This window comes from Mytilus galloprovincialis, chromosome 4, assembly GCF_965363235.1.
Source record: "Mytilus galloprovincialis chromosome 4, xbMytGall1.hap1.1, whole genome shotgun sequence".
Taxonomy (NCBI): Eukaryota; Metazoa; Mollusca; class Bivalvia; order Mytilida; family Mytilidae; genus Mytilus; species Mytilus galloprovincialis.
In genome coordinates this window covers 35,667,793-35,956,150 of record NC_134841.1, presented here as the reverse complement: position 1 = coordinate 35,956,150, position 288,358 = coordinate 35,667,793, and the positions used below count along the sequence as shown (strand labels likewise).

General features: G+C 31.9%; 6 protein-coding genes across 9 annotated transcripts; 3 read left to right on the top strand and 3 right to left on the bottom strand.

Annotated features, from left to right (window-relative positions):
* The first annotated feature begins 24,901 nt into the window (after positions 1–24,901).
* On the top strand, positions 24,902–47,658 carry LOC143070571 (sex peptide receptor-like). Of its 3 annotated transcripts, none has more exons than XM_076244814.1 (2): positions 24,902–25,046; positions 46,269–47,658. In XM_076244814.1, exon 2 carries the CDS (start codon positions 46,343–46,345, stop codon positions 47,474–47,476), a length of 1,134 nt encoding a protein of 377 aa, XP_076100929.1. In that variant the 5' UTR covers positions 24,902–25,046; positions 46,269–46,342; the 3' UTR covers positions 47,477–47,658. The 3 variants fall into 3 exon arrangements, with proteins under 3 accessions (XP_076100929.1, XP_076100928.1, XP_076100927.1); XM_076244813.1 differs by lacking the exon at positions 24,902–25,046 and adding an exon at positions 25,059–25,173; XM_076244812.1 differs by lacking the exon at positions 24,902–25,046 and adding an exon at positions 25,180–25,298.
* Positions 47,659–62,604: 14,946 nt separating this feature from the next.
* Positions 62,605–74,054, top strand: LOC143072007 (vesicular integral-membrane protein VIP36-like). Its single transcript, XM_076246753.1, has 9 exons — positions 62,605–62,764; positions 67,231–67,346; positions 68,485–68,599; positions 69,059–69,141; positions 69,521–69,682; positions 70,097–70,211; positions 71,170–71,225; positions 72,418–72,478; positions 73,309–74,054. The coding sequence occupies exons 1-9, from the start codon at positions 62,641–62,643 to the stop codon at positions 73,461–73,463; spliced, it is 987 nt and encodes a 328-aa protein (XP_076102868.1). The 5' UTR covers positions 62,605–62,640; the 3' UTR covers positions 73,464–74,054.
* Positions 74,055–81,792: 7,738 nt separating this feature from the next.
* LOC143072004 (ATP-dependent RNA helicase DHX58-like) lies at positions 81,793–112,888 on the bottom strand. 2 transcript variants are annotated; one of them, XM_076246748.1, is made up of 18 exons: positions 112,725–112,888; positions 110,225–110,353; positions 109,136–109,465; positions 108,497–108,643; positions 101,957–102,088; positions 101,375–101,716; positions 98,641–98,775; positions 95,381–95,707; positions 93,485–93,660; positions 92,027–92,217; positions 90,375–90,570; positions 90,005–90,167; positions 87,658–87,753; positions 87,115–87,272; positions 86,249–86,387; positions 85,523–85,762; positions 84,513–84,680; positions 81,793–83,834 (listed from the first exon to the last, which is right to left on the bottom strand). In XM_076246748.1, exons 1-18 carry the CDS (start codon positions 112,861–112,863, stop codon positions 83,203–83,205), a joined length of 3,840 nt encoding a protein of 1,279 aa, XP_076102863.1. In that variant the 5' UTR covers positions 112,864–112,888; the 3' UTR covers positions 81,793–83,202. The 2 variants fall into 2 exon arrangements, with proteins under 2 accessions (XP_076102863.1, XP_076102864.1); XM_076246749.1 differs by lacking the exon at positions 98,641–98,775.
* Positions 112,889–123,690: 10,802 nt separating this feature from the next.
* On the bottom strand, positions 123,691–153,700 carry LOC143072005 (antiviral innate immune response receptor RIG-I-like). The gene is made up of 18 exons (XM_076246751.1): positions 153,559–153,700; positions 152,831–153,130; positions 151,665–151,916; positions 147,995–148,132; positions 147,046–147,180; positions 146,326–146,667; positions 145,317–145,433; positions 144,017–144,202; positions 143,650–143,834; positions 142,684–142,865; positions 141,511–141,706; positions 136,537–136,699; positions 134,794–134,889; positions 132,519–132,682; positions 130,102–130,240; positions 129,633–129,872; positions 127,654–127,815; positions 123,691–126,827 (listed from the first exon to the last, which is right to left on the bottom strand). Exons 1-18 carry the CDS (start codon positions 153,689–153,691, stop codon positions 126,187–126,189), a joined length of 3,771 nt encoding a protein of 1,256 aa, XP_076102866.1. The 5' UTR covers positions 153,692–153,700; the 3' UTR covers positions 123,691–126,186.
* Positions 153,701–177,142: 23,442 nt separating this feature from the next.
* Positions 177,143–211,192, bottom strand: LOC143072006 (antiviral innate immune response receptor RIG-I-like). The gene is made up of 18 exons (XM_076246752.1): positions 211,048–211,192; positions 206,564–206,686; positions 205,759–206,073; positions 205,018–205,155; positions 204,242–204,376; positions 202,823–203,164; positions 202,058–202,174; positions 201,300–201,593; positions 194,850–195,031; positions 194,401–194,585; positions 186,724–186,919; positions 186,157–186,319; positions 185,705–185,800; positions 184,028–184,188; positions 183,370–183,508; positions 182,477–182,716; positions 179,527–179,694; positions 177,143–178,975 (listed from the first exon to the last, which is right to left on the bottom strand). The coding sequence occupies exons 1-18, from the start codon at positions 211,136–211,138 to the stop codon at positions 178,341–178,343; spliced, it is 3,720 nt and encodes a 1,239-aa protein (XP_076102867.1). The 5' UTR covers positions 211,139–211,192; the 3' UTR covers positions 177,143–178,340.
* Positions 211,193–235,677: 24,485 nt separating this feature from the next.
* On the top strand, positions 235,678–277,313 carry LOC143072003 (antiviral innate immune response receptor RIG-I-like). Its single transcript, XM_076246747.1, has 18 exons — positions 235,678–235,845; positions 240,420–240,551; positions 241,217–241,555; positions 242,220–242,369; positions 243,131–243,265; positions 243,773–244,111; positions 249,040–249,189; positions 250,300–250,656; positions 251,099–251,283; positions 252,398–252,579; positions 254,918–255,113; positions 255,839–256,001; positions 256,908–257,003; positions 259,036–259,196; positions 268,612–268,750; positions 272,081–272,320; positions 273,951–274,118; positions 275,575–277,313. Exons 1-18 carry the CDS (start codon positions 235,698–235,700, stop codon positions 276,216–276,218), a joined length of 3,924 nt encoding a protein of 1,307 aa, XP_076102862.1. The 5' UTR covers positions 235,678–235,697; the 3' UTR covers positions 276,219–277,313.
* Positions 277,314–288,358: the final 11,045 nt, after the last annotated feature.

The following is a 288,358-nucleotide window of genomic DNA, read 5'->3' as shown; positions in this document are numbered from 1 at the left end:
AAACTGACAAGATCATGGCAAACTAAAAGACAATAAATTCCAAAATAGTCCAAAAGAAAACTACAAAGGAAAAAGAAAAAAAGACAATTGATGTTCAGTGGTTGTCGTTTGTTTATGTGGTTCATAAGTGTTTCTCGTTCTTCTTTTTTATATAGATTATACCGTTGATTTTCCGGTTTGAGTGGTTTTACACTTAAATTCAAATTTTGGGGCCCTTTCTAACTTGCTGTTCGGTGTGAGCCAAAGCTCGGTGTTGAAGGCCGTACCTTGACCTATAATGGTTTACTTTTATACATTGTTACTTGGATGTAGAGTTGTCTTATTGGCACTTATACCACATCTTCCTGTATATATCTCTATTGAGATAAATAAGAGTAATAATTGGAATATTAACTTGTTGTGGGTTTTTACTCAGTCAGAGTGGTCTATTAGTGTCATGAACTTAACACAATATTTCTTTATCTGAAATTCTTTTTTCTGATTGAGGTAAAATCTAAAAAAATCAAACATATAAGGTTTATTTTACGTGTTGTCTATATTTTGAATCTATTTTTTTCTAATGATTTGATATAATGTTAAACGCGATCAAGTTTTTTCTTATGTGTATGGTTTTCTCTTTTCTTTTTGTTCATGTGTTTAGAGTTTACTGAATTATGAGTGTGAAGTTATCTTTTCATTGAGGTACACATTCAGTCTTGCTTTCGATCTTTGAAGTAGAATACATGTAGTAATGTTTTGTTGTTCACATTAATTGAAAATAATTCCTTGTTTTAAAAATGAAAAGATGTTGTATGTTTTCCATTAGACATCTTTTCACAAATAAAGGCAACAGTAGTATAACGATGTTCGAAAGTCGTTAATCGATTGCGATAAAACAAATCCGGGTTACAAAATACCAAATGTATGAGAAGTTATAAACTATTTTTCACCGTCTTACATTGAACAATGAGAACAACTAATACCACAGTAGACGGCAATCACTAAATCAGCGGCTTCTGACGTGTGAAATGCACATAGTTTTTTTAAACCTACGATTAAAGGTCGATTATATAACCTCATAATGGTGTTTTTTTTTTGTGGAGATAAACACAAACGGTCTACAATTGGCGCGAATGGTAAATCATTATTTACAGACCAAAATATTAAATTTAACACAATTTCATATCTCCAATTGATACGAAAAAAGGTAAAATAACAAAAATACTGATCTCCGAGGAAAATTCAAAACGGAAAGTCCCTAATCAAATGGCAAAATCAAACGACAAAACACATCAAACGAATTGACAACAACTGGCATATTCCTCACTTGGTACAGGCATTCTCAAATGTAGAAAATGGTGGATTGAACCTGGTTTTATAGTGCTAAACCTTTCACTTGTATGACAGTCGCATCAAATTCCATTATACTTATAACGGTGGGTGAACAAAACAGACATATCAGGTGAATTGTCAAAATAGGTATACAGCCATCATATTCTTTAATATCAAATTCGTCATAGATTCAAGGATTGAAGTTCTGTTCGCTGGACGCTTGTTTCGTCTACAAAAGACTCACCAGTGACGCTTGCTAATAAAGGTTTAAAAAGACCAAATCAATGATAGATGTTAACAATGAAGTTATTATATCAAGGCTTGTAAGTAGTTACTATTAATTCATCTCTTTGAAAATTGTCGGACACAATAACGAGTTTATTGATACACACCTTCAAATATTTTGAGACACTTCATCAGCGTATAAGAACAGAAACAGATAGTAGCAGTGCTGTCAGATCCTTTAAGGATGTACACCTCTGAGGAGTCAAAAATCTAGAATTACACTTTTTTTAACCTGATTTATAGGTTTATTTGACTGTAAAAAATAATTGATGAAGAAAGAGTCATATGGTGGTGCACTTCTTTTTTTTTTTGCTACGGCCCTTTGAAAGTATCCAATTTCGAAGATTTTTCATTGTTCATAGCTGTTAATCCATTTTTGGGCTTTTATCGTGAAAAAAAATAACAGTTCCACAGTTTAACTTCTTTTCATTCTTTCAATAAAGATGAAGTTGACCCATCTGAATAAATTTAACTTAAAAAACAAATAGATAGATGTTAATATAAGAAAGTTTTATCATATTTTGATGCTTTTTCGTGTCAAATTCACCATGCTGTCAATTAGTGATTTTTCTATATATTTTAAGAACACAATGCATATTATTTCCAACTTATTTGTAATAAATGATTGAAAAAATCTAAGAAATTTGAAAAGAAAAATATGATATGGGAAGGACATGTTTCTACTAAAATCATGTGTTGTACCCCTACCATTTTTTTTTAAAATTTTGGATAAAAATAGTTATCAAAGGTACCAGGATTATAATTTAGTACGCCAGACGCGCGTTTCGTCTACGTAAGACTCATCAGTGACGCTCATATCAAAATATTTAAAAAAAGTCCAAAGTTGAAGAGCATTGGGGATCGAAAATTCCAAAAAGTTGTGTCAAATACGGCTAAGGTAATCTATTCATGGGATAAGAAAATCCTTAGTTTTACGAAAAATTTGAAGTTTTCTAAACAGGAAATTTATAAAAAATAACCACATTATTGATATTCATGTCAACACCGAAGTGTTGACTACTGGGCTGGTGATACCCTCGGGGACGAAACGTCCACCAGCAGTGGCATCAGTGGTGTAAATAGTTATCAAAGGTACCAGGATTATAATTTAGTACGCCAGTTAGTCTCAGTTTATTCTGTTACAATACAATGTACATATATAAATAAAAACGGGGGGGGGGGGGGGGGGGACAAGAACAAACGCAAAAATAAAACAGAGGATACTAACTATTAGGCCACGCGAACATAGTCACAAACGCGTATTAACCCTTCAAAGATAATCTTTAATAATATCTTACCTCCTATACATACACAATAACAAGCTTTGTATCTTTGATTTGTTTTCACTATGTCACTATACCGGTCTTCATTTGCAGAATAAATAAGTTACATAAATTGGGAAATAGGTAGCGTTGAGAATCAGGCATACAAAACAGTATAACATGTTTTTGTGTAGGATAATTCTGTTATTCTGGAAGACGCAAGATTAACCATGCTCTCCATACTTGAAATGTCAAACTTAACTATAGCTGGCTAAGATTTCCACTGTCTTAACAATAATTTAAAAAAAAGTCATTTGTAAAACTATTAAAAAATCTTTTATGAATATAGTATAGACTCGTATATTTTACAAACAGTAACAGACAGTAATTTTCGAAATGCATACCTGTGCATTAAAAGTTGATACAATTTAATGTCATTTAAAACTTCAGAAAATTACACCAAGTGCTTCAAAATTGTCGATTTAACTTAATATCAAATTAAATCAAGCAGTACCTTCTTTTCAACTGAAAAAAAAACTATATTGTACTCTTTACTGTCGTTGCTATAGTTTTCATGACTCATTAATATACTATTGAATTTAAAATGCTCACGAAATCGTGACAGTTGGTCTCAACTCGTTTCGTTTCATGCTATTTCAATTGTTTTTACCATAATGTAGGTCTGAATTATTCAAATAAATATATTAAACTTCCTCCGTGTTAAGAGAAGTATACACGAATGCATGCAAAGAATATAGATCGAGGCACTACTTTATTGCCATTGTAGACATTGAGATTATACATGCACATGCACATGCTTGCAACATGAATGATACTATTACACTTGGGATGAGATTTTTGTAAACTATTGGTGATCTATTCAATCTTAGATCGACAATTGTGGTAAAATTGTCCAAAATTGCATTGTTAAATGCAAATTTAAACATTAAAAAGAATAAACTTCTACAAAGTATTAAAGAACAATACACGTTTAGATATGTAAACAGTACAGCAGTTGTACTTATTGAAATAACTGGTTTCCAATATCAACTAAGTAACAACTATAAAGTTTAATTTTCATTTGACAAGGAGATAAAGCAATCAGTGGAAAACTGTTTTGAAAAAATGGATACATATTGAGGTCAATTGAGGTCAAATATTGAAGGAACTATTTGGCAGCCTCCTTTGAATTCCTTTACACTCTCGATGTTCCATTTAGGTTTCTTTTATTATTATTTTGTGTTGATTTCAAAATAAGGTATTTTTAAAAGTTCCTGTTACATGTACTTTATTTGTTTACCATTGAATAAACTCATCATATATAACCACGATTATGATTGGATTCGTCAGACGCGCGTTTCGTACATATAAGACTCCTCATTGAAACTCGAATAAAAAAAATATGTAAAAGGCCTTAGATAGTGCGTAGAATAAGACTATTAATGACCCAAACTACTGAAAAGTGTTGGTCATTTGGTAGAAAAACCTTACTTTTTGGAAAATTTCTCTCCCGTTTCGATTAATGAAAATTTACAATTTAGATCTTACAACCATGCATGTATGCACTATTTTGACAGTAATTTACATGATTGTGTGTTATGTATATAAATGGACACCATTCCATCGCTATGTTTGTCATTTAGATTATACATGCAAATATAAAACCTTAGGATATGATTTATAGTAAAGTACTTGGGAAAAGATTTGTTGTCTAGTATTGGTGATTAGTTTAGAGCCAATCTTAGATTGACAATTTAGGGAATATGATCCTCTGTATTTTCCAAACCCAATGCTAATTACTTAATTACAATGCATGTAAACGTTTCGGACAATGAAGCTTTAAAAGATATGTGTTGATAATGCATTTCATCAGATAAAGATAAAGAAACGGTTTAAATGGTAAAATATTACTAACAGATTAATATATTTTACTCCGGGCTGGTTTTTTCTAATTGCACTACTATGCAAACGAGAGAACTAAAACAGTAAATGGAATAATTTTGTGAAGAACTGTTAAGACCTGTAACGTTATGATATTTGAAATACGAAATGCGAATATTACCACTAACTCAATTTTTGAATTAAGTTGTAAAGTAATTAACAACTATTAAATTATTTTTGGACAAGGAAGTGCAACACAGAAATTCCCTGAAATCAGTATGCATACTTAGGCCATTTAGGACTTCCATGTCATTAAGGACTTCCATGTTGTCGGAAGATGTTTGGCAGTCTCAATCACTACTTTTCCATATAAGGGTTTCTTACATTTTAAACTATCGTTTAGAATAAAATTGAGAAAGGAAATGGTGAATATGTCAAAGCGACAACCACCCGACCATAGAGCAAACAACAGCCGAAGGCAACCAATGGGTCTTCAATGTAGCGAGGATTCCCGCACCCGTAGGTGTCCTTCAGCTGGCCCCTAAAATATGCATAATAGTACAGTGATAATGGACGTCATACTAAACTCCGAATTATACACAAGAAACTAAAATTTAAAATCATACAAGACTAACAAAGGCCAGAGGCTCCTGACTTGGGACAGGCGCAAAATTGCGGCGGGGTTAAACATGTTTATGAGATCTCAACCCTCCCCCTATACCTCTAGCCAATGTAGAAAAGTAAAAGAATAACAATACGCACATTAAAATTCAGTTCAAGAGAAGTCCGAGTCTGATGTCAAAAGATGTAACAAAAGAAAATAAATAAAATGACAATAATACATAAATAACAACAGACTACTAGCAGTTAACTGACAAGCCAGCTCCAGACCTCAATTAAACTGATTGAAAGATTATGTCTTCATCATATGAATATCAGGTACAATCCCTCCCGTTAGGGGTTTAGTATCATACTATCATAAAATATATGAGAAGAACATAACCCGTGTCATGCCAACAACTGTTTTTTTAGAAATAAATGTGTTTAGTTTCGATGCAAAGACCCTATCAGTGAATCAATGTTAAAGCCAAAATATGCAATCTTTAATGACCTGACAACAGTATCGTAACTATATCCCCTTTTAATAAGTCTATTTAAAGGTTTTGTTAGTTTCTGAGGAGAATACTGACATTTTTGTGCTTTATAAAGAATATTTCCATAAAATTTTGGATGTGAAATACCTGAACGTATAAGATGTCTGCATGTTGAGTTATATTTACGAATTATTTCCTTATACCGGTGATAAAATTTAGTAAATGTTTTGACCAGTTTGTGATATCGAAAACCCTGGTGTAATAATTTTTCAGTAATACATAAATTTCTCTCGCTAAAATCTAATACATTGTTCATATTTGTTTTTTGGTATGTAGATTTATTACAAAGGAGCAAAGACTGGCGTCCAGAATATGAACCATCACACAGTAGATTATTAAGATTTAGAGCACCATGTTGATATCTATAGACGCGTGATTTTGGTTTTTTTTATAAACGTATTTCAAACATTTCATAATGTAGTAACCTTATCATCATACTATGTTCGATTCCTATTCGAGTAAATGCAATTCTCAAAATGTTTCTTATTACCTGGTTTACCGAAGCAATCTGGTTTTTGTTGAGGGATTGTACGGTGGGTCGGCAGCCCTAGTTGTTTCCAAGTTATTTGAATTTATTAACCTTTCAACCAATTTTCAAATCCTTATTTTGATATACATGTATTGATATTGATAATAGGTCCTTCGTTGATTGTAGTTCGAAGTTTATATTATTCACGTGCAATAAATTCTTCACTCTTTAACCAATGTTTTTTTTTCTAATTCTTTTATGTTGTTATTGTGACAGAAAGGAGGTCAAGTTCGATAATCATGATTTTCACTTTTGCTTGTCTGGTGTTATGTCCCTTCATTGCTTTAAGATAATACAAAGCAATGTATTTCAACCTGATTTGTTGTCATTTTCACAGTATCTTTTTTATTATGATTCAGATCTTCCTAATGGAGGTTTGAAAGTTTTGAACATAGGTGAACAAAAGTAGCTGTTTCCTGTAATAATACACACGTAACAATAATTGTGGCGGGATTTTGAACTCTTGAATCCACATGCGCATGATATTAACGTCAACAACTTTCGCTTCAGTACTGAGCTTATATTGATAATACATTTGTTTATAAAATGAAAATAACATAAATATACTCACAGCGAAGTAAACAGAACATAATCATTCAAATAAATGTCTGTTTTTAATGGAATTGCGGCTGTTGGTTTAAATTTTGGTTGGACTGATCACAATATCAAGCTAGGTATCATATTAGATCAGATATAAAACGCACTTTAAACCATCAGGTACATGTCGACTAAGTTGGCCTCAGGTATTTCTTCATTTTTGCCTGATTTACATATTCCTGTGATTTTTCTCTCTGAAATTATTCAGAGTAACTTTTATTGGTGAAACAATTATAGTTTTTGACATTTATATTATAAAAGGAACACCAGTAAGTGAATCTATTTGTTATGCTATAATTGCAGAGTATTTTTTCCAATTAAAAATTGATTATCTTTTAATTGTTTAAGGGGAAAAAGATGGTTGAATAGAAAAACTCATGTCTATAATATATATATAGAGTATTCTGATAAACTTTGTTGATACAATTGTATTTAGAAAAACAGAAACATACACCATGGTCTTATAATACATATGATACATTTGATGAGTTAGCAGCAGACGAATGTTTTATCAAAGATGAAAACGATTTCGAGGTTGAGGGCTTACTTTTTTTATCAGAAATAATCCATCTTTTTATTCATGGTTCTAATGAACGTGTACTACTTTTTTGTTGTTATTGTTTTGATAATTCAGTTGCATTACTGTTTTTAATTAGTCTTGTTTAACAATCATCAAACCAGAAGATTGGACTGTTCTACCGCATTCTATTACATCGATTAAATCATACATTTTAAAATTTTATTAAAGGCAGTAATTTTTTTATTATTATTTTGGGGAGGTGATTTTATTGCAGTCATTTTCATAAATTTTAGAATATCATAAAATTATTGTGCCTGTAAAAAGACATTAGATTTTAATGACCTTTATGATTGTTTTAAGTGGTTCTAATTACATTCTAATAACTTGCAATAAGTTATTGATGAGAGTTTTACTGTTTGGTGGATTAAATAAGGATTTTTTACGTTTGAATATGATGCCAATGTAGTTCGGAATTTTACAATATTTTCTATGTCTGCAAATATGCTAATGTATTTAGAATTACCGTTTGGTAGAGCATAAAGTGTCGTTTTTAAAATGTATGAGAGTCAGTAAGATGTTTAATGCGATGGAATGTTTCAAATATAATTTAGTAAGCAAGTATCAATCACTAAGTTTACTTCAAATCAACGAGTCTATCTAATCGAGAACTCAAGATTATTATAAAGGTTACAAAAACAGTTAAGTAATCCTGTGATTCCTTCTGTCTTTCAAAACTGGAAAACTTGATATTTGAATAAAATTACTTATGAGCTTACTACATAAACATTCCTATACAGACTTCATTGTTATCTTTATTCTTTACACTTTTATTATATCAGATATTTATTCGATTATGTTATTATAAAATCGTGTGAATTTTTAAACCATCAACGAAAGTTTTTGTAATGAAAGTTAATTCCTAACGAATCTCAATAGTTGAGCAATATGTCTAACTATCATTCTATCTAACCAATCATGGGTTATTATGTCTTATAATAGCCTAAATTAGTTAACCAGAATACATTAAAGGTATCATATTCGTTTTCTTTAAGAATGTATTCTACAGAAAATACCTGCATATCAAAAGTTTCTTAATGTTTTGAAGTGAAATGTTTACATCACAAAGTCTAAAAAATATATCAATAGGAATGAAATAGTGAGGCAAGTTAGAATTCATCGCCTTAAATTCGTCCCAATAAGATTAGAAAATAATAACCAAAAATAAGTAATAATACGATCTTCAATAATGTACACATACGAACAGTGTATTCCAATAAATAAATGACTTCACGTGTTTAAAGTTGAGAGCACGTTAAGATTTTACTTCAGCAATGCAGTTTAAGTTACTCTTTGAAAGAAAAATCGGAAGATAAAAAAGCGGTAGTCAAAGTCATAATTCGAAAACAAACTGACAATAACATGGCAAAAAAAGTCAAAACGACAAAAAGACTAACGACAGATAACAAAATATAGCGTAAAAAAAATTCAAAACACCGAGGGTGATACTCCATATTTGGCACCTTTGGAGTTGCTTATGTACGTACAAACCCGGTGAGAAGTCTAATTTCGAAAATTATTGCAAATGTACAGTAACTGCCATATTGTTACTTGTTTTAAGAGAACCATAAATGTATAAATTAATAAATATTCATAACATTAATTTGAGTTTTATGTCATGGGCATAAAACAAGCATCAATTTTTATCAATATTGAATGTTTGATTAATTTTTTCAGACTAAATGTCTAAATCATATTGATGTTGTGTCATGTGTGCTGTTGTTTGTTTGTCTTTTTCATTTTTATCCATGGCGTTGTCAGTTTGTTTTAGATTTACGAGTTTGACTGTCCCTTTGGTATCTTTCGTCCCTCTTTTACAGACAGCATATAATAAATAATTATAAGAAAAGTCTACTTGAAGGTGAATTATAGAGACCGTTTTAATAAAATGTGTCATATTTTCGCTGATTCGTATTTGGAGTATAATTTTTTCAAAATTAATTTCGAACTTATGTTCGCAGACATAATAAAATAAGATGTTATTAGAAAAGCCAAGATGAAAGATAGAAACCGCTTTCATGAATAGCTCATATTAAAGTAATATATATGTTAATTCATATTTGGGTTAATAGTTTTCAGTAACTGAAATTGATTTGACAGCGTTAAGAGAATATTAGTAAAATATTGATATAAATGAGAATGGATTTATAACTTTTATTACTCTTAGAGTTTAATTGTATGATTTAGTATTAGATATACTGACGTCGACATTGTTGCAATAGAAACATACTATTGATAAATAAAGCTTACTCTTAGAGATCAAAGCTACTATCTTTATTGGTTTCAGAATATAGCAAAGTAAATTATTTATTCAATGTACATAACGCTGCCGCATCATTAGCACGACACTCAAATTCTATGTCTTTATTCTTATTGTGTTCGCGTATGGAACCTTTGACTCCTACTATAGATTTTAGGAGTAAAAGTATTTAAGAACAAACATAAAGTAAGTACGGCATGTGTTAACAGTTAAACTGCGTTTTTGACCGCCAACTCATTTGACCGTTTGACGGATCGGATGTTGACTCGTTAAATAGAATATTTTTTAATCCTGAGGCAGTACTAGTACAATGTTCAAAGTATAGCATTTGAAAGGTCAAGAAACGTCGACTGCAATACGTTTGATCCATGTTATTTCAATCACTACAAAGACTCTTTTACTATACTCACGACATCTTCAATAGAGGTGAAAGGTACCAAATGGACATTCAAACTCATAAGTCGAAACAAACTGACAACGCCATGGACTAAAAAGGAAAAGGACCAACAAAAAACAATTGCACACAAAACACAACATGGAAAACTAAGAGACTAAGACTGAACAACACGAACTCAACCAAAAGGTGGGGTGATCCCAGTTGCCCCGAAAGGAAATCAGATCCTGCTCCACATTTAGCACCCCTCGTGTTGCTTATAATAATAAGTTTAATTGGATAGGCTACATTCTGGAAAAGGGGAGAGGATTATAGTTACAACATAAGGAACATATCTGTTATCATCTGTGAAAAGGATATGCTATAACAGTCAATAAACTCGTGATTGCGTCCGTAAAACACAATTGATATACGAATGAATGACTTCAACTTCGTCACTAATAATATTGTCTTCATATGTAAAAAAAATTATTTGCAATGTCTCACAACAGAGCTTGGAATAAATAAAACTACTGGTAACCCTACACATTCTTTAACATCATTTACCAAGGACGAAATTTTACAAAATCATAAATCTGTCCTTCTTTCTTTTGGTATCAACATAAAAGAAAACGAAGAAAATTTACCTTCCTTATACAGGATACCTAAATTACACAAAATTCCATGTGAAGAACGAAACATAGCTGGTTCTTCAAAATGTTCGACTAAACATCTTTCTAAAGTACTAACTACTATTCTTTCTACAGTTAAAGATGGGCTTCAAAAATATTGTGATGAGATATATTCTACCAGTCGTGTTAACCAGATGTGGATTCTCAAAAATTCGAAAGATCTACTGCTTAATCTTCGATCACAATCTTTGCAATTTTGCAGAAACATAAAGACTTTTGATTTTTCTACTCTATACACTACTATTCCCCATGCTCAATTGAAAGATCGACTTCACCATCTCATAAAACAGAGGTTTTTTTCTATAAAAATGGGAATCGTAGATACAAATTTCAGGTTTTGGGTTACACTAATTCATATTTTGTGAAGAATCACACTGAATATTCCAGAAAATATACTGATGATATTATCAAAATGATGGACTTTTTGATCTACAATATATTTGTTGAGATTGGAGGATTTTTATTTCAACAGACAGTCGGTATTCCAATGGGTACTAATTGTGCACCCCTACTGGCCGATTTGTTTTTGAACTCGTATGAAGCAGAACTCATTCAGAACCTTCTAAAAGACAAAAAGAAAGAATACCTTGCGAAATTCTTTAATTTTACTTTCCGATATATTGATGATGTTCTATCATTGAATAGCCCATATTTCAGCCAATACTTACATCTCATATATCCCAGCGAACTTGAAATTAAGGATACTACTGATACTAGAAGGACTGCTTCATACCTTGATCTTTTCCTCAATATTGACGCAGATGGACGACTTCACACGAAAATCTATGATAAACGGGACGATTTCAACTTCTCAATTATCAATTGCCAATTTCTCAGCAGTAACATACCCTCTGCCCCTTCGTATGGTGTCACAATTGTTACGTTATTCTCGTGAATGTTCACACTATACGGACTTCATATACAGAAGTGTGCTCCTTACACAGAAACTGCTTCAACAAAGTTATGAGGAGGACAGATTAAAATTGACACTCTGTAAATGTTATGGACACCATCACGAAATAGTTGATCCATACGATGTGTATTTGACCAAACTAGCTAAGGACATTTTAACCACATGGTAGATTGTGGTTTGTCATTACGTCGTCTAATCTTTTAATTACCGAACGTGACTTATTCCCGATTGCGACTGTTTTGCTGAGTGTGAATTCGCATTACTATAAGACGTGTTATGGTACTTATCTATCCCAAATTCATGTATTTAGTTTGATGTTATATTTGTAGTTTTCATCGGATTTTGTCAAATTGGTTAACGTCTTTTCTATTATATTCATGTGTTATGGTAAAGAAAATTAATCACCGCCTTCATTTATTAGTTTTGATTTTGTTCAACGTAATCTGTACGATATTTTAAGTTTGAAGTTAGATTCAAAACAAACCGGACATATATATAATAGAGTTAATTGCTATTAATTAGTATTGCAATGTGCATTGTGTTTAAATGTAATATCAGTTTTTAGTTCTATTATAATCTTAAATCAATCCTATTTCTATCTTATTTTTGAGATATAATTTTTCAAATGTGACGTCATTTTTGTGCTGTTTCAGAAATTCAAATGTCCGCGTGACGTAATTTTTGTGCCTTTTCACTACTTCGTATGTGACGTCTTTTTATGACTTTTTGCGTTTAGGCCTGGACTAAGTCGGGTGTGTCTATTTTCTGTGTTGGTCTTCAATGTATTATGTATTCGGGTTTTGTTTTCTGTAATTAGTTAAGACGTCAGTTTTTTCATGTAAATCTTTTATATTCATTTAATAACATTTACTGTTTGCAATAGCATAAATTGTTCTAAATAATAAGGATGTTCTTATCACAAACAGAAAACCCTAGCCGTATTTGGCACAAACTTTTTCAACTTTTGATCCTCAGAGCTGTACAACTTTTTACCTTTTTTTGACTTTCGAACTTTTATATCTGGGCGTCACTGGTAAGTCTTGTGTGGACGAGGCGCGTTTTTGACGTATTGAATTTTAAACCTGATGCCTTTTGTTATCTATTATTCATGGGTTTCTTTGCCTAATACGTTCTCGTATTTATTTGTATTGTAGTCCTGTATTATTATGTTGTCATTGTAATGTTATATTTAACAATGCCATTAAAGTGCGAGGTTTCGCATGCCACAAAACCAGGTTCAACCCACCATTTTTTCTTTAAAAATCTCCTGTACCAAGTCAGGAAAATTGCCATTGTTATATCATAGTTCGTTTCTGTGTGTGTGTAACATTTTTACGTTGTGTTTCCGTTGTGTCGTTTGTTTTCTCCTATATTTGAGTGTGAATTCACATTACTATAAGACGTGTCACGGTACTTTTCTATCCCAAATTTATGTATTTGGTTTTGATGTTATATTGGTTATTCTCATCGGATTTTGTCTAATGCTTGGTCTGTTGCTGTGTGCGTTACATTTTAATGATGTGTCGTTGTTCTCCTTTTATATTTAATGCGTTTCCCTCAGTTTTAGTTTGTTACCCCGATTTTGTTTTTTTGTCCATAGATTTACGAGTTTTGAACAGCGGTATACTACTGTTGCCTTTATTTATCTCTTTGTTTCATAGCTGCCTCGTGAGCATCAATCCTCTATCAAATATATCATGATAGGAAATGCACATGCATCTTTCAAATAAATACAGAGTAGTTAAACCATTTTATAACTCTCAAAGAAATATAAGAATAGGAGCAAGATCCCAACTTTAAAGAGTCTTCTCTAAAGAGGAGGGTGAAAAGCTTAAATCTTTACTTTTCCACAAACACCCCAATGTTATAACCAATATAAATCCTAGTCCTAAGGGAACGACCATTCAACTTCAAGGTGGGGTTATGGTTTTTACCCAAACTAAAACGTCGGATTACTATTTGAAGTTAAATGGTCACTCCCTAAGACTACTTCGATAAATAGGCCCTGGATAATGTTCGTTCAAGAAACACGTTGAGTGCTTATTGGAATTTACTAAAATATTTAAAGCACCAGTAAGTTTGATATTAATGCTTTAACGGTACTATCTTTTATCTATCGCTCGATTTATTTGTAATGTTAAAAACTTATTTATCCAAAGCGTAAACATAAATAATCGCTATTATTATCAATAAATTAATGGTCCAATTTCTATGAGATGAAAATATTGTATTTTAAAGTGAAACATTTGTTTATCTTTGCATTAATGTGTTTATTTTAACATTTGTCTTATATATTTAGTTAATGGCCATGAACATCCTTTGTTTTATTGATATTGAATTATAAAAAAAATATCACACAGAAACGCATTTGATATTTAATTTCCCGTCGTTATATATGAGGGCCAAATTATTATTTTGATTGAAATATTAAGTACTTCCATTGTAATTTAAGTTATATCGCGAATAATCAGCTTCAATATTTGAATATGTGCATTAAACAAACTCATCATAGATACCAGGACTAAAGTTTATATACACGCTAGACGCGCGTTTCGTCTACAAAAGCATCATCAGTGACCCTCGAATCCTAAAAAGTTTTAAAAAAGCCAAATAAAGTACGAAGTTGAAGAGGAATAGCTTAATAACAAATGCATGTCTCCTTTAAACAATGCTTTTAAATTACGCAATATTATACTAGAAGTATCTGTCCATTCTTTCTCACACAAGTACATATGCACACATGTTTGAAAGATAATAAATTCTTAATTATAAAAAGGACAAAGATTTTTATAAAGACCGATTTACTAAACATTCTGATCAAGTGTTACAATTTACATGATATCAGTGACACTAAAATGTCCTTGATGTGCTGATTTATATTTTTATTCTGAAGCTAGTCACCACTTCAGTGTTAACATATATATCTATATAGTCATTTTTATAAATTTACTGCTTGCAAAAGTATAAATTATTCTAAATGCTAAGACTTTTCTTATCCTATCAGATAACCGTATCCATATTTGGCACATCTATTTGGAACATTTTGTCCTCAATGCTCCTCAAATTCGTACTTGTTTTTGATTTCGAACTTCTCTATCTGAGCATCACTGATGCGTCTTATGTAGACAAGACGCGCGTCTGGCGTATTTAATTATAACCCTTGTACCTTTTGATAGCTATAATCTGTGTGTTTCTCTGACCTGTATGTTCTCTCATTTATTTGTATTGTAGTCCTGTCATGTAATGTTGTAATTTTAGTGTTATATTTAACATTGCCAGAAAAGCGGGAGGTTTGGCTAGCCACACAACCAGGTTCAACCCACCATTTTTTCTTAAAAGTCCTGTACCAAGTCAGTAAAATGGCTATTGCAATATTATAGTTCGTTACTGAGTGTGTTGGATTTTAGTGTTGTGTTTCTGTTGTATCGTTGTGCTCCCCTTATATTTGATGTGTTTCCCTCAGTTTTAGTTTGTAGCCCAGACTAGTTTTTTTCTCAATCGATTTATGAATTTCGAACAGCGGTTACTACTATTGCCTTTATCTAATGATCTAAAAAGCTAGTCTTTCATTAGTAAATAAGTAAAATTATGTTCATATCTGACAAAAAGACAAATGTTTTAAATCTGTTGCTATTTCACATTGATAAAGAAATTAGAATTCAAAGAAAACAGACAATTACTGTAACATGATTACGCTATTGATGAGGATCAATGTTTGATTAAGCCATACACCATATCATTTCACTTACAAATGTGGTATTAGTGGCCATTTCGATGAGAGTTTAGTACAATAATTTTGTCGTTTTTTGATACAGTGGTCATGATCCAACGACAACCAATGAAGTATATGCTCTTGATTTTGGACAGGCACATACAGAATGGGCAGGATTAAACTTGTTTGTGAGCACTTTGTCCTCGCCTAACCTTAGATGGGTTTACAGCACAAACACAGCAAACTATGCAAATCAGTTGAAAAGGGTTTTACTAATCAGGCCGATACAAAGCAGAAAAAAGCATCCAATAAAAACAAAGACCTGACCTGACATGACACAGTATTTATACATCCTAACAACACAAAAGACAGTAAGAACAGACCTTAGAGTACTCGGACTGACATTTCAAAGCCAAGAACAACAAATAAAAAACATGTATCTAATACTCAAATATCAATCAATACACGTCCAATTTCCAATGTGTTAAAACGTATGGTTGTTCCTTAAGTTATGCTGTCCAAGGTTTGGATGGGTTTTAGGCACCCGCAAATAAACAACTTCTCTCCATTTATTATATTCCAAACGAGAAGGGTGTAGTTCAGTGGTTGTTGTTAATTGCTGAGTATCATAACATTACAGTGGAGATCACTTCTAACCTCTCATTAGAACTGTCAGAATATCTGTCATAGAACTGTTCTAACCTGTCCTAGAATAGTTCTACCCTAGAACTGTTCTAAGTAGAACTGTCAGAATCATTAGAATCATTTCTAGGTAGAACTGAATTGTATATTACAGTCCCTCTAGACCTTAAATTAAAACTGAAGTATTGTGCAGCTATATAGATTTGCAGAAAGAAAAAGCAAATAATGGCAGTTTAAATTGATGCGGTCAAAAGATTTTTGTTAAACAGGTCGTCCGAGGTATGAAAACTACTCGTAAACTGATATTATATTGGTTAATGAGGTCCGATAATTTTGTTCTGTGATAACGAGCCATCCTGACTCCCGGAATAACAAATGTAAAACAATTCAAATAATAATGCACCCCCCCCTCCTCTAATACTAACGGCCTAATTTATGTACAAAAAATGAAAGAAAAACAAATAATTTACGTGACACATCAACAAAAGAAAATCAGGCACATACATGCACAATATGGCGTGGTTAACAGGTTAAACATGTTCTCTCCGATTATAAATCTGAAATAAAACCGGCAAAATAGCAAAACTCTATATAATTTAAATCGCTTTTTACCCAAGCCTTTATATTAAGGCAAAGAGTTCTTAAAACTTATAAATCAACTCTAGCGGTAGAATTTATAAATCAATTTTAGCCGTAGAATTTATAAATCAATTTTAGCCGTAGAACTTATAAATCAATTCTGGCCGTAGAATTTATAAAAATCAATTCTAGCTGTAGAATTAGAAATCAATTCTAACCGTAGAACTGTTCTAGAAGTAGAACTGATCAAATATTCTGTCAGTTCTAGCTAGAACCGTCTAAAACTGTTCTAGGGTAGAACTGTCCAAATCAGTTCTAGGTAGAACTGACCAGATCTGACAGTTCTACGTACTGTTCTAGAACAGTTCTCCTGACAGATTTAATGAGAAGTTAGAAGTGATCTCCACTGTATGTGTGTTTCGTTTATTTTTTGTATTGTAACTAATATCAGGCTGTTAGGTTTCGTGATTATTTTTTAACATTTTCTTTTTTTATTTTGCTATGCGCTATGGTTTTTTGGTTAATATCGAAGGCCATACGCTGACCTATAATTCATAACTTCTATGTCATATTGGTTTCTGGTGGAGTTTTCTCATTGGCAATCATTACACATCTTATTCTAAATTAGATGCTTTCCAATTGAATTTGAAGAAAGAATTCAATAACCTTTACGTTATATCAAGATTGCAGCCATGTTCTTTGTTTTTTTTCCTTTTTCTTGTAACATCTTTTACTTACGTATATTAAATAGTTTTCATCACCTACAAATGTATGTCATTAAGAACTTCACAGATCTGTCAATCAATTGAATTCCGTCATGTAGCTCATGTTATTATATAGAGTTAAAGATATAGGATTGGGTAGACGGTAAGACATTTCATAGACATTATACACTGACTTGGTAATTATTTACACAAGACATAGTACAGTTCATAAATATTCATTCCATTAATCTGATGTCTAAAGCGTGAAAACAAGCCAATTACTATCACTCAATATTCATTGATTTACCCATACCGTGTTTAGGACGGAATATATATGAATAAATAAATTCGAGACAGAGATGTTGTAATGAAAGATGTCAGTTAAAGACTCTTGATATTGAAACTCGTTAGAACAAACATGCTAGGGTTATGGTTGCTATGACTTTCAAGTGTCCTAAACTAACACGAAAGTATCATTTGTGTAGTATAAGAAAGGTAAAATAACAAAACAAAAAAAAACGAACTCCGAGTAAAATCAAAACAGAGAGTCCCTAATCAAATTGCAAAATTAAAAGCTCAAACACATTAGATGAATGGAAAACAACTTTCATATTCCTGACTTGGTACATCATTTTCTTATTTATAAAATTGTGGGCTGAACTTTGTTTAATTACTAGCTAAGCCTCACAATTACATGACAACAATGTGTGAACAAAATACAAAGATATAATAAATAAAATTAGGGGAACAGCAGTTAATTTTCGTGTTAGATTTAAAAAAAAAATACAAAGAAAAACCAATATTTAAACAAAGAAAAACATTAACAACCCGACTAATCTAATCGGGACCTTTTATAGCTGACTATGCGGTATGGGCTTTGCTCATTGTTGAAGGCCGTACGTGACCTATAGTTGTTAAAGTGTGTGTCATTTTGGTCTATTGTTGACAGTTGTCTCATTGACAATCATACCACATCTTCTTTTTTATATATAAACATGTTCAGTTAAAGCAAAAAAGAAAAACACATGCAAATAGGCGGGTGATACCAAGCGATATTCAAAACTGAGTCAAAGAGAAGCTGACAAAGTCATGACAAAATAAAGGGAAAAAAAAGACAGCACATCAATCAAACAAGTCTAAGATAAGTAAAATATAACAGATTGAGCAACGCGAATCCAATAAAACACTGAGGTTTCAGTAGTTTATTTTCATATACATATTCAGGTAGATGAGCACATGTAAGGACATTAGACATTATATATAAAAACTCCCGTTTAGAAAACAACATAAAAGACAAGCAAACATTACAGTGTACCGCGGAAACAGAAGGAAACCTTTAATGAAGACTCTTTTTGTTCATATGGGCAAATCATTTCCCCCTGTAATAAAAATTTATAAACTGAGAGATATATGATCTCGTGGGACTCAGACAAGATTTGTAAATCTCCATAGAAGTAGAATTCACTTTCATATACTTCAATTGTTAATAATATCTGCGCAATGCATGACTTTTAAGTATTCATATTTAATTTCTTGAAGCACATTTTAATTAGACTGAGTTATGAACAGAAGTTAAAATATCGATTTTCTTCCTACAAATATTTGATATAATAGTTATAAACCTATAATTTTTTCTCTTATCTTTCGACACAGCATTGAGGTAAAAGTTAAACAAAGAAGTAAAATTTTCTCTAAAGTAACAAATGTGTTTCTTTTATTAATGTAATGACAATAAAATTCTATCAGTATCAGAACACAAAGCAACAAATACAATCCATCTTATTTATGAAAAGCAAATGTGTTTTTTCTGATTGAATTAATAGGTTTTATTAAAAAACACTTTTGGTCCTCCATTTCCATATTCATTCATTTTTACTTCATTTTCTTTATTCTGTTTACTTTTGCCTATTATTCTCACTTTTTTTTTTATTTAAGCACCTCGTTATTCTTTATTCTTAATTTTTTCTTGTCTATTTTTCATATTTTTCATATTTTGTCCATCGTTCTAGTTTCTAGTTTATTGTTTCCACAAGTGTCTCTGTGAGATCAAATTCAAAGAAAAAGAAAAACCTCCTTAAAGTTTCCATATGCCGATTCCCCAATCAAAGATAAAATAACAACAATACCGAACTCCGAAGAAAATTAGTCCCGAAGCAAATGGCAAAATCAAAAGCTCAAACACACCAAACCCATTAGGGATGACATCAAAAGTTCAATGTAGGATAAAAAACTTAATTCACATAGTTTTTTTCACTGACCCCCCCCCCCCCCCCTTCTTAACTTAATTTGGGAAAAATTGATTTACCAATAGGGATATATGTAAAAATCGATTTTAGATGTACAAACCTTGCAGAATTTCAACCCCCACCCCAAACTATTTGATTTAAGTTTTTTATTCTACATCGATCTTTTGATGTCGTCCCTTAGCAAACTCCACTTAATTTCTATCTGATAAAGAGACAATTTTAGTTGGTTGATTGTAAAGTCAACAAAAAGCAATAAACACTTAATTTCTATGTTTGAAACCCAATTTATATGAATTTCAAATATCATTGACAGTGATAGAAAATAAATCGTATACAAATAAAGTCAGACTTGAGCTCGCGAATCTCATGCCAGACTGGCCACTAATTTCAATCGAAAAGCCTGGATAGATTCATTTTCTGTTTTCTTACTGTATGAATTGATTATGTCGTCACTTTCTCGAAAAATATCAGGTTGTATGACATGAAGGGCAATAATTAAGAATGTTGTCCACCGACAATTGATTGACTGTAATAACAGACTTTCCCTCCGTGGACGCATATTTGCATATTGGTGAAGACTTTCTGTTGTGATATAATTATTGTTATAGAAATATGAATGTTTGCCTACCTATTCTTGTTCATGGTTAGAATTAGTTTACAACAGACTTGTTTCTGTATTGATTAAATCGTTGCTTTTCATGCGGTTGTTTACCTAGTATTTGATACTTGAGATAAGTATATTATTCATTCCATTATCAGTGCTACATTATTTTACATTACCAATCCTCTCATTAGAAATTCTTTCCAAGAACTCAGCAATGTCAACAACCTCTTAATGTGACGAAACAGTGTCGCATACAACGGGATTAAGATTTGTAGCACCGATAATAATTGGGACAGAAGGAATAACATCTGAGAAGAACATAAACCTCAGAGTGTTTGTTAGTGTATGTGACATTTCCACTTAAATCTTAGGAATCAAAGCTTTGACACATATTGTGTTCATCTAATTATATCACAACCATTATAAGGATAGGGAGTCAACATAGTGTAGTTTATGCCTAAGATAAAGTTCCCTCAAACTACTATTCTTTTTTTAATTCAAATACCCAAAACACTTTTTGAAATGTTTCAACTGCCAATGGCCTACACAAAGTATTAACTATAACTACTCTCCCCCATCATTATCACTGAAATAGGCGTTCCTTATGCTTTGTAAAATGTAAAGTAAAAAATCACAACACAATACAAAACACTGCATGGTAGATTCATTAATTCTTTTACAAAACTTTTGAATATTTGAAATATTAAGGCTTTTCTACCTCAGGAATAAATTACCTTAGCTGTATTTGACAAAATTTTAAGGAACTTTGAACCTCAATGCTCTTTTACTAAGTACTTTACTTTGCCTTTTTTACTTTTCGGATTCGAGCGTCAATGATGAGTCTTTTGTAGACGAAACGGGCGTCTGGCGTAAATACAAAATGTAATCTTAGAACCTATGATGAGTTTATTTATTCACAACATAATCTACAAAATAAATGTAATACTTTAACGTACAACTCTATAAAAATCCACAAATCTAATAGGACTAGAAGTCTTTTCTCCCAAACCCCTCATGACCAGCCTTTATGTGTTTAATAACACTTCACATCAAAAGGAATGGTTAATATAAATATTCAATTTTGTCTTATTGTATTATGGTTGTGAAGACATTTATTAGCAAAACAATTACATTGAATAAAACGCCAAATGATCAGGAAGGGTAAAAAGGCAAATACCACGACAAAGAACTTCAAAGTAAAAAGACATTTCTGTGTGCAAATTCTCTTGCAGCAGTGGAATATAAACAATATTAATTTGACAAAAGAAAAAGACACTGGCTTATGTAAAGTGTAATTTTCACTAAGTGAATCGGCTTGATAATGTTGAAGAGATTTCTATTAAAATATGATACTTAATACTTTTCACTTTAATCTTCATAAAACATGACCAAGCATTGTCTAAGCAATAAACAATGACCATCACTTAAACGGTTCTTGTAAATTAACCTACAAGTACTTAAATAGCACTTATTTCTACATAGTCATATGTAAATCAATACTGTGAATACATCAATTATGATGTAATATAAATTCAATATAATATAATGCATCATGGCAAGAGATAATGGGAATATACCTTTCTCGTCTACGTAATTCAAGTGTCATTTATATAGTTTTAATGTGATTTAACCATTATGTTAAAAGGAATTATATTTACTTCCACCTGATCATTATTCTTCTTTCTTTTTTGAAAAAGATAAATATTGATATTACTAATTTGACCATTTAGAAATGTTCAAAATATTTTTTTCTTCTTAAAATCATCTATTTTCAATTTATCATTAATGACATTTACTATAAATGCATGAAGATGCCATCATTAAATGCCACCGCTTTTTTGGTTCGATGACAACTATTCAAATAATATAGCATTACAGACAGCTATTAGCATAAAGCAAGTTTTAATGGATTTGATTAACAATAGAATCACACAGCAGCTAAAACTATACGTCAGCTTTCAACAGATTTGTAATGAAAAATTATATCACTTCATCTTCAAAATATTCCATATAAAACCTTTTTCCTGCAAATTTCATTTATGAATTAGTATAAAATGGTTAAATTAGTATTTTTCTCAGCTTTATTTCTTGTTTTTTTTGTGTTAAAAAAGTATAGAAAACAATAATCCACCGTCCAAAATATGTTCGTTTTATATTTTAGAAATGCTTGCTACCTACTTTTTATACAAGCATATTGAGAGATGATCATTTTACTTAAGTAAACATATAGTTGTCTCATCGACACTCATACCACATCTTCCTATAGCTATTTATAGACAATATGAATCTAATATATTGTATCATTCATTTGTTTTTCTAATAACTAAATATTTAAAAAAAAAATAAAACTTGAGTATTTCATTTGTAACTTTGTTTTTTTCTCAATTGTATTTTATTTTAATTTCCCATTAGTGTTTCACAATCATCCATCAATCATTATAGTTCATTAATAAAAACATTAACGACTGTCACGAATAATAAAAATAGTAAGAGACAATTGAAATAATGCCAAATAAGGAAAATTAGACCAATGGACTATTTGAAATATGACATTATATATTGTTCTACGCCTTTTATGTTTCGACAGCAATCTTAAATTAAAAAAATTATATTTAAGTCTGTATATTATTGATGTATTGTATAATTAGAATGTATCTTATTATAAGGAATGATTGTAATATTTTTTCTAAGGAATGACTGTAATATTTTTTTCTGTCTAAAAAGAAATAACATAATTTAAATAAATTATAAATTTTATTTAAACCGGAGAAAATCATAAAAAAAAACGTTGATGACTTCACAGTTACATGACAAATCATGTCTATGAGCTGAAAGACAAAACACTGTCAGCCAATTAGAAGACGCGTAACAAATTGAATTATTCACTTATAGAATCAAAGCAACAGGAAGTATGATACAATTCAGTGGTTGTTTAATCGTAGGGTTCCCGATTCTTTTTAATAACTCCAATTGGCTAATTCAAAACAAGAATAAAGGTTTCTATTGTTTCTTTGAGTTTCTGTATTAAATTTTGTTCTGACTATCGGTATTGCACAAAATCGTGTCATTCTGTATTATCATGACTGTCGTATAATATCTACGCCTAAGTACACCCACCGATATCTTTAGTTATCTTTGTCCGATAAGACGTGAATAAATTTGCCACCCTGGAGAAAAATTCCATACGCTCATGATTACACTAAGATTTGTTTCTTATAAAGCGTTTAAATTCTTCACATACTTTTTTACCGGGTTGTTATATTAAATAAATGCACTTACCATTGTAATATAATGTACTATGAAACTGTAAATTAGATACAGTTTGACTTTATAAAAAAATGCCATTTTAACCACTCTGTCGTGGTATTTGCCAAAACGTATATGCCTTTTCACTATTCACAGAGACGCTTGCCTTGGATGCGATTTTTAGGGGTTTTATGTTTTACCCTCTTCTTTAAATACTGTAGTTTAGCTTCGATGAGGTACTATTTATCCTCTGCAATTAATCAATAAGATTGAAAGATTCATGCTTCTTGAGATATGATACAGGAATTTAGGAATAGTAAGGATCTTAATTTGTAACATCATCCTATTACTAGTTTTCTGTTGTTGAATAAGGTAATACGCATATTTTATTTCCTTTACAATATTATGGTGCCGTGACCAGGAAACATCAAATTGTGAAGGAAACAAAAGTTCTACGAAGTATTTAAACTTAATGTGTTCGTTTAACTTTATTATTTCACACGGAGAGTACATTGTAAATGGCCTTATATGGTATATACAGTCAATAAAAGTGACAATAGAAACAATGATTTCTTTTCAATTTTATCAATAATTTTTGCGATGATATATACCATTCATATGTTCATTTCTTAGTATCTTTCTTTCAATCCGACACACGGTCTTGACTCGATATGAGAGTGACTGTTGTAGCTATATGCTGTTGCTATGTGTTAACTTTCTGCAAGACATACTATTACAATTCAGTTACATTAATACGACATTGAGACATAAGAAACGTCTCTCTAGTCCTGTCAAATTATTACTGGTTTATTCAAATGAAAGACTTATTGTATCGTAATTTCAACAGACATCATGGATTCTAAGAGCAGTTATTTTTTGTATAGAAATTGTAATTTGAATTTACGTGTCACAAACGCTGCTAAAACAAATCGTTTTAACAGCTTTTATTTTTGTTTTATTGTTTACGAAGACGAAGAATTTGATTGCTATTGCGTGAGGGATGATCCTAATTTCCGTCCAATAATCTTTCTATTCATTTAATGATTCAAATTAAATCCAATTTCTGTAGTACATTAATACAAATATAAGTCACCTATTTTATTATTGTTTTTTGTCATTTACCTTGGGAACAGGCTCTGCTTTTAATTGAAAGTTTATAAGATGCAATAGATATAGATAAATCAATTTCAACGAAAGTAAAAGGATTTTAATGTTCTAAAATTTCTCTTCAATTTACGAGCCAATGATAGTAAATTGCGGCATATATAACTGATTTAACAAATAATTCTGATGATAGAATCAATATAGAGTGATGGCAGGAATCTTTGTCGTTAATGGAACACTTTTAATGTAAATAGAAATAATCAGAACATTGTCTGTCATCACATTGTGGAGATTATTTCGATCTTTATAAGAGTGGCCATATGTCCCACATGTTAATTTCCGTTCAAGGTTTGTCGTGGAAGAAACCATTTCTGCGTAAGTATTAGCTATCAAACGGGTCATCAATAAAGTAGTGTTGAATAAGTGGTCGCAATTGATTACTTTTTATTTTAGTACAATTAAAGCTAACAGCTGCTGGAGAATTGTTCACCTATATGAAAAGGTAGGATCAATCAGTTATCGTTACTTATAATATTAATAATTTAAGATTTAATTATTCTCAGTCAGTTGACAAATACAAGAAATGCATTATCTATGGGAATTCAACATTGTGTGGATTTGCTAAAGGTAAGATGATATTTCTAATGTTTCTTTTAAATCCGTTAAGCATTTATTTGTAATTATTTAAATTGGCGTTCATTATTCAAACATAAGCAAACTATATTTATTTTATTTAAGCTGCAAAATTTTCTTATCATCTGCATCCGATTTTACCTGAATAGATGCACGCTTGATAAAGCTAGTTTGTCTAGCGAAATATCGCGTTTATTTGTTATTGCATTATAAATATTTCAAACATTCTAATACTTACATACTAAATAGTGTGTTAAAATTACATTGTTATGCCATCTATAATTTTATTAATATATAAATATGTATTTTTTGTTTTTTGTTTTTTGTTTTTTTATTTATTTTGCATTTTGCATTGAGGGAAAAATTGTCTGTAGTTTTTTTTTGTTTTTTTTCTTAGATTTGACTCCTTAATAGACACAAGGAATTGTCACGATTCCAGATTTGATATATATTCATGTATCATAAGAAAATGACACCATAATTGAAAACCATCTGAAACGTTCCGAACGTTGGCATTAGTTCTTCATCTGTATTGGATTTAATTTTTTCGTCAAATATTTTTCGAAAGATTTCTTTAATCAATTCTTAGTTGGTTTATTTCAACAAATGGTCCACATTTTCTTAACTAACCCAAAATTTCGCTCTAGTCTGTCCTGTTCGGATCGAAACGTTCGGCAAAAGAAAAAAGGTTCTATGAATCTTACCATTTCATTTGAACAAAACTCAATTATGACTATCTATCTTCTTATTGTTCCCTGTGACAGTTTTGAATCATGGGTGGAATGCCCATGACTTACAATACCTCATGTGGCATACAGAATTTCTTGTTTTTGCAGATCGCCATAAAAGAAATCAAGCATTGGTACTTCAAAAATTTTCTTGTTTTCTGAAACCGTATAAATTTTAGTAGTAATATTTTAATTAAGAAACAATATATGTAGGACTGATAAATGATTGCAAAATATTCCGAATAATATGTTTCATTAAAAAATCGAATTGTACCACTAGTACTTTTAAAGAAGGGTGCAAAAACCACATTGCTAAAGCTTTTTGACAGGAAAAGAGCATAGGTAATCGACATTCTGAACGAAATAGGAAGTATCTCTTTACGACTGTTTAGAGCTTGTTAAAAGTTAAATTTCCAGAACTTATTAAATTACTTTTACTTCTACTTAACCAGCATTGACGTTAAATCAGAATGAAATTCCATATGTAAGATCCATGTATGACATAATTATAATCATACATTTTTCAAGCAATTCCCCGGGTTTGCTGGCCTCGCTTATTAGTTCAAGCTGTTGAATTACACTACCCTTGGGGAGGTCTGCAGTTAAGACATTATTAATTTCGTTAATTATTTCTTCCAATCTGAAATTTATATGCCTAATTATCTACATCAGTGGTCATCAATGGTCATCAATGGTCATCGGTTCTTCATCTCACTGGAATTCTTTGATTATCGACAACATTATTTTACTCTCGTAAAAATATACATTTCTTCGTCTTTACAGTTTGACATCATTCTTTTAATCAACTGGTAACAACATCTTGATAAATTTTGTTTCCATTTTTGGTGTATTTCTTAACTATATTCATTCTGAACAGTAATCTGGGGTGATGTTAAAATTGGGTGGATGGATTGGTGACTATTTTAACGTCCATCGAAAAGTTATACATGTAAATGCACATGTAGGACAAAAAATGTATTATGATATGAATTGGGACATGCTCTGTACTATTATTTTATGCTGTATAATAGTAGTATAGAAATTCATTTGAAATTACATAACTGAATAATGATGGATCCCAACCGAGTAAAGTATACTGCACAGTGACATTAGAATATATCTGTTTTGTTCTGCTGTCGTCTGTTGATAGCTGACACATACACCGTGTCTTTTTATGTTTTATGTTATATCTAGAAGTTCAAGTTAGCTTTTACAATCTGAATTTGTGAAACGAGATCCCTTAGGGAGCAGTCAATTACGAGTTACGCAATTTTATCGTTTATTCCTTGTTTGAGCAACGTTTTTTGATAGAATAGAACACTAAGAATTACTTGTTTTCAGGCATCAGTAATTGTTTTATTGAACTTTAGATATCAGGTAATACATTTAGCTAAACTATTTTATCTATTTTTCATTCTTTTTTTTAAATCGATCAAATCAAAACAAAATAAAAAAGCCCCCTATTATGTACGTGGAACTAATCCTCCCTTATCCAGTAATCAATAAAACGAAAAATTCATCTGACGTCAGATGTAAATCAGATGGATTATTATGAAATAACTTCCACTGGCAAATATTACATGAATAGTAAGAACAAAAATAATTTAACGCTGAATCTTATGATACATTGGTAGGACCTGCGAAATGATTCAAATAGGTTGAAAAGATGGAAATTAAGAAAGCCTCTGCGAAGAGGGTATGTCAGATAATGCAGCAATTTTGTCTTGTAACTATTCTCGAACGTACAGAGAGCGTAATACTATCCCTACATGAGATATAGGAATGAACATTATCGTTCAAACCGAACGTGGCTGTGTATTTACACGTCCAACAAAATACATCAAAACCTACCCTTTAAGCCTTGGAATTCCAACCGGATTTCTAACAATAGTTTTAGTAAATGCTTGTTCAAACAAAAAAGTTATTTTTAATTTTGCAATAATTAGAAAATAAATAAACGTATATTTATTTTCAAAGGAAGATGACCCAAATAAACTCTCACCATGAATAAAATGTTGTACACCAGCCGCACGATTTGTCTACAAAAACCTCACAGGTGACGTCCGAATATAAAAAAAAACAACTTAAAGAGACCGAATAAAATACGAAGTTGAAGAGCATGAAGACATACCGAAAGGTTTTAATGTGTCCTAATTAAATACATGTATACAAGATTAAACAAACATTTGAAAGTTATCTCGCACTTAGAATACTTTCCAACAATATTTGTTTTATCCTTCTTATGCTTGTATTCATATATCAGAAATTCAGCACTTGTCACATTAAAGAAGGTTTAATTGTGATTTGAACAAAAAGTTTTATGTTATAATCAGAATTTAAGTGAATGTTATTTCTATAATCTGAGCAGTCATTTTAAATATTCACACAAAGTTTTGGTTAATATTTGTACTTTTATTAGCTAATTATAATTAAACGATCATAAAAATATAAACATTCTGAGTGTCATTCGAAAGTTTCTAATGAATTTAGATGCACCTATACTATTCAGTAGTATATAGATTGGAAGCACATTGACTTGTGAAAGCAAAAGTAAATAAACCCTACATTTTATAGATACCAGGATTGTTTCTTTTCCTATACGATTACTAAATTTCGGCCTAAATTCGGGCTACAGCATTTTTCTCTATACTACTTGTCATTTGAGAAGTACGGATCAGCTTGTCTATCTTCTATCAAGATCTTGTCGCTTAACAAATGGCATGACTTATTTTCTAGACAGGTTATCGTCATCATGAAACTCCGGAGTGGCCATCATACTCAGTTCATTGGAACGTTGAAAATTATTGGAAAGACGGGTTGGGTAATGTCGTTAATGTAATGTAATGTAAATTACCTCACTTGAAAAAGTAATAAATTCAACGTTGTCGAGGGAAATCATTTATCAGAACGCCCTCTCGTCTATGTTACATTTACACGCGAATCTATAATATTAAACGAGAAGACCTCATTTTGTGTGTCGCTTCTCTTCCTTCCGCAATAAATTAATCATCATGCCTCTGTGTCCTATGGGTACCATGCATAGTCGCATTTGTCATCCATTCTTATGATTATTCAGTTTGGGTTATTATTATTTTGGCAGAAAAACGTAAAAAAGGCTGTCCGAATATTGTTTCCGTAATCGGACCGACATTTAGTCATCGACTTCCTTTCTTTCAAGAGGTATGAATCGCCGTTCTAGATCGGCGCACTCCTACATAGTGGGATGGCTAATGCGCGATTTATGCAAATATACACGCACCCACTAAAACACAGAAAGGAACGTGCCACTAATCCACCAATTCATGCATATTTGTATATATATAGGCAAGATTTCCGGTTTTTAATTTTTAATCATTATTTTCATAACTATTCGGGACAATAATATAGATTATAAGATTTATTTATAACCTCAGACACTCACAGGTGTACAGGAGGACAATATATACAAACATAAGATAATACATAGCGAGACAGGACAGACGAAACACGAATACATAGTATATTATAAAAGACAATATAGAGACTCTCTATATGATATATAGCAGTGAACGCCGTGGGGAAGAAAATTGCAATTGATCGTAAATAGCAAATACATTTTGTTTATAATATATGTATGTTCATGAATCGCGAAATTATGGAATTTAATAGAAAACAAAACAATTACGACTTTAAAAGCACAGCTACTTCAACGTATAAAGAGGGCAATAGTGAAGTGACCACTAGAACAGTTTCTGTTACTGTAGTTAAAGGCTTAGGATCTATGAATTAAAAAAAAAATGGTATTCCGATTTGTATGTATTTAATTCTATACTTCTGAATCATTACTAAAGTACTATATTTCAGATACTTAGAACTAGAAATGTTGACTGTACTAATTGTCTGTATGATAAATTTCATCAAATGTGAATGAATAGCCTGTATTGTCGAGAAATAATGTCAAACTGTTGAATGACCACCTTCTTAGTTATGGAAATCTATCAATTTGCATTAATCACAATATATCAGCTTATAATAGATGCATCCGATCTTGTTTAAGGCATCAGTGTGTATCCAGAAATCTTTTTTACCAGTAAAAGTTTTAAATGTCTCTTGTGCAGCTACTAGTAATTTAAATGTCTGAAAATAAAATATTTAGAAAGATTTTTTAAGATATTAACCTTGTGCATTCGTTTTTGATACATTGCCGACATCAAAAATATTGTTGTTGGTGACTGTCAGGTCATGTGTTCTAAAATAAGCCGTTGAAAATCACTGTGATAAACAGACAAACAGTCATTAAAGCTTTTGTATAAAGAAAACAATAGATCCAGAAACATTAACACCACCAATTACTTATGAACCTTATAAGTACTCCGAAAGGGTGTGCAGTTTTACTCTCCACTAGGAGCACCCTGGTAGTCTGGCTGTTGGCAAGTAGAAAAATCCTAGGTTAAAACACAAATTTATAGGTAATAAATCTTAAAAGAAGTATGGACTACGTAGGTGTCGTAACGATGGGACATCTTTGTGGTCATTTGGGACGCGGATGCCGTTATGTGCAAATAAGTTAGAAAATGTTCATAAAATTTCGAAAAGAAATATAATTATGTTTTTCTTTTAAAGGATGTTTATCTCTGAGGAGCCAAAAATTATTACATTTAAACTTTTTTTTCTTAATCTGATTTATGGGTTTATATATGACTGTAAAAATAATTGGTGAAGAAAAACCATATGGTAGTGCACTTCTTTTTTCGCTACTGCCCTTTGAAAGTACCCAATTTTGATAATAAGTCTTTTCTTCTTATTTATCAATTTTTACCCATTTTTTGGCTTTTATCGTGAAAAAAATCATAGTTAAATAATTGATCTTTTGTTCATACTTTCAATAAAGCTGAAGTGGACCAATCTAAATAAATTAAACTTAAAAATAACTATAGGTAGATGTTAATATTAGAAAAAGTTTTGTCATATTTAGTTGCTTTTTTGTGACAAATTTACCATATTGTCAATTTTGTATTTGTGATTTTTCTCTGTTTTAAAAAAAAATGCAAATTACTTCAACTTTATTTTAAATGATTGAAAAAATACATATCTAAGAAATTTTAGATGAAAAAAGTTATATTGGATGTACATGTTTCTTGTAAAAAAATTTCTTGTTCCCAACACCCAATTTCTCCAAATTTTGGCCAAAAAGACTGACTTGATTGGTAATAAAATTTGTAAAAACAAATTTATCCAAAAACTACTAATTGTAAATACACAATGTTTTCATAGTGTTAAATTTAATTATGATATAATTTTATTAAATTCATTGCCTTTTTACACTATGATCACATGTTCTGAAAAAAAATCCAAAACGAGCGGATTACAACGAAACTGAAACTTCAGAAGAATACATCCTTAAGAACACTTGATATAATAACTACTGCTTGAAACCAACCTACTGCAGAAACTTATACATCTGATTTAAAGTTGCCATCATCATTTGGTTTACGGTTATAGAATGCATGTGTGATATTCGACTATGGACATGCTCTCGTCATAATTTGGTTGACCGTTATAGAATACATGTGTGATATTCGACTATGGACATGCTCTCGTCATCATTTGGTTGACCGTTATAGAATGCATGTGTGATATTCGACTATGGACATGCTCTCGTCATCATTTGGTTGACCGTTATAGAATGCATGTGTGATATTCGACTATGGACATGCTCTCGTCATCATGCTGCTGGAAACTGAAAAACGAAAGAAAAAATAGTAGTCAAATTTTATTGTAAAGTTAATGCTCAACCAAACATTATGGTCGATTTTTATTTGTATGCCAAGGTTGAATTACACCTATATATACAATCCTGGTATCCTTTACGATCAACGATGTCACTATTTATGTATTGATCACCGAATTGATCTATATAACGGATTGTGAAGTCAAATAATGTTGCTAGCTTTTTCAGTTGTCTTGAGAAGCAGTGATATAGAATTTCTCTGTAAAGAAGACGTTCACCAAACAAAATCATCTATGATTTCAACAACTTGATTACCTTCGTTTTCTATCATTTGAAAGTCATGATTTTTCTCTCTCTATAAGACCAAAAGACATAACGACTGTGTAAACTATACATGACCTGTTTCATCGATTGGGCGTATTTATGAAGGACATAAAATGATCCCTGGAAGTCTTGCATATTTTTGTTTTAGAACATTGAGTCCTTAAGAACCAAGCTTATGACAATTCAGTGCTTATATATACATAAATGAGATTCGTTTAGAATAGGAATTGATCATCGATTCCTATACTAAACGATTCCGGATCTATTTTTTCCGCCCTAACCTTCCCCTAATTACTTTTCTGTAGGTTTCTATATCAGACTAAAATGACCAGAAATTCATTACATTTGGATCAACAATAAGAACCATTACGCAACATTTCACATTACATGTAATAGTTTTGTAAATAGCCATGCTTATTGGACATATAGCAGGAAATTGCAGAAATAATATTTTCTCAACTGACGAAAATTTCAATGAACTTGAAGTATAATCAAATGAAGTTTTTTTTTATTTCATCATCGACTTGGCGTGCCGCTTGTTATTGACAACCAAACAATTTGTTCCTGTATTGCTAATACCGAAAAGTCCAATCCTCTAAATTAAAAGGGATGAGAAAAAAATATTGTGAAAATAAAACTGCATTAAATGTAACAAATCATTAACGATTATTACATATGTCTATTCATATGTACCCTCACCCCCCCCCCCCCCCCCCCCGCTCAAAAAAAAAAAGAAAACCTGGGAAAAATAGTTTTACACATATTTGTAAACATCAAAACGGGAATAGTAAAAGCTAGTTTTAGTGAGTAAGCATATTCTAAGCAACACATATGTCCTACTGTCGTAACTACAATCCCTTACCCTTTTCCAGAATTTGACTGTTTTATTACAAGGTTTGTATTAACAGGAGTAACACTGCGGTAGCCACATGTGGAGCAGGATCTGCTTACTCTTCCGAAGCACCTTAAATCATCCCCAGTTTTTGGTGGGGTAAATGCTGCTCAGTCTTTCTATGTTATGTTTTGTTTACTATTGTTTGTCTGTTGGTCTAATTCCCTTTTAGCCACGGCGTTGTCTGTTTATTTTTGACATACAAGTTTGAAAGTCGTGCTGGTATCTTTCGTTCCCTCTTTTGAAATATGTGTTTACTTTTTCTTTCAAATCAGCATATCAAAAAACGAGTAGAGAAAAGCTAGCTAGAGTACAAGTAAACTCTTCTTAACCAACACTTGAAACAAATGTTTACCTTTTCTGAACTAAGTTTTATATCAACAAACGAGCGGAGAAAAGCTAGCAAGAGTGTAAGTAAACACCTTCTTGAACGTCACTGACATTATTTTCATCCAATTCGTTGTATTCTTATTGACATCTAACAGACAAATAATTTACGAGCGAAAGCAATTTCCTTCTTCAACAGTCTCGGATGTAATCAGAAGATGTACGGCTTATACTCATGTTATCTAAAAAACACTAAATTGTTATTTGTGTGAAATTCTAAAATGAAGAAAATATCCACTTTTCTTCGACCTTGGATAATACCTCACAGTGCTGAAGCAGGTGATAAGAGTTGAACTTCTAGTGGTTGGTATCTGTTAGTTGTCATGTTAGGTTGTTATTCCGTTCTGTTGTCATCGTAGTTTTCGAAATAGTAATACAATACAGTAATTATACCTATACGTACCTAAAGTGTCATCATTTATCTCAAAAAAGTTCCGTTTTTGGCAGTAAGCCAAAAAAGAAAAGATAAGATAATATTGCAATGCATATTGGCATACAAAAGCAGTGATAAGGTATTGTTGACAGAAAAAAAAAGACGCAACTGAGATTTCATTCCAAATTCATAACATTATGAAACATCTCCTGGAAGTATTACTGCATCTAGAAAATTTGAGATGATGACACTATTTCTGTTTTTATCAAACCTAGTTGCATGCTCTTTTTGGAAAAACAGTTTTTAATTTTTTAAAATTTTTTATTACTTCTATTTTAATCAGATGTATTCGTCTCAGATATGAGAGTCATACATTTAATACATTTAAAATAACTTAAAGTTCAGTAGACCGTGAAAATGGGGGGAAATCTCTAATTTGGCATTAAAATCATCAAGATCATATCATAGGGAACATGTGTAATAAGTTTCAAGTTGATTGGGCTTCAACTTCATCAAAAAATACCTCGACCAAAAACTTTAATCTGAAGCGGGACAGACGGAAGTACGAACGTATGGACGAACGGACGGACGGACGCACAGACCAGAAACATAATGCCCATAAATGGGGCATAATAAATGGGGCATAAAAAACAAGCAACCACATAAAATTGGCTATCACATTAAGTACTTTAATGGACTTTAAATTCTCTGAACATATATATTCTTTGGTTATTAGACGGCAAAGTCTGCGAACTAGATAATCAATCTAATCCATCAACAATATATATTTTTTTTGGAATGAAACAGAAAAGGTCGGTTTCAATTCGAAAACAATAAATCAATGAAAAATATACACGATGTTGCATAAGACTTACTTGTATATATGTATATAACACACAAATGGTGGCTAATTATAATTAATCGCTGACATACATTTTACATTGGAATTTTTGTAAGTGAGTATACTTTTTGAATCTAATTACAGCTTTTGCACTTCAAAAAGTTTTTTGAAAGGACAATTTTCTAGATAACGCAATGGTCGTTAAAGAAGTCGGATGAATATCTTACGAGTCTCTTAACATTTTGAAATAACATACAAGGAACCAAAATGAATTTTTGACCAATGTTGCAACACTCTAGGAAAAGCTGATAATAAAAAGTTGTCAAACTTTTTGATTATAGAGGTTCGCACATGGGGTTTTATACTGCACTCGTTCTATTTGAGCAGTCAAAATGCGTTGACTGTATATTTCTATGTCATATACAGTCACTGACCCGATATCACTTTTCCTAATGAATATTTAAATAGAAATTGCCGAAATAATTATATAATAGTTCTTGAAAAACTGGTCATTATCGTGATATATGGACTGCCCACAGGACAGTGGTAATGACTAAGATAGTGATAATAACTGAGCCGAAGGCGAGGTCATTATTGCTGTCGCAGTCAATACCACTGTCCTACGGGCAGTTCATGTATCACGATAATGACCAGTTTTTCAAGAACTATTATGTTTATTTCATTGAGAAACCATGTTTTGGAAAATTCTCATAAATTCAAAACGCCTAAAGCGAACTCGAGTTGTTGTACGATTTATATGGCAAAGAGTGAAGACCAGTCATAGTAATACTGCCATTCATTTTAGTGCAACTTTTCAGTATATAAATACTTAATCAAGTTATCTTTAATTTTATAATTAACGAAAAAATATAATAAACAATTCAATAACTTAAATATAATATTAAAGACAGGAAAACGTTTTATAAAAGGTACATCTCTCTAAACAGAGAAACCACGCCCCACTGGTCATTAACAGAGAAACCACGCCCCAACGGTCATTATCAGACGGAAACCATGCCCCAACGGTCATTATCAGACGGAAACCACGCCCCACCGGTCATTATCATGTAAAAGTTCGTTAACGACCGGTTTTCTGGTCCGTTTTGTTCTGTTAATGACCGATGGAATTTATTACTGAAGATTAATGAATGTCATGTGACCCCTTTTTATCCAATAAAAGAATCTTATTCTCAACCGATATGAAATAATATTGAATTATTCATACGACCTCTTCAACCTGTTCTTGTTTCAAATGCATACAACGATGCGTGGAACGACTCAACATTGTTTCTTTTGCAATTATTGGAAAAACATATTTAATTTGTTAATATTTTTTGTTTGCAACCTATTGATCATCATGTTTTATGCTTATGGTTGATATTTAAGGATGTACTTAGGTGAGGTTTTGGAATTTGTGTCATCAATATTTTTAGCTTATTTTTATCCTCAATTGATGCTCTACCAGCTTATAGTATTAATTTTAACTTCTTAATTTATTAATTTACACCTTACCTCACCTAAGTACATCCTTAAGTCCATACTCAAACGATTTCGTTCACAATCGAGTGTTGGTTTCAACAGGTAAATGTAAATTTCATTGTGTTGTATATTTCTCCGCGAGCATGATGTGAGGTCTTTTTTAAGGGTATTTCCCCCAATATTTAAATCAAATAAATAACCTTAACGCATTAAACAACAATTGAAAATGTTTTTTTAGACTGCAGTATAAAGACAATAATATAATAGTGCATTGACTTGACATATCAACGATATAAGGATTCGTCCCGAAACTGGGAAATAGCTCGGCACAGCCTCGCATTTCCCCGTTTCTAAGCCTCATCCTTATATCGTTGATATGTCAAGTCAATGCACTATTATTGTCTATATATTCTCTCTGATTATCTTGATTGTGTCCCTGTGTTCCTGGTGACGTTTAATCTAGAAAACACATCGAAACAACTTTTAATACTTTGACTTACATTGCAGAAGGTAAAACTTCGTGTTGTATCATTTTACCAATTTCCTTAACAAGACATTTATATAGTTTTTTCTTGTATGTCTGAGCAACAATATATGCATCGTGTAGACATCGTAATCTCGGTCAAAATCAAAGTCTTTTCTTTGCCTCTTACAATCTGTATATGAATAGGTGCTGCTGATTCCAAAACTTTTAATTAAAACTTTAAGGGGTTTTGCGGGGGGTTCAACCTAAAATGAAGTGTGATTCTTTAAATGTTTTCTAAAAGAAGCAATTTACTAAAGTCAACAAATCGTATATCATTTGAAATATATGAAATTAGAATCATAATAAAAAAAAAATGCATTCGCATCGCGCATGAACTCCCAAAAAATCTATACTTCGTTTAGGAAAAATGCTTCTGTTAGTGACCTGTTGTCCGTATCAATGCTAGGGATGCAAGTCCTATTTTTTAAATGTATTAATTGCTCCAATATACGGAATTCATCTGCTCCAGTTTACCTGTGAAATAAAATTAATTAATAAATCAGCCAGTTTGAACAAAGTGTATCTATTCCGTATACAATAGAAAGATTTTTTTTTAAATTTGCTCTACCGTATACTTATATATATATACTTTGTATTTTGAAAACTATTGGAGCAAATAGGTTGTGACGCAAAATTATCAATTTTCGGCTCGAAACGAATTTCTCCCGTCTCAATCATATAGACCCTCACGAATCCTATGGCTGATATGGTAGTCTCAAAATGATACCAGGGCGGATAAAGAAAAGAACATTGTTTCTATAAATATTCAGTTAGTTGTGGATTAGTATGAGAACGAGATGCACAAGAGTAATTAGTTATGTCAGTCAAATGCTCTAAAACTTAGAGATGTCGCTAAATAACGGCTTAATAAAGAAAGCCTACTAATAAATCACTGAAAAATAAAGTCATTACTATACTAAATAATTCACCGTTTTTATTTCACTATAGTCAATGATTAATGGTACTCTTTTTATCAGTAATCCTATATCAAATTGTTATATAAATTTCCCTGTGGTATCAGTTATTGTATAGGATTTTGTGTTACACTTCTATTTTTTTTTCTGTATTTCAAAAGTATATTTCATAAAATAGATTAATCTGAAAACAAATATATACAGGCACCGAAGTCTCTTTTACAAATTCAATGATGCGAGATCATATGATGAAATAGAGTGTTGGAATTTTTATAAGTGATATGTTACTAATGTCTGATACTTTCGACAAAACTAAAAAAATGCTTTCAATTTGTTTGATGTATTCGAACTTTTTGTTTTGTTATTTGACGAGGGACTTCCCGATTTGAATTTTCCTTTGAGTTAAGTATTTTTTTGTTGTTTTTTTTTTTTACTTTTCAATAAGAATACTTTTAATCAGGAAATTATCGGGTGCATGCATTTTTTCATGATTGCAAGTTTTGGAGACCGGGCAAATATGTGAGCTGCATAAAGATATATCTATTATATATCAGAATACATGTTCATATTTGCGATAGTCACTTTGTCGAATTATTCGCATAATCTAAACTTACACATCGCAATAATTGCTGTATTTACAGAAGATCAAATCTGTCCTGATAGTATTAAAAATTTAAAAATATACCGGTAAATAGAAGTCGGATTAGAATAACAGTAATCTTGAAACAAGTTAATATGCCTCAAATCTTTACACATTACTCCGAAAATTAACGTAGAAGAAGATGAACAACTGTGGTTCGAGTATTTCAACATGCATTTTGTATATCAATCCGTATGTAAGCCTTAGCATTTTCAACTTATTTCTGATGGCAAATCTGGCATTCCAGCCATTACTTTCTAGTATTCCTTTACAAGGTTGATATAAGTTCCTACCAAAAAAAAAAGCAAGTTCTACTGTTTTGGCCTCATTCTACTGTGGTCTACTTTCCTGATATTCTTGATTGTTTTCCACCATATATATTGAAATTCTTACTGGAAACAATCTAAATGACGTTGGTTACAAAGCAGACATATTAAATTCCTTCCAATGTGCTTTCATTGAAAGAAAACATAACTAGTATTATTTCAAGACATTTATTGATGAATTATACAGAATGCATATCCCTTTACAATTAGTTTATTCAAACATGTATTTGCTAGAAGTCTTAATATCTTTCAATGAATCTATCTTTTCAATCTTTGCTGATTTGTAGGTAATAGAATGCTATGGAGACAAGTCTACAAAGGTTACTAGACTATATAAATTATACAAAAAAGTTTGTTCTTTCAGTTTTCACATGATGTCCTGAATTTCATATTACATGATTGACATTCGTTTCTATGATATGACATGAGTTTCTTTACAACCACTCGGTCCATACTTTGTGTGGTGACATGAATTGTCATTGATATGGTTATATTTATAAATTTACTATTTACAAATTTTTGAATTTTTTGAAATACTAAGGCTTTTCTATACCTCAGGCGTAGATTGCCTTAGCTGTATTTGGCAAAACTTTTTGGACCTCAATGCTCTTCAACTTCGTACTTTATTTGGCCTTTTAAACTTTTTTGGATTCGAGCGTCACTGATGAGTCTTTTGTAGACGAAACGCGCGTCTGGGGTATATACTACATTTAGTCCTGGTATCTATGATGAGTTTATTTACAACCACTGGGTCGATGCCAAGGCTGGTGGAGATTTATTTCCCCGAGGGTATCACAAGCCCAGTAGTCAGCACTTTGTGTGCTGACATGAATTGTCATTGATATGGTTATATTTATAAATTTACTGTTTACAAATTTTTGAATTTTTTGAAATACTAAGGCTTTTCTACCTCAGGCATAGATTACCTTAGCTGTATTTGGCGAACTTTTAGAAATTTTGGTCCTCAATGCTCTTCAACTTCGTACTTTATTTGGCCTTTTAAACTTTTTTGGATTCGAGCGTCACTGATGAGTCTTTTGTAGACGAAACGCGCGTCTGGCGTATATACTAAATTTAATCCTGGCATCTATGATGAGTATATATTCAATGCCGGTTGGAGTTTTTATTCCCTGAGGGTATCGACAGCCCAGTAGTCAGCACTTCTGTGTTGACTTGAGTTATCATTGATATGGCCCATAGTTATAAACTGTTTACAAAACTTTGAACTTTTGAAATACTAAGGCTTTCTACCTCGTGAAAAGATTACATTGGCCGTAATTGGCAAACATAAAGTGATTATTGGTCCTCAACGCTTTTCAACTTTATAGTTTACTTGGTCTTTTTAACTTTTTTTGAATTGTGCGTCACTGGTGAGTCTTTTGTAGACGAAACGCGCGTTTGTCGCTCATACAAAATTTCAATCCTGGTATCTTTATTGAACACATATATTCAAATGTATGTCCATCCAGAATTTGATATTTTTAAATCCAATACTTACCTTAATTTGTACGCAACTCTAAATAATCTTGAAAACTGATAAATATTATATTCGATGTGTCCTAATTTTAAATACATTATCTACATGTATTTGATAATCAGCAGTTAAACTTGTACTTGAATCCGACTTTGGTCTAACACCACTCTCCCACGTTGAGTAATCACAAAATTTAATATGTTTTAATATGTAACTCCACTTGAATATTTTCAACTTTTTCTTTTTGAAGCTTTTTATTGCTGAATATACTATATGGGGTTTAGATTGTTAAAGGCTGTTCGCTGAGTTATAATTGCTTATATGTTCGTCATTTGATTGCACTTTGGTTGATAGTGGTCTTCTTATTTTGTATATTCAAATAGACTTAAATGGTGATACTATTCGACCAAGTCCATTTTTTTTTTTATTAATATCCAATTTCTTTTTCCAAAACGTTTTAACCAATTCCTATAACAGATAATTTTACAGAGGGTTGAAAGAATAGACAGAAATACTCTATAATGTATACCAATCAATATAAGAGTATAAGATGTTACGGTTTCGTATAATTCAGGTTAAGTTCAAACAATTGATAAAAAGAATGAAACACTTTTTGTTATTAGTATTCCATTGGGATGTAAAAGCGTTAACCCGAGCAAGTTTTATATGAAACACGGAAGCTCTTCATACTGAAAATTTGCGCACGATCAACGCTTTTACACCTCTATGAAATTACATGAAGAAGTAATCAATACTTATGGTTTCATGTAATGCTATCACTATGAAATTACGAGTTAGATCAAGCTTGTTTACCGTTTCAATGCATATTTGTCATGTGGAGCACGTGCAGTCATGAATGAAGCATTTTGTTTGGAAATAAAACATAATTTTTAATGCTTTGCGATTGATGTTATAATTCTTTAATTTGAATCATGTATTCAATGCATTCAATTATAAGCATATACAAATTATTCCAGGTTGATCGACTAAAATCAAAACTTTTTTTTTCGGTTCTAAATATATGATAACGTTTCCGCAGAGATTAAAGCTGAATTTTCCACAATATTTTTGATCTAAATTAGTTTCCGGACTATTTCCAATGGTGTTCAGTAACACGTTAGTCATGAAAACCGGATTAAGGAAATATGATTCATTTAGATATTTTTTTTGATAACAATCATATTAATTCATCCTCGTCATTTGTTATCCAGTCAGGAGTAAGTCCTTCTTTTTAATTTTTTTAATAGATTTCTCTCCTTAACGTAAATGGCAAATAAGTTACCAAGCAAATTGTGGAAAAGTAAAACATACTTTGCCGAAACGTAGTAAACATTATTTTGCAGCAGCGTTGTATTGGTTGGTTGGGGGGGGGGGGGTAAATTGCAATATTATTGCTGATAACACTTGCTAAACTCGTTCTCCGAAGCTCTTTTGTGGATTTAAGTTCACCAGGAACGCTCAAACCCGAATATTTGAAAACCAAGAATGAATGTATAAGACCGGAAGGGACCTAAATAAGAGCCAAATTCTTCTAAGGAAAACTTGACCTTAGATAGTAAAAACCTTACTTTCATAAACATTTCCTGTTTTATTTACGGAAATACCAAAAAAAAAAGGTTTGTTAAATGTCATAAAAGTAAGGAGGCACTGCCAAGCTGAGTGAGTAGGTGGTACCTTCGTGGACTAACAGTGCATAAGTTCAAACAATGCTTTTCGTGAATTACCAATTACTAAAAGAAGATAAGAATAGCCTCATTAGACATGAACATGAAATGACATATGATGTATGCGACATTTCATTTGTACAATTTACATTCATCAATGGAAATTAAATCTTAAACTTGATGTAATAATAACAAAATATGTCTTGATTATATCGTCATTGGCCATCTTTTAATTAGGGTTTCAGCTAGATCTCATTAGGTATTCATCGTAAGATTAACGGCTTAATTAAAACTTGTCAAAGGAACCAACAGAAAATCCACTCATCAATCATTTTGTTTTCTTCATAAGAAGAGATTTGCATATTTAGATGTGTTATTCTGGTCTAATACAGATATAAACGATCGAGTAGGTGACTGTCTGGACGAACTTTTCAGTTTCGACTTTAAGTTTAAAGAATACAGGAAATTAAATTTAAAATGAATAAAGACAAAACAATTGTAATGTTTTCAAGAAACTGCATGGTACTTTTGCCTTTTTAAAGAACAAATTTTTTGTCCAAGGAATCCTAATCCCGTATTGATGCAACATGTAGTTAATCATACATGTATATCAGGATGAGTTTCAATGTGCAGGTTTAGTAAACAAAGCTTTTCGTTAAAGCAGATGATAGTCAGTAAAACATAAACAAAAGCATTATTTATATGATTTTTCCAATAAAGCGGTGAGGCGTAGGATCCTGCTTTATTCTTTAGAGCCTGTTTTTGGAAACCAGGGTTTATATATGATAATGCTGTTTTCCTTGTCTTAGATATAGGAAGATGTGGTGTGAGTGCCAATGAGACAACTCTCCATCCAAATAACAATTTATAAAAGTAAACTATTAAAGGTCAATGTACGGCATTCAACACGGAGCCTTGGCTTACACCGAACAACAAGCTATAAAGAGCCCCAAAATTACTAATGTAAAACCATTCAAACGGGAAAACCAACGGTCTAATCTATATAAAAAACGAGAAACGAGAAACACGTATAAATCACATAAACAAACGATAACTACTGTACATCAGATTCCTGACTTAGGACAGGTGCCAACATTTGCAGCGGGATTAAACGTTTTAATGGTACCAAACCTTCTCCCTTTTTCTGAAACAATAGTATAACATCACAACATAGAAAAACACACGATAAAATATCAATTGGAAGGCTTAACTAAATCAAAAAACGTAAATAAACACACGATGAACGAATAAATTTGATTTGCGATACTTGCAAATACATAGTTAATAAAATATTAGGGACACACATTCAAGGCCAAAAAGCAAACAAATAAGTCCAAACAAAGCCATGGCAAGATACCACCGCGAAATATTTAACATATATTTAACTTGTTGTTTTAGTATTATGTTCTGCTATAATAGTCCTGTCTCGTTCTCTTTTGACTAAGTTCTTGACTGTTGACGATTTAATGTATTACTCTTACCCTGAAATTATTTTGCAAACATTTTGAAATTTTAATCTTTCAGTTATTCGGCGTCTTTATTTAAATAAAAAAGTAAACCCTTTTAAGATTATGTAACATACGTTTCATACATGTTTACCTCGTGTAACAGATGTTTTGTCTTTCTTGTGAATATGTACAATTTTTGACTGATGTAAAATAAATTGATCACTATTATGGTAGGTAAATTATAAAATTTTGATTATTTCTTTATTCTTTAACAACTAGTTTCCCTTAATACTATGCTCGCTTGTTGCATTTATCCTTCAATGCATAAAATTACAATTAAGTTTTTAGTTTTGTTTCAACTACAAAATGATCAGAACCAAAGCACTCAAGTGTGATTAATTCAAGATATTGCAGCCATGAAGTCTTTAAAAATAAAAGAAGACATTCCTTAAACGAAGAAAAGGAATTCACTACTCTTCCTTATTACATATTTTTGGCATCTCAAGAAAAACATTCATGGCAAATTAGTTTCAATGTAGGTTACAAATGTCTTGTTTGTCGCATTTAGAAAATCAATGAATGAATTATGCTATAAAGCTCTTTAGAGGCTTTTATAATCAGACTTTGACAAATAACAAGAAATAGAGACTTTTATAAAAACCGAATCAGAAGTGCATTTTTAACCAAAAACCGGAATAATGTAATAACATTTAGATCGTTGCTGACAGAAAAACGTTATTACTTTGTAAATTAATACGTAATGTTTTGTGTTAGAGTAATTGCATTTTATTTTGAAGCTCGACAATCAATAATGAAAATAGATAAAGACAACACAAATAAGATCTATAAAAGATATAGGAACGTACTGGGACATGAACAGACAAAAGCTGTCACTGGTAATTGGATATAGCAGTTTAAAAAATAAACTCCACACCTTCTTGCACAGGGGCGGATCCAGCCATTTCAAAAACGCAAAAACGGGGGGGGGGGGGGGTCCCAACCCAGGACAAGGGGGGTTCAAACTATATGCCCCCAATCAAATGCATTGATCGGCAAAAAAGGGGGGTTCCAACCCCCCGGAAACCCCCCCCCCCCCCCTGGATCCGCCAAAGTTGCAGTACAATTATCATACTATTTAATAATATTTGCGAACTTAATTTTACAATTTACACGTAATAGAAACTATAAATTAAAAAAGGTCGCCCGTTTGGCTGTTTAATGTGTAAAATTACATGATAGTCCGGTCCAGTCCAATGGGGAATAGTTGGCTCCAAGATGAATTAATAACTTTAATCTGTCTTACACAAAGAGGTGTCCAGTAGAGCTTTATTTAACTGGGTTCTTATCAACATTTTCATTATCCAGACTATATCGAGATAGATTTGTAATAAAACTTACCGTTCAATTTTTATATCGTTATTAGAAATAGATAATACACACACACACACACACACACACACACACACACACACACCCACACACACACACACACACATTCTCACATTCTCACATTACTAGTCTGTTACTAGTACACAATTTTATATTGCAGTATACATGGTATACAAAACTGCCAAGTTAAGAAGAGTAAATTTTAACTTTTTTATATTCGAGAGTCACTGGTGAGTCTTTTGTAGACCAAACGCGCGTCTGGCGAAAATAAAAAAAAATACAATTCTGGTATTATGATGAGTTTATTTACAACCACTGGGTCGATACCACTGCTGGTGGGGTTTGTATTCCCCGAAGGTATCACCAACCCAGAAGTCAGCTTTTCTGTGTTGACAAGATTTATCTTAGGAAGAAAGATAAGAAGTTAGCGATATCCTTTAACTCTACTTTCCGCTATATAGATGATGTTCTTTCACTAAATATTTCAAAATTTGGTGACTATGTGGAACGCATCTATCTCATCGAAATAGAGATAAAGGATACTACAGATACAGTGAAGTCGGCCTCAAATCTTGACTTACATCTAGAAATTGACAATGAGGGTCGGTTGAAAACAAAATTTTACGACAAAAGAGATGATTTCATCTTTTCTATTGTGAACTTTCCATTTCTAAGTAGCAACATTCCAGCAGCACCTGCATACGGGGTATATATCACCCAATTGATACGATATTCCCATGCTTGCATTTCCTACCATGATTTTCTTGATAGAGGGTTGCTACTCACAAGGAAGCTATTAAACCAAGAGTTCCAAATGGTGAAGTTAAAATCATCCTTCGTAAATTTTACGGACGCCATCACGAGTTGGTTGACTGTTATTGAATAACCGTTTCACAAATGATATCGGATATGTTCCTTACGTCGTAACTACAATCCCCTTCCCTTCCATGAATGTGACCTACCGAATTAGACTATTTACCGGATTTGTTATCACATAAGCAACATGACGGGTTGCACATGTGGAGCAGGATCTGTTTACCCTTCCGGAGCTTCTGAGATCACCCCTAGTTTTTGGTGGGGTTTGTGTTGTTTATTCATTAGTTTTCTATGTTGTGACATGTGTACAATTGTTTGTCTGTTTGTTTTTTTCATTTTTAGCCATGGCGTTGTCAGTTTATTTTCGATTTATGAGTTTGACTGTCCCTTTTGGTATCTTTCGTCCCTCTTCTTTAACACTGATATGGTCAAATTTATATATTAACTGTTGACAAAACTTAGAATTTTTAAAATACTAAGGTTTTTCACCATTCAAGGAATAGATTACCTTAGATGTATTTGGCAACCTTAAATATAGGCATATTTTGGTCCTCAACGCTCTTTTACTTCGTACGTTATTTAGCCTTTTTAACTTTTTTTTAGATTCGAGCGTCACTGATGAGTTTTTTGTCAACGAATCACGCGTCTGGTGCAAGTACAAAACTACAGTCCTGTTATCTATGATGATCCTGCAACCACTGGGTCGATGCCACTGCTGGTGGAGTTTTTATTCCCCGAGGGTATCACTAGCCCAGTAGTTGATATATGGCCATACTTATAGATTAACTGTGACGTTACGAGCATCAACGTTGAGTCTTTTGTAGGCGAAACGCGTGTCTGGCGCAAATACAAAATTACAATCCTGGTATCTATGATGAGTTTATTTGATGTACTACTTAATATCAACAAAAGGAGATGTTGGTGGTACTGATACATTGCATATCTAAATGCGACAACAACTATTGACTAAAAATACTTATTATTCACCTTATATCATAATACTGATGTTAAGTTTCTTTTTATATACTTTCAGGTATGAACGACTATAGAAAGAAACCGATGATGTTTTATCCGCTAGGACTTGTATAAAGTAACACACTAACCAACATGAATCGGTGTGTATATGAAGATATAATACGGTTCGATACAAAAGGTAGTTCCTTGAGTGATTTTCGAACGCAGTATGCCTACATGCATGGACCTATTAGCATTGTTATTTGTATTCTTGGAATTATTCTTAACGCAGCAAACATTGTAGTGCTGACACGTAAAAACATGATGACGTCAATCAATGTCATACTCACGTGGTTAGCTGTCGCGGATAATCTCAAAATGACAGATTATTTAATTTTTGCAATTGGTTTTTACGTGATGAAAGATCCAGATCTTGATCTGATGAACACGTATAATATCCATAAAGGGAAATACTTGGAGTTTCATGCCAGTTTTGCTATTGTTTGTCACAACATTGGAGTATGGCTGACCGTCTCATTGGCAATATTTCGTTTCTTATACATATGGTTTCCCGGTAGAGGTAAAATATTTTGCACAGTGACCAGAGCTAAACTCACAGTTGCCTTGATTTATGTGACAATAGCAATAATATGTATACCAAATTACTACACAAACTTCTTAGATAAGAAAACACCAGTTCATTTAAACAGCTCAAACATCACGTGTCATGCAAAATATACAGTTAACATGATTGATCAAAAGGATCCCGTATTTATAGCGAACACTTATATTCAAGCAATATTCACGAAACTAGTGCCTTGTGTCTTGTTAACAGTTTTGACATTTCTTTTGATATATGCAATGCATCAAGCTTATCAAAAACGCAAAGTATTATTAAGTCAAGGCCATGATCAGGATGCACGACGTCATCATGAACACAACAGGACCACTGGTATGTTGTTAGCTGTCGTGATATTGTTCTTATTGGTTGAACTTCCTTTTGGAATATTAACTTTAATGATAGTGTTTTCCCCTGCAGAATGGATGACAAAAGTATATGACAATCTTGGAGAATTCCATGAACTCTTGGCACTGTTTAATAATTCTGTTAACTTTTTACTATACTGTAGTATGAGTAAACAGTTTCGTAAAACGTTCATTTCTATATTTTGCAGATGTTTGCCAAAACAAAATTATCGCGTAATAAATATGACAGAAAGGAGTCAATTTAACAACTCAGTGAACCACAATCATCACAATACTACTCATGTGCAAACAGATGCATGACATATGGGATAACATAATGCGGTAAATACGCACTACGTTAGTTCGTGAAATAAATTGTTTGAACTGAACAACGCTTTTCCTGTTTGAACTGGTGACGATAATGAAACTTGTTGATGCTCTTTTATGACTAGATGTAATATTTCTAAATGTTTTCCTACTGATAAAGAATTATTGATTTTTTATTTGGACTTGTTTGCACATTCTAACTACCGCATCTTGTTTACAATGATCCTAACATATTTGTCAATATATATGGTCTGTATATAAAAAGTAAGGATGTTCGCTTATCGGGATTCTGAAATTGTATAGATACATGTATTCGGTCTTCTTAGTCCAGTCGATTTGTGCAGATTTTTGACAAAATTGCTCAGATTGTGGTAAAAGCATGAAATTTGGCATAGTAGGAGTAAATGTCATGGACAACAATTTAAGCTATGGACCCAATCTGAAAATCGTAATTGGCGAAAGAGGCGGCCATTTTGAAATGGTGGGCGTTTGATTTCAATAGATTAATAATAGAAAATCATGAAAATGATATTAGAGAAGATATTGACATGAAATCTGGTTGATAGAATAACAGTACTGAATCCAATTGTCTTGTAGAACAATAGTTTTGGAAATATTATCCATAGTGAATGGCGGCCATCATGAAAAATCTTCTTTTTTTTAAGCCAAAATATGTAGTCATTATTCGATATAATAAAAAAAAAAGCATTGTGGAAGATGTATACAAATGTATTTGTATGAGCTATATAAACAGGACAAAAAGCTAGCCTATCCCCTCTCCCGGTTTATTCTTCTGTTTTGTGGCGGGTACAAAAGCATTAAAACGCGGACACGAAGAGGATCATAAAATGAACTATTACTCTGAAAGCAATATTTGTGCAACGGCTTGTTCAACTTAGAATAACAGGAGAGTTTTATCTTATACGTAGAAATAAAGCAAGAAAATTTTTGTATACCTGTCGTTTATAATAGTTGGTAGATTACTGAATAATTCGTTCTGTTGATATTGTTCATTTGAAACAACTTTCAAAAACCTTAATTGCAGACATAATGAATTTTATATCATACAAGTAATGGTATAAGAACATCAACTGCTCAAATGTTCTCAATTGACGTTAACAATATCTAACAATAAATGAAATGTACATGTACATGTTTTGTCAAATCACACTCTGTTTATCATATTCTATCACATTGTCCTCCACATTAACATAGAGTAGTACAACTTAATACTGCCTTAACACATTTGCAATTCATTAGTAACTGTGTTCACTTTGACTTATAAGTTAAGCGCTTGCTGCAGGAAATTATTATATAGTCATATGGTATATTCATCACAATTGACAAGGACTGTCATCTGAGGACTTCATATATATTGATTTTTTGGTAGCCATCTTGAATAATGGCCATTTTGAACACATGAATTTCCAATATATCATTATTTGCTAATCTTATTAATTCACTGTTTGCATTCATACTTTTTTTACTAATTTATAGTGGATATTCACAAAGAGGTCAGATAAGGCATGCACATGTTTTCAAAATTAAGATATCAGTATCAAAATTTCTGTTACTTACACGTTTGCCTAAGTAACTTTTTAAAACAGTAATTACGAAACTACGTATATATTATATATAATTAATGACCGAAAGTTTTTTTTTTTTTGGAAACGATCAAAATTGTAGATTTCGAAAACACTGGAACTAGATATAAGAAAAACATAATGGGCAATTAGACTGGAAGGAATGTGTGAAACGGCAAGAGAGGACATGTAAGGGTTTGAAATACCAAGCATATACAAACAGAACAGTCATAGACATTTGAGCTGGCAATCACTCTTTTGATGCAAGAATGCGATGATGTTGGGTCTTGAATTGGTTTTCCTTTCCCTCAATTCGAAACAGTCGACATTTTCAAATCGACATGAATAGGGCATGACTGTGCACTTGTACTACAAGACATATCCCCTTAGCCAAATTAAGAGCTGGAGATGTCAAATCACTAGTAGCATGCTTGATGATTGATAAAACTTGACAACACAGCAAATAGGCAGAATAAAAGGCACAGAAAGAAAGCCAGGAATCTTTTATCTTTGGAGTTGTGCTTTCCTACATAATGAAAGACATTGATGGCACATGGTCTGGAAGAGATATTGTACCAATCTCCAAGCTTGCAGATCACGCTAAATTGTACAGTAAATGCCTGTAAGATCTTGGAGTTATCATGGAAGGAAGAACTGATGCAAAGCAGTTAACAAAATTGTAATGTAGCTGCTATAGGATATCTATAAGCATACAAGCAAGATAAATTAGTGCTCTTAATTTTGAACAAATGTAATCGTGAAGCTCTGAAACAGACCTAATAAAAAAAGGTAAAAATGAAGGCATCCCCATAGCCATAGCAGGCAAAATATACATGCTTGATGCTAAGAATAACTTTACAGGGACACACAATAACAGCTGTTGACACGAATCAGTTCAACAGACATAAGTTTCCTTAGTAAAAATGACAGCGGATGGTTTAACATCAAGACACAGCTCAGAAATATCGTTGCGTGACAGACAAGACTTACCATTTCTCAGCTATAATAGTTCAATTGTGCAACTCGTCGTTGAAAGGATACATTTGCAACTTATCAGTCCTCCGATAGAGAGTAAGATGTCTCAAAGATTGTGGAACTGATTCATTTGGAAAGCCTACATCGAATGTCCCTGTAAATCTTTTTATAGTAACAAGCTTACCTCTTCAAACTGTTCTAGTTACTTTGACTGTGAAGAGGCCTTCATCGTCATGACTAAAAGTCATGGTCTGTTTCAGAACTTTCCCAACATATTCGTTGGGAATCCGGAGAAAGACACAAACTTTCATGTGTGCTTGCATATCATCTATGGCAGCTAGTATTCAATATTCAGAAGTGTTGTCTTAATCATTCCTTCCATGACAACTCATATTTCCTAAGAACGTCTACTGTACAATTTACCAATATCATTAATTTTAAATATCAAAACAATATCTGTTCCATAGTGAGAGCCGTCACTGTTTTCTATCAATTTGGCGAGCCCCATTCCATGGATAACAGATTCTTGACTTTTTTGTGTCTTGAATTCTGTCTAATTGCCCTGTCGTGCAGTTTTAACAAACATTTAGCATGATATCTGCTCCTGAAATATTAATCTCCAGCACTGAGTCTTGCTAAAGGAACAATGGTTAGTAGTTAAAGTGACAGTCACATACTCTATTGTCGATCATAATTGTCGAGGCTTTATGATGATAGTCAGATACCTCATCACAATGATAGAAACAAATTCCTGCAATCATATTGTTCTTGTTCATTCATCACAACCGTGGCTGGATATTTTACTGTCATTTTCAATCCGTGACTCATCTTAGACTTTTTTCGTTTTTCCTACAAAATATATTTTGACCTTAAGATTTGCTTTAACAGAATAAGTACCTTTTGCCTTGTGATTCTCCCATTACATTGCCTTCATCAACTTGGAACAGTTGTATGCTTACAGAAAATGACTGATTACCAACTCAAATATCTATGTCTGCTCTTTGTGTATTTGATTGACATTGTAAATCCTCGTGTGTCCTCTCTTGGCGTTACGGAATTCACTCCAGTCTATTTATTTTTTTTTCAGCTCCGTTGACTTAATACCTACGTATTATTCCTTTTCAACATACAGTGGTCATAACTTATATTGTATATACGCATTTTTTTGGTGGTAAAAAAAGTAACTAAGCCCTACATGCTAAACTGCAATAAAAGAAATTTACGCATATTTTTTAAATATATTTATTAGTTAAAATATGTATGCCTTATTTCAGCACCTGGTGAATATATCCTATATGAATAGCAACAGTCATATAAGTAAATGATAAGAAACACTAGTTGTAAATGCATATAAAACTTGAGCATAAATTCCAAAAACAATATAGGATATTTGAAATTTACGTTTCCAAAATGGCCACAATTCCAGATGGTCACTTAATACTTCAATAGTCCTCAGTTGATATCCTTTGTCTTAAGATATACAAAAGTTTATCAAAATTGGTAAAGTAATATATTTTTCATATTTTTTAAAATATTTTTTATTAATATTTTGGAAATGATTTCAAAATGGCCGCCCAGAGCCGCCATTTTGATTTTCTGAATTGGGTCCATAGCTATAGATGTTAGTTATGACCTCAACTAACACTCTGCCAAATTTTATGCTTTTAAAACAATCTGAGCAAATGTTTCACAAATCGACTGGACTATCTGCAGTTTTATCCATGAAGTGCAATTTTCATATTCGTCCACTGACCCATACTCTTCTTCTGTTTATAAACTATCGAATTCTAACTGTCTATAAAAAAAACCCGTGTGTGATGTTGAGACAGCGCAGCGAACATCCTTATGATGCATTCAAATCATGTATAAAATGACATTATGTTGACAATCACGTGATTCGGTTGTACCAAACACCACTTACTTGCATGTAAATCATAATCAAAACTGTACAACCCGGTTAAATCAGACATGCATCATTTGACAGTACTTTCGAAAATTTCGAGCATAGTTTTACGCTATATTACGTGTAAAGTCATATATGAAACAAAATCTAAATTAATTCAGACATACCAAATAACTTTAGAACAGTAGAGAAAACAACTTGATATTCGGAACAAGTATAGAAGTGAATAAAAAAAAGAATCTTATGTACGTCAGTAAGACAACACGAAACGTAAAAAAATACTTAAGACTATATAGTTGTCAACATATGGTATTCCGACAAAGACCCAAGCCTTAAGAAGCTGAGAACAAATTTAAAAGAGACTATCAAAGATTCACCATCAAAATCCTATTCTCAAAATGACTAAAATGGGATTTGTTCTTTTGAATGTTTTGTGTGCTAAGCTTCAAAGGGCATACAGTAATGGAACATAGTTTGATGATAAAGTCATGACAATAAGATCAAAGCAATCTGATATCAATTCATATCAAACATTATAAACATCAATATGGTAAAAAAAAACATGTGTTCGAAGCGCTTTTCTGGATTTATCTCCATCAAGAACGCTCAAAGCCAAGGATTTATAAGGACCGAAAACGTTGAAGAACTATCAACCCAAAAAAAGACCTAAAAACATAGTCAAATCCAAATACCACTGTCCCAGGTTAGGGGGAGGGTTGGGATCCCACTAACATGTTTAACCCCGCCACATTATTTATGTATGTGCCTGTCCCAAGTCAGGAGCCTGTAATTCAGTAGTTGTCGTTTGTTTATGTGTTACATATTTGTGTTTCGTTCATTTTTTTTACATAAATAAGGCCGTTGGTTTTCTCGTTTGAATTGTTTTACATTGTCTTATCGGGGCCTTTTATAGCTCACTGTGCGGTATGGGCTTTGCTCATTGTTAAGGCCGTACGGTGACCTATAGTTGTTAATGTCTGTGTCATTTTGGTCTTTTGTGGATAGTTGTCTCATTGGCAATCATACCACATCTTCTTTTTTATATGAGGTCAAATTTGCCTGAGGGAGTTTAATTACAAAATTTATGAACAAGCTATATAAGATATTCTGTTATAAATCAAGTTAGTACCGAAGAACTGACTACTGTGCTGATATAACTCAGTGCTGTAAAAAATGAAAACAAAACGTTAAAGGTTTTATGAATCCGAAACGCTTTGTTGGATTTACCTTCATCAGAATGTTAAAACCGTATATTTGAAAGCCAAAATTTACAAGGATCGAAAATGTTGAATAGCCATTAACATAAAAGGACCTAAAAAGTCATAGCCAAATCTACCTTAGGCCATATAAAATAAACACCGCAATTTTTTTCCTGAAACATTTGTTATTATTATACATGTTATACTTTACGTTAAAATGCCATATTTTGATTGGTTAATACGAGGATGTTAATTTACTCTATCACATGGCTGAGCGGGTAATAATTTTTTTGAATGTTACCCTCTCGTCCAAACCAACCACAAATCGATTATTTCAAGAACAATGAATTGAATTTACATCAAGTTTTTAAATACAATGCTTAAGATATACTTTTTGACTCAGATTTTATTATTTGACTGTCAAAATAAAAAAATAAAACATCTTGCTTAACTTTTGTTGTATTTTTCTAATACCCGTAATTTTGTTATGTACGTGAGGTCATGGAAAATACTTTTAAAATGAAATTAATCTGTAAAAGACAATAATGATTGGTTATTCAGTATAATAAATTAAATAACACATAGCTGAGAGGGTGATAGAGCAGATTGGTACCCCTCGAAAAAGCATTGTCAACCTTGACTTCGCCGCGGTTGACAATGTTTTCTCGGGATAACAATCCCGTCGATCACCCTCTCAGCTATGTGTTATTTATAAATTATTATACTTCACGTTGAAATGCCATATTTTGATTGGCTAATACGAGAGTGTCAATTTACTCTATCACATGGCTGAGCGGGTGACATTTTTTTAATGTAACCCTCTCGTCCAGACCAATCAAAAATCGACAATTTAAAGGACAATGAATTGTATTTACATCAAGTAATTGAATAGAAAGCGTAAGTTTTACGTTTTGGCTCAGATTTTATTATCTAACTGTCAAAATGAAAAAATAGAAAATTTGCCTGCGGTTGACAATGTTTTCTCGGGGTACCAATCTGCTCTATCACCTTCTCAGCTATGTGTTATTTATATAATAGCACATTCGATGTTTCTATAAGAGAGTCAGTAAAAAGATCTGTAAACGTAAGTCGTTAGAACAGTGCGATCGATATCTTGCCAATGGAATATACCAAATTTTCAGAAGAATAAAGCAACTAAAGTCAGCAAAATGTATGCATAAATAATTGCCAACGTTTCTGATTATCGCGCGGTTATTTCACTAAGGACTAGAGGTCCACTACTAGCAGTAACTTCATTGTCAATATATCGAATTTACTATAGCGTCTCCTGTTTGTCAAAGTGATTTTCTAAAATAAGCGGCAACAGGAAAGATAGGAGCCAGGCTTTTATAATGCAGGAAGATGTTAAACATGCATGACGATGGGTTGAAGCTATCAAAAGAGTTTAAGGTAATATAAACATGACCAAAGTGCATGGAAAAAAGAAATGGTTGAAATTATCAAGTATTAAATGTTGACGTAATGGCGACACATTCATAAGAGACGATCAAAGGTTTAACTAAGTGGCAATTCCATGTACAACCCTCGATGTTGAGTGTGGGTTTACATACTACCCAGTTCATTGATTTTCTAACAACATTTTTACACATTTTACCTTCAAACTCTTTAATCTGGGTAGATGCAACACTTGAATTTGTGATGAATGTGTCAAATCAATAAACATTCGAATCAGCTAATTTTATTTATACTTTTCGGCATATATCTTTTTATTATTAATGATTTGAGCATTGTAGTATTTTACCCATTTAACCGACATGTTTGATATAGAGGGATTTTCCCATAAATTTAATGTTTACAAATAACAACTTTATTTAATAAATAGTTTCACATGTCATTCGTTGTCCTGTTATTCCGTAAATTGTTGTGATTAATTGGATTTTGCCTGATCAATTTTGTTTTACTTTAAGAAATCACTGTGTTTTGGCAAAGTTATTTCATTTGTTTGAAATGAACTTTTTCTTAACAATTTTTAATTCCGATATATCATTTGAACACAAGGAAGTAATTGGTTTTAAGTCAATCAGATAGCAACGCAAGGACACAACTAATCCAAACAAACATATAAACATACGGTATTCAATATTTTCTCTGGGCACTCTAGCTTCCTCAACCAGTAGATTTTAAAGTTGACCGCCACGAGATAGAGCCAAAAGTCCTGAAAGTGTCGTTACACCAATAATTGTATGCATTAATCAAATTTACTATATGTTCAAATATACAACTTGCCACTCTGAAGATAATAAAAATAGAAGTTTTGGATAAATGAAAAAGACAATATTATAGGTCTACCATCAACACAAAACTCACTAAATGTTGTTTAAACATTTACAGATATAAAATAAATCGCACAACTATCGAACTCCGAGGAATATACAAAACAGAAGTCCCTAATCAATGACAAAATCTAAAGCTCAAACGAATGGATAACAACTGTCATATTCCTTGCTTGGTACGGGCATTTTCTGTTGTAGAAAATGGTGGATTTTACCTTGTTTTATAGCTAGCTAAACCTCTCACTTGTATGACAGCCGTATAAATTCCATTATATTGACAACGATTATTATATATGTGAACAAAACAATCAGATATAATAGTTAAAAATGTCAAAATAGGGACACAATAGTCAACATTGTGTTACAATCTTAATCACTGTGAAAAAAAAAAAAAAAAAAAATAGGCAACAAAGAAACACAAATAAGCAGATAGACAAAACACATAAGCAAAAACTAAAGACAATAACACAATGACGGGATGTACAAGTACCGAGCCACGTCAAATGGATAGCACCAACAATAGAAAAAAAGTTAAAAGTAATATTCAAAAGGAAAAATAAAAGAATTATCATTACTATTAAACGTTATTAAGATGATATATAACGTCAGTACCCAAAATCTATACTTCAAGACCATCCTATATTATTTGTTGAGTTGAATGGATTGATACTTCAACAGACATTCTGTATTTCATTGGTTCCTAAGCGTGAACCCCAACTGACCGACTTGTTCATGTACATGTATGTACACAAAAAGTCATACGAAGCAAAAATCAATGTATGCAAACATTTATCACAGAAAAAATAAAAAATCTTACAAAGTCTTTTGTTATTCATTTTCAGATATGTTGATGATGTTCTGTCACTCACTCAAAAAGCCACAATTGGATGAGCGTCTGCATCTCATATATCCTAGTGAACTTGACATTACGGATACTATCGAAACTAGATCTCGATCTTTCGCTCGAAATTAGCACAGATGGACGACTCCAAATTATAATCTATGACAAACGTGATGATTTCAATTTTCAAATTGTCAACTGCTCATTTCTTAGCAGTAACATATTTTTTTATCCATCTCAAGATATCTTCAACTGAGACGTTTCGCTTGTGCATGTTCAGACTAATATGAATTGTTTTAGCAGGATTGTGCTCCTTACAAAATAACTGATCCCATATTGTTGAGAAAGGACAACTTAAATTGGAACTTATAAGTTTTACATGCAGTCTCTATCACGAATTGGTTGACCGATACGGTGTATCGACGACGACGAGGTTTGTTTTAATTGACCTTGAGAGTATTGCACGGTCAGACCTGACTTCTGTCTTTTGGGGGATTAATGGTATATCTGTGTCCATACCCATAGGTTTATAACCTTTTTTCTGTAGTCTTTTTTCTTAAATACCAGAATAGTCTTCTGATCTGTAACTTAACCGATTCTCTTTACCCAATCTCCAGACGGTTTGTACATATATTGCAGGAAGCGCTAACCCTATCGACACATCCGGGGGTCTCGCTCCTTTTTTAAGTTCATACGATTCCGGCAGTTTTTATTTGTATGGAAGATTTGCATTCTGAATCAATTTATAAGATTTGTGCTTAGGTAAAATACTGTTGCCACCTCAATTCATTTGGTTAGGTAAAATAATGTTGCCTTACTTTATAGACCACCTCGTTCCATTTGCTACGGTAAAATAATGTTGCCTTACTTTATACCCACCTAGTTCCATTTGCTTATGTTATTGCATGCTAGTTATTGATTATTTCATATCATGTGAGAGACAGAACATCAACGTTAATTCTAAGCCTATTCTATTTTACCTATAGGCCTTTTGGAAACTGAGAACAGATGTTTAATATGTTTTAATTCCTTTTTTGTTCTTAATTAGGTTTGGTATATTGATTTAAGATGGATTATGGCTATTTGTGCCTGTGACTGTGTTTTGAAAATATGTGTTTTGTGTAGTTTTATGAAAGTTGACTTGATACAGCGATATTGATATGGTTATCCTAGTACATATACACTTTATGAAATAAAAATCAGATCAAATATACAAATCTTCAATCTTATTATGTTTGATAATTATGTCTATGTTTCGTCATAAACACGGATGTATTTTCTCTTAATGTAGCATTCGCCGATATTACACCAAATAAATAAAAATACAGGCATACCTCTTATGAATGACAGAAATAAAACATAATCTGATAAAAGTCATTTATGGAAAGTTATTTTATACAAAAATAGTTCAAAATCAATTGTAAATGGGAAAATACCTAAAGTTTTATTCGAAGCTTAAAGAAAACTCACTCATTGTCAAATTCTCGATGGTCTATTGTATTTGGTAGTGTGCTCGAATCGAATCATGTGTTGAAGGTTATTAGTCCGTTTCTCGGATATGTCAATCGAAACACTTAAAAAAAGTAGCGGTTTCTCCATCTCTGTGAAGCACTGGATATTTAGGATTAAGAGCAACTTGAAGACTGCGTCCAAGTAGGGTTATGTATATCTTTGGTAGACGTAATGTTATCTTGTGGGCTGGCACTTAAAATGTCAGTCTAACCGAAACGGTTTGTATAAAGAATACAATTTTCATACTGCATTCACATGTTATCCTCCTGCCTATGCATGTAGACTAAGTATTTGATGCTGGGCGTTGAACAGTCACCAATCAACCAATCGTTAATATATGTACAAACAGTCAATGAATGAATATCTTTAAAACAGATTGTTTTTTTTAAGTAAAAGGAAGATTACTCTAATGTCAAAAGAGTTCAATCATCACAAATGATAGTGCTCTTCTACAATTACTACGCCCATATATAGACTACCCAACTCTAAGCACATAAGACTAATAAAAACCAAACTGAAGTTCAAATTGAATACCCACACGACAGTGTCATGTGCTGATTTTAATTACACATTATGATACATAATATCATGTCGACAAAATATAGTCAAGTAATTTATATTATCTTGCTTGATATTATAAAGATGCTTGATTTCTTGATTGACAACATATTTGTTACGTTCGGAGGACGTGTTTTTCAACAGACTGTCGGCATTCCAATGGGAACAAACTGTGCCCCTCTACTTACCGACTTAAAAAATTGTTTCTTTATTATTATGAGGCTGACTTCATGCAGGAACTTCTTAGGAAGAAAGATAAGAAGTTAGCAATATCCTTTAAAACCACTTTTCGCTATATAGATAATGTTCTTTCACTAAATAATTCAAAATTTGGTGACTATGTGGAACGCATCTATCCAATCGAGCTAGAGATAAAGGATACTACAGATACAGTTAAGTCGGCCTCATATCTTGACTTACATCTAGAAATTGACACTAAGGGTCGGTTGAAAACAAAACTTTACGACAAAAGAGATGATTTCAGCTTTCCAATTGTGAACTTTCCATTTCTAAGTAGCAACATTCCAGCAGCACCTGCATACGGGGTATATATCTCCCAATTGATACGATATTCCCGTGCTTTCATTTCTTATCATGATTTTTTTGATAGAGGGTTGCTGCTCACAAGGAAGCTATTAAACCAAGAGTTCCAAATGGTGAAGTTGAAATCATCCCTTCGTAAATTTTACGGACGCCATCACGAGTTGGTTGACCGTTATGGAATAACCGTTTTACAAATGATATCGGACATGTTCCTTACGTCGTAACTACAATCCCCTTCCCTTCCATGAATGTGACCTACCGAATTAGACTATTTACCGTATTTGTTATCACATAAGCAACACGACGGGTTGCACATGTGGAGCAGGATCTGCTTACCCTTCCGGAGCACATGAGATCACCCCTAGTTTTTTGGTGGGGTTCGTGTTGTTTATTCTTTGGTTTTCTATGTTGTGTCGTGTGTGCTGTTGTTTGTTTGTCTTTTTCGTTTTTAGCCATGGCGTTGTCAGTTGTTTTGGATTTATGAGTTTGACTGTCCCTTTGGTATCTTTCGTCCCTCTTTTATAATTACTACTGAAATCAAAACATTTCATATAACATCAAATAAATTCACATAAGCAAGATAAAAAAAATAACTGAGAAACACGTCTAGTCGAGTCGGCCCTGTCATGCTGAATGCTATATCCCACGAAGCGCGGGAATACAAATAACGGTCTATGGGCAGACAACTAGAAGAAATTAATTTCAATCTAATTCAGTTCCTTCAAACGGTTGATATTACATTTTTCTTCTGCCTTCTCATACTTCGCAAAATGTCTTCATAAAATTAACGAAATATTTGATACATGTCGGGACATTGAACTGTATTTCTTTGTGAATTGATTAACCTGTAGATATATCAGTTTATCTTTCAATCCCCTGAGCAAACTTTTTCATAAATAATAGGTACAGATAAACTCTCTTGGAATCCTCTTCTATACGCGAACAGAAGTATGAAAATGACTGTTCATATCATTGTTCATTTCGGCTTTTTCTTCGCGGTCCGCGTTTTAATCGATGTCGAACAGAAATAAACGTCAGCAACAAACCAACACAAACAGCCAAAATAAATCAAGTAGGAAACACGATAACCAATAAGTTTGAAGATGGTTTAAATACATAATTGGGTTTACCAACAAATTCTGTCTTTCCGTCTGACTAAATAATTTCAAATTACGTCTTGTAACGTAAAATATATTTTGAAATTAAAATAGAAACTCCTGATAATGGTGACTCCAACAAGAGATATATACATTGAGTAAATATGTCTCTGCTGCAACCAAGCTTTATTAAAATTTTGTATCAGAAATCTAATTTGAACTATTAGATAAAAAAGACAAAATATTTAATGTTAAAATAGAATTATGTTCGGAACAAATATCGTCCAGATTTGCAAGAGAGGATCACGAAAGTCGTGCTTTTTTTCAAATGATATGTGCATTTAACCTACATATGAAATTGAAACCCAGCAATACATTTGTACAAAACACAAACTACTATAATAACAATTCGTGAATCTAGACAGCTAATAGCATAGACAAAAATAAAGTAACAAAAATACCGATGTCTAAGGGAAATTCAATGTATCTCATCAATGGCAAAATCAAAGGCTCAATCACATCAAACGAATGGATAACAACTGTCTGATTCCTGACTAATTACAGGCGTTTACTTTATGTAGAAAACGGTGGATTATACCTGGTTTTATAGCTAGCTAAATCTCTCACTTGTATGACAGTCGCATACAATTTCATTTTATTGACAACTACAACAATGTAAACTATATCGAAACGTTTTTAATTCAACCATCGATGTTCAAAAACTTGTTCCTAAGATTTTGTACTGTTTTAGGGCATTTACATCATTTATATAGGGTGCTTAGATCAATTTTCCAAAAATCATGTGTTTTGGTTCAAAGGCAAAAATTTTGTGGTCTTCGGACTACCAAATATGCATACATTTGTACTTGTCTTCAGTATTACAGCAAACTATGTACATTGCATTACAAAAGAAGACATATGTTGGGTATCCCAGATTTAAAGACCATATCACATCAAATATATTTACCGTCATCAAGACGTCATGTTACTCTTTTTTCGGCTTGGTAAATATTATCGAAGTTAAAGTATAAAGGAACATTCATTGTCAATGTCCGAAATTCACATGAAAGTGTTCTGTGCAGTTTAAAATATGTGATGTATTTCTTGTCTTCAGCTTGTTAATTTAAGAGTTCATAATGAAGATAATGACCTTTCTTTACAGTCATGTGGCCATAGGTCAAATAAGTTTTCACTCAGCATTTTAAAATTCGAATCATATGTTATAAGGACATACTTGACTTTCCGGCATGTTTGCAGCGTTTATGTCCATAATGATTGTCTGATTAAAATGTGCTATGAAGATATAAAAAAAACTATTAATAATTAGATTGGGGATTTACAATAAGAAAGAACCTTTTTTTAATCAAATATATTTTGCAAAAACCTAAACTAGAAATTTGATGTGGTCTAACTTTTCGCTAGCACATGTTAGTTTGCATAGCACTAGTGTAACTTGTAAAGAATAAAGTTTTGAAATTAAAAAAGAGTTTCATTGAATCAAGAACGTCATGTATACATTTCTTTATCACAACATTGACGGGACACATACTAGTAGCTAGAAGTCTAGGTATTTGGAACCGCATCGGACGTCTTATAATAGCGTGCTGATATCTATACTGCGGGAGGGTATTTGTTGTTCTTATTTGTCAACACTATAATAGTGAGTATTATCCAGAAGACTCCTCGCGAGGTTATCATTTAATTTCGTCTTTCTTCTTGAAACATAGACTAAGTTTACTAGTTTGATTTTAATTTACTGATAAAAAAATCAATATTAATACCAATAAAAACAATATTTAAAGCTCTAATAACAGTGTTGAATTGGTAACCTTTTCGAAAAAGTTTATTTTAAGGATCGATAAATTCACCCAGATCGTTACTAAATTTCCAGGCTTAGAAAAACAACATCGCCGGCATGCTGTTCTTGTCTATAATATTCTTGCATATTCATTAGCTATGTAGGCGTGTCATAAATTGTATCATACGCGATCACTGACCAGCCAGTACACACTGCTGTAATGATTTCATTTACCAGTTTATTAAAAAGATATAATAAACATAACATATATTATTGTTCTAAAACACAAGTAAAAGTAATATCATAATACGACAGGGTTAACGTAATACTTGCTGTTATACATAATAAATGATAACATATCATGTAAATAATAGTTTCAAATTTTTTTCTATCAATATTAACATGATTAACTTTCAGAAATTCTTGTCGCTAAAATTGTTTTCTTTTGCATATTCTTTTAATATTTATTTGGAATAAGTAATTTTAATAAAAAAAAAATATGTTATCTTGTCGCTTCTTGTCGCTAAAATTTATCTTCTTCTCGCTTCTTGACGCTTATTGTCGCTAAAACTCTTCTTGTCGCTAATTAGTGAGACCGGAAAGGGGCGAACATGAATAGGGGCGAACGTGATTTGATTGAACAGGACCCCGTTTCGGCATTTGTTCCCTTTTCTTAGAAAGGATTTTACCTCTCTTCGTGGCTTGACAAACCATGGCTTTAACTGAACTAAACATTTGTTGGTCATTTTTTTATTATTTGAGAAATTTGTTAGTTTTTTGGTTGCAAGAAATTACACTCGAGTTATCTACCTTACAGATTCTCCCAACCGGAAGTGGTTGTTCTTCGTGTGAAAAATGGCAGCGTTCAGTTGGTCAGCATTTATCTTTGTATATTTAATTAATTTCGTGCAAGTTCTAGGAGAATGGAACACAGAAGATTACCTTAAGCGAGAACACACCCTTGTGAAACCGTATCAAGGTGAGATAGTGCTCTTGACATGCATGGTTTACGCATGGGTTTGCTGCGTCAAATGTGCCCTCAAAGAATTTTCGTCTGCATGTTCTCTGGTTTTCCTTTGTTGTAACTCTTCACTTGATCCAATAAATTTTGGGATTATCTATCAGATTTTTACAATGAGGCCTTAAACTGATAGGACCTTCCATCTAAATGATGTAAATAATTTCTAGAAACAAATTTTCAGGAAATGACTCTTAATCATTAAGGTTCATCATAACAAACGGACAAATATGGCTGTATTTACATGCCAAAAATTACTCTGAGTACAGACTTACCTGTAAAGTTGGAAAAGTTTTAATGCCTAGCATCCACTAGATATGCAAAAGTTAAATCCATTTTGTGTTTCAGAAAGATAAAATCTCTTTTGGATTATGATGGGCATTTTTTTTCCTTTATGCAAAAGGTGTGAAAATTGACTAAGTTGTGGAACAACTATGAGATGCTCCCTCAGGTAAAAAACCGGTTTGTATTGTTTTCATTGTCCTTAATTGACCATAGACACCAGGTATCTTTACATCTATAGGTGAGTTAAAGAGTTTATCTGAGTCAGTGAGTGGACAGTATCAAAGTAATGCAGGTGTTTGTTTATTTTTGCACCTTCTGAAGAAAGGAAAAAAAATGCCCAGCAAAAACCAAGAAAGATTTTATCTTTCTTAAACACAAAATGCATTTAACTTTTATATATCTAGTGGATGCTAGGCATTAAAACTTTTCAAACAGCACCGGTAAGTCTGTACACAGAGTAGTTTTTGAGGTAAAAATACGGCCATATTTGTCCATTTGTTATGATGAACCTTAATGAGTTGATGTCATGATCAGATGAGGAGGAAGTTGACGCCAAACTGCTATATTATATTTATATTTGCAAGAACTGAAGATTTTTTATGAAGGTCATAAGGTTTTGGCAAATTTAATAAGTTTTTTCTTAGTTAGTTTATGAATAACCACAGTAGGTAATTTTGTTTGTATTGCAAATCCATTCATTTTGCTCACAGACATGTAATTTACAGAATTACAATACAGACCAGCATCGTAGTTCCTTTCAACAGGAACATATATTGACAGGACCCAATACTACTTAATTGTTATTTTGTAGCCAATTTCATAGTTGGGTCATCTATACTATTAAACGAGAAGACCTCATTTTGTGTGTCGCTTCTCTTCTTTCCACAATAAATTAATCAACACGCCTCTGTGTCCTATAGGTACAGTGCATAGTTGCATTTGTCATCCATTCATATGATTATTCAGATTGAGTTATTTTGGGAGAAAAACGAGAAAAAAGGCATCCGGATATTGTCCCGTCATTGGACGAAATTTTAAGTCAGATTAGACTTCCGGTTTGCGTTTTTTTTGTATACTTTGAACATACACATACTACAAATAAAGTGTATTTTCAGAATTTTATCTGCTATCATTTTCAAGTTTACTATCCACGGCGGTCACAGAGTCTATTAAATAGAGGGGTCTGTATACTATATCAATGACCACCATGGATCGATTAGTAAACTTAGAATTGAAAGTAAATACACTTTATTTATATAGTAATGAATGTTCATAATATACAGATAAGCGCTTAAATTATTCATGTGAACTTTTGATACCTTTTCTGAAATTCTCCAATCATTAAATCTTTTACAAAATTCATTGATTACAAAAAAAAAAATTAACAACTATAGGTCACCGTACGGCCTTCAAAAACGAGCAAAGCCCATACCGCATACTCAGCTTTAAAAGGCCCCGAAATGACAATGTAAAACAATTCAAACGAGAAAACTAGCGGCCTTATTTATGTACAAAAAAAATAAAGAAAAACAAATATGTAACACACAAACAAACGACAACCACTGAATTACAGGCTCCTTACTTAAATGTTCATAACATACTTAATGTATGTTTATATTAAAATTGATAGAAAACCAAAAATTGGGAACTTTGGAAATAAAGGTGGAGGGATAAAAAAAATTCCTGTCCCAAATAACCTATGACTTATGATACTTTTGCTGAAATTCTCCAGTCATTCAGTATTTTACAAAATTCTTCTAACAACACTTTACATACTTTAAACTACGCTCTGAATGCCCATGATTTCGCGGGTGTGTTCTTTTTGGCATTAAAATTAGAAAGATCATATCATATCATAGAGAACATATTTACTAAGTTTCGAGTTGGTTGGACTTCAACTTCATCAAAAACTACCTCGACAAAAACTTTAACCTGAAGCGGGACAGACAGACGAACGAACGAATGGACGAACAGACTAGAAAACATAATTTCCATAAATGGGGCATACAAATTTATTGTTGAAAGTGAAAGTAGTGATTTGGCCGAAATGAAAGTAGGGTAGAGATTATAGGGAGGCAGGACATATTCGGGACGTCGGGATCGGGTGTTTTTAAGGTTGGGATTTTGGGATTGATCTTTACGGGATGCGGGAATATATATATATTTTTTAATTCGTGATATCGGGATATGAATTTCGTTAAAATACGCACCTCAGGATTTCATGTTTTTAAGCCGGGATTTCGGGATCAGGACCCCTCAGACCACCCCTCAAATGAGCCTTAGTCATTTATATGAGATTCAAATCCTACCATTGGCATGTTAGTAGGGCTCTCAAAAGGAAAGGCACTGATGGATTGTCCTAGAAGCACATTTTATTAGAATAATAATGGTCTATAAGAAGTTTCATTTAGTTCATGTTTAAAGCGGTGCAAATTTTAAATTTAATTTGACTTTACCAAAAATGCATTGTATCAAAGGGGAAGAATAATTGTGGTATAAGGCCAGAAACACGAAAAAATTATAATTGAATTTAAAAGAACGGACTTTGGAAAAAAGGAAAGAACTTTTGATACTTTATAGGAAATTATCCAGTCATAATATCTTTTACAAAAATTCATCCTACAACAGTTTAGAAGCTGTATATTCCTGCGATTTCGCGGGTGTGTTCTAGTGGTAATAAAGCTACAACAGCATGAATAGCGAACTCGCTATTATCCTAATAATTTCTAATAAAATGTCATTGAAACCAAGTTTTCAAATTGATGCCAGTTTATTGAACTTGTAATCTGTCACTTAAAAATTGTTATAATCACATTAATTTCATCACTATGATCACAGAAGGGTATACTTACAGAATGCAAAACCAACTGATAAAAAAATTTGTGAAAGTTCCGGGGAACCCAGTGTCTCGCATGACTTTTGCTGGTAATCACGTCTCAACAAAAAGGAGGGGAAAAAATTAATAATATTCCTCTCAATACTATCTTTTGATTGAAAGAAACTTCTGTCCAAGTTTGGTACAAGTCCAGGATACACGTACATTTAGTTTATGAATCTAATAAATGTTTAATAACTTTAACTGCAGACTGTATGTAATGTTAACTGGAAAAAAATAAATACGAAAAAAAAGGGATTTTTTTTTTACAAAATTTACTTCTTGACACTATCCTATGATCCTAGACAAGCTTCTGTCCAAGATTGGTAGAAATAAAGGATAGTTTAAGAAAGTTATTAAAATTTCAAAAACTTCACCACAGAATGATTATTTGTGGAAACACCACCACCGCAGATGGAATAAAGGATTGCTATGTCTCACTTTTTCGACAAAAGTCAAAGGCTTGACAAAAATGGTGCCAACGGCATTCCCAAACCATTACAAAAGACTTCCCATCAAATAAACTACACATATTTGGTCATTTTACATGACAAAATATAACTTTTTATAATAACACTTGTATTTATTTACAATTAGATTTATGTGGTTTCAGTCAGACACTACCTAAATCTATAAATCTTGAGAAGTCATGTTTCAGTCCAAGATTTGTTATCAATTTTAAACTGAAAAATTTATCAGATTCATTTCCTATTTAGGTACAATGTATACTGTTTCCAGCTTTCAAAATTTTGAACCTCCTGATATTAGTATCTTCAAACAAGGGATCATTTCAATTTGTCAACCACTACTCACATGAATTTATTTCTATCATGTCTATTAACCAAAATGAACTCAATTTAGAGATTTTTAAACCAACTATATATACATGTATATAAAACTATAAGGGATCAATTGAATGAGTATTATTGAAATACTGGTAAAGAATAAAATATTTTTATTTTGAAAATTGGAAGGCCCATGATAAAGAGCATAAATATCAGTCGGACTAAAAACTTGTACAGAATGTTTATTACCAGTTTAATCTATTTTACCACAAAACACAGATAAAGTTAGTATTTTGGTGGTGTCACTTTTACTGTTCTAGAGTTATTCCCCTTTACAAAAGGAAAAATTGCCGAATTTTTTGTTTCCATTCTCTAACTTTAGTGTCTCAACCAAACATTATGAATCTTATACACAATGCCCAAGAGCTTATGTGAGTATGTTTAAACCATGCTTACTTTTCTTAATGCTATTTTTTTTGCAGGATCTGGTGCTTCTATGCCATTATGGGACTTTGTTGGTAGTACATTGGTAACTAATAATTATGTTAGACTTACATCAGATCACCAGAGTAGACAGGGAGGAATATGGAATACACAGGTAGGATATACAACTTCAATAACTACAATAAGAGTTTATGAATACACTGGTTAGGAATAATCATACACATGATTACGTGTCACCATTATTTATCAAAGATGCTAAACATTGCTAAAGAGTTAATATCATATTGTGGCTGATTGGCTTATTTCATGGATATTCTGTCCAATTTCCTGTTTGAATGAAGGGGATGTGAAGTATATATCAATGAGAAAACAAACAAAACAACACAAGAAATCCCCAAACATCTATATCATATAAAAGTACATGTATCAAGTTTGTATCGAGTTATAAATTTCCCTTAGATCCAATAAAGTTGTGTATAAAACATGCATAATAGATACAGTAGCCTTGTGTACCAAATGTATAGTTGTGTATAAATCTATCATGCATAATAGATACAGTAGCCTTGTGTACTAAATGTATATATTTAATTGTTTGATTGATGTTTGCTTTACACTTCATCAGTGAAAACAGGTATATTGTGAGGTACTAAATGTATGCCTTGTACAACTGTTGAACAGACCGTAGATATATGAAGATGTGGTATGAGTGCTAATGAGAAAACTTTCAATCCAAATCACAATTAGTTAAAGTAAACCATTAAAGATTATAGATCAAAGAATTGTCTTTAACATGTAGCCATGTCTCACACCAAACAGCAAGCTATTAAGGGCCCCTAAAATTACAGGTGTAAAATCATTCAAACAGGAAAATCAATGGTGTAATCTATATATAAAAAAAAACACACTTATGAACCAAATTAACAAATGACAACCACTTAACATCAGGTTCCTGACTCAGGACTAGTGCAAACAAATGCAGCAGGTTTTAAAGTTTTAATAAGAAACCAACCTTCACCCTTACCTGAAACAATAGTGAAACATCACAACATAGAAAGACACACTAAAAAATATCCATTGAAATGACTTAACTCAATCAAACTACATATTAACACAAACAAGTGAACAGACACTGAAAAAATAAATTGGATCTTTGACACAATGTAAATACAAAATCAATAAAACAAAATAAGAGGTGAGATGTTAAACAATATCAGAAAGTCTAGTGCAATTGTTCATGTTCATAAATCATCAAAATTTAACTATTACAAATGTACTGTCATTTATTATTTCAGCCATGTCATATAAAAAATTGGGAATTGCATGTACAGTTCAAAGTTCATGGTTCAGGAAAAAACTTATTTGGGGATGGATTTGCAATATGGTATACAAGAGACAGAAACCAACTAGGTAATATTATCTAAAACATCATATTCTGGTACACCCCAAAAAATAGTGTTAAATGAAAAAAAATAAGAAAATATAATGTAAAAGAAAATCAAAAAACTTAATTTAAATGATCTGTTGTTCCTTGTAAATTTGAAAAATATATTTCCGGAATACTTCCATTTTGTATAATGACTAAGACATAAATACCTTATTTTTGCCGTCACTCATAGAGGTCAAAATTCGTATGTTTCATGGATTTCTCTCTTTATTTAAAAACAAGTATGACAAGTCAGTAATTTTCAGCAAAAAAAATTTCAATCTTTATCAAAATGTTGAAATTGCTGACTTCTTCAAATTACCAAAATTGGTTAACTTCAACATCTTCAAGACTCATGTACAATAATAAAGAGAAGATGTATGTGTGTTTTTTTACTCAATCCATTTAATCATGCCTCAATATTTGTGTTTTTTATTTTACAGGCCCAGTATTTGGAAATAGAGATTTTTACACTGGATTGGCTATTTACCTAGACACATATGCCAATCAAAATGGACCACATAATGTAAGAATATTTTATTATGTGACAACTCTTTTACAATGAACTATAATGCTTCTTGAGATAAAAATAAATAGATAGTAATTTTGGTAATAAGTTAGGTGATGTAAGCTATTTGCATTTACACGAAAATAGTGATAAATTATCAGATCTGTCTTAATTTGTGCCATTTGGTAAACACAGATACATGCACCCTGTATAAAAGGAAGAAACATATTCAAGATGCCAATTTTGAAGTCTCAGCTTTATAGTGTCTGTGAAGCATAAAGTTATAAGACTTAAAAGATAAGTACAACAATGTAGCTAAGTTTGTTGTTAGGTTTCATACTTTAATATACATTGTATGAAGGTAAATATTTTCCCTATTCTAAATTATTCTTTTCAGCATGAGCATCCCTACATATCGGCGATGGTTAACAATGGAACTTTACATTATGATCATGACAGAGATGGAACACATACAATGGTGTCAGGATGTGAAGCTAAATTTAGAAATAAAGATTATGATACATTTATTGCAATCAGATACCAAGATAATGAACTTAAGGTCAGTGTTTGATTTATACAGGATTTAAGATTTTAGAAGTAAAAAAAAGGAATATCACTTAAACTCAAATCTATATAACTAATCTTCTATGCATGATGTGGAGTTTGAAGGCTTGTCAGAATTACTGATAAAAACCATTGTAAGATCAGTTGGAGGTTGATTTGAGGAGGTTAAAGAATTACAAACTTTATGATAGTTCCTGAATGTTTGTGAATATACATGTACTGGAAATTTACCCCAACTGAAAGGCAATACATTTTTTTTGAATTCTTGTCTTTGATATTTATGTCATGTGTAAACATTTTTATTTTGATAAAACAGTTTAAAGCAACATAATCATGATATTGTGTATTTGCCTCTGATTTATTACACACTTTAATTTAATTAGTTTTATAAATAATTCTGTATTTTCAGGTTTCATTAGACGTTGATGGTAAAAATGCTTGGAAAGAATGTTTTTCTGTTCATGGTGTTAAATTACCCTTAGGTTACTTCTTTGGTGCCACAGCAGCTACAGGTGAACTAGCAGGTAAGATTCTCACCTGTATATGTATGCAGGTCACATGTAAGAGTTTGAATGTAAAGTGGCAGCTGAGCTTCCAATGAATTAATATGTACAATGTCTCTTGTACAAGTATAAATGTTTGTTTATTTCAACAATTTATTACATGTCACTAGCTATCAATTTTTGAACTAAGATTGCCATTTTGATATAACAGCTTTTAAAGACTTTACAGTCTAAAGTCCATTCATTCTTTCAGTTTATTTTCTGACTAATTCTGTGAGATAAATTTAATGTTGTTTATATAAGATGGTTGCAGTCAAATAAGATCTGTTTAGTCTATGTTCAGGTCCTTCAGTTGTGTTTATTGACTTATACCAACATATAGATTGTATGAAAAGGTACTGATCGGTACTTGATTAACTGTAAGCAAAAGTCTAGGCAGTAATGTACTCATTTTCTCTTTACATTCATACATATACAATCTAAACAGAGAGTTGACAATCATACATGTACAATCTAAATTGAGAGTTGACAATCATACATGTACAATCTAAATGGAGAGTTGACAATCCTACAGATACAATCTAAACAGAGAGTTGACAATCATACATATACAATCTAAACAGAGAGTTGACAATCATACTTATACAAACTAAACAGAGAGTTGACAATCATACATATACAATCTAAACAGAGAGTTGACAATCATACATATACAATCTAAACAGAGACAATTTAAAGCTATCAGGCAGGTAAAAGTTACAGGTAATAGACTTTATTAAAGTCAATTGTTTTACTACTTCTCTAAGATTCATTATATTCATTTGATAATATGATATACTTGGAATAAATTTCTGTTGGTTTTATGATTGATTATGAATTTTTTCTATCATTTTAAAAAATGGTAATTTTCTGTTGATGAGGATGACATTTACTATAGTATGAATGAACTACATGTACATGAATACTATTTTGATTGTAGATAATCATGATATTATATCAATGAAGGTTTACCAGCTAGATACAAATGCACCAGCTGTAAGTTTTATGATTATAATGAGAGATGATATAATCAATAAAATGTTCATTATAATGTATATACATTATCTGATTTTTATTTTGTGTTTAGATGGGGGGGGGGGATAAAAGTTTGTTGTTGAAAATCACACTAAACATTTTATCTGTCATCCATATTTTGTCTTAAGTATCAATTATGTTAGTTATCTCTAATTCAATATATTTTGTTTGTATGTTTAATATTAAGTTAAAGGTCATCTTACATGTCTAAGCAACAACAAAAAACAAAAATAAGAGCAATGAAATATTTCAATTGATTTGTTCTGTTGATGATGGTCAAGAAGGTTCACACTTAAATTATGTGACCTTGACATTCAATTGATATATGGAAGGATAATTTATAAAAAAAAAATGTTATAAGGTTTGGATATGAGCAATTACAAATAATTTATGAGTGCTATTTTGTTAGATGATGCATCAATTAAGAGATAAAGATCTTAATTTTGTGACCTTGACCTTCAATTATGTATGAATTACATTGCTTAAGTTTTGTATAGGTTACCGTGTGAGCAACTGCAAATCATAGAAATTACATGTTATGTTAAATAGAAAATGTCAACAATAGAATTAGGTCACCTTGACCTTGATTAATGGCTTAAGTAAAGCAATTAGCAAGGGGATTAGATGACGTAAACAATACTCAATGTTTATTGTGATAACAACCAGAGAAGTAGGAATGACTTGCCAAGGGAATGATAAAGTAAATACTGCTTCAATTAGTAGGTCATCCTGTATGAAATGCAAACTTGACCTGAAACTTATTAAACACTAGTGAACCAAAATACAACTCACTTTATAGTACAGATTTGTAAAAAAAAAAACTAGACAAGTATAATTTATATGAAATAAGTGCAGTAATTGAGTTATAAGTTGGTTATCACGAGAAAGAAAAAAAAAAGAATATTACATTTCACATTTAAAACATCAGCTCTTTGTCTATGCATGCTATAGTGATGTTGAAAAAAAAATCTGGAAAGCTGCTGTAAATCAGATTAATATAAGGATGAATGCTCTATCCACTGATTTGGGGAGAGTGTCATTACAAATTGACTTATTATGTGTACATAAATTAATTAAAAGTGAAACATTTTTTTCTTTGAAGTTAAGATTAGTTTATATTCTGATTTAATCAATTTTATATGTATTATTTTAGAAATATGAACCAGCTGCATATTCAGGATTACCTTCTGCAGATAACATGGAGGCTCCTAGAGGTAAGTATTAATATATATTTTTACAAAAATCTCAACAGTTTGGAGGGGTTATAATCATTTCATTGAAGTAGATTTATAGATTATCGTTAGTCATCTCAACGGGATTGATTTTCTTGCTTGATCCAATATGGGGAAAGTGAGAAATATAATCTAGCTGAGATGACCAATGACAATCTGTTTATTGCTATTTTACATATAAAGACATTGTTAATTTCATTGACAGCAGCACATGCACCCTTAGTTTCTAGCTATAATTTTTCATATCACTTTACTGTGCTGAAAAAGGATTTTCGTAATATACCTATAAAATTAGTTAACTCTATAAACAGGAAAGGATCATACTGCTGTTTGATAATTTAGTTATTGGTTGGAATGTTAGAAGAACCAATTTAAACTGATAATCTGAAATTTGTATCCTTAATCACTGAGTGGATCTTGTACTGAAATCACATTGTGTATTCATAACTTTCGTTAATCAATACATGTAACTTGGCTTCAGTATTTTAAGATATTTAATATTTGGACTTGCACTCAAAACGCTCAATTATGTTGAGTGTACATGTAAGTGAATTCAGACCTGCTGGGCAATTACTAGTTGTTTGAAGATACCTTGAACTTTTGTTTCCATTTAATTTTTGAGAGAATGTGAGTATACTATATATGATTGAAATTGTCCTCACTGATTTTTCATTGATGTATAGTTTGTCCTGTATTGAAATACATGTGGTTTGCAAAACATAAAAAAAATATTGAAAAACATTACGGGAAAAAAACTTCAGGTAAGCAACATTTTGAATAACTAATACAAAATCTGCTGTTTCTTTTTTCAGAGCATATATCAGATGAAAAAAGAGGAGCAGGTTTATCAGGGTGGAAACTATTAGCAGTGATCATTTTAGCAATCATTGGATTGGGTGTTTGTGCTATAGTAGGATTTATCATATTTAATAAAAATCAAGATTATTCTAGAAAACGATTTTACTGATATCATTGTACTTCTACAGCTGTCAATAATCAGACTATGTAAATTATTTACTATATTCCTCAGGGCTATTCCTTTAAGTTTAATGACAATTAAAGCTTCATAGTTTCAGAAATTATTTTCAAATTTGGCATATATATACATGTATATGTGTATTTAATTTATTAGATTTGGCATATTTTATATACATGTTTACAAATGAAAAGTTTCTCACTATCTCTTGGAATAGTCCTGACTGGAATCATTTGTTTTGTGCTCAATCTGAATGTTTCTTGTTGCATTCATTATTATCATCGTGGATTGATAATATTAGCACAAGATTTTGTAATTGTAAAAAATGCAAGTCATAATATTTTGGTTTCCCTTAAAATTTGGAAAACCATTACATTTTTGAAATCCAGTTCAAATTATATAAGAAAACTAACCAAACTTAAGGTGGGAAATACATTCATTGATTAAATTCTACAAGTTGTGAAATAGGTCATGATAAGGTTGATAATTATATTATTTATATAGAATTGAAATTGTACATTATGTGGAAATTATTAAAAAATTAAAAATACTTGGGTAGCAGAATATGGATAAAATATGAGATATGAGACAATTTATGATAACTTCCCTTAAACTATTCAAAAGATCAAATTTAGGGGGGGGGGGGCACTTAAGGTAAATCAAATGTTTGTGTAATATTGTGGCCGTGCACAAATAATGTTGCATTTTAAAAGAAAATCTTGATGTGAAAGATCATTCATAGAGCTTCTGAGTAGCTTCTCAATTCAATAAAATAGCTTTTAGCAGATATATTATATACCTTACTTTCACATAGGACTTCATGTTTTTAACCTAATTGTTTTATTTGTATGTAGAAAAAATAAAAGGTTATTTTTTGCTTGAGTTGGGTAATACTTCAATTCTGAGAACCAGACTTTATATACTGTGAATTTATTTATTTTCATTGGTACCAATTTTTGGATAATTGTAAACTTACATGTTTTCGTGGATATTTTAATTTCATTGTTTTGCAGAAGTCTGCATAAAAGTCTATTTGAAATTTGTTATCCATTGAACATTTAATTTAATTGTTAACCCATATCCACAAAATAAACAACAATTGGTATCCAATGAATAATAATGAATCCACTGTGATTAGTTACAGTATATCAAATGTTTATATAATTAATATATTGTGACATGCTTATATGGATAACTCTCTTGTATAAAGTTTGGGTTATTCACTTCCTTTCAATTGAAGTGTTTAGGGTCTGCCTACAAACTCAAACATGTGTGTTTTATTTAAGATATCAGAAAATTGTTTTACAAATATTTGGTGCTGAATGATTATCATCTCTGTTAACAATATTTTGAATTGTTTGTTACAGTATCATTATGTCCTACCTATATAGATAAGTGTTAATAGTTCTAAAAGTCCTTGTTACTTTAGTCTTATTGTAAGTGTAGTTTTTTTACATATGGTAATATATTACAGTTGGTTCAACATTTTAATTTGGTGGTTTACAGATTTTTTATGTGAAACATTTGGGTGGGTTGATTTTTTGGTTGATAAAAAATGTAAAAAGTATCTTAAATGACAAAAATTTGTATAGAATGTTTGTGTTTTCAAGCTTTTATTATGATATCTGTACTCTTCTCTTTTGCATGTTCTGACGTTTTCCTTGACTTTTAGTTGAATAATGACTGAAAAAATGTACATATAGCTTTTAATAAATTTGCACATCAAACAGGAAAGCATGTGTACAAAATTTGAAATACATTGCACTATAACAATCCTACCACCTGTGAAGTGGAATTGTTTTATGTATAAACAGCAGTAATGTAGCAGAGGGGTTATTAAGTTCTACCCTTGTCCTGCTGTATGTTCTTCAGTATGCCCAGAGATTAGTTTCCTTTCTTATTTATATTTTAGAGATAATGAATTAAGTAGTGTAGGCAAGAATAGCAAAATCTTGAAATTTTAAAGAAAAGTCTTTTCTGAAAATTGAAATATTGGGTTAGCTGATCTGTAAACCATCAAATTATAAAAGCCTTGCCTAAATTAGAAAAAAAGAATCCAAAGGTGATTGGACAACCATTAACTTAAAACCGTGTTGTTATTGTAACCTTATGTTGTTCATTGTGATTTTATATTTAATGGTTGGTTTGAATGATTTTAATGTTGGGGTTTTTGATTCCCTTACCTTCAAACATTTATTGTTTAGGTTATTTGTATCACTGGGTTGCTGTCATATTGACATATATGACACATGTTGTTTTATTCATAGTTATACATAGTTCTGTTGTAAAGAAGCTTCATCTGCGCTAGCCAAGGGTTACGATTCACCCCGTTCTCTCCACCTTTGGCGGATTGAGATAAAATTTCGCAGACCTAAGGTAAGAATTTTTATTGGTTGCAGTCCAACCTCGCTGCATCCAATCAAAAAGCGCCTATAACATGATCATGTGTAAATGTAGAAAGTGTTTGTAAACAATTGCCACATGTTTATTGAGCAACATGTCTTCATACCCCTAAACATACAGCTTCATTTTGTGACAACTTGAATGTTTTTAATAAACTTATAGAAGTTCATGCGTATGTTTCATGCACAAATGCATGAATGTTGACATATATTTTCGTTTCCGGCTTTACCAAGTGTGTAGAATCTAGACACTACCGTGTTTTTACCTCCTAATTGAAGAGTTCAAGTGCTACCATTGGTCAAGAATAATGTATTCGGAATGGGTGTGACTTTAATCTTCTAATAGATGACGCAACATTGTTTTCACAAATGTTGGCTTAATCTGCCAAGGGTGGAGAGAACGAGAGTGGATTGTAACCCTTGGCTAGCGAAGATGAGAAGCTTAAGTTGGAGTCCTGTTCTATTTTTAAAATGCAAGTTAAAAAATAATTTAAGTGTTTTTGTATTAATCTTATTTAAAAAATATGCTAAAGTATAACTTGTGCTTTTTTCATTGCTCAAAATCTACTATTTCCTTATTCATTCAAAAGTAAATTTCTAATAGAAGACAAGTTTTCCTTGCTGATATATTTGAACTTAACTTCTTAAACAAAAAGAAGAAAATTTTGAGTCTACCAGAGTTGAGATTGTAAATTAGTACAAACCTTACAAGTTATAAATTGTTATACTGTGTTACTGCTGTAGTATATATTGGGCATGCCTGTGACAGTCTTCACAAAGGTGAAGGATATCAGCACTATTCCAGAACTGGACAAATGGACAAGTATTAAGCTTGTCCTGCCATTGCATGAACTAAGATTATTTTGCCATATATATTATTGCTTCTTCACTGAAATCATTTGATGTTAAAGATTAAAAGTTATTGTTTTGTTACATCATTAGGACAACTGGTGCAAAATTAAGGTCCATCTCAGTAAAAAAACTCCCTGAATGCAAAATTGATATACACAAATTACTTGTATAATTTGCCATATTTGTTTATTTTCTTGTTTTCATTATTTTATTATTAAGGAACTTGACTGAGCACAGTTTACTTTTAACAGTATCTTTACAAGATTTTGCATTGTGTATACCATATACCTCTCCCAAGTCAGACTTGCATAGTGACATATGAGAAGTATTCACTTTTTGAGACTTGAGTGTATAATTGTTAATTTTTGTATCATTGATAGCTGCTCATTTTATTGAAGATGATTTGATTTTTTTTTTATTTATCAGCTTACATGTGTATGATTTGTTTGCCATTTGAATGACTGTATACATATATACACTCAAACACGCACACATATAGTTTAAAGGACATATTTTAATAAATTTTAATTTGATTATGTTTATTACTAACACATTATATGATAGTATCATTAACCTTATGATATAAAACAATATTAAGGCTTCTAGATGGAGAAATATCAGATAGACTGACGCACAACATATTCACAAATTCTATGTAGAAGATCATGTGATGTTTTGGTGAAATTGTTTTATTGCAGTTAACTCTTATCTCTATTCATTGACACCATTCTACAAGCTCTCACAGAAACACTATTATTATAACACAAATATGCCAATTGAATGATTTAGGTTCCTTGGAACCTTGTTTATGCCTTTGTATTCAAAATCATTGGATCTACAAAAAGTTTTTAAACCTCATTTCAGAAAGGTTATAACCAAAGTGAAGGATTGTCAGTAAAACTGTTAAATCAAATTTTAAATGTGGATTGGACAGATGTGATTGTATGCAATTTCTTGAGAGTAAACTTTGCAGCTATTTTAATAAAACAATGTTGGACATAGATTTCTGTTAATTGAAATTTAATGCCAGGTTTTGCATAGCCATCGATGCATGAGAAATTGAGATGAAAGGATGAGTGACAAAGAGAATATAAGTGGAATATGTCTTGCTGCTTAATAGATATGTTAATGTTTATGTAGGGAATACAATGATGTGTTTTTGTAGTATTACTTAAATTTAGACAGAATGGTATATGTTTAAGGGTTTGGGTAATATTGTTTTGAAAGTTATATATATGATTGATTTATAAAGTGATATAATGAATTCCATGCAGTTTAATCAGTTATTAAACGATTTGTATAAGTATAGTTCTGCTTTGAGTTTTTGCAAGCAATTGTACTCCTTCACTGTTATGTGTACAGTATGTGTGTAACTACTTTGTCAGGTTTCTATAAATGCTTCATTGAAATTTTACAAACAATGTTCCATTGTCAGTCAAGTTGTAGTTGACATCCTTTATCCCTTTTAAAGGACACACCAGTAGAGATTTATTACAGCTTTTATTTCTGAGTTCCAAAAATGCTAGCACACAGAACAAACAATCACTTTGACCAATAAGCAGGAGGTTTGTCTAGCCAGAAAACCAAGTTCAACCCACCAACTATGTATGTTGGTGTTCGTCTTTGTTGCTGTTCAGTGTTTCTGTCGTTCCATGATTCGTTGTTTTCCTCTTATAGATGATGTTTTACCTTCGATTTTAGTTTTTAACTCGAATTTGTTTTCTCTTCATAGTTTTATGACGTTTAAACAACGATATACTAAAGTTGACTTTATTTATATAAAACAGGTCTGTACCATAGACGGAACAAAGCTCATCATGTTAAATTTAAAGATAGTTTGCCAAAGGTTAGAAATAAAAAGATGTGGTATGAGACTTCCTCCAATCCAAGTCACAATGTGTAAAAATTAAACAATTATAGGTCAAAGTACGGCCTTCGACACGGAGCTCTGGCTTTCTTTGAAAAACAAGCCATAAAGGACTCCAAGTCGACTAGTGCAAAACAACCAGAACAGGAAAACCAACGGTTTAATCTGTATAAAAAACCCAAGAAACACGGATGAACCACATCATCAAAAGATAACCACTGAGCAGGCTCCGGACTTGGGATAGGTACGCATCCAGTGGGTTGAAACGTTTTAATAGGCACCAATCTTCAGCCCAACATGAAACAGTAATGTAACATAACATAGATAGACACACTATAAAATATCAATTGAAAGTAGAGCTATATCAAAAAGATATATGGGCAAAAACAAGTGGTCAATATCTTATTGGCTTAATAACGGTTAGTTTTAAAAAAAATAACAGTGGAATATTTGAATTTACAGGACCATGCTCTATTTTTGCCCTTGCTGTCACTGAAAGGTAAATCCAGCGATTTGTGTTTAAGACCCAAAATTTCCCGGTTATACAGTTAAAGTTTCAAAAGATTTGGTCAAGCTGTATAATCAACGTCATCCCGTAACTGCAAAAGTTTCTTCAAGGTTTAAGTATTGGTGATATTAACTTAATCTTTCGAATCAATGAATGTGTTTGTAGATAAATGTTTTTGTGTTCTGTTAAATTGTTCCTTTTAAAATTGTAACACGATGATGACTGCTGAAACAATATTTGACTATTTTATTTATTATGTCTGTTTAGTTCACGCATCATTGTAAATATAACGGAATTTGATGAGACTGTCATCAAAGTGAGAGGGTTAGCGCGATAAAACCAGGTTTAATCTACCATTTTCTACATTTGAAAATGTCTGTACCAAGTCAGGACAGTTCTTGTCCATTCGTTTATTATGTGTTTTGTTATTTGATTTTGCCATGTGATTATGGACTTTCCGATTAGATTTTCCTCTAACTTTAGTATTTTTGTGATTTTACTTTTTAAATATTGTTTCATTACTGTCATTGTCGTCTCAAGGTGGCTAAATGTTCTTGCATTTGCTGTCAAAATAGGATAATTTCCTAACCCAAAACGACATCTTTGTTCCAAGATGTCTAGTTAAAAGATGTAATTGTTGTAAAGCTATCTATGTTGATACATGTAAGACATTGGCATTTATATTTCTTTTCTTTTGACAACAAGCATGCTTATGATCCCCGCAATGACTTTTATATACGTGTCAATATTGTGTTTTAATCCTTTATTAATCAGTTTAAGGTTCGTGGTGAGATCCATTTCAAACACTAGCAAAAGATCTTTTGAGTACATAGCGGTTGTCAGTTGGACATATCTGTTGAGCAAGGATCATTTGAAATTGACTTTAATTCCATAGATCATTTATACTGTAAAGTTAACGCGATACTTGTGTGTTAAACCTTCATTTACAAGACCAAAACCCGTTCTGTCGCTGCATTCAACTGCTTGAGGTTACATGTATACTGCAGCATAAACTGATCAATCCTTTTCTCTGAAGCCGAGAAAATGTAACTATTGCTTACCCTCTTCAAATTACCAATGCAAAACACTTCAAATAAGTAGCTCAAAAACAGACTGGACGTGGCAGTTAGGTAAGTTTGATAGGAACTACTTGTGGTAGGTCAATGGCATTTTCTATAAAACTATATTACTATCAATAATACTATCATCAAATGATAGGTTAGACGACTAGTATTGTTTTATGGCACTGCCTTTTAGTACATGTTCCATTACTATTGTTTTTCTGTTTGTCTTTTTCATTTTTAGCCATGGCGTTGTCAGTTTGTTTTAGATTTATGAGTTTGACTGTCCCTTTGGTATCTTTCGTCCCTCTTCCAGTGACTCTTCAATAATTCGAAATTTTCAATGCTATGTTTTCTGCTTTAGTCAGTTTTATAGGAGCAACATGTAATAGATCAATGATATGTTCTTTAAAGTTGCATCATTATTAGTACATATTAATTTCATTGTTTTTCAAGTCCGTGTCTCCGTAGGCCATGGTCTACTTGAAGTTTAATTAATAACAAATTTTCAATGTTACGTTTTTTGCTTAAGCTAGTTTGATAGGAACTACTCATAAAAGACAACGATTTTTATTTAACATCACATTACTGCATGTACATATAAATTTGTTGCACATTTCGTGGCACTACTTACTCGGTCAGGTCCAGCGACATTGAATTGATTAGCATTGTTCATGGGTCGATTTAAGGTGCATTGGAAGGGTAAGCATAACATGCTCAAAATGTTGCACCCGTCGGGTTGCGTCTGTTAATACACATTTGTTGAAAAATCTAATTTAAATGATGGCAAATTCGAAGAAAAGAGAAGAAATGTTGTTACCATTATTTGAACATATCTGTCGTCATTTGTGAAACATATACTTCATAACAGCCAACCAACACCACCAGATAGTATATCAGAAATGTCTTTTTAAATTTTTGACCATCGTAAATTACAGCTGCCTCATACATGAAATATTGATTCTGAAAAAAATCTACCCGTATGCAGTACTAGGTAAAATGAACCACAAGTGATCGCAAGGTCTTCGAAAAGGTAAGCAGAACTGTCTCAGAAAGTGGTACTCTGTGTGTTATTCATGTACACACATTCTCGTTTATAAATCTAATAGTTCGATGATGGCACATTCGAGGACGGATTGTTGTAACGATTATTTGATCACATACGTCGTAATCTCTGAAACGTGTATTCTATAACGGTTAACCAACACCAGATGGCGCCCGTAAAATTTTCGGAGGGAATACGTCAAATTCACCACTCGGAACCTTGGGATTGATATATACCTTGTGATCAGGTTCAATTACTCACTATCAAGGAGTTGCAAATTTTAGAATATCGTATCAGCTGTGAGATATATACTCTTACTCGGACTTAATTTTGAGTAAGTCTAGAACTGCCGATCAGATGAAACATGTAAAAGCACGGGATCCTTATCCTGTCCAAACACTCGATCTCGCTCAGTTTCTTAGTCGATATGTACATTGATGTGTGCTTGTCCTTATTTTCGAGACAAGATGGTATATTATATAGTTACTGACATATCAAAGTAATATGTTTATTTTCCTAATCTCTGTATACTTCTTTCAAGTCATTTTCAAAACCATGAAAGTTTCTGACCAAAAAAACATAGCCTTAACGATTCTGCTCTTTAATGAAACTCAGCTCACTGTCAGTATTATTGTCAAGACATTAACATTATAATTATAACAACTTGAAGGTTATTTGCATACTTCCATGTATGATAAAAGCTATAGATACCTTTTACATTGTTAATTTTTACATGCATTACGAAACAAACACATGTCAATTCACCTTTTGATAACGTGTGTCATTATGTAAGTAAAAAACACAAAAAAAGCACCCAACTATAATAGTTTTCTTGGTACATTATTCAAACCTTAAATTTTTATCGCATACAGATTGAAGATGTCAGCCGCCTTTTATTGACACAATTAAAGCAATCTGAATGTGTCAAACTGAACTGAATTAAACCTGACAAATCTTGACAACTGAATTTCACTCTTTTTTCATGTTGTTGTTCTCAACACTACTAGATATATGAATAACAAGATTGTATGAAATATAAATATATGATGAAAATTTACACTCAGTAGAAAAAACAATAAATTATCGATGTAATAACAATAAATTATCAATGTAATAACAAGAAATTGTCAATGAAATTTACAACATAATTAAATAACCAAAGTTATCAATCAATTAGCAATATCTATGAACTCTTTATCCCATCTGTTTTAACTGTTATACAGATTTCCATGACATATTTGTTAATCTTTTTGTTGTTGCAGTTCTTCAATATTTTTTTCTTATGCAAAATAAAACCATTCAAACCTTGTATAGGGATTGCATACAGATTGAAAATGTCATCCGCTATTTAAAGACAGTTTAACAGTATTTTGAATGTACTAAACTAAAGCTGAATTTTACTAATCTTGTGCTTTTTGTCACAACAGTCTTGGGTATATAACTAAGAAGAGTGTATGAAATATAAATATATTCTCGAAATTCAAACATAACACAAACGACAATAAATTATGTATGTAAAACAAGAATTAACAATATATAAATAAGTTAATAATCTATAGGCAATTCATATGTACTTTTAATTTTGCAGTAATTTAATTTGTTTTTATGTTATCTTATAACAATATTCTTATTGTCATTAAACCATTATAAGAGATTAAAAAAAAAACTTCTCACCGTCTGAAATAAAGTTTGATAAAAACGATATTTTGTGGCTAACTTTACATTTTTGCATTTAGCTAATTTAAAAAAAATTAAATCTTTTAATTGTTTAATTTATCATCAAGCCATTTGTTTAACAGATATTTATCGCCTTAAATAAATAAGATTAAGGGTAATATTTTTTAAAACGATCATGTTTTGTTTCCTATAACTAATGTAATGAACGGTAAGGCCATCATTAGCGATTTTTGAAAAAGAAATGGGAAAACTAATAACATTATAAGCTCTGTTTTAAAGAATGTATTTTGATCAGACTGGCGTAATGGGTAACCGTTCCTAGATGTCAACATACTGAGGACCCTGTAGTCTTGATTCAAGGTCGTCATCAGATAACGCTGTAGGCTTAAATGGTACACTTTTCCATTTTTTGTAGTAGCTGTTTTTGCCAGTGGTATCTGTTACATAAAAATGCTCAATTTTCAAAACAGGGAATTGAGCTTCACTAAACTTTATAATTTGGCCTAGACCACTACCACAATTTATACATTTAACTTTGCCAGCATTTACACTTATTTGATGATCAATCCGCCTTGAATTACACTTTATAACCGTAACGTTTTTCCTTATTTCATCATTTACCACAGCATGGTGAGCATCTTGTATTTTCTTGATGTCTGTTGACATGCAAATATAATGGTTACACTTCTCACATCTAAGTTCAAGTTCCTTGTTGTCTGAACTACCTTTTTCGGATAAAGCATCCTTGTCTCGTTTCTTTTTCGCCAGTCTCTGGATTTCTTCCAGTTCTTCAACAAACTCCTCTTTTTTATCTTTGATGTCCGATTGGATGTCTTCGATGGCTTCTTTCATTATTTCTTCTCTAATTTCATTAATTTCTTCTTTCTCTGCAGTTTTTCTCTTTTCACTTGCGATAATGATGAATTGACAACCTTCAGCTCTACCCCTTCCTACAATCATATACTAGAAATCAAAAACGGCGTTGTAACACTAAAAGCAAACATGATGTTAGTACCTTGTGAAAAATAAACACTAAATTATCTTAATACGAAACTCCTAGGGTTATAGTCTTTGTTAAAGAATTATGAAGACTGTATTACTTTAATGGGCATAATTAGGGGTACATAAATTATGCCCAAGAAGTTTACAGATAAACGAAACACACAATGCATTGATAAATAGACGAATGTGCTAAGATTTCTTTTTTTGCTGTTCATCAGAAGATAAAGTAACTAAACATTGATCATACATTGGTGAGGCATGTATAGATGAATTTCTTTATACATTATTTCCTTGATAAAGACAGTGAATATCAAATTCAGTGTTTGCGAGTGCAAAAAAACAACATTAGAAATTATTTTAGCTAAATTTTAAATAGCAAAAAATTCACTACGTCGGTTTAATTATGATTAATCACATACATCAGTGAATAAAATTTTCAATGTTAGTAAAACCCGTAGTTTCAATGACATAAGGCCAAGTTTAACACAGTTTTTTCTATTTTTTTTTGTCAATACTATACTGTCCGTATATATTACATCTTTTGAGCAAGATATACATCTTTTGAGCCAGATAGAAATAAAGTATTGAAATTATCTATATTATAACTTAGATGGCTCTATACATACCTCTAGATTGTATCATAGCTGTTTCGTTTGTGACATGATCATACCTAATGACCAGGTTACAAGTTGGGATATCAAGGCCTTCCTCAGCTACAGATGTAGCACATACAATCTGACGATTACCATCTTTAAACAACTTCAGTATCTCCGTCTGGTCTTTCTTTGTCATACCTTCAAATGAATTTTAATGAAATGTTCACTATGCAAGACTTGAACATGCTGAAGTAACATAATGCCTGTTATTTTTCAAACCTTTGCATGTTGTAAAAATGGATAAGTCAACTGATCTTTTACTTCAGAAACATCATTTACATTTTCCTAATTTTTTTTTTAATTTAAACATTTCGAATGAAGATTGTTTTTTTATTACCAATTCATTCCATTCTTTTCATTTCATCGATAGAAAATTAAACCTTTTTGAATGTAACATCCTACAACGTATCTAAAATGCGTATACTACCAAATCTTTTTTGACGTGTATTTGATTTTCGCTTTCGTCGCGGCACCTAAAGAAATGCGAAAAATTAACGCTGGGTAAACCATGCATATTGTCGGGTTAAACAAAATTGGTATGTAAATTCATTTCACCTTAAAGGTGAAATTTCAGTATTTTTTGTAATCAGTCTTTTGTGTTTCGACAGACAACAAAAGTATGCATCATTAATTAAGATATCTATTTTTCGTAATAATATAATTGACTAATCTTTTCATTGTGCAACACAGCAAGTAGTGTCCAAAAACATTATGGAAATAAGCAACGACCAATTGAGTGTTGTCATAACCAAGACAAAATTGGTATTTAGTTTGTAGTACTCGTTTTTATTTGTTATCGGTTCTGTCAGTCAATCAGATTTATGTTGTTTATATCTTTAACAATTCAAGACGGTAATTTTTCCGCTTGTATTTTCCAATTCAGCAAAAATTATACACAGTGTAAGCTCATTATTTGTCATCAAAATTCGAAAAAAAGTCGACGTGAAAAAAGACGATAAACGGTGTATAAAATTAAATACCTCCCTTGGCTCCAGCGGCCTGTGCTCCAACAAATTTATGAGGTTTTAATCTATCTAATCCATCTGTTTCTCTCATCCAGTTAACCATGGCATCTGCCAGATCTCTTGTTTTTATAAAGACAATAATCCTCGAATCTCTCTTCTCTCTGAGCATTTTGAAAATCACGGTTTTTAGTTCCTTTAATTTTGGATTTTCATAGCTCTTATCATCTATACATGCCACAAACATTGGTTTTGTAACTAAAATAAACCATGCAAACATTTTAGAGTTTAAAAAAATCCAACGTGGGTGTAGAATGATATAAACGTACGAATAGTTCTTTTCACTTTAATTCTTACAAATAATGCAAACACACCTTTAAAATTACATTTTAATTTATTATAGGGTTTTTATCGTTTAAAAAGAGATAACATATAAGACACTTCAAATAATGAAGTTTAGTAGATAAGTAAAAAAAGTTTGCAAAACAGTGATTGGCACTTATTCCCACACAACCTTTCATAGAATTTGTCCAAGTGTAGTTTGTTTAGCTTATATAAAAAAAGTGCGATTTATCTAGAATGAACCCGTCTCAAATTGAAAAAAACCCAACATATGTACCCCTTATAATCATCAACACACCATGTATAGTTGACCTAGCTAGCTATTGCTTATGATATGTTGCAGAAGAGAACATATCAATGTAAGATCGTTCTTTTTTAAAATTATGTATTGAAAAACCGTACTGTCATAAAGCCTTTTCATGGAGTCATCTATCTCGTTTTTTATAATCCCTTCATTGAGATCATACATCTTATCTTCTAAATAATTTGTGGCATCTTTAACTCGAGCGTCTTCATATATAATCAGTGCCTCGTTGTAGACCTGTCAAAAATAAGTTCAAAGTTTGTAATATTATTTTCCAGTTGCGTTAAAAATATGATAAACCAAACATTAATTTAAATGTTACGTTTGCCTTATATCGATACTTTGAATAACATTTAAAATTTGACAATGAGCGTGTGCTGAAAGCATAAGGTTATACGACAAATAAGATTTTATTATTTTTATGTAGCAACATTCAAACAGCGTTTTGTATGTAATATATATCGTCTAGTTGGTACGATATTCCAGAATTTCTGTGTCGCATATAAACACGGAAATTTTGCAATTGTATCAGCTACAATCCCGTCCTCTTGTCCTCCAATGTAATACCGAATTAGCTTGATCCCTGAATTTTTCTTAACATAATCAATATCACGTGTGCATCTTAAAGAACAGGAACTGCTTACATACAACGCACCTGGTATATATCACGTACGTATATATTGTGTTGTGTTCGTGTTGAGTAGTCTTTATTTTTCATGTATTGTTTTGTGGAGTGCTGTTTGTCTTTTTATCACTGTGAGTTTTCGGTTTCCCTTTGATTTCTGAATTAAAAACCTCCCTTTGATATCTTCCTCCTCTTTAATTTCATTTGCATGCTTTGTTGTACATGTGGATGACAGCAACAACACCAGTTAGCCTTTTGATAGGTAAATATTATTTAACAATATTCATGAAGCCTATTATTATCCAACATATTTGATATCAAAAATAAAAAAGCACACACATTTAAATAACTTCTCCAAGTTGTTATATAACGTCTAGCCTCTTCTTTTATTTGAGCCGTTTCTCTTCTAAGTCTACTGATCCACTGTGTGTAAGCGTCTGATCCCTTCTCAGTAGGTGCTTTAAGAATGCTATCCTTTCCGTCAAACATCTTAGCATCTGCAGTAAAAACGTACATTGTTTGAACTGACTTATTGCCAATATTTTTGAAATTTTATATTTAAATCACCGGGTCGCGCTTCCTCATCAGGTCAATATTTACCATGGTTACCATAACGATTTCGTGGATCGATGTGTATTGTGTCTGAACGCAATACCAACATTTTCGGGATCTTAGATATTTACTGTGAACTGATCTGTAAATTTCCCTATTGTGACAAACCGAGAAAAGAAACGCATTTATTTTTCTAGATATCCAGTGTTGTTCCCTTTTTTAATTGATGTGATTACCTCGTGTTTTAATGTTGCCTTTTATATTCATAATGTACTAATGAAATATAAAAGTATATCAGTAAAATATGAAATGAACTACGCGTATACTCACGTGGAGTTGTAAAGATGTGTTTTTCTGTGCTTTCCATTAATTTTACAAGAGTTTTTCCAAAATGATCTTTCTGTCTTGCAGGTGCCACAATAATACCTAAAAAATAAGAAAAAGAGAGGGTGTGTATGCATGCAAACATCCTACGTCTCTACAGTAAACATAATAACTAAAGCATAACTATGAAAGTAAACCGTCGTCCTATAGGGTCTTCACCTGCCTAAATAAATATAAAAATACAAGATTGACGAATTTTAATATAAAACAAAAATATGGATCATGACAAAAGAAAACAGTGATATTACAGAAAAATCAGAACGTTTAACATTCATTCTCATATTCGATTACAAAGTCAACCAGTAGTAGAAAATAAAAGAGCTTCATTCGGGGACGGCATTTTGGATTTTACCATTCGATTATGTGATGTCCCTATAGGTAATCTGGTACATTATTAAGTAGTTTCGATTCTATAAATAACTTTTATTTTATTTTATAAAAAATAAATTGGGAATGTGTCCATGTGACACAGATGATGCCCCCTCTTGTATATCATAAAATCATCATACATACCAGGATAAAATTTTGTATATATAAAGTTAAATAAACTGAAGAACATAAAAGTGACGCTACCCAAATCTGTACTTGATCTGAGTTTTATGGTAATAATTGTTGTGTGCAAGTTTCATAACATTTGTTTGAGGCAAACTAAAGTTAGAGAACGGAAACGAAATTTCAGCAATTGTTCCATTTGTAAATACCACCAAATTTCGATCTTGATCTGTATTTTGTGATAATAAGCATTGTGTATAAGTTTCATAACATTTGGTTGATGCTTACTTAAATAAGAGAACAAAAACGAACAATTCGACAATTTGTCGATTTGTTAAGGGGCATCATAACTCAAGAACGTTAAAGTAACACCAGCACAATTCAAACTTGATCTGTATTTTTTTTTAATAAGCATTGTATATAAGTTTTATAACATTTGGTTGAGGCAAAGTAAAATTATATAGCTCTTCAACGGTTTCGGTACTTATACATCCTCGGATTTCAAATGTTTGGCTTTGAGCGTTCCTGATGAAGGTAAATCCAGAAAAGCGCTTCGAACGCATTGAAATTATTAAAAGTATTGTTTTAAATTTTATTTATATATAATTAGAGAGATGGAAATGAAATAATCAGCAATTTTCCTTTTGTAAAGGGACATAACTTTAGATCGGTTTAAGTGTCACCACCAAAATTCAAACTTGATCTGTATTCTGTGGTAATAAGCATTATGTATAAGTTTCTGTACATTTGGTTGAGGCGAACTAAACAAATTTAGGACGTACGGACGTATGAACGGACTGACGTACAGACAGACAATGGTAAAAATTAATGCCCCCTCCGTTATAACAGGGACAGAAAAATATCAACAAAAATACCGAATAAGAGGTTAAAGTTGGAAGTTCATAAAACCTGACAAAATCAAACAACAGACTTTATCAACCAGAACGAACGGAAAAAAATGGTCAAGTTAAAATAATCTTCTATTAGCAAAATGTTTATCTAGTTTTCTTTATTGTTGCAACTGTGAACCAGTTTTTATCTATTATACGATATTAAGAAATAATACAATTAACTTAATTTACTTATCATTTTGCATAAAATTTTACATACAGCTCAAACGTATCTTCGACTTTGTACATCACTAGCTTTCAATTGTTTGGTATCATGATATGAGCGTGCTTCATGAAAGTGAACCAAGAAAGGCGCGTCCAACCAACCCGTGAACCAACTTTATTAAGTTTTTTTTTCAAATATAATATCAGCCAAGTTTTGTCAAAAGTTTAAATATTTGTCATTTTTCTGTGAGGCATAGTTTTCTCTTTCTTCCAAAATACAGGCCCCACGGTCAAAAAAACTTTCGAGCATGATATTTGTACTCAGACTCAAAAATCAACCAATCACATTGCTGGATTTCATGTTTATAGCAAGATTTTTGTGCTCAGAGCACTGAGCAAAGTTTAATGCCTTCAAGGCCAGGCCTTCTGGGAATGGTGCAATGCAAATTTGGTAAGTTATATATAGAAGAAGGGCGAAAGACACTAGAAGGACAGTCAAACTCATTAATAGAAATTAAACTGACAACACCATGGCTAAAAAAAAAATAAGATAAACAGTCAAATAATAGTACACAAGACTCAACATAGAAAACTAAAGAATAAGCAACGCAAACCCTACCAAAAACTGGGGGTGATATTAGATATCCGGATGTTGCTCCTGTATTACAAACCCGGCAAATAGTCTAGAATATCACTCAAATTTCCGAATGTTACAAAATGAAAATTAAAGTGATAAACACACAAACCTTTGTCCGGTACTACAACGTGTTCTGATAGTTCCAATCTGTTTTTCTTTACTGTAACCAATTCTACTGCGTCTAAATTTGACATTGTGGCTTTAATATGATTTTTTGCGCCGGGAATTTTATTTGATTTCCCAACACCTACAGATGCAGTCAAACCAATCACCTGAGAAATTTAAAAAAAAAATCAAAGTAAAATTTCACATTTACCATAAAATAATAACCAGTCAACTTAAACACATTTAAAGAATTTAGATATTTTCAGCTATACAAAATGCTTATGAATAGCTACCAACAAACGTTTTCAGATGTTCAAATTTTTACAGATTAATTTAAAGAAGACAAATGATACATAGATAAATTTGAGAATAACCTTGGGTAGTCTTTCTCGTTGAAAATTGTGGTCAAATTTTCTGTCCATGTAGTAATGCATAACTCTGGCATACGAATGTTTATCCTTGGCATGATGGCATTCGTCAAACACTAGCAAAGTAAAATCTTCAATCTTTATATCGCCGGACTTCAGAGAGTTGTCAAGTAATGCCGATGTTATCACTAAAATATCTCTCCTGTATAAAAAAAAAAATAATTAGAGTTTTATTCTTTTTCATAAATACTGATAGCATTGCTTTTGATGAATCATTAGACAGAGAAGCAAGACAATTGTTTAATATACTTAACAATTAACAGAGGACAAGATTTCAAAGGAACCTTCATCTTACCACTGAATTTGCAGATATACCGAAACTTTCCAATGGGAACAAACTGTGCCCCTCTACTCGCCGACTTGTTTCTTTATTATTATGAGGCTGACTTCATGCAGGAACTTCTTAGGAAGAAAGATAAGAAGTTAGCAATATCCTTTAACTCTACTTTCCGCTATATAGATGATGTTCTTTCACTAAACAATTCAAAATTTGGTGACTATGTGGAACGCATCTATCCAATCGAACTAGAGATAAAGGATACTACAGATACAGTTAAGTCGGCTTCATATCTTGACTTACATCTAGAAATTGACAATGAGGGTCGGTTGAAAACAAAACTTTACGACAAAAGAGATGATTTCAGCTTTCCAATTGTGAACTTTCCATTTCTAAGTAGCAACATTCCAGCAGCACCTGCATACGGGGTATATATCTCCCAATTGATACGATATTCCCGTGCCTGCATTTCCTATCATGATTTTCTTGATAGAGGTTTGTTGCTCACAAGGAAGCTATTAAACCAAGAGTTCCAAATGGTGAAGTTGAAATCATCCCTTCGTAAATTTTACGGACGCCATCACGAGTTGGTTGACCGTTATGGAATAACCGTTTCACAAATGATATCGGATATGTTCCTTACGTCGTAACTACAATCCCCTTCCCTTTCATGAATATGACCTACCGAATTAGACTATTTACCGGATTTGTAATCACTTAAGCAACACGACGGGTGCCACATGTGGAGCAGGATCTGCTTACCCTTCCGGAGCACCTGAGATCACCCCTAGTTTTTGGTGGGGTTCGTGTTGTTTATTCTTTAGTTTTCTATGTTGTGTCGTGTGTACTATTGTTTTTCTGTTTGTCTTTTTTATTTTTAGCCATGGCGTTGTCAGTTTGTTTTAGATTTATGAGTTTGACTGTCCCTTTGGTATCTTTCGTCCCTCTTTTCAACACTTTTAAAATTATGTTTTGCTTGCAACTAATACCCTACTGATCCATAGAAGATAAGTTAAATCAATAGGGGGAGGTCAAATATTGAAACCCCTATAGATGTTTCTAACCCTCTATGGATCCGTATTTCTTTTTAACATTTACGTATCAAAAACATTCTCTATAAATGTATGCTAAGTTTGGCAAAGCCATGACATCAAATATCCAAGAAAATGAAAGTTTTCCTCGATCCACGAAATTCAATGAATCCACCGTATGTTAGTTTTGAAGCCTGAAATAGTTTATTTTAACTTTACCATTATAATACTCTCAATTTCAAAGAACATTCTTAGAGAAGGTTTGACAATTATGAATGTTCAAATTGCACCTTTTTAACCATGATGATAACGGTTTTGGAAGTTTTTCCTCTCTGTGTATTTCTCCGGTGACAAGTTTTACTCTAAGTGGCTGGAGATATTCTTTGCATCTTTCTGCCTGCTGTTCGGCTAGAGCTTGTTGTTCCACCAAGACTGCAACTTTAACAATTAAGCCTTTACGAGACATCTTAGAGTTATGATCCTGAAATTATAAAACAAATGTTGTACATCATATTTACACAAAACAATAAAGATTTGAATATGTCAAATGGTAACTGAAGGGTTTTGTAAAGGCTTTAATGTTTCACAACATGTTTCATCCCTGTTTCATGTTTCTTCCTATTAAAGAAGAAACAATGCTAATATAATTTAAACTTTTACTACCAATCAGTATTTTACTTGGTATATTGAGATCGACTTTAAACTACCTTTGTATTGATATTTATAGGTTGACTGATTAGTTCATGATGGTTTAACGTCCATTAAAGCTTCGTGGCATATATAGGACAATGCCATATTTTGAAAAAATAATAATTGCATGCTTTCTGCTATATTACATTGTTACAAGCAAATTCTGAAGGTATACGTTCTTAAATATGCTTTCTCCCAACGTCAAAATTCTTACACAAACGTCATCCTTGTCGGAAAATGAATTATTGTTACTTCCAGCCTTCCAACATTTGCTCTTCATTATAACATGTTGCGTAATTGGCGAAAAAAAACCACCAGCAAATTCAAATAATTATTACGCTCTATTTCGTTTGACCAAGCTTTGAGTTGAATCCACGAATACCTTCACGTGTGGCGAGCACAAGATCATTTTTGTACATTTTTTCCTACAATTTGTTTTCTTCTATGTTTTACCTTGTTGAAAGGTTTGTTGTCTGATTGGCAGTGAATACCTGTTCAAGACAGAGACAGAAAAGGGCATAGAATGATGTCATTGAGTAATTAGTGCAAAAATCCAACATTTCACAACAAAAACATCAAAATTGAAACAGTTTTCCTTCTGGTCTTATGTCAACATTGGTCAATGGTATGTATGCAGCCGCATGTCGCCTTATATTTTATCCCATCTTCGCCGCTTACTTTAAACTTATTCAAATCAATACCATCGTTTGTTAAAGATTGCTTCCCCTCTAACCCAGCAAAAATTTGATGTGAATCAGCTTGTGTTTGTTTAAGTATGGATTAAAAGATGTGTGTTAGTCCGGTATGCTCACAATTCTTTTGCAAAACGAATACGGAACCAATTAATTAGCAAAAGACCAAAATATAACAAATTTTCTGAGCATGGCAATACATGTTAAGACTTATAAATGTTACAATCTTTCATAACTATGTATAAGCTCCTTTTTGCGTCTTCAACTCCAAATTGATATCGGAGAAAAAGATCAAAATGCGTATTTGAGTAGAAGACATATAAATGGACATCTTTTGTGTCTATCACACTTTACTTACAACCATACCTGTATGATATCCATAATAACATGAGTTTTTCCACATCCTGTTGGTGCAACGATCAGACAGTTCTTTCCGTCCTTAGCAGGTTCTGCAAGTTCTTTCTGGTATTTTCTTAGGCTTAAAACCTTTTTCGGTATTGTTTCATCATCGGAATCGGAATCGCTTTCCACTTCATCATAAGCTACAAGATAAATACATAGGACATCGTATACTGTGGATTCCAATTTATACATTAGAAAATGCCTGTACCAAGTCAGGAACATGACAGTTGTTATCCATTCGTTTGATGTGTTTCAGCTGTTGATTTGTCAATTTGATTAGGGACTTTCCGTTTTGAATTTTCATCGGGGTTGGGTATTGTTTTGATTTTACTTTTTATCATTTATTTTCGTAGATAACATTTTTTTGGTGGAAAAAGGAAGTATTATATGTTCGTGGTTTTACCAAGATATGGGTTCGATATGTATACAAGCTTATGGTAAATGTTTAAGTCATTACTTTTTTTAATTCGTGGTTCAAACTTCAAACAAAATACATGCAAATTGGAATCCAACGAATAATGATAAACCCACAGTATTCAAAACAAGCTGTTGACGTCCTAGATATTTATTTACTAATATTGTATCATGTTTTACTATTTTTTCGCGTAATTTAAATAAATGCCCCCTGGTACTTTTTTCTTGGTGGTCAACAGAACAGTGTTATAAATGGAAATACGATTCATTGAAGTAGCCCCAGTAGTTACTAAAGTAAGTCACAATGTATACTGCTTTACAATAGTGAGTAGAAGAGATCTTTTTCAAGGTTGGCCTGAATTATTATTGTGTTACAACATGGCTTTCAACCAATTCAGAATATAAAAAATATATAAAAATTCCATTCATGATAAATGTAAAATATTTGACCTTATAACCGACACCTGATTTGTGTACAAATGATGATTACCCCAATCTTATTTCCCATTGGAAGTATGGCGTTTACATATCATACGTAATAGGTTACGCTCGTACATCTTCACACTATGACCGCTTATTTAAAAGGGTATGCTTCTTCAACGTAGTTATAAGGTAGAACGACTTAGTCTAGACTGCATAAGCTTTAATATCACCTCATCACAAAATGGTTAACTGATGTGATGATTTGCCGTCTCAGCTAACTAACGACATATTTTTGCTATCTTAATTAGATCTTTAGACACAAGAGAAGTTGTATTATCTGTCATTTTCCACGATTAATATTTTGACTCAGAATGGTTATGGGTTGAAATATATCAATATACAATCTTATTATCTTACAAAAAGTATTTTATAGACAAAGCGGTTGTCTTGTACACAAAATTGTAATCATGCTAAATATGATGAGTCTATTTACACCTCCTGAGTCGATGCCATTGCTGGGGGCGGATTTCCTCCCCGAGGGTATCACCAGCTTAATAATTTGCATTGAAATACATTATTATACATATATTCATAAGAATGAATTGTTTACAAAATTTTTAATGTTTCGAGAAAAACAATACGGAAATTCCACCCAAGGAATAGATTACAATAGCTATATTTGGCAAAATCTTTCGCAGTTTGAGGTCCTCAGTGTTCTTCAACTTGGTGCTTTATTTTGCCTGATGTTTTTCATTCAAGCGTCACTGATTTGTCTTTTGTAGACGAAACGCGCGTCTAGAAAACATAACTGTGATCTTTAGATTTGTTGATGAGTTTATAACAAATGGATTATTTTATAGCCAAATATCGATCAATCGATTTGTTGTGGACAACATTTTGTTTTTTAACCTTTAATTATGTTAATAATGCACTCGAAGAACAAAAAGTCAATATACATTGCATATGTACATCACAATTCCTCCCATTCACCCTTCCCCCAAAAAAACAAAATAATTTACGCACGCATTTGAAGTATGTTGTGTTGTATTTCTTCTGGAGTTTCACTAACTGCAATAGCTAGGTCCCTATTAATTTGTTCAAATAATATTGAGTTTGGTTCTCTTTCCCCAAGATCTGAGGACAAAGACATATCTTTATCAACCACTTGCGGCTTGGCTGATTCAGTAGAAAACACATTTTTTTCAGACGTTTCATCACGTGACCGAAGATTATTTTCGTCAAATGACATCAAGCTGGACATAATAGAATCTTGGAGCTCGTCCATTGAATCTTCATGTTTCTCTTTTGGGCAACTCAAATTGTTTGTTGATTTTCTATAATTTTCTGAAACTAGATTACATTTTAACAAATTATTCCAGTATGATATATATGACAATTGTAATGAAATATAGATTCCACAACTGCAAAAAGTGATATTCCTCCACTCGAAACAGTTAAATTTTAATATTTAAAGCGCGAGGCTTGCCTAGCTTTTTAAATAATTAAAATTTAACTGTTGAGAGTGGAGAAATATCGTAATACACGAGTTATAGTGATGGAATCTGTTTCTCTAATCATTTTTATCCTTCCTTTCGAAAAATTAAAAAAAATTGTGTACTTTTTATGTGACGTCATCATGCCTTTTTAATGACACCACAAGAGGGAAATTCGAAAAAAAAAAAGAAAATTTAACGTCACAATTAAATTTCGACCAATCATTTGCCGAGAACAGATTTTTCACTAGTGAGGAGAAACATTTTTCTCACACCGATCAAAAAATGTGAAAATAGCACAAACATTAGAGAATAGAATCATTTTTATCAAAAAAATAAGTGAAAGATACCAAGGAGACATTTAAAACTCACAAGTCAAGCAAAAACTGCGAGAAAAAGTCCACAAAGTTAAACATATAAAATAAATGCAGAGGTCTGAAAGGGCAAGTAGTTCAAGCGTGATACAGCTCTGAATTTGGATTGTGATCAAATTTTTGACATAACATGGTTTTTTTTTTACACAAAACAAATGTCAAGATTTTACAAATCAATTAAAGATTTCTTCTTCAAACTTATTTAAATCTAAAATTAAATAGTTGACACAGCATAGGTTTCTAACACAAAATGAATGTGGTCTAATGAACTTAAAAATTTGTTTTTGCCTTTGAGCAATTCACTATGCTGTTGAATACTAATCCTCTCCAAAAAATGTTTGAAGAAATTTTCTTTTTATTTATGAAATCTGAAATGAGAAAAATTTAACCCCTCCCCCCCACCCCCCCCCCCCCCCACACACACACACATTTTTTTTTCACATCCCCGTTTCCCTTTTTCCAAAACTGATATCAATTCAAATTTCTATTGGAGTTTGCAACAATAACTACTCTTTTAAATACATCATAAAATATTAAAATGTAAAATAAAATGCTTGTTATCACTGAATGGTAAAGATTGGTTGGTAGTAAAAGTGAATATACATTGTTTATTGTATAAAACAATAAAAAAAACTTCATCAGCAACATTTCAATGAAGTTATTTACATAAAGTCATTGGCAAATAAAAATAGAAAAGGACATCATAGTCATGTCTGGCAAATGTCCAACATATATTATCTAAAAACATTTTAGATAAGATAAGGAAAAAAAGCTTCATCAGCAACATTTTATATTGGCAAATTTCCAATGAAGTTATTTACATAAAGTTATTGTCAAATAAAAATAGAAAATGACATCATAGTCATGTCTGGCTAATTTCCAACATATATTATCAGCTTCTATTCTATACAAAGAAAGATAACTCCAATTGAAAATAAAATGCTATTGCACAATATTGTGCAATTAGATATTTCTTGCTATTGTGCAATACTGTGCAATTGAAAATTTCTTGCTATTGCACAACACTTGATATGGAATCCTGATTTGGACCAACTTGAAAACTGGGCCCATAATCAAAAATCAAAGTACATGTTTAGATAAAGCATATCAAATAATCCCAAGAATTTAATTTTTGTTAAAATCAAACTTAGTTTAATTTTGGACCCTTTGGACCTTAATGTAGACCAATTTGAAAACTGGACCAAAAATTAAGAATCTGCATACACAGTTAGATTTGGCATATCAAACAACCCATTTATTCAATTTTTGATGAAATCAAACAAAGTTTAATTTTGGACCCCCATTTGGACCAACTTGAAAACTAGGCCAATAATTAAAAATCTAAGTACATTTTAAAATTCAGCATATCTAAGAACCCCAAGGATTCAATTTTTGTTAAAATCAAACTAAGTTTAAATTTGGACCCTTTGGACCTTAATGTAGACCAATTTGAAAACGGGACCAAAAATTAAGAATCTACATACATAGTTAGATTCGGCATATGAAAGAACCACAATTATTCAATTTTTGATGAAATCACACAAAGTTCAATTTTGGACCCTTTGGGCCCCTTATTCCTAAACTGTTGGGACCAAAACTCCCAAAATCAAACCCAACCTTCCTTTTATGGTCATAAACCTTGTGTTTAAATTTCATAGATTTCTATTTACTTATACTAAAGTTATGGTGCAAAAACCAAGAATAATGCTTATTTGGGCCCTTTTTTGGCCCCTAATTCATAAACTGTTGTGACCTCAACTCCAAAAATCAATCCCAACCTTCCTTTTGTGGTCATAAACCTTATGTTTAAATTTCATTGATTTCTATTTACTTATACTAAAGTTATTGTGCGAAAACCAAGAATAATGCTTATTTGGGCCCTTTTTTGGCCCTTAATTCCTAAACTGTTGGTACCAAAACTCCCAAAATCAATCCCAACCTTCCTTTCGTGGTCATAAACCTTGTGTCAAAATTTCATAGATTTCTATTCACTTAAACTAAAGTTATAGTGCGAAAACCAAGAAAATGCTTATTTGGGCCCTTTTTGACCCCTAATTCCTAATATATTGGGACCAAAACTTCTAAAATCAATCCCAACCTTCCTTTTGTGGTCTTAAACCTTGTGTTAAAATTTCATTGATTTCTATTCACTTTTACTAAAGTTAGAGTGCGAGAACTAAAAGTATTCGGACGACGACGACGACGACGACGACGACGACGCCAACGTGATAGCAATATACGACCAAAAAATTAAAATTTTTGCGGTCGTATAAAAAATAACGTCTCATTTCGGACTGTTTTTCATTTTGTGATCGTGTATCCTTCGTAAACTCATACATACTTATATCTATTGTTGCAAAATAGAAAGTACTCTTACTTGTATTGTGGTTTTTTTTCATTCTGAGGTTCAAGTTACCTGATACATAGTTTTCTTTAACGTCAGATTCGTTTGCATTTGATTCAGTTCCTTTCGATTCAACAACAGTACATTCTGTGATACTAGTCTTAAGCCGTACGTCGGAGGGATTGTGTCCATATTTTTTCTGTATCTCTGAAAAGTCAACAGCGTTTAAGTAAACAAAGATATAGCATTAAAGATAAAATTCGAATATCCCAGGCCATGTGTAAATGTTCAACAAATCTATGGCTTCCATGAATTAATTCGTAACTGCTTTAACTTTAACATGCTCAATTCCTAATTTCTAGCAACTACTCAATTTGCACAGAGTAATGTTTTATTGAATTTTTCACTCATAGCCAGTTTGAATACGTTACTATCAATACTTTTATTCGAACGAAATACGGTCAGATTTAATTCTTAAAAAGAGTATTCCGGGGTGAGATTTATCATTAATAAAATTTGAATGTTAAACCGTTTAAAAAATGTATGAGCAAAAATACTTTATAAAATTGAGAAAGGAAATGGGAAATGTGTCAAAGCGACAACAACCCGACCATAGAGAAAACAACAGCCGAAGGCCACCAATGGGTCTTCAATGTAGAGAGAAACTCCCGCACCCGGAAACGTCCTTCAGCTGGCCCATTAAAAAATATGTATACTACTAGTTCAGTGATAATGAACGTCATACTAAACTCCGAATTATACACAAGAAACTAAAATTAACCAGGTGCTCCGCAGGGCGCAGCTTTATACGACCGCAGAGGTCGATCCTTGAACAGTTGGGGCAGGTATGGACAAAAAATTTAAGCGTGATACAGCTCTGAATTTGGATTGTGATCAAATTTTTGACATTATATGGGTTTTTTACACAAAACAAATGTCAAGATTTTACAAATCAATTAAAGATTTCTTCTTCAAACTTATTTAAATCTAAAATTAAATAGTTGACACAGCATAGGTTTCTGACACAGAATGAATGTGGTCTAATGAACTTAATTTTTTTTTGCCTTTGAGCAATTCACTATGCTGTTGAATATTAACCCTGTCAAAAAAATGTTTGAAGAAATTTTCTTTTTATTTATAAAATCTGAAATGAGAACAAGTATGGACACAACTTTTAAGCTAAAATATTTTAGATAAGATAAGGAAAAAAAAACTTCATCAGCAACATTTTATATTGGCAAATTTTCAATGAAGTTATTTACATAAAGTTATTGGCAAATAAAAATAGAAAATGACATCATAGTCATGTCTGGCAAATGTCCAACATACATTATCTCAAAACATTTTAGATAAGATAAGGAAAAAAAGCTTCATCAGCAACATTTTATATTGGCAAATTTCCAATGAAGTTATTTACATAAAGTTATTGGCAAATAAAAAAAGAAAATGGCATCATAGTCATGTCTGGCAAATTTCCAACATATATTATCAACTACTATTCTATACAACGAAACTTTAAGATAACTCCAATTGAAAATTAATTGCTATTGCACAATATTGTGCAATTAGATATTTCTTGCTATTGTGCAATACTGTGCAATTGAAAATTTCTTGCTATTGCACAATACTTGATATGGAATCCTGATTTTTTGGACCAACTTGAAAACTGGGCCCATAATCAAAAATCAAAGTACATGTTTAAATAAAGCATATCAAATAAGCCCAATAATTTATTTTTTGTTAAAATCAAACTTAGTTTAATTTTGGACCCTTTGGACCTTAATGTAGACCAATTTGAAAACAGGACCAAAAATTAAGAATCTACATACATAGTTAGATTCGGCATATCAAAGAACCCCAATTATTCGATTTTTGATGAAATCACACAAAGTTCAATTTTGGACCCTTTGGGCCCCTTATTCCTAAACTGTTGGAACCAAAACTCCCAAAATCAATCCCAATCTTCCTTTTGTGGTCATAAACCTTGTGTTTAAAATTTCATTGATTTCTATTTACTAATACTAAAGTTATTGTGCGAAAACCAAGAATAATGCTTATTTGGGCCCTAATTCCTAAACTGTTGAAGCCAAAACTCCCCAAATCAATCCCAACCTTCCTTTTGTGGTCATAAACCTTGTGTCAAAATTTCATAGATTTCCATTTACTTAAACTAAAGTTATAGTGCGAAAACCAAGAAAATGCTTATTTGGGCCCTTTTTGGCCCCTAATTCCTAAAATGTTGGGACTAAAACTCCCAAAATCAATCCCAACCTTCCTTTTGTGGTCATAAACCTTGTGTTAAAATTTCATTGATTTCTATTCACTTTTACTAAAGTTAGAGTGCGAAAACTAAAAGTATTCGAACGACGACGACGACGACGACACAAGACGCAAGACGACGCAGGACGACGACGCCAACGTGATAGCAATATACGACGAAAAATTAAAATTTTTGCGGTCGTATAAAAATCATACAAGACTAACAAAGGCCAGAGGCTCCTGACTTGGGACAGGCGCAAAATTGTGGCGGGGTTAAACATGTTTATCAGATCTCAACCCTCCCCTATATCTCTAGCCAATGTAGAAAAGTAAAGGCATAACACTACGCACATTAAAATTGTTTATCAATACATGCACAAGTCTGCCTTCCTCTTCCGCAAAGTCGCTGATTGGATCTCATGGGGCAGAATTTACCTATCATCAACATGTTAATGTTTTTCGACCTTAAAATGTTTTGTAAAGTTTGTCATTCTTTCACTATAAATTGAATGACCTATACTCCTTTAAACGAAATGCAATACCTTACCTTTGAACATGTCTGAGTCAACTTCAAAGACAAGTCCTTCTTGTTTATTAATGTAAAGAATCTCCATAAACTTCGGATACCATGAATTTGGCTGTCTCTTCGATAAGCACGACAATAAACGGTATGCAGCCAATATTTCACCTTTTTGTGTGTCAATTTGTAGTATTGCCTGTTTATCTATGTCATTGATAAGCTTTTCTTGGTACAACCATGGCAATATTTCTCTTGGTTTTATATTGTTGGAAAGTTTGCATTCAAATAAATTAATAGCGTTTTCCCATTGTTCAGCCTCTGCACTGATCGTAAAATTGCCTTCAATGAATTCGTTGAGCCATATCAATCCTGAAAACAATTTATGTGAATATTTTGATATTTAGTTTTTCAAAATGATTAAAAATAAGGGGTGCATTGTAAGTTGCATTATAATTCACAAGAGTGTTTAATTAATTCAATTATTGTATTTGTATGACACTGACAATATGAAGTATAAAGTTAGTTTTGGAATTGAGATAAATCAAATATTATTTAGAAACATATACCTTACTAAATTGTGATTTTGTCATATGATTACGATAAATTTACCTGCATCAACTAAAGCTCTTTTGAATGCTTGCCATTTCCCAGGAATTTCTTTATTGTCTAAAAGGTCCAGTACTTTCTCCATTGCTCTCTGTGGTGATTCATCTTCAATATTACGAATTTCTCGTTTTTCTTCTATAGAAAAGTCAAAACTGAGGTCAAAACATCAGATGGTAAACAAAACTTTGTATCAAAGGGGGCGCCAATGTTTATTTTTTTCCTTAAAAACTAAGTATTTTTAGATCATGCGTAACCCATGACTGGCCAGGATCAAACTGAAAGTTGCTTGAAAAACTAATGTGTGTAGCTTATTTTGACAAAATGGAACAAAACTAACAACTGCTGTTGAGAAATTACTTAAAATTCGACTTTTATAGTAGTTGAAACCTATTAAATAAATAGTAGCAACTGTTGTTTTTTTAAATTTTTGTCTGAATTGTAGCTTATGTCCAGTTAAATCAAGCAAAAACACTATAGGTTTAATATCTGTAATTTAAATGTTTGTTACCTATCTGCATTCAGAAACAAAGACTGCAACTACCTGAAACAAGACATCCCAGGGATTGCTTTGGTATTATATTATTTCCCATATTATTATTTTACATTTGGTTTCTTAGATTATCCAGAGATGAACATAAAAAAAATCCCGTTCTAACACCGACGCAATATATGCACAATTCTAAAAACAAAATCTACTTATTGATACTGACAACGACTTCTAGAAAAGGTACCCAATGCTCACAATATTGTGTCCAATTAATAAGTTTCTGATTATCCTATTACAAAATTGTTTCGACTGCATTGACAAGAAATAATTTTCAAATAGATACATAGGTTTCTAACACAGAAACAATGCAGTCTAAACATATTAACATTTAAATTTTGATATTCACGTTTTACACGGTCCAATATCCAAAATGTAATTGTATACATGGTAATGTCCAACATATCAAGAACACAATGAACTTATCTTTTTATGAAAAAACAAGTTTAATTTTGAACCCGATTTTGACCAAACAAGAAAGCTTGGCCTAAAATCAAAAATATAAGTACATGTTAAGATTCAGCAGATCAAAGAACCCCAAAAAATTAATGTTTGCTAGGATCAAACTCAGTTTAAACTTGGACACTTTGGACCAATATGTGAACCAACTTAATAAAGGGGCTCAATGTTAATACTTTAAATACACGGTAAGATAAGGCATATCAAAGAACCCAAATATTTAAATCTTTGGTGAAATCATACAAAGTTTAATTTTGGACCCTCGGGACCTCATTGTGGACTAACTTAAAAATAGGCGCTAAATTAAAAACGTATATTTCATGTTACATTCAGCATATCAAAAATAACCAAGAGCTAAGGCTTTGAATTAAAACCCCATTGAACATCGGTCGAGAAGTAAGCAATTAATACAAGGAATTAGTAAAGTATTATCTTTGACCCTATTCCTAATCGGTTAGGACAATAACCCCCTATCCCCGAAATCAATCAACGCTTTCCATTTTGACATTGAACCTTATGGTACAATGTCATAAAGATCCTTATACTTATACTCAAGTTTTCGTCCGGAAACCAAACGATTCTTTGTTGTTTTGGGACATTAATTCCTAAAAGGTATTAGCTATAACACCTAAAACTAATCCAAACCCTCTTTAGAGGAATGGAACTATTTCATTAAAAATCCGTACATAAGTTAATGATCTGAAACAAGACGAATACTTGTTTTCTACCTCTGATACTTGAACGGTAAGGAAAATGACCGCCAAAGTCAATCCAAACATTCCTTTTTGGCACGTACTTCGTGGTACATTTTCATAGAGATCCACAAACTTGTACTTAATCTATTGTATGGAAATCAAAAGTCATTGGACGTCGACGACGACAACGAATACAGCTCCGTACCATTAAATGACCGCAATGCAGTCGTATCAATAGCGCATCTTGATAAACGATAAAAAAAAAAAAAACCAAGAATGTGTCCCAGTACACGGATGCCCCACTCGCACTATCATTTTCTATGTTCAGTTGACCGTGAAATTAGGGTCAAAACTCTTATTTGGCATCAAAATTAGAAAGATCATATCATAAGGAACATGTGTTCTAAGTTTCAAGTTGATTGGACTTCAACTTCACCAAAAACTACCTTGACCAAAAACTTTAACCTGAATCGGGACGAACGGACGTACGGACGTACAGACCAGAAAACATAATGCCCCTCTTCTATCGTAGGTGGGAGCATAACAAACCAGGAGGACATCAAAAGGACCGAAATAGAACAACTAAAAAGTGATTGAGAGAAAATAATGTGTAAATTGGTAATGGAATTTGATGCGACTTTCGTATAAATGGGAGGTTAAACGCTATAAAACCAGGATCGATCAACCATTTTCTACATCTGAAAATGTCTGTACCAAGTAAGGAATATGACAGTTGTTGTCCATTCGTTTGATGTGTTTTATCATTTGATTTTGCCATTTGATGATGGATTTTTTGTTTTGAATTTTCCTCGGAGTTTGGTATTTTTGGAATTTCACTTTTTTATGTTTAAATCGGTCGGTGTGTGTATATATATGAAAATATAACCAAAACGCTTACCTACAAGGCGACTCAAAAAGGAGAAGTCCATAAAAACCCCACAAAATTAAGTGCTATCATTCAAGGGAACAAGTGAAAAACATCTGCTCTATTCCTGACTCGGTACTTGTATTTTCTAAAGAAATGGTGAGTTAACCAGTTTATCAAACCTTATTTGTAAGTATTTTATTTAGTTCAAACGTTAAATTATTATCAATTACAAAATTAAAACATACATGTGATCATAAAAAGAAACAAAATTAGAAAAAAAATGCTTTTCATTGAAAAGGACAATAAAAATCATAGATATAACGGAAACGGCCGAGTTATTTAGAGAACTTGTATTACAGATACATATAGTTCCATTATATTGACAAAATTAGACGAGAAACCCAAACTGACATAATAGGTTAATATGACAATAACTTGTATCCAGCATCCGAAACTGTAAACATACATTACAGAAATACAACACAACTGACTTAACAATAAGCTGTCAGATAGACAGCAAAACATACTTTCCTGTGATACTCTTAGCCCGTATTTGGCACAACTTTCAATGCTCTTCAACTTTGTACGAAACGCGCGTCTGGCGTACTAAATTATAATCCTGGTACTTTTGATAACTATTTACACCACTGCTGGGTCGATGCTACTGCTGGTGGACGTTTCGTCCCCGAGGGTATCTACAGCCCAGTAGTCAGCACTTCGGTATTGACATGAATATCAATTATATGGTCATTTTTATAAATTTCCTGTTTACAAAACTTTGAATTTTTCGAAAAACTAAGGAGTTTCTTGTCCCAGGAACAGATTACCTTAGCCGTATTTGGCACAACTTTTTGTAATTTTGGATCTTCAATGCTTTTCAACTTTGTACTGGTTTGGCTTTATAACTATTTTGGTATGAGCGTCACTGATGAGTCTTATGTAGACGAAACGCGCGTCTGGCGTACTAAATTATAATCCTGGTACTTTTGATAACTATTTCCTGCAGAGGTCAAACTTTGAGCAGTTGAGAGCAAGTATGGACAACAACATTTTGTACTTAAAACTTAAAACAGCTCTGAATTTGGATTGTGATTAAATAATTGATACAACATAGGTTTGTGACTCAAAATAAATGTGGTCAGGGACTGAACATTTTGAAATTGGACTATACTTTTCCTATTACGGTCCAATATCCAAAAAAGTACATTGATGGAACCACTTATAAAAAAAAATCATTTTTCATGAAATACTGGTAATTTAAAACAATTTACGTTCAAAGAAAATGATCTCAAACTTGTCTCCATGACCCAGTAATGCAAATGTAAAATTAGATATGATTTCACCACTAAAACTTGTTCCCTCAAATAAGATAATTTATGATATGATCAAATTATAATCAAATATAATTTTAATAGTTCCAAATAATTTTTCTTTCATATGTCATATATAAATTTATATCTTATCTGTAACTAATCTATTAAAGTCAACAACTTTATCTACCCAGTGTTATGTAATGAAATATATCCGTTAATAAAAATAGATTATTATCCAATGAAAATGATATTTGCAAATCTTGACACCAAAACGGGATCAAGTAAAAAGTTAACTTTAAAGTCATATGAAACGAGTGAGTGGTGAGAAGTAATGTTTATCCAATTCTTGAACCAATGCATGTATATATCATAAACTTAGTCCTCTGTGTACGATTTTATCATTTTTTACGCAAATATATCGTATAATCGTCAATTTTTTTTCTCTCTGTCTGTTATGATTTAACAAATATGGCTGCTCATTAAATGCCGTGTTTTGAAGCCGAAGTTGACCGATTGTCACCATATAGTAAACAAATAACAAAAAGCATGGGTATTGAGCACGTGTTTAACAGGTACAAACAGATAATTGTTTATTTTAATGACAGATCCATGCGTATTGTGATTACCGGATTTTTACGAGGAGGGTTACGCTCAGGTCACTATGCATACGGAAAATAAGTCGGCGAATTGCTTCCTGGAAGCAAGCAATTAAAAATAATTAAACTTCTTCTAAATGTGGACAAATTAAAGAATTTTCCTCAGAAAAAAGTATATGTACATAAGTTGTATAATGAAAGCTTTCCATTTAGTTATAAAAAACATATGCATATTTTTTTTTAATTTGAGGTTTCTTATGACTTTAACACACATAATAAAAATAAATTATCATATAACAACTGTGAAATCTACCTTCCAAACACACATGACTTTAAAAAAAAGTTATAAAGAAATGTTTGACAACTCCTGACTAATCAATTGAACAGATACAATCATTGATAGACTATCTTTACATTTCAGCAACAAATACAAAACTTGGTTAATTTCTGTTCTAAAGGAAATAACTCGATCACATAATAGGTAAATTTCTGGTTACTAGAAGGGATAAAACTTCAAGAACGAGAAAAGCAAAAGTCGTGAAAATTGAATTTAGTCACAGGAAACAACATATCAAATTTTATAAAATTTCATTGAAAGCGTTTTTATGTAAAAGAACAGATACTGTTTGGCAAGCGCCCGACAGCCCGTTCGCCCACTCACCGTGCATCCCCAAATAAATAAACGAAAATCCGGTTAAAAATTCAAACAAACATGCAAATTAATCATAAATAAAATTCTCCGCAGGGCGCAGCTTGATACGACCGCAGAAGTCGAACCCTGAACAGTTGGGGCAAGTTTGGACACAACATTCAAGCTTGATACAGCTCTGAACTTGGATTGTGGTTAAATAGTTGACACAGCATAGGTTTCTGACACAGAATGAATGTGGTCTAAGATCTTAATAATTTTAAATTGGACATTTACCTTTTATGGTCCTATATCTAAAATCTAAATACATGGTTAGATTCATTATATTAAACAACCCAAGAATTCAATTTTTGATGAAATCAAATAAAGGTCAATTTCCGACGGAGTCAAATAACGGAAAAACTAAAAATGAAAAAGTAAAACGAAAGGAAATACAACTTCAGCACCTTGAATATATAACTCAAAACCATTCTGTATTATTTGTAAAGTAGACACTGAATATTTATCTTTCATGCCTTGGGACTTTCCAATGACTTTTTTTTAGGGAAATGACAAGACGTTCTTTGAGAAAACCCTGGCTCATTATTTTTTGGTTCAAATATTGATGGTGTATTATTATTTTACCAAGCCTGCGTAGCAGATGCATGCTCTTACGTATCTTCTTTTTTTAGAAATGCATACTAGGGTGAAGTTGGTGTATTAATATTAAGGTGCGGGGAATTCATAATATCAGAAATGACCTGTCTATAAAATGATACGAAGGAAACAGTATATAGTTTCCTAATTGTCTAGTTCTGGAGGATAATATTAATGTGGCCCTATCAGAAGGGTTTGGATTGTTAAAGGTAATAACGGTAATAGCTGTATGTGAATTTAAATAATCTAGCTTCTTTGATATTCTTTTTTATAAAAAGTGTCGAGAGGAACTCGGACACAAATGAAAATAGAAAAGGTGGGTCAGGAGATATTTGGTCCCGTTGGAATGTCGACATTCTGCTAGAAAAGTCTACCTCCAAATTCAACAAATATTTTGCCAACGAGAAACTCCAACATACTGATCGTTTGTTCTTTGATGTAGCATAATTTGTTTTTGGGCTCGTTTAAAAAAATATGTAGAATTATATCCTAAAACAATACATTTGTAGAAGATGGCACCATATGTATGGTTGAAAGCGTTGTAGATTATTTCTTAAAGATGGGTTTTAATTTTTCATGTGGTGTGGGGTGTACAGGGTGGAAAATTCATAGGTTTTCATATGATTTATTTCAGAAAATGACTAAGATTTTAAAGCTTCCAGAATTTCTGTTGAGTCCCTAAGAATCCACATATCCGTGAGTTATCATTATTACAGTTTTTATGATATCCCTCTTTCACTATAAATTATAAATTATAAATGTTTGCAAACAAACGTGACAAACCTGGACTAAATAAGGTCCCAATATTTCCTAATAAATCAGATGGTGTGACTTTCTGGACTATTTGTTTACGAAACAACTTAACGATCAGTTTTCTCCAATGATCATCTGTTGATATGTCGTCTGCAGCATCAACTGCATCCATCCTCTCTGAATCAGAAAACAAATTGAATAATATAATAAAAAAGTAAAATTTTCAAAAAATATTAAGTTGATTTCAAACAACAATATTTTGTGTGTAAAGCTAGGCCTCACAAATTAGTGGAAATATAAATATACATTACAAATTAAATAATTATAATCAAAAATATTGTTTCTGCTTGACGTTTTGTAGGAAATAGGAACGCCTTATACGTATATATCCTTAAGAAAAATATTCCTCATGATACTTAAATGCAGAAAATTCCAATAAGTTGACTGTCTTGTTTATCTTGTCAATAATTTGGTTTATAAGCAGGTTACTTAGTGTGAATGTGTATTCATATTTTGTTATAGTTAAAATGTACTTAAATCATTCTAATCATTCTAATCATTTTATGTGCTTTATTTTAAAATTCATTTGATTGTATTTCTTAAATTTTGGGCACCATGATTGGTTAATAAAATTATCTTATTTTATCTTATCTATCTAAGATATATTACTTTTTGATGAGTTTGATTCCAAATCTTTAGCTGCTCTCTCCAATCCTACTTCATATAAACTTCTTGTCAACTCTTGATACCAATTACTGGAAGACGAATTAATGACTCTGTCTATCAAAACTATCAATCCTGCTTTGATTCCTCTATTATAACATTCTGTTCCAATATTTTGCACATCTACTTCCAAAAGCACTCCATTATCTTTCAGAACTTTTGACAGTTTCTCAGGCTCAACTTCTTCATTGTTCAAGGCTTGAACTAATTTCCGTAGTCGTGGTATAACTTCAGGATTGTATTCTTTCAAATAGATTTTAGGAACAAAAACAAAATCTAGAAATAAAAATTGAAATATATTTATTAGTTGAAAGAGTTTCTCTGCGATGGAAACGAAATGAAACTATGACAATGCCATAGCACAGTTTAGTTTCCTTATTGTCATGCATTTATCAGAACTGGTTACATGTACCAGTTAGCGTATCTTTGTATACCTCCAAGCATTTTTTTTTAAATTAGACGAATGTCCAAACACAGATGAATATCATTACTCTACTTTAGCTCATCAACCATGTATCTTTAATGGTCCAAAACATGTTCAGCTGAAATGACTGCAATATGAAAATATCACTTTAAAAATCTGATTCGCCTTTTCTGGATTTACTTCCATTGGGATCAGACATTCTTGAAAGCGAAGGATGGTCTAGTACTTTTAAAAATACGTGAAGAGTTATGTGACCTAAAGTGTACATAAAAAGAATAACCAAAGTAAAAGAAAAATTTGCGTGAGAGCTTACGCGCCTTAGTTTCTTAATAATTTCTATATTCATCAATCAAGCCGTTTAAAGATCTCCTTGCATATATCATATCATAGTTCTGTCTGTCTGTACCTTAGTTACACGACGAGTACACTATGTAACGTAGTTAGTAAACTAATGAAATGTATGTAGTTGGACCCTAATCATCAAATTTCTGATTGAATGATTCATGTATTTATCCATCTATTTATCTTTTAATTTATCTATTAATCATCATCATTTATATATTTCAATTTTTCAAGTTTAATGATAATTTACTTTAACTTGACTGACTTACCCACATTCGTCAGTGCCTCAATCAACGAGTCCCATTTGTCGGAGTCATCACTGTGTAATATGGATTCCAATATAAAATTCACTTTACTCTCGTTGGTATCTTTCCTCGCTCTTAAATCATCGACAATATCTACAAACAAGTTTGAGTTTAGATTTCTTATTAGCTATAAAAAAATAACCTTACCAGCATTTTATCAGAATATTGTATACCATATTTTACAAGATGTATATATTTGTAAAAGAAAAATGTCAACATTAAAAAAAAATGTCCCCTACATTGCACATAGTTTATCTGTCCAAGGTTAAATAACTTGAACAAAACTTGATATTTAATAAATATCTTAGAGTAATGAAGGTTTGAATGAAATGCAAAGCAATTTCAAACATCAATATATCCAAGGGGTATAACTCTTAAAAAACCTGTCCGAGACATCGTGATATAAACCTTTTATAATTTGTTGATAAACATCTGTCAAAAATAGCTCACCTGTGAGGGCTTAGGGACTTTCCTTTTAGAATTTTCCTCGGAACTCAATATTTTTGTGATCTAACTTTTTACAATGTATTTTTCAATTTATATAATTTTTCTAGGGACCAAATCTCTTTTATAGATTTTTTTATATTCGAAATTTTCAGAGACGTTGCTGACACAAATCTTTGATGTGAGTTTTATAAACATCAACGCAAAGAATTGTACACGTGAGAGCGCTATTAAGACAGGACAGATGAACGCCTTGTATATCTATGTCCCCTGCAACACGTCATACAAAAAAGGGGGTGTAGAAAAACGAAAACAGAATATAAAACAAAACAGAGAAAACTAAAGACTGAGCAACACGAACGACCAAAAAAACGTAGTAGATCGCAGATGATCCGAAGGATAAAAAGATCCAGTTCAAAAAGTCGCCGTCGTCGTGTTACACCGTGACTGTTGTTCATTCAAGTACAAACCCGATGAAAGTATATTTCGGCTCTGTTACATTTAAGGAAAAGATGACGGGTTTGTAATTACGATAATTGGAAGATATCTGTCGTAATCTGTGGAATAGATATTCCAAACTGTTAACCATGCATGTGATGGCGTCCGTAAAATCTGATTGCGATTCAATGTGCTAAATCAAATCAAACTGTTCAAATCTTAACCAACTGCTGTTATCATGGTTATGGATGTCATTGGTTATAAAATATAGAAAAATAATCAGAATATTCGTTTTGCATTTTCAGCTTCAATCTCTGGATGAATTTTTTACTATCGAACATATTTCAAATTAGATGCAGGAAGTGAATGTTCTTTGTAACTATTTAACATACGCTTACATGTCTCGCCGGTTTTACTCATCATTGAATTTATGTTGAAAGTCTGTAACATGAAGTTTTTACCACAAGTATCACATATATATGAACATCTTACAATCATTCCATACACCAAATAAAGTTGACACACTGCTTAAAGTACTTGAAAAACAGATAACAACACAAAATCTTAACATTGACCAATGAACCATGAGTATATGGTCAAGGTCAGACAAAACCTGCCAGAATAAGAAATGTCCAATACAGTCATTCCATACACCACATATAGTTCTTTTTTTAGAAACGGACTTATGTGTCATTTTGGTCTCATTGGCAATCATACCACATCTGCTTTTTTTATAATTAATCACGTAACTTCAACCTTGATAACTGATCCATGAAATGAGATCAAGGTCAGGTGAATCCTGTCTGACGGACATGTTTACATTACAAGGAACCCACATATCAAATATAGTTATCCTATCATAAGTGAAAAATTTACATTACAAAAAAAAGTTTTTTTTTTCAGTCACAGAACCATGAAAATTAGGTCAAGGTCATTAGACCATATGACGGACGGAAATTTGCAAACAAGATATAAAGCATCCAGTAGGTCCTCTAACTTCTCAAATATATAGCTTTTTACAAATAGTTTACGCCGCGCTGTCGGATAGTAATACCTAAAAATGGCTGTATTTGTTCCATTATATGTACAAACTTATGCAGTACCTAAATATATAACAGTTACATGGATTTTAATTTTAGAAAATTAAAAAAACTCACCTGCACGTATTATTATATGATTATGTCATTGGTATACATGTACAAAAAAAATGTAGTAGGTATAAAGATAAACTATGTAGGGAATATCCCCTCGGTATTGTATTGATTAAATGAACAATAGAGGGACAATAGCTTTTTGCAGTTCAATAAGTTCAATAAGTGATTTGATAAACAGTGTTGACGAATATTGTCCAAGTGACAATCTTTCACTGGTAAATTAAAATCTAAAAAGATAAACATTTTAAATCATTTCAATTTCTTCCATTTAAGTTCTATATCCCAGTTGCACAGATTTGTCTGTACTCAGGATAAATATCGTAGTACAAACATACATGTAACAGTTTTTGAAAAATTATTACGATATATATAAATAAACCTTAACCGTGATCAATATAAGTATCTGCCATAGATTATTCAAAACTTACCATCTCCAAGAATACGTTTTATTCTTCTGGAACAAATCAATTCCCCTGATTTAACAGTCTGTGCTATGAGAGAATTAAATATTTCCAAAACTTCTAAATCGTTTCTTTGTTGCTGATCACCGCTCTTACAAGTGTCCATTATCAATGTTCTACCTTTTACCACATGTACCAATGATGACGAGATTACGAGACTTATCTTCAAAACCAAATATAAATCTGGATTTTTCCAAATCTAAAAATAGAATCAGCAGAGAAAATTTACATGACGTGTTGTTATAGTTATCTTAAAAAAATCATTATTTACTTTACAAATAGAACACCTTAAATAACAAATTGCAATAATCAATATATTTCTATTTTCAATTGACGAATGTCATCTTAATTGCAACTCCTACATAAACTGAAAGTTGTATGCTAAATATTAGTCAGTACATAATACGTGCACGTACGTAATCGATCTATATCTTTTTTTATATACAAGTGTGGACACAGATCAGTGTGGATAGTATGTTTTTGGATGTGTGACAGTGTGTTCTGACCAAAATAGTTCTCTGCCCCCTCCCCATAGGATTATATGTTTAACTGTGTTGCTCAGTGAAAACCACTGAACTATACCAAACACTAAAAGATCAGCAATGGGGTTTAATTTTTAGTCCTAGTTTTCAAAACTGCATGTAAGGGATGAGATACTTTGCATGGATTGAGAAGCGATTTTGAAAAAAATATTCTTTAATATTGATTTCGGAATGCAGCAAAATAAAAAAAAATTAGGAGAAGAAACAATTAGGTACATAGAATGAAATTCAAACCAGTGTGGCTTTGGCCATTGATTGACACATTAAATTCATCCATTGACTGGGACAATTTACATGAACGTTTGTCTGTAACGACCACTGTTCATGACGTACCTACGATAGACATTTATAATGTGGGGTCACCAAAGGTTTCTTAACGCCTTTAATTATAAAATAATTCAAAAAAATAATCAGGAATAACCTTTATGTTTTGATTTATATAATTGATATAAATCAAAACATCGTGTTATTTTTCGAATTACTTTATTAAGGTGTTGAAAACCTTTGGTGACCCCATAGTTTAAGTGTCTTTAAAAAGTACATAGTGAGCTGTGGTCGTTACATACAAACGTTCACCTAAATTGTCCCAGTCAATGGATGAATTTAATGTGTCAATCAATGGCCACAGCCACACTGTTTTGAAATTCATTCTATTGACACATTTCTACATGATGCGATTTCAATATTGGAGATAATATTTGAGAACCTGCCTGCCTGTACGTTTTTTAGTATTCTATTTATTTTCCTTTTCGAATAAATTCAAACTAAGCTAAACAACAACAACAATAAACACACAAAAAAAAAACTTATGTTATAGAAATTGCAAATAACGATTATGACGGGAATCGAAATAATAAAATGTTAGCGAGTTTTATAAAAAATAAACTCTAATAGTCTGAACCAACAGACAAAAAGCTCAATATTAAATTCAGAAATCGAAGGCAGATATCGTTTATAGTAGCTCTTTTAGAATAACATTATAAGCTTGGGAGTGTCTTTGAAGGTCTGTGTCATTGTCGGGATTAGAGCTAATCACCATACACCTTGAAAGGACATTTCTCATTTTTTCAGTAATGACGTTCTGAAGTCGGTACATTAGCGGGTTAACTGTGTGACAGAATGACCCCACCTTATAATAAACGCATATAGATTTTACAAGTTCCACTTTACGTTACATTGCCGTTCCCTTTTCAAATGACATCTGTATGTGTATTTGTTATGATATCTTAAGAATATGTGAATTATATGTTGCATATAACTGGATTAACATATAGACAATGAGAGTGTATTGACTTGAAATAACAACGATATAAAGATGAGGCTAAGAAACGGGGAAATGCGCTCATTTAAATATACTTATTCTAAAAGGTTAACAATTTTACACTGTAATTAGATCTTTGAATATTGTATTTATTGGTATTGGTATTGATTTTGTTTTCAGTAAATTAATAGCCAACTAAATATTATTTTTATATACATTTGACATTCATGGATCTACAGTCTGTCGATACCTGTATCTTTGCATTGTACTAGGTCATGTTTTTCTCTGACTGTTTATGACGTCTTTACGCTAAATCCATTGGATGTTCGATATGAAATGATTTATTATAACTCAGTCTTAGCTACATGATGTTTGTTATTATTTGTTCTTGGCTTTGACATAGCTGTCAGTAACTGCGAGTACTCTCAGATCTGTACTTACTGTCTACTTGTTGTTGGGATGTACATTATCCGGCAACATAAACTCTGTTTTTGTCAGATGCATTTCCATTTGTATCAATCTGTTGAGTCAAGCCTTTTAACTTACTTTCATATTTCGTTCTTATGTTGTACTGTTACACTACTGTCCCAGGTGAGTGGAGCTATTGGCGCTCGCTAAAATGTTTAACCCCGCCACATTCCATATGTTTGTGCTTGTCCCAAGTCTGGATCATGTCATTCAGTAGTTGTCGTTTGTTGCTGTGCTACATATTTGTTTTATGTCATTACTTTGTACATAAATTAGGCCGTTAGTTTTATCGTTTGAATTGGTTTACAATTTTACCTTCTGGACCTTTCATATCTGACTTTGCGGAATGGGGTTTGTACATTGTTGAAGGTGACCTAATGTTGTAGTTTCTGTGTCACTTGAACTTTTGTGAAGTGCTGACTCATTGGCAATCACACCACATCTTCTTTTTTATAAGAACTTCTTTCAGAAACGATAGGAAAATATATTTTGACAAGGGAACTAGGTACTACAACGCCATATGGTAGCCATGATACATCGAGGGATAAGGAAGACAATTACAATCAAAACCCAAGAGTAAACAAAGACTCATAAAACCAAAAGACACTTACATCAACAGTTATAAATAATAAATAAGAAACAACACGAACTCCACGAAAAACCGGGAGTGAAATCCGGTGCTCCTTTTGTGAAATATGTGAAGTCCATACTGTAGTGTTGCATATGTAATAATCTTATTTGATACTACATTGAGACCCCAGCATAATCATAGGCAAACACCATTTGCCCAATGTAAAAAAAAATCTTCCAATTCTAGATCGCCCTCTGGGAGCTTTGATAACATTATTTCACATCTTCATAAACTAGGGTCACAATACATTAAAACTATTTTTTTTAACTTCCTGTTTTTGTTGTTGTTGTTTTTTTAAATGTTTGAGAGATAATGCACTTGACAAGAAATGCATAAATATATTTCTCCAATACACAGACTGGTCAGTATAATTTGTGATGTATACATGTAGCTCTTTTTAAACCAGTCTATTCCTGTTGTACTAGTATCCTTCAGTTACACCAAAACCATTAGACATGAAGTATTCAACTATAAACAAGCATTGCAGGACTTCGATTTAGAAGAATACCTAAAATTCAACCCTCTGATATGTGACTGTTCTCACTCACCTTATATTTACAACCTCTCTGGCCAAGTTATAACTGGGGATCAAAACATAACTAATCAACATGAACATCTCCGAAAGGTTATACATGTACCTCATTGTCCTAAGTTCAGAGAACCCCAATACATCATTTACAGCTCTAACTTATAAACAAAAATAATTATGGAATCTATTGGGGACTACATCATAATTATCATGGGCTAAACGAGACGAAGTTGAACTGGACACTGTCAGAACGGGTCAAAACAATCAGATCTCTGATAAAACGTCGACTTCATAAGCTGAAAAAAATGTGTGAATTATCGACCAAAGTCCGTTTTTAGAGACAAAGAAGCTGTGAAATGACTATTATTTCTTCACTGATTAAGCTTCAAAAAATATTGTCTTAGTATGTTTATCGTACTACTTCAGATGTCTTGTAAATAAAAGATTCAGAATACACATAACTGCGACCAAGCTCAGCGAAAGGTCGTGCGACATAATTAGTCAAACACACTTGTTTGGATTAAGATATAGTGATGTAAGAAAACTATACATTAAGAAATATTATTGGCAATATCCATCCACTTTTAAACTTATACAGTTGTTATCAGTTCACAATGTGAAAGAACTTAATAATTTAGGTATATTTTTGTTTAATATTGAAAAAATTCGTAATATGTAGTTGTATTAATTATTTATCATATGAATTTATTTTCATTCTCCGCCATACATGTATTGTGTATAATTATTGTATTTATATTTCACTAATACAAAATATTGTAAAATTGTATATTCTATAATCCCTTTCGAAAGAAAGCCATAACTTTTTTGTTTGAAAAGATAAACACAAACTATTTTTTGTTAAATTATTTGTAATTTCTGTATTTTATAAGTATCCTAAAAATCTATGCGTTTTTTATTCAGAAATAACTCATATTTATCAAATGGTCATGAATTGTGAAAAAAAAACGTCATTTTTTGCTGTAGATTTATCAAACTTAAAAAAATGCACTATTTACAGTCTTATAAAATTTGGTCCATATAATCTGCAAAAAGAAACAAAATTTCGTTTTTAAAAAATAGGGGTCCATGCACTCGTTTTCAAATTAAATCAGTTTGAATGATAAAAATCAGTCGAAAAATGCATCTTTTCCCGATATGTCACAGTTTGACGTCGCGAAAATAACATTTTACGTTAGCAACGTCATTACCTCCACTGTAACTGTATCGTATGCCCATTGGTCATTTCAAACCTTCGACCTCACACCTGCGAAAATAGAACGCACGTACTATAACGTTAAATGGACGATCAATATTCACGTAGCTGGTCAAGGTCGTTAAAGCTTCCATCGTCGTATTCGCGTACATGATTGTGTTCTTGATTATTCAATTTCATTTCTAGCTTTTATACATGTATACGTGTAAAATTCATTGATTTTATAATTTTGAGCAAACTTTTCAGACTTTAAGATATGAACTTTTGTCCCATCGAAATATTTAATTCAACTGTCTCCTCTCTGGATTAAGGGACGGCATCAAAAGTTCAATGTAGGATAAAAAAAACTTAATTCACATCACTGAACCCCCTCCCCTTCTTAACTTAATTTGGGAAAAACATGATTGACCAATATGGATATATGTAAAATCGGTGTAAAATAAACAAAAAATGCAGCAATTTTTTACCCCCAACCCCCAAACTATTCGAATTAAGTTTTTTTTTTTTATCCTACATTAATCTTTTGATTCGTCCGTTTTAAAGTGAGCTACCATTTATTTTGATTTAGGGGGGGGGGGGCATCTTTTTAAATTTCAGTCTATTCAGTCCTGCCTTTATTTATTAGTTTATGAAACCGTATTTAACTACACAAATAACCAAATTACATACTGACGATATTGCTCGATTTTTTTTAAGTAAATGGGTCGGTGTTATACACTTTTCATATTATTTCGCAAGTTTAAGGTATTCGACATAGGATAGTGTGATTTTTTTTTCTGATTCAGTTTACTTGATTTTGAAAAAAAGATCCCGAAATCTTAAGTAAATTCAGAACATGTAACCAACCATGCTTTTGTTTAGAAAAAAATGGAGATGGCAAACCATAGCACAGTGGAAGAAAATGTACTTTATAAACTCCAGCGATATACTTTCGAAATTAATAATTAACTGTTTTGCTATTCTCGGTTGAAAATCGAACGTAAATTTTATACTGTAAATATTTAAATAGAAGCATAGAAAACAATCAGTTTTAAAAATCGTGTTTATTTATTTAAAAATATATTGATAAAAAGTTGAGTTCCTTCTTGTACATGCATTTAGTCATCCTTAATTTCTTGAGACTTCGTTTATCAGTTTATCATACATGTGATGATGATTTTGTATTTCATTTTAAATGCGCAGGCATACTACCATAGATCACTGTGGCGGATAGTTCAACAATGTTATGTAAAGCTCATATTCCTACGGTATGAAATTAAAAGATAAATGTTCATCCAATGAAAATCGAAAACAGTACATTTATATTGGTCTTTATAAATTACGACATTTCTCACACGTATTTATTTATTATATAGTTCCACACATGCAAACGAAATAATCTTCGCCGATGTAACATTTCAAAGCTTTTTACACCAACATGCCTTCACTGAATTTATTCATGTGCACAAATGATACGATTATTGTTGTCTTGTTTCTACCTTTGGGGGACAATTTTCTCCGTTTATGATACGTTATTTCTGAATGACCAAATGCTTAGCTACTGTGTGTTTGTTTTATCGCATGAAAATAATAAAAAAGGAATGTGCAACCCATCATAAATTATTGTAAGGGATCAGTATTATGAGATACTTATTATAAGTAACTACGACATTGTCAGGATAATAACATAGCGTCAGTATGGAAGAAATTAAAAGTGGTTCATATATTCATCCGTATTAAAGCGGCACATGTATTTTATGTTATCCTTATATTTTTCATAATTGTGTTGCTGCATGCAAAAAAAAATCCAGTATAAGATCGTATAACATTTCGACCCTTCTATCTAAATTAACAAAACATTTGTTTAATCTTTTGACCAAAGTCAGATAAGTAAACTATTTACGTTCGTAGTAACATAGTACATTCCATTGTCGGTCACCGGTGTCAATTCACGTGCATACTACGATAATTGTTGTATTTGAATATTACGGCCAATGAAATGAGACGTTACAAGTTGATTGTTTGTGATACGCCAGAATGTAATCAATGAACTATCAAACGCTAAACTTGACTGCATTTCACTGTAATTGAGCACTCAGGAAATCGCACATACCAAAACATATAGCATTTAACAAGGATAATATACGTCTTCGTGGCTTCAATGAACCTTACATTGAACAGCAAATCTGAGGACTTTCCGTGGTGTTTTTTTTTTCAAATTAATACAAGCTGTACAAAATTCCGTGCAAACAACGGTTAGTTCCGTACATTACCGGCTAATCTGCATATTCGACTTAGGAGTTGTCTATGAGGTTGACAGACAATTTGTCCACAGTGAAATAAGGTCTTCAGAAATATTGTTAGATATAGGAAGATGTGGTGTGAGTGCCAATGAGACAACTCTCCATACGTTGAAATAACAATTTAAAAAGTAAACCATTATAGGTTAAAGTACGGCCTTCAACACGGAGCCTTGGCTCACACCGATCAACAAGCTATAAAGGGCCCCAAAATTACTAGTGTAAAACCATTCAAACGGGAAAACCAACGGTCTAATCTATATAAACAAAACGAGAAACGAGAAACACGTAGATATTACATAAACAAACGACAACTACTGTACATCAGATTCCTGACTTAGGACAGGTGCAAACATTTGCAGCGGGATTAAACGTTTTAATGGATCCAAACCTGTTAACTCGCGTAGTGGTATTAATCATATATGTGGATTAAAAAAAAATATTCTGCATACCTTCTTGATAATTTTAAATTTCGATCTCTCTCTGAAAATATTTTAATCAAAAATACAGTTGATTTTTTTTTAACCCTGTATACAAATTATAAGCCTGGTACCTTTGATAACTATGCCACCACTCCCCATGTGAAATTTAAAAATTGTTTTAAAGATATAATCCACGATGTTTTTTTGAATAAAAAATATGGTAGCACACTATATGAATTTCTCATTTTGGTATACAATACGGAATATGTAGTTAATAGTGAACAAAACAGTAAAACATGCAACACAGAAGAACAAGTGATCAGTATGCTCTTATTATCGTGTGAGTCAGCAATATACCAACTTCGCCTGCATATGGGATATGAATGTCTCAACTATTTCGGTATTAAAGACTTTGCAGCTGTTACTTTGACTTATTAAGTTGATGAGCCAAGGTAGTGTCAAAGACCGTCTCGTCCTTTCTTAAAAAAATCGTCGGAAGATACCAAACTTGATGATAAATATTCCGTATCAATTTCACAAATAACGCATGATAGTCGTGAGTTATAGGTTATAGGTAATGACATTATTTATCATCTTAATTGCATGGTATATAGTGTTCTTTTAATTTGTCCCTGTACGCTTGCATTTTTTAATATAAAAACAACGTACGTGATGTGATATGATTGCAAATAATACAACTATCCACCAAAGTTCAAATGAAGTGGATGTAAACAATTATAGGTCAACGTTCAGCCTACAACATTGAAAATAGTGCCACAACGTGTGGTCGGCTATTAAACGCCCGATGAAAACAAATATGAACCAATTCAATTGTGAAAACTCACGGCCAAATTCATAACAAAATAGTTTTTGGAAAAACAAATATGACAGACGTGAACCCATGACTACCAACGAACTGCAGGCTTTTGATTTGGGACAGGCACGTAAAGAATGTGGCGGGATTAATTAAACACGTTTTTGAGCGCACATTTTGTTCAATTTTGTAATATAGTTTAGGTGTGGCTCGAAATTCTCATGTAGAAGAAACCCGCATCTGGCGTATTAAATTATAACCCTGGTACCTTTGATAACTATCGATACATCCCGCCATGTGTGATTTAACGATATTTTTCGGGGTTTGTGTGTAGCCTAGGTAACCAAAAAGTAGTTGGGACCTTCTTCGAATGTTCAGAAGAGGCCTTAAGCTGTGACAAGGTTATTATATGACTTTTTACTATAGGACTCTCAGTGAGGCGCACTGACCTGATTATAGAAGAATTTATCACTTCCATGTAGTATTTACGGCATTTTCGCAGATTTGTCAACCGGCATAAACACAAATCGTTTTTCAAGTAATTGAAGTTTGGTTTTTTTATTCTAGAAATAGTCGTATATTATCCAGTTACTAAATAAAAATCTTTCAGTATACAATCACGCCGGATAGTATATTAGTACGGAAGCCCTGGAGTGCCATGCAAAAAAAAAATTTCAACTTGTGCGCACAAGTTACCAACTTGCGCGCACAAGTTACTATCTTGTGCGCACAAATTGATTTTTTTTTTGCATGGCACTCCAGGGCTTCCGTACCTGTGTGCATAATACATACATGTCTTATTTTTGTACATGTAGTTGTGTTGAATGTAATTAAACATTTCTGCGGCACTGTTTTTTTTTTATATGTACCTACTTAATATAAAATGATTTTATTTGATCTGCGTACCAATTACAACTAGACCAACATTAAAATTTATTTTAGAGTTTTTTTTTATATGGTTCGATTGTCTGTTGTATGGTTATATTGCGAAGTATGTATGTCTGGTTTGGGAGAAGGGATTGAAATATTCTGAATATTTAATAACAACAGTAAAACTTAAAATAAATTGACAATCCTTTATACTATCCCCGTAAATAGTCAATTTTACACATAATTCCCCTCACATGATTATTATTTTCTTTTCAAATTCACTGATATAGTCTATTATTTGAAAAGATTCTTCCAGATTTTGATTTAAAGAAAACTTGATTAAATTTCATTTTATTTGAAGATGACAGAAATGATCAAATAAACGCATTTAAAACAAATTCCAACACATTTTAGAAAGTTACTTTAAAATGATGACTTTACAAACATTATGTATATTATATTGTTTAAATATTTTTTTAATCGCTCCCATAAGAATAGATTATACTGATGTTTATCTTCTCTGATGAGGCATTTTATAGAAATATTTCAGTTTAGATGTACTACCTTTGAGGTCCGACGTCTGTAAACTTTTCAATTTTTGAACTTCTATTTTTCTATTTCTATTTCTATATTAATCTGTTATTTTTCTCCATTGTTGAAACATATGATAAAAAGATCATAACATGTCATTTTTCATATCGCATGTATCAGCCCTCGGACAATATCAGCCCTCGAGCCATGCGCCTCTTAGGCTGATATTGAACCTAGGGCTGATAATACATGCGATATGAAAAATGCCATGCAATAATCTGATAGTATTGGCCAATCAGACAGACAACAGTAACTATGCAGGAAGTTTGGTTCATTACAAGAAACTACAAGACTAGATTAGCATATAGATCTTTTGGGTTACTTTTATTAACTATTAACACAATGATTTTAATTTCCAATTTTCCAAAAATATCTGTATATGTAACCTTACTAACAGTTTATTACGAGCTCCCTTTCACATATACCGTCATACATAAAAATAACATTAATGAAATATGTCCCGTTACGTCTTGCTAGCTAAGGCTTAAGACTCATCTTGATGATGCCAAAAAGGAATATTTTATGACATTAAACCCCTAATTTTATCTGCATATATCAAAACATTTTTTTTGTAGATTTTATATATATATATATATGTATATTATTTTGAAGTAAGGAGTAGTTGCAAGAGAAAAAAAAACACAAAGTTCCACATGACTTTGTCTATAGATACAAACTTTCAATTATATAAGACACAACATCTCTTTCATATAGATTATCATGGTTTTGTTCATTTGATTTGCTCAATTGTAGATTGTATCTGCTAGTTTAGGATCTTTCTTTCAATCACAAATATTCAAATTCAAAATATTTGTGTAAATATTGCCATGTCATGGTATTGACGTCTACTTTGGTGAAGTTTTCCTTTATTGGTTATTTTTCATGTTTGCAGTTTTCCTTAATCAAACTGGGGTAAAAGTCTACTTTTAGAGCAATACATTCTTGGAGGTCAATTAATTATTTCAGTAACGCAGACTTATTTGTAGATGACATAAATGGTAACAGTACTCACTTTCATAGATAGTTTTGAATCATAATTTTGTTTAACATCACAACGGTATAAAATTCTTTAAAGGCAATACAATGTTTTTCCTACAGAATTAGATTAAATCAAATACACTTATTTTTATATCTTGATTTGCTGACCACTTATTTCTGACAGCAATGTTTTATTATTTTGGTTTAGATAAAACCAAAAGCATAACACTAGGGTATCTACTCATATGGTCGGGGTAATTAAAACTGTAAGTTTACTTTCAATACTTCTAAACTCTTCATATGGTATGACCGTTTATTAAAAAGACGCTATCATATAGGTTAATTAAATTTTATTATTATATTGTAATAAAAACATTAGCTAAATAAAAATTATAAGTTTTAAATAGTTAATTTTACTTACTTGTCAAAACTATAATAAACACATTTTATACCGATGGTCATTACATGTACTGATGGTCATTACCGATTTACGAGTGAATGGCAATATGTCGACTTAAAAAAATAAATTCCACAAATTTCTTAATGATCTGTTACACAAGAAGTCACTGGAAAGTAACATAGTTAATTTAAGTTGTCTTGTGAATATGGTGTATTGCAGTCATGTTACAATATTTGAGATCTAGAGCTTCTTAAAAACACTGTAGACATATCGGCATGGCCCTAGACCTTGGTATCACTGTACGCAACTACAAAAATGATAACATTTCACTCCCAAACAAAAGGTCTAAATGAAAAGGATCGTGCACAACAAAGACTTGCAAAGGCAAAAAAAAAGAAGAAAGAAGCTATGATACCGTGTGGAAGTAAATATCACCCCAAGCCTACATGCAAGAATGTAATTAGCGATGAAAACTAACTATGGCATCAATATCTAATTTTTACGTAGTATTTGAATCATAAAAATAATACATTGTCATGTAACCATCATTGTTTTTTAGATAAAGTTTTTGTATTATTGAAACTTTTACAATGTTATTTAAAAAAACAAACCTATATGGTCCAAAAACTCATATGGTCCGGCTCGTTAATAACCAAACGAGTATTATACTCATATGGTCCGACCATACGCGTATGGTCCAAATACTAATATGGTCCGGAACATATATACAATTACATAAACAACACAAAATAAAAATGACCAAATATCAAGCCTTATGTAGACTTATGAGACACTTATGTAAAAACATTTCAAAAATCTAAACGTTAAAAGAAACAACTAGACAAGTCATATTAGTAAATAGCTATATGTGTAAAATTCCAATTCTAAAAATCGAGAAAAGATTTGAAATTTTACTTAACATCATATTGAGCTTTAGAAATAAGAAATAAAATATAAATATAAAACAACTATACAATTATACTTTTTCTAATTTTAGCCATTGAAGCTATGTTGTCTGAATGTCAACAAAAAAACCGCAACGAGTCAATATTTGAATTATGTCATATTTCAATTGGATCATCCAGTCAGAGTTGACGTGTTAAAATTGACCGAAAAGGACATCTGAATTAATTCTCCATAAACAAATGAAAAACATTAAAATCAGTAATAACAAACAAATCAATTAACAGCTGCATGAGCGCAGGATATGCTCATCGTCTTGTGTGTAAATTATTATGCAATAATCTTAAATTGTTTCTGACATACGGCGTAACATGTGAAGCACCCCTTTTGTTACAAAAAACTCAATAACTCTTAAATAAAATTTTGAATCATCACCAAAAAGTATACAGATCTTATGATTAATATAACTAAGAAGTGTGTAAAAGTTAAAGCTATAATCATAAATTGTTTTTGAAATACGGTGTGACACGTGAACCCCCCTTTTTATTTTGAGCAAACAACTCAATATATCTAAAATAAAATTTTGAATAAAAACTAAAAAGTGTACAGATCTTCAGATTAATATAACTAAGAAGTGTGTAAAGTTTTAAGCAATAAGAATAAATCGTTATTTTGAGTTACGGCCAGACATTTAAAAACCTCCTCCCCCTTTTTTTTGACAAAATACTCAATAACTCTTAAATAAAATTTTGAATCATCACTAAAAAGTATACAGATCTTTAGATTAATATAACTAAGAAGTGTGTAAAGTTTTAAGCTGTAGTCATATAATTGTTTTTGAGATACAGTGTGACATGTGAAACCCCTCCACACTTTTTTTTACAAACTCAATATCTCTACAATAAAATTGTATACTCAATACTCAATAACTCAAAATTTTTAATCATCACCAGAAAATATACAGATCTTTAGATTAATATAACTTGGAAGTGTGTAAAGTTTTAAACAATAATCATAAATTGTTTTTGAGATACAGCGCTACATGTGAAAAAAAACCACACCCCTGTTTTAGTTACAAAGTCCCGTAACTCGAAAAGTTTTAATCTTATTGTCACCAAAAAGTATACAGACCGTTTGACCATCATAAGAAACAACTGTATTAAGTTATATGAAATTTGGATAAGTCGTTCTTAAGTTACGGTGCGACATGTTTACGCCGGACAGACAGACAGACGGACAGAAATTAGGAATCTATATACAACCTTATAAAATATTTACCAATATGTTAAGAACAGCTTGTAAACAAATGATTTAACATCATTCTTTTGACAATTAGTAATTCAAGCTGACCAAGAATAACAAAATTGTACCAAAGAACTTGTGTACTTGGATCCAGGCGGTCGTTCTAAATTCCTAAAACCATGATCTCGATATTGCAGAATGAATTGAGATAGTTTTAACACCAAAACAAAATCTTGCATTTAATTTCAAAATTCACCAGCAAGTTATGGATATTTCTCCTTTTACTTCACTGTTCAAAAATATACTGTACTCCCCTGGCTCTATCTAATAAATTTTGTGATGATAATTCTTGAGGTAAAAAAGGTGAATTTTTCCATCTTTTGTAAATATTTGTTGTACCATGGCTATCGGATACAAGGAAGTTTTCAATTTTCAGAACTGGGAATTGTGCTTTTCTATAAATAACAATATTTCCAAGATTGTTTCCACATTTCTTACAGTTGACTTTACCACAACCCATTTTTATATTTTCATCTTCAAAAGTAGGTTTCGGCATCCTGATTGTATTTATATGATTTGCTATTTCTTCTCCAATCACAGCATGATGCGCAGCCTGGATCTTCTTTATGTCTCTGGACATACAGATGAATTCGTTACACTTTCCACATCTCATTTCAAACTCAAAATCGCCAATGAGTCTTCCTCCTTTGTCTTTATTTTCTAATCCTCTCTGTATATATGTCTCCAATTGTAAAATTTCTATTTCTTGTATAAATGTCTGTCTGTGATCCTGTATAAAATTTTGTAGATGAATTATTGCCTGATTCATTTTAGCCTCCCACATCATGGTTGATTTTTCTATTTGTGCAGTCATCACATCTTCACTGGAAACTACGTAATACTGACTTCCCCAAGTCCTCCTTCTCGCTGAAATTAATTGGCAACAAATCAAATTGACTATGATAACAAGCCTTTTAATAGATAAAAACAAATGCTTACAGTTACTCCTTTAAGTTAATTAACAATTCAAACATGAACAACAGTTCGTATTTGAAATTTGATATAAAGAAAGTTTTTACAGTGAAAACGTGCAAGTCTTCTAACATAGTTGTTCATGTTCATCTTTTTTTGTCTGGACATCTGTCTCGTAACTCCTTGTTTTTTAATATTTATTGAAAAATGTGATTAGAGGCATACAAGTATACCAAGTAAAGTGAGCTTTCTGTAAAATGGTATTAAAGGAGCTGCATTCACAGAGTGTTATTGGGATGCAAAATAAGGTCAAATTTTACGACATCATATGATCAATTTCAAATGGAAGTATGATATGGTCGACTGCACAATACGACAAACAGTCCTGTCAAGTATGAAGACTAACTGTCATTTTCAGAGGATATGCGTTCAAATTGCGTAAAAAAATGATTCAAATGGAAATTAAATGAATGTACATGTATCTATCTTCCAAAATCAAAATACCTGCTTTAGATGGATATTAAAAACCATTGCTTAATCCCTAAAGTAAGATAAAAACATTAAATTGTAACCCTGAGTTGATCATAAAAGAAGCAATTTAAATAAATATTCATGACAATCTGATAAGATTTCCTATTAAATAATGTAAATGGTTAGGTGCTTCCATTTAATAAATTACAATAAATTTGAGTATTTACAAATATTTTTCTTTTATATGAACATCAACTTTAATATTTTTAATTGATAATGTTCATATTTATGCAGAAATATATATTGATACCTCTAGCTTCAGCAATGGCTATTTCATTTGTCACATCATCACATCTGATGACAAGGTCACATTTCTGTATATCTAAACCTTCTTCTGCTGCAGATGTGGCTATAATAAGTTTATGTTTTCCTTCCTTAAAATATTTTAGTATGGTGTCGTTCTTTGTCACACCTGTAAGTAGAATGATTCTTAACAGATGAATGAGGAATTGTCAACTTTTAAGTAAACACAAAACTGATAAGCCGTTTATTTACGGAATTAAATTATGCGTCACAAGATGTAATCATTCTAATATAGTAAAAATAAAGTAATAGTCCCATAACCCAAAATAAGTGTCAAATCGAAATTAGGGTCAAATGTGATTAGAGGCATACAAGTATACCAAGTAAAGTGAGCTTTCTGTAAAATGGTATTAAAGGAGCTGCATTCACAGAGTGTTATTGGGATGCAAAATAAGGTCAAATTTTACAACATTATATAATCAATTTGAAATGAAAGTATGATATGGTCGACTGCACAATACGACAAACAGTCCTGTCAAGTATGAAGACTAACTGTCATTTTCAGAGGATATGCGTTCAAATTGCGTAAAAAAATGATTCAAATGGATATTGAATGAATGTACATGTATCTACCTTCCAAAATCAAAATACCTGCTTTAGATTGATGTTAAAAACCATTGCTTAATCCCTAAAGTAAGATAAAACATTAAATTGTAACCCTGAACTCCCATTAGAAAAGTCAAATTAAAAACACAATATAACATCGTCATAACACATGATGGAAAACAATCATACCGAGAAAGTGATATTTCTGTCAAATGGTCTCAGTGAACATGAGCATTAAATGTCACTGTGACAATGCCAAAAATTAGTAAATGAGTCCCAACAATGCAACTAAGAATTAAAGACTTTTTAACAACTTTCCTTTGGGCAGAGTCAATCATTATAGCTTAGTAAGTATCAAACGAAAGGACATAACAGTAACTTGTGAATACTGTTCCTACTTTTGATTGGTTCCCTGCTTAATTATAAACTCTGCCCAAAAGCAGAAAAAACCTTAGCATATAATGATTTCAAGTCAATGTGCTTTAAATTTTCTAATGTTTGCTTGTTCATAACGCAAAATGATGCAGATAAACTGGTAAATCATAATATTCCTAAAATAAGAGGTAAAAAGGAAAACTAGAGACTCTAAAGAGCCTGTGTCGCTCACCTTTGTCTATGGCATATCAAACATTAAGCACATTCTCATTGGACTATTTGTAATTGTTTAGACGAACAATTAATTGACGAATAAAAGAACTTATGACAAAATATCTAAACATGACGATAATATAAATAAAAGGAATAATGAAAGAAATGATGGACGTAAAGCTAAAATATATGCTATAAAACCATATACATTAGAAGAAACATTAAGATGTCGTAATGAAGCAGTTATAGACGCAACTTGTATAAACAGATTAGTTAACGAAATTGGCGAACTATTTCCCGATGCTGCTACTCTCATAAGCAATAATAAGTCGGTAGATCCATTAAAGAAAAATAATCGACTGTAGCATGGCTTCAATTGCAAAAGAGCATAATGAGTTCTCAATAAGAACAAAATACGTGTTCGCCAAAATTGAACCGATGCATGTTTGAGCGGAAAAAAACTCAAACAAAAAAGAGAACAAAAAGATATTATTTTTAAATGCTTTAACCACTTTCGAATGAATATGACGAAAAAAAAAAGTTTAAAATATGAAAACTGAAATGCCTAAACAAAAGACTAAATTGATAGCGATTGTTTTATGTTGTTTGCTATCATGTTTGTTATAAAAAAACAATGAAATTTATGTGTCTGCTTATTTGGAGTGACAGTTACGGCAGGTTTGATTTTCTTCTTTCAACATTTGTCAAACATTCGATCTTCATAAAGCCGTTTGTCTAGAAATTAATATAAAAATCCTAATCAAACCATGAAGTTATAATCCTGCTACAAACCTCCTTTTTCTCCACTAGCCTGATCACCAACAAACTTAACAGGATTTAAAGCTTTGAGTCCATCCGTTTCCTTCATCCAGTTATGTATGGCTGTCACGAGATCTCTTGTTTTTACAAAGATTATTCCCCTGGAATCCATATTTTCTTTGTAGGTATTTGCTATCAGGTTTCTTAATGTGTCTAGTTTGGGATTTTGATGGTTAACATCATTAACACAATGGTTAAATAATACTTTGCTCTCTACAAGAAAAGCATAGTTAATGAAATTGATAACATAATTTTTATTAGAGACATGTTACTAAGAATTTATAAATTGCAGCAACTCTAAACTTTTAATGAAAAATATAAGGTTCAAATAGCATCAGTCTAGCAAAAACTGATTTTTTAGACCTTCCATTCCAGTTATTAAGGTAAATTTAAGTGCAAACGATATAAAGCAATTATAGGTAAAAATGATAAATTGGCTTACTTTTATAAAGTGTTATCATTTTTTTGTCTGTTTCATCAGGACCAATATTTCCATTGACGTTTCTAATATTTGCTTTAAGATAGTCAAAAGCATCCTTTACTCTTGCATCTTCATATATAATCAAAGCCCTGTTGTAAAGCTGCAGACAAAAATAAGTGGTATTTCTTATACGCCGATGTTTGCAAAGTAGCAGTTCTAACAATTTAAAATGAACTTGGCTCGATAACCATTCCTTTAAAATAACTTTTGACAAGTACTTGTTCTGTTGTTTTGATGTGTGGTGTAAAATATAGATGACATGTTTGCAAAAGAAAAATTGACATTACTTCTAATCATACAATCAATATTTATCTTTCTTGGTAAAAAAAAATACCTTCAAAATGCAATGGAAGTGAGGACGGTACATCTTCATATATCTGGCAGTTTATAGAGGTAGGCACCATATTAAATATCATTGAAAAAGTAAGCATGGCCACCTTTCTCCCTAGTCAACTGCAAATTAATGGATGGTGATGCAAAAATTAAAACTGTTGTTGTAAACACTTTTACATTTTTTAAGAAAACCATTATCGAAGAACCAACTTAAAATAATTTTGAGCATGGGTTTCCATGACCTTTACTTGCCTGATCCAAAGGCAGATGCCAAATAAAACTAATGAAGATTTCTTACATTTTATCTAACAATTTCAAGAATATGCTTTAGCATTTATAGATGCTGAATATCGATTTGTATTCGAGTTTGATTGATTGAGTGATATTTGCTTAACGTCTATAGTTATCATCTATTTCATGCATATTCAGAACATAAAAAAAACAAAATCATGATTGGAGACATATTTATACAGATAAAAAAAAAGAAATAGTTGCTGTAAAAAAACACATTTTATGCAGTCTAACATAATTCCAATATTTTTTATAGCTCAACAATCACGATTTCCCTCTTTAAATTTTCAGTGAAGGTGTGCTTTCATTTGTTTCTCAATGTCAATAAGTTCTTGTCTATGAAAAATCTAGATTAGCGAAATTTGTCTAAAAAACTTGGTTTAAAATTTCTAGCTTGATTGGCTGAACAATTATCATCTTGAGTATTGATGATTCAGTAGTTGTCATTTGTTGGTGTGGTTCATTAGGCAAGTGTTTCTCGGTTCTCGTTTTTTATATAGATTAGACCGTTGGTTTTTTACCGTTTGAATGGTGTTACACTAGTTATGTTTTTGGGCCCTTTATAGCTTTCTGTTCGGTGTGAGCCCAGGCTTCGTGTTGAAGATCGTACCTTGACCTATAATGGTTTACTTTTATAAATTGTGACTTTGATGGAAAGTTGTTTCATTAGCACTCATTCCATACCTTCCTATATCTATATCTTTTAGAAAATTTTAAAATCCCAATGATGATTGTGGTAGTTAGGTTCATATTGGCCTAGAAAATTCTGAGAATAAGATTGTTTTGTAAAAGTAGTGAAGCAATACAACTGACGATACAAGAGGGATACCACGATACGTTATTTACGACTGGTAGGCTAAAAAGGGAAGTGTTCCATGTGGCATATAGAATATTCTGTAAATAAATTATTTAAAACCAGTCAGAAACAAAGTTTGATAGTCTTCTTCATGCATATAGTACCGGATATTCCTTACTGTGAGTAACTTATCAGAAATGTCATCAAAAGTTTTTGTTAGACTACACATTCTTCGTGAAAATTTAAAATATATACTGATACATTATGTTATACTGCACTCGTTCCATTTCAGCAGTCAAAATGCGTTGACTGTATATTTCTATGTTATATCATGGAAGTAATATTTCTTCCATGGTTATATACAGTCACTGACCCGATATCACTTTTCCTCATGAATATTTGAATAGAAATTGCCGAAACTAATTTAATTATTAATACGACCTCTTGAACCTGTTCATGTTCCGAATGTATACAACGAAGCGTGGAACGTTTCACGCTTATTTCTTTTACAATTTTTGGAAAAACATATTTCATTTGTTAATTTATTTGTTTGAAACCTATAAATTATTGTTTTATGCTTATTGTTGAAATTTAAATCCATACTCAAACGAAATCGTTCGCCCTCGATTTCGGGTTTCAACAGGTAATGAACATTGCATTGCCGTGTTGTAAATTTCTCCGCCTGATATGAGGCCTTTTTAAATGGGTATTTTCCCCAATATTTAAGTCAAATAAATAATATTTAGCACTTTAATAGCAATTGAAAATGCTTTTTCTAGATAGCACTATAAAGACAATAATAGTGCATTGACTTGACATATCAACGACATAAGGATTCGGCCCGAAACGGGGAAAAAGGTCGGCAGAGCCTCGCATTTCCCCGTTTCTAAGCCTCATCCTTATATCATTGATATGACAAGTCATGCGCTATTATTGTCTATATATTATGTCTACATACATCAAGATAGTTTCTACAAATGGTAAAGAATCTGAAAGCATCCATATTGAAGAGTTTAGCTGTTTCTCTCCACAGTTTACTTATCCAATGAGTGTATTGGTCAGAACCTTTGTCTAGTGGCGACTGTAAAATATTATCTTTATTTGCACCCAAACAGTCAGCATCTGAAATGTGTAAACATTCAAAATATGATTGTAGTATTTGTAAAATGAAATTGTTCTTGAAAATTTTTTGTTAAACGGAAGCTTGCATGAAATCTAACATACTTTTACAAAATATAACACTTTTGGCTCTTTTATGTGATATCTTTTTTTGACTTTCTAATAAAACTCAGAATTGCAGCATATTTAAGACAAAATAAAGCAAAAGACAAGGTGGCTAGAGGGCAAAATAATATTTACCAAAAATACCATTCAAAGAGATACACACACGTGTTTTTTTTTTATTACTGACACAATAGCGGAGGCTACCCAGGATTACTATATTTATGTTTTAACTAACACGATCCAATTATGTGCATTTTTTTTAACTCATTTGCTCAAATTAGTGGTTATTCTATTGTTAAATTCACTGTTTAGGTTTTTATATTGAGAGTTTATATATAATACTTTTATGACATATGGTCTAAATGAGCAAAAGCAGGTGAGGTTTGTGCATATGTAAAACTGACACCATAATTTGAGCCTTTAACTAGTCTAACTATTTGCAACACGTATTCTCTTTATTGCTGTGTGTCCAAATCATGTCCTACAGTTTGACAAAGGTAGACTCTTTCTTTTTTTTTATTCTTCTGATTCTTATCATACAAACCTTGTCAGAGCCAACACTTTTTTAAATTTCAACACTGACATAAGATATTTGTATATCAATAAGGCGGTGTGTCATATATAATGATGGCCATCGTGTGACCTTGACCGTTTACCTCTCCGAAGTCATTACTTTAGTATTCCATAATGTATAACTTTGACATTGTACCAAGTCAGGAATATGGCCATTGTTATATTATAGTTCGTTTCTGTGTGTGTTACATTTTAACGTTGTGTTTCCGTTGTGTCGTTTGTTTTGTCTTATTTTTGAGTGTGAATTCACATTACTATAAGACGTGTCACGGTACTTATCTATCCCAAATTCATGTATTTAGTTTTGATGTTATATTTGTTATTCTCATAGGATTTTGTCTAATGCTTAGTCCGTTTCTGTGTGTGTTACATTTTTTATGTTGTGTCGTTGATCTCCTCTTATATTTAATGCGTTTCCCTCAGTTTTAATTTGTTACCCCGATTTTGTTTTTTGTCCATGGATTTATGAGTTTGAACAGCGGTATACTACTGTTGCCTTTATTTGACATCCTTGATATTAACTTTTGACATTTGGTACACGAGTGCAGCACCTAGAAAAAGTGTTGTGTCAAGTGATGGTTTTATGTTTACCACAAAACGTACATATTTGTATGCTTATCATGTCTGACATTTTAAAAATACAACTTATAGTGTTTGCCTTGTGGTCACGCTCCATTCTCTCAAATGATAAATCGTGATATATCTCCAAAATGTCCATCACAAAACCATATATATACGTAGATGCCTTTGGTGTAAGTCTTTTCAAATTCACGATAGGTTTTAATATTGAGAAATATGACATATTATTTATAGTTTTATATTTTGAAAACTGTTTAAACCCCCGCCCTTAACCAAATGCATTCTTAACAATAAAGGCAAAAATTCGAAGGTCAACAAAAGCAATTTTGACTTGGGTCATTCCTGGTCCTCATACATTGTTAATTGTAAAAAAATTTAAACATTGTAATAATCCCTACACTAAGCCATATTCTAAACTACAATTACAAGACGTGATAAGTAAACAACAGATTGTGTCCGATTTTGGGATTGTTGTCGACATGCAGCACCCTTTCATATCATAAATTGCTATAGCAATAAAATGAAAATCATTTAAAAAATGCTTTATCAACTATATTTATGCAAATTGTCTTATTTACCAGACTTTACAGTACTAAATATTTTTTGTTGGGCCTTATTTTACTAGAGTAACTCCACGAATGCAGGCCAAATATTAGTATTCAATCACTAACTCCGTTCTAACTAGATTGTTTGTCTAATGTTTTTAAGAGTTGGTTCATGGTGTGGTCTTTTCTACTATCCAATATTTCTGTTAAGTTTATTATATTTTTTTATGTACTCAGAGATACTTAATTCAAATGGTAAAATTCAGAATTCTATATAAACATAAATCAAAACAAATGAAATATTGTACATACATATAGACTGGTGCATATACCGTTCAGTTACATCCATGACCTTTCGTATTGCTTCTCCAAAGTAGTTCTTCGTTCTTCGTACAGTGCGTATTATCACTACAATGAAATATTGATTTCCACCATATATACCAAAGTAATTATTTTTAATAACATAATCTTAACTATTCTATTTAACTATTATCCAAATGCACATCCCTGTCCTTTTTTTTTTGGTGAATTTTGTCTATACATGTTATTATTTCCTGCAGCGTGCACGTGGAGTACATCATATTCCTGTTCATTGTGTCTTGTTCAAAATGAATAAATAACAGGCCAGGATATTCATTTTCAAGAAACCCAAGTGGTAGTCCGTTACAAAATAATGAATGAAAAACAAATATGATCTACAGCAAAAAACGACAACCAGTGAACCACAGGTTAATGACTTTGGAAAGTCACATACAGAATATGGCGTTTAACATGTAAGCGAGCGCCCATCCCTCCCCTAATCTGGGACAGTGGTGTAACAGTACAACATAAGAACGAAATATAAATAATAAGTTCAAAAGCTTAACTCTTTAGAAGGATACAAATAGAATTTTATCTAACAAAAACACAGTATCAACATCTAATGCATTTTGTGTACCATCTTACGCTGTTTATATATCACAAGCGTTCACTATGCCCGTTTCTGTGGTAAGTTGCCACATGGTTGTTGATAGTCAATCTCACAGAGTTACATCGCATTTAAAGGGTTAAAGATCAAAGCCAAAATGACCTCATCTTAATGACAAATCCACTTCCCAAAATGCATATGCAGACTTGGTTTGATTAAATGTGGTTGGGCATATGTTCTACAGAAAATGTGTATGCCTCAAAAACTGATAACTTTTATACTAAGATCAATGGTCAGGTCAAGATCAGATTGATTTTTTGTAAAATGTTTGATAAATTCTGACCACATAATGCTTCTACATACAAACGATTAATATTCTCAGTTCTACCGTACACAACTAATGCGCCGTACACAAATCAGACAAGTCTTTACTGTCATAGGGTCAAAGATCAAGTCTAGGTCAGTTTGATGCGTCTGAATAATAGTATGTAAATCTAATTGCTACAGTCAAGAAGGAATGCACTAAAACATATCGGGCAATGCTTTACTGTCATAGGGGTCAAATGGTAATGTCAGATTGAGCAGACTTTGATATGTGACACAGCCCTAGCACATGATTTTCCTTCATATTAAGTTTGTTTTTTCCAAAGTTTGACATTGACTTTGTTTATTGACACACACCACACAAGTTTAATCAACCAAAGTTCAATGATACGAAAGTTATATGCTGTACAAACGGAGGGAAAGACAGACATACAGACATTGAGACATCGTAATACCTGTATACCCCCTACTTTGTTTGCAGGGGTATGAAAAGGGGAGTGAGATCTGAAAAAAATACCCTATTGCATGTTGAAACTGCTGTGCATAGTCGTGATTAACAATTGTTATCTTTGATAGCTTGTTTCGTTTACAGTTGTTGTATCCTCTTATGGATTATTAAGGGAGTTATGTACACAAGTCTATTTTTGAAGATAATAACACATTTTTGGTTTGAATGTATTGCTGTTTCCTTGAGCTTAACTACATATTATGTGTACCATAAATAGTTCGTGAAATGGTTGACAAAAACGGTATAAAATTCATATTTGATGTGTATCCAAATTTATTTGTTCAATAGTTTAACAACGCTTTTCACAATATTATACCTTGTTCAGGGACAATAACATGCTCATACAACTCTTTGATGTTCACTCTGACAGTAGCCAGTTCTTCAGCATCCATATTAGCCATCAATCTTTTTATCCAGATAATTGCGTCATTAGATTCGTTAGCCCATACTGGTCTCACTGAAGCTGTTAGACCTATAATCTGTTCCACAAAACATTTTTGAATTCCGTTAAATAATCAAGAATTTCCTATATATACACACAGGAACGTATTTTTATGGGTAGACTTTACATAGATAAATTAAGTCGTATAAGAAAAACAAAATGAGTATGTTAAATTTGGTGTATGCCTTTTTGTGCTTCTCCGTTACATTTGTTGTTTTTATAGTGATATTAAGATGATAACACAATATTGACTGCTGTACCCCTATTTTTGACATTTTTTACTCTTTGGGTATGTTTGTTTTGTTCATGCATCGTTGACAATGTAATGTAATTTGATACGACTGTCATACAAGTGAGAGGTTTAGCTAGCTATAAAACCAGGTTCAATCCACCATTTTCTACATTAGAGAATGCCTGTACCAAGTCAGGAATATGACAGTTGTTATCCATTCGTTTGATGTGTTTGGACTTTTGATTTTGCCTTTTGATTTTGGATTTTCCTTTTTGAATTTTCCTCGGAGTTCAGTATTTTTGTGTTTTTACTTTTTTCTAATATTTGTTTTCTCGCAATCGATGGGTGACTTTTAAACACCGGTATACCACTGCTGCCTTCATTGAACAGCTATGAGTGTACTTTCCGAGATTAAGACGTTTCAGTTCTACATCAGTAACTCAATACAAAAAAATACGATAAAATGACAAATTTTTCTTACCCTATTACTAATTTGTCTTTTTTGAACGGTGCTGCCCGTTTCTATAGTTACGGTTTGGATTTCAATGAGCTTTATCAATGTTATACCGGTACATATGTAAATTATTAAGTCAAGGATTTCGTTATCACAAATTTCTTCAAACCTTTACTCAATTCTTCAATAGAAACAAGATTTGGTTTGCAAGTGTTTTTTCTTCATAAAAAAATGCCTGTATCTAGTCAGGAATATCACAAATCGTTTGATGTGTTTGCACTTTTGATTTTTCCATTTGATTCGGAATTTTCCGTTTTGAATTTTCCTCGGCGTTCAGTTTTTTTTTTGAAGTACCGAGCCCGGAAATTATACACGATCTGGGCAAACTTATCAATCCTTTGAATAAACATATTCTTTAAGATTACAAATTCAATATTATAATTATATCTCGGAATATTGTATTTATTGGTATAAATATTGATTTGGTTATCAGTAAATTATAAACCTTACTAAATAGTATTTGTATACACATATGCACTTGAACGGTACTACAATCTGTAGCTATCTTTATTTTGGCTTTTATACGCAAGGTCATATTTTTCTCTAACTGTTAATAACGTTATTTAACTAAATTCATTTGATGTTGGATGTGTAGCTTTATTTTTGGTAGTTGTTAGGGATGGGAGATGTATATATACCGTACCTGGTCCTGCCTGTGTTTATGTTTTAAGTTTTTCTGCTTTGTATCGGTCTGATGAGTTAATCCATTTTCAATTGAATCTTATAGTTTGATTTTATGTTATGCTGTAACACCAATGTCCCAGGTTAAGGGGAGGGTTAAGTCTTTACAAATGTATATGTAGGACTCGGAGGTGCGATGGGGACGCTGAAGTGCGATGGGGACGCTGAAGTGCGATGGTTCTTTCGCTGAAGTGCGATGGTTTTTCATGATGTTTGGATATTGTGGATTCACAGGCAGGAGAATAAAATTTGTAGATGAAGGTTTCATGCGTACAAAGGAAAGGAAACAGAATGAAACGAACGATTCAAGACCCAAACAGTTTTGAGCATTAGAGGTGGTGGTTACAAAAATGTGTAAAACTAAGTCAGACAGCTTACCATGGGGAACAAGGCGGCCAAAAGATTATCTTGATTTGCAGATAGGCTAACCAGTGTTCGGAATTATGTATAATGTATGCCACACACGTTTTGTTCGACAAATACAATGTCTTAATCTTAATTTTAATTTTGACTTCTCTTCAAGTATACATCACATGATTTTGTGAAGACAACAAAAATAGCAATAGCTTTTTGTTCGGTGTGAGCAAAGGCTCCCTGTTGAAAGCCGTACATTGACCTATAAAGGTTTACTTTTATAAATTGTTATTTGGATGGAGAGTTGTCTCATTGGCACTCACACCACATCTTCCTATATCTATAAAATAAAATAAATTATTAGCAATGTTTTCGTAAAATCAATGAGCGATACTTTTGTTTTATTCTTGAGATGAATCCTGCTTTGTAAGAAAACACGCAATCTTAGTAATTTTATTGTGCTTACAGTATTAATCTTCTGCCGTGTGTTAGGCTAAAATAAACCCGAATGGTCCCAACTTTGTGTACTTTTCAATTAAAAACTGTTATGATATCAGATAAATAGACGAATGAGTGTTGAGAGCAAATTATTATCTATGACATGACAAAAACAAGTTACTAGTATATTTGATAAAACTAAATGTATCATGCTTAGTAAGTACTATAGACCGCCGCGCTGAACCAGTTTTTATACGCCGGTCAAAATTTTGACGGGACGTATTATGGCATACAAATGTCCGGTGTCCGTCCGTCTGTCCGTCTGCCTGTCCGGCGGAGGGGAGGTTTTTTTTTTTACATGTCCCGTCGTATCTCAAAAACAATTTATGATTGTTGCTTGAAACTGTACACACTTCTTTGTTATATTAATCTAAAGAACTGTATACTTTTTGGTTTGATTCAAAATTTTATTTTAGTGATATCTAAAAATAGGGTGGGTGCTCACATGTCCCGCCGTGTCTCAAAAACAATAAACGGTTATTGCTTAAAACTTTCTCAGAAACTATTTATGATTATTGCATAAAACTTCAAGACGTCGGGCGTATCATGCGCTCATGGCGCAGCTGTTTTTTTGTGTTTTTTTTTTATCGCACTTGAACACTCAATATACAACCATGTCCTCCAACTCGAATCCCTTATACTTAATCTGAGCCATCCAGTCTTCTTTCTGACTCCATACTAGTGTGTGCTAAGCAAATAATTAGCAAATTACAATTAAAGTCTTGGTTTGACGTAACCAAAAATAAAACCCGATTTTCGAAAACGTCACAGTTAGACCATCGCATTTCAGCGTACCAACCAACGCACTACAGCGTATCTAACAACAAGTTAGCGTCACAATGCCACCATCGCACTTCAGCGTGTTAGTCATCGCACTTCAGAGTGGACAATCGCACTTCAGCGTGACCATCGCGGTTCGGAGTACCATTGCGGTTCAGAGTCTTACATATATAATCTCATTGTTATGCCTGTTTCATGTCAGGAGCCTGTAGTGTAGTGGTTGTTGTTAGTTCATGTCTGTCATATTAATGTTTTCTATGTTGTGTTGATATAAATTGAGCCTTTACTTTTCTCAATTAAATTGTTTCATATTTTTTATGTCTGGGTGTTTTATAAATAGGATTTTCTCCTTTTTGAAGGCCGTACGGTTGCTTCTTATTGCTTACAATCACTTCATTTGTACTTTGGTGGATAGTTGTTCACTGACATTTATTCATAATATCCTTATTTTTATAATCTTGGGCAGATAACATTTTTGTTTAGATCTGATTGAAAAAGATTTATTTCAAATTGCAATTTTTAAAAATATTTGGAAATTAGAGGCGTGCAGATCATTTTGGCAACGTAAAGTTCGTGTCTATATACTATATTTTTTTAAGATAATATACAAAATTTTATACACAAATAGGTGATTTCTTCATTTAAGGGCAATACCGCCTATAAAAAAGTCGTCTGACAGTTTTGTCGCAAATGAACAATAGTTAGAGCTCATCATTTTCCTTGTCAAATTTTCTCTATCTATTGCGATTTATAAAACATTGGCGAAGATTGAATTTTATCCCTTTGTTCTATTCTAAGCCATGTCGGTCTCTATGTTGGACACAACTAGAGACCCAAATGATAATTATGGCCAAGTTTCGTTAACTTTGGTCAAGTGGTTTTCAAGAAACAGATTTTTTAGAAAACGTTAACGTACGACGACAGATGATGACGACGGACGCCAAGTGATGATTAAAGCACATTTGGTATTATAGGTCATTAGGATGTCTAAAAAGGAATTATTTATAAAACAAATTTATATATGTTCCAGACCGTATGAGTATTTGGACCGTACGCGTACGGTCTGACTAATATTAAGAAGTTGGTCAAGTTTATTAAATACAAATATATATAACAGATCAACATAACTTATATCTCAAATCAATATAAAAATTTCAATAATAGTAATTGAAATAAAAACTATTTTAACTATTTAAAAAAATCTCGCTTATTTAATCTGTTAATCTCCTGTATTAAGCATGTCAGTAATTCATTAATTGCAGTCAAGTATGCTCATTGAAATTGAAGTTACCGGAAGTAAACATAATCTGGGAGGACAATTGTTTAAGAATATTTCGGAACTTTACAAAAAATGCATATGCAAAGGAACATGCATGTAAATGTAAAAAAATATGACGTTCCTTGTGGAAGCAAGTGTCACCTTGGGCCAGAGTAACACAATAGTATGATTCACGGATATACAATTAAACAAAAAATAAAGTTCAATTGTTTGCTTATCTACGTTATCCAACTTGTTGTAATAACAGTTTGTATAACTAAAAATAAAGATTTAAATATTTGTTTAAATTTAACCCATATGATCCCAAAACATGTATGGTCAGCTGGACCGTACCCGTATACTCATATGGTCCGACCGTACGCGTACGGTCCAAATACTCGTTTGGTCTGGAACATATATAACCTACTATTATTGTACAACATTTCTGTCAATTTTGTTCAATTTGCGTCTTTAAAACTATTATATGTTATTCAAACAGACTTATGGAAATCTATTTTAAAGTGTACTGACCATTGGTAGTTTAGTCTCTTCTGCTTTGTATATTATTTTTTGTTCCATATATGCCTGCATGATGCGGTTGTAGGAATGATTAGCATGGGCATGATGACATTCATCAAACACCATCAAAGTAAAGTCGTCAATCTTTACATCTTGTTCTAACAAGGCATTCACTAGTAATTGTGGTGTAACTACCAGGACGTGACGTCTAAAACATACATTATTGTTTTTATTTGTTTTGTTTTCTCCTGCAACTGAGTCTTAATAATAGAAATATTCAGCAAATATCATCTAATGATAAATGTCATAAAATTTTAACTGCAATTTGTGTTGAGCAGTTGATCATAAGTATTTGCCAAAAGTAGATTTTTACAGGAGCTTGCAAGTGCTATATATTTGAAGAGAGAAAATGTTAACTATTTTTAATTTTCATTATTTTTTTTTTTTTTTTGAAGGGGGATGGAACTTGGAAACTTGTCTCAATGACTCACTCGTCACTGATTACATAGATTATTTAAAGCTATATTTGAACATGTCAATGCCATCGAATATTACATGCGAACTTTTCTTTAGGTCCATGTAAAAAGTAAAATTACAAAAATACTGAGCTCCGAGGAAAATTAAAAATGGAAAGTCCATAATCAAATGACAAAATCCAAAGTTCATAGACATTAAACGAATAAACAACAACTGTCATATTCCTGACTTGGCACAGGAATTTTCGCCAGAAGAAAATATGGAGTAAAGCTGGTTTTATAGCTAGCTTAACTTCTCACTTGTATGACAATTGCACAAAATTACATTATATTGACAACGATGTAACATTTTGAAGAATTTAAAGTACAAGCAAACAGAAAGAAGGTATTTAAAAAAAAATAGAAACGTGCTCACAAGTCAATCTGCTGACAAAATATGAATATGTTGAGTACTTATAGTATCAGAGGGAAGTGTTACAAAAAAATCCTAGACGAAAGAACAATTCTTAGGACAAGGCAATTGCAAAATAGCTACTCAAGAGTTTGGATATATTTCAATGCAAGGTGAACATTGCTTTTTTGTTTTTAAATTTTACAACGTTATCTTTAATTAACCATAGTTGTTACATAATTTGGTATTTTTTTCTCAAGTGAACATTTGTACAACTAGTAATGATATCCTTATTTAATACATATACATTACACATACTTTACAATACATTCTGACAAATATTTTGGTCTTTCATTCCTCTGTGTTTCTCCCGTAATAAGTTTTACTTTACAGGATAAGTATTTAGCGCATATCTTTTCTTGTTGTTGTGCTAATGCTGCTTGTTCAACCAAGAAAATTACTTTTGGATGACGTCTTGCTTTCACTTGAGTCATATGCTCCTGAAATATAAGCAATTTTACATAGGACAAAGTTCCATGTATAGCTTTGGTTATTAAAAATTCATCTCGGGGACAATTTTATGGGACATTTAAAAAGACTTTGGGTTAGAAAACTATCTGATCAGACTATCTGAACAGAATAGAGGCTGGGTAACTTAATTAAGGACTTCGAACTTACATATTCCAATCGAGACAGGCCGTTGGTAAAATATACCTAGACCAGAGAGTCTATGTACTTTATGTCATAAATTTATTGGTGATGAATTTCATGTTTTATTTGATGTCAACATGATTCTATTGTAAATTATAGAAACCAATACTTACCTAGATATTATACTATTAATCAGTAATACATTAAAATTGAAGGATTATTGTCCATATATAACATTGAAGTCTATAAACGACTTTCAATTTTTATCAAGAAAATTGCTTGTGAATTCTTAAATATTTACAAATGTAAGATTATATGTGTTTAAATAGTACTGTATGATAATTTCGTCATTCAATTGTTTATGTATTACACCCTGACCTCACGTTACACATTTATGTGTCTGAGCGTATCAATAAATCTTGGATAAAATATTCAAGCAATTATTTCGTTGATTATGTTTCAATTAACCTTGTTTTAATTAAGGAACCATAATATCTCATACATATTTAAGTCAATAGACGTATTTTGTGTCATCATATTTACTAATGGATCATGTATCATTTAAAATTTCTTGCATGAATGGGTTTGCATTGGAAAATGAATAGTTTACATTTTATGTGGTATTCACCTTACCTGTATGATTTTAAGGGCCACATGTGTCTTGCCACTACCAGCAGGTGCCACAATAATACAATTTTTGCCCTGTAATCCTGGTGCTGCTAGTTCTTCTTGGTAACTCCTTAATCTTAATGGTTCCTTTTGTTGACCTAGTCCATCATCATCATAGTCATAGCCTTCGGCTGCCATCTCTTCAACAACTGAAAAGGTAAAAACTAAACAAAAGATGGTTTATGTTTTAATTTCCTTTCAAAACAGTACTGCTATGGAAACGTCAGCTTTATTGCACATCAAGTAATCATCTATCTACTTTTACCTGCATATGACCGGGTATCATACACTATTGTGTCTGGAATGAACGGAAGGTTCTGATAAGATTTACCTTTCTTTTCGGTGTTAGTTAGTTGTGTCTGTGAAGACCGAGCTAATTGTTTTTCTCTGGTACTTTTATCAGCTTCATCAATAGACAATTCCTGCATTGTAGACTTGTGTAAATTGAACCACTCATCTTGTGCTAATCTTTCATTTGAACTCAGTATGATGTTGGACATTTCTGACTTTTCTCTATCTATTAATAGAAATTAAGAAAAATTTTAATCCTTTTATTGAATCATCTTTTGATCTTCTAAGGAAAATGAAATACACCTTGTATTTTGTTTATGTATTCAATCGAGTATTAGCCAGAGCAAACTTAGAATCATTGAACAAAATTCAAATTCCTTCATAATCTAAAGAAAATTCAAGCAAATTGTTTTGGAGTTGTTCATTACTTTAACAAGGATGTACAAGGAGGATTCTGTTGTGTAGTATAAATTGCTTCAATGACAATAAACATGAACTATTTTATGAATAAGGTTATGTACTTTGGTGAATAAATATCATAAACCCTATTCCTAATTTTGGAGAATATGACATTACGGAACAATTCATTCAATTGCATTAGAACAACTAACTGACTTACAAATGATACAAAATATAAAAATCATTCTGTCCCAAGTAATATTTATAAGTTAAAAAAATATCTTTACTTCAATTCGTAACATTATGAGATACTAATTTTGTTAGGTAGACGCATTTGACCTTACAACGATCGTATTGACTTTTGGTGTCCAAACATAGGCATATCGGACACATTCTGACTTTATGTAATGACTACTTTGGTTTGGCATTAATTGTCATAAATATATTCAAAAACGACTAATCTAATTTTTTTTTTGGTAAGATAAACAATAATCTTACCTGGCGTAGCCGGACGTAAAATGTAATTGACAAATGCAAGATGAACTTTGCAAAATGGCCATTGTTATATTATAGTTCGTTTATGTGTGTGTTACATTTTAATGTTGTGTTTCTGTTGTGTCGTAGTTCTCCTCTTTTATTTGATGCGTTTCCATCAGTTTTAGTTTGTAACCCGGATTTATTATTTTTCCTAATCGATTTATGAATTTCGAACAGCGGTATACTACTGTTGCCTTTATTTACAATTGATCTTTCATTATGCTGTTATACCACTACGTCTCAAGGTAAAGGTAGGGTTAAGAACAGGTTTAACCCCACTTCATTCTACATCTGTTGTTCCACGCGTTCATCACAAGCTTGTAATTCAGTGTTTGTCGAACGTTGTGGTATCTTTTATTATTACTCAAATCGAGGGTTTCAAACATTTGAACACTTGATTTTACCTGACATGGAGTTTTCTTTTGTTTCATACTCCATGTTAATTTGATATTGTTCATTGCGTTGGGATGTCTTAACAACATCGATGCTATCAAATAAGGCAGGACCAAGAACTTGTAGGTCTGCAAAAGATACATAATGTTCAATAATCACTTCAGAGCAAAAAGTTGAAGGAACAACAAAGAATAAAAGGAGTAGCTCCGGTAAGACCCCTTTTTGGCCCCAAAATATAGCAGTTTTACAAAATTGAAAATTTTTATTATTTATTAGAAAGTTAAATGCTTCTGCTACATACATATGGGCTGTTTTTGACATTACAATGCACAAATATCGGGTACTAGCATCATTAAGTCATGCTAATTTACTGAAATTTTCACAACTTTTGCATTTTAGTTAAATTTTGGACGGTTTCTGTCTTAAATGAAATTGGCCGCATTTGTGTTCATTCTTAATATTGAAATGTAAGTTGTATTTGATGATAATACATAACATATATAAAGGTTGAGGATGAACACGCACGCGACCACTTTCATTTCTGACAAAAAAATCTGGAAAGTGACATTTTTTGGCATATTTGATAGATTTTTCATATTTAAGCTTGAATCGTAGCGTTTTTAATGACTAAATCAGTTAAAATCTTTCACATAAACTAATTGAATCAACTGAAATAGACACATAAGTGTTTATAAAGTGTCCAAAAGCTTTCGTCAGATGAACCTGAAATTTGAGGCCAAAATCGGCCCTTACTGTACCTACTCCTTTATTAAAATTTAAAAAAAAAAATATTTAAGAAAGGCTCAAGATGATAATTTGCATGACGGTAGTAAAAATTTACAAACAAAAAAACAGGAAACACTTAAAATAAATGGTGACCCATCTGTTAAATCAATTTAATATTTATTCAATGAATATTTCGAGACGTCTTTTTACAGATATTTGTAGAAAAAGTATGCAATTCTATTTATTTTCAAATCTTCTTCACAATATTTAAATATTTTGTTTGAGTTTCCTTACTTTCATAATTCTCTCGATCGATTTCTTTTACAACATATGAATATCCATTTTCATAAAGGATATTTATGAATTCAGGGTACCAAGCATTATGCTTGCATTTTGGAAGATACGTCAGGAGTTGAAACACAGCTACATTTTCACCATACAATTTACACATCTGTTCTACCTCTGCTAAGTCTTTGTCACTTATTACAGACTTTTCTTTTAAATATGGTAAAATTTCATTTGGTTTAATATTTGCAGACAGTGTCTTCTGGAACACATTTATCAAAAGCTCCCAAGTGTGTGTATCTTCATAGTTTACACAATCACCCTCGATAAAGTCAACTAGCCATTGATAATCTGTAAAGCAAATATTGTGTATTAGCATATTGGTAAAACAATTACGGTTAAAATCTTATTGCATGTGGTGTGAATTTCGATAATCAAATAACAATACATCAAGCAATACAACCAAGTTTTGTTATTCATTCCTTCCATATAAAGATATTTTGAAAATGTTTTATAGATTTGATAAAGTCTGTTTTCTATAGGAAAAATTGTAAACAATATTTATTTCAAACTATTCGATAATTGGTGTCATACTTGAACATTTTTATATTATTATTTCGCTCTGTTTGATGTTAAGTGTAGAACACTTTGCATTTTACATTTCTAGTTAGAAAGATTGGCTGAAAATGTATATCTGTGGATGTTATTGGAAATATAGCGATCTACTACCATTTTCAATTAATGCTTCCTTGAAGATCTGCCATTTTCCTTTATTATCATAATGGTCTAATATTTCCAGTAAACGGACCATTGCTCTTTGGGACGATTCCATTCTCTCAAGTGATCTAATGTACCTTTTTTCGTCTGAAATTTAGCAGTAACATTAACTCAAAGACATGCAAATAGTTCAGATGTTATTCAATTTGTCAAATCATTCCAGAAATGCGCTCAAAAGGAAGCAAATCAAAGCTGTATTATTTTCATTTCAAAAAATGTATGGACAGTATTTTATGTTTCTTTTGGAGAAAACGTATCTAAAAAGTAAAACAAAAATAATTCAAAGATTCTAAAACCGACTGCTGTCTGAACTCATTGGTATATTCTTTTATTTTGGACTTATCATTTCATGACCAAATCTTGCGTATTTTTTTTTTTTTTTTTTTGTACTTTCAAAAAAACATTTTATTAACAATACTTAAATCTCGTTACAAATGATTAATGCTTTCGATCTATTTGGTATTAACGCTATTTTTATTTATTGCCAGCAAATTAATACTATATATATATATAACATTCCAATTACTTTTAGTAACACAACTATTTGCAACATTAAAACAAACATCTTGTTATGAATTTTGTTCCAATCGTTATCTTTTATAGTTTAAAGTCTGCTAATGGACTGAAAGCATGTTAGCACTTATTGAAACTTTGTAAAAATTGTCCGTTCTTTATGTATGACAGACATGGTTAAATTTCTGTGCCAGATAAAATTCATGCGTAGTTCATACTAGTGCAAGAAGCTGAATTAAACTTTCCATACCCTTTTTGTCTTTCTTTATAATTCAAAGTCAAGATACATTATCTGCTTAATTATTATTACAATTAATCGGACTATAAAATGCATGCAACATGCGAACTATAAAATTTATACAACACGATTCTAAGGATATAAACATACCAGTACTAAATATAACTCCTAAATTTGGTAATAAACCAGATGGTATCACATTTTTAACGATTTGTCCGTAACACAGCTCCATAATAAACCTTCTCCAATGGTAATCAGTGTTTACGTCGATAATATTATCCTGTAAGGCTGTAAGTGTGGAAACATAGAAACATATGTATTATTTTTACAACATAAACACAGTGCTACGTTTTCATTTTTTATTTTATAACTTCTTTATAACTATAGCTCGGAGACAATTCATCTTGATTTTGACTGAGTTGCATAATAGTATTCCATTAATGTTTTGAAGCTCTCAATTGATACATGAATTTGCTTCTTGTTGACTTCATGAGTACCATAAAGTTTCAGTCGCGACGAACTTGTAATGTTATAAAACGTTATCTTATTGAATTTTCTCAAACAAGCGTCATAACAAAAGATTAGCAAAAGATATTGAAAGAATATTCACACTCTTAAAGTCTAAAACAACTGACAACACCACGGCAAAAACGAAAAACGACAAAATGCAAACAGTACTATACAAACAGATACATAGAAATTTAACGACTGATTTACAACAACCCAACCAAAATCATGGGATAATCTAAGGTGCTCCGGAACGTTAAGCAGATCCCGCTAAACATATGGAACCCGTATTGTTGCTTATGTAAGTACAAACTCGGGGATAAGTCTAATTCGTAGGTCACATTCGTAGAGAAAAGGACGGGATTGTTGTTACGATCATTTAAATATTGATCCGTCGTCATCTGTGAAACAAAAATTCAAGAATGATCAACCAACTGCTGATTGTGGCTATAAAATGATGAATTCAACTTCACCACTTTGTACTATCGATTTAATTGCTTACTTGTAAGCAGCAACTTTCTATCAAAGAAATCAGGGAAATCATGATAGGAATGTAAAATCTGGAATATCAACTGGGACATATATCATACCGTAGTCTAAAATCGTTCATCTTTTCAGTTCGTTAGGTATTTGTGTATGAACTTAACACACGGGGAAACTCCGCATTGACGTCACTACGCTACTTCCGGCGTAGAAAAACAATGTAGAATACGTTTTTTCTGCACTTTTGAATAAAAAAACATTTCTGAAGGTAAGTTTTCATTGTTGTTCTCAATTATTGCTAAAAAATGCCAAATTTCTAATGCCCGTTTCAATCCCGACTTCCGAATGTCTAAAAACATTCTAGAACTTCACAAAATCCCACTTCCGGCCTCCATTGCTTTGTGTACATTCCATTCAGCGTCATCAATCTTGTGGCAGGCAATACAGGTCAAGCAAATCGTATTTTTAGGAATTTTAGAATGACATGCTCCTTACGTCTTTCGCGATTTTCCCGCGAAAAAAGCCCAACCAAAATGAAAGGAAAACTAATTGAAAAAACGATGCCCATGCCATAATTTTGTACAGGAATATAGAGTAGGTTAATGAAAAATAATTTACATTTATTTTTCATAGAATTTCTTTTTATTCATTATAAAAAGATCGATATTCTGACCATCATGACTGTAGATAAATATTCATACAGAATTCCATTGATGTCAAAAGGGATGGCAAAAAAAGAGTTTTCCTGTTGAATAAAACCCAAAATTATTGCAAAGTATTTTGAAGCAATATCCCACAAAAAAATAACGTAATTGCCGTAGACTCGAAAATCCCCTAATTGACAGTAGAGCAATTTGATTGGGTAAAACGAATTGACATCACGTGATTTTGACGCCATTGAAATTTAAATGTAAACAAACAAGGTCAGAAGGTTCAGTATGGGACAGCATCGTACATTTAGTTACTGACAAATAATTATGAGTTACCAAGCTTGACAATGCATGGTAATAAAAAATGAAAGCTAAGTGTACAGAAAAAATAAGAAAAAAATAGCCTTAGGATAACGACTTATCATTACACCTGGATATGCTATCTTGTAAATGTAGACGATGTTCACCCAATTTGGAAGATAAAACCATCTCTTTTAATTTCAACCGATCCTAATTATCAATTTCTAACTGTAAGTCAAGATCTGCGGCAAGACTGTATTCTTTACTTCATTTTCGATATGACAAGAATTTTCAATCTAATGTAAACCTTGTCAACAGCAAGCTCGATAAGAAACTTAAAATATTTGATTCGTTAAAAATAAACCGAGTTGTTCATTTTGATAAGATGGACGTATCCCGTTGTGATAGGTTAATACATTGATTAAATAATTAATGTATTAAAGCTATAAACTCTATGAAGAAAAAGGTGAATTAAATATAATTACTTAGCTAGCTATACGTATCTTTTGAATATATTAAGTTTTGTCATAAACAATCAGTACTACCAGAACTTGGTTGCTAGTATGAATAATTCGATAAACTGTGTGATCATTTAAAAATAATTTTGTTTTCAGGATAACTTAAGATATGGTTTGAATACAAATGTTTGCACTAAACTACGTAGTAGATCATTACTTTACTGAATAATGAAGTTGGTCGTGCTCACAACATTTCAAGGGAAAATCGTATGTTGTTATAGGTTACAGTTTTTAAGGTAGTTCAGGAGTATACCGCCAACTTGAATTGTACAATCACAGTAAGTAATTGATCTAGTTCTTTGTCCAAATCTGCAAATTTAGAGACAGATTTGCAATTTTTTGGTTACACTGGGGTTTTTTAAAATAAAATAAAGTAAGTAATTCATTGCATTATCGAAAATGTTTTTAACAAATACTAAATGTTTATGCTTTTATTATTATTTTTTCAAATAAACCATTTAAGGGGAGATAACTCTTTTAGTACAAAATGTATACTGGATTCATAGGGAAATTTTCATTTTTATATAAAGCAAGAAAACAAGTTCGCTGACACCATTTTTTCTTTTTATTTTCTTAAAATATATTATAAAACATATCTTCTCATATTTTATTTCAAAATTCTGTCCCATAGATTTCATTTTATGCACAATAATGGTTTTTAAATGAACAATCTAAGCAAATTTTGGCAATTTTGAACGACTCGTACCGTGCAAAAAAGCGCGGTGACCCATACTTTTGATCATTTTTTCAAATAAGCATGGTAAAATCTTCATTTTTCGGAAAGTATTAGAAAATTCTGTCATTTTTTTCTATACCCCTGAACTACCTTAATTACACAATTTATTTGTTCTTTGCTAACTAAAAGAAATGTATAATTTCTAAAAGTGACATGGAAGCTCACTTTACAAATTATGATTGCATGACATTTGTGTGTCTGTTCTTGCTATGACTTTATTATGTTGATCTCTGTTAGCTGTCATAACTGCAACAATATCTTGTTATTTTTTTATAGCATTATCTTTGTCAATTGTTATTGAATATATCATTATTAAGTTATAAACACGAAAATGTGCCAGGCTAATCCGAATCTCCAGCCTTGATTTTTTATGTATCGTCCTGATTTATCTTTAAAATGAATTCTGGTGCTATTAACCTATATGTAAGATTTATTCACAACTTATCTTGACACATATTTTTGACACTTGTATATAATTAAAGACCGTTTTAGACCCTAAAAATGCCATTTTATAGTTTAATCGTGTGATTGTGTCACATCAATATACAATTGAGGTATTACCAACATCTTATTATTTTCAATTTCCTAGCTGGGTATTATGCAAATGATATTAAATCTTGATTTACCATCCATGTATGGCTTCTTTAAATGCCCTTTTAGATCTTTTTCTGGTCCAGTTAACATCATAACCTCTCGTTGTGAACCGTTTACTGGCACCCCATTATTATCCATCGCATCATACATTCCAGTAACAAATCTGTTAACCTCTTTGTATAAAATATTTTCATTTTGGAAAGCTGAATTAAGAACGTTCACATTAAGTTTTAATATTGGCAAAGGCTTTTCAAGGAGAAATTCCAAGTCTTGTTCATCGTCATCTGCAATACACATACATGGATTAATAGCAATAGTTTATCTACAAGAGACTTTTACATGAAAGAGAACCCAACTGCTTAGATATTAAAAGTAATTATCAACCTACGTTTATGGATTAATGTTGGTCGCTTGAGCCGGCACGGCAAAAGTGAGAAAAGCAATCGAGTCGAGATGACCAATGATAGTCTGTTTATCGCTATTTTATCTATGACGACACTGGAAATTGTCAGTCAGTAAGATCAAAGGAAAATGTGGTAAAAAAGCAATTATCTGTTTTAATGGCGTCTATATAATAAAAACTAAAACATTTTAAAAATATATACTCAAACTCTGGCGATTTTTCATTCTTTCTGATTTTTCATAAATGCTGCCAATTTCATTTAAATTTTAATACGCAGCTACAAGAAACTCTTAGAAGTGTTGTTTCTTGGAATTTGTTTTCATAGCTCAGTATCAAGCTGTCCTGACCTTAGCTGGCTCACGATAGTAGTAGTTACATTTCGATTTAACTTCAAATAAAATTGAGAAAGGACATGGGGAATGTGTCAAAGCGACAACAACCCGACTATAGAGCAGGCAACAGTTCATTTGCCGTTTTGTATTACGTTGTTAAAGTGAATAGTTTTACTGTTGGTAGCTGTAGTGTGCAGTATTTGTATTTAGTACTTGGTTTTACAATATATCGTCTTAACTTGCTGAGTTAGAGTTTTGTGTGCTCGTTAAACAGTAATGCCGGTGCAGTTAATTTTGAAGGAATATTTCGAACAATTTCAAACTATATAAATCTTTAGTATCGGAAATCAAAATCAAGAGCGTAATTCAACGATTGCGTTAACTTGCGTACTCATCAGGGGTAATCTTGGGTCATATATAACTGACTTTTCAAATCATTAAAGTAAAGATTATAATCAAACACCTGCTGTATATCTATCAGACTCTGCTAACACTATTATTAGTCCAGTCTTGTATCGAATCTCCGCAATCAGAAAAAAATGACGTAGAAAGGATTGCAGAGAATCATGAAGTGTTTTCTGTGAAATGAAACAACTATTAGGTATTGAAATATGTAGAATTAGACTTCCACTCTCAGCTCCATCTAGTTTTATAACATTATATGGTCCTTCTTCGAGTGTTTTCTTTATATAATCTATTTTTTGTATGACTGCATTTACATCCAGACTTTGGTCCCTAATATAAATTGAACACTGACTGTCACCTGAAACAAACAATCAAAAATACATTGCATTTGTGGGTTTTTTTATTATCACAATTCACAAATATTTTTGAAGTCTACACTGGCTTCTTATAAAATGCTTCATTACTTGAGTAAACATAGTTGCAATAAAAGTCACTTTCAGGATGCTCGAGGAAAAAAATATTTAAAACACCAAAAGAGAGCTGAAAAGATTTAAGTAAGTCAAAGTTATAAATAAATTGAGCTATACAAGAGATATATTTCTGAATTTGGAATTATTTTTGAAAGTTTACAATAGCAAATGGCTATATAACAGCATCTGTATATCTTTGAATATTGCCGACTAGGCTGGTTGTTGCAAACTAGAATACAAAATTCAACTCCATTACCTTTATTATGCGTTTGCAATACTAACAATCTTTCAATCAATATGCGTTTAATTAACATACCGCTTGTGTTTTGGTTGTCTGAACTACCTAGTTTCATCATAATATCATTTCCATAATAGAGATCAACACTTGACGTGTCTCGTGTTTCCTGTAGCTGTGCTATATTGAAAAATAAATTGGTTATATTTATCATGTGTATACCTAAATAGAACAAAATATATTAATGCATTAGAGCTTTTCATTAAATAAATGACATTTAAAAGTATTCTTATAGTATTGCTCACAAACAAATTATTCACAAATTGCTGTTTGATTAATGCACCTATCAAAATAGGACAGTGCTACTTATAATTCATAACATAACATTTATGTATCTTTACATATACGACTTTCGAATATTGAAGAATAGTTATCAAAGGTACCAGGATTATAATTTGGTACACCAGACGCTTGTTTCGTCTACATAAGACTCATCAGTGAAGAAACCATATTCACAGATTATACATATTTTGACGTACATCTAGAAATTGACAATGGGGGTCGGTTGAGAACAAAACTATACGACAAAAGCGATATCACAGCTCCCTAATTGTAAACTTTCTATTTCTATGTAGAAACATTCCAGCAGCGCCTGCATATGAAAAACATATCTCCTAATTGATACGATATTCTCTGGCTTGTATTTCATATCGTGATTTTCTTGATATAGGATTGCTGCTCACAAGAAAGCTTTAAAACCAGGAGTTCCAAATGGTGAAGTTGAAGTCATTCCTTCGTAAATTTTACTGATGTCACCGCGAGTTGGTTGACTGTTAACGGTGCCACATGTGAAGCAAGGTCTGCGTACATATCCGGAACACCTGAGAAGATCACACCCATTTTTAAGTGGGGTTAGTCTTACTTAGTCTTCATTTTTCGTTGTTGTGTTTTGTGATTGTTTGTCTGTTTGTCTTTTTCTTTTGAGTCATTACGTTGTAATGTTTTTTCGATTTATGATTTATTAATCTTTCGCCCTTCTTTTATAGTATTATTACTTTTAGCCTTAACACAAATGGATGATGCAAGCACGCAGTCTTTTGTTTAGCATATTTCTGTCATATTTTCATAACTAGATGATACAATCTAATACTGAGCATTGATACAAAAACATTATACGACCACAAAAAAAGACTTTTCATGGATATGAAAATGGTATAAGGAGCAAAATAAAATTAGAATTTAAACCGTTCAGGTTTCCTCATTTCTAGTTTGAGGACAAAGAGAATAGCACTACATGTTAGGTTAAAGTATATAAGTTTGAATTTAAAACATTAAACTGGGACATTTTTGAAGATAAACCTGTATAACCAGGTGCAAGAAGGTATATGTCAAAAAACTTATACCTTGTACAAAAACCATGTACAAATTATAATTTGTACAAACTTACATATTGTACACAACATATATACTACCTTGATACTCAGCACATTTTTCAAGAGCTTCGACATATTTTTGCCTGTCGACACTAAAACACTGTATAGCCTTAATTTTACTCTCAAACCCATTCATAGGTGAACCAATACTGATGTCCAAACGCTTTGCCATCTCATAACTCTCTTGGAAAAAGCGTTTTCCCTCTTGTTCAGACAAACCACCTCGAGGCCGATGCAAAATATCGTTGCGATATATTTTCATTCTTTCAACATCATCCCCTTCCTGAGTGTCATGAATTGATGGTTTATTTCCCCATCCTTGTTTTGGAACTGGCAGAAGGTTGAAATGTCTAATCAATTTATATATGCATGATACGTCGAGGTTAATATATCCAGAAGTGTCTAGTTTCGAAATCATTTGTCTCTGTAATGGTGTTATTTTTCGCATAAAAGATTGATCTTTTTCATTTTGTGTCAGCTTAAATACTTGCTTTGGTGGCCATTGGTTGCTAATTATTTCTATAATCATGCGAGGATAAGTATCTAAAACCACCATCACAGCCGATCCATGTACTTCTACATCTTTTGAAAATAGTGCAACTGCCATAACTTCACTTTTCTATCTGAAAGTAGATTTTGTTAAAACACTATACATTTTTATATAAGTACGTCACTGTTTGTGATGTCCTGTGGTGTCTCTCGTTGATGGAAGATGTTCGTTGATGCTCTTCGTTTTGCATGTTGTTTCGACTATTATATTATTTGTGTGTGGGTTTTTTCTGTGATAAATGTTCTTACGTGTGTTTGTGCTGTATTTATGTCACGTAATATTGTCATTTTAACGATCTTTTTTAACATTGTCATATAATAAACTCATCATAGATACCAGGACTAAATTTTTTTATTTACGCCAGACGCGCGTTTCGTCTACACAAGAACCATCAGTGACGCTCGAATCAAAAAATGTTTAAAAGGCCAAATAGAGTACGAAGTTGAAGAGCATTGAGGACCAAAATTTCCTAAAAGTTTTACTTAATACAGCTAAGGTAATCTATTCCTGAGGTAGAAAAGCCTTAGTTTTTTCAAAAATTCAAAGTTTTGTTAACAGTTAGTTTATAATTATGAACAAATCGATGATAACTCAAGTAAACACAGAAGTGCTGACAACTAGGATGAGCGGGAGGTTTGGCTAAAAAATATATTGTACCAAGTCAAGAATATGGCAGTAAAAAGAAGATGTGGCATGATTGCCAATGATACAACTCTCCTCAAGAGACCAAATGACTCAGAAATAAACAACTATAGGTCACCGTACGGCCTTCAACAATGAACAAAGCCCATTCCGCATAGTCAGCTATAAAAGACCCCGAAATGACAAGTGTAAAACACTTCAATCGAGAAAACTAACAGCCTAAATTATGTACAAAAAACAAATCAACAATGGACAACCACTGAATAAAGTTCGTTTCTATGTATGTTAGCGTTTGTTTTGTTGCACTTCAGTGTTCCAATTGCTCCTTTGTTTTCTCCTTATAGTTGATGTGCTTCCATCAGTTTTAGTTTGATACCCGGATTTGTTTTCTCTCAATCGATTTAAGACTTTTGAACACCGGTATATTACTGTTGTCTCTATTTATGGCATATGTATATCTGTATAGTCCGAACAAAAATTTTAATAGTACATAAAATTGGCTATGGAAATGGAAAATATGTGAAAGAGACAACAACACGACCAAGGGCAGAAAACAGCAGAAGGCCACCAATGGGTCTTTTACACTGCGAAATAAATCCCGCACCCGGAGGGGGGGGGGCTTCAGCTGGACCCGAAACAAAACGTGTACTAGTTGAGTGAAAATAGACGTCACACCAAACTCAAAAACATTTAAATTACTTTTTGCAAAGAATTCCTCTCAAGCCGGTTCTAGGGGCCATCTTAAAATTGCAGTGGGTTGAGAGTTTTGTTGATTCATTTTGAAGGCCTCATTGTGATTTTGTTGAAGAGCAGCAATTGAGGCAAATAATTCTTAATGTTTAAATTCAGTTATAAATACCTGTGCCTGTAACAACAGTCATAAAATTACGATAAGTTAAAGTAGCCGATAGAAAAGTTGATACCATGGAACTTATTGCAAATAGATTTGCCAAGAGCATCAACGTCCTCATGTGTAAGAGAACGATAATTCAGGTGTTCACTATTAGGAACCAAAAGGAGATAATCCTTTTCTTGGAAACAAAATAGATTATAATAATTTGTTTATGTCTTACAATTTTAGATATACTTCGTCTGAACTGTATCCCTATGTTAGATCAGAATATTTGCGTTATTAACTTCTCGCTATCTGCAACTTTTGTCGCACCATTAACAAACAAATAAATACACTTTTACCTTTATCTAATTCCTTACTTGATTAAGGCTGTAAAGAATAAGGATTGTTATGTACAAGGGCGACACAACTGAATATAACTGGGAAAAATAGTTATCAAAGGTACAAGGATTATAATTTAATACGCCAGACGTGCGTTTCGTCTACATAAGATTCATCAGTGACGCTCATATCAAAATAGTTGTAAAGCCAAATAAGTACAAAGTTAAAGAGCATTGAGGACCAAAAATTCCCAAAAATTGTGCCAAATACGGCTAAGGGAATTTATTCCTGGGATACGAAAATCCTTAGTTTTTCGAAAAATTCAAATTTTTGTAACAGTAAATTTATAAAATGACCATGTGATTGATATTCATGTCAACACCGAAGTGCTGACTACTGAGCTGGTGATACCCTCGGGGACGAAACGTCCACCAACAGTTGCATCGACCCAGTAGTAAATAGTTATCAAAGGTACCAGGATAATAATTTAATACACCAGAAGCGCGTTTCGTCTACATATGACTCATCAGTGATGCTCATATCAAAATAGTTGTAAAGCCAAATAAGTACAAAGTTGAAAAGCATGGATAACCTACACGCTTATTGTATAAGAAAGCACAAATTTACGTGACGTATAAACAATATTTTAAATTACCATGCATAGATTATCTTAATACTCGATTTATTACGATGAGAATCTCCCCCCCCCCCCATAATAAATAAAAATAAATCTTAAAAAAAAGGTTTTTGTCCTTTTAATCGATAATATAATCCTTACTCTGTAAAAAGTTTCTCTTTCTATCTTTGTACTTAAGTCAATACTTATGATTATTTAAGTTTTTTGTTATTGCTTGAAATGTTATTCTAAATAATAATGTATATGATATCTGTATATTTTAAGATAGAAAATCGACCTTCTAAATATTTGTGTGCAATGATAATAATGTAAAATTAATAAATCTTCACAAATTATAAGAAATATAAATATCTTTCAGCATGTTATTCTTTCTTCCATTTTAACAATGAAGAAAAACTCATGATTGAAATATAAGACAAACTTAGTACACTCATATTTCTAATCACGTAACAGTCCGGAATGCGGTTCTATAAAATTGCTCCCCTTGTTTATTTCGCTCTCCTGTAAAATCATGTAATTTCGCTACCTCCAATGGTAGACGCTACAACGATGGGTGTCGTCAAGAAAGGTACGATTAAAGGAATCAGCTAGGAATTAGACGATCACCATTGGTATAGGTGAGTTGTTTAATAGTTGTTGCTTTGTGATAAATGCATGTTTTGGATTTATTGATAATCAGGAATTGCTGGAAAGGAAAGAAACGTGTTGCTACGTGAACCCGGAAAGGCCGGAACGAATTTAAAAAAAAAATCTAGAGACGATCGTTCTGAGTGTGCCACCTACACATTTAAACGTGTACACAAGCACAATATTCCCTATCTATGTAATGTGTTTTCATAATTATGTGATATAGAGAAAAAAAAGGTAGCAGTTTTTTGTCTTGTTTTTAAGCATTTCCAGGGGAGATAATGTTATTTTTCACGGTGTGTTTGATAGGTTTGTTACATTGTAACATTATTTAATACACACTCAGAAAGTGGATTAAAATAGCCTCCCACACTAAATTAACTGAATTTTAATTATTATATTTACCGTAATATGCTATTATATAAACTTCGGAGGTTCATATTACTTATATTCAACGTTTGTATATCGGATTTTTTTTACTATTGATGTTGAACGGTTCATTGTAAAAAAAAATCCGATAAAACCGTTGAATGTAAATGTAAGAGGTTCATATCATTAACATTCAACATTTTTTATCGAATGTTTGTTATTAACTATCAATGTTCAACGGTTCAACGGTTCAACATTGGTAGTTAAAAAAATCCGATAAAAATGAACGGTTCAACATTGATAGTAAAAAACAATCCGATAAACATGTTGAATCTTAAAGATATGAAACTCTGAAGCCTTAGATTATAGGACTATCGTTTATTAGTACTTTATCCTAACTAAATGTTGTTTTTTTTTGTGGTGTATATTAAAAAAAAAGGGGAGGGGCTTTTAAAACACCAAAATACCTTACAAATTTCAGGATTCGACACTAACACATCCTACAATATTTGTTTACAGAATGAGTATTGAATTCCGTAATTATTCTGAAGTACACATGTCGACCAGAGGCATGGAACAGAGAGTAGAGGTTTTAAAGTACCAGATGCTTATCTGAGATTTCAATTTGAACTAAAGAAAGCAATATATAAAGATATGTAGGAGAAATAATCTATATGAATAAAGTTATGTCACAAAAGGAACTTGTTTTTTTATATACAGAATTTGTCAAACGTCTCCATAACAGAAGAGATGTGAATGCATCCTTCATAGTCTTGTAATACTAATGGTAATAATTTATATAATTTCTGAGATGATATAGCAGTGCTATTGGTTTCCCCTTTCCTCCTTCTTCAAAGAACTTGATCATCTGAACTCTTCCTTTTTTTTAAAATTGGAGCCCTGTTCAAGAACAGTTAAAAGAGCATATGCTTAATTTTCGTTATCTTTTAGAATCATTTTTTTTTAAAATAAAACAGGTTGTACATTCTACATAAAATATGCCAGTCAACCGCAAATGTTAATACCCAAAAAAGGTCTTTAGTATATTCATTTTTCAACTTACAAAATATCCCAAAGGTTTAAGCATGCCAAACATTACTCTTGTACAAAACTGTAAAATATTATCAAAGACTATCTAGTAAGTACAATTTTAACCCAAGCCGCTGCTCTTTTAAGCACCGTCTTAGCAACGATTTGGTTGATTGTAAGAGTTCGGTGCAGAGACTGAAGACTTGAGACAATAACATGGAGATAAGTATGTATAACAACGTTTTCAAGAATATAGGCGGAGGGGGGGGGGGGGCTTTCGTCGGGGAAATATGTTTGATTAAACATAGGGAATCACTGGAGCAATACTGGAGCGAGCTCCCCTTAGCTCAGTCTTAATTCCTTGTTGATGGATTGTTTCCTGGCTTGCTTTAGTAGAGTATTGTCTGCATGTTTCACTCGAGTAATATATATACGCATGTGCAGTACATGAAATATGAAGACACCGGTGTACTACTATAGTACTTGACTTGTTATAGTGAGCAAGTATGAGAAAAATAGAGTGAGCCACCGTATACGATAAAAATTAATATAAGGGAACTTTGATATTCTTGAAAACTAGGGAGAGGTGTTTGAGAAAATCGAGTCTAATGTAAAACGGTTAAATAAGTAAAGACTCTTAATGTCTTGCAAATTTTCGACTCTAGGTAAACTAATAAGAAAAGAAAAAGATATAAATAGTAAATTCAAATCGTATGAATAATATTGGCGAACAAAAAAAGTATCACATTATGTCGCCGGACAATTGTAAGTACTATAAAATAGACTAAAAATGTATCGAAAATATACACAAAAGAAATCATGAAATAACTCGGTGCAATCCCAATTTAAAATGCAAACACATCAAAACAAAAACAAAATCACATCATATCTCCACATGACACAAAACAAAAACCAACTGCAATCAACAAATAAGACGCAAAGAATAAAAAAAATCCATTCGCGGGCAACTACCGACTTATTATACTGTATGATCGAACACAAACATAGATCCCGCTAACATGTTTAACCCCGCCACATTATTTATGTATGTGCCTGTCCCAAGTCAGGAGCCTGTAATTCAGTGGTTGTTGTTTGTTTATGTGTTACATATTTGTTTTTCGTTCATTTTTTTATATATAAATAAGGCCGTTAGTTTTCTCGTTTGAATTGTTTTACTTTGTTATATGTGAGCCTTTTATAGCTGACTATGCGGTATGGGCTTTGCTCATTGTTGAAGGCCGCACGGTGAATATGACACCAACGAAATAAGACGCAAACTAAATTACAAGAAATTGCAAGATAAATAAATGACGTATAAAAAATAATTCCGAACGACAATTGGTTAACACAAACCAAAGGAGTACAACGATATAAGTTTATGCTACCCCAAAAACTCAACTTCACAATGGTCAACCAATCCGGGTTACTGTAGGTGTCATACCACCAATTACTCCCTCAAATTTAGAACGTATGTGAAAGTAGGCCTACTCGGACAAAAAATAGTGCATTTGGTGTCATTGTTTACTTAAACTAACCAACAAATTGGCAGAAATGAAACTTTTGGTGAAAGAGAAATATATTGAGACCATTTTGAGCTAAAATTGACTTGTTTATGAGTTTGCATTCAAAATTGAGGATTAATGCGCTCCATAGTATACTAATTTAAGATTTCCAGAAAACCCGGGGTTATTTTTAGTGGTACCTCTATTCGGAAGACCTTTTCTTTTTTATATGATTTTGAACACCTGTTGAAAATTGGCATGTAGAAAGCTGATACATGTACGATTCAGGATATACCTGGTTTCTATGAAGTTAAACTTAAGGTAAAATATTTAGAAAGCTGTGAAAATTGTAAAATTTGGTTGAACAGATAGGGACTTTTAATTGGTGGTATGACACCTGTATAACTAAGGTGTAACAAAATGTGTAACAAAACTTTTTTTAAATAATACAGAAATTATGACTGTTGGTGTAATTGTAATTGTTAAAGAAAAAAACATGTCAAACATGCAAATATTATTTAAAAAAATAGTTTTAATCACTTAAAAGTCATGTGATGTTACATATATAGGACGGGTGTGTTCAATTCAAAAAATAATTAACAAAACCCCGTCATATAACATCCAACTTTGAAATTGCGTCCAAATGTCAAATTTAGGTGTGCCACTTTGGGAATGGTCTTAAACGATTGGCAATTCATTTCTCCCAGATATTTCCCAATTTTTTCTATGTCCAGCAAAAAAAGGAGCAGTTTATAAGGAGACCCCCTAAATGACGTAACAGCTTGACTTATGGTCGTTTTGAAAACGATTGTTTGCAAGTTGCATTGTCAACAATTGTACAATATGAAAATTAAACAACGTGAATGCAAATATTTATAATGACTTTACGGAAAGTAACTTTTGTGACATCTTGACAACCGTATACAAAGTTCATTTCACTTTTCTACCTTCTAAACACAAGAGGTCGAATTCTTTTGTTTTATTTAAACCGCATATCGGACTGGTAAAGGCAAAATTTAGCACAAAGTTAAAATTACTTTTTAAATGTGGTAATGATGGAAATATGACATTGCAAATATTTGATACATATGAAAAATTCAGATGAAATGAGCTATTTCGTTAGTTTGGCTATTTTAAGAAAAGACGAGCGCATTAACACATGGACGTCATAATTTCTCTTTACTGCAAGTATTTGTAAGCAACCCTGTCAGTGGTATGTGTATATACGCCCTGGCTGCATTGCAAGTGATGGCATGCATAAAAATTGGAACGCTGATGTAAAATTCTGTTGTGTTATCCGAACAAGAAATTGCATGAAGAATATGGTCAAATATTTTAAACGTGTCCTTAATGCGTCTGTGAAAAAATAAGAAACGAACGATGACAGATATGATATAGCCACAAAATAATTCAAAGATCCAATTACAGTGTTGAAATTGTACACGAACAGCCAAACTTTCAAACATAAATCTTTGACTGTTCCTATTTTATTTGATGAATTATACGCGGATTTAGTTTGTAACCCAGATTATTTCCCCCGTATAATCGATTTTTTGCTATAAAACAGCGGTAAACTGCCGATGCCTTTATTCAGTAGTATTTAAAAAAAATTCTTGATGCTAAAACGAAAAAAAACACATCATCAAGTTAACAAGTGTTGTAAATAAAGGCAGCAGTAGTATACCGCTGTTCGAAATTCATAAATCGATTGTGAAAAAAACAAATCCGGGTTACAAACTAAAACTGAGGGAAACACATCAAATATCATATAAGAGGAGAACTACGACACAACAGAAACACAACACTAAAATGTAAAACACATAGAAGCAAACTATAATATAACACTGGCCATTTTCCTGACTTGGTACAGGACATTGTTAGAAAAAATGGTGGGTTGTAAAATATTTCAATTAAATGCAATTTAGGTGTGTTTTACTAATATTGGTCATAAAGTGTGATTCATAACAATAGAAGAACAATTCTGCTATAACAGGGGAAAAGTTGGTGCTCATAAATATACATACAACCTGTCGATTAACTTTCATAAATGTTATCAAGGAGAAAATAATTATGTACAATAATCTCATCAGACCTCAAGCCCAACTTGATGGTGTTACATCTTACACAATTACCAGAACTATTTTAGCTTTCGTCAAAAACCGGTGACATATTATACTCGAAGTGAGGTTGAGAGTGGTTTTTTTTCTCTTTGTTGAAGGCCTCACTGTGACTTTGCGATAACAAAAAATGTACCGTTTCGGTGTAATGGATTGATTAAGAAATAATGCATGGCAGCTGTATTTGTTTTCATTTAACCATTGGTTCGGCATTTATATTCGACTATTTTATCGAGTTTGTAATAACATGCGCAACACGACGGGTGCAACATGTGGAGCAGGATCTTTTAACACTTCCGGAGCACTTGAGATCACCCCAGTCTTTAGTGGGGTTCGTGTTGCTAAGTCTTTAGTTTTATATGGTGTGTCTTGTGTACTATTATTTGTCTGTTTGTCTTTTTATTTTTTAGCCATGTCGTTGTCAGGTTGTTTTCTATCTATGAGTTTTACTGTCCCTCTGTTATCGTCGCCCATCTTTTATCCCGAGCGTTCGTCGAATATTGTTTAACTGATATTTGTTGAAAATTCTAGTCAGTCAATTTAATCAGTATAATAATAAATGAACCTTATAAATCGTTTTCATGTTTTACAATTCTTACATATACAATATTAGGTCAATGTCAGAAGAAGTTTTTTTATAAGGCTGAGAAATAGTTATCAAAGATACCAGGATTATAATTGAGTACGCCAAACTGGGGAAGATTTACCGAGCGCTTCACCAGTTTTGTACCGAATTCAAAAAAAGTTTATAATTATATGACATTAAACTAACATTGTTGTTATACTCGAATTAAAATTTATACATTGATAGCTTTTTGAATTGTAACACAAATTTCAAACTTTTTTCTATCCCTTTATTAACCCCTGATTATGGAAAAAGTGTTCCATGATGAAATTGGAATTGCACAAAATATAGGTGTTTAGATATAAGAAGATATGGTTTGAGTGCCAATGAGACAACTCTCCATCCAAGTCACAATTTCTAAGTATAGGTCAAAGTACGGTCTTAAACACGGAGCATTGGCTCACACCAAACAGTAAGGTATTAAGGGCCCCCAAAAAATTACTAGTCTAAAACCATATCAACGGTAAAACCAACGGTCTAATCTATATAAAAAACCAGAAACGAGAAACACTTATGAACCACATCAACAAACGACAACAACTGAACTTCAGATTCCTAACTTAGGATAGGTACAAACAATTGCAGCAGGTTTAAACGTTTTAATGGTATCAGATCTTCACCCTTTTTTGACACCATAGTGCAACATCACAACATAGAAAGACACACTATAAAATATCAATTGAAATGGCTAAACTCAATCAAAAGACATGTTAACACAAGTGGACATACACTGAATGAAGAAATTTGATCTATGATACAATGTAAATACAAAATCAATTAAAAAGGAATGAATAAATAAAGTAACAGTAGTATATCGCTGTGAAATGAGAAACGATATCAGAAAAACAAAAATAAAGCTTACACAAAAATCCGCCATTTGCAATAATATAATACACATTTAAATGAAAATAATTGTTTTGTTAGGTATAGCTTTAAGTACAATATTACCGTAAAATTAAGGATGTGAAAGACCGTTTTTAATCAGTTTTGTACAGGTAAAGCCAAATTAACTAATTAAATCTGTGTATCTATGAAAGAATTTAATAAATTGAAAACAACACGTTTAATAATTTCAATGCGCCCGAAGCGCTTTTCTGGATTTAATTTTATCAGGAACGCTCAAAGCCAAACATTTGAAATCCGAGGATGTTTAAGTACCGAAACCGTTGAAGAGTTATATGACAAAAATACCTAAAATTGAATAAAAGTTTTAAGTTATTTATGGTAACAAAATCCCTAACTTAATAAGTACAAGTGATGCATTGATTACGTTCGTTAAAATCTATGACATCACTACACATACGGTCATGACAAACGAGTTGGGATACATAAATACCTTATGATGAAGACAAAGGAACATCGCAGTCTAAAAAAGGAAAATTAACAATAGGAAATGAAAAATAATCTCTTTTGTCATAAATTTTAGTATGGATTTTTCCTTTTGAAATTGAAATGTCTAAATCTAGAAAAGGACAACTACTGCTGTTTTTATATTCCGGAAATAAACACAACTAGTTTATGTTGCTGCTTTACATGCAGCAGACGATTTGAAAAAAAATGAAATTGACACGTTTAATAATTTCTTGCGTCCGAAGCGCTTTTCTGGATTTACCTTCATCAGGAACGCTCAAAGCCAAACATTTGAAATCCGAAGATGTATAAGTACCGAAACCGTTGAAGAGCTATATGACAAAAATACCTAAAATAAATAGCCAAATTCGTCTAAAGCCAACTTTGCCTGACGGAGTTGAAAACTTAGTTTCTTAATAGTTTCTAGATTTATACACCAAACATAACAAAATAATAATGAAGTCACCATCATTTTATTTTTTAACACGTTTCTTTTCAAATTAATTTCAAATTTTTGTAATCGAATTGAACATAGGTCGTTTAAAGGAGGCTTAACGCAGAACAGCCAGTTGTGTTATAATAATGCGTTTACGCTAAACGTAGGTATACTGAGATTATACTGGTTGACGATAATTATAATAGGTCGTCATATAAGAATACCCATTATCCTTTGTTTTCTATTATTTCTAGCATATTTACCTTTCTTATTCATTTTATTAGAAAAGAAGATTCAGCAAAAATATTGTCTTTAATAGAAAAAAACATTTGTTTAATAAGATTGATTTGAAGTTTAATAAGTGTAAAAAGTTGGAGGTTCAAAACTGTCAACAGAGTCAAAAGGACCATCAATAGCACGTAATATATCTTACATATCCAAATAATGGCTTTCACTTGAATTTCACTATTTTCATATGTTTTGTTATCAAAAGTAAATGATATATTATTTGATAGTAGTTAATGAACCAGTTAAACGGGCTGTAAGATTTGTTGTAGAACACTAACTAGGGATGAGACGATATCTTAAAGGTTTTTTTGGGATATTGTTTTTGTTGTAACAAAAGGTATCAAAGATTCGGATTGCAGGGTTCCAGGAATGTTTCTTAAAAATAGGAGAATGGTGTAAACTGAACATTCACAAAAATTGAAATATGAAATGATATAATGTGGAGAAATGTTTGAACAACTCGATAATGAAAGGTGAACAATAGAAAAAGGTTTGCAAAGTTTGGGGATTTCAACCAAATATAACCGAATTACCAACTACAACCGAGGGAAACAAATCAACAGAAAGAGGAAACACCGAAACAACAGAAACACTGTGCAACAACAAAAAAACAGACGACAACGCAACATACATGGAAACGACTATCAGCTTACAACTGCCATATTCCTGACTTGAATAAATAAAGGCAACAGTAGAATATCGCTGTTCGAAATTCATAAATCGGTTGAGAAAAAAACAAATCCGGGTTACAAACTAAAACTGAGGGAAACGCACTAGATTAAGAATACCAAACCATTTTCACAATTAATTTATGATTGTTATTTTGGCAAAAAAATACCGCAGAAATGTGACCATGGATCATTTCTTACGTTAAATACACCAATAAAATTAGAAAATCGAGAAAACAAATCTTCAAAAAAATCATATATGTACAAATAAGAAAATACAAAATTGTATAGAATTATAAGTAAACGGACAGATTACAATGTATAAACAGAATAAGCAGCTATGTACCTTAACTATAATATTCAAATGTAATAGCTAAAGTATGCAGAGTATATAAGATAACCGTGTACCTTAAAATAAGGTCCATGTTGATGTTGATTAATGAAATATCTCTATATGTAAGAACATGGATTCAAAATATATTGAAAAAAGTTAAAAGTTAAGTACTTATCTACTCAGTACCTAGTAATCCATGGCATATATCCTGGTACTAAAATTACGTACATCATCATACATGTATTCGTTCTTCAGACTATTTACACATCAGTAATTTTGAATAATACGATAAATCCTAGGCAGGCTCTAACCTGTACTCAATGTAACCTGCATAAAGAAAAGTACATACAAAGGAAAAACAAATACCTGATCTAAATAGCAGCTGGAATGCCGAAAACCCGAACTGATAGTCATGTGTGCATACAATATGCAAGGTTTTTATCAGCATGAAATACTAAGACTCCCTTTACATCATGATAGTGATGATGGATAACTGTTATTCAAAAAAATAATTAATATTTTTGGATTTATATTGTTTTACTTTTAACCTTTTTAATTTGTGTGTTCATTAATACTTTTCATGATAAGTTACCTTCATTAGAAATAGCGTTGACTACTATTAAGGCTCATGTATATATCAAAATCCATATATAGCACTTTACTTGAAGGAGTATACGTGTAAGTATGGGTTTGTATGTGTGAAGCAATGTTAAATTTGTGTCTTTGAGGTTAAAAACAAATATTTATCATTACTTAAGGTGGCTCGCGGGTATAAATCAAATTTTTTTTTCTAATATAGTATTTCGCTATATTTTTTTTTTTATATAAAAGACCTTTATCATATACTTAATATTAAAATGAAATAAAATATGGGTTCACCGTTCATTTAAGCTCAGAATCTGCCTCCGAAGGAAGGCATCTTTGTTAATGACCTTTTTTTCTGTTAAACTTATAGGAAAAATAGAGGTAATATCGAAATAAAAAAGGAACTAAATTACAGAAATCGGTTAAATATAACAATTATTTAGTTTATGTACAGCTTATTGGAAAACAATAATAAAAAATATAGGTCACCGATGAGTTACAAAAGATATTTCAATTCTTATGCCAACAAATGGCATTTTTGCACCAAAGGGAAATAATGTGGAGCTTTTTCAATGATATAAATTTAAAAGTTATCTGGGGCCAAACCGAATCGGGTTTTTTTTTTTGGTCATTTTTGTACCATATCATTAGGTAATAAATAATAGTGTAATAAATGAAATTTGAAATGAAAAAAACAAATGATTAATTTTTTGCTGAAATTGTTTTTGCGAGCCTTCTTAACTAATTCGAAGGTTTACATAATTCTAAAATCTGACCTAATTTCTCTACTATCTATAAAAAGAAGAATACACACACACACATTTGATCAAATCGGCGAAACAAACGCTAAGTTTAAAGTGAACCCTTCAACCGAAACCGAAAGTACAGGAGGCTTGTGTAAACAAGGATTGACTTTACAGCTCAATTTCAAGTTTTACTTACTTTAAACGTATCAACTGTATATAAACAAAAGTCAAAGTTTCTTGTTTATTCGTGCCTTATCTAATTTCGATTTCAGTTTACGTTATCTTACAAATAACCCGCCCATAACTTCATTTTGTGTTATAATGTACATTAATACATTGATATCGACCAAGTGCACTCAATAAAATATGTATGCTGATCCCGGGTATTGTTTAATTTATCCTAACAAATACTTATATGGACGTCCTTTGTACCCAACTGGCTACAAAAATATAAGAAACATCAAATTAACATATCTGAGGATTTAGTTCGTTATACTGAACGAAGATTATTAGGAGACATAAACAATAAAATGTTATGATTACTAGTATTTGCTGGGGTCATTATTTGATAAATGATACGATGCTGTTGTTTAAATAACTAGAAAACTAAGACAAGAATCATATGCTTTTCCTTCAAAATTCAGTCATGCTTTAATATTACCAATTAGGCGTTGTAAACAGATCTCTTAATATTGTCTTTATTTTATTTCTAATAACTTTAGTGCATAATTAAACATTATTGCTATGCAACTTTTATCACACATGGTCCTACTTTCTGTCGATACTTAAATTATCGCTTTAAAGAAGGTCCTGTTTTATCGAACTGTTCATCACATTAACCATAAAATAAATTTTCGAAAAATTCTACAGATTGATATTTTAAGTTTGTGGAACATAGATTATAAACATAGATTTTAAATCCTGGTATCTATGATGAGTTTATTTACAACTACTGGGTCGATGCCACTACTGGTGGAGATTTATTTCCCCGAGGGTATCACCAGCCCAGTAGTCAGCACTTCTTTGTTGATTTGAGTTATCAGTGTTATGTTCATAGTTATAAATTAACTGTTAACAAAATTTATAATTTGGAAGACATTTTAACATTGGGTTTATTGTGACTATGCTGTGGACTTTAGTCCATTCGTGAAAAATCCCAATAATAAATTAATAAATACACCCAATAATTTTTATATACATCACTGCGGACCCGACTTGAAACCTTTTTGTGTTATTATTGCTATATGTTTCACAGTCACATTGCTTTCTAGTTTACATTCTGCAATTTCAAGCATTCAAAGAATTGTGTCTAATAAGAACAAACAAATAGTGACAGTTATTTCATGTAAAAACTAAACTTTATCCTTGCGTTTGCTGAATAATTGAACATACCTCAAATTGCATATAAGGTTTCACTGATTTCCAAAACATATACTTTTGATCTCAGCATAAGCAAAAACATGGCGCCTTCAATTTCGATTTATTTCAATGTTCTACTTTTTTCACAAATAATAAATTTTCAATAAAGTTTTGTAGTAATCCCCATTCCTTAAAATTTCATTTATAATAACGTTACTCAAACAGTTTATTAATTTACAAACACACAGCTATATGTAGGAACTATTTTTATGAACAAATGTATTACTTTTTCAAAAAATGCTAGGCATGTACCAAGTCAGGAATATGTCAGTTGTTTTTCACTCATTATGTTAATTGATAACGATTTTACATATTTTGGCCACGAGCATCACTGAGAAGACATGTATTGTTGAAATGCGCATCTGGTGCAGAAAAATTGGTATCGTTAATGTTATTATATAGACTTTCAATCTTTTTATGAAACTTGGAATTCGGTATTTTTCTATACTTTAAAATATTCATTCATACGGGGACTAAGTAGTTATAATCCTAAAGATACTATAATGGTAGTCAAATATGTGAATAAGATAATTGTGTCATATTTCCTATCTTTACAGCCGTATACTACTGTTGCATTTATTTCTATTCTGACATATTATGGGTTCGCACGGCTAGAAATGCAGAAATCGTATGTGACGCAAACCCGATATCGCTTCGTTTGGATCGTATTTTGTACATTCAAAATGGATGGACCAGGTGGCTGCTGTACGATTTTGGTCATATATTTTTTTTTGTTCACACATCGTTGTCAACATGATTTTATGCGACTGTCATATAAGTGAGAGCTATAACACCAGGTGTAATGCATCATTTTCTACATAGGAAAATATCACTACCAAGTCAGTAATATGACAGTTGTTGTCCATTCGTTTGATATGTATGAGCTTTTGATTGTTCAATTTGATTAAAGACTTTCCGTTTTGAATTTAGATTTTTTTTCATAGTAAATCATACTTTATTGATAGTTTGACATTTGTTAGTGGATACATCAAATACCGGTACCTTATCCCGGCCTCGTTTACCGTTAGTAGTAAATAATCAATTTGGGAGTTCAGTTGTTTTGTGATTTTACTTTGTACACCAGTTAAATGCTTTGTCTTCTTATTAATGATTGTTGAATCGTTCCATTTTAGTTTTCTGTTGCTAGAGGGCCACACAAGAAACAACTTTACATTGATTTTTATATGATATAAGCTATATATTAGAATCAAATTATTTAGTAGTATCACATGTATTATAACCATTATACAAATAAATTATGAACAAATTCCATGTCACTCGTAGAGGGAACAAATAAATATAACCTATACAGTACATTTGTGTGAGATTCGAGTTTCAGTCTAGTCATAAAATAAATCTATCAGTTTACAGCGATAAGAGTCAAAATAATAAAATATAAGTATCTTTACATTTTCATTAATATAAGAAGTTGATATAGGGACACACGTAATTAACTTGATAAACACATGTACAAATTATGATAAGTGCACTTTCCAGCATACACCAACTTTGAGTTATAAGATATTAATACGACTTATTTACTTGAATTTAAATCACAAAAACACTTAACTACAAGGAAAATTAAAAAAAGAAAGTCCCATATCAAATGGAAAAACAAACACACTTAAAATTGTCATATAACTACCGTGTAACAGTTTTTTTACGCAAGATGTATATTTGTATGTAATATATAACTATACGAATAAACTACTAATTTGATAATAAGAACCATAATGACAACACCTACATGTTATTCAATAAAGTATTTAAAAATAATCAACATCATATTCATTAATACTGGAATATTTAATTGCACAAAAACTCATCCTTACTTGATTCAATACAAAAGTACCATACACAGCTACTTTCGAATATGTACTATTTCTGTACCAAAAATCTGTATTATAGAAAGATTAAATGCTATTTTTTTACTTCAAAATTATTGTAATATTTTGGAACCTGTATTTTTGCATTACTTGATTTGTACTTAAAATGAAAGCACTACAGATTGTTTGTTATTCCGTATAATGGAGTAATGTTTATTGAAAGCAAGGCATTTAAAGAATTAAACAAGAATGGTGTGTCGAAAGGGTAAGTGTTTTCTATTACGTATGCGTCATTGGCCATTCTAATCTATTGTCCTTCAAAAAGTTAAAATCAGTTTTTACTACTTTTAAATTACTTGCAAACTTGTCATCAATTTTATCTTTCTGGAGAACGAAACAATAATTAAAGAGTTCCATTTTTCGGTATTAAAATCCAGCTTAGATAATGGTCAAATAAAGAGCGCGTAAACTAAGAAACGATTCCTATACTGTTCCTTCAAATTAATTCATGCGTGAAGGTGTACAGTAAAGCGTTACAAAACTGATCTATGAATATTGTCTTCATCGGTATTAATATTTGAACAGAGGTATACTACTGTTGCCTTTATTTATCTTATTTCCTTAAAGTTTAATAAATGACTGAACATTTTTGCTATCCAGGTATTTATCAAATACGATCCTACATTCTGTCGATACTTATATTTTCACATTGATCGAGATTATGTTTTATCAGTCAGCTCATGTCGTCAACCTTAAACCTTATAATTATCAAAATTGTACAGATTGATATTTTAGGTTGGTGGAATATGATTTATATAAGTAAGAAGTCTTTGTTTTACATGTTTGTGTGTGTGTAAATTACCGATCTATGAAGTAAAACTCTTTCAAATTAAACTTACAGTTGGCACTTATATTGTGTCAGATATCGTTTTATCCGTCAATGGTCTTCACTAGCCGGACGTCAGCTTAGTCAATGTTAATTACATGGTAACATAAAGACTTAGACAAACGAAAGTTCACAAAACACCACATAGAAAACGAAAGACTGTGCAAAACCAACCCAACAAAAAATGTGTGGTGATCTAAGGTGTTCCGTTAAGGTAAGCAACTTCTGTTCCGCATGGGGCACCCATTGTGTTGCTCGTGTATAAAAACTAGGTGATAAGGTATTTTGGTAGGTCACATTCAGGGAAAGGGGATAGGGTTAAAGTTACGACAATTTGGAACATACCCTTGTTATCTGTGAAACGGATCTTCCTTAACGGTCATCAACTCAAGTATACTGATTTTTCTTCAGCTTTGTCGAATGTTTTACCTTTTTGTTTAATTTTAACAAAATATGCTGTATGGTATTTGAAAGCAATAAATTTATAGCGTATGGTTCCATGTTTTTATTGAAAAACATTGTGTACTATTTCTTTTAGAAAATGTTTCCGTTTTCATGGGGAACTTTTGATAGAAATTATTTCAGAGAAAGATCGAGATTTAAAATTATCCAGAAGTTCTCTAAAGTTTGTGAATCTATACATGGTTAATAGCATTACGCGAGTAAACTGCATGTGTCACAATATTTCATGAGACCCTCTTTTACTGCGGACTGATTGTTTGTCAATCTAATAGCCGATTCCTTCATAGATTATGCAGATTAGCTAGCAATGTACCGTTGTTCGTACGAGATTTTGCGAATAAGGTAAGTCCTCAGATTTGTTGTTCATTGTTATATTAATTAAAGTCATAAAGAACTTATGATTTACCAGCATATCATCCTTGTCAAATGATATGTTTTTGTTTGAGGGGAAAATATATCTATCGTAAAGAATTGATAGATATATCACAGCTGCTTTGTCTCTAAAATGGACTTTGGTCGATTGTTCACACAGATTGTTTTGACCCACTCTGTCAAATTATTCAGTTCAATTTCTTATTGTTAAGCCCATGCTCTGACGTAGTCCACTTGAATCTATAACTTTTCTGAGGTAACGACTCCAATAGATGTGTTGGGATTTTCTGAACCTTTCGGAGATAACCATGTAGAATTATGTTTAGAAACTTAGTCTTAGTGATAACATAAACATGGCCAGAAGGGCTGTAAATATAAAATGAGTGGGAACAGTCACATATCAGAGGGATTGTTAGGTGTTCTTCTAAATCAAGATCCTAAAATGCTTGCTTATAGTTAAATACTTTAGATATTATGTATTAGGTTAAATTTATACAACAGGACAAACTGATTTTGAAAATATAGTGGAATTTAAGAAGTTACCTCTTTGTGATTAAAAATGTTGCTGATGTTGAAAGCATCAATTCCTTTACTACAAAACTTAATTAGAATGAACGACCTCTTGTTATCGCGTAAAGACTCCAATTTTGCTGGTTCAAAAAGACGGAAAAGAGCAACATCGCATATTATGCTGACCAGTATGCATTATGTAGAAAATGTATTCCCATGGGAATCCCATGTCAAGGGTATAACCTTTCTAACATTCTTTGAAATAAACAGGCAGTGAAAAAGAACATTTATAATGTAATGTAACCTTAGCGGACAGTGAAGATGTGAAGGATAGTCAACAAAACTCCAAGAGGGCGATCTAGATTTGGAAGACAATTTATTTTACATTGGCCCGATGATGATGTGTTTCCTGTGACTACGCTCCGTCATAAGGTAGAATAATATATGGTCGTTACATTAACATCACTACAGGCTGGACTTTATACATTTCCTACTCCTTTGTTGTAAACAATGCAATCTCTAGTGTTCAAAATATTTGTCTGATTAGATGAAACAAAGTGATTCATGTCAAAACTATACCTTATATTGGCTTGTGCTTAAAAACTGAAATACCTTAGATTGCATATAAGTTCTGTCAGAGTAGTACAAAAAATAACTTTTCGTCTGAGCTAAAGGCAAAATTATTCAAAAGGATTCAAATTCATAAAGCTTCGATTTGATAATTATGTTACCAAAATAATTTACCAATTTACCAAAATAACAGCTATATTTAGTGAAAAATTGGATAACTTCTTCGGAAAATGGCTGTACCAAATCAGGAATATGGCATGTGTTTTTCGTTCGTTCTGTTGTTTGATTACGTCAGTTTGAATGTACTTTCCATTTTCGAATTTTACCTTTGAGTTCGGGATCTTTTTAATACTTATGTATATTCTTTAAAATCGGGCACAGATTAGCGGTTATATTCCTTAAGATACTAGAATAGTAGTCGGATCTGTTAAATTGACTGATGTTGGTGTAAAGACTGCTAGTGGACGTTTCGTTCCGGAGGTTATCACCAGCCCAGTAGTTAACACTTCGGTGTTGACATGAATATCAATAATGAGGTCATTTTTATAAATTTCCTGTTTACACCATCGTATGTGACGTCATTTTCATAATTTACTGCGTTGAGGCCTGGACTGAGTCGGGTGTGTCTATTCTGTGTTGGTCATTTATTATGTATTCGTGTTTGTTTTATGTAATGAGTTAATACTTCAGTTTCATTATGTATATCTGTTATATTCATTTGATAAAATTTACTGTTTGCAATAGCATTAATTGTTCTAAATAATAAGGATGTTCTTAGCCGTATTTGACACAACCTTTTTCAACTTTTGATCTTAAGTGCTGTACAACTTTGTACTTTTTATCGCTTTCGATCTTTTATATCTGGGCGTCACTGGTGAGTCTTGTGTGGACGAGGCGCGTTTTTGGCGTATTAAATTTTAAACCTGATGCTTTTTGTTATTCATTAATCATGTGTTTCTTTGTCTTATACGTTTGCCTATTTATTTGTATTGTAGTCCTGTAATATTATGTTGTCATTTCTATGTTATATTTAACATTGCCATTAAAGTGCGAGGTTTGGCATGCCACAAAACCAGGTTCAACCCACCATTTTTTCCTTTAAAAATGTCCTGTACCAAGTCAGGAATATGGCCATTGTTATATTATAGTTCGTTTCTGTGTGTGTTACAATTTAACGTGGCGTCGTTTGTTTTCTCTTATTTTTGAGTGTAAATTGACATTGCGATAAGACGTGTCACGGTACTTGTCTATCCCAAATTCATGTATTTGGTTTTGTTGTTATATTTGTTATTCTCGTGGAATTTTGTCTGATGCTTGGTCCGTTTCTGTGTGTGTTAGTTACATTGAAGTGTTGTGTCGTTGTTCTCTTATATTTATGCGTTTACCTCAGTTTTAGTTTGTTACCTCGATTTTTTTTGGCCATGGATTTATGAGTTTGAACAGCGGTATACTACTGGTGCCTTTATTCACAAAACTTTGATTTTTTCGAAAAACTTAGGATTTTCTTATCCCAGGCATAAATTACCTTAGCCGTATTTGGCACAAATTTTTGGAATTTTGGATCCTCAATGCTCTTCAACTGTGTACTGGTTTGGCTTTATAAATATTTTAATATGAGCGTCACTGATGAGTCTTTTGTAGACGAAACGCGCGTCTGGCGTACTAAATTATAATCCTGGTACCTTTGATTACTATTTACACCACTCGGTCGATGCCACTGCTGGTGGACGTTTCGTCCCCTCGCCTGAGGGTATTACCAGCCCAGTAGTTAACACTTCGGTGTTGACATGAATATCAATTATGTGGTCATTTTATAAATTTCCTGTTTACAAAACTTTGATTTTTTTTCGAAAAACTAAGGATTTTCTTATCTTAGGCATAGATTACCTTAGCCGTATTTGACACAACTTTTTAGAAATTTGGATCCTCAATGCTTATTCAACTTTGTACTGGTTTGGCTTTATAAATATTTTGTTTGAGCGTCACTGATGAGTCTTTTGAAGACGAAACGCGCGTCTGGCGTACTAAATTATAATCCTGGTACCTTTAATAATTATTTACACCACTGGGTCGATGTCACTGCTGGCGGACGTTTCGTCAACGAGGGTATCACCAGCCCAGTAGTTAACACTTCGGTGTTGACATGAATATCAATAATGTGGTCATTTTTATAAATTTCCTTTTTTACAAAACTTTGATTTTTTTCGAAAAAATAAGGATTTTCTTATCCCAGGCATAGATTACCTTAGCCGTATTTGGCACGACTTTTTGGAATTTTTTTATCCTCAATGCTCTTCAACTTTGTACTGGTTTAGCTTTATAAATATTTTAATATGAGCGTCACTGAAAAGTCTTTTGTAAACGAAACGCGCGTCTGGCGTACTAAATTATAATCCTGGTACCTTTGATAACTGTTGGTACAACATGTATTTCCAGTTTCCTTTTATATATGTGTTGCATCATCTACTAAAAGTATGTTTTATTTTTCATGAGGGCCACACAAGAAACAACTTTTAATTGGTGTTTATATCGTATAAGCTTTATTAAAATCACATTATTTAGTAGTATCACATATAATAACCTTCTTACAAAAATAAATTATTAACAAATTTTATTATAATAGATTTGAAAAGAAGTCATTTCTTAAACGAACATCTCAATGTCACAAGAGGAATCACATAAATATCGTCTCCACAATACATTCTTTTTCGTTGAGATTCAAGTATCAGTCCAGTCATATGATTAATCAGATAAGGTATATACGTACAACTCTATAAGAGTACAGTTTTAAGAGTCCAAATTTAAAAGTATTCGTATTCTTACAATATTCATTATCATAAAATGTCACAATAGGGACACATGCAATAACTTGATAAATACATGTACAAATTATACAGTACGCGTTTCAGCATACACATACATTGAGTTTTGAGATATTACTACGATAGATTAACTTGAATTTAAGTAAAACAATTGTATTATCTATTGTCACACCAACTGTTCTCTTGTTGAATATGGCACATTTTTTAGCAACGTTGTAAAAAAATTTCAAAGGCAAACAAACTTAAAGTTGTTGTTTGACTGTTGTTTAACAAATTAAAACAATGTATACACTTTTTGTAATATTTCTTGTTAGACCATACCAATAAATTCCTAATCGAATAACAGCAATAATAATTGTAAAACCTACATATAAATCAATCACTATAATAAAGTTACATATACTCTCCTAAACATATTCATCATACTATTCATCAAATACTCGAATCTTTGAATGCGCATCTAATAACATTAACTTCATTCAGAACAAACGTATCATAAGTGTTTCGTAAAAAAATACAAATTAGAATGTGCGTTATTTCCCTCTTTTAGTTGATGTGTTTCCCTCGGTTATAGTTTGTAACCTGGATTTGTTTCGACAGCGGTATACTACTGTTGCTTCTATTCTCTCGATCGACTTTTAACTTTTGAATAGCGGAATACTACTGTTGCCTTTATTGAGTGGCAATAGATACAAGAGGGACATTCAAACGCATAAATCGAAAATAAACTGACAACGCCATGGCTAAAAAAGAATAAGACTTACATACAAACAATAGTTCATAAAACACAACATAGACAAATAAAGAATTAGCAATACGAAACCCACCAAACACTGGGGGTGAAAGATGTGTTCATCGTTACAGCATTATCGACAAAAGCATGTTTACTCTTGAACATAGGGTTGACCTTGTAATCTGAACTCCAAATCTGCGTCCAGCATTGGATCCGGACAAAACGGCACGCTTTTCCATCGTTTGTAAACATTTGTTTTACCAGCACTGTCAGCCACTAGGAAATTATCAATTTTAAGAACAGGAAATTCTGCTCCTTGATGAATGGTCACATTCCCGAGCTCTTTTCCACAATTTTTACATTTGACTTTACCAACACCACATGTAGTGTAGGCATCAATTCGTTTGGCTTCTGATTTTTCACTGGTTATAGAGTTTCTGACATCATCATTTATGACAGCATGATGGGCATCTTGAATCTTCTTTATATCCGATGATATACAAATATAGCTACTACACTTTCCACATCGTAATACGAATTCTGAATTTCGTGTTGTTCCTCTCTTTCTTGACAATTTTTCCAGATCTCTTTTCTTTTTCTCGGACCTTTGAATCTTTTCAACATCCTCTAAGAACTGTACTTTATTTCGACACAGATTTTGCTGGACTTTCTGTATGGCTTCGTTCATTTTTGTCTCTCTCATTAAATTTATTTCCTCTTTTTCTGCAGTACCTCTCTTTTCACTAGCTACTACAACCATTCTACTCCCTTCAGCTCTTCCTCTACCTATCAGAATGAAAGAAAATGTTTAATAAGTCAATACTTATAATAAAGCGACCATAGTTTACCGATGTTCATATCCCATAGATCAATTAGTAAGAGATAAATTAAGGTAAGACACAATCTGCTGGAATCGTATGCACTGTGAAATGAACGAGACTGTTTGATTCTACAGGGCAATCGTCACCCCAATGCATATTCACTCAGTAAGCACTTCACAATCGGGAACTAATTTATGTCATTTTGTTTAGCTAATAGATTAGAGTCTGGTAATTACATTCAAAGACAAAAATTAAAACAAAGAATAGTGAATTAACATCAAGGTGTAAGAAATTTGCATCTTTTCACTTCTATTCTATAAATACAAAATTATAATTGAAAATATATCATAACTTGTAATATTTTTAACAGGTTTTCTAATGTTGAAACACTTTTGAATGGATCTATTTCGCGTTTATTCTGTTAATTCAAAAAAATCAAAATACAAGATGGTCTATTTAAATCAATTATTTTACATCAAATTATTTTGATCAAATGTCTCCTTAGAAAACAATTACCTCTTGCTTGTACCATGGCTATTTCGTTTGTTACATGATCATATCTAATTACTAAGTTACACGTCTGTATATCAAGTCCCTCTTCCGCTACAGATGTTGCAAGAATAATTTTATGTTCTCCAGTTCTAAACTTTTTAAGGATACAATCTTGTTCCATCTTTGTCATACCTATGTTAAAATCATAAACATATGTTATGATTCAAATTTATGATATGCTATCTCTTAAATTATACATTGTAGCACATGTTGTCTTTGGGCTTGTAAGAAAGTAATTTTTAAAAGAAGTACTGGTTCACAATGAAAAAAAAACAATATTCAGAAGAAGTTGCAAATTTGTAATTAAATAGTATATTTTTCTTTGAATTCCAAGTAAATAAATTGTGTAACTTTACTTAAAGTCATAATAAACGAGTGATGGTGAAAAATAATGGTATTCCAATTATTGAACCAATGCATACAAACATCATAAACTTAGTCTTCTGTGCACGATTTTATCATTTTTTTTCGCATAAATTTCGTATAATCGTAATTTTTTTCTCAATCGGTCAGTGTTGTTGTGAAAATATTGCAGGCAATTAAAGTTCGTGTTTTGAGGCCGAAGTTTAACGATTGTCACCTGTTTGTCAACAAACAACAAAAAACACGGATATTGAGAACGTGTTTAACATGTACAATCAGATAATAGTTTATTTTAGTTAAATATGAACAAATTAAAGAATTTTCTACAGAAAAAAGTATATGTTCATAAGTTTTGTAATAAAAACCATCTATTGAGTTTTACAAAACATATGCATTACTTTTTTTCAAATTGAGGTTTCTTATGACTTTAAATGTGCATTACAAAAACTGAAAGAATTGAAAGTATTTACCTTAAATTATATTTTAACTCAAAACAAAAAAGTTTACAATCAATTGGGGTGTTCTGTAAAGTATTTTTTTTAAAACGTGTATAATTTTGACTTATAGAAAGAAACAAATTCAGAATCGGTTTCTGGTGTATATTAGACGGTTGTGTATATATGTTACAGTGAATTTGTATAATCAGGGATTATGTAGAATCCCTGATTTTTCAAGGAATATGTAGAATCATTAAAATCATTAGTAATTTTATATAATCCCTGAAAATGACCAGTTATTTTAAATAATCACTGAACATTTTAAAAATTATTATACAAATTCCCTAATATGATTTCAGGGATTATGAATAATTTAATGATCCTTTGTTTGATAAAAAAAATAATATAGACAATTTATATTTTTTTCTTTCATTAATTCCTTGCCAGATGAAATAATGTTGCTTTTAAACACAGAGGATGATCTAAAAGATATAGCCAACACAGGGTTTCGAGATAAAGTTGAAGTCTTCAAAATTAATAATATCCACATTCCCTTTATAGCAATAGCTTTACATGTATTGTTTGTTTATTAAAAGCCAGCGTCAAATGAATATTCAGGTAAAAAAGAAGATGTGGTGTTATTGCCAATTAGACAATTGTCAACAAGAGACCAAAATGACACAGAAATTAATATATATAGGTCACCGTACGGCCTTCAACAATGAGCAAAGCCCATACCGCATAGTCAGCTATAAAAGGCCCCGAAATGACAAAGTAAAACAATTCAAACGAGAAAACTTACGGCCTTATTTATGCTCTATTTTTAAATCAACAAAGCGTGTTATTTGTGATACATGTAAAGCAAATGGTGAAGAAGATTATGGAACATCTGTTTTGTGTGGGTTTTTTGTTTAGTTTAAATGAAAAGACATTCAAACTGTGAGAACTAAGGCATCTAAATGTAGGAAAAACAGGCAGAACTTAGGATTGACACATAAAAACAAATTTTAGAGGAAGCTTGCATTTGGTGTAATATTCTCATAGCAATTCCACATGGTAAAAAAGGAAAGGGAAACCCGAAAAACATTATGACAATTGTTTAAAAAAAGTCTGACTACAAAACATGGTATCTTTCTTGCTCGAACCGGTTCAAGGTTGCAAATTCCCATCTTTTGTTGGGGGGTACCTTCAGATATTTTACTGAACACTTTATTTCACTTAGGCGTGTCATTAAAATCTGATTCGATATGTGCAGGAAAAGGTTGTCTAAAATGTGGATATTGTGGTAATAACAGATGTGAAGCATATTATTTTGATATATTGCGTTTCACATTTTCATGCAGTGTGTGCCTAACATTTAAAAAAAATTGAGTTATCATTTTGATATATTGTGCGTAACATTTTACAATTTATGTTACTTTATAAAGATGTTTTAATGTGATTTTATAGAATAAATAATTTCAATTTTATTCATTTTCTCTATAAATAAAACTATTTCTTCATTTCAGTTATATGTAGAATCCCTGACGTTTTTTCTGGTGATTATACATAATCCCTAAACTAGCCAGTGATTCTATATAATCCATGAAAACTTCAGGGATTCTACATCATCACTGATTATACAAATTCACTGCAACATATATAAGGTAACTACAAATGAATAACTTCGAAAACGTTATGTTCTCCGTCGGTTCTTGAAACTTATTCAGGCAAATTGATATTTTTATATAGTTGCAATTTCATTTTTGTTATAATATATTTGGTCTTCCAATGCTCTTCAATTTTGTTTTTATTTGGCCTTTTTAACCTGTCTTTATTCAAGCGTCAGTAATTAGTCTTTTGTAGACGATTCGCGCGTCCGGCCCAAATACAAAATATCAATCCTGGTACATGTCATGAGTTTATTTTCAATGTAAATTGGTGTTTGAGATTTTTGAGTTTCTTTGTTTTGCTGGAGAAAAGAACTCATTAAAAATACCAGACTTATATATTAATTGATATTATTTAGAGTTCAAACAATGTGTATTCTGTAAATTTTAGTCATGTTATTATTTGTGTTCTTCTCCTTTACATTCATCAATACATATAATTACCCCGATTCACAATCTACTCACCTCCCTTCTCTCCACTAGCTTGAGTACCAACAAATTTAACAGGATTTAAACAACTTAAACCATCTGTATCTTTCATCCAGTTTTCAATTGCCTGGACAAGTTCTCTGGTTTTTATGAAAATAATCACCCTAGAATCTGGCTTTTCTTTGTAAAGCTTGAATATTATATCTTTCAATGCTTCCAACTTTGGGTTGATATGATTAACATTTCCAACACATGCTGTTAATACTCGATTTCCTTCTGTAAACGAAAAATGTATACAAACATCATAAAGAGGTACTCTTCGCAAAGCTCACACACCGATACCCAAGTGCCAAAAAAAAGGAATGATAGAATGGGATAACGAAAGAGGTGCATATTGAGCTTTTTTGTAAGAATACTGCGTTTATAGTTAATTCTAATCAAGAGTTTCGGAAGACACAACATAGGTACCTTTCCCAAAGCTAGACAAATGGCAAAAGTAATTTTTGATGTTTTGCACTATATGATAAATCAATAAACAACACTAAAATGTAATTATTTTAAAATGAAAATATAATTCGATTCAAAGAATAACAAACGCATTGATCTTTGATAAAACAGTGGAAAAGTCATCATAGACTCTTGGCTTATACTGTACCAAACCCGCATTTAGCCAACATGAGTAGCATTCGAATCAAAAGAATTATAAGGCCAAATCGATAACAAAGTATCAGAGCATTTATAAAAACAGTGCATTATGCCATATCCTGTTTATGATGAAAACATTTTACCCAGCTTAAAAGTTATTCCATTGGTGAATTTGAAAGCAACTGTGTGCTATTATGTATCAACATGATGAGAACACATATTTTTATTCGAGTTTTGATTATTCTAATGCTACGCATATTAGTATCAGAACCTTAATTTCTTACTCTGATATATTTTCAGCATTTTGTCATCTGTAGCATCTGGTTTCAGTCCTTCATTTATACGTTTAAGATACTGCTCAAGATATAGCATTGCATCTTCCACACGTGCATCTTCATATATAATCAAGACTTTGTTATAAACCTTAAAAATAAAAACTAGGTTTTAAGAATAAATGAAAATAAATAAAGACAGACAGATTGAAACAAACGGAATCGTAGGATCTCCCAATTAAATGAGAGTATGTGCAACGACATGGAAAAATTTACCGTTATGCCTGTTTCGTCAGTCATATTACTCAAGATCAAAATCGAGGATATGACGTCGTCTAGAAAATAAACTAATTTGAACACTTCAACGATTTCCAGGTCACGAGTATATAAGATTAGTCTGTACTTGTGCATAATTCGTGCTCGAAACACAAAATCCGCCATTTTTTTCTTATTGAATGCTGAGTGTAAGTACGGTTATCTTTTATAAATATTCAATTGTGGAGCTGCAACTTATTTTGATAAATTGTATCAAAAACCAAAACAAAATCAATAAAAAAAATTAAGAGCATTCAAGCGAGCATTTTTATTACTTACTAAATTTTACCCAATTCTTCTTGTATTTATATTTTATATTTTTTGTTAATTTTAATAAATGTTTTTATTTACACACATCTAGATAAAGTCTACAGGTTTCAAAGTATCGTCGTGCATCTTGGTGGTTGATTTTTGCCGTTTCCCTCCATAGTTTGCTAATCCACTGCGTGTAAGGGTCTGATCCTTTGTCCGCAGGTCCTTTTAATATACTCCCATTGTTAGGTAGGAAAGATGCATCTTGTAAAAATAAGAAGAGTAAGATAAAATTTCTTTATATCACATAAGTGAAGGCGCCAATACAAGTTTTGAAGTAAAACCAATGGGAATCCTATGAAATTCTGTTGTAAACAAATGAAGCAACAGGAGCTATCCAAACAATGTTCACATCTAATAATATGAAGAAGTTAACAGACAAAAACTGAGGACATCACATGAACTCACAGAGGAACGGGATCAGGTATGCTTCAGGTAAAGCGTCTTCTGCTTGGCATGCAGTAACTTAACGAATCAACATTCGTCGAAAATCGTCGTCAATAATATAAGACTATATCAAAAAAATTACAAATCAGAAGACTGTTCTGTTATTTATAGACCTTAAACTGCGAAAAAAATTATAATGAATAAAGAAATAGCCTTGTCGTTAAGTTCAACCAGTTCGTGATTGTGATCGAACTACCTGTTAGTGTCGACTTTATTCGTTATTCCTCATATTTCTATGAGAACAGCTTTTGTGTATAAAGTACACCTCTGTTGATGGTGTTTAGTGTGAACATGTACGAGCGTTAATGATCTTTTGGGATATGTAATCTTGTTTCGGTAGTATCCCTCATCGTCAGCTCCTTTGAATATATGGTATGCGAGAACGCCGTTAAGTGTGGGTTATTAATAATAGGATATCATCGATATATTTTAAAGTGAAACTATAAACATTTTACAAGATGTGTTTTCTTTTTGTCTTTTAGAAGGTTTTATGTGAATTCTGCATCGTATTGATACAAAACTAAGTCGGTCAGGGATGCACAAATCAATTAGTACGCATTGTAATACTGGCAGTTTAACACGATTACATGGCAAGGAAAATAGTGACGGAAATACAAACTGTGCATATAGCACTGCATTGAACGTACTCTTGAGTAAATTACTTTTTTACAAAAAGCAAATCTCCACAAAAGATATTTTGATTGGACACGGAATTTTCGAAATGTCGTACGTATCAAAGTTTAAATATTTACACTAGAACAGGTGCTGCAAAAACGTTGCTAAATAAAAGTCTTGTCTTGTCGCGATTATGGAACTATTCGATAAGTAGTGGATAAGCTCTAGAACTGATTGCCATAGAAATAAGGGTACCTGCCATAAAAAAAATATATCAAAACTCTAGCACCTCAATGACGTCACTTTTGGGAAATGTTTGGTAGCCTACTGTGTTTTAAAGCATAATCTGTTGGTTCTTATACATATGATTGTATATACAGTGAACTTTCTTTTAATGAAACAAAGTGTGACTATTTCCTATTTTGCAAAGGGGGATTGACTTGCATTGCATGTACTCTATCTGGTCTTTGTAGTTTTGAAGAGTCGAAATAACTTAGATGTTAGCATATAATATATGTTATCGTACGCCTTCAACAATTAGCAAAACTCATATTGTATAGTTTGGTTTTAATATATATTTATACTGCAATAAATAAAGATCGCAATTACCTAGATCATGAAAGATTTATTGATATTTGTTATTTCTTTAACTACTTACATGAAGAGTCCATCATAAATGATTCGATGCTATCCATCATTGAAACAAGTGTTTCCCCAAAGTAATTTTTCTTCCTTTCTCCAGTGGATATTGTTTCTAAGAAAAATACAATGAATGACAAATACTGTACTATCTTAGGTTAATACGCAGTGCTTTCGTAATACTTTATTCTAAATGTATTGTTTTGTATTACTATTTTAGAGGATATTACCAAATGCAAAATGCACTATTTTATCTTAAACATTATATCACATTAGCATTTAAAAATATTTTCATCAACCAAAATCTGTTGAACGATGTGTTGGATGTTTACCATAATATTCAATGATTACCAAGGAGATTACTGTTCTCCTGTAGCACAAATTCAATTTTCAATTTAAATTCACTTACCAGAAATGTTTTCCTAGTTACCAGATATTTGTGATATTTATTACTCAAGTAAATTGTCGTACCTTGTTCAGCAACAATAACATGTTCTGTTAGTTCTGGTAAACATTCATTTACTGTAGAAATTACTTCAGCATCCAAGTTTGCCATCATCTTTTGAATATGATTTTGTGCCATCACCTCTGTGTTAGCTCTCCCCACGCCTACTGAAGCAGTTAACCCAACCACCTACACATAAATGTTTCAAAGGCCGATTATTGCGCTGTACGATTTTATTTCGAATACCAAAGTGTATATAAAGTGTAGTTTTCTCTTAACTAGTTTGCTTGATATCGCTAAATGCAATAAAATCAAATTATCTTTGCGAGCATTAGTTCATAATTTATGATATTATTTGTTACATAAAATTTCCTAAAAAATATTGTGTTGTATTACAGGTGACGTTTATAACAACTCTGAAGGAAAAGAAAAAAAACCTATGTCTACACTAGTGAGAATTCGTGCCATTTATACAGAGAAGGTATTTATTAATAGTAACATTACAAAATCATAAATTTATTACAATGGTAATGGTGAAGGCTTCTTTGTTTTGGACAACTGTTTATAACAAAATTTATTTATAAGACACTTACTACTGGTAATTTATGTCTATCAACACTTTCATCAAGTTTTAGATCCAAGTATCCATGCATTATCTGTGCATAAGCATGACTTGCATTTGCATGGTGACATTCATCAAAAATCATCAATGTGAAGTCCTCGACTTTAATTTCGTCATTCTTTAAAGCATTAACTACCAGTTGTGCAGTGACAACTAAGATATCCTTCCTGCATTCAAAAAGAAAGTGTCAAATACATCAACCTGTTCTAAAAATAGTTTGTTTCAAAGAAATACAATGAACAAACATCACGAAGATTTTCAACACCCCTGTTTGCTTATTATTACTGTAAAGCTAAAACTGGTGCTTGATATTGCAGTGTATTTTTCGATTCAACTATTAGAACAAAATGCGACCAAAATGATACTCAAACTCAAAAAAAATTAAGGTATGCCTTTCTTAGGGAAACCATAATGACCAAAAAGCAAATTAAAATAGATGCACATGGATGATGATTAAAATTCTGAAAAAGTTTCAATAATTTGTGACTAGGGTTTTTGGATACAAATACCCAACGTTAGTCTATAATTTGTATAGGGAAACTATCGGGTTAAAAATGAATAAGAAGGTGCACAAATGGTTTAAATGGTGGTGATGGTGTCATCACATTCTGATTTGAGATGAAGAATATACTGTAGTGTGCTGATATGACATGACAAAGTCTCAAAAAGACATTCAAATAAAATCAAAAACTAAGATATTCAAAACTTCATCATGTGCGTTACAATCTGATCGGATACAAAAATGGGAAGGAAGAACGGATAGACGGGCAGACAAATGAATGAATTAAAAGAAAAAACCTTCTCAATATACAGGCTTATTATCATAAAAATGAAGCTGGTGATAAAAGTCTAAGACTGCCAAAACATTTTAACTGTCTTAAAAGGAAAATAACAAAAGGGAAATTCCGTAAACAAATGGCAAAAGGTCAAACACATCAAACAAATGGATGACAACTGTCATATTCCTGACTTATATTGAGCACATAAAACCAAAGAAGATTCAAAGTGAGACTTGTCTATATGTTAATATCTATACTAAGCTTGACTCTACCAGAATTCAACGCGATAGATTATTTAATGTCATATTCATCATATTTCAAACATGTTTCAAAGTATAAGCCCATGTTATTTGAAGTAAAGACAAATCATAAGAACAAAAGGGAGCACGAAACAGAAAATTTGTGATGAGTTCTCTGATCCCAGAGATAATGTTCATGTTATCTTTTCTAAACATATAAAATCATGATTATAGGGCACTTAGTAATCCCTCATTGATTTATGAAACAACAAGAATGAGTCCATAGTACACTATTATGTTCAGTTGACCGTAAAATAGGGGTCAAAACTATCATTTGGCAATAAAACTAGAAAAATCATATCATAGCGAACATGTGTAAAAGTTGATTGGACTTCGACTTCATCAAAAACTACCTTGACCAACAACTTTGACCTGAAGGGGAACAGACGGACGGACGGACGGACAAACGAACGAACGAAAGGTACCTCAGAGCATAAAACATAATGCTAATAAATGGGATATGAAAATATGAAAACTACAGTGTTTACAACCACGAAAGGAGTCATTAATTCTAACTAGAGATGCAAATTTCATGTAATTAAGTATTAGTAGGGTGCCCAATCAACAAATTTGATCGATTTGCCTTAACGGAATAACACACAGCTATATTTTATATTTATTTTTTTTGGAAAGAGGAGAACAAACCTTATCGAAATACCGTTGTAGTCGTTGTCTGCCGTGGTCATGTTTTTTTTAAATTAGGGTCAAAGGTCAAAGCTAAAATTCTAGAAAAATGCACAGTCACATTTACATAGCTTGTTTCTCCTACACATATGCGTTTGGAGCAAAATAAAAACAATTGATTTATAGAAAACTATTTTTTGTATCTACATTTAGAACTTATTCTATATTTTTATCACCGAAAATGACTTTAGATTGACTTTTTTGCATATAGGGTGTAAGTTTGAAATTTTCAAACAGCTGTTAAATAACAGTGACCTTGACCTATTTCAATTTCTAAATTGGAAATTTTTGTGCTCAATTCATTACAAGTAAGATCTAAAGATGTTTTTTAGATCTTAACTTTAATAAATTGTCGAAAACAAAAAGTGTTTTTCACGTCATTTAATAGTAAGGTATTCATCAATTCCTAGGTAAATATCAAATTTCTGTTATTGGGTATGAAAGAGTATATATTAATGATTTGTTTCGAATTGTGTAACATTAACGTCGAACTTGGTTGAATTTAAAGCTCTGTGTATAGCTTTGCTTAACAGAAGTAAAAACCACTGCAAATGGAGAAAAAGGGGGGTTAAAGTTATGAAAACAAAACGTCTATAAGAAACAGGTAAATCATCCCATCCTACATATACAGATGACTGAATGAGCGACAATTGGCTATAACGTTTACAAGTATTCCAAAATATAATAAGGGAGAGGGTTATGTACATCACCGATGTGTTTTATAAACAATTGCAAACAAAAATGCGTGAGAAACCTAAAGGGACATTAGAAACTTATAAAATGAAGACAAACTGACAACAGCATGACAAAAACACGAAAAAAAAAGAACAAATGCAAATAGAAAATTATGATCGAAGCTAGTATTACCTACTACGTTCTATGGTCTTCTGTAGTTTAAGGCCACCAACCACGTCAAAGTCAGAGACCATATGGCAGGGTTTTTTGTTGTTATTTTAAAATATCTTTCCCCACTAGATAGATTATTACTATATTTCTAACGATTTCAAAATTGAGTAGATGTTTTATTTATTGTTTAGATGTTATTATGGACTGCTTAATTTTCATTCGATAGCTAACAATGATTCATAAGGTACAAACAAAAAAATGAAATCTCATACATCGTCATCTTCGTCGTCATGAATGTTTTTAACTGCAACCAGAAGAGTATTTATATTTAGACCTGTGTAATTTGCCAAACATGGGCATAAATCTGTACATGATAGATTTTGTTCGAAGCAAATGCGACCCTTTGAAAACTCGGATTTTCCCTTACAAGTACAAACTTAATCTTGCAGAAATCCATATGACATCTGACCTTCGAGATAGACTAGAACAAGTCATTCCTCTTTTCCATCCGAACTGAAGAGGAGAATGTAGGGTAGTTTTGCTATATGTGAAGACATCAATTATCTCTGGAGTGAAGCTCTTATTACATATTGTTTAAAGATTCACAAGGAGGAAGTTTGACAAGGGAGAAATTGTAAATTGTAAAATTGAGAATGGAAATGATGAATGTGTCAAAGAGACAAAAACCCGACCATAGGACAGACAATTTTAGCCATTTTTAAGATCAATTTGTTCTGGTCAAAATGATCTATTTTGAGTTTTGACTTAAGATCATTCAACCTAACAAAAAGATCTCGAGCTGCATATATCGATTCATCGATGTCACAATTCAAAAGGTTTGATAAATCGGTGAAATCATATTGGTTGTCCTTCAAGACTGAGAAACAGTGCGCTTACCTATCATAACCAGGGATGACGTTGTATCGCATCATGTTACAGCATATGCGGCTGGTAGGATGTTACAGATGGCAAACCCGAGATTTTACATATTTCGTGGACAGGTATATAGCGGCACAAATCGTGTGTACAAGTGAAAGTGCCTGTTTGAAACCATAGCTCATGCGTATGTTTCATGGAGGGGATGAAGTAATGAACGCATAAGACCAGAACAGCTGTATCTTGTGACTTTATTATTATTATCCTAGTACCATTCATTCCTTTCACACCGATCTCTTTGTCTACATGAATAGCATGTAAAATCATGCGGGTATTTACTTCATCGGGCGTACAAAACAATTTTTAAAACCTGAATACTCCTTCTGAGCAGATTTAGGGTACTTTGAAGTGCTAGCTAGATAAATGACTTCCTCATATATCAAAGTAACTGCTGATCTACCATGATGCTGAACAATCGATTCGCCAAGAAATCTGATTAAGGCCTGCTGGTTCTCACTGTCTCAAAGAAACTTTTTCCAGACAGGAATTTGACGACCTTCTATATTAGACCTGACACACTTTTACAGACGAACAAGAACTTGATTAATCTTTAACATAACTGCATTTGTGTCTGCTAGTGTTAGATTTACAGCAAGAATGGTAGTAAAATATTTTTTAATCATCAGTGCGAATAGTTATGAAAGAAAGGTATCAGGATTATAATTTAGTATGCCAGACGCGCGTTTCGTCTACATAAGACTCATCAGTGAAGCTCATATCAAAATATTTATAAAGCCAAACAAGTACAAAATTGAAGATCATTGAGGATCCAAAAATTACAAAAAGTTGTGCCAAATACGGCTAAGGTAATCTATGCCTGGGATAAGAAAATCCTTAGTTTTTCGAAAAAAATCAAAGTTTTGTTAACAGGAAATTTATAAAAATGACCACATTATTGATATTCATGTCAACACCGAAATGTTGACTACCGAATATGGTATAGGTCTGAAGCATCATGCAATATACTAAAATATACATGATCTTTCCGTGCTCCCATAGCATCGATGAAACTTTTGTTTCTGCTAATTCCTCGCATATTTATAAGAAATTCAGTAGAACAACCATGACATATAACACACATCATTCCATTGTATTTCATTCCTTCTTCATTTAGGGCTTGATGGACATAGTTTAACGTCGAGGGGGGGCAAGGGGTTTAACTGTTATGCTGTTATGGGGCAATTTAATTCTTTGTTATCTGTTATTTTGAAAATATATTTGCTGTTAGCTGTTATTGTCTTATTCTTTGTTAGCTTTTATTGGGCTATTAGTTTTTTTGTTATCTGTTATTGTGATAATGTATTTGTTGTTAACTGTTATTGAAAATTGGAATGTTAGCATTTTTTTTACAGTCAATATTCGGTATAAATTGAATATCATTGGACATTGGGGTCTACCACTACTAATATGTTTGTCCCGTATTCAGAGAAGGATTAATATTTACCCATCACAGAAGTGAGGTCCAGGACAATTCAAGTATATCTTATAATTATCCTTTGTAATAAATTCCATTTTTTTTTTATGAATGTGTATTTAGAATTATCTTAATTTTTTGTATGAGAATAATGTTCCTTGTTTCCCGTACGAACGTATTAAATTAAAACAATTCTTAATATGACAAAAAGGAAAACATATGGCCAGGAATATCTGACTAGGATCTCAATTAAGGACTAGGTCCTAACAACCAGTTAACCTTTTATATAATATGGTACATAGACTCAGCTCTGTGATTCTTTTCAAAGCAGAACCAAATGCATTGTACAATGAAAGTTCCAACCATGTACTTGGGTCCGAAGCTGCACATAACTCATTACAAACAAAGATTTCTTTCTTTTCAAGCCATTGGTTCCCTACTAAACTATGTATTCTACTTACTAGTACACTTGGTACAATCAAAAACCTCAGGTGATAAAAAAATGTTCAAATAAGGCCTTTGAAAATAGTGGAATAAATTGCTTTTGGAGTGTCAAAATTCGTTCGAAGTACTTGATAAATTGCATGCTTATAATTGGTGCTTTTGATTTTGCTACCCTAAATACCACTTTGCCTCATAGTCGTATTAATAAAAATTCACACACCTCATTAAATGGTCATTTAGAAAAAGTCAGAATACTCAAACTCTTTTAGGTCATTTTTTTATTAGCAACAAAGGGAGCTTCAGTCAATATATATAAACAATACACCAACGTTTCATGAGAACTGCTGAAAGCATTTTTGAGTTATTTTTGAAAACTAGAAAATACCACCTTTTTCTAATGAATAAAATCCCTTGACTCAATAACATAAAATCTAAAATTAATAAAAATCGAAAGAGAGTTTACAACAATAGATATAAACATTTCAGCAAAGTTTCATGAGAACTGCTGAAAACATTTTTGTGTTAATGTCTGAAAACTGGAAAATCCCCCCTTTTTAAGTAATTAAACCCGGAAACTCGGAAACGTAAAATCTAAAATTTATAAAAATTGAAAGTGACCTCGTGTTAATAGATATAAACAATTCACCAAAATTTCTTGCTTTGTGAAAGCATTTTTGAGATATTATCAGAAAACTGAAAAAAAACACCAATTTTATTGAATAAAAGCCCATTATCCAGAAACTTAAAATCTAAAATTTATAAAAAAAAAAAAAAACAAAAGGGAGCTCATGTCAATAGATATAAACAATTTCCCAAAGTTTAATGCAAATTGGTGAAAGAGTTTTTGAGTTAATGTCCGACATGTTGACAACAGACGGACAACAGTATACCATAATACGTTCCGTAAACGAGCGTATAAAAAATATTATAATATATAGAGTAGTAATTTAAAAACATTCTAGATACATAAATTAATACTAAAAACATAGTCATAGAAAATGGAATGCATTACAAAGGATTATATCCGTAATAAGAAATACTGATTTGTCAAAGACTGAATTATTTTAATATTTCATTTACTGTTATCTGTTTTTGTCCATTTTAATTCCTTGTTATCTGTTATGAGCCAAATCAATTTGCTGTTTTGCTGTTATAGGGACCCCCCATGCTCCCCCTCTTTAACAGGACTTTGAATGTGTGCAATATTCCGGGTCTGAAACGTGACCGAAGGATTTGATTTGTATATTACAATTATAACAAAACTATCAATTCAAAAAAACAATTAAAGTTATAAAAACAAAAAAAAAATATTTACTAAAACAAAACAACGATCTTCAAACAAACTGGACTATTCAAAACATACAAATTGACCATACAACAAGAAAAAAAGAGAAATTAAGTTAGTGACAATTGTCCTAGTTAGTGACCTGATAGTGTAAGCTACAAAACGATTAACGGCACGAGAAAAACGTGTTTGAATCAAAGCAGAATTATCACTAAATTTGTGTTTTAAATTGCTATTTTCTTCTCACGGATTAACATTACATGAAAGATATTTGGCACACATATGAACCACGTCTTATTGATGTAATCTGAGTAAAAATCCCGATAAAGTAACACGCAATAATTTTTCTTTCGTTCAAATGTGGTAAATTTCAGCTTAAAAAATAGTCTTACTAAAATCATGAAATACTTATACTTAAATTATATAAATCTTTTCAGCTTTCGATATATGATAAATTAAATTTTTAAGCTAAATGATAAGTATCATTTGAACAAATAACACAGAAAGCAATATTATAATTTAATTTTTGGTGTTGAAGATGAGGAGGTATTTAAGGGTACCCTAAGAAACCACAAAATTTTGAAAACGTGACCACGGGAGGTTACGACGGCATTTATGATTCGAAAATATGATTTTCCAATAGTTTGCATATAATAATAGCCCCGTGTTATCCGTTAACTTAAACTCGTTAACTAAACGTCTTTTTCGATACTGGGCACCCTACTATATAACAGTTTATTTTTGTGATTTTCTTTTTTTTTTTTTGGAAGGGGGAGGGGGTCATACTAATTTCTTCAAGATTGATCAAAATTTCAAATTTAAAAAACAAATTGAATATAATAATATTTATTTTAATATGCATTATTGCACTTAATCTAAACTATTTGAAAATACTTTATTTTCACAAACTGAAAGAGTACTCCGTGTTATTTGTAAAAACTAAATGATCAAGTATACCTACTTATTTAACCATGAAGATAATGATTTTGGTATCTTCGCATCTCTCTGTATTTCCCCAGTGATTAGTTTTACACGGTAGTTTGATAGATACTTTTTACATTTATCAGCCTGTTGTTTGGCGAGGGCACTTTGCTCTACTAAGAACACAACTTTAGGAAATCTGTCAGTAGTCTTATCCATATGATCCTGAAAACAAATCATAAAAATATGTCAATGCTGTCTATTGACAAATATAAAAAAATTCAAAACATATTCTAGAGACAAGGCTAATATGATTAATATCTCCAAGTGAACAAAAAAAATCATGAAAAACAAAGTTATTTTTAAGTCTTTCAGTTGCACTAGCAACACGTATGAAAGTAATATTTTAACACCACACTTTTGTTATAGACACTATGTGTCTTTCAATAACAAAATGACAAATTTTGAACTGAATTCTAGCTTAATCACCTGTATTATTTTCAGTGCTACATATGTCTTCCCACTTCCAGTTGGTGCCACAATAATGCAGTTTTTGTGGTCTAATGCAGGTTTCGCCAACTCCATTTGATACCCTCTTAGGCGTAGTTCTTCTTTCACTATCTCATTATCAGTGTCGGAATCTGGATCGTCATTTCCAACTGCATCATATGCTGTTAAAATATATAAAAAAAAATACAGGCGTTTAATTCACAGAAATTATTTATCTAAACCTACAATAGATTGAACTATAATTGACAAAATTACATACATACCCCAACCAAATCGGAATTCAAAATGGTGGCTTTCTTGGTTACGGACTGGTTGAACGTGGAATCTAACCTCTTAAAATATTTGTCAACATCCAATGAAAAGTATCGTTACAAACTAATTGCATTAGAATGAACTATAATAGAGAAACCAATACAAATTATTTGATGACCACAAATATGAGCATACTGCTGAGGATAACCTGTGATAAATTATGACAAAATATTTTGACAAAGATCTATCCGGTTGTTGTGCCAGAACTTAGTTGTTTTAAATCTACCGTGCTGTATGATATAAGAACCAGTTGTAGATTCAGTTTGGTAGGATTTGACTTTTGAAGAACAAAACAGACATAAAGACAAAGTACACGACCTGTCTTTCAAAGACTACTCGCATTTTATCCACATGCTAATTCAAAGTTAAATGCCAATAACTAGCTATTATAGATAAATCATGTTTCCAAAGACCAAAGACAAAGTGAGAATAACTGTATAACATAGATTTACATATTTGGTTATCTACTAATTTATCAATAACAAGATCCATGTGAGCGCGCTCCTAACGTGCCATATTATAAGCCTCGTATCTTTTTATTACCAATACATCAATAAAATACATGTGAATGTTAGAACCCTATGATAGTGTAAGAGACATGAGAAAAATAACTCTTTTCAAAATTAACTACTTGGTTGTTTTCCTTTAATTAAAGATAAACACAAAATTGGACAAATCCTGTTCATATACTTTACTGAACTCACTCATTCATATTGTGTTTGAATATTATTGGTTGATCGTTAAATAAAATGTGTTCAACTGATTTCTCTGTTTGACTATTCACTATAAAAACATTCGACGCATGAAATTACTCCGAAATTCTAGCTTTTTTTAATTGTCATCAGTTTTCATTATAATTAAAATGTCAAAATTGCAGTTTTTCTAGATGTGTGATAGTCTCTTTGTCATATTTTCTTTCTAATCATAAACTTGTTTCTTCTGCATATTAATGTCCGAATGAAAACAGGCACTGGACGAGTCTTTAGCATTTGGTTTATGTATTATATTACGCATCTAAGGTAGATTGGAGAAGTCAATTGTGGGTTTTTCCAAAACAATTGTCAATAATCAAAATTAATGAGAAAAAATACAGGGTCAAGTTGTTTGACTAGCACATACAGAATTTGGCGGGGTTAAACATGTTTGCGAACGATCTGCGCTCCCTATATCTAATACGACAGTGGTGTACCAGCACAACATCGGAATAAGCAGTAAACAATATTGTCAGAAATTGTATTGCTGATCATTTATTCTATCACAGTTTATCTCAATCTTCTTTAATTTTGCCCGAATCATAAAATGGGCATAAAACTTGTCATTTAAGGACAATTACTGCTAGAAACAAAACTAAATGTTTTCAGAAAATTTGACTCATTTGTAGGTCTTGTCCTGCTTATCATTTTTAGAATATTTAAATGTAATATATCTTTAATTGTTAATAGACAGACACGTAACATATTCGTAAAACTCGTCACTAAAGAACATAAACTTTAATAAGTAGTCGACTGACTATGTTGAATAATTTGTAGGTCAAGTATTGCTGATCATGTTTTCCATTTTACAACACGTTTTTGTTCAACATGAGAAGCAGAACAATAAAAATAGTAAAACAAATCGTCATTTAAAAATACTAATAACTCCAACAAGGAGTAATCACCAGATTTCAGCCAGTAGACATATTTGTAGATCTTGTCTTGATAATCAGTTTTACTAATTTAAATTTCTATCTATCTTTCACAATTTTTCGGATATAGGCAAAAACGCAATACAAAACAGGTAAAATCATGTAATGTCGACCATTTGCAGAAACTGAATTTCTATTTTTCTGCGCATAGACCGTCATTTATTTTCCCGCGCTTCATGGGATATAATCATGCAGCATGAAATAGCCGGCTCGAATAAACGTGTGACACTTTCGTGTGGGTATATAATTTGAAACTTTAGATTTACGAGGCTCTGGTTATGAGTATAGCATTGGGTAGTCTATAGTTATTGTAGCAGAAGTCATTAAATTTTAACAACTCTAAAAATGAGTCGTCAGAATGTTGACTTGTTTGTAGATCTTGTCTTGCTGATAAGTTTGGTTCATTTTAGTTGTCTGGCTGGTATTTTTTGTTCTTGTTCATTTAAGCATATATTCTGGTACTATTATACTTAGTTAGTATAGTAATACCAAATCTATCTAAATAGTGTTTCAGTCATTAGGCGAAAATATTGGTAAAAATAGAATTTAAAAAGCAAAAACTCCAATAAGTGGTCTTCAAACGATATCGACAATGTAGCTTATTCGTAAAGCTCTTGTTATGCCTATAATTGTTGCTTAATTAAGTTTCTATCTATCTATTATAATAGTTTTTCAGATATCAGGCAAATTAGAAAAAAAGGACAATTATATAACTCACAACTAGTTGTCGTTTGACGAAATTGACAATGAAGAATCATATTACGATCTTGTCTCGCTGATATTTTTTTCTTTTTAAAGTCTCTGTCTATATATCATAATTTTAAAGATAAAATTCAAAACTGATAAATAATGGTAAAATGCGTCATTCAAGCGTACAGTTTTGATGTAGTCGGAAAATAAGTAGATCTAATTATTTAGAACATTTCAGCCACTGTCAGATTTTCTCTTTTGAAAGCGGTTTTCAAGATAATAGACACAGTCCCATGTTTTCCCTATGCTGTATTTTAGCCATGTCAACATGTTGGTTTGCAAGCGGGATCATTGGACACATTTTCTTACTAAATACTGAAATAATATTGTTGAAAAGTTTTATTAAATTTCGCCAAGTCAAACCAGAGGAGAAGTTTTTTGAAACGATTGAGCCAAATGATGAGTTTTTTGGGCCAGGTGAGTTAAAACAAATACTATTGTGCAAATTATATTTTTATGTTTTTATTTATTCACTTAACATACTTTACAGTTCAATTTAAGTAACAATATATTTTTAAGTAAATATGATATAAAGTAAGTTCTATCTGTCCTGTACACTTTATTTCAAAAGTTGAACATCATTTAATTCTGGAACATAATTACGAATTATTGAAATTGCTGCTTTTACATTGTTCCACTTAGTTTTATCTAAAGAAATTCCCTTTCTCGTTGCCTTAAGTTTGGTTTTTCCATTTGGGATCCAGAAACGTCTTAGATCAACTGTTTTATACAAAGGAACCACTGTTGCATATATACTTCCGCCTAAATCAATCACATGCTTGGATTCCAAAGAACAAGTTAGGCATTGCTCCATCAACGCATCCAACGTTTTGTAACAATCCTCAAGTTTCAACCATCTCTGTAAAGTAAATGCCACACCTTTCTTCGAAGGACATAAATTTTCTTCAGATTTGTAAAACTGTCGGATATGTATCTGTAGAGCACCTCTATATATATTTACAGTGACATAAAAATCACTACCAAGATGGAACATACATCTTTGCTCTCCGGTTGGTACGGACATATTACATGTACAAGACATTTCAAAATCACTCTTTTTGCTCATCTGTTTGGTAGTAAAGTCTTCTATACCAACGGTTGTAACTGAAACAATAATGCTTGACGGACATTAATTCTCATAATATCAAAGAACCTTAGTGAGCGCACTTACATACCCCACGTCCCAACATTGCCACTGGACAAATAAAATAACTGTAAGAAAAAAAAATGAATCGTAACAAAGTTTCATGAAATTCTGTTGTGCTGTTTCAGAGGAGTTGCGATGACAAACTGTTGCAGAAGTATATTGAAGCAAATAAGTTCAAAGGGGCGTAACTCCTAGAAAAGAAATGAATAATAGTTCCCTGTCGATATACATAGTATGTCCTTATTATCTTCAAAGTTTCATGAAATTTTGTTATGTGGTTTCAGAGGAGTCCCGATTACAAACTGTTGCAGAAGAATATTGAAGCAAATAAGTTCAAAGGGGCGTAATTCCTAGAAAAGAAATTAATCATAATTCCCTGTCGATATGCATAGCTACATAGTATGTCTTATTATCTACAAAGTTTCATAAAATTCTGTTATCGTTGCAGAAGTATATTGAAGCCAATAATTTCAAAGGGGCGTAACTCCTAGAAAAAAAACCGAATCATAATTTCCTGTCGATATGCACATCTACATATTATGTCCTTATTAAAAAAGGTTTCATGAAATTCTGTTGTTTTGTTTCAGAGGAACACAACTGACGGGCGGACTGACGGATCAAAACACTATACCCTTCGCAACTTCGTTGCGTGAGGTATAATAATATGGCACATGAGTTGTTAATCACTAATGCGATAATCAAGATTGCATCGATGATTTTTGTTTAGAACAGTGCAGCAGCAAAAATTATATATTATTTAACTGAAAGTCTTTTTCGAAATAAACTACACAACTAAAGGCCGTTTTAGCTATTGTCATTTCGTCGTCATTCGTCGGTTGCTGTAATCTGTTCTATGTATATTAATCTTCTTCAAAGGAACTACTAAATACAATGAACCAATATTTGGAAAAATATGTTCCTAAAGTTGTTTTTATGACTCCGTTGCCGATTTTCAACAAAAGGTTCCTTTTGTCAAATCAAAATTCTGATCGGCTAACTCTCTCTTTTAAGTATTTTTTCCAATTTCATATCAAGTCTTGATAGTGTGATATTTTAGCTCATTCGCCGTACTTTTCGTTTCAGCTGATGTTGTTACTCTCTTCAATCATAAAAGAGTAGTTTTTCTAGTTGGGAAATTTTACCCTCTTTCTGCTTTTTTCTTCAATTCTTGTAACAAAATATTGTTTAAAGCTGCTGTGAAATTTCCATGACTAAAACTGTATAGCCAATCAAAGTCGTTAAAAATTTGTTTGACTAAAACTGGTATATAACAGTACAGAGAACATGTCAATTTTCGAAATAGGAACTTCATGACTATATTAATTTTTTTTTACATGTAGAATAAGACAAACCATTAAAAATAACCGAATAAAGCAATTAACATTAACTGTCTATTAATAGTTTTTAATTTACTGCGTGTCCTTTTTTACTCTAATATATCTTCATTGAAAATAAGCATTTATGTTCTGGTAGAAATCAAAATTAAGGGATAGTATGCGTATGATAGAAAAAAAAGTAAACAAGCACATAAACAAAACGTAGGCGATAACATTTTTTTATGTTGATCACAAAAAATTAATCGAATTTTCAATAGTTGAATACAAAAAAAAACTGCCATATTCCGGACTTAATACAAGCATTTTTCATGTAGACAACGTGAATTAAACCTGGTTTGATATCTAGGTAAACCTCTCACTTATGACAGTCGCATATACATTTCATTTTATTGACAATGATGTGTTGTCAAAACAAACAGACATAATAGATACAAATGTCAATAAAAGGGGTATAGCAGTCAACATTGTGTTATTTTTTTTTAAATTACTTTAAAACCAAACAAATAGATTAACAAACATTAACCATGGCAAGATAACATAATGACGGGATGTTTCAGTGCAGTGCCACGTCATATGTAAGAAAGAAACACAAAAAGGCATATAAACCAAAGCACATTAGCAAAAATGAAAAACAAGAATACAAAAACTATCACAGAACAACAACACAATAACGGAATGCATAACAAGGTATTGGCACCTTCCGATAAATGTTTTCAGAAAGAGGACGAGACGTTTATTGGCATACCCCTGGTTCATCAACTTTCTGCTCTGACACTAGTGACGTTTAACAAAGTCTGAGGAGTTGCTACATGCTCTTGAATACCGAATAAATTGGGAAATGTATGTTCCATAAAAATATTTCATATGCAGGTGCATGAAGGTAGTATATTGCTACTAAGGTTTGGGAAATTGCAAGCGATTATGTTTTAAAAAATTCGGTGCGATAGATTATCAGATGCAACTATTAAAGCAACAACATCCGTTCTAAATATAAAAAAAGAAGATGTAGTATGATTGCCAATGAGATAACTCTTCACAAGAGACCAAATGACATGTCAACTAACTACTATAGGTCACCGAATGGAATAGATATCAAAAAATGATTTTCAAATTTAAAACGATAGCATGACACGATAAAAATAACAGAAAGCAAATTTTTTTTTAATGAGAAAAATCAATAAAATTGTGTGTAAACTTACGAGATCCCGATATGTTGCTCACTTTTTCAGGGCGAACTTCCATAGCTATATCTTTCTTCACATTATTAACAAAAAGCGAGTCCAGCACTATGTTTTCAGTATCAGTTGGCGATTCTGTGTCTTCTTCTGACAGCTTGTTGTATTTTTCGTCATCTTTTTGCTTTGCCAAAAGTTTCTCTTTTGTAATTTCATCATCTTGATTCAAATTGAAGTTTGTTGAAGGCTGCTGACTAACTTGATCCACTGTCTGTGGAGCACTCAAATTATCAACTGATATTTGTGGTTGCTCTGTAACTGTAGAAAAAATATTAAATGTAAGTATTTCAGCATAAAAAAAAGTGTGAAACCTTTATCAACATCGTGTGCATGTGCATAAATTGTTTGTTAAAGAAATCCTTTATATCTTCTAAAAATTCAAGCTGCTTACATATTGTCATAATCAAATCTTTTTAATATATTACTTACAAATTTTTTTTTCTGGGAATACATTGTAAAAAAGACAATTTTATGTTATGTCAAATACCAATAGTTTTGCTTTTATTTATTTGGTTCTAAATACATAAATCAACATTTTCAGTTTTCTCACATTTTAATTGTGGCTCTTGTGTTTTTTTGGAAAAGGGTTTTTTCGGTGGGTTTTACTGAAATCTATTCAAAATAAAAGATATCAAAAGTTAAACACTGGTTGCCTTTTGATGACCTTGAATAAACCAAAAAGAAACCTTGATTTTAAAAAAAATCACTGAGTTTTATATTACCAGACATGTAGTGTTCTTGAGTGTCAAATTCCATTTTATGCTGGTCTGGTTCTGTTGGCTCTGTTATCGTATCGACGTCCATGAGGTCAGATGAAACAGAACTATGAGCTTTCAGTTCTGAAAAAGATACACGTAATCAATTACTGAAAAGAACAGAATGAATTTTGCCTGAAGTTTTAGATAGTATTTTTCATTGTGTTTTTTTTTTAATGATTTTTATAATTTTATGGCATTAAATACGTAAAAGAAAGACCAAAACAGGGAAAAAGAAAATCCAATTTAAACAAAGATATATTGAACTCTGCTACAGTCTTGATTGATTATAACATTTACTAAATGAAATATTTTGAACGCATAGAAACATTGCGATTGGAATGATGGGAAAATGGTTTAACTTTTTTGAATCTACGTAGCGCAGAAAAGAGATACATTTGGCAAACGATTATATTGTTTCACAGCGCAACAGGAAACAGTTTGTACAATATTCTACAGTTGTGCCAATGTTTATTCAAATTTTTCAGCAGAGTACGTTATTCTCTGGTATACTGTGGTTTAGAACAGTTAAGCTAATAGATTTGGTTATTGTTGTGAAATCTTTTATTCCCCTAAAAGAAAAAAAATCAATTTTCTGAAATCATGCACATTTAACGGTCGTCTAAATTACTTTACATTTTATTTTATGCAAATGAGTTGTAGAGTTAAGTGTACACGTTGTATATTTCCTCAAACCGATATCAAAACAATTTGAAATAGATATTTCCTTACTTTCATACTTCTCTGAGTCTATAACTTCAACAACATGAGCAGAACCATTTTCATAAAGAATTTTCATGAAATCTGGATACCAGGTGTTGGGTTTCCGCTTTGGAAGAAACGTCAGAAGCAGAAACACAGCTGCATTTTCACTAACATTTCTACACATCTGCGCTACCTCTTGTGAATCATTATCAGTTAAAATAGACTTTTGTCTTAAATATGGTAAAATTTCTAATGGTCTTAAATTTTCGGACAATGTCTTCTCGAACAAATTTATCAAATTTTCCCAAGTGTGGTTATCTTCATATTTTACAAAATCGCCTTCGATGAATTCATTTACCCATCCATAATCTGTAAAGAAAAGAACGTGAACAGTTTTGGTTGTACTTTTTATTAAACTACAGTCATTTCACCTTGGGATTTAAATTTTGTTGAAATACACTATCTACTTGTTTTCCAAACAATATTTTAATTTTCTTGGTCTGTGTTCAAAGGTATTGTTTTCTACGTAATTAATTTTACAATTTACCATAATGATCTTAGGTTTAACGATTTGAATGCAGGCCTTTTTGAAGGATTGTTACTATCAAAATCTACATATTAATTCGCTCTTATGACTTTGCTAATCAGCAGTCTTTAAGTAAAGCTGTTCTAATTGGTTATATTTGATGTTTTTTTTTAATCTTGTTTGCTTTCATGTCAAAACTTTTTATTTTTTCTCAAGCAAACTCTTTTTTGTCAAAACATTTTACCTTAGCATTTCAGAGACTAGAAAATGTATATACTTGCTAGTTGTCGCCACAATTTTAGTGCGATAAACTGAGGAGTTAATAAATGACCACATTTATATACATTGTAGTATGGAGAAATCAATTTAAACCATGTAAGTTTTAAATTGTTTCAATGTACTCTTTAAAGGGCACTAGCTAAGAGATATAAAATTAATTTTAAGTACTTTTTTTTGTGTTAAATCATACATGACAGTGAAACACTGAAATAATAATTCGATTTAAGCAGCAAGTATGGTTCAAGTTCGTCAAATTAAGCTAAGGAACATTGATGAAGAATTATTCAATAGCTAGTGAATAAATCGACCTAATTAAATCCGTATTCATGTGAACTTTAATTTAGCCCCTTAGCCTAAGATGGATAGCGTATGAATTGTGTGTGATCTTTTATTTAAAGGAAAAGAATATCAACATTGAAAATGAAACAAAGGTAAATCATCTGATTCAATCCTCAAAAAATAAATCAAGCTAAAATAAGTGCACTATTTACACGATGTATAATCAATTTGCTCCTTTTTTTTTGGCTAACGTGTAGCATTTGTTGTGTTAAAACACTTTTGAATAGGAAAGATTGGGAAGAAAATGTTGGGGAGGGAAGGGTGTGTGTGTATGCATGGGGTAGAGGTTAATAATCTCTTACCATCTTCAATCAATGCTTGCTTGAACATTTGCCATTTTCCTTCATACTCTTTTTGGTCTAAAATTTCCAGTAATTTCTCCATTGCACGTTGTGGCGAATCCATTCTCTCAAGTGATCTAATGGATTTTTTTTCATCTGCAAGTAAAAATTACGTTTTATATATTTAAGAGATGCAGATGTGGACACATTAGTTATTCTAACTTTTTCAAACTAACAACAAAAACTCCCGCAGTACTTCACGTTTCCAAATAATTCGGTTTGACAAATAATCATTAGAAGAGTACAATCCCTCATTGAACAACACTTCATTAGATTTGAAGTCTATATTTCCCATGAGTTGGTATCATTGTGTATACATTGCCCAGCAGAGCACACGTACTAGAAACTGGATATTCATGCGTTCCATATTCCTAGGTATTTTATATGCACTTCAAACCCGTGGACCTCATAAAGAGAACTCGAAAATTTCACCGTTCAAGATATTTTAACATTGTCAGATAAAAAAAAAAAGATAATAGAACACAAATGCTAGTGAGTGGTTTTCGCGAAAGTTTGCACACATGCCTATATAAAATATGTCATTCGTTGAACATTTAACTTCTTGGTTCACTTGTTCCCACGAAATCCACGAAAATTTGTATCCAACGAATAAAAATGAATCCAAAGTATCAACTTCGTTGCTTATACATTTTCTATCTAATTTTTTATCTTTAGATTTTTACTAGTTTGATGATCACAGTTAATTTATTATACCTGATTTTTCTCAAAACACATACCCATATCGAAAATAGGTCCTAAATTAGTCAATAAACCAGAGGGTGTCACATTCTTTACAATTTGTCCGTGGCATAATTCCATAATTAACTTCCGCCAATGGTCATCCAAGTTTACGTCTAACAAAGCATCACTAGCGCCTGTAAACGAAGACAGCAAAGTTCCTTACAGTGTATTGTCTTTTGTACGAAAATACACAATAAATATGTTATCAAAAACTCTATTGAAAGTACCTCGACCAATAATTCTGGACAGAAACATGCATAAATAGATCGCTAATGAATATAAAAGTATGTTAATTCTGTCCTTCTCTCGTCTTCAGACAAGTAAAGACATGAGTTTTCGTCAATCGATGTATACCCTCACGGAAAGCTACACTGGAAGGTATATAATGATTAGTTTTATGTCTTGTTATGAATGATGAATTTGACGATATTTTTTGGTATTAATATACCTGAACTCAAAGTTATTCGAGGAACATTTTTACTGTGGTCATTATTACGGTAGATATATGTAACCTCTTTTCTTTGGAAAATTATATACGATTTCGGTCAAAAGTTAAATTCAAACTTATCCTTTATAAAATTGGGTATGGTTTTTTAATGACTTTATGTTATCGCCAAGCTGTATCTGATACTTTTATACTCATAATCACAGTCTCATTTGAAAAACCTTTGCTAGGGGTGTTTCTTGTGTCAATTTAATTTAAAGACTTAATTTCCTATTATTTCAAAGATATTGACCTTTAATGTCCGGGTCAATCTTTCTTGCAATTTCCTCCATTCCAATCCCTATCATGCAATCGAGAAATTCTTTGAACCAGGACTGTGGATGAGGTTTGACAACTCTGTCTAACAACACAATTAACGCTGCTATGTCGTCTCTATCACATTCTGTACTTATATCCTGTTCAGTCAACAATTCATGACTTCCTAGAGCTTCTGATAGTTGCTTTGTTTCTATTTTATCTTCTTTAAGGCCATCGACAATTTTTCGCAAGTCTGTCTCAACAGTAGGGTCATACTGCTTTAAAAGTAAGTCTGGGGCGAAGGTGAAGTCTGTGAATAAGATAAATTTAGAATTTACTAAAGAACAAAGGTATTAATTTAAATCGCAAGACATTTTACCTTTATTTAGATGTATTGATTTTTTACCGGAGGAGAGAGCATTGCTAGCCATTGAGTTTAGAATTCTAGCTAACCATCGAGTTAGAAAGTTCGAATTCGAAATAGAGTCCGAGTTCGACTAAAAGTTTCAGTTAAGTTCGACTTAAGAGTTGGATTTGCTATATGAGTTTGAGTCCATTCGAGTTATAGGTTCTTAAAATGTGACTCGAACTCGAATTTAAGATAGCAGCATTCTGTTATTGTTGCAGTGGTGTACATGCACAATGTCCTTTTTTATTTGAACTATCAATACAGTAAAGCGCTTCCTATACCCTGTCACAATCAACTCAATACTTTTATTTCATTTTAAGCGATATCAACTGTGTAATGACGGTCAAATCGTGTTTAGTGGTATAAATTAGTATTTGTATAAGATATTTACCAAGATCCTGATTTAGCACTTCGATAAATGTCTCCCAGCTATCACTACGATCTACAATATCTAGAATATCCTGAATTTTCTTTTCCTCTGTGGTTTTGCTTTTTCTCAGTCTCTTAACTTCATCTACAAAAACTCTCTCTAGTTTAATTTTGATTAAGTCACGTCAGGAAACAGTAGCAATAAAATGTAGGTGAAAAATCGGAAATGAACAATTAAGTGTCAGTAAGAATAATCTTCGAATGTGACAGTCCCTAGTGTGTTCCCGTGTAGTTCGAAAAAATGGACAAAATAAATATTAGGTTTTACAACCCGAAGAGAAAGGGAATATCAAAATGCAAGTAATACCTGAATCAAAACTAGAAATGAGAATCAGAGATGCATCAAAACAGGTGCGCACCAAAATATATCAGCGATCTTATTCCCCAGTCATACTAGATAACTAGACCACGATCAAACCACGCCCAACGCGATCTAAAATAAATTCCGATCGTGGTGAGGTCGCGGTATGAGCGGCATGAAAATGAAGATTTTTTGTTGTTTTCAACATGCTACTACGTCCTCATTATGCTTCTACAACGATCCAGTTACGATCATACCACGGTATCGCAACGCTCATTCTGCGACCTCACTATTATTTTCACGATCTTTCTACGCTCATCATGTTCTCACTACGAACATACTACGATTTATCCGATTGCAACACGATCTTACCAAGTTTCCACTGCATTTATAGCACGCTCTTATTACGATCTTTCTATGATCTTACCACGTTAATACCGCGATTTAACTACGCTGTCAGCAATAAAATCAACATCATATTATCGTACTACAGTCATTCCCAAAAAATGGGTACAATTACAAAATTTCAGTGTCGCCGGCAAATAACCACAAAATGCAAGCTTAACATATGTCACAGATAATCTTTTTCGTGTTCTAAGTGATTAATATGTATACTAAAATAAAATTATATTCTTTTGTGATGTATATCGTAAATATATTTGTGTGATTTTCTATTCAATATACGGAAATCACACGAATTCCGAATGTCGCCAAGAAAAACTCCAAATATCGGTGTGAATTAAAATACTTTATTTCATCTAAATCATGATTATATTTGCTTTTTTATTTGATACTATGTATTGATTTTTATCCACAAAAATATTTTAGAATCAAAAGTTATAATATACACTTTGATTTACCCATTAAACCAATGTCGCCGATAAACGTATAACCTACCGTAACGTATCTTTAGGTACAGTCAAAACATATTTATATGATTGGAAATCATGCCCAAAGTGACTTTAAGCAAAGTTGATACATCAAATTTTAAAATCCTGCCTTTAACTTTTATTGCAATGAAACGAAAAATAAAAAAAAATCTTCTCTTTCTCTTTTTTTCGATTGTCGCATATAAGAATCCAACCTACGTAACGCGTATTTTGGAACGCACTAACCAAGAACAAATCAAAATGATGATTATTTCATTGAAAGCACCCATAAAGCTTCTCAATAATCAGTTTTGAGAAAGCAACTCAACAATATTGTTACATATTTCCATGTATAATGTAAATAAAACTAACCTCCGTTTAAATAACCTCCGTGACGCAGTTATTTAAAGTTAAGTTGTAAGACTTTTTTTATCAGTATCAGCGGCTGCCGACACTGCCGAAAGTCATTTTTGTAGCAGACATCATTTATTATAAAGGAAACAGACAAACAAAATACAGATTTTGAGAAAAAAAAATGTTGTTTTGAGAAAGGTATGTTAACTTGTTTTTTCCCTATTATGTGAGCAACATTATAACGTTTAATGAACGTTATATCAGCCATTTTCTTCGATTTGAAATAGTCTACAACACAACTTGTGTAATTACGACGACCATCATAACTTTAACAGCGGTTTATGGCAAACATTTTCAAGATTATTTAGGACTCATCAATGTAACGGAGGTTATGCAAATAAAAAAAATCTAAAGATGCATGTAAACACGATCATACCAATTGAAATTCTTGTACATTGTTATAGATACCAAATCAGTTCATCAATTATCACTAATAAAAATCAAAAGGTGATGTCAATCATAGACGACATCATTGATTTACGTTACGGAGGATAGAAATTTAAGGAAAAAAAGTTTTTTTTTCTCTAACAGGACTTTACTCTTTTTAGATAACGATTTACTAAGAAAAATGTTTAATTCTGTTGTCTTGTTTGTCATTTAATTCCAATATTTACATTCATTTATATGTTTGCTGTTGGTAAGAACTGGAATTGTCCGTTATGGAGGTTTTAAATGTCGTTACGGAGGATAGAAATTTTCGAAATGAAACTATTTTGACTCCAAAACTTCATAGTTGAGTATAATACATACATTATGGTGTGAAGGAAGATGACATTATCTGTATAGAGCTAATACAATTAAGTTGAACAGTATTCGGTTTAGGTAAAACATATTTTTGAGTGAAAGTTCATGAATCGTTACGGAGATTTTGACAAGAACAAGCCCATTTGACTAAAAGAAACATATAACTTGATAGAAAACAGTTTTTTAGTTTGTAATGTCAATAAATTGTTTAGAAAAGCTAGCATTAAAGAGTTAAGTGTTACTATGTATCAGCATTCAGATACTGGTTTGATATCAACCTCCGTAACAAAGATGGGGGTGTGGACTAATACAAGCATAAAAAATACATACAAGTGATTCAAAACATAAATAATAGGGTTTTTCCTGGAAAGCTGTATTATGAAACTAAAATATTATACAGCATAACATTTCATTAGTTTAAATTTATTACTAAATAAGTTGTGAAAACTACTTATTTGAAATATTTTTTAAACACTATATTAATTCAGACCTTAAAATTGGTATTTGCTTTCAATATATACAGAATAATACGTATAAATCAGTTTGCTATGGTGGTAAATGTAATCCATTTCACATGAGCCTGGATTTAAATCTTGTGTTTTTCTCTAATGCAATTTTTAAGATGACTTTATACAACACTAACCTCCGATACGTTCATACTTACCTTGTCTTACAAAAAATGCTAAAACTAGAAAACAACTAAAATGGTGTAAGTAAAAATTAAAAAAATGACAGACTAGATATAGACACAGAAGAAAACAACACTCTCTCTCTGCTCAGTTGAAATTTATTTTTTAACAGTGTCTACATTCGAATTGTACCCATTTTTTGGGAATGACTGACTATCGTCTTTAACAGCGTGGTATAAACGCCATATAGTCGTACAAGGAGCGTTGTTGGGTCGCGGGGAGAACGTGATGGTCGTAGTGAGGTGTTAGTAACGTCGCTGTGAGATCGTAGCGCAATATCTCCGGCTAGATTCGCGCTTTCGTTACGATGGTTCAGCGAGTTTTGCGATCTTACCATGACCCGAGGGCGCTCTCACTACGCTTCTACTACGACCTGTTTTCGCCACGATTGTTTTGAACATGTTTAAAGTTGAACACGCTCATTACGATCATGAAGACCTCACCACGAATGTACCACAACCTTACTGCGATCTACACGATCGTACTACGATCGTCAAAATTTGCATTTTTTTTTTCAGAGATCGTAGTTCGATCGTTGCCTCGTGATCTGGTGTGACTGCGACACGGTATAAAGAGCAATAATTCCCCAACGCGCTTGAATTCGTGGTTCAACGGTATCCACGAAACCAACAAAAATTGGTAACCAACGAATAATAATGAATCCACACTATATCTAAAACATCAAGTATATTCCTAATTGTTTTGGATGTATTTAACTATGACACTAGTAACCCTTGATTCAATAGATTTTTGAAAGCATCAAACATCATGATGGAGAAGCATAACCTCTTGATTCTTGAATATAATGAATACGGTATGGGTGTATAAATTAAACTTTAAATTTTTTTTATATTCTGCCACCAGTGACCTGTTGTGCATTTTTTATACTTAACTATAAATATAACGTTGCCTACATCTTTGGTTGCATTATGGTTTAAGGCTAATAAGGAAAATAAGAAAAGCTATGAAGACCAGAGGCCCTTTGCACACAAATATATTCAATAGGATATATTTTGTAATGTTCGCCAATTTCCATCTTAATTTTTGTAACACGAGTCACTCAATTGATCCGTAACAAGAAATTTAAACATTACCTTAATCACTGAATTTCCTGTAAATCTTATGATACATATATGTTTACTAATAAGAAAGTGAAAGTAATAGCAACTAGAGCGTCAATATTTGAGACAAAATAAATAAATTCATGACTATGTGTATTTATTATCATGATTACATTTTAAATAATAAAAAAATGCATCAACAATGAATTTGAAAACAATGAACGTATATATCTTTATGGTACGTTTTATTCTCAATTTGTTCCACCTGATAGTGTTTGCAAATCTAAAATTTTCTTAAAATAACTAAAATAATTTATATAAAAACGAAAGGAAATAAATGCATGCATTGAAAATTATGAATTACATACCATCACCCAGAATCCGTTTTATCTTTGGTGACGATATCAGTTCTCCAGCTTTTATGATTTTAGCCAGGAACGGGATGAAAACACCAACCATTTCTCCGGTATTGATTTTCAATTATGTAACGTAGTTGTAAATTTCCTGAAATCCAACATGGTATTACCCTTTTCTATAAATATAATCCGATCGATGCCTAAATTAGATAATAAATTTCCGGAATATTTATACTCCTACCTAATAAAAGGAGTATAGATGTCATTCCCTGTGTTCTGTCCGTTCGTTGTATTCTCGTCCCAACATAATAGAGAACAGATTAGACATAAATAGGACATTAAGCAGTGTTATGAACGACAAAACACAAGTTGAATCCGCGATTTTTGTAATTTTCTATGACAACAATATATATGGTTGTTGATTGCTTTCAATCATTTTTGTCAATTTATCGAGCAAACTATTTCATGTCTAAAAAGGGCATTGTCTAAAAGTTCGGAAAAAAACGATTGTGTTGGTATTGCAATCATTTATAAATGAAGAAATAAGTCAACGGTATTTTCCTTCAGCATTATTCTTTAAATACGTCCCAGTATAATCATATTTTTTTTCTTTTTCAATATTAATTGGTATAGGTTAGCTCTTAATGTATTTAAAAAAACAGGATTGGATACTGCATATTTTGACCATTTGGCAAAATTAAATATTCCTGACCTTAGAGATAAAGATTAAACAACAGACATATTTGACGTCCACACTAAATAAAGGCAACATGTTGTATACCGCTGTTCAAAATGACGTTTAAATAAATGTCTTCTATTACAACTAGTTCTAAATTATTTCTTAATAGATAAAATCTGAGACAAAAAAAAGAATCCAAACCGCTAATCTTTCAATATCTGGGAAGTCACAGTAACCATAACTTAGAGCTAAAAGGTTTGAGTATATAAACCCATGTGTCTTTCTTTGATAGTACTTTAACGATAATGGTGTACAAATTCATCACCAACCCAAAAACGAAATAGTAACAATGAATTTCGATAGTCTATCAAAGAAACACTTGATCCTTATTGGAGGCGGGGACATCTGTGCTGTCTAGATCACAAAAATAAGTTAATGTGCTCTGAATTACTAAAACATATTCGCCAGATAATTTGTTTTGTGACATTTATTGAATGCCTATAACCACTCAAATTGTTAATAAACATGTTTAATGTTATCAAAGGAATCTTAAATAAGATTGAAAGCAGGATCATCTTTAATCGCTAACGCTTTGATCTTTTGAAATAATTTTAGCAAGGGCAGCTGAAATGTTGATCTATATATCTTTCATGTCTATTCTTGGAGCGTGGAAAACCAATACATTCTGTGACTGACGTAAATTTTCAAACTATTTTTAGATAACATTACTTAATACTCAGTAAGTTTTTGAAATTTAGTTTTATCAAATGTATGCCAATTGATCGTTCGTTTATACATTATACGATCGGAATTAATACTAAGTAATTGATTTGAAAAAGAAAGAGAAAATGACATATGACATACTGTTTTTAAAGAATTGTTGCTTGCTCAACTTCAAGTGGAAAATAATGCATTTTCGGGACAAAAATAAATAACAATCAATTTGAACAGATATTACCTGCCTCTTGAAATTGAAGGTTATGTTGAAATATAAAAAATAGAGAATAAGGGTCAAACTGAATAAAGAAAAGGGGTAAATTGTTAAAGAATACAGAAAGGAAGGACCCCTCCAGACCCTTATACATAAGACAAAACGGGTTTGACAGATAAATATCATATTTGTAATTGTGTGGCGCTAACTATAGTCAATGTTCAACTTTGAAAAGCTTTAAAAGCTCTGTTGTACTGTTTTGGATAGGCACGTTGTCATGATAAAATATGATTCGATTTGTGTAGAATTTGTATATTTTGTTTTTCGTAGTGACGTATGAGTATACTGAATAGTTTGGGAAAAGGGGGCAAATATCTGAAAGTGAAAAGCAAAAGAAAGGAAAAATGAAAAGAAAACTTTTTAAGTCGGTTGTCTGTTATATATGATATTATTGCTTTTTTACGAAATTTTCCTTTGATCTTACTGACTGATAATTTCCTTTCTTGGCAGAGTAGTATGATTTGAAAAAAATCGCTAGAAACTAAGGGCGCGCATGCTGTTCTTACATTAACAACGTTGTCATAGGAAAAAAGTAAAATCACAAAAATACTGAATTCCGAGAAAAATTCAAAACGGAAAGTCCCAAATCAAATGATAAAACACATCAAACGAATTGGACAACAACTGTCATATTCCTGACTTGGTACAGACATTTTCAAATGTAGAAAATGGTGGATTGAACCTGGTTTTATAGCTCTAAACCTCTCACTTGTATGACAGTCGCATCAAATTCCGTTAATTTTACATCGATGCGTCAACAAAACAGACATAATCGGTAAAATAGTCAAAATATGGTTACAGAGGTCATCACTGTGTTACAATACAATAACGATTAACAGATTATCATTGGTCATCTCAACTGAATTGCTTTTTTCATTTTCGCCGTACTGGCACAAGCGATAAAATCAATATCGTTGAGATGACCAACGGTATTCTATAAGTATCGATAGTATATCGTCGGTTTCCTCCATCAGTATTTTTATTTTCGATTAGCAATTAAAAAAGTGGGTGTTTGGGGTGAAGTAGCATAGTGGTATAGCTTTATTTATTTGTTTCTGTTTTTTTTATTTTACGTAGTGGAATTTGAAATTGTTATATCTTGAAAAGCGTCCGGCGTATTAAATTATAAGCCTAGTACCTTTAGTAACTATGTCGTAATGTTCTATTGTATTGTTAATTTGTGTATTTCTCTATCCAGAATGTTTTTCATTAATTTGTGTTGTAGTCCTGTAAGGTGATGTTATCATTTTAGAGTTATATTTAAGCGTTTGGCTAGCCACGAAACCAAGTTCAACCCGCCATTTTTTTTTCTTAAAATATCCTGTACCAAGTCCGGAAAATGACAATTGTTATCTTATAGTTCGTTGCTGTGTGTGTTGCATTGTCGTTTTTTTTTTGTTGCTCTTTAGTAATTCTATTGTTTAGTTTTTTCCCTCTTATATTTGATGTGTTTTCCTCAGTTTTAGTTTATAACCTGGATTTGTTTTCTCTCAATCAATTTATGACTTTCGAACAGCGGTATACTACTACTGACTTTATTTACAGATAAATTTAAATAATCATACATGGCACACACAGGGAAATTAGACCATATATTAACACCTGCATTGAGATTAACGTGAATATCACGTGAACGTGAACTAATATATGTAAGTTTCACATGGAATTCACGTGAATTTTGAAAATAAAGTCCGGATTCAGTCATATATCAAAACAATTTCATATTTTAATTAAAATCATGAAATAACTCTTTTGGATGTAAAGTTTAAGTGAAATTTCACATGACAAATTTCTAGTGGGAATCAAGAGGATCTCAAGGCAATTAACGTGAAATGTCCAGGCTCGTTTCACGTTTGCTCGTTTTTAGACTACACGTAAAATTTTCCTGTGTAGCAAAATGGCTGTGAAATATTTTCAATATTTAGTAACAAAAATTAATCTTAATATAAAGCGAATTCCCCTTTGATTTCCCGTATATATACTTATTCACTTTTACTTTCTGTTTTTAGAAAAGGTATTTTCTGATTTTGATTTTCCGAAACATGATAAAAAGATGGCAACAAATGAAAAGGCAGTGGCACCGTTCCTATGTTTTCTCCAATTTTTACGCAGATTTATTCATCAACAGAAATAGCTTCTTCTAAGCTGAAGAAAATTCTTAATAATGGTATGATGTCTATATCGAAAATTCGAGATAACAAAATAAAAATCTATCATATTTCAAATTTTGATTTTTTTGTAGGTGAAGTATATATGTATATATATACCTGTACAGGTATTATGTGTATTACTTCATTATATTAAGTATATTGACCAATTAATAAACAAGTGACAGACATTAACAACTAGGGAGGTAGTTTGGTTCATATCAAAACTACAAAATAAAGACCGGGGGAAGAATCAAGATGAACTTTTCCTTTTGTGATTCTGAGTCATAAATGAGAAAATCATTTCAAATTCAGAAATCAGATGCATGTGTAACAAAATGAATAATAAACTGAAAATTGTACACAAAATGGCAATTCCAGCCATAAACATAGGATATTTTGAGGTAGATCATAGTTTTTATGTTATTTGTGGATCATTTAATATGATATTTTCTACTGGTTTCTGTGTTTGACTGTTTCGACGCATTAGATTACTTCAAACTCTAGCTTCTTTTTTTTTCATTACACTTAAAATGCCAAATTTGATTTTTTTCTAGATGTTTCATAATATATTTGTCCTTTCCTGTCATACAAGAATTTATTCTACAGATTAATGTTTGAATGAAGACGGGCTGTGGACAAGTCTATAACTTTTGTTTTATGAACTATATTACGCATGTCAGGAAAATAAGTTTTTCTTAAAGTTATTGTTAAAAAGCGGAATTAATAAAAAACGTGGATCTAACATTTTGAAAATTTCATCCACTGTCAGATTTTTTCTTTTGATAGCGGTTTTTAGATTAAAGACAAAACTTCTATTGTATTTCAATGCTGTGTAGTCAATGTTTCTTAGAAGGCTAGATCCCCGGACAATGTTTGCTTTACTAAATACTGTAAAATTTGGCGAAGACGTGTCAAAGCAGAAGGATTTTGTAAAAGTTGACGACGAAGGAGGGCGGACAGTCGCCAAGTGAGACAGATGAGCTAAAACAAATACTTTTGTGCAAATTACATCTTAATGTTTTTATTTATTCGCTTATATATCTAACGGGGAAAAATAGGCTGAAAATACACAAATTATTTATTCGATATGAATATTCTCAATTTGTCTATTACAACACTAAATTGTTCAAAAATGTTCTCCATAAGGTCCTACCGGTTTACTGTTATCACAGATATTCATGAACATTTGATATTTTCGGTACCATTTTTCAGTAAATTTGATATGTAGTTATAGTATATTTCCTTTACGGTTTATTTCAAAAGTTGAACATCATTTAATTCTGGAACATAATTACGAATTATTGCTATTACTGCTTTCACATTGTTCCACTTAGTTTTATCTAATGAAATTCCCTTTCTCGTTGCCTCAAGTTTAGTTTTGCCATGTGGGATCCAGTAATGTCTTAGATCAACGACTTGATACGAAGGGTCTAATGTTGCATATATACTATCGCCTAAATGAATCACATGTTTAATTTCCAAAGAACGAGTAAGGTTTTGCTCCATCAACTCATCCAACTTGTTGAAAGAAATCTCAAGTTTCAACCAACTCAAAGTAAATGCCACACCTGTCTCAGAAGGACATAAAATTTCTTCAGATTTGTAAAACTGTCGGATGTGTATCTGTAGAGCACCTCTTAATACATTCACCGTGAGATAACAGTCACTACCAAGATGGAACATACATCTTTGCTCTCCAATTGGTACGGACATGTTAGATGTACAAGACATATCAAAATCACATTTTTTGCTCATTTATTCGGTTGAAAAGTCTATTCTTACGGGTATAACTGAAAAACAAAACCTGCACACATTATTCCTCTAAAACATTTATGGCAAAGGAATTGAAAAAAAAACAACAGAATAAACTATTTGATTTTTCAACTTGACGTGTGTCCTTTTTTACTCTAAAAGTGTTTTTTTTAATCAAAACTTAGGAATAGCATACGTGTGATTAAAAACAAGATTATAAACAAACACAGTATCGAGAAGGTAGGCTATGGTTTATTTTGTTTTATTATAAAAATGTGATCGAAATAATTTTCAATAGTTGCATACCAGCGAAAATATTGGACGCGATAGATTGTCAGATGCAAATATCAAAGCAAAAACATCCCACGATTCGTTCTATGTCAAGACGATAAATATGTTTACATAGATATTGAACTGAAATAATGTTACTGTGGGAAAACTAGTTAAAAATGGTATGGAAAGGAACAAGATTGGTTCACTTTGTGTTAATGAAATAATTACAAACTTGATTTGTAAATTGAATGAAAATTGCAACAATAGCATGACATGAACAAAAATAACAAAAAGGCAAATATTTTTAAAGACAAATATCTGTATAATTTTGTGTAAACTTACGAGATCCCAATTTGTTGCACACTTTTTCAGGGCAAACTTCCATTGCTATATCTCTCTTGACATTTTCAACAAAACGTGAGTCGAGCTCTGAACGTCCAAATTCTGGTTGCGGCTCCGAGTCTTTATCTGACAACTTGTTAAATTTTTCATCATCTTTTTTCTTTGAAATATCATTATCTTGATTCAAATTGAAGTTTAATACAGGTTGATATGTTACTCGAGCCACCATCTGTGATGCACTCAAATTATCACTCGATATTTTTGGTAGCTCTGTAACTACAACAGAGCATTAAATATAAGTATTTAAGTACATTGTATCACTAACAGGTTAATCCTACTTCTGATCGTGTTAATTTACATAAAGGCAGACTTTTATGTCTTTTAGTTAGCAACATAATGCTTTAATTTTGACATTTCCAAACATAAGAAATGGTTTGTAATATATCTGATTCATATTAATAAATGTGTCTAGAACTGCAATAAAAAAAGCTGTTTTTATACAAAATAAATATGTCATTATATCAACAGCTATGCTATTAGTTATTTGGTTTTCAATTTAAATGTCATGATCGTTATAAATCTTTTCATAAATCGTATAAGTTGATTTATATGGCAATAAAAGTTTGATTTTTTTTTTATTTGATTTGATTGTTATACATTTAAATGTTTCTCTAATTTTGATTGTGGCTCTGAGCTTTCCTGACGAAAGTTATTCAATATGTTTTGCTTTAAAATAATCTATCTCAACAGTAAATGTAACATACGTTTAACAGAACTATTATTGTAATATTATTCAATATGATGTTCAAGTAACATTATAGGTTTCAAAATAAAGTACACTGAGTTATTTTTTACCAGACATGTAGTTTTCTGTAGTGTTATACTCCATTGTAGACATGTCATCTCCTGTAGGTGCTGTTGTCTCATCAACATTGATATTGGCGCAGTTACCGGCATTCAGCTCTGCAAAAGATCACATGTTTTAATAATCATTTCAGAACAGCAGAATGATGATGTATCCAAAATAGAACTATAAAGATAATTCACAAATAGGAAAAATATTTGTTATGCTTTTAGCAAGAACCAAAATGATGATATTTGCACGAAATTGTGAGAACAGCGACCCATAACAGGGAAACATCTTAAATAGAAACGGATATACCAGCTTTTCAATTGGTAAAATATTTTATGAATTAAGGGATAGAAGTATTGGGTTAACCTTAAAGAAACAACATTCTAAATCAATATAAGACGACAACGAGTGTGTTATATTTACTCATTCGATGAACCTATAAAGCAGAAAAAAATAGATACAGATGGTAGATCATGGTGAACAATTGTATTGTTTCACGATGGACTTGCATCCAATAAAAACATTGTCCAGTAGAATATTTGTTTTTTTCACCGGTACACTTAGAAAATAAAATACTGTCGTACGGGAAATTGAAAGAATTGTTGTGTTGCTTAGGAACAACCGTTTCACAGATGATTTCGGATATGTTCCTTATGTCGTAACTACAATCCACTTCCCTTTTCACCACGAATGTGACCTACCGAATTAGACTATTTACCGGGTTTGTAATAACATGAGCAACACAACGGGTGCAACATGTGGAGCAGGATCTGTTTACCCTTCCGGAGTACCTGAGATCACCCCCAGTTTTTGGTGGGGTTCGTGGTGCTTACTTAGTCTTTTGTTTTCGACGTTGTGTCCTGTACTATTATTTGTCTGTTTGTCTTTTTATTGTTTAGCCATGGCGTTCTCAGTTTGTTTTCGATCTATCAGTTTGACTGTCACTCTGGTATCTTTCGCCCCTCTTTAATGGTAATTTGAAATAACTTAAATTTTAAAATTTGATAAATGAAAGACATAAGTGAATGTACTTGTATACAACTAATTCGAAGAAAGGTTACGCGAGTTCAATGTATTTTCAAATCTTTTTTAAATCATCTGAATACTTTATAATATATAATGATATAATTTTCCCTCACTTTCGTACTTTTCTGGATCGATTTCTTTAACCACATGTGCAGAACCAGTTTCATAAAGTATTTGGATGAATTCTGGGTACCAGTCTTTGGGTTTCCGTTTTGGAAGATAAGTCAGGAGTCGGAACACAGCTTCATTTTCACTATACATTCTACTCATATTATCAACCTCTTGCGAGTCTTTGTAACTTATCAAAGACTTTTCTCTTAAATATGGTAAAATTTCTCGAGGTCTTATAGTTTCAGACAATGTCTTCTCAAGCAGATTTATTAAAAGTTCCCAAGTGTGTGTATCTTCATAGCTGACAAAATTACCTTCGATGAAATCATTTACCCATTCATAGTCTGTAAAGGAAATATTTTTTTATTAGTATATCCATTCTTCTTTTCTCATAATAATTTCTTTTGCAATGCCGACTTTCATACTAGTGGGTCAAATTCAGTTTAAGTACTTTCTCGAGTATTTTGTCGTTTTGATTTATATTTCTTCGATTTTGTATGTCGCATGACATATTTGGATGAACGTTTACCCATTTTATATACACATTTCAAAACTTTATATTGAAAACCACAATTATAAAATGTTCATCTTGTCAGTTTGTTTTACATAATACCCGTCATTGCACATAATCAGAGACAAGATGGGATATGTCGTTGCTTTTATATTTCTACTCCACCCTAAATTTGGTAACGGGATTCAAAAGAAAGCCGACACTAACACAGTGAGAAGTTATTCTAATATTATGTTTTGTAATTATTCCAATGTAAACTATAATTGGAGATTTTGATGAAAAACTCACTATTTTGTTTGAATGCCTAAGTCCGTTTTTAAAGGAAATACACAAAAATCAATCTGATCAAACCATTAAACAAATGGTGTAATATCAACATAGTGTATATATATAGATTTTAAACTGCTCTGATCCTATCTTATAAAACCAGGTTCAATCCACAATTTTCTACATTTGAAAATGCCTGTACCAAATCAGGAATATGACAGTTGTTGTCCATTCGTTTGGTGTGTTTAATCATTTGAATTTGCCATTTTATGGACTTTCCGTTTTGAATTTTCCTCGGTGTTCAGTATTTTTGTGATTTTACTTTTTACAAATGTAATTGTATTGCATTTTACGTTGTCAAACGTTTAGTTACGGCCTAGCCAAGATCAGATGTGCATTTCATATTGGGTCTATGTTATAGGCTTGTAAAGACAAGAAGATAAACTTTACATAAGTAATACATCTTTGAACTGAAGAAGAGAATGTAGGGTTTCACAATGAATATCAAATATCATGTATAGGTGTTACCGTTTTGAAAAAAAAAAACACTAAAATACACGCTGAAAATGGGCAAAATTACACGTTATGCTGTTTCATTTAAAATTTACCTGTTTTTATCAATTGATAGTTAATAAGTGAACTTAATTTGAACTACATTATTGGTTCACTGTTATAGATAATTTATTCTTCTTTCTTTTACTGGTTGTTGCAACAAAAAATCTTCAGTGGTTACAAAGTTATGATAAAAAGTTGAATACTATGCGCTTGTTATGAAATTTTGTACTTTTGTTTTTAGCTTGCTCAGTATAGTGATAAAAGAGAAAAATAAATCAAATGTATGCTATTATGTGTTTTGTTTTCTCTTCTAGTATATACATTATCAAAAACTACCTCATTTATCAAAATTGCAGTACCCTAGCTGGAGACACTACAAACCATTAAAGTCTGAAATGGCCTATATCTGTACTCGACTGTACTGATTTTTACTCGACCAGTCTGAATTGGTCTGACTTTTACTTGACATTACTCGACCCCAGTCTGAACCATACTTAACTGTACTGAATCGTACTTGACCCTTATCTTTGCCGTTGAAAATAGTCTGAACTATTACTCGACCAGTCTGAAACAGTCTTAAACCATTCTCGACATGTACTCAACCTATTTTTTTCAGTCTAAACCATACTTAACCAAAGGTCTGAACAATACTCGACCAGTCTGAACCATACTAGACCAAAAAACCTCTACTTTTTTAACTGTTAAGATAAATTTCTTTTTAACTGACATATATAACAACAGCCAACAAAATTTATAAAAAAATTTAACCTTATAAAAGGAATATATCTCTGATTATATTTAGGATAAAAAAAATATATTATATATAACTTATATCAAAAAGGGATCAAATTAAATAAATAAATAAAATTGTTTTTCTGATTAGTGGTGAAATATAAAGTATAACCTCTGCTTGGGGGCAAACTCATAAATAAGATCACACCTGGTCAGAGGTATTAAATTCTAAATAACATTGATTCACTGCATTATTACCTGAACTCAACTGACACCATAAATCTATACTAGGCTTAAGTTAATGGTGAAAATAGTCCAGTTACCATAAAAGAATGTAGGACAAAAAGTCACAGGACTTTATGTCCTGTGACTTTTTGTCCTGTGACTTTCTGTCCGTTTACCTAAAAGACTTCCGAAATATTCATAAAATTTTGAATAATATTGAAAATATTAGTCACAATTCATTTTTTTAGATTATTTGAACAGCTTGCTTTATTTATATTTTAAAAGTTTGAAAGTTTATTATTATGTAAGTGTTGATTAATATTGAGTTGAATTAATATTATGACTGATTATTGTGAAATTTTAATTTCAATACTGTATTGAATACATTTTTAATTTCAAGTTGTTGTTCAAATTTCATTTTTATCAAAAAAATTCCTAAATTGTTAAATATCAGTTGATAGATACAAAGAATAGGTCTAGGTTGGTTAAGACTTGGTCGAGTATGGTTCAGACTAGGTCGAGTATGGTTCAGACTAGGTCGAGTACGGTTCAGACTATGTCGAGTACGGTTCAGACTCGTATATAATGGTTAAGTACTGGTCAAGTACATATTCAGACTGTTAAGTATGGTTCAGACTACAGTCGAGTATTATCAAGTAAATCTCAGACGAATTCAGACTGGTCGAGTAAAAATCAGTACAGTCGAGTACAGATATAGGCCATTTCAGACTTTTAATGGTTTGTAGTGAGATATATGCCATCAAAGTTGGATATACAAATAAAGTGAAAAAATGTCTTGTCCGTAGACATGCATTCCCTAGTAAACTGGAAGCATAATTACATTAATGTTGCATTGCTAAGTTCCTGTTCTTTTGTAGATATGAAAACACTACTAACATTATTTTCTACCATTTATCAATAAAGGAAAAAAATCAAAAATATGTCAGAATGTCTTGTCCGTAGACACATGTCTTGTCCGTAGACATGTCTTTTTATCAATATTGCTTGGCTTTATGGGTCTTAATTAGTCCTATGTGTGGTTTAAACTTAGAAATATATAAATAAATAATAATAAATAAATGGTAACTTAAGTGTTCTCAATTTTTGTAAAATTACTTTACAGGAGTGGATTTTAAAAAGTGTCAGATTATCAGTCATAAAAAGCATACCTTATTTTACTTCAATATTGTTTATTCCAGTTGATGCATACCTTAAAAGATTAACTAAATCAAATGAAGAAAAAGTATTTCTCTCTCTCTAACTTTATCTTTTGCATTTCAGTATTAACAGCAGATGAGGAAGTTTCTACGGACAAGACACTTGTACATAACAAGTATTAAATTCAATTATTTGTCTGCTATGGAACTTAAATCTTATTTATAGGTGATGAAAGTTATCTATTCAAATTAAAACTCAGTATTTTCAACATGAATATAGTCACAATTAATTCTAACAGATTTTTTTTTAACTGAAATTGTCTTGTCCGTAGACATTACCACAAAGTATTTGTATCCAATTTCCTTGATTTCAGCCTAATTTGATAGGTAAAATGTATGTTATTTTTTTAAGAGAACACATTCAACTATGTCAAAATTGAGTTTTAATAATAGTTTGATTGTTTTAAGCAGTCAGATATATGGATTTCAGTTAAAAGAATGTGTCTTCAGTTTGGCTTAATCAATAAATTATTGAGATATGTAAAGAATTATGGGTACATTTTTATATTTTCCAAAATTTAAAAAACACAGCTTAAAATTTAGTTAGTAACTTTTAATCTTAACTTTAACAATCATCTTTGAAAGCATTTAATTGAATATCAATAAAATGTCTTGTCCGTAGACATTATCAAAATGTATTTGTTTCCATTTTCCTCAAAGTTAAGCATCATTTGATAGATAAACTTGATAAAATGTATGTTTTTTTTTCAAGAGAACACTTTCAGCTATATCAAAATTAGGTTTTAATAATGCATTTCATTAAATATAAATACAATGTCTTGTCCGTAGACAAAACATATAAATTGTATTGCTAAGTTTGATTGTTTATTGTAAGAATATGCATCAAGTTATTTTAATGTTCTATACACCAAAAGAAAGGTTTTTTTTGGAAGTTTTGTTATTTATAGATAATTTTAGATACAGTTTTATCAGATAAGATTAATGATCAAAGAAAGCTACTGTTGATTGAAATAACTGTGAGTTAAACATGTTCTTGTCATTTTTTTTCCAATTAAAATGTTTGATATTCAATAATTCTAAACATATTTTGTTGTCTTTGTCATTGACCAAAAATCTGACACTGATGACCATGTCTTGAAGCCAACCATTAAAGAAAATTATACAGTTTTAAAGCACCATTTATTTAATAAAAATACAAAAACTGCATGTAATTATATAAATGCTTCCAGTGTTAGCCTAACGATAGCAATTTTTCATAATTTAAACCATTTTTGAACCAAAATATCAAAAGAGTTTTTCCCTGAGGTGATACTCATTTTTGACTTCATGTGAAACACAAAATGCACATCTGATCTTGGCTAGGCCGTTAAGAAAGATAGGATGGAAAAGCTTCATGTGTTGGGGTGGGTTGGGCAGATAATTATCTGTTACCATCTTCTATTAATGTTTGTTTGAAGATTTGCCATTTTCCTTCATAATATTTTTGGTCTAATATATCCAGTAACTTCTCCATTGCACTCTGTGGCGAGTCCATTCTCTCAAGTGATCTAATAGACCTTTTTTTCATTTGGAAGTGAGCAGTAAAATTTACATTAAGATATGAAAACGGATAAGACAATCATTAATTTAATCGTTTGAATAAGGAATCTAGAAATATGTGGTCATACATATAAAATATTTCTCCAAAAGAAAATAGGCAATATTAAAAAAAAGGTTACAATAATATAAAGCTCGAAATAAACATAGAGTGACTATTTTTTGTAGTTTTTAGAAAGCACTTTGAATTTCAAAAACGTAAAAAATCTGACGTATTTATTATAATAATTAGCATTATCATTGTTATAGCTTGCTATTCGTTATAGATTTTGCTCATGTTGTAGACTGTAATGTTAAATGCAGTTGCCTTCAGTATATGTCTCATTGAAAACCATACTTATTTTTGTGCAGTTATAAGTTTTCGACATATATGTATAAGACAAAAAATGATTAGGGCATGGATGTTGATAAGTTTTTATTCCCCGTCCCCGAAACTGCAATCTTATACATTTTAAAGTATATCTCCCAAACTGATAAAAGCATGTCGACACATGTTGGAACTTCTTTAGGGAATCTTTTTGAAATGCACTATTTGGAAAATTGAATGGCAGTTATGGGAGAGATTTTGACCCATTTTGATGGCCTTATCGTGGCTAAAAAATTGAAAGCAGCAATAAAAGCGCTGTTCATAAGCCTTTGATTTTGCATGCTAGTTTAGTGAGTTTGAGTGTTGACATGCAACTTTATTTGCTTCTTTCTCCATTTTTGTGTCGGCGTAGCATTTTCTGACGTCTGCTAATAATAATTCATTTGACTACACGTGATACGTTTTATCAAATAAACGTACCCATACTGAAGACTGATCCTAAATTAGTCAATAAACCAGATGGTATCACATTCTTAACTATTTGTCCGCGGCACAACTCCATTATCAACTTCCTCCAATGATCATCAATATCCACCTCTGTCGAACAAGCACCAGAGCCTGTAAATGTTTGCAGTGAGATTTGTATGTTCTGTTTTATATGACGAAACATTCATAGCGTTTATAAAAAAAACAAATACAAGTTTTATCAAACATTGGTGTTTTATTTTATCGGGATACACATAGCTTTCAGAAATTCTGAGTATTCTAATGTCAGTATTGGTGTCTTGTTTGTTTAACCCATTGGTGGACTTAAGCTGTTTTCTGATCTTTGACACAATCCCAGATGCAATTCTCAATTTTTATTTAGTTGGTTTTTTTTTCTTTTGTTCTTGTCAATCTGATCGAGTTAACACCTTTCCATCTGAGGTTTGCAGTTTTGTCTTATTAAGTGGTCTTACGCCAATGTCCCGGGTTAGAATAAGTGTTGAGTCTTTAGGAAACATGTTGTCCCAAGTCATTTGCCTGTAGTTCAGTGATTGCCGTTGATTCCTGCATGTCTGGCCTATTAATTTTTCCTTTGTTGTTTTATCATCATTAATCAGGCGGCTGTTTGTTTTTGTCTTTTGCATTGTTTTACAGTTTGTCGTGTCGGGTTCCTTTATAGACTGCTATATGGTCTGAGTTTGTTTACTGTTAAAGGATAGTAATGCGACCTATTATAGTTCAAGTGCTTATATCCACGCCATTTCAACTATTGCCACGGTGGATAATGTATTGTCTTAATGTCAATTTTACAAAGGCTATTTAATGAATACATGTATGTACTTAAATAATATATAGGTGAGAAAAATAATTCTTGCATGGGAAAATTCTTCTATGTTATCTGTTTTTTGTCAAGAGATGATTTATGTATCTTTCTAAAAACTGCAGCGCTTTGACAATGACAAGCTTATCAAAAAAAAAAGGCGTAGGTATGTTGACGGCACGTTGACCTACAGTTGTTTAAAATTTCTGTGTCATTTGGTCTCTTGTTGATAGTTGTCTCATAGGAATTCATACCAATCTTCTTATTTTCTTATTTAATAAAAACACGCAATGATTGTGAGTCAAATGTTGCATTGGAAATAAATTCACTTAGCTGATATATTTTCTTTCCTATCATGTCAAATAACATAACCTGTTATGTCCGGGTCAATCTTTCTGGCAATTTCTGCCATTCCAATCCCTATCATGCAATCGAGAAATTCTTTGAACCAGGACTGAGGATGAGGTTTGACAACTCTGTGTACCAATACAATCAATGCTGCTTTTTCTTCTCGGTTATAACATTCGGTACTAATATCCTGTACATCTTGTTCAGTCAACAAGTCGTGACTTTTTAGTGCTTCTGAAAGCGGTATGGTTTCTATATTTTCCTCAAATAGTAAACCAATTCAGTAATCAATATTATGGGTTGTGCTACTTTAATTACACTTTTCGGGACTTAAATCCTGTTATATTACATTAAAAAGTTATATTATAATTAAATTGTTTTAAACATACATTCAAATCAATTATTTTGTATTTTCAAAAAGTAAACAAACGCATTTTTTCCCATCATCCTTTATTCTACTGTGATGATTTTGAATCTACGGTTAGATTGTTTACATTGGTTACAGTTCGGGATAAGCCTTATTTTATGCATTGTATGTATACTTTAATAAAACATAGTAAAGATTTGGATGTTTCGCGGGTAAACTTTGGGTCAGGTCAAACGTGAAGGGGTGTTCCAAAGGAAACTGTCAATACGAGTAATGAGACACTTTGGAAGAACACCCCTCCTATAATAATGGTACGGCTACCATTGAGGTATAAAAGCAGGAGATATTCCTAGCCCAGAGTCGACCGTGCAAGGGCTTTATAGTCAGTCAAAGTCGTAAAAACTTCCATTTGTTGTTGTTTGCATTTGCTCAGGGTCGATTGTCATAAGTCGTTGGAGACATAAGACCAAGGTACGGGACGCGGATATTCGAGATCGCTGTCTCGTATATATAAGGTATTATAGATAATATTACTAAGTGTAATAAAGAACAGGTTGGTGCCTGTTATAAATACGGACTTGTAAGTTTACAAGCTGAACCGTATTGTACCGTATAGGACAAGTGTGAGTCTGTGTGACCACCTTGTAAAGTACATAAGTGTACCAACGGAACAAAGACAAGTGTGTAAACTTGTAGGGTACATTATTGTACCAGGAGGACAAGTTTGTTCCTGACCTAGGACAAATTTGTAATAGTACAAATTTGTACCAGTTGTATATATATATATATATATATATATATATATATATATATATATATATATATATATATATATATTAAAGAAGAATTGTTTATGGCTAGTTTATTAAAGATTGCAAAGAGCAGTTGTACATAGTTTGGTTCATTGATGTTAATTTATAAATAAAGATTGTTTGTTATATATTTTGTAAATAGAACAATTTTGGATCCAGTATCAAACTGGTAACGAACACATGCTAGATAGAAATAGACACGCTTACCCTGTGTACACGTTACATAATTTGGTGGCTAGCGCTGGGATCCAAATAGTTCATTTTTAAATCCATAGTGAAAGATTATATATCCAAATTTGATCATCTTATAAACTTATATCCAAACTGTCTTGTGAGAATTTACTGTTCACTTTTGCACAGATCGTTTTTGTTCAAACTGTTCACTTTTGCACAGATCAAAATTGTCCTGTTAATGTTTTAAATTTCCCACGGTTTAGTTACGATTATTATTTACATTAAAGATTAACGATCGATAGTGGTACAGGCAATTTTTTTTTATTGACATTTATTACATGAATCTTACATTGTACATTTATGAAATTGTGTTGACATTATTATATGGTGTATGCATGATTTAATAAACCGCAATTAAAGTACAAACATGTCTTTTGATGATACAATCGACGAATACACAAAACAAATATATGATATGGAAGAAGGAACAACTTATAGAAATAGTTTTGTTTCGTCAACACCCAAAGATTAAGGTTTTCGTCCAAAATATAATATTGTATCAAGAAATGATTCGGGTCTGGGATCAAGAGGGTCCTCATTGTCAAGAAAGGGAGATAATGAAAAAGTTGATTTACCAACATTCAACAACCCGAATACGTACAAAACTGTAAAATCTTCCCAAATTGATTTAAAGGAAGGGGATACTTTGCCTTTACCCATAGATAATAGCTACATTAGGGAAATAGACAAAACTGACAAATCAAAGTACCGACATACTGGTAACACAGATAATTCTGGTGTGAAATTTAAACCATGTCACTATAACGGTAGCACATCATGGACAGACTATTTGTCCCATTTTGAAATGTGTGCACTTGTAAATAATTGGTCAGAAAACCAAAAAGGGTTATATTTGGCGGTATCGTTAATGGGACAAGCACAGGCGGTACTTGGAGATTTACCAAGTGAGAAAAGACAAAAATTTTCCGATTTAGTCAGAGCGATTCGCACCTTCTAGTCAAACTGAGTTATATAGAGTTCAGTTTAAAGAGAGACGTCAAAAAGCCAGCGAATCACTTCCCGAATTAGGCCAGTCAATTCGGAGATTGTCCAACTTGGCATATCCTACTGCCCCATTAGACGTACGCGAAACTCTCGGGAAAGAGCAGTTTATTGACGCGCTCGTTGATTCGGAAATGCGACTTAGAATAAAACAATCGCGACCGAAAGGTTTAAATGATGCCGTGAGACTTGCCGTTGAACTAGAGGCTTACAATAAAGCCGAAAATAAAGTGAAAGAGGGACGAGGTTATTTACGGCAAACTATGAACGATGACGAGTTAGATAGGGAAGAAAAGAGTATAAGTAGTGACTCTACAACGACTGTCATTGCATCATGGATGCAAACAATGGAGAAAAGTCTAAGTACTCTTACGACTGAAATAGCAAAATTAAAATCTAGTGGTACAAATGAGGGACCTTATTATGCTAAAACGAGATATACCCAAAGTAAGAGGACAAATAAGGGTTGTTACAATTGTGGCAAATTTGGTCATTTAGTAAGGGACTGTCGCCTACCCCGAAGAAATCAGAACAATTATAATGGAAATAAGGGGGATGGGACTGTCAAAACATTAATGAAAACTAGGAAACAACATAACCGTAAGACAAAGGAAGGTGAGGTTACAACAGCATCTGAAGATGCTGGTATGTATGTCAAACTAAATGTAGGAGACGTTGAAGCCAAGTGTGTGGTTGATACAGGAGCAACTTTGACATTGGTATCTTCCAAGTTATATGATATGTTGACTCCATTAGATAAATCATATCTAAGCGAAGTTAAGACAACTGTTAGGTCAGTGTGTGGCAATAAGCTAGAGCTTCGTGGAAAAGGCAGGTTCAATCTGCATTTCGGTCAAAATATGTTGCAATCTGAAGCTGTTGTGACTGATCTGCAAGTTGATGGTATACTTGGTTTGGACTTCATGAAACGACATAATTGTTTAATTGATGTTAAGAATGGACACTTTTGTATTGGGGATTTTAAGGTAGATTTGTGTTTTCAGGGATCAATAGGCTGTTACCGAGTGGTTGCTTCAGAAGCGGTTGTTATACCGCCAAGGTCAGAAATTGTCATTAATGGCACGGTTTGCTTAGCAGAAGGTCAAAAATTACCTGCTGACAATGCTTTGTTAGAAGCAAACGAGCATGCAGGGAAAGACTACATTTTGACTGCTAGAACGTTGGTAAGGTCAGTCGAAAAAGTCCCTGTAAGATTAATAAATGAACACAGAACTAGATCCTAAGACAATCTATCCTGGTACAACTATAGCCCAAATGTCTGGTGTTGATCAAGTTCTAGATGGTAATATTAGTTCAAATGAACATAAACATGACGGACTTAGACCAGATTTACAAGATCTGTTAGACAGGACATCAGATGAATTGACATCGAAAGATAAACAAAAAGTAAAATCTTTGTTGATAGAAAATCAGAACTTGTTTGCTTCTTCTGATGTTGACTTGGGAAGGACCAATCTTGTAAAACACGAAATTAATACGGGAAATGCAAGGCCATTTAAAGAACCACCTCGTCGTACACCTTATAATTTGAACAAGGTAGTAAATGACAACCTTGACAAAATGTTACAAAAAGGGATTATTGAATCATCCCACAGTCCCTGGGCGGCAGGGATAGTCTTAGTTAAGAAAAAGGACGACAGTTATCGCTTTTGCGTAGATTATAGACGCTTAAACAGTGTGACCCTTAATAAAGACGCGTATCCTTTACCGAGGATTGACGATTCGTTAGATCATTTAGCAGGAAATGAATGGTATAGTGCTCTGGACTGTTGTTCAGGATATTGGCAGGTGGAGCTGGCCGAAAATGACAAACACAAAACCGCTTTTGCGACGCGAAGGGGTTTATTTCAGTTTCGGGTCATGTCGTTTGGGTTGTGTTGCGCTGCACAGACATTTGAGCGATTGATGGAAACCATACTAGCTGGTTTACAGTGGGAAACATGTCTGGTTTACATTGACGATATAATCGTTTTTGGAAAAACACTAGATGGTATGCTTGACAATTTAAGAGACGTTTTTACTAGGCTTAAATCGGCTGGTTTAAAGCTGAAGGCGATGAAGTGCACCTTGTGTACCACCAAGGTTCGTTTCTTAGGACATATTGTCTCTGAGGAAGGAATATCAACCGACCCTGACAAGATTAAGGCTGTAAAAGAGTGGCCCACCCACTACAAATATAACTGAAGTTCGTTCCTTTTTAGGTCTTTGTGGGTACTACAGAAAATTTATCAAAAACTTTGCCCACATTGCTGAACCGTTACACAAAATTACAGAGAAAGAAACTAAGTTTGTTTGGACTTCAGAATGTCAAGAATCTTTTGACCAATTAAAAGGTAAATTAATAAACGCACCAGTTCTTGCATATCCAGATTTTAACAAAGAGTTCATTTTGGATACTGATGCAAGCAATTTGGCAGTCGGAGCTGTCTTGACTCAGACATCTGATGAAGGACTTGAACATGTTGTGGCTTATGCTAGTCGTACACTTTCAAAATCAGAACGAAAGTACTGTGTGACACGCAAGGAATTGCTAGCTGTGGTTTGTTTTGTTAAACATTTTAAACCATACCTCTACGGTAGAAAATTCACGGTAAGAACTGATCACGGATAATTAAAGTGGTTACTTAACTTTAAAAACCCAGAAGGACAGATAGCTAGATGGATAGAGACTTTAAAATCATTTGAGATGCAAATTCAACATCGGCCAGGAGTGCAACATAGGAATGCAGACGCACTTAGTCGCATTCCATGTAAACAATGCGGTTATCATTCCGGTTTAGAAAAAGAGACTGAGACTAAAGACCAATATGACACTGTTAATGCTATCACCCGTTTTGATGATAGTAATGACAAAGATGATGACAGTGAAGATCATGATCTGTCTTTAAAGGAAATTCAAAATAATGATCATGACTTGAAAATAGTGACAGAATGGGTAGAAAAAGATGAACGTCCTGATTACAAAGATATTTCTGATAAGGGATTTTTCTTGAGATCACTTTGGAATCAATGGAACAACTAAGAGTTAAGAGACGGACTTATTTACAGACGATTTGAAGACCCTGTAACCAAAATTGTAAAAATGCAGGCTATCATTCCTTTACCAGAACGCAAAAAGGTTTTACAATTTTCCCATGATGATAAATGTTCTGCTCATTTGGGTATCCATAAAACTTTGGCAAAAATTAGACAATCTTATTATTGGCCTGGGTTACAAAATGACGTCAGGACTTACATAAACGGATGTGACAAATGTGCAAAGCGAAAAAGTCCACAAAAGTCCAAAAGAGCTCCAATGGCTTTAGTTGAAGCTAATGGACCAATGGAAATGATAGCTACAGATATCCTTGGTGAGTTGCCAGAAACAGAGAGTGGTAACAAATATATCTTGGTAGTTTCTGACTACTACACAAAGTGGACGGAATCTTTTGCCATGCCAAATATGGAAGCTAAGACTGTGGCTAAGATTATAGTTGAAGAAGTCATTGTAAGATTTGGTGTTCCTCATTGGATTCATTCAGATCAAGGCAGGCAATTTGAAAGCTTGTTGTTTCAAGAGATGTGTTGTATTTTAAACATTAAGAAAACACGTATCACTCCATATCATCCAAAATCTGATGGTATGGTGGAAAGGTTTAATAAGACTCTTGCAACAATGTTAAGTTCATTTGTGGCAGAGCCGTAACTAGCCTCTTTTAATAGTGAGGCAAAATACAATCACCGAGCGGAGCGAGGCGAAAAATTTTGGGCGAGGGGTCTGGGGGCCGCTTAAGGCTCTGAGAAAAATAATGCTAAATCGTGCATTGTGAGCGTTTCCCAGATTCTTTCTTGCATTGAAACGGCTTCATTAATTTTCAGATATTTTTTTCGACAATCAGGTCCCAAAGCAAAAACAAAGATTCATTGTAATTCAAGACTTTTAGGTATTAGAGACAACATTGAAAGACCGATATGTAGGATAAAGCAAAAATCGTAATTCTCATAATTATTAATACCATCCGGCAACTATCAAGATGAAGAGCAGGAACACAAACTTTGACCATTGATCATTTGTATTGTTTCTATACATTGACTTTGTGTACGATTATGTCCCAATACTCCTTTATTGAAAACAACCTTTTGTTTCATTTTTTTCTTCTTTTTTTTAATTTTTTACATGAGGCATTTGCCTCATTTGCCTCAATGTAGTTACGGCCCTGTGTGGAACAGAACCAGAGAGACTGGGATGAATACATTCCTTTTGTCATGATGGCATATAGGGCATCCGAGCACGAGACGACTGGACAAACGCCAAATAGTCTCATGTTAGGTAGGGAACTATCAACCCCTTTAGACATCATGTATGAAATACCACCATCAGTTAAAGATATTCTTGCACATAAGTGGGCTTGGGAGCTTAAGGAAAAGTTAGAAATCTCCCACAGTTTTGTCAGAGGTAAAATAAAAGGGCAAATGCGAAGACAGAAACACTATCATGACCTCAAATTGTCATACCAAAATTTCAGAAAAGATGATGAGGTATACGTCTATTTCCCAGTAAAGAAACCTGGGATGTCTTCAAAACTGACTAGTTTCTGGAAAGGTCCTTTCAAAATTCTCGACAAATATGGTGACCTTACATATAAAGTTGACTGTGGATACAGAGGGAAACCACAAGTCATACATGTCGACAGACTTAAGAAAAAGAACAAACAGACATTAAGGACAGAATCAGATAATAACACTTTTGTTCCATTATACAATGATACAGCTGAAAACGACCCTATACAAACTCTTTATGTTCAAGACATTGCTGTTCATGAGTCAACGTTGCCTGTTGAAGAAACTGAGGAAAGTAGTCACGAAGGGCGCCGTACAAGGCGAAAACCAGCTTGGATGGCAGATTACATTGTTAAATAGTTTTTGTACATTTAACTAAATTAAAATGTGTATATAGTACTTCTATGTTTTGTCCGTTTTAAAGTTAGTTTTAGACATGCGGGACGCATGTGATTTTGAGGCGTGGGTAATGTGATGATTTTGAATCTACGGTTAGATTGTTTACATTGGTTACAGTTCGGGATAAGCCTTATTTTATGCATTGTATATATATACTTTAATAAAACATAGTAAAGATTTGGATGTTTCGCGGGTAAACTTTGGGTCAGGTCAAACGTGAAGGGGTGTTCCAAAGGAAACTGTCAATACGAGTAATGAGACACTTTGGAAGAACACCCCTCCTATAATAATGGTACGGCTACCATTGGGGTATAAAAGCAGGAGAGATTCCTAGCTCAGGGTCGATTGTCATAAGTCGTTGGAGACATAAGACCAAGGTACGGTACGCGGATATTCGAGATCGCTGTCTCGTATATACAAGGTATTATAGATAATATTACTAAGTGTAATAAAGAACAGGTTGGTGCCTGTTATAAATACGGACTTGTAAGTTTACAAGCTGAACCGTATTGTACCGTATAGGACAAGTGTGAGTCTGTGTGACCTCCTTGTAAAGTACATAAGTGTACCAACGGAACAAAAACAAGTGTGTAAACTTGTAGGGTACAGTTTTGTACCAGGAGGACAAGTTTGTTCCTGACCTAGGACAAATTGTACCAGTTGTATATATATATATTAAAGAAGAATTGTTTATAGCTAGTTTATTAAAGATTGCAAAGAGCAGTTGTACATAGTTTGGTTCATTGATGTTAATTTATAAATAAAGATTGTTTGTTATATATTTTGTAAATAGAACAATTTTGGATCCAGTATCAAACTGGTAACAAACACATTCTAGATAGAAATAGACACACTTACCCTGCGTACACGTTACACCACAATAGACATACTCGCATACAACATTGAAAATGAACTAACTGGATTTGCACTTTGTATACACTGAGGTATATACATATGCGACGATAATATTCCCTCTTGTTGCCTCAACAACGATCTATCGATTGATTGAATCTTTATTGCTAAATGTCCAGTGGCAACAAGTTAATGCATGTTAATGAGACGAGGTGAAACCTGTATTTTCTATAGAATACTATGGGAAATTGCATAAAGTTTGGCTATTGCTTTTGTTAAATTAACATTGTATTTTTTATGAGTTTTTTTACCACATAAATGAAAATCCTTTACGATGTATTATAGCTTTTGTTGGCAATAATAAAATTTCTACTTTCATGTGACAGCAAAACGTCCAACGCAAATCTTTGAAATATTTTTATTATAGAATGAGCAAAAGATAGTAAATTTTTTTTAATGGTTTAACACCCCGAAAGAACGTCCAAAACATGATTATACAAATAAAAAAAAATCTTGTGTCTTTAATCTCAATATTTTGAAGAAAAAAAAATCCCGGTGAATCCTTAAAAAGGGAACTGAAAATGTGCCGTTGATAAGGTTCCCCGCGCCTAAGGTTTTATTTCATTTCTTAAACATCAAAAGTAAAATAATTATTGACGTTCACTAAATGATCCTAAATGGAACTTATATAACAAAACTTGTGTGTGTCGTAATAATTTTACCGATAATACCAGTGGCGGATCCAGAACTTTTCTAGTCATGCATCAATGATTCCCTATATAATCAACCAAATTTTTCCCACGAAAGGGGGGCCCGGGCCCCTCAGGCCCCCCCCCCCCCCCCCCCCCCCGGATCCGCCTATGATATTATACAATAATTGTTGTACAATTTAGATTTTAACAAAAAAGTCAATATGTTGACTGAGTAAAAAATGGTAAAAAATAGCGGTCCTGGTTTATCTAGACCTTCGATCCCATCAGCTGTATAATATATAATACATTTAGATCATTCAAAATAAGAATAAGTTACTGTATAAGAATATCTTTACTTGACAATGTCAATCTCGACGCCCTAATATTATTCAATCAAACTATCAAAAGTTCGCTAGGGTTGACCAAGTAAGTTTGTCTAGGATGTTCGTGAACAGGTGATATTGTTACTTTCCTTTTCTATATTTAGACTAAGGGAATTCCGGAGTCCGATTTTCAGAAAATTTTCAAATCGGATAAGAATAATGGCCACCAAAGAGACTGACTTGTCTGAGACTGATAAAAATGACAATGTGTGTTCTACGTTTAATATATTTTATCCTTTATTCGCACAGGTTATAACATCATGCGAACTTACTTCATCATTGAAATTACGAACAATATTAAGCAATGGTAAGTTTTTTTTAACGGAAAATTGGGCAAAATATTCAAAAAAAGGGGGAGGTAGAAAACCTGGTATTATTGCATTTATCCCAGGAAAACATTTTTTCTTCAATGCTTCATTGTATCTGCGTAGTGTGACCTTCATGCAAGACAGGTAAGACTCAAATAAGTATAATTATAAATGACAGATGAAAAAGATGTTTACTTTTTGGTGATTAAAACTTTCAAGACTTTAAAAAAAATTCCAAAAAAAGACAAACAAATCAGGGTCAATCAATAGGATGACCATACAAACAACAGTTTACAAAAACTACAGAAATAATTAATGATTGAGCAACATACAATGTAAACCCCAACAAAACCCAGCTAGGGTAGATCAAAACTAATCAAGTATGTGTTTGTTATTAGAAGCTAGTTTATTATTATAGTAATGTTTATACAGTCATTAAATCAGTGATACATGTGTGGATAATAAACAGCACATTGACAGAAACAAGTGCCTGTGTGAAGATCGATGACCTTCATTCCTTAAAATCACTCGTCTCAACTCGGCTGATTCCATACCCTCATCTAACTTCGTCCGTGATACATAGGTTTCCAGTCTTTAGTCCCCAAATGCGTATCAAAGCCTAGCGAAATGTAACAAAATGTGCTTACTACGTATCGGAATGTATTAATATGTGGTGGAAACATGGGTCTACGCGTACTAATATATAGCAAAATGTGATTACTGATGTCCTGTAAAGGAGGGGAATAAAATATAAAAAAATACAGAAGATAGCAGTAAACCGTTCATCTTCCAGCGAAGAAATGTAAGCCATAGACACATTTCACATACTGTATTACAGCCGAGGGTTAGAAGGAGAGTAACAGATTCTACTGAGGATTGCCGAATGTCCTTAAAATATGTGCATTTTACCGGACAATTCTGACCTCAAAACACTTATGTTAAAATAAAATTGAGAATGGAAATGGGGAATATGCCAAAGAGACAACAACCGACCATAGAAAAAAAAAACAACAGCAGAAGGTCACCAACAGGTCTTCAATGTACATGTAGTGAGAAATTCCGGCACCCAGAGGCGTCCTTCAGCTGGCCCCTAAACAAATATATGCTAGTTCAGTGATAATGAACGCCATACTAATTTCCAAATTGTACACAAGAAACTAAAATTAAAAATAATACAAGACTAACAAAGGCCAGAGGCTCCTGACTTGGGACAGGCACAAAAATGCGGCGGGGTTAAACATGTAAACAGTAAAACTGAAGAGTTAATCGTCCAATGATGTCAGTCACAACAAAAGTCTATTTGCCAGTTCTCATAACTGACCCTGTAATAAGAGATCCCTTTTTTATTTGTCTCCCTTATGAGCGACATTAATTTTTATTTACAATGGTGAGCTAGCATAAAGAGCAAATTTACCTGGTTCCTAATGTGAGTAATCTTTATGGTTTTCAAATCTTTAACATGTTTAAATTACATTAATTTGTTGTTAAATCCCCAGTCACACTGTCACGTTTCAAGAGATATATTTTACTACATTTGGAAAGCGTAGCGAAACGGGAATACACGTAATGAATCGTATGGAAACATAGTGATCCTTTGTTCAAATCAGGACCTGCCCCGTATGTTTTGAAAATTCAACAACAAACGAAGCGAAACTTGAAACAAAGAAGAAACCTAGTTAATGCATATCAAAGCCTAGCGGAACGTAACAAAATGTGCTTACTACATTGTACGTATCGAAACGTATCAATGAGTGGTGGAAACATGGGTCTACACGTACTAATATATAGCAAAAAGTGATAAGAACATACAGTGTAGCACAAACCTTGTAAACCCTAACTTTCAAAGTAACGGGACATTTTTACTCAAAACGTAGTTGAAACATAGCATTTTAAAACAGAATAAAACGTGACAGTGTGACTGGGGCTTTAACATGTTTAGCTAAATACTTTCAGTCTAGAAATTATTATTCATGAAAAATTAGTTAAACCCCTGATACATCACTTTCAAATCATCATTCGCAAAAGCCAATTTTGTCCGTTACAGAACCTGTCTACGATTGACAAAGGGAAGAAATTTGTTTGAAAAGTGCGTAATAACAGAATCAAATCGGTAATTGGCAAATGGACTATTGACCTGAAGTTGATCAGCACAACTCTGTCATTCAGAAAAAAATTACTTGAGATTGGTCTTGTATTTTGTTTAAACGACTGCGCGAGACCCTCGTGGATAGTCAAGGTCATCATAAAAACTCTTCAGTGATTTTTATGCCCCATCTACGATAGTAGAGAGGCATTATGTTTTCTGGTCTGTGCCTCCGTTCATCCGTTCGTTCGTCCGTTCGTTCGTCCGTCCCGCTTCAGGTTAAAGTTTTTGGTCGAGGTAATTTTTGATGAAGTTGAAGTCCAATCAATTTGAAACTTAGTATACATGTTCCCTATGATAAGATCTTTCTAATTTTAATGTCAAATTAAAGTATTGACCCCAATTTCATGGTCCACTGAACAAAGAAGAAGATAGTGTGAAGCTCAGGTTAAAGTTTTTGGTCAAGGTAGTTTTTGATGAAGTTGAAGTCCAATCAACTTGAAACTTAGTACACATAACAGGCTATTATTTGAACTTGGAATTATTTTTAATTAAAGAATTTGCATAAATTCTTGTGTTTAAATTTTTTAATAAATTCCACGTTTATTTGGTGTTATAATGTTTTGAGCGATTCATAACACTTTCCATACTATGTATTTTGGTAAGATAGTGTTGTGCGCGGCACAGTACATTCTATTGAAAATATACTATTTTCCTTGTAATAGAAAGTGTTGTGCGCAGCACAGAACATTATAGTACAAAATAAACATGGAGTTTATTAAAAATTTCAATAACAAGAATTTAAGCATATTCCATAATTAAAAATAATTCCAAGTTCAAATAATAGCTTGTTACATGTTAACTATGATATGATCTTTCTAATTTTAATGGCAAATTAAAGTATTGACCCCAATTTCACGGTCCAGTGAACATGTAAAATGATAGTGCGAGTGGGGCATCCGTGTACTATGGACACATTCTTGTTTAGTTTGTTTGGGAGTAAAGTTTTTTTTCCTTTCTGTTATCCAGTTGGATATTCTTTCTTTATTCATGTTAGGCTTTAACCTGTCAGTTATTTTTGTTACAATATGTTTACTCTGAATACTTTATAACAGATTACAACATTACTTTGATATACATATATGGTCACATATAATGAACAGAAGTTCTAATAACTTTTTATGGATTTTGGGGCCATTAATTTAAATTTCATCAATGTTCATATAGTTACAAATGTATAGATTAGTGATTAGAAATAGGGCGACATTTATCCAAAAAAGTTGTTTCTCAATCTATTTTCATATTACAAAAATGTATATCGGACTGCATTTATAAATAATTTACTTTGATATATATACATTGTATAATCAAATACAATGAGAGGAAGAGTATATTTATGTCCCTGGTAGTTGCCTAATCTGAAATCATGCCACATCTTCTTGTTTATCATGTTTATTCATCTATATATGTAATGGTAAAATCTATGTCTAGGCTCAAAATTTTTGTCCTTTCCTCAAATCTATGTCCTATCTTTATGATCTTTGACTTCACATTTCTATGTCTTTGCTTTTCTCAATTTTGTGTACTTTCAACAATATATGCCCTGTCCTATGTGTTGACAGGGACACAAAGATCTGAGGAAAGTTTTAGAAAATAAAATAAATAAAAAAGAAGATGTGGTATGATTTCTAATGAGACAATGCTCCACAAGAGACCAAATGACACAGAAATTAACAACTATAGGTCACCGTACGGCCGTCAACAATCAGCAAAGTCCATGCCAAATAGTCAGCTATAAAAGGCCCGAAATGACAATGTAAAACAATTCGAACGTGAAAACTAACGGCCTAATTTATGTACAATAAATGAACAATGATGAACGAAAAACAAATATGTAACACATAAACAAACAACAATCACTGAATTACAAGCTCCTGACTTAAGATAGGTACATACAAACAGAATGTGGAAGAATGTGGCGGGGTCAAACATGTTAGCAGGAGGCCTAAATTAATATATTGTTTGTTTCCCCAATCCCAACCCTGCCAAGCCAGGTGTGTGTAGGTAGGTAAGGAAATAATTTTATTTTCTCCAAAAAGCTGGAACAATATCGGTTGATCTGGCAAGCCTGAAAATCGGAAATGAATAAAATAATATTTGACTTAGTTTTTTTGCAGGGTTGGTCGGGATTGGAGAAACAAATAATATTTTATTTTAGGCCGGATCCCAACCCTCCCCTAACCTGGGACAATGGTGTCACAGTAAAACAAAAAATGACCTATAAAAATCAGTTGAGAAAGGCTTAACTCATCAGATGGATACAAATACAAATACTACACAGAGTGGACGTGGCCAATACTTGTATAGTTCAACATGAAAGCCACTAACAACTAATAAAAAAATCATGCGTCTAAGACTAAATATATGTTGGTTTAAATTCAGTGAAGCATTCTGAAATAGAACAATTTATAGTTATGCTTATTTTTTCAGAGACTATACAATCAGTAAGAGTCAGTAAAGATAATGATCAAGAAAAAGTAAGAAAGATTTTAGAATTGATCGAGCAGAGTGAACAACCAGATAAATTGAAAACATTTTCTGATATTCTGGTGGAAGAATTTGGTAAGTAGAAAATAATTCTGAAAAAAAAAGTATAAATGGGTTAATCCTTTTGACTTTATGACTAAGATACAAACCATGTCTTTTTAAATTATTAATCATTTGTTAATGGGGTAACTTGGTTTTACTCTTACTTAAAAACTATAATTTTGGAAATGAATTGTAAGTTACATTCCAAATATTTCTGAAGATATACAAAAACTCATGTATAGTTCAAATTCTCTTGAAAATTAAGGATAACTTGGCTCAAAGATGCCCACCACTAAACTGAAAATATTTTTTTTTTGTAAAATCAAAGACATGTTTTATTAGAAAATTATTATAAATGCAACTAAAGATCAATGAATGTATAAACTTCTTGAGTATTGAATATATACTACATGTACCTAATAAAACTGTACCAATATTCCATGTTTAAACATTTATGCCCATTATGTTTTCTGGTCTGTGTGTCCGTTCGTCCGTCCTTCCGACCGTTTGACCGCCTGTCCCGCTTCAGGTTAAAGTTTTTGATGAAGTTGAAGTCCAATCAACTTTAAACTATGATATGATCTTTCTAATATTGATGCCACGGTCCACTGAACATAGAAAATGATAGTGCGGATGGGGCATCCGTGTACTTGGGACACATTCTTGTTTATGAATGAAACATTTAAATATTTTTCTAGATATGACATTTGTACCAGAAGCTTTGTGTAAACAGCATGAGACTAGTGTACAAAGTCGTCTTGAAAATATAGTTAAAGGTCTGAAAGATGAAGACATTGACAGTGAAAATGTGTCCAAGGAACTTTTGAGTCATAAACTTATTGATGAAAAAGCTGTACAAGACATTGGCACTGAATGTGTCAACCATGGTGAAAAAGCAGCTTTGATAGTTCTTATTGATAGAGTAGTCACTCCACCTCCAGATTCATGGTACAATGAATTTTTGTCATGCTTGATTAAGATTGGAAAACAAAACGCAGTCAATATAATTGAGGGTGACCAGTTTTGGCTGAAATCAGGTATACAATGGTTTTTCATTTCAATAAAAGAGATATGTTGTAAAGATTTAGGAAAGATGAAAATAAGTGTCTAAGTTTGCAAATAATAACTGGGATTTCTCTAGAATCTTTTTTTTTTCTTTTTCTCAACAGAATGTTTGATACTTGAAATTGTTGAAATCCCCATGAACTGTCAATATCCATTTGGAATTAATGAAAAAAAAAAAAAAACAGAGCTCTTGTCATTTTAACAATTTAGATCTGTTAGGTCCAATAAAAGTTTTTAAAAAATCTGGGGGGAAAACAACAGAGCCAAAGTTGAGATCTGGGAACAGGGGAAAATTTGATGCGCTCAAGATTTTACCACTATAAACATGATAAATTGAAGATGTAAAAAAACAAAAAATAAATAAAATGTATTGAAAAAAACTCTTTGCCGATAAATTGTCTTATTTGTATATTGTATTGTTCTGGTCCTATTTACTGTTGATATTTCTCTCTATCTGTTACATTTTTCAAGATAATATCCAAAACACTGCAATATTATATAATGTACATGATGCAGTTGTGAGGATTTCACATGTTAATTATTCAAACTATACATTCTCAATTCTTTATGCAGTTTTTCATATATTTAAATGCCAGGTTCACTAGAATATGAATATAAGTTTTTTGTTTCTTCTAGCTGGTAATTCAGACAAAGTTGAAGAGAATTATTGTAGTGAAGAGTACTGGGAAAAATTTGTTTTGGATGAGGATTTATTTCGAGGATTTTTGGTGAATACTGTCCATCCATCACATATCCTTATGAATTTATCAGCAGTATTTGATCCTGGTAATGGATAGTTTTCTATATAAAATATCTTTTTTCACTTATAGCTTAAACTACACTTTAAAAACAATTTGTCAATTAGTCTATTTCGTATAAGGCACACTTTGGAATTATGAAATACATATGTCCATTTGACTTCATTATACAGTTGTTTAACTATTCTTGCTCACTTGCTGCAATAATATATTTCTTTATAATTCTTTAGAAGATGCAAAATTACCTACTGTGGATTCATTTATTTTCTTTGGTACCAATTTATGTGGATTGAGTAAAATTTGCAATTTTCATGGATGTTTAATTTCCTGGTTATGCCAAAGTCTGCATAAAAACCTTAAAAAAAATTACATTGAACACTGTAATTGTTAGACCACCTATACTAAGAAAATCCATGAAAATTGTCAGGCCACCTATACTAAGGAAATCCATGAAAATTGTCATCCCACAAATAATAATCCACAGTATCTGCCTGTATTTTGTATAAGAAAAACTACTTTTAAAAAATTTAAAGATATACATTGTCTGTTTGGTGTAAGAAATGCCATTGTTAATACCGGTATTGTATTTATTACGTTGGTTAATGACACATGTACAACACAGTTGCAGAACACTAACTGAGGATGTATCCCAAAGAAATTTTACTGTCAATCAAAAGGGATATAATTTACATACTTGAAAACATTTGTAATAGTATTTGGTCTAATTTTCTGTTCATTCATAGTTTTATTTGAATTTGGAACTGTATACTAACTGAATTAATGTTTTAGATGAAAAAGCAAAAATCAGACAAACAGTTAGACGATCAACACCACATTCAGCCATGAATACTTTGCTGACAATGTTTAAGGAAAAGGATTCACCAGGAAAGTGGCAAGCATTCAGAGAAGCATTGAATCTTGCAGGTTTGATAATAATAATCCAAATGCAAATCTTATCAACAATTCTTAACACTGAAAAATCTTTATATAACAATTTCCCTTGAAATCTATATATAATAAATTTGAGCGTTGATGATTTTAAGACAAAAAAAGTAGAACATTTTTCAGCAATTTTATATGCTTACTATACAAATAATCACCTATTTTTAAGAATTTATTCAGTTACATTCCAAGCATGATTCTTTCGGTTTTCAGTTAAAGTTAAATTTTCAGTTTTTAAGTCTACCAGTAAAATGATTTTACATGAAGTATTTCTCACTAGATAGATAAATCAATTCCACTCAACCAAATGGGGTCTTAAAGATAGCAAAACATAATACCTCAGTTTAAAGGCAATAAGTATTAAAAAATTCTCTCATTCAGGAAAAAATCTGACAGCATGAGATTTTCAACTTCAAATTATTGCCTACAAAATACCAAAATTCGTACAAACTAATCTTAATACTCAAATGGGTGATTTATATTTTTCAGGATACCAGTATGTAGTTTCCTATATTGAAAGTGGTGACTATAATTTAACAAAACATGACGAAAAGAGACATTTGCTGAGCATTTTTGAGGTAGATCTTGCAGATAAAATTAATCCAAGGGAAATAATTGGTCATTTATCAAGGAAAAAATTAATAAGTGATCAACAAAGAGAAGAAGTAGAAGCAGAACAAATTCATCATGGTGAACAAAGTGCTACTTTGTTACTTCTAATTTATATTTCTAGTAGACGTAAAGATTGGTATCCAAAATTTATGAAAATTTTGAGTAAAAACAACTTGGAAACATTAGTGGATAAAATTGACCCAGATTTTTGGAAAGGTAGATATAATGTTTATGTTCAAGATTTTAGGTTTATTCCTAGGATTCAAAATTGGTATGTGTTTGCTTCTTCACTAGATAAACACAATTGGGTAGTAAGATCAAAGGCTGAAAAGCTTTGAGTGTGAGGGTAGAGTAACTTGTTTTCCTGTGAATTAACTGCTTCATTGTGAACTAGCATGCCAGATATACAGCTCCTGATGTCCCTCTATAGTGTGTGATAACATTGTGTGAGGGAATTCGACGTTTGGTGTACCACTGTTCACTCCAGTGCAATTTATGACAATACCACTGCATCAATCAGAATTATTTTTTTTGCAGTGTTTTAAGAAATGATTTTGCTTTGTTGTCACGTATTATTTGTGAAACATTCAATGTTTTAAAAAGGCGAATTTTCTTTATAAAGTCAATGATTATGTTGACTTTTGAAGGCCAAACTTTCTACAGCCTTAAATACGCTAATGAAAGATCCAAAAACTATACCAATACATAACGACATGTTTATGAAATTATAACTAATCTATTGGTTAACAAATTTTTACTCGTTATTGCAAAATAATGAACTTAATATATCTGACATTTTCTCCTACCCAGTTTACCCCTATACATTTTTATGATGTGGACTGGTCATTGTTATTGAATCGTAGGCAATTTGATTGGATTAAGTTGTTATTAGTTTACCTTCAAACTTGTTAATGCTTTTCATACATGACTATTGATTAATTAGAACGTGCATGAAATTGTACGGTAACTAAAATGACCTTCAAACTGGACACTGGACGAGTCAGTATTATGTTTTATCAATGAAAGTTAAGGTATGAAAGGTAAGAATTGCCACTTATTCGATTTTCACAAAATTTTCGGAATATACAGTTGAAAGGTTATGTTTTAAAAGCCTATTGTGAAGAGCAAAGAGAAAGTTTACAAATAATACGTTTTGTTCCATTAAACAAGTCATTTTCGTAAGAGAAATACCGAAATATATTTTACGCATGACTACGGCAGGTAAAATTATTATTTATCATAATAAAAAAAAGCATTTTTCAGTCTCATTGGAATATGTTGATTACAATTAATCCCAAACTTAAGAAGTAAGTAACTAAAGTCAAAATATGTCCGATCTGCCTATTTCTGCACATCAAAAGTCAATACGATCGTTTTAAAGTCAATTTTGTCTACCTCACAAAATCTTGTTAGGCACTATAGTACAAAAAATTTAAACTTTTTTATATTCATTGTACGATAGCATGTTCTTATCTTGAATATGCTTTTAATTTACCACTGGATATTTTGAAACAATCAATCTAAATTCAGAATTTTAGGATCAAGTGTTAATGTAATATTCTTCCCACTATGCCATTTTTTCCTAATTTGAATGACATTTTTCTGTCAATTCCATAACATTTGGCCTGGCTCTAGGCTACTTGGCCATTTGTACTACTTCTAATTGTTTTTGGAATTTTGTAAAGTGTTTAACACTTAAATTATGTTTGCGGCAATGTGTCTCTGACTAAGCATTGTTTTTGTGAAGGATTTATGTTCTTTGCATCAAACTGATTTTATTAGCTCACCTGACCTGAAAGGTCAAGTGAGCTTTTCTCATCACTTGGCGTCCGTCGTCCGCATACATGTGAACCTCCCGATAGGAGTACAATAATACCGTTTTCAGGGGTCTCCTCCCGTCCTCCCATTAAGGAGAAAAAAATCCGTGTATGAAATATTTCATGAATGAAAATTTTCAGTTGCCATTTTTGATAATTTCTTACTAGGGTACAGGTGTAATTTACACCTGTGTTTAATTTTACCCGTAAATCAAAGAAGATATGTAATTATATGGCTTCACTTGACAGCTTGGGTGTCAAACATACTGGTAATCAAGGATGCTTACCTCTGGCTAATTATCGCTAATTGCCGTTGTGTAATAAAAACTTTGTGTATTGAATTTTTGAAATACGTTTTGGTTACTTCCCTTTGATTTATCCTGTTATAAGTTATTTATCGTTCAAATGTAAATTGTAAAATGAATGAATAATATTTTAATCAAATAATCATAAAAGGATGGTAATTAAATGAATTTAAATGTTTTGGGACAAATAAAATAATATAAATTTACAAAATATTGTTGGAATCTAGACTTCTTTTCAAAGATTAAATTGAAATTTATATAATATTTCTGACCAATTGTCAGTCTTTTACCGACCATGCGAGGGCTGTATAGCCAGTCAAGGTCGTTAAACACTTCCATTTGTCAAGTCTTCTACAAATGTGCAGTGTTCTACATGTATATAGACTGAATAAAACTCTGTATCAGTTGAACAATTTGCATGTCCCTGACCCATAGATGTAGAAATGTCTAAATGATTTTTGGTCAGTAAAATAGGCTATCAGTCATTCAACTAAAAAAAGCAAAATCTTTAACACAGAGTCTCAAGTTTCTAGAAATATGACTTTTATAATGCTAAAAAAACATGCAATATATACTATTGTTTTTGTAAGTTATTTTTTAATTAATTTATCATGTAAAAAATATACATGTATAGCATATTTCTTTCTTATTTGCCTATACAGTTCTCAATGATAAGGAGATGGGAGACATGTATATACACAAAGAACAATCATTTATTTGCAAGCAGTGAACAATCAATTATCAAACACAACACAAAACAAGAAACAGATTCTTCTCAATATTTTTATTTGATAATGTGTTATCATTCAAATAGAAAGGCAACAAGGGTACTAGGGTGTATAAACACATTACATTCTGATGTAAATGTAAGAACACTTTAAAAGACAATTTCTACATTGTACGGTTACATTTACGACAAAATTAATGTCGATAAAAAACCTCCTGATCTGAGTCCCAATCTCCTGATCTGAGTTTCACAGTCCATCACATGTATGCGTCGGTAAACTTTTACAAAAATCTTCTCCTCTGAAACTACTAGGCCAAATTTAACAAACTTGGCCACAATCATCATTGGGGTATCTAGTTAAAATGTGTCCGATGACCCCGCCTGCCAACCAACATGGCAGACATGGCTATAAATAGAACATAGGGGTAAAATGCAGTTTTTGGCTTATATCTCTAAAACTTAAGCATTTAGAGCAAATCTGACAGGATTAGAATGTTATTCAGATTAAGATCTATCCCCCCATCAATTTTCAGATGAATTGAACAACCTTTTGTTAGGTTGCTGTCCCTGAATTGATAATTTTAAGGAAATTTTGCCGTTTTTGGTTATTATCTTGAATACTATTATAGATAGTGATAAACTGTAAACAGCAATAATGTTCACCAAAGTAAAACTACAAATAAGTCAACATGACCAAAATTGTCAGTCGACCCCTTCAGGAGTTATTGCCCTTCATAGTCAATTTTTAACAATTTTTCATAAATTTTGTAATCTTTTACAAAAATCTTCTCTGAAATTACTGAGACAAATTAAACCAAACTTGGCCATAATCATCATAAGGGTATGTAGTTTTTAAAATGTGTCAGATGACCCTGCTTTTCAATCAACATGGCGGACATGGCTATAAAAAGAACATAGGGGTAAAATGCAGTTTTTGGTTTAACCTAATTTTACATGATTTACAAAGCATCAGTAAATACAGGTGAGTCTCTAGTTTTTAATTTGCAGTAGGTTTCTATTACTGTTGTTCTCATGCAGTGATTTTTCGCATCATCTTGATTTGCTCCTGAAAGGTCTTTTGTACAGTTTTGTTTCCCTAGTTCTTTATTGATCCTGATTTCTTATTTCTAAATAAATCAATGAATGATTGGCTTTTCAATGAGAAAATTAAAAAATTCAGATTGAATAAGGCAAGGATTTTTTATGCCCCACCTAGGGGCTTTATATTCTTCTGTCAGTGCTTCCTTTCATCTGTCTGTCTGTCCTGCTTCAGGTTCAAGGTTTTTGAAGTTTAAGTCCAATCAATTTGAAACATAGTACATGTATTTCCTGTTATATGATCATTCTAATTGAATTGCCAAATTAGAGTTTTGACCACAATTTCACTGTCTACTGAACATAGATTATAATAGTGCAAGTGGGGCATCCATGTTCTATAGATAATAAAATTGAGAATGGAAATGGGGAATGTGTAAAAAGAGCACAACAACGAAACGGAAGAGCAGAAAAAAGCTGAAGGCCACCAATGGGTCTTCAATACAGCGAGAAAATTTCACACTTAGAGGTGTGTTTCAGCTGGCCCCTAAACAAAAATATGTACAAGTTCAGTGCTAATGGACGTCATACTAAACTCCGAAATATTCTTGTTAATTTGTTGTTTTTACAGATCCACCAATCCTGTTTTTTCTGATTTGCAGAATAAATTTGATATTGATATTTCATGTTTTTTTTATTCCCACCAACCCTAACAATTTCATATGACTTGTTTGCAATTTTTATTTAATTATTTTTTTGCTTGAAGATCATTATTTTAATACCATGTTTCATGAATGCTGATAAAAAACAACATTGAGCTGTTTTTTCTTGTTCATTTAATTTAGTGTTTTGTCATACCCATATGACGTTGTCATGCAATTTATGTTTTAAATAGCTGAGCATATTTGGAACTTAAATTTAAGTAATGATGACAAAAAGCATACCAAAAATATAAGAAAAATAAAAAAACAAAATATTTCGTCCTCAATGTTTGTTATATATATATTTTTTTGGCCAGTTTTTTGATGTACAGAATTACCATCCTCATAATCTAAATATTTCTATTTTGTCACAACTACTGGTCAATTACAGCCCCTGTGTGTGTTTCTTTGAATGTGTCCATACTGTTAAATAACAGAAAATGAACAGATATACTCTCATAAGATTTAAAAGAAAACAAAAACATACATACAGTACCAGTATCTATTTTCCCCCAAAAATGGTGGGTTTTTTGGTAATTTTTTAATTCTTTATTTTCAGAAATGAATAAAGAGAATTCTAATGCCTGTGAATCGTCTGAAGATGAAGATTATTCTCGTTCTTTGAGTAATAACAGTGATAAGGATTCCATTGAAAAGAAACTACCAGACAAATGCCTTCAGTCTGATACGCAACAGAATTATACTTCATGTAAGAAACTATTGATAGATATTTCAATAAGACACCATGCTGTGATTTCTTGTGCATCTGTTTGTACATAAAAAAATATTCTTTGAAGGATATTGCTACAAATAATAGCTATGAGTAGAAGAAAATGTGGGGAAATAGTGAAGAGGTCAAAGTAATTACAAAACTCAGCTAATAGTCATCTAATTTTAAAGATAGACTTCATTGATAGAAAAGTGTCTGAAAACTTATTCTCTAATGCAATTTTTTAGTGATGACAATTATGTTTTGACAGAATATTGTAAAAAATGGAAACTTAAGATTAACACAAGCAAAACCAAAGCAGTGATTTTTAGTAAAAAAAAAGTAAAAAGAAATCAGAATTTTATGATATATGGAGAAAAAATTGAAATAGTTGATTCCTGCTGCTACCTTGGTGTACTTTTCAATTACAACAGTAGCTTTTGTACTGCACGAAAAATAAACTTCTTGGTCAGGCACAGAAGTCTTTGTATGCTCTATACCGAAAAATAAAAAATATATGTATTCCCGTCGATTTGCATCTAAAACTTTTTGACTCATTGGTTAGTCCTGTTTTATTATATGCTTCAGAGGTATGGGGGTTTGAAAATAAAGATAGCATTGAGAAAAACACCTTCAATTTTGCAAAAACATTTTGAAGTTAAGAAGCAGTACACCAAATTATATGGAGTATGGGGAACTCAGAAGATTCCCTTTGGAAACCATTGTTAAACGTAAAACGATGTTGTTTTGGAATAATTTAATATTGGAAAATAACAAGTTATCTTCCATTATGTATAAATTAATGCACAAATTACATTTTCAAAACCCCACAAAATTTAAATGGATTACGTACGTTAAATTCATATTTGACGAAAATGGAATTAGTTTTATTTGGCAAAATCAACTTCCATTGGATAAATTGGGGTTAAAGCACATTATTTCACAAAAACTGAATGACCAATTCATCCAACATTGGTTTTCCCAAATGAATAACTCATCAAGAGGTGCATTTTATTCATTTTGAAAAAAATTGAAAATACACTTGTTTTTCCCCAAACAGTGGTAGACCGAATCCTTTTGAGGTAATTTTCCAAACTTCTACTTATTTAGATGGAGAAGTGCCAAAAGAGAGAAAAAATAATTTAAGTTCTCCAGAATCGACAGAAAAAGGTGATGAAGTTGGTGACTTGCATAGGGCAACAATTCAGGACATATCTATGGACGATAATATAAATGCTGAAGTGGATGATGAAAATACACATGAAAAACAACTAGCTAAATCTACTATAAACTCTCTGCCTTTGCCAGCAAGCAGAAAGTCCCAACCTATAACAACTACACCAGAGCCAGAAAATGATAGCCCAGAAGATAATCAAAAATCTTTGGATTCAATACAGCTTCAAAATCTATTTGAAAGTCTTGATACTCAAGTTACTGGAAAGCCTAAAGTCAACATTGCACAACCTAGTAAGTACACATTTATAATCAGCCAAAAAAAATACAAAAGAAATTAAGTTGGTTGTGTTATGGTTAAACAGATAAATAGTTAAAGAAGAGATTTTTAAAAGTTGATAGATATGTTTGAAGATTTTTAAAATTTATTTTATTTACTAGAAGATGCCAGTGAAATCTCAGTTCAAGCATGAGCATGGACGAAAGATGTATAATACAGGGCTCCATAAAGGTGTATGAAATTGGGTTGTTTTCTCAAAAATTGGTGTTTACTGTGGAAAACAGATTGCTTTAATAACAAATTTAGGAAGTACAAAACACTACATTAATATGTCATATCACAAATATTTCTGACTTTTTATGGTTTCAGAGGACATGCGGCTCAATAAAATCGGTCTCTTCCTTTAGTAGAACAATATATAAATAATTAGGAATTGGTTGTAATTTTTTATTTTAGCTTTCCAAAATGTTGATACAGACATTTTAGATTCTGATAGTGATGGAGAGAATGAAAAGAAAGAAGAATTGAAACTAAGGAGTTACCAGAGAGAATTGGCAGCACCTGGAGTACAGGGCAAAAACTGTATCATAGTAGCACCTACTGGTAGTGGTAAAACACATGTAGCTCTCAAAATCATACAGGTTAGTTTTAGCTGAGTCTTGTTTATGGTAATTCTCAAATGTTAAATTACTTACAAGTAAAAACAAACAGGGTCGCTTTACATGAGTTATGAAATGTTTAGCATTTAGCACTTTCAATTTAATATCTATTGCAATTTATATTTCTTTTTTTTATATTCAGGACAAAATATACACATTCTATTTAAACTCAAGCAATACATGTATCTTACCTTTTTGTATTTTTGGTAGTATCAAGTTATTATTATGAATTATGCATATAACAATATGCAGTACTTTAATTTCATTGTCAAATGCTGATTCCTTTTCTTATTTTTATAAATTTTTGATGATTGAAACTAAATTTTTCTACTTTGAGCATAATTACGGATGCCTATAATTGCTTACATCCACTTCTTTTGAACTTTAGTGGATAGTTGTCTCATTGGCATTATGAATATTTCAAACTGCATGTAAGACTATTTTCAATTGTTGGAGAAAACATTTTATGCAATCTGACCATTTAAGTCTTTTACCTGGTTTTGTAACGAATGAGAATTGGTTATTGCTTATTATTATTTTTTTTAAATTTGATTTCAATATTATGATAAAAGAGCCTTTTGCAAGTTTATTTTTACTATTTAAATTGATTAATGAGAGTTGATACCAAGTGATATCCACTTTACATGAGTTATCTTCTGGTTAACATTTTCTTGGTGTTAAAAGACCATGATTCCTTGATCTATTCTTTTGCACATAACAGTATGACAACATGTGTTTTTATACGGCGTCAACTTATACAAAAGACATTTGAAAACTTTTTGTACCCCTCAGAATGTTATAAAATTTGATGAAGTAAAGATTTTTAGGTAAAGAGTATTTTGTATATTTAAAGTAAATTAAGTTGAAGAAACTGCATATCTCTGTTGCTATGATGGAAATGTACATTGTTTTGATCTTTGAAAGTCATCAATGACCAATTGAAATGTTTCAATATCAATTCATAAAGTGAGATAAGAAAAATGTTTTTTGCATCAAATTATTTGTAATGAGATACAAGAAAAATATCTCTTCTTCTAGAAATAGATAATAGGCTATAACCATAAAGAATAATCTTTTATTTTTTTTTTACTTTCAGGATCATATGGTTCAAATTCGGCAAAGACGTAATCCAAAGGTTGTATTTCTTGTTGAACAAAGTGCTTTAGCCAGACAACAAGCAGACCAGTGTAAAAAGTATTTACATGACAAAGTAAAATTGATCACTGGTGAAGTACAGAGAAATGAAAGATTGAAAAGCTTTTCTTCATGGCTACAAAAGTAAGATACTTTTTCTAAAAATTTGAAAGTGAATGGGAAAAAAGACTTCACAGATAGGACATGCTATAATTAGGACCTTCCCGGTATTTAGTCAATTTGAATCTGAAAGTCATTCTCTCAATTTTTGATCTCTATATTTGCTTATTTTTGTCTTGAGATTACACAAAATAAAAAAAAAATGTTTAATATAAGAAGTATGACTTCACAATAATTATTCTAGTAGTAATGGTGACATTGAAAAAACACTTTTAGCATTTTCACGAAAAAGAAATACACAATAAAAATGTGCCACCCCTTATACTTTTTGAGTCAATTTTTCTATGGTATAGAATATTTAAAAAAGTCAGTAGAATGCGTGTAATGTTTGACATTGTTTTTAAGATAAAGAAAATACATGCTTAGACGTCATCATTTGAAATACAAATTGAGTCCATCAATCTCCCTTACAAATTTTATTACAATCAATGCCATTTTATCAAGAATTACAATGTAAGTATACAAAAATGCTTTTTAACAGCAATTTATCAAGATTTTATTGAGAAGTAATCTATGTCCTACCTAAGCTACCTTATGCAAAGTTTTGTTTATAATTTTTGTACTTTAAGGCCAACTAAAAATAATTAGTAGATTTTCCACCAAATTTTTGAAAAAAATGGGGCGGGTGGGAGTATTTTATTTTTTAAATTTTATTTCATATGAAACCCTCTTGTCACAAGTTTTTCCATGTTTTCATACCCCGGGAGTATAAGCAACATTAAAATAAGCTTATATCATGTATATAAATGTGCTATTGAGAATCATACATAATTTTCAAATTCTTAAATAAATATCTTGGCAACCACTGTTATACATGTACATGTAATCGCCGCTTTAGAAACCTATTTATAGTAACATCAAAAACGAAGAAAAATGCGCTCTTCAGTTGGACTATGCCTACACCAAATTTATTTTGCTTTCTAAGCGATGGTTTTAAGTCCCCATAAAATTCAGCAAATGTATTGGTACAATTGTATGCAACACAAGTATAATGAGTACAGAATAAAATGAAAACTCAGTGTTGAAAGTAATTATGATTAAAAACATGAACTTAACCAAAAAGAAGTTGCTGTTTAATGACTAAATTGAGGGTATTGGGACAGATGGTGTTCGCTGTTTGTCAACAAAAAACGACAGCCATTGGTAAATCTAAGGGCTTGTTATAATAAAATGTATGTTTGTAGACTTTTGATTGCTCAATTACGGTCATAAAGTTAACAAGTTTGTGCTTGTGTCAATTTCTTTAATCCAAACATGTTTTTTGTACCAATTTGTTCCATGATTCTTGCGCTTGGGATATCAGTTACAGTTCCTGACACAAAGTCATTGTACTATACTATAAATTAAAAAACATGGTTTTCTACTGAATCATTTGTGACATGCCGCAATTTGCGTTCTTGGACACAGCGTTTTACTTGTCACTCGAATATTTCATGCCATTCTCGTAATCAATCTCTATTCTCGGTAGATGAAGTTGTCATCATAGAGCAGCACAATATGTTGACTTAATCATTTTCGTTATATTACTTGAAAAAGACGAAAAAATACAAAACCGAAATTTGAAACAGGAAGTTTTGAATGAAACGAAATAATTGATGGTTCCCGGTAACGGACATGATCAAATCCAGAAATCGAAAAAAAAGTTAAATTAAAAAAAATTGGGGCAGGACGATATCAGAGGGGCGGGCGGGGATGAAAATCTATCAATTAATTTTAATTGGCCTAAAGGTGTAAAAATTGAATGCAATGTTCCTGTCCAAACAGTGTAAAACTAAAACCTATGGGCAATGTCTTGACTGATAGTCTAAGGATTTCATTATAAATTAATCAAAAGACTTTTGTGACTTATTTCTAAAACATGTTTATGTTACCATGATTCATGCAAATTAACATTATACTTTAATTGCAAACATAACCTGAAATTAATATCTGACTTAATAGGTATATTTCTTGGGATTATAACTGGTAGTCATTAAATTCTTCAATTTGTGTTTTTTATGACTACAAAACCCACGAAAATTTGTATACCACCAAAAAAAAAAAAATCCACAGTATATCAAGTTATCAATTGCCTGAGTCTAGTTGTGAATAACTTTGCAAGAGCCAGTCAAAAATCTGCAATAAACACAAAATTTCCAAATGGTGAAAAAATAAAGATATAACTAAAAACAACTGTAATTTTCAGATATTGCATGTATGCAGAAATGGAAAAACCAAGTATCGGTTGATATCTCATTTTTTTAATCACAAGTCACTTTTTATTTATGGAAAGTTATTCTAAATTTCTGTTTTCTCCATACAGGAGATCTATTTTAGTTGTTACTGCTCAGTTGCTGGTAAATGCATTAGCTGAAGGAGATGTTCAGATAACTGAATTTTCTTTACTTGTCTTTGATGAATGTCACCATGCCCATGCTAAACATTCCTACAACCAGATAATGCAGTATTACATGGAAAAGAAAATCAAGGAAAGATATGACAGACAGAGACTTCCAATGGTGATATATTATTGACCAATTGTTATTGCTTCTGCTTCTGCTTCTGCTTCTGCTTCTGCAGTGATGTTGATTTCTAAAATACCTTTCTAAATTCTCTTTTTTTAAATTTAGAAGTTAAAGGATAAACAACTAAAGTTCTAACTCCAGTAGTCAAAGTTAACTTTCTGTGGACGAAAAACTAAAAGCCTAATTTATCTGTTTACTTTAACAAAGCCACAGTGTGGTATACAAGACATAGGACAAACAGGACTGGAATTTTTTTAATCAACATAGGAACATCTATAGATATACTTTAAACTATGAACTAGAATAATTGATATAAACTCTCGAAATACAAAAGTAACAATATTTTCTTAACTTGGGAATCATCTGTGCACACAATTACAACAGAAGAGAATAATTTTATATTTTGTTCATCTATTTCCTGTTTCCTGATATTTTACCTTTGTACATGTAACATTTTCACTGGTCTAGACCCACTTTTAGACCTGGTCATAATTTATCAAATATGTAATCAAAGTTGGAAAGGAGAAGAAACTACTTCACATCTTTTGATTGCCAATTATTTTTTATTGTTTTAAGCATGTTTTTTTCCAATAGATGAAGGGATGAACTTCCACTGGCTTATGGTATTAACATGAAGGGGATTCACAGTATATAAAGTTGTACGACTTTCTGTCCATTTTTTTGTTTATTATGTTAATTTAAATTTATTGCTTTAATAGATTGTTGGTTTAACAGCTTCTGTTGGAGTGGGGAGAGCTAATACTCTGGATGCTGCAATTGATTGGATCAAAACAATGATGGCCAATATGGATGCAGAAGAGCTTTCTACAGTCAGAGATTATGTATTTGATTTGTCAAGGCATGTCATTGAGCCTGATCAAAGTAAGAACTTAATTTTTTTTATGCCCTGTTCTATAACTTTTTCCTGATCAGTCATATAAGAGCATGCTTGGTAAATAAAATGATATCATGTAAACTAATCAATTGCTGTTTTTATGTTTATCAGTTGAGATCATTTTAATGAATCAGATAAAACATTAAGGTTCATGTGGACCCTATGGCTAAAATGGCCGTATTTTCACGTAAAAATTTACTCTGAGTACAGACAAACCTGCGCATCTGTAAAAAATTTCAGGCATAGCATGCCCTAGATAAATAAATTTCAAATATGTTTTATGTTTTAGAAAAATAAAAACTTACCAGGATTTTGCCGTGCACTTTTTTTCATTCCTCCAGAAGGTGCCAAAATAAACTAAGTTGGGAAACAGGTTTGAGAACTTCCCCACAGGTAATAATTGAAGTGAGCTGTATTGCTTGACATGGACATGAGATGGACAATAGATACCTGACAATAATTGGTTATTTAAACTGTGTACCTGAGTGGACCATATCTAGGTAAACTCAACTGTCTGTTAATTTTATCATCTTCTGCAGGGACGAAAAAAAGTGTACGGCAAAATCCAGTTAAGTTATGAATTTTCTAAATCATACAATGCATTTGAATTCTATTTACCTAGGGCATGCTATGCCTTAAAACTTTTCCAGATGCACAGGTTTGCCTGTACTCAGAGTAAATTTTGAGGTGAAAATACGGCCATTTTAGCCATAGGGTCCACATGAACCTTAACTTCACATAGCATTGTCTTTGTTTGATTTTTTGAAAGTTTCTAGAAATCAAGTCAGTGGTTTAGAAGGATTTGCATATACAAATATACAAATTTTGAAATATAAGCCCAAAACATCTTACTTGGAAATTACCTCTATTTGAAAGTTTTTTTTTATTTACAGTTGTAAAACTTGCTGATGAAAGAGAAAAAAATTATTTCGGTGAAGCATTAGGCAAAATAATGGAGGTTACAGAAACATACATGAGAAACTCAAACTGTAAGTACAGGATTACTTAATATCTATAGAAACATTGGAAAAAATATTTGCAGCAAACTGCAACATGTAACACTTATCATATGGTACAACAATAGACTATTCAATGTCTTTCAATAATCTAACTGAATGTCGTACAGTAATCTAGTTTGGTCCTCTTCACCATAAATGCACTCCAAAACCGATTATGGATGGGGAAGTGTTATGCCTGCCTGACATCCTAGGGCCTATGTTTAGGTGGTGTTTGCCAATGGACCAGTTTTCCACTGCAATAGTACCCAACCTAAGCTTAGCTATTATTCATGATATCAATATACCAAACAAGCATCCTTCAGATATCTGCTACTGTGTCCTTATTTCATCTACTGGTATTGCATAGGTACCTTTTATCAGGTTGTCTGCATACCTGTCCTAAGTCAAGAGCCTATTGTTCAGTGGTTTTCAATTGTTCGTATGGTTCATAAGTGTATCCTGCTTTTTTGTATAGATTAGACCATTGGTTTTCCTGTTTAATTTTTTTTACACTCACCATTTTGGAGCCCTTTATAGCTGACTGTTGTAGGGTGAGCCAAGTTCTCTGTATTGAAGACCGTACTTTGACCTACAAATTCTAACTTTTAATACAGTGTGACTTGGATAGAGAGTTGTCTCATTAGCACTCATACCTCATCTTCTTATTTATACTGATTACCCCACCTGCCAACCAAGATGGTCAACATGGTTTAAAGTAGAACATAGGGGTGAAATGCAAGTTTTGTCTATTATCTTGAAAACTGTTTTGAATAGGGAAAATCTCAAATGGGCAGGAATGTTCAGAATGTTGAGATCTATATGCTGTCCTTTTGAATTAAAACTGTCAAGACTACTTTTTATAGAAGTTTCTTGCCAATAGATGTCCAATTTTACCATTTTTATCATTTTTGCTGATTATTTTGAAAATTATAATAGATGAAAAATCTTTATTCCAGGAAAATGATCAGCAAGAAAAGATCTACAAATGATTCTGATGGCTAAAATTGTTAGACAACTTCTAATTGGAGCTATTACTCTTTGATTGCAATGTTTGCCTTTTTTTAGTTTCTGCCTAGTATCTTTAAACTATAATAGATTGTTAAAAACTATAAAAAGCCCAAATGAAACAAGAGAAGATGTACAAACAAGTTAACATCATCAAAATTTCCAGTCAACTCATTATTGAAGTTATAGCCATTAAATGATAATTTTTCCCATTTTTTTATAGCATATTTTGAGTTAGAGCCGATGAAATTTTCTATAATTTTGATATAATTTGTCCAAAAAGTAGTACAACACACTAAAATATATTTGAGAAAGCGCAGGTGGGATTTTTTTATTTATTATTTTCATTTATTGTCTAAAAGAAATGCACTACAAAATAACTGTGTACTTGTGTCAACGTATATTTGTTCCGCCTAACAGAAGTTGCAATGGAAACTTTGTTATAAAGATTGTCATAATATCTATTCCTGTTGGAACATACCCGTATTCTATACCATTTATTCCGTTAGGAACATTATACTGTAATATTTATTCCTGTGAAATAATATTCCAAAATATTTTTTCCTTGTTGAACTTATATTATGAAGGAACTTCTATTCTGTGACACTCAGACCTAAGAAGATGATTTCTACCTTATTTTATTTATGTTTTGTTTATTATACAGAAAAGTATAATAGATACAAATGTAGATAAAATCTTTTAACCACAAAAAAGATCAACAGGACAAGATCTACAAATAATTAAAATGACGTGACTGAAATTGTCAGTGAGCTCTTAAAAAAAATATTCCCCTGTAATGATGATTTTTCTGAAATGTTGCCATTGTTGAAGATGCAGGCTAGAGACACAAGATCTTTAAAGCCTCTTGTTTAAGTCAGTGTTCTGACTGTCTACAAACTGTTACCTTGTGAACTAGCAGATGAAAAGTTTGACTTAGTATTTTGGTCTGCGGTGAACAGAATGTTTCATATTCACATTTAATTAAGTCTTATTGTAAGGATTAATATTTATACTGTAGATGCTAAAGATGTCAAGGATCGTGATAATGTTCTGAAAGCACCAGCAGGGAAAGGCACAGACCAGTACACCCAATGGATAAGTAAACTTTGGAGGGAAACAGCAAAAATATCAGATAAAGATGCCATTAGATTCTATACAACATGCCGTACCTATCTTGATGTAAGTTTCTTTTTTTTTCAAGTTCTATAAAAACAATATGTGATTCTGAAATACATTAATGAGTTACTGGTAGTATTGGATAAATATATTACTGATATCGAGATGATAATTTTTGATTCATTAAATTCTTTGTGTGTACCAATTCTGTAGTTAGAAAAAAAGGTACTTTTTCATGGTTTTTATAAGACCCCAAAAAAATTTTGGGTTCGTATAATGGTATGATGTCGTTGTCTGCGTCGTCGTCGTCCGAAGACACTTTGGTTTCCGGATAATAACTTTAGTTTAAGGGAATAGATCTTAATGAAATTTTTTCAGAAGGTTCAATACCACAAAATGAAGGGTTGGATTTATTTTAGGGATGATGGTCCGAACCGTTTAGGAATTAGGGGCCCAAAAGGGGCCAAAACAAGCATTTTTCTAGCTTCAGGATATTAACTTGTTTACCAGTATTTCAATTGCTCTGAAAGTATACTGCAATGTTTAAAATCATAAGTAGAAGGTTTGGATTCATTTAAGGGGTTATGGGGCCAAAGTTTAGGAATTAAGGGCCAAAAAGGGGCCAAAACAAGCATTTTTCTAGTTTCCAGACAATACCTTGTGTGTAATTGCATGGATCTCTCTGAAATTGTACCACAATGTACCATATAACAAAGGGGAGGCTGGGATTAAGTTTTGGGTTAATTGCCCAAAATATGTAGGAATTAAGGGCCAAAAAGAAGCATGTTTCTAGTTTCCAAACAATCATGACAATAACTTGTGTTTAAGTGTATCTTTTACTAAAGTTAGAGTGCGAAAACTAAAAGTATTCGGATGACGACGCAGACGACGACGACGACGCCAACGTGATAGCAATATACGACGAAAATTTTTTCAAATTTTGCGGTCGTATAAAAATACAAAGGAAAGCATGGGATTGAGTTTAAGGGTTATTGCTCCAAGGGGGGGGGGGGGTTCAATAAAGGGGGGGTCTCAGTTTACCATTTTTTTAAGGGATTTTTTTTTTTCAACATTTTTCAAATTTCAAATTTTGAAAAGTTTCAATAAGAAATATTTAATTGCACAGTATTGTGCAATAGATGTGTTAGATCTTGAACCACATTTATTTTGTGGTAAAAACCTATATTATGTCAAAAATTTGATCACAATCAAAATTCAGACAGTATCAAACTTGAATATTGTGACCAAATTTGCCCAAACTGTTCAGGGTTTGACTACTGGGGTCGTATAAAGCTGCGCCCTGCGGAGCACCTGGTTAACTTCATAGTATTTATTGTGAACCACATGCAACTTTTCCACAGATTCATCTCCTTTTGGTCAATGCACTTAAAATTTTGTCATTCATATTGTCCCATTGTATAAACACAATAGCTATTGCTTGTTTGTGTAGTTTATTCTCTAGAAACCTATGAATTTTTGTAGAAGAAAAAATCACTGTTTTATTTACCACAGTAAAAAAATGAAGATATTTGTTTTAACACACAAAACTGCATGATATTTATTCAATGGGACAATAGAACTGACAGAAGTTTAAATAGATTGGCCAATATGAGATGACTATGTGGAAATGTTTCATTTGGTTTGCAATAAATAAGGGATGAGAATAGCCAATTTGGTATAATATTTGGTTCATTAGTGGAATTAAGGATATAGTAAATGTAACAGGGTTCTTGGACGGAATAAAAGGATTCGTCAAGTTTAAGATGTTTTATTCATACAACATAAATAAATAACCCTGAAAGTACACAAATAACAAAAACATAAATACATAGACAATACAGTGTACAAAGGGATATAACTCTAAATCATAAAACAGAAAGTACATGTATAAAATACAATAAACTAGCTCTTTTCTGTAAGAATACAACCAATACTATTTAAGGCTAAGTGTACGTAATTGCACGCCTCTAGCGGAATACGGGATTAAAAACGTTCGTCGTTAGTTACGCAAGTTATCTCCCTTACTCCAAGAAAGGACACACGAAAGAGAAACTACTTTCTGCGGTCTATAATGAATCCAACAAGCACGCCTGTGCTGTCTTAAACCTCATAGAAATTATCTAAATAACTCCAATTAGAAATCACAGCATTCTGTACGTTGTTCTGTGTGCAGCCTGACTTAAAAACACTGTTTTTTTTGTTTGACGCGTAGGAGAAGGCATTTCGTGTTTATGATATCAACAGAAAGAAAAAACGCCTCACAACAAAATTATAAACAAATAAACAAATAAATATGTAACAAATTTTCTTCTATTGATATCAAATTAATTAAAATGAAACCTGAATTGACCCAACAATATCGTTTTAAAAAGCCGTAGTCTTGAACGAAAAACACAATACTCAACGTAAATTTTTATAATAGGTTACAAATAATTAATGAAAGACTTATGAATTTAATTGTTTAATCAAAAAGACGTTGAAATGTTCGTATTTTGTGCAATTGAAAATTTAAGGACATGACTTATATTCATATAAGAAATCAGACGATACCAAGAGAATAATTTGATCACTACTGACACTAGTGCAACACTTACAAGTCGGAAGAACAAAGACGGAAAACAAACAAAAAATAAACAAATTATGCCCCAAAAATTACTCAGTAACTTAAAAGTTCTAACATTTATCTTAAAATAAACAAAAATTATGTCATTCAACTCCCAGTTTTCAACTTTTTCTACATGTGCAGAAAATAAACAGGTGTCTTCTATTCCGTCCGCAATTTATGGGAAAACTAAATCTAAATTTAGAACCATATTGAAATTGAAAGTACACATGTAACATATGTAAGATAAAATATAACATGTCATTTCTTCTTTCACAAATTCCAATTTCGAAGAGATATATAGCGAAATCTGTTTTCTTTTATTGTGCCTGTGTGCATCATTCAAAATTAGAGAATGTAATTTTGAAGTATCAAGTCTCAATTCAAGATTAAGAATGAATAGAATATAGAATTACGAGGGGGGGGGGGGGGGGTAGGACCTTTATCGGAACTCCGGGATCTGGGAATTCTATTTCCGAATTTCGGGTTGTCGGGATTTGATTTTTTTTTAATTGTAATCTTTTTTAATCTTGTAACTGCAATTTAATATTATAATTTAGTGGAATGAGCGGTGAAATGTGTTCAGACTATTACATCTTGATTTTTTTTAAAATTTAACCAAAGTTTACTGCAAGGGGTGTTTAACGACCTCGATGATTATCCATGAGGATCTCGCACTCGGTCAGCTCTAGGTTTTCACCTAGTTCCTTATCATACAAGAATTGAGAAGCCTGTGGTTTACTAGTCTTATAATATGAGATTTTTAAGTTCATATAATTTACATTCAACGTTTTTTATTGAATATTTCAAGGCTTTTTGACTATCAATGTTGACCCCCCCCCCCCCCCCCCCCCCTCCTTTTCAATTGATTGGATAAAACGAATGGATTGCCGCCCCTATTTCAAACTGAAGTCCTATAAACTGACTGGTATTCGAATTTGTTAAAAGAAATAATTGGTATCTCTATTGATTCAATACCGTAATGCCGAAAATTTGTTTCCGCGAATTCCGAACAGCTAGAAATTCAATTAGAAATTCAATAGAGTTTCAATTTGAGTAACTCGAATAATTCAAGCCCTTTCCATGTCCAATTTTCTCCCACACGAGAAATGTAGCATTCGTACATCAGCTGAAAAATACGACTGAATTATTCGGGTTACAATTTGTGTAAATCCCGAATGCACATAAAAGTAAAGGTCCAGCCCGACGTTCGGAAATGGACTGTTGTAGATTTCAGATTGATTTCCCGAAATAAAAATCATACAAAAATGTTTCACGCAAATATTCGTCTTCAGACGTGTAAAGTTATACAACGGTTACTAGCCGGTCTGGATTGTGATAAAAAGAAGCGCATGCGATGCATAAAATATATAATGTCGTGGCTCAGGGATGTGTTGAATTATAGAGATGCTTATGCGGCACAAAGATAAGATTAATTTACCCAAATGTACTAAGAATTGCCACACAACTTAAATTTACTTAAATATTGATTTGTTATCCAGTGCCAGACAGATGGCTGATATTCTGAGAAGAGACCTTGATGAAATGAAGTTTTATGAGAACAAAGATTTTGAAAACATGTCGCAGTGTTTAGATTTTAACAAAAAATAAGTCACCGAGGTCGAAAATAGTTCTAGTTCATAATAAAGAAAATGTCAACCGTTTTCTAGCTTGGCGATCTCCGCACGCACCCGAATATAATAGACAAATACAATACAATAGTACACAAAAAGTAACATAAAGAACTTCAGACCGAGCAACACGAACTCCAACAAAACGGTATATATTTCATACAAGTATAGGACTATATGAAGCGTCGTAACTGTTGCGGCGACGTCAATAACGTTGTCGTTGTTTTTTGTTTTTTTTTACACTCAAAATTCAACTTTAACAGGGTATAGCTTGAAAAGTAGCAAGGTTGCTAAGGACTTTCTTTGCACCAATCGATTCCTCAGACATTTTAGAATCGTCTCATAAATTTAAAAAAAAATCGATCGTCTAATATAATAGAAAATCTTGGAAATGTAACAATTCCTGCCGAATTTTACGATTTTCCCTATATATCCTTTGTAATTTTGGTGTATGATGCTGTTAACTTCAACAGCTCGTATCTCAAAAACGAAAACGGTTACCCCCTTTTTTTATTTTATTTTCCGATTTATTTTTACAAGCAGAATCTACATGTAAAATTTTAAAAAAATCCATTGTGTAGTTTAATTACGTACACTTCGCCTTAAGTGTATATATTATAAATATATGAATTCAATCAAACTCAATTATAAACCAAGTCAGGATTAAGTTCTACATTATGTCCAATTATGTTACGCTACTCATTCATAGATTTATGAATGAACTATTTCTTACTACAAACAATGTATAATGTTTACATGTAATAATTGACATACAGGTAACTACTATCCACAAGACACAAACAATACATATACTGAACTAAAATTGAATAGACAAACACAGACAAAAACTAAAAATACATTTAACACTGTATATGGTACAAAGGTCTATCTCCTAATTTGGAAACATCACCAGATCAATAGAATATGAAGATATTCTGGTCCTGTTAAAAATACAAACATAACCTATATAAGTCTAATGAACTAACTTATATCAGTATAGCATTTATGAACAATAAGTATAATGTTCAGTAGACATTGCCTTAGACTTTTTATAGTAATAAAATAACTGTACCAATACATGTATCATTAATATATCTAAGATATATTATTTCTCAGAGTTCATGAAAATACTTCTTTAAAATAAAATATCTTTCATTCATGCACAATCATTCTGACTTATTCAAAATACATTTTCTCTCAGATTCAAACTAAAGGAATACTGTGCAAATGTTAAAGACTTAGAAATATTAGTAACTGACCTGATTAATATGGAATAAGTGTCCAGAATATTAAACTATATAACTATTTTAAATATGGCTGCTATATATGTAAAGCTTTCTCTCAAGGTATATCAAAAAAGGGTGTATTACGTTTCCGCAAATTTAGCAAAAATCCAGTTTAACGTTTCCGCATTTTATGCATTACTTTTCCAAAAAAATAGATACTACATTTACGCATTGTTACCGGTATTTCTCATGTAAAAAATGGTAAAAATGATATATAAGACTATTTTATAATAGTATTTTTTTCTGGAATAAAATCAAAAAGAACATCTTGTCTATCCAAATTTAGAATAACAAAACTGGATTTCTTTGGTATAAAGCGAAGATTGTTTTGTTTTACCATGTTAACATTTGTGATTTTGGTGCCTTTTATAGCTGACTATGTGGTATGGGCTTTGCTTATTGTTTAAGGCCGAACAGTGACCTATAGCTGTTAATTTCTGTGTGATTTGGTCTCTTGTGGAGAGTTGTCTCATTGACATCATACCAAATCTTTTTTTTATATCAACCCTGTCATATTTTTTACTAAGCCTGTCCCAAGTCAGGAGTCTGTAGCTTAGTGGTTGTCGATGGTTCATGTCTCTACTCATATTTGATATTTTATAAAATGTTTTGTTATGTATAATTTTACATTTAGTTTTTATACGACCGCAAAAATTGAAAAATTTTTGGTCGTATATTGGTATCACGTTGGCGTCGTCGTCGTCTGCGTCGTTGTCGTCGTCCGAATACTTTTAGTTTTCGCACTCTAACTTTAGTCAAAGTGAATAGAAATCTATGAAATTTTAACACAAGGTTTATGTCCACAAAAGGAAGGTTGGGATTGATTTTGGAAGTTTTGGTCTTAACATTTTAGGAATTAGGGGCCATAAAGGGCCCAAATAAGCATTTTCTTGGTTTTCGCACTATAACTTTAGTTTAAGTAGATAGAAATCTATGAAATTATGACACAAGGTTTATGACCACAAAAAAAAAGTTGGGATTGATTTTGGGAGTTTTGGTTTCAACAGTTAAGGAATTAGGGGCCAAAAAAGGGCCCAAATAAGCATTATTCTTGGATTTCGCACAATAACTTTAGTATAAGTAAATAGAAATCAATGAAAGGAGTAGGTTCAGTAAGACCCCTTTTTGGCCCCAAAATTAAGCAGTTTTGCAAAATTGTGAAAATGTAATCTTTTAGCTATTTTTTGGAAATAAGAATGCTTCTGCTACATAAATATGTGCTGTTTTTGACAATACAATGCACATATATCGTGTACTAGCATCATAAAGTCATGCTAAATTATTGAAATCTTCACAATTATAGCATTTTAGTTAAATTTTAGACAGTTTCCGTCTTAAATGAAAGTGGCCGCATTCGTGTTCATTCATAATATTGAAATGTAAGTTGTATTTGATGATAATACATAACATATATAAAGGTTGAGAATGAACACGGATGCGGCCACTTTCATTTTTGACGAAAACCATCTGAAAAGTGACGTTTTTTGGCATATTTGATAGATTTTTCATATTTAAGCTTCAATCGGAGCGTTTTTAATGACTGAATCAGTTAAAATTTTTTACATAAACTAATCGAATCAATTGAAATAGACACTCAAGTGTTTAAAAAGTGTCCTAAATATCTCGTTAGATGAAACTGAAATTTGGGGCCAAAATCGGCCCTTACCGGACCTACTCCTTTAAACACAAGGTTTATGACCAAGAAAATCTTCAGTATTGTGCAATAGCAAGAAATTTTCAATTGCACAGTATTGCGCAATAGCAAGAAATCTTTAATTGCACAGTATTGTGCAATAACAAATATTTTCAATTGCACAGTATTGCGCAATAGCAAGAAATATCTAATTGCACAATATGGTGCAATAGCAAGAAATTTTCAATTGGAGTAATCTTTCTTTGTCCAGAATAGTAGTTGAATCAACTTAAATCATTGTTTTATACAATATACAATGTATATTCACTTTTACTACCAACTGATAAATTAAAACAATCTTTACCATTCAGTGATAACAAGCACTTTTTTTACATTTTAATATGTATTTAAATGAGTAGTTATTGTTGCAAACTCCATTAGAAATTTGAATTGAGATCAGTTTTGGAATAAGGGAAAGGGGGATGTTGAAAAAATATTGAGGGGGGGGGGGGGGGGGGGGGGTTCAATTTTTTTCATTTCAGATTTCATAAATAAAAAGAAAATTTCTTCAAACATTTTTTTGAGAGGATTAATATTCAACAGCATAGTGAATTGCTCAAAGGCAAAAAACAAATTTTAAGTTCATTAGACCACATTCATTCTGTGTCAGAAACCTATGCTGTGTCAACTATTTAATCACAATCCAAAATTAGAGCTGAATCCAACTTGAATGTTGTGTCCATACTTGCCCCAACCGTTCAGGGTTCAACCTCTGCGGTCGTATAAAGCTGCGCCTTGCAGAGCATCTGGTTTAGTTTGAATTGTTGCACACTTCATGTCGGGCCTTTCCAGATGAATTTACTGTATCAGGTTTTGTCATTGATGAAGGTATCCACTTCACACTAATTTGAAATCCATTGAAATATTTGTCACTGGGCATAAAAAAAATTAGCAAAAAACAAACAAACAACCAATGAATTTACAATTAAAAACAAAAAATCAGGCATAAAGGACATACAAAGACGAATGATAATACCAGAATAACCCAATAGTGTATTAAGTAGTGTAAAACACAAAACACAACCGAAGAACAAAAAAACACGCCCCAGCACGGTTTACCTAGCAAACAGAAGAGGCATATATTAAAAATTAAAATGCGGAAACGTAAATAACCTTTAAAAAAATCAATGTAAAAATAATGCGGAAAAGAGTACTACAAAAATGTGGAAACATAGGAATTTTTATGCAGAAATTTAGTGCCAAATTGCGGAAACGTAAAACGCCGATCAAAAAGAGTGGTAAAACTATGAACTCAATGACTGTGACCAATAGTAGACAAGATAATATGACACATGACTGACTGACTAATGAACCAGAAAATTAGAGTAGAGCTGTACTAAGAAGATATAAGAGAATAGAAAAACTGATGAAATCTTAATAAAAATTTAATAAAACTACTAATTAATATTAATTATTCTGAAAGAAAATAAGTATTAGGTCCGAGTACACAGTTATCGTCCCTTGATTTTCGTTGTCCAAGAATATAGTCCCTAGTGTGGACAGTCTGTTACTTGCCAATCTTTTTTCTACCCCTTCCAAACTTCATGTTTTATGCCTCAAATAGCAAGTAGGGGATAAAATTACACTGTGAAAAAATTTGATTTATGAATTTTAATTAGTAAAGTAGTGATTTGGTCCAGCTGAAAAAGGTTACAAATAAGTATTTCGGAAGCTGTCAAAAGATTTCAAGACCCCCTGAACATAAAATTGTCCATATTTTGATTAAAGGCTATGAAGTTTTCTATAATTTTGATATAAATTGTCCCAAAAGTAGTACATAACACTGTAAAAATATTATTGAGAAAGCGCAGGTGGGATTTTTTTTATTTCCATTTATTGTCTTAAAGAAATACACTACAAAATAACTGTGTACTCGGACCATTTTAATGCTAAACACTCTACCACATAAAATTATCATTTCAATATAAAATTGAACTTATTCACTAATAATCAGGTTTCTATAATACTCTCATGTAATTAACATGACAAAATTGACATGCTTTACCCTCACAAACACAAACTGAGGATGAAGCAACATTCAACAAAAACAACCCTAACAAAATTATACCTTAAAAAATTTTATAGGAAGACTGCATATTTAAAATGTATGTAATTCCCTCAGTTAGATAAATAAGCTTTAGATTTTATTTTGCAATGACAAATCTTTATCTTACAGCATTATTTTTACTCTTCTGTGTAATTAGTGATAATTCAATAGTTTGTAGTTCACAAGTAGGTAGAATGAAAGTGTTTATGTTTTTTTCAGTGGTATAATAGAGCACTGATTATTTATGATGATGCCAGGGTCAAAGATGCTTTAAATTTCCTAGAGGAAAACATACGGAAAAAGATAGAGCACCAAGTCCAAGATGAGACAGACACTAAAATGGAAACATTGTATAAAAGTAATGTTGGTGTTTTTAAGAATAAATTTGTTCTTTCTGTTTGAATATATGGTCTGTGACAGGGATTACTGGCTCAATTCTTTGCATGCTAATTATATTTTAGTTTCCTAATTATTTTTATGAAGATGTCATTTAATCTTCCATCATACATCTTGCTCCATGACTACATGTATTAATCTAGCTGAGAGCCACCTTGAGGTGTGGAATTTTCTTGCTGCATTGAAGACTGCATTGGTTGTTTTTGTCTGTTATCTGCTGTTTGGTCGGTTCTTTGAGATATCCCCCATTTCAATTCTCTATTTTATTTAAGGTCTTTGAGGGATTTTGTATTGCCTTTCACTTGCATGGGTAGAACAAAGCAATCACTTATGTTGTGCTGCAATCTCTTTACACTATGACTAAAGACTAAAATTAGAACATAAAGTACAAGTATTGTCTTTTATCTTGATAGGAACAAATCAGACATGACAGAAATGTCAAGATGACTGATGTCCGAGCTGTCTTTTTTGACCGAACTGTCAGTTGGTTTCTTTTAGGTGCCCTTAAGCCCTGGTCACAACGAACCCACGACACATCTATACAGTGCCACGACATGAAATTTTGTCAAAGCGTGGGTCATTTGTGATCATCGTTCGACAGTGGCACGATTTTTGCTCTACGATTTTTTGTCATGTCACTGTTTTGTGGCTGTTGTGAGAATAATGTCTTACCATAGTCGTGCGACTGTTGTGCGATAAACATATTGTCGTGTGTACCAACATAAACCATTTTAATAAAGAAAAATCGTACGACTGTTGCACGACTGTCGTACGACAATCATATGACTGTCGCAAGACACTCGTGATACAGTCGCACGATTTCTCTCACGAATACCAAATTTCGTACGATGCTTGCACAACATTGATTGTCTGTCGTACGACAGTGGTACGTTTGTTGTGCAACATATTTTTGTTTTATTTAAAAGAATACAATTCGGCGTGAATACTTTTTGGAAAAACATACCGTCTGCATTTTAAAGAGGATGCTATTCCACCAGAACGATTACGCTTGCCCCTGCTGAACCAGACTCCAACAATAGCAAAATATGGTCCTGTTAGCGTTGATTTGAGCCCGTGAACAGTATAGGAACCAGAAAAACGCCCGACGTTGGTGAGTTAGGCCATAGATCAAACGGTGTCTGATGTTTGGGCAGTATAGTATACACTGATTCAAGAGTTGGAGCTGGAATCTGCCGGTGATTTCGTTGGATTCATGCGGATGGAGCCTGGCATGTTTGAAGACAGTGACACGACAGTATGACGCGCATCCCTTGACATGAAAACCTAAAAAATAGCCCCAAACAACTCACGATTGTCGTACGACTGTCGCATGACTGACTTGCGACTTACCTACGATGGTACAATTACAATTATTTTTTCTCTGTCGTGTACCCATCGTGGACATGTTGTAGCTGATGTGACCACTTGAAATATTTTTTTTACATTTTTCACGACAACTGTTTTATAGATCTTCCACGACAAAAAAACGTACGATCTGTTGTGACCGGGGCTTTAGGGATAATATTTTTCAATTTAAGCTATTATCTCAAAATTTCTAATAGAATGATTGAAACAGTGATTAACAGGACAAGATCTACACATAAGGCTACCTAGCCAAATTGATAGACTCCTTGTTCAATGTTATAGTGTTTTTACACCTGAATGAAGATGTTTACAAATTATAGTATTTGGCATACTCAATATATTAAGTATTGTGCAATAGCAAGAAATTTTCAATTGCACAGTATTCAGCAATAGCAAGAAATCTTCAATTGCACAGTATTGTGCAATAGCAAGAAATTTTCAATTCCACAGTATTGTGCAATGGCAAGTATTTTCAATTGCACAGTATTGCGCAATAGCAAGAAATATCTAATTGCACAATATTGTGCAATAGCAAAAAATTTTCAATTTGAGTTATCTTTCTTTGTACTTAGATTTTTGATTATGGGCCCAGTTTTCAAGTTGGTCCAAATCAGGATCCAAAATTATTATATTAAGTATTGTGCAATAGCAAGAAATTTTCAATTGCACAGTATTCAGCAATAGCAAAAAATCTTCAATTGCACAGTATTGTGCAATAGCAAGAAATTTTCAATTCCACAGTATTGCGCAATAGCAAGAAATCTTCAATTGCACAGTATTGCGCAATGGCAAGTATTTTCAATTGCACAGTATTGCGCAATAGCAAGAAATATCTAATTGCACAAAATTGTGCAAAAGCAAAATATTTTCAATTTGAGTTATCTTTCTTTGTCCAGAATAGTAGTTGAATCAACTTAAATCATTGTTTTATACAATATACAATGTATATTCACTTTTACTACCAACTGATAAATTAAAACAATCTTTACCATTCAGTGATAACAAGCACTTTTTTTACATTTTAATATGTATTTAAATGAGCAGTTATTGTTGCAAACTCCATTAGAAATTTGAATTGAGATCAGTTTTGGAATAAGGGAAAGGGGAATGTGAAAAAAAAATTGGGGGGGGGGGGGTGTAAATGTTCCTCATTTCAGATTTCATCACTAAAAAGAAAATTTCTTCAAACATTTTTTTGAGAGGATTAATATTCAACAGCATAGTGAATTGCTCAAAGGCAAAACAAAAATTTTAAGTTCATTAGACCACATTCAGTCTGTGTCAGAAACCTATGCTGTGTCAACTATTTAATCACAGTCAAAATTTAGAGCTAAATCTAGCTTGAATGTTGTGTCCATACTTGCCCCAACCGTTCAGGGTTCAACCTCTGCGGTCGTATAAAGCTGCGCCCTGCGGAGCATCTGGTTTTTACCTTGAATACATACTTTTTACCAATTTTGTGTAAACTTAAGAAGAAAGAGACAAACTTTAAATAACCAAAATTATCAGAAAAATAACAATAAAATTACATAAGAAAAACACTAAAATCAGCAGTCCAATAACTCTGTAGAAGTTTGATTGGCCTTAAATAATGATTTTTACAAATTTTAAAACCACCTGCATTCAATTGGTAACATTAAAAATGATAAGCAATACAGGTTCAACAAAAAAGAAAAAAAGTCATAAGTTATAAAATGTTGGAGAGATTCGATTGATAGAGATGACAATAGACCTAGGTGAGCAATGAAGGCTCTTTAGAGCCTCATGACTATTTTTTGTTACCAAAAACTAATGGAAGTGTTCTTATTGCATTTTATCAATTTAATGCAAAAATACTAGTTGTACAATAAAAGCTTTCCTATTATTTTTACTAAAAAAAGGTTCTTGCAGGAATATGTCATTCTAATGATTAACTGTTTTCCTTCAGAGAGTAAAGACTTGCTGCAAAAATGTGTAGAAGACGATGCTCATAAAAATCCAAAGCTAGAGTTGTTGCATGCTATAGTGGCAAAGGTTTACAGAGATCATCCCGACTCGAGAGGCATTATTTTTGTCAAAACTAGAGATCTTGTAATAGCCATCGCAAACTGGATGAGAGAGACAGGAGACTTAAAAACTCTTAACCCTATTAAGTTTGTTGGAGCACAAGCTGCAGGAGATAAGGGAGGTAAGTTTTGGTAATTTTTATTTTGATGGACTCATTATTTATAACTATAGATGAGTTACTCCCCTCTTCAGTGTCATCTCATTTTCTTTTTAACCAACCTATTAGTACGACAAAGGCGTAAAACAGACAAAATAAATATTAGTAATCTATAAAACAATCCTCAGCTTACTTCAAGTATTGATAAGCTGTAAGAAGTTTCCTTTGAATTTGATTCCACCTTGAATATTTTGTTACCTTATGAAACTAATTTTCATTTATTGAAATAATAGTGTTTTCTTCAGTCTCTCTTTTAATCATGCCTATTTATGTTCAGGTCAAGAACCTTGTCGATGGTTGTCTTAATTCATATTCTATGTGTTTATTTTTATACGGCCGCCAAAAATTTGGGGTCATTTATTGGTATGATGTCATCGAAGTCCAAATACATTTGGGTACCGCACAATAACTTTAGTATAAGTAAATAGAAAATTATGAAAAACACAAGGTTTATAACCACTAAAGGAAGGTTTAGATTGAATTTGCTGGTTATGGTCCTTACAGTTTAGGAATCACGGTCCATAAAAGGGCCCAAATAATCTTTTTCTTTTCTAGTTTCCAGACAATAACTTGTGAAAAAAGTGTATTGATCTCTCTGAAATTTTACCACAAGTTTCAATATCACTAAGGGATGGTTAGGATTGGCTTTTGGGGGTTATGGCTAAAACCATTTAGAATTAGGGGCACAAAAGGGAGAAAACAAGGGCTTCCTGGTTAAAGGACAATTTAAAAGCAGTGTTAGGGAGGTAATCCAAAAACAAAAAGGAATGTTGGATGACCTCCCTTATACTGCCTTTAAATTATCTATTTTAAGATTTTTATGCTGTTTTAAATGGGTTATTATGGAAATTTGGGGAGGCAAATTTTTTTCATTTCAGATTTTCGGGGGAGTTTCAATATGTAACAGCATAGTGTATTGCACAAAAGCAAAAAAAAAGGGGGGGGGGGGGGTATTTTTATTTTTTGGGGAGGGGTGTCAATTCGCACAGGCACAGTGTATTTGCACAAAAGCAAAAAATTGAATATAAATTTAAATCATATAACCAATTCTAAGTTCTTTTACTACAGTTATTCTGTGTCAGAAACCTATTATATGTCAAATATTAAATTACAATCCAAATTCAAACCTGTACCAAGCGCGAAAATTATTGCCCCAACTGTTCATTAATGGACCTCTGCTGTCGTATCCAACTGCACCCGGCGAAGCAATTTATTGTTAATTGGAATAGTGTGTTGATGACAGATCTTAGAAAGTTTCCTCTTAATAAGTTAACAAAAAGTGCATGAAATAACATACTGTGGATTCATTTTATTTTGTTGAATAGGGACAAGTGAACCACGAATTCAAATGTTCATCGAATAACATATCTTTAATAGATTTTGCATTCTAAGATAGGCAAAACCACGAAATCAAACATCGACGAATATGCATGTTTTCAGCAATCCACGAAAATTGATACCAACGAAAGTAAATGAATCCACAGTACATTTATTTCAGTTGGTTCAATATACATTGACATGTTTAAGATCTCAATGAACATCCTTACAGCTTTTTTGTTATGATTTGTTGATGAAGTATATACTTATTCCATAGGAATGACAAAGAATGCCCAAGACAACACATTGAAATATTTTAGAGAAGGAAGACATAAACTAATTATAGCCACTTCAGTAGCAGAGGAAGGTTTAGACATACAGAAATGTAACTTAGTAATCAGATATGACCATGTCACAAATGAAATAGCCATGGTACAAGCAAGAGGTAAGGTCAACAAAGAAAGTTATAGAGATACTAGCTATCATAAGCCTTTCACTGAGCTTTTGGTTTGCTTGATAACTCTTTTAATATATTTGTTCAATAATTAGTCCACTTGGTTTATTTCTCAGCAAAATACTTAGCAAGGCTGTAACGGTAATCAGCACACTTGGCAATGTTTGTCTTCACAAATCTTTTCAGAAATCATCTCTAATGATACTATTTGTCCAACTTGAACCAAAATCAGTGATCTAGTCATTACAATGTAATAGATAAATATGACTGAAGGGTTTACCTTCAAAAGATTCTTAATAATCATTCAAACCAAAAGTTATCTAGAGATTTCTCTAATTGCTAGCCACACAGAAATGAAACACCTACCATTTTTGTTGAGCCTTCAACTTTTTTCAAAAAAGGGAGACATACTGATCCTACATTCCGTCATTCGTGCCATCCTCGAATAATCACTCTGTGGTTAAAGATTCACTCTGTGGTTAAAGATTTTAAAATTTTAATGATGTTCTTTAACTATCCTGGTTTTTTACCAAAATTGGACAGAAGCTTGTTTATGATCTAAAGCTAGTATCTAGAAGGAAGTTTTGTTAAAATTTTGTACCTGTTTATCTGTATTTTACTTATAAAGCCAACTAAAATTAATTAGTAGATTTTCATCCAGATTTTTGAAAAAAATAGGGCGGGTGGGATGATTTTTACCGGTATACATTGAATTTTTTTTCATAAGAAACCCTCTTGTGAAGAGTTCTTCATACCACAGGGGTATAAGCAAACTGCAAAATAAGCTTATATAATGTATGTACATGTATAAGGAATTGTACATAATTTTTCAAACTCTTAAATAAATATCTCTGATTGGCAACCACAGTTGACTGGTATACATGTAATTGCAACTTTAAAAATCTATTTATAGTAAACATCAAAAACGTGGAGAAATGCTCTCTTCAGTTGGACTATACCTACACCAAATGTATTTTGCTTTCTTAGCGATGGTTTGTAGTCTCCATAAAATTAAGTAAATGTATTATTATTAAGAATAATGTTTTTTAAAAAGCAAAAATTGTTCAGCAAGATAAGAGTGCAAATATATCGGCATAGATGAAATTGCAATTTTTCTTCTAATGGGACTTATTATCCTAATATGACAATTTAAACCCTGTTTCTGGTTGGAGAGTGTCCATTGTACAAGATACACATAGACCTAGGAGAGTGACAGAGGCTCTTAATAGCCTCTAGATACATGTCGAAGGACAACAAAAATATAATTATTTGAAATAGAAATACCTATATTTAAGGGTTGTAATCTAGCTTAATTAGGATAAGAAATATTGGCCAACAATTTTGGGGAGGATAAGCCCTTTTTGTCAAGCTAATACAGATAAAAAATACTTCCTTCAAAAGGACAGTTAATACATCAAAACTTCATGAACAAATTATATGATTGCAGGAAGAGGAAGGGCAGATGGAAGCCTGTATTATGTTATTGCTAGCAAGAAAAAGATGACAGCAGAAAAAGAAGAATTGAATGTGATGAGGGAAAAGAGGATGAATCAAGCTATTGAACATCTGCAGTCATATATTCACCGTAACAGAGATAAATTTTTAAAGGAAATAAGAGGCTTACAAGTTTCAGCAAACATACAAAGAGAGTTGGAAAATGCAACTAAAGATGGCAGGATTGTCAAAGATTTTGAATTTGAATTGAGATGCGGAAAATGCAGTCAGTTTGTATGTATGTCAGTAGATATCAAGAAGATTCAAAAAGCACATCATGCTGTTGTCAATGATGAGATTGCAGAAAACATCAAGACTACTATAATGCCTAAACCAACTTTTGAAGATGCAGAAATAAAAATGGGATGTGGAAAAGTAAATTGTATAAAATGTGGCAGAGATCTTGGAAACATCGTAATATATAAAGGAGCTCAATTTCCAGTCTTGAAAATAGAAAATTTCATAATCGCGGACAGCCACAACAGTACTGATGTATACAAAAAATGGAAAAAAGTCCCTTTCACCCCTAAAGCCTTAACACCTGAAGATCTACTTGATAGAGTAAATAATGGAAAACTTTATGTTCCTCAAATGTAAATTTTGAGAAGTCACCAAACCATAGGAAACAATCCATTCTATTGGGAATTTATTTCGCTTTTCCATTTGGAAAATAGAATACCTAAATATTTATATTATAGGTTTGAACTCAACAATTTTACATCTTCTCCTGATTGCACAATGATAAACCTGAAAATTAGCCTAAAATTTGATTTTTTTGAATGCTGCAGGTATTCCCAAATTTTGCATGTGTCAAATGAGAGTTAATTGTTTCATTTTGATTCTATTTTTACTGTAGACCTGTTTTGTTTTGTTTGTTCCACATCAATTTTCATTCACTTAAAAGTTAGGAAAGTGAGTAGCCACCCATATTTAACTTGAATGAGACTTAAAAATGCTACCTTAAGAAACCAAATTATTAACTAAGCAGACTGGTAGAGGTATGCATATATCACTAAAGAAAATGAACTCCAGCACTACAAAATCTGTCAAAAGTGTGGTTATGGGTTTGACCATCTTCTTGAATTAACCTATAATATTAAAATCCTTCAGTACACACATTGCGCTCAGATGCAGAATTAATAGTAAAGATTAAAAAGCTTCTGATTTTGAAAATGGACCTGGAATGAAAACAATTGGCTATTCTGCTTTTTACTACTTTTTGGAATAGTAGATATTAATGTCTTGTTGTCTGCCCCTGACACTAGTTAAACTATATTAGACAAAAAATATATACCAGGGTATGCTTGTTTCCTGCCTCCAAGTTGAAAAAAAATATGGCAGGTAGTTGGGGAATGTTGGTTTTTTTTCACAGACGATACTCAAAACTGAAAACTTTTGCCAATTTTTGAAAACGCAAGAACAAAAAATTAGAGTTAGAAGTGTGTGGGGAAAATCTGAAAAGTAACTATAGAGGAGAGGAAATATGCATATGTTTAAATCTCACTAGGTTCATTCTTCTGTGATACTGTAATAGTTAAGTTCTCATAACTATTTCTAGATAAATCAAAAACAATTTTTTGGTACAATACTAATGAAGAATCATCTTGTCAATGCCAAGACTTAATAAGTATGGATAGTTGTTAATAAAAGTAGAAATGTGGAAAAAAAATTCTAAGAAAGACTGAAATATTTTTGATAAAATTGAGAAAGGAAATGGTGAATATGTCAAAGCGACAACCACCCGACCATAGAGCAAACAACAGCCGAAGGCAACCAATGGGTCTTCAATGTAGCGAGAATTCCCGCACCCGTAGGTGTCCTTCAGCTGGCCCCTAAAATATGCATAATAGTACAGTGATAATGGACGTCATACTAAACTCCGAATTATACACAAGAAACTAAAATTTAAAATATATATATATGATAGAAAAAAATAATCTCAAGTTTAAATGATTTTTAGTCGGAATGAAAAACTTGTTTTTTTTTTTAATCTAAACTTGATTAAGAATTGATTGCTGTGGTTTCATTATTATTATTCGTTGGATACCAATTTTCCAGGATTTTCAGGGTACATGTGATCCAGAAAATTAGATATACAGCAAATAACAAACATTCTATTGGCTTGTATGCAGACTTCATTCAAACCATGACATGAAATATCCACAAACATGTAAGTTTTCTTTAATCCACAAAAATTGGTACCCACCAAAAATAAATGAATCTACAGTATATACAAAATTCAAATAAATTAATTACTTGATTTATTAAAAAAGTTTGTTTCAAATGTGTAAATAGTTGAGTCCATGGTTTTTTGATTCAAGAAAATAAATTTGAGTGTGAAAATTATGTCAGCTCTCTAATATCTTTCATTAATATATACACTAGAATTACACAGAAGAAAATATTTGAGATTTCAGGTATTTTTGATTATTTTGTCGTATGGGTGAAAATTATTTAGGACATGTAATCTTTTCTGGTTTATTATAAATGTTGAGAGATTAATCCTCCTGAGAAATGTATTTGGCAGGACTGTTCTTGAATGACCAATGATTTTTACAAAAGCCAATTCAGGACAAGTCCAGTATTATGAATATTTTGGAAAGAATGTATTTAAGGCTTCATAATACAATTTTTATCTGCATTCAATTTAATTTCCAGATTATTTATCCCTGATGTGATCTGCTATAAGTCTTTCATTATTTAAATTATTATTTAGTTATATTTTTATAAATTATTTATGATACATGTACTGTCTATTGTATGTATATTTTAAACTTATATTTGTGCCATGTCTTCAAAGCTTTACACACACAAAATTAATGCCATGAGGTTGCTATTGCTTGTGTACATATTTTTGGTGCAGACTGCTGTTACAGCAGAAAATTATATTTAATTATTTTCCATGAATTTATTATTTTTGTATTATTTATCATCAGCACATGTTGTTTATTTTGTTTATCACATTTACTTTTCAGTCTGAAAAACTATTTCCTCATTGTTTTCGAATTGTTTGTAAGAAAAACTAGTACTTTCCCTTTTGTAGTATTTTTACTTGTGTCATCAACATCGACAGGTCTGGTAACTGCTCTAGTTCGTTTGTTAGTCCCTCCAACTTAATCAGACCAACTGTCTATCCAAAAGACCTTGACTAGAAACTTAGTTTTCTTGGCTTCTATGAAAAGGCTTGATTTTATACTTTGTCTGCAGTTTGATAATGTTAAGTTGTAGGGTGTAAGCAATTTTTAATCTGCTATGCAGTCACTTCTTGTTTGCTGATTTGAAGTTTAAAATTTTACAATTGGCATTGTACATTAGGAAATATCTTGTCTAAATGTTCTTAGCTTCTTACAAAGGAATGCTTTTATGTTTGGTCTGCACTTCGATAGAATAAAGTTTTGTGTGTAAACAATATTACATCTGCCATGCAGCCACTTTGTGTTTGCCGGTAGTTTGAAACTTTAAAACACTCATTGTACAATGAATATTTTTGTCAAACTTTCTTAGATTCTATAAAAGAGAATAATATTATATTTGAAAATGTAGAGATGTAGTTCTTTCTACATCTGCAGAGTAACCACTTCCTAATATCATAGCTTAAGCTTTACAACTTTCAATACACATGGAAAATTTTCATCAAAGTTTTATTTGCTGCAATGATTTTGAGGAATGGTCCATGTTTATTTTTTCAGCAGTAAATTTAATACAGGGATGCAGGTCCAGACCCAATATTTATTTTGTATTTTTGAGATCTAGCGAAATTTAACTTCACTTACTTGAGAGCCTCTTTTCCTTTGATTTGATTTACATTCAATTTTAATGTTTACCTGAATAAAGAAAAGAATGTGACCTGTATTATTAGATTTAGATTATTTTTGAAATAAAAATTGAGGATTTTTCCCTGTTTTTTAAATCCACTTCTTTTAAACAGTTTTCACAACATCAATTTTGCAAGATTAAGAATGAGATGCATGTACCAAGTCAGGAATATGACAGTTGTTTTCCATTTGTTTGATGTGTTTGAGCTTTTGATTAAGTCATTTTACAAAGGACTTTTTGTTTTGAATTTCTCTTGGAATTCTTTTTTTTTTTGTTATACTTTTTATTCTAGTTCAGAGCTCATTAATTCCAGAATAAAATTCTAGCAAAGATTTTCTGTAACTGTTCTATCATTAAATATTTACGGATATATAATTTATTATTGATTGTTAATGACTATGAATAAAATATGTTTCATTTTGATTTATTTGAATTAATGTCTAGAACTCCCAGGAATTTAAATATCGAAATCATCGTCCCCCACACGTGTTGCTGGGGCAAATAAATAATCAGGAGTCTGTAATATTCTTCCATCTGTCTGCCCATATGTCTTTCATATGGACAATTCGTGCCAGATTTTTTTTTATCAAACTTCAATTTAATTGTTGAAATAATTGTTCCCTGCAGGATGTGCTGAAGGGGGACATAGATATAAGAATGTCCATCTGTCTGTGCTTCTAGTAAGCACTAACTTGTACAATTTTTGCCAGATTTTTATCAAACATATATATATCAGAGGTTTATATCACCAATGACTCATACCAAGTTCGAAACTTTTAAGATTTGCTCCCTTGAAAAAATTATAGGAAAGTGGCACTCTCACGTGTACATTTCTTGTCTTATTTTTATCAAACTTATGTTTTATGGGTTATATTATCAATGTCAGTCTGACAAGTTTGAACAACTAGTTGTAAGAGTTACCGACATTGGAACTCTTATCTTTTATTATTTATAATGGAATGATCTTACTTGTCTATCACTCACCCACAAGTATAGAGGTCAAATATGGGTTCAATAAAGAGAGGAACCTATGCAGATATCAATGTCATTTTCTTTGAAGGAGTCTTCCTGTTCTACTACTAAGTACAATGGTTCTTCAGCCTTATAATTAAGAAACAATAGTCCTTAGATAGGAGTCCAAACATGGCTTCATTAAGTTGACCCAATTTCTCCTAATCATTGGTACTATCTTTTTTAAAAATAAAAAAATCTTCAAATGGCCAAGAGACTTTAATCTTGATCACTGATCCATGAAATGAGATCAAGGTCAGGTGAAAGCTGTCTGGCGAACATGTAGACATTGCAAGGAACACATAGCAAATATTGTTATCCTATTACTCATAACAAGTGTAAAATTCATGACAAAAAAAACTCAATTTTTTGTTCAAGCAGTCATGAACCATGAAATTGAGGTCAAGGACATATGACAGATGGAAACTTTGTAACATAAGGTATATAAGATATGAGTCATCTAGGTCTATATGATTTATAAAGCTTTAAACAAATAAGCTGGGTAGTAATACCTATGTCTCGCATACTGTGACTTTTGTTAGAGGCGAGACAAAAAATGATGGAGAAAACAGGTATGAATGTACATATTATTATCATTTATTATTCTAAAAAATCTGTAAGGGGTTCCACAGATCCATTTGAGTCTAGCTTGTAACTGCTGCTGTCAGTGTAAAAGTTTAATGCTGACTTGACCATCAAAAATCATAATTCTATTTATCAGCAAAAAATACACAAGTTAACAAAAAAATGGTACTTCACCAATGTTAGCATTGATTAAAATTGTCAAAGTTTCATAAACTTCCAAGAAAGTTTGACTAAGTTATTAATTTCTATAAACCTTTACTCCCAGTAAATTTCAACTGTAGCAATAAGTAAATATACCAGTAAAATGTGAAACAACAAACAGGAAACTGGACACAAAAAAATACAACAAAAGGGATAATTTTATTTTCCCCTTGTTTGGATGTTTGATCCCATCTTGTGGTGTTTGTATATCCCCAACTCACTTAATGGTACTTCACCAATGTTTGCATTGAACATAATCTTGTATTACCGTTAAATTATTGTCAAGGATTTTGTTACCACAAATTACTTAAATCCTATACTTAATTCCTTTATAGATAAAAAAATAAAAATAGATTTGAATTTTGGCTGTAGAAAACTTATTTAATGTTATAGCACATTCTTATGTTTATGGTTATGTTGTTTATCAAGCCTGTAAATTTAGAATAAACATCTTTTAAAATACCAGATGCTCCGCAGGGCGCAGCTTTATACGACCGCAGAGGTTGAACCCTGAATGGTTGGGGCAAGTATAGACACAACTTTCAAGCTGGATTCAGCTCTAAATTTGGACTGTGATTAAATAGTTGACACAGCATAGGTTTCTGACACAGAATGAATGTAGTCTAATGAACTTAAAATGTTTGTTTTGCCTTTGAGCAATTCACTATGCTGTTGAATATTAATCCTCTCAAAAAAATTGAAGAAATAGCAATAACTACTCATTTAAATACATCATAAAATATTAAAATGTAAAAAAAGTGCTTGTTATCACTGAATGGTAAAGATTGTTTTAATTTATCAGTTGGTAGTAAAAGTAAAAATATACATTGTATATTGTATAAAACAATGATTTAAGTTGATTCAACTACTATTCTGGACAAAGAAAGATAACTCCAATCAATTGAAAATTTCTTGCTATTGCACAATATTGTGCAATTAGATATTTCTTGCTATTACGCAATACTGTGCAATTGAAAATATTTGCTATTGCACAATACTGTGCAATTGAAGATTTCTTGCTATTGCTCAATACTGTGTAATTGAAAATTTCTTGCTATTGCACAATACTGTGCAATTGAAGATTTCTTGCTATTGCTCAATACACTGCAATTGAAAATTTCTTTCTATTGCACAATACTTAATATAATAATTTTGGATCCTGATTTGGACCAACTTGAAAACTGGGCCCATAATAAAAAATCTAAGTACATGTTTAGATTCAGCATATCAAAGAAGCCCAAGAATTCAATTTTTGTTAAAATCAAGCTAAGTTTAATTTTGGACCCTTTGGACCTTTATGTTGACCAATTTGAAAACGAGACCAAAAATTAAGAATCTACATACACAGTTAGAATCGGCATATCAAAGAAACCCAATTATTCAATTTTTGATGAAATCAAACAAAGTTTAATTTTGGACCCCCATTTGGACCAACTTGAAAACTGGGCCAATAATCAAAAATCTAAGTACATTTTTAGATTCAGCATATCAAAGAACCCCAAGGATTCAATTTTTGTCGAAATCAAACAAAGTTTAATTTTGGACCCTTTGGGCCTTAATGTAGACCAATTTGTAAACGGGACCGAAAATTAAGAATCTACATACACAGTTAGATTCGGCATATCAAAGAACCCCAATTATTCAATTTTTGATGAAATCAAACAAAGTTTAATTTTGGACCCCGATTTGGACCCTTTGGGCCCCTTATTCCTAAACTGTTGGGACCAAAACTCCCAAAATCAATCCCAACCTTCCTTTAATGGTCATAAACCTTGTGTTTAAATTTCATAGATTTCTATTTACTTATACTAAAGTTATGGTGCAAAAACCAAAAAAAAGGCTTATTTGGGCCCCTTTTTGGCCCCTAATTCCTAAACTGTTCGGACCTCAACTCCCAAAATCAATCCCAACCTTCCTTTTGTGGTCAGAAACCTTGTGTTTAAATTTCATTGATTTCTATTTACTAATACTAAAGTTATTGTGCGAAAACCAAGAATAATGCTTATTTGGGTCCTTTTTTGGCCCCTTATTCCTAAACTGTTGGAACCAAAACTCCCAAAATCAATCCAAATCTTCCTTTTGTGGTCATAAACCTTGTGTCAAAATTTCATAAATTTCCATTTACTTAAACTAAAGTTATAGTGCGAAAACCAAGAAAATGCTTATTTGGGCCCTTTTTGGCCCCTAATTCCTAAAATGTTGGGATCAAAACTCCCAAAACCAATCCCAACCTTCCTTTTGTGGTCATAAACCTTGTGTCAAAATTTCATAAATTTCCATTTACTTAAACTAAAGTTATAGTGCGAAAACCAAGAAAATGCTTATTTGGGCCCTTTTTGGCCCCTAATTCCTAAAATGTTGGGATCAAAACTCCCAAAACCAATCCCAACCTTCCTTTTGTGGTCATAAACCTTGTGTTAAAATTTCATAGATTTCTATTTACTTTTACTAAAGTTAGAGTGCGAAAACTAAAAGTATTCGGACAACGACGACGCAGGACGACCGTGATAGCAATATACGACAAAAAATTAAAATTTTTGCGGTCGTTTAATAAAAGTAAGAAGATGTGTATGATGTATGATTGCAAGTGACCTATTTATTTTGAAAGGTTTCAAATTTAACACTGATATTGGTTTAATCAGTATAAATATTGACTTTTTAAATCAATAAATTAAACCCAACTTAATATACTGATTGGTATTTTAAGTCATGGATTCTGTTTTTATACGACCGCAAAAAAGTTTTGGGGATCGTATAATGGTATGATATTGTCTGCGTCGTCATCCGAAGACAAATTTGGTGTCCGGACAATAACTTTAGTTTATGTGAATGGATCTCTATGAAATTTTATAAGAAGGTTCAATACCACAAAAGGAAGGTTGGGATTGATTTTGGAGATGATGGTCTAAACCGTTTTGGAATTAGGGGCCCAAAACAATCATTTTTCTACTTTTAGGATATCAACTTGTGTATAAGTATTTCAATTGCTCTGAAATTGTACCACAATGTTTATTACCACAGGTAGAAGGTTTGGATTGATTTTGGGGGTTATGGTCCCAAAGGTTTAGAAATAAGGGGCCAAAAAAGGGACCCAAATAAGCATTTTTGTAGTTTTCAGTCAATAACTTGTGTTTAAGTGTATAAATTTCTCTGAAATTATACCACAAGTTTCCATACTACAAAGGGATGTAGCAATTAGGGGGAAAACAGGGGAAAACAAGGGTTTTATTGTTTAAAGCACAATTTAGACAATTTAAAAGCAGTGTAAGGGAGGTAAGCCAATTCTATTTAAAGAATACTGTTAAATATGTGTGATTACCTCCCTTACACTGCGAAAATTATGTATTAAGAAATGATGATTAGCTGTAAATTTATATTTAGACATTTTAGAAGTTACTATTAATTAACATTAATTATAACCATGACTGTATGTCATTTTATATTTTAATATTTTATGATGTATTTAAATGAGTACCGGTAGTAATTGATGCAAACTCTTTTTGAGGGGATTAATATTCAACAGCATAGTGTATTGCTCAAAAGCAAATATTGCTAAAAAGCAAAAAAAAAAAATGTTTAGGTTCATTAGACCACATTCATTGTGTGTCAGAAACCTATGCTGTGTCAACTATTTAATCACAATCCAAATTAAAAGCTGTATCAAGCTTGAATGTTGTGTCCATACTTGTTTTTTAGTCGTAATTGGCCTTGAATCAACTTTCAGTAACTAGAGTTCTCTCAAATATGTACTTGGGTGCTCTTGTTAGTTGTTTTTGCTTTGTGTCTATAAAAGAATAAAGCCATTTTCAATTGCTAATGGATTGTTCTTATTTTGTGATGTTACACCTCTGTCCCAGGTCTGACACAGGCAATCAAGTTTAACAACTCCACATTCTGTATGTGCCCGTCCAAAGTCAATGAAATGGTTGTCTTTGGTTAATGTATTTCATATTTGTTTTTCCTTTATTGTTTTGTACATAAATTATTATACCCCACGCAACGAAGTTGCGCAGGGTATAATGTTTTTGACCCGTCCGTCCGTCCGTCAGTCCGTCCGTCAGTCCTGTTTCTTGTCATCGCAACTCCTCTCAAACCACACAACAGAATTTCACGAAACCTTTTCAGATAATAAGAACATACTATGTAGTTGTGCATATCGACGGGAAATTGCGATTCAATTTTTTTTTCTAGGAGTTACGCCCCTTTGAACTTATTTACTTTAATGTACTACTGCAACAGTTTGTCATCGCAACTCCTCTCAAACCACACAACAGAATTTCACGAAACCTTTTCAGATAATAAGGACATACTATGTAGTTGTGCATATCGACGGGAAATTGAGATTCAATTTTTTTTCTAGGAGTTACGCCCCTTTGAACTTATTTACTTTAATGTACTACTGCAACAGTTTGTCATCGCAACTCCTCTCAAACCACACAACAGAATTTCACGAAACCTTTTCAGATAATAAGGACATACTATGTAGTTGTGCATATAGACGGGAAATTGCGATTCAATTTTTTTTCTAGGAGTTACGCCCCTTTGAACTTATTTACTTTAATGTACTACTGCAACAGTTTGTCATCGCAACTCCTCTCAAACCACACAACAGAATTTCACGAAACCTTTTCAGATAATAAGGACATACTACGTAGATGTGCATATCAACAGGAAATTACGATTCAATTTTTTTTCTAGGAGTTATGCCCCTTTGAACTTATTTGCTTCAATGTACTTCTGCAACAGTTTGTCATCTCAACTCCTCTGAAAACACACAACAGAATTTCATGAAATTTTGTAGATAATAAGGACATACTATGTAGATGTGTATATTGACAGGAAATTATTATTCAGTATTTTTTCTTATACAATTTTTTTTTCTTATACTTATTTAATTTCTCCAATGACAATGTGGGGACGTGGGGTATGTGAGCGTGCTCACTAAGGTTCTTTAATTATCCTAGTGTGAACTGTTTACATCACATAAGACATATCAAGCATTTTATAGCTTGATATGGGATAAATTTTTAAACATTGTTGGAGGCTGTACAGTAGATAGATGGTAACAACTACATCATTTGTTATCTGGTGGCGAGTTGTCTCAATGGCAATCATATCAGATCTTCTTATTTATATTATTTCTATCAAATTGACAGCAAACCTGGTTTTCTTTATTGTAAAGTTAGCCATAGTTATACTAAAGTTGGCAGCTAGTTCCAATGAAATTGACATGTTCTAATGCATGGTGCTTTCTGATTGGTTTGAACTGCCTTGTACTGTGCCTATTTTTCAATCTATGAATTGAATACTGAACGGTAAAAGTGAAAATAACCAAAATACAACTTCAACTCTAATAAATATCAACATATTAAATTTGAAAAACATTGGTAAATCACTTCATATGTTGTCACTCAAAAACAATATAAAGTACCATTTTCCAAGCTAGCAAGGACTGTAACTCCTGAACAACATCAATTTTGATAAAACTTGAAAATATTTTTTAAACAGTACTAATGGTGTCAAAAATATGTAAATTATATGAAAAATTAGAGACATAAACACACTAACTTTGCATCATCGGAAAAATGCCATGTATGTTATTTAGGGACATAATGCATAAAAAAAGTGTACTGCAATAAAAGGAGGAAATGGAAGAACACAACACAATATGAATGTTTTACAAAAATTTATTTCCCCCAGCTCATAACAAAATCCCTTTCCCCATACATTCAAATATAATCCATATTTTCATCTCTTTTATTCTTTGTCATTTAGTCTCACAACATAATGCGTCATGAAAATGTCTCTATTAAAATGTAATCTTTAAAACACAGATTTATCTCTCATTATATAGTTTTAAACTCTCTAGAACCCAAACATTGCCAATACTGAAAAACCTAGCAATAACATTGTGTTGGCATTTACCAGTCAAGCAACTAAAATATGTTGACTTTTTATATCATTTGTATATGTCATTTCAGTTCTTGGATTGGACAGTACGTATGAATATAAATAATATTCACAAATATAACATAAAATATTTTTTGATGTGAGCAACAAAAATTTTAAATTAAAGATATAGTTAAAGGTCTTCTTATAAGCTCTTACATTATATTAACCAAGTAATTGAAAAATAATGTCCTTTTTTTTAAATTTATGTTTACATGGGTGCCATCTTTTACTCCAGGCAGTATTAATAAATAGGATTTAGAAAGAATACTATTAAAATGCATTCCTAATTGGTTTTATTAAACTTATTAAATGCTTAGAATTTTGATGAAAAAGAAAATAATATCATTTATCATATACTTAGACTAAATAACATATGATTTTTACCGTATGATAATAGCATTAAATTAAAGTATTTTCCATATTTTTCGAATTGGTGCGTAGCGGGCTGATATGAAAAGTTTATCACATACTTCGATTGTTATCACATGCCTTTCCGTAACGTTATCACATGGCATTCCGGTGATACTCGGCAAATTCCGGAAAATACACTCCAATGCTACGTTTTCAGTGAAAAACATTACAAAGTAGCGTACAAAACAATTATTTGAATACTGGAAAGTATATTGTGTAAAATAATTAAATTAGATTAAAAAAAAATATATATATATTAAATAAATGCATTTTTTAAGTTTTTCTGAAACATAATTTAGAAAGTTACTTTAAAAAAGTTGACTTTTCCAAACAATGTTCACTATGTATATTGTTGAATTATTTTTTGTCGATTCGTTCATATTAAAATGTGTTTTTTTCTTCTCTGTAAAGGCATATATGATAGACAGATTTTATATTGAATGTATCAAATTTTGGGTCCGACGTCCGTCAACTTTTTACTCTTTCAACTTCTTTTCGGGAACTACGTAAAAGGATCAATATATGAATCTGTTATTTTTCTCTACTGTTGAAGCATATGATAAAAAGATCATAACATGTCATTTTTCATATCGCATGTATTATCAACCCTCGGTCAATATCAGCCCTCGAGCCATGCGGCTCTTGGGCTGATATTGAACCTAGGGCTGATAATACATGCGATATGAAAAATGCCATGTAATAATCTGATAACATTGCTTTTTTCCAACCACCTATCATCAAAATTTGATTTCAGAATTTCA

What these genes read in the sequence shown, in the direction of transcription:
- LOC143070571 (XM_076244814.1), top strand. Translation starts at nt 46,343, where the DNA reads ATGAATCGGTGTGTATATGAAGATATAATACGGTTCGATACAAAAGGT.
- LOC143072007 (XM_076246753.1), top strand. Translation starts at nt 62,641, where the DNA reads ATGGCAGCGTTCAGTTGGTCAGCATTTATCTTTGTATATTTAATTAAT. An exon ending in GAGGAATATGGAATACACAG is followed by an intron (nt 67,347 to 68,484) that starts GTAGGATATACA and finishes TTATTATTTCAG; the next exon opens with CCATGTCATATAAAAAATTG. An exon ending in TAGATACAAATGCACCAGCT is followed by an intron (nt 71,226 to 72,417) that starts GTAAGTTTTATG and finishes GTATTATTTTAG; the next exon opens with AAATATGAACCAGCTGCATA.
- LOC143072004 (XM_076246748.1), bottom strand. Translation starts at nt 112,863, where the DNA reads ATGGACACTTGTAAGAGCGGTGATCAGCAACAAAGAAACGATTTAGAA. An exon ending in CGTTGTAGTACCGGACAAAG is followed by an intron (nt 87,754 to 90,004) that starts GTTTGTGTGTTT and finishes CTTATTTTTTAG; the next exon opens with GTATTATTGTGGCACCTGCA. An exon ending in CATGAAAAGGCTTTATGACA is followed by an intron (nt 85,763 to 86,248) that starts GTACGGTTTTTC and finishes GGTTTATTTTAG; the next exon opens with TTACAAAACCAATGTTTGTG.
- LOC143072005 (XM_076246751.1), bottom strand. Translation starts at nt 153,691, where the DNA reads ATGATAAATATAACCAATTTATTTTTCAATATAGCACAGCTACAGGAA. An exon ending in CGATCGAGAGAATTATGAAA is followed by an intron (nt 145,434 to 146,325) that starts GTAAGGAAACTC and finishes TATCTTTTGCAG; the next exon opens with ACCTACAAGTTCTTGGTCCT. An exon ending in TTTGTAGAAACTATCTTGAT is followed by an intron (nt 130,241 to 132,518) that starts GTATGTAGACAT and finishes TTTTGTCTGCAG; the next exon opens with CTTTACAACAGGGCTTTGAT.
- LOC143072006 (XM_076246752.1), bottom strand. Translation starts at nt 211,138, where the DNA reads ATGGTTGGTGTTTTCATCCCGTTCCTGGCTAAAATCATAAAAGCTGGA. An exon ending in AAAACGGATTCTGGGTGATG is followed by an intron (nt 206,687 to 211,047) that starts GTATGTAATTCA and finishes GAGTTTTTGTAG; the next exon opens with ATGAAGTTAAGAGACTGAGA. An exon ending in GCAAGCATTGATTGAAGATG is followed by an intron (nt 203,165 to 204,241) that starts GTAAGAGATTAT and finishes TTTTCTTTACAG; the next exon opens with ATTATGGATGGGTAAATGAA.
- LOC143072003 (XM_076246747.1), top strand. Translation starts at nt 235,698, where the DNA reads ATGGCCACCAAAGAGACTGACTTGTCTGAGACTGATAAAAATGACAAT. An exon ending in AGAAGCATTGAATCTTGCAG is followed by an intron (nt 243,266 to 243,772) that starts GTTTGATAATAA and finishes TATATTTTTCAG; the next exon opens with GATACCAGTATGTAGTTTCC. An exon ending in AGTCAACATTGCACAACCTA is followed by an intron (nt 250,657 to 251,098) that starts GTAAGTACACAT and finishes TTTTTATTTTAG; the next exon opens with CTTTCCAAAATGTTGATACA.